This window comes from Loxodonta africana, chromosome 8 (assembly GCF_030014295.1).
Source record: "Loxodonta africana isolate mLoxAfr1 chromosome 8, mLoxAfr1.hap2, whole genome shotgun sequence".
Classification (NCBI taxonomy): Eukaryota; Metazoa; Chordata; class Mammalia; order Proboscidea; family Elephantidae; genus Loxodonta; species Loxodonta africana.
In genome coordinates, this window is record NC_087349.1 from 71303160 (window position 1) to 71580249 (window position 277090).

At 36.4% G+C, this 277090-nt stretch overlaps 2 protein-coding genes across 8 annotated transcripts; one reads left to right on the forward strand and one right to left on the reverse strand.

Moving 5' to 3' along the window:
- Positions 1 to 11216: 11216 nt before the first annotated feature.
- On the reverse strand, positions 11217 to 19905 carry NDUFA4 (NDUFA4 mitochondrial complex associated). Its single transcript, XM_003407112.4, has 4 exons — positions 19742 to 19905; positions 18555 to 18643; positions 17579 to 17639; positions 11217 to 11439 (listed from the first exon to the last, which is right to left on the reverse strand). The coding sequence occupies exons 1-4, from the start codon at positions 19781 to 19783 to the stop codon at positions 11383 to 11385; spliced, it is 249 nt and encodes an 82-aa protein (XP_003407160.1). The 5' UTR covers positions 19784 to 19905; the 3' UTR covers positions 11217 to 11382.
- Positions 19906 to 34946: 15041 nt separating this feature from the next.
- On the forward strand, positions 34947 to 241057 carry PHF14 (PHD finger protein 14). 7 transcript variants are annotated; one of them, XM_064290016.1, is made up of 19 exons: positions 34947 to 35485; positions 36215 to 36325; positions 50907 to 51706; positions 58690 to 58834; positions 84885 to 85044; positions 89303 to 89414; positions 94506 to 94643; positions 99800 to 99946; positions 100579 to 100849; positions 101161 to 101267; positions 102350 to 102445; positions 104276 to 104379; positions 106328 to 106459; positions 110125 to 110293; positions 130408 to 130458; positions 130594 to 130715; positions 168997 to 169026; positions 169841 to 169958; positions 240837 to 241057. In XM_064290016.1, coding segments are annotated over exons 1-19 (2889 nt in total). In that variant the 5' UTR covers positions 34947 to 35484; the 3' UTR covers positions 240912 to 241057. The 7 variants fall into 7 exon arrangements, with proteins under 7 accessions (XP_064146086.1, XP_064146087.1, XP_064146088.1 ...); XM_064290017.1 differs by having other exon boundaries at positions 169000 to 169026; XM_064290018.1 differs by lacking the exon at positions 168997 to 169026 and having other exon boundaries at positions 34950 to 35485; positions 240837 to 241056.
- Positions 241058 to 277090: the final 36033 nt, after the last annotated feature.

A 277090-nucleotide genomic window follows, 5' to 3' on the forward strand; every position in this document is an offset into this window, starting at 1 on the left:
CAGTATTAGTGGAGCCATTGGATATAAGCCATGTGGGTTGAACAGTAAATGTATAGTGAAAAAGTAGAAAACATAGACAATTCCTTCATGTTTTGCACTTGTTAATTCACTCACTACTGCCAGCACAGACCTGTGAGACTGATATATATCATCTAAGTGCTACAGAAATATAAAATGAGTCTAAACCTAAGTAAAATGCCCATATCAGACTCTTCTAGTGTGCCACTTGAAATTCTCCCAGCCTCATCTCATTTTAGCTGCTGCTGCAACAACCAATTCTGTGCAGACCTTGCCCGGCTTCATACAAGTACAACCTAACAGCACCTTACACATCTAACCAAGGTTTCTAAGGACATTAGCAAGTGCTAAGTACTTCTCACTTCCTCTAGTGAAAGTATCTCTCACTAACCTGTGAGTTACTTGCAGGAGTCCACTTAGCACTCACATAAGCAGAACTCAGAAGTGCAGGGTAATGAATGCCAGTCAGGCCACCCTTGACCAATGAGGGGCAGGAGTCAATAAATAAATGTTTCCTTTCCTTTATTCTCTAGGTGGGAAGCTCTGTGATGCATTCCGTAAGGCTCCTCTGAAGTGCTATAGTCTCAAGCAATAGCCACCCATAGTAACAGACAACACAACAACCCATCTGTCGTAGGCTGGGTTTTCTAGAGAAGAAGAACCAGTAAAGCATATAAATATATACAGAGAGAGATTCTTATCAAGGAAATAGTTCACATGGCTGTAGAGGCTGGAAAGTCCGGAGTCCCTGCATCAGGCTGGAGGCTTCTCCTGACTCACTTAGCAAAAGGGGCTGGCGAACCCAAGATTGGCAGGTCACCCAAGCCTCTGGCCTATAGACTTATGAATCCCGGGATCAGCAGGCAAGATGGCAAGTAAGATGCTAGTCCAGAGGTCAGACAAACAGGAGCCAACTGCAGGACCCAGAGCAAGCGAAAGCCCACGTGCCTTGCCAGAGTACCTCTATGTTGGGTACAGGGCACATCCTCAAGGAAACTCCCTTTCACTTGATTGGCTACTCACAGCAGGTCTCAGCAAGGAGGTGATTGCATTATGTCAGATCTCATCATGGAGGTGATTACAACATTATACGACTGCCAAACTACATTAGAACTGCCAAACCACTAAGAATCATGGCCCGGCCAAGTTGACACACAACTTTAATGATCACACCATCTTTGTATTAGTTTGTCTTCCCTGTTTCACTCTTTGTCACCATAAACCAAAAAAAAAAAAAAAAAAATCCATTGCCATGGAGTCTGAGTAGAGTGGTCCCACAGGGTTTCAAAGGAGTGGCTGGTGAATTTGAACTGCTGACTTTTAGATTAGCACCCAAAATCTTAACCACTGTACCACCAGGGCTAATTTGTACCATAGTCTATCTAAATGAACCCTCTCAGGAAGCCTTTCTCCCTCGGAGCCGCTGTGTGGGTTTGAACTGCCAACCTTTTGGTTAGCAGCCAAGTGCTTAACTATTGCATTACCAGGGGTCCTTATAGCTAAGCTTATTGTTGTGTGCTCACAAGCCCATTCCAATGCATAGCAATTGTACCAAACCAACCAAACCTGTCGGCGTTGAATTGATTCTGACTCATAGTGACCCCATAGGACAGAGTAGAAGTGCCCCACAGGATCTCCTAGCCTGCAATCTTTACTGGAGCAGATTGTCAGGTCTTTTCTCCCATGGAGTTGATGGTTAGGTTCAAACCACCAACCTTTCAGTTAGCGGTGAGCACTTAGTCATTGTGTTAAAAAAAAAAAAAAAAAGAAGGTAAATACTAGGAAATAGTTTAAATGATAGTATAGGGTTTTCAGTCACTTTTTTATTTAGCTTATTATTCTACTAAGAAATATAAGGAGAAAATGAACAAAAGTTTTCTTATTTGAGTCTACCCAGTGGTATACTGGAGCTAGTTCACACAAGCTTCTGAGAGCTGATAGTTCTCATCTCTTGCCAACCGCTGGTCAATAATGCCAAGATAAAATCTTGAACCCATGTTGGGCATACTAGTTTTCTAGTACTGCTGCAACAAATTACCACAAATTTAGTATCTTTAAACAACACAAATTTATCACCGTACAGTTCTGTATTTTAGAGGTCTTTCACAGCTCTCATGGGGTTGCATTTCTTTCTGGAGGTTGGAGAATATGTTCATGTAGATTTTCCAGTGTATTTTTTTTTTAGAGGCCACCCACATTCCTTGGCTTGTGGCTCCATCCCTCAGTCTTCAAAATCAACAATGTCGCATTTCTTTGACCATTCTTCCGTTGTCACATCTCCCTCTGACTCTCTTCTTCAACCTCCCTCTTCCACTGTTAAGGAGTGGTTAAGAGGTTGGCTGCTAACCAAAAGATAGGCAGTTTGAATCCACCAGCTGCACCTTGGAAACCCTGTGGGGCAGTTCTGCTCTGTCCTATAAGGTCACTATGAGTTGGAATCCACTCAAAGGCAAAGGATTTTGGAGGGGTATTTTTTCTGATCACAACATCCCAGGATAATTGCCCTATTTTCAGGTCATCTGAATAAAAACCTTAATGTTATCTGCAACCTTAATTTCCCTTTGCCATGTAACCTAACATATTCACAGGTTTCAGGCATTAGGATGTGGATGTCTTTGGGGAAAAGGTATTATCATACCTACCACAATGGGAGTATTCAACATAACAAAAATCGGCAAGTGCTACAAATCGGGATCACCCCCAAGTCCCCAGAACTGGTTGCTAAACATTTACCAATACATCAGTGCCTACAGGAAATCAAGAGAAACATAAGACAAATCCCTTGAAAGAATTGTAGGATTAAGGCAATTTAACAAAATTTAAGATGCTTACATATAGTATATAACAAAACCAAAAAAAAAAAAAAACACCCAAACTTATTGCCATCGAGTGGATTCCAACTCATAGCAATCCTATAGGACAGAGTAGCACTGTCCACAGTTTCCAAGGCTATAATCTTTATAGAAGCAGACTGCCTACATCTTTCTCCTGAGAGCAGCTGGTGGGTTTGAACCACTGCCCTTTTGGTTAGCAGCTGAGCTCTTAACCATTGCACCACCAGGGCTCCTTAAAAAAAAAAACAAATCAAAAACCAAACCCATTGCCATAGAGTCTATTTCAACCGTCCCATAGGTTTCCAAGGAGCAGCTGGTGGATTCAAGCTGCTGACCTTTTGATTAGTAGCTGAACACTTAACTACTCTGGCACCAGGGCTCCAAGTATATAACAGGGTAGGATAAATGACTCTGGTGAGTTTAAAATATCTAAGTGTGCAAAGTATCTTTACTTAAAATGTATTAAGGTGAGGCCTGAAAATCTTATGTAGCATTTCTGGCTAGGAATAAATAATAAAAGCTTATTCTTTCTGGCTAGGGGAAAAGAGGAAAAAGATTATTACAGAGTATACAAACTGCTGCTTTTTAAGATTAAAAAAACAACAGTTGGGGAAGAGACCTGAGGTCAATTTTCCCAGATGCTATTTATCATTCATATAGCATTAAAGAATTCTTTCAATATCAGGCATGAGTTAACTCAGTGTCATTTTCAAGCTAGGAGAGATGACCTGCATATCAAGATTTTAATTCACTGAGTCACACTGCAAATCAGAGAGGGTAGACCATTATTATGGCATGCTATGTGGGCAAGCATTGCTTTAGCAAACCTAGGGAGAAACATAAATCACACCACTTCTTACTCTCACAGCTTGGTGTAAAAGGCAGTCACCTTGTCCACATGTTGAAATCAATGACATTTGCAATAAAAGACCATTTGATCAGATTGTTGATAGTTGGATAAGCTTTTACCAAATAGTCATGTTCTTTCCTTTAAGTTTTATATAATATGGGCTTTCAGAGTTTTGCATTAAAGTTTCTGAAGGAAGGAGGGGAAGCTAATGTTAAGTCATGCTTTTTCTGCCAGGAGATATTCTAAGCCCCTTACGTACATTGTTCATTTACATACATTGAATTCATAGGATTCATTTAATTCTAAAAGCCACCTTATGAGATAGATCTAGACTGTTCATGATATGGACTCTGAAGTCAAATTGGCTGGACTCAAATCCTGGTGCCACCATTGCCCAGTTATCATTGGCTGGGCATGTTTTTATGCCTCAGTGTTCTCACTCGTTAGGAGGGTGGGGAATGAATGTCTGCCTTACAAATTGATTAGCAGTAAATAAAGTAATATAAGAACTTAGTATGGCTCAACAGATGTTATCTGTTATTGTTATTAATTTTGTCCTAAGAGATGCCCTTTTATAACCTTTAGTCTTGTTTTTTGTTCTCTACAAAAATCCTCACAGCTGAAACTATAAGCAACATCATAATGAACAGAGAAAATATTTAAGTTGTCAAGGATGTCATTTTACTTGGATCCACAATTAACACCCATGGCAGCAGCAGTCAACAAATCAAATGACATATTGCATTGGGCAAATCTGCTGTAAAAGGCCTCTTTAAAGTGTTAAAAAGCAAAGATGTCACTTTTAGAACTAAGGCACACCTGATCCAAGCAGGACTTATGAACTGGTTCCTTCTTCGCATTTCTACCCCAGATATACTGAATCAGAATCTATATTTTAACAGGATCCCAGGTGATTCCTATGTATACATCTACAAATGTAACAAGATCCCCAGGTGATTTTCATGTATATATATAATGCAAATTCTCAGAAGGGAGTCAACCCGGAACTAACTGGTTAGAAGTCCTGGACCCAAGCCATGATATTTTCAATTGCCTCATGGCATACAAAAACTGCACAATGAATAAGGAAGACTGAAGAAGAATTGGTATCTTTGAATTACAGTGTTGGCAAAGAATATTGAATATGTCATGGACTGCCAGAAGAGCAAACAAATCTGTCTTGGAAGAAGTACAGTCAGAATGCTCCTTTGAAGCAAGAATGGCGAAACTTCATCTCACATACTTTGGACGTGTTATCGGGGGGACTAGTCCATGGAAGAGAACATCATGTTTGGGCAAGTAGAGGGTCAGTGAAAAAGGGGAAGACCCTCAACGAGATGGATTGACACAGTGGCTGCAACAATAGGCTTGACCATAGCAATGATTGCAAGGATTGCGCAGGACCGGGTAGTGTTTTGTTCTGCCGTACACAGGGTTGCTATGAGTCAGACCCAACTTGATCACGCCTAACAACACCTTTTATATGAACAATAAAGGTGATTTCCTCAGAAGATGAATTCTACCGCTGACCCTAGAGGAAAGGGACATGCTGCTGCTACAATGGGAAATTGTTAAATGTATATATATTGATTGTATTATTTGATTTGAATTTTGTATTTCAAATTAGCACATAGGGTCTGTTTTACTCAACAGCAACTGTTATCTGTTAAAATAACAAGGTCCCTGAATGTCAAAATTGAGCATTTTTTAGAAAAAGATTACAGAAGAGCATTCCAGCACATTCTCCACACCAAAAAAAGTGTTGTTTACGTAAATTTTTTTCTAAATAAATTGTTTTTAATTGTGTTGAGCATGCACTGCTTTTACAATTGGAAAGAAAAGAAAAAATGGGAACAAAAGAAAAAGGGCAGTTTTTTTTTTTCTAAATCTGTTTATTTTGTTGTCGTTGAGAACATACACAGAAAATATAAACACCAATTCAACAGTTTCTACATGTACAATTGAGTGACATTGATTACATTCTTTGAGTTGTGCAACCGATCTCACCCTCATTTTCTGAGTTGTTCCTCCCTCATTAACATAAACTCACTGTCCCTTAAAATTCCTGTCTAATCTTTTGAGTTGCTGTTGTCACTTTGATCCCATGTAAAAAAGCACAGTTACTAGTTAAGCTAAACTATTGTTTGGTTTTAAGATGATTTCAGGGGATATTTTTGGTTTAAATTTTAAAAATTATCTCAGGGCAATAGTTTCAGGGGTTCATCCACCCTCCATAGCTCCAGAAAGCCTAGAGTCTATGAAAATTTGAAATTCCATTCTGCATTTTTCCCCCCTTTGATCCAGTTCTTCTGGTCTCATGGCAAAGTAGACACTTGTTCCCACAGGCAGTTAGCCACACATTCCGTATCATCTTCCTACTTCTGACTCTCTTTCTTCTTTCTCCTGTTACTCCAGGTGAATACAGACCAATTGTTGGATGGCCAGCTGCAAGCTGAAAAATGGCAGTTTTGACAACAATGACTGTGGCCTAGAGGTCTTTTTAAATTTTTTTATTTTTCCTTCTTAATAAAAGGAGGACCTCTCTGGCTTTATTTGTGCCTCGATCTTTTTTTTTTTTTTTTTTAATTGAGATTCATCTTGACTGAACCGTTAAAACCAAACCCGTTGCCATCAAGTCAATTTTGACTCATAGTGACCCTATAGGACAGAGTAGAACTGCCCCATAGAGTTTCCAAGGAGCACTTGGTGGATTCAAACCAACGACCTTTTCGTTAACAGCTATAGCACTTAACCAGTACACCACCAGTGTTTCCATCTTGACTGCAGTGTTTTGAAATAAGAAAATAAACAACCTTCAAATTCCAGGATAAGAGACATTGTTTTAGTGTAAACCTATTGCTCAACTTGGAAATAAAAAAAAAGACCTATTTAAAAATTACCAACTCAGGTGGCGCAGTTGTTAAGAGCTTGGCAGCTAACCAAAGGGTCAGCAGTTCAAATCTACCAGCTGCTCCTTGGAAAACCTATGGGGCAATTCTACTCTGTCCTATAGGGTCGCTGTGAGTCGGAATTGACTCAACGGCAATGGGTTTGGTTTTTGATTTGGGGGATATTGGTGAGGGTATACAGCTCAGTCATTTTGCAAAAGGCCTTCCACTTCACCAATTCTGATGTTCCGTTCATGATAAGTCATTGTAGCCACTTGACACTAGATACTTTTAGACACTTGATGAACTAGCCCTTTATTTATTGAACAAATACTTATTGGACACTAACTATATTCTATATACTGTTCTAAGTATCAAGGATACCTCAGTGAACAAAACGGACAAAAACTTGTTCTCACGGAGCTTACATTTTAGTTGGGGGAGACAATCCAAACAAAATATATAAACTAATTATTTAACATTCTAGAGATAGGAAGTATTGAGGTGAAAAAAAAGCAGGGGTGGGTACAAAGTACTCACCAATAAGATAGCACTGGAGCAAAATCTAGAAAGCAGTGAGAGCGTGAGCCATACAAGTGTTTGTGGGGAGAGACCCAAAAAGCAGAGGGAACAGTAAATGCAAAGCCCTGAGGCAGGAACATGCTTCTGTTTGCTGAAGATCAAGTAAGTCGACTTTGCTGGAAACTTGTGCACAAGGAGACGGCAAAAGGTGGAGTCAGAAAGGTATTAGGACAGGCAGCAGTAAACCCTGGTGGCATAGTGGCTAAGAGCTACAGCTGCTAACCAGAAGGTCAGCAGGTCAAATCCACCAGGTACTCCTTGGAAACACTATGGGGCAGTTCTACTCTGTCCTGTAGGGTTGCTATGAGTGGGAATCAACTCAACGGGTTTGGTTTTGTGGGGTTTTTTTTTAAGTACTTAGCTTTAGTGAGTAAAATATTGGTGAGGTTTGAGGAGAGGAATGTCATAATCAATTTTATGCATTAAAACATCACTCTGGCTATTCTGTTGAGAATACATTGTAGACTGGGAGACTGGGCTGAGAAGTTGTTTTAATTTCCCAGGTGAAATGGTGGTGGTTTGGGAACAAGATGATAATGGAGGTATGTGTTGAGAAGTAGTGAGACTGGGTATACAGTAGTTAGGTAGAGCAAACAGGATTTATTGATATATTGGATGTGAGGTGTGAAAGAATAAATGAAGATTCTAAGGTCTTTGGCCTGAATCACTGAAGGATGGTGTTCCTACTAACTAATATGATTGAAGACCGTGGGTAAAACCTCAGCTAGGATGTGTAGATTAGGATGATCATAAATTCAGAACTGGACATGCTAAATTTCAGATGCCTATTAGACATTAAAATAAATAAATAATTTTTTTTTTTTATTAGACATTCACATGGAAAGGTCAAGTGGATAGAGATGAGATAGAAAAAGACTTGGTCTGAAATATTACTTTGAACACCCAAAGTGCAGTATCAGAAGACATGAGACTGCAGAGATTGCAGATAGTGAAAGGTCAAAAGAGCAAGTTTTGGGGAGCTCCAACATTAGATCAAGGAAACAAAGGTGCATGAGCAAAAAGGACTAAGTAGAAAAGACAGTGACGTAGAAGGAAAACAAAGACAGTATGCTGTCCTAGAGACCAAAGGACAAAAATGTTTCAAGGGTCAAATGTTACTAAAGGTCAAGGTGAGTACTGATAATTGGGTTTTGGATTTAGCAATGTGGCGGTCACTGATAATCGTAAGAAGCATTTTTTGTGGAGTTGTAGGGGGAAACCCCAATCACAATGGGTTAACAAACTTGAAAGGGAATTTAGTATAATTTTTACTTTTTTTTTTTTTTAAACGCCTATTGGGAAGCATTTGTAAACACTGAGAACTGCAACTTTCCAAACATCAATAAATGGTAACCCAAGACAACACTTGTATTTTATCACAATTTGCCTGGTCCTTATTAACACAAGGAATTGACACATCAGTCTGTTTCCTGACTACATTAAAAAGCACAGTAAAAGCACAATTCTAAACAAATTCATTTAAGGGGGAAAAAGAAGTGTGTCATCTTTCTTGAGAGCACTGACATCTGAGACATCCTTTAGTGATACCTGGGTGCAACTGGCATGTAATGGTAGAGACCAGAGTCACTACTAAATGTTCTAAAATGCAAGAGACTGCCCCTACAACGAAGAACTACATGACTCAAAGAGGTCAACATTGAGAAAACCTGCTCTAGACATTGCAGTTATGCAAGAGACACAGGACCTTGTGCATGGAATAATTAAAATGCACTCTACACACTCTAGATTCAAGACCTGTTGTTAGGCACCTTTGAGTCTATTTTCAGCTCATAGAGACCTCATATACAAAGAACTGACCCATATGGTTTCCTAGGCTGTAATCTTTATGGGAGATCACCACGTCTGTCTCCTGCGGAACTGCTGGGTGGGTTCAAGCTGCCAACCTTTCAGGTAGCAGCAGAGCACTTAACTACTGTGATACCCTGTCATTTGACTAGCGGGATGAACTTGGGTAATTAGACTAATTCAAGTCTTAATTTTTTCAACTGTTTAAAAAGAACTGAATCCAAAAAATCATTTACATCTCTAAAGGACTTTGAGATAACTTACGTAGTTCAAATGCTTAGTCTAGTTCCTAACATGGTCCTCTTGTAACAGAAAAAAACTATATATTAAAATCCAAAATTGTCTAAATTCCTCAAACGTTTGTCTATTGGATGACAAAAACACACACATGTGAAAACTTGAAATATAATGTACAGCTAATTTTTTATTAGCCACCATTGAAATAGCTTATTGGCTCGGCTGAAAGGTCTGTGCCATGAAACGCGTAACATCATTCGACATTTTCTCCAACCTAATTCCAATTCCCTAGCCCGTTTTAAAAAAGATAGACCTCCCACATTTTTCCCACCTTAAAATTGCTGTTGTACTTCCTGACCTTCGAAAACCTGCCAAAACTCAGCAGCAGTTCTCAAGATTTCTGGGCCACTAGCTCCATGGTAGCAGTGGCGGACTCAATCCAACCACAGGTAGTCCCTGACTTATGACGTATTCAGTTACAGCGAACAGTACTCAACTTTTTTTTTTTTGTATATTTTACCATTAGTAATATGTACTATATGCAATGTTGCAGTGCATAATTTGCTGATGTTATCATTCTCAGATGTTCGCTTGCACATGTTCAATGTTACAATTTACTGTTCAAAACACCGACACACAATTGGCTATGGCCTGGTCTACGCCGAAGGTGTTCGTAATTATTAACAGAAAAAAGTTGGATAGTGTTCAACTCTGAAGATGTTTAAAATTGAACTGAGCATGCTCCTGACTGTCGTTATAACTTCAACTTCATTGTTGACGCTAAACGCTGACTTCACTGTAGACCAGGCCTGTAGTGTGGTCTTAACTCAGTAGTGTGGTCTTAACTCAGTTTCATACCATCAAAAGCATCAGTTAATTTGAAGCCAAACTGTTCATTTCTCACACTTTTAACACCGGTACTGCTTATATTCCAAATAATACATCTAGCAAAGTAAGCCATGCCACTATAAATTCTAAACCAAAAAGAAAGTGAAGAAAGCTCTAGACATGGATATAAAGATCACTAAAGCCTAAGATAATGGAAAGAAATCTGGTGAAATGGCACGTGAGAAAAGACAGTCTCATTCAACCATTTCGACAATCATTATGGATAAGAATAGGATTTTCAAGGCAGTTAAAGGAGCGATTGGCATAAAATCGACAATTTTAACAAAGAAGCAACGAGGGCCAATCCATGAGATGAAGCTGTTGATTTGGATAAAAGACCAAATCCAGAAGAAGATTCCTATGAGTTTACTTACGATTCAAACAAAAGCACGCAGCCTTTTTGAAAAGCTGAAGCAAGAGCAAGGAGAAGACCCCTGCAAATGCTTAAATGCCACAAGGGCTGGTTTCATGGATTCAAACACAGATTTGACTTATATGTGTGTACAACTGGAGAAGCAGGAAGCGCCAATGTTGAAGCTGCTGAAAAATTCACGGACAGACTGGACAATACAAGAATACCTACCAGAGCAGATTATATAATGTTTTCCAACCTCCAAAGACAAAGATCAGATTTATAAAGATACCGATAATAAAAGGCAATAATGAAAACTAAAAAGAAAAAAACCCAAGGTATTCAACTTACATCAGTACCAACTTACATCAGAACCGACTCATCAGAAAAGAAACCTGTCCTAAATCAGGGACTACCTACAGTACTGCGATTACAAAGATCAATAACCTAAAAACTCTTCCCCAAAGAGAACAACAATGCAAAAGCACTGTTACGATTGGACACACTTAAACATCAGCCAGTAACAGAAGTCCAGAGGTTTCCATTTTGCCAGTGTCAAAGATGCTTGATTATTCTTCCCAATCTACTTTCATATGATTTCCAGTTCCACTGCTATGAAGTTACCAATGGCCTATGCACAAAATAAAGTGTTTTATTAAAGCAGATTAAAGTCTTATTTTCAAATTATACTAATAGAAACTCAAGAAATTCTTTAAATCCTAATAGTTCTCAACAGATTTCAGCATTAATAAAGACACAAGTCAAGTTTCAGATATTTATTTATTTATTATTCAGTGTAAACCCCAACATGATACCAACATGATTTCATGTCTTTAGGAAAGAAATATATTCTGGTTAAGTGGAAAATTGTGCGGATGGCTTCTGGAAGACCTTCATTCTAAGCAGCTTTATAGGAAAACATTTTATTTAGAAGTCAGGGCCTTCTTTCTTCAGTTTGCTGTAATCCACATTCACTGAGTAGAACTTGGAACAGAAAAAAAAGATAATTTAGATAAACCATCAAATACAGAAATGATATTATAAGTTTTAGAATTCTTTTCATTTATTTTTCTAGTAACAATTACAGACATGATTTTTTTATTAACAATATTTAACACTATAAAAGTCATTTAAAAAAAGACACTATGCCAAAAACTCCAGTGCTTTAATGGTGGTTTTGGTATGGTAAAAATACAATCTTCATCAGAACAGCTGTGTTCAAATAGTCTAGTTAGTCAGAATCTATAAATAATTCTTGCGTTTCAAAGTTAATAATTCTTTCTGATATATATATCCAGTTCTTATGAGTCTTCACTTCCATCTCCTCTAAGTATGCAAGTCAATTTCCATCAGGAAGAATACCCAGAATTACTATCCCTACTTGGTTAGTTAACTGCTATAGTTTAATTGGGAAAGATCTTTCAACCAAGCGGTTGATTACATAAGCTAATACTTTGTTGTGTGGTTTATTTAACTTGTCAGACACAAACTGGCTTGCCTCAATGGCTTTTCTATTCTCCCCTCTCTTTCACTTAGAAAAAAAAAAAAATTTCATGGTAGGCCTAACCAGATTAAATCAGAATCAAACTGAAATCTGGCCACCTCTGGTACAATGGCTTTTAAGTAATACTGTATTTTTACACATTTCAAATTTCCTTATATTCAACTAAATGAATTTTTAAAATAAATCTTACTATAATTACTTTTAAAAACAATCTGCCTCTAATGCCCAGTAACTTTTTTTTTTTTTAATGATTTATATTTGAAACTGTTCCAGAATTTCTGCTGGGAAATTTTAGGATTTTTATGTAAGTCTAAATAAAGATATAATCTTAGGTTTACTCATTCTTGTGCCAAAGAGCACCAAAGAAGTTGTGCTATAGTTACTTGAAGACTATATTATTTACTCCCCCTCCCCCCAAAATTATAGATTCATCAACATTTTCTTTAGGGTTTTTAAGCATGAAGCCCACAAATCTGTATTCATTATTTTTTCAAACATCTTTATTTCTCAAAATATACCTCAACTTCTTATCTAATTGATTTACTTCATTTTAAAAGGAAAATTATCAGGTTCTAAAATGTATTTGCAAGTTATCTCAAATATATACATATACACACAGGCTTTTGAAGACACAAAATTATAATTAAACCATAAAGCAATATTCTTTTTTGACAGTATTAAGATGTGACTGAACCTAGACAATGAGCTTTTAAAGAAACTGTCATGGGTTGAATTGTGTCCCCCCAAAATATCTGTCAAATTGCCTAGGCCATGATTCCCAGTATTGTGCGACTGTCCATCATCTTGTCATCTAATGTGATTTTCCTGTGTGTTGTAAACCCTATCTCTATGCGGTTAACGAGATGCAATTAGTGGCAGTTATGTCAATGAGATAGGATTCAATCTATAAGATTAGATTGTGTCTTAAACCGATCTCTTTTGAGATATAAAAGAGAGAACCAGGTAGAGAGGACTGGGAACCACACACCACCAAGAAAGTACTGCCAGGAGAGAAGCATGTCCTTTAGACTCAGTGTCCCTACTCTGAGAAGCTCCTAGTCCAGGGGAAGATTGATAATAAGGACCTTCCTCCACAGCTGACAGAAAAAACCTTCCCCTGGAGCTAATGCCCTGAATTTGGACTTCCAGCCTACGAGACTGTGAGAGAATAAACTTGTTTGTTGAAGCCATCTGCTTATGGTATTTCTGTTATAGCAGCACTAGATAACTAAGGCAGAAACCAACTGTGCTATCCTCTGACATGCTAACAAAATATCAGAAAGAACATTTACAGAAAAGTTCAGCAGATTATCTATTAAGAACAAAATAAACAGTTGTGGGGCTCTTCTCATAGATGCCAGACATTGTGCTAGATGCTTTAAGTATACCTTAATTATTACAACTCTATTCTTTAACTTTAAAAGAAACAACTAAAGATCAAGTTACATGACTTGCCAAACACTACACTAGTTAAGAAGAGGCAGGATCAAGCCTCCAAAATCATGTACTTTCCACTACAAGTTCCATCATCAAAAGAAAGAAAATGGCAATTTGCATTCTCTAGATGAAGTACCAGGACCAAACTGTATGAGTGTTCAGAGTCCCTTAGCAGATACACCTGCATGATGGAGATGGATGCTATCATTGCTGACGACAGCAACTTTTAAGGTGATTATCACCCTCTGCTAATTTCAAACTTCTCATTCTGATTATACTTGGCTTCCAAATCCCTGAACATCTGCCTGCAAGAATCAAATAAAAATGCAATGGCCAAGCTGAAACAAGCCCTTTGATCTGCATGTTACATTTGTCCTCAAAAAATGATAAACGGGCATTCTGATTACTGTTTCTTTCTTATATATTTGTTTAAATCTATTCCAGAGAAAATGATTTCATACCCAAGAAACTTTACAAAAGAAAACAAAAACAGGCCTTGGTCCTTCTACTAAAGGGTGTATTGAAGCCTCTGGATATGTGTACTTTAAAAAGCTCTCCAGATGATTCTGACAATTAAGTCAGTTACCCTGGAACATGACGGCACAAAAGAAGTGATGCCAGTGTGAGGCCATGCGAATCAGAAATGGAATGTTACTGCAACAAAAACCTAACGTGTGTGGCACAGATTGATTGAGCTGTGAGTAGCTATGAAACAGGAATTGGCAGCTGGAAAGATGAAGAATCATATTACATAATGGCAAAATATTGAACAAATTGTCATCTGCTATATTTTTATAACTTAGAAGACAGATTATGTCCCTAAACACCCTGTAGTTTCAAGAAAAGACTTTGGAAAACAGATGTTAGTGGTGTGCATGTGGTTATGGTTGGCTGTGTTTGCCAAGTTATTAAAGGGAGAACTGGGCAACTTGCAAGCAGAAATAGAAGGGAACCAAGACCAGAATAACCAAGACCAACATGTTCCAGTCCATTGTTGCAGCTGCTGTGCCAACCTATATCACCAACTATCTCATATTTTATCAAACATGATGCCTTCCTTCCACAATTTATCCCTCCTGATGATGTGCCCCAAGTTAATTGAGTCGATCAATGTTCTGTGGTGATCCATTAGGTTTCCACTGATTAACCTTTGGAGGTAGATCACCAGGCCTTTCTTCCTAGTCTGTTCCAGTCTAGAAGCTCTGCTGAAACCTGTCTACTATGGATGACTCCTGTTGGTATTTAAAATACCAATGGCATAGCAACACACAAGTCACCACAGTATGACAAACTGCCCGACAAGTAGTAGACTTTCAAGGTAGCCACTATTAATCAAAAAAAAAAAAAAAAAACCATGGGACATGGAAGCCAAAAAAATTATTTCTATAGAAATCTTTGGGTATGATTACCGGCACATGGAAAAACAAATTCATCCAAAGCCTGCTTAATTTTGAGGTAACAGCCAAAGATACCATGAGCCTGGAATTAAAGAAGTCTCTGACTACTGGAGTTAAAACCATGCTTGAGCTGCCATGCTTCTGGAAAAGAGACAAGCTTGAAGGCTCTACTTGCTCCAACAATGGACAAGGAACTTCTTAAAAGAACAGAATCCAGGCCCACTCAAGAAACCTCACATACCTGCAGGGCAGTGAGCTTTCACAATGTCTGCCTAGCAGCATCTGCTGTCTCCTTCCCCTTTTTGAAAGATAGTGTTTATTGCCAATAGCTAGACTCTATCCCTTCTCCCTGCACTGTATATATGGATGTGGAAAACTTACTTGTCCTTTTAATTCATAGGTTCCCACATTTAAAGGTACTACACCCCAACATAAGTCAACTGCACAATACCTGAGGCTTCTACACTTGAAACTGGATGGAACTTCAGGTTGTTTCCTTTGACAAAGCAGGGCGTTCCCTTCATGTATTTAAAGAATGAAATTGTATACTGGCTAGAAGGGCAAACTGTGACAAAGTAATGTTATTGTTCACCACTGTTTCCTTCTTCTAGGCCACAGGGGAAAATTACATTTCCCGGCCTCCTGTGCAGTTACGTGGAGAGACCTGTGACTAAGTTCTGACCAATGGCCTATGGACAGAAGTAAAAAAAGTCACTTTCAATCTTGGTCCTTAAAAATATCCTGCATAATCCTCCAGACCTCTCCACCTTGTTGTGTCAATCTTATTCCAGAGGCCACATGTCCCAGATAGCAGAACTAAAAGATGGAAGAGGACCTGATCCATACTGGACCCTGAATAAGATTGCGTTTAAGACTAATCTATCTTGATTTAACATCAGCCTGAGTATTATTTTCCTAATGAATGCCAATTATACCTCAAACAAAAAAAAATAAATCTCCATAAAATTATGGTCAAAATGATCTACTGTACTTTAAAGGACACCAAGAAAGTGAAAAGATAACTTATAAAATGGGAGACCAGTACCTAGACTGTATAAAAAATGATTATAGCTCAATAAAAAAAGACAAATAACCCAATTAAAAAAGAGGCAAATGATCTAAATAGATATTTCTCCAAAGAAGATAACTAACCAATAAGCACAGGAAAAGATTCTCAACATTATCAGCCATAAAAAAGTGCATATCAAACATATCAAAACGACAATGAGGCTATCACTTCAAACTACTAGGATGGTTATAGTCAAAAAGACAAACAATAAAAATTATTGGAAGGATATTGGGAAATCTAACCTTCATACACTGTTGGTGGAAACAGAAAATGGCACAACCACTTTGGAAAACAGTTTGGCAGTTTCTCAAACAGTTAAACATAGAATTACTATATAATCCAGCAATTCTTGAGCCAATAATTCTACTCTTAGGTATCTATCCAAGTGAAATGAAAATATGTGTCCACACAAAAACTAGTACATTAATATTCATAGCAGCGTTATTCATAACAGCAAAAAAATGAAAAAAAACTCAAATGTCCATCAACTGATAAGTGGGCAATCTACACAATGGAATATTATAAAGCAATAAAAAGAAACGAAGTGTTGACATGCTACAACATAAATGAACCTTGGAAACATTACGCTAAGTGCAATTAATCAGTCACAAAGGACCATATACTACATGATTCTGTTTATATGAAATGCCCAAAATAGGCAAATCTATAGACAGAACATAAACTGGTGGTTACCTAGTTCTGGAAGGTTATGGGTAAGGGGTGTAGTTTCTTTTGGGGTAATGTAAATGTTCTAAAATTGACTGTGGTACTGGATATTCAACTCTGTAAATACACTCAGTTACTGAATTATACACTGTAAACAGATAAACTGTATGGTGAATTATGTCTCAATAAAGCTTTTTTTTAAAAAATAACATTACCAAGCACTCCTATTACAAATATTACTTCCATTCCTTAGTGGAAATTACCACCAGAACCAATGCCTTTTTTTCAACATTTCAAGGGCTACATCTTTGTATGCAAAGAGTTTTATACATAAGGAAGGTTGTTTGGGGATCAATGAATGGTCCCAATCCATGAAATCATTCCTTGGAGGGTGGTTCCACAGACCACTCTTTAGGGAAGATGTTAAAAGGTTTATCTAAAAGGATCATGGCAAAATTTAAGTTTCAACTGACTTTCATTTCTTCCCACAAATCTTCACCTGAAATATTTCAACCAAACCAACAAGAAAAAATAGACAACTAGATTAAAAACCCAAAAATAGACAACTAGGTTAGTGTGACTTAAAAGTGGGCCAGTAGCATTAGCATCATCTGAAACCTTGTCAAAAATGCAAATTCTCAGGCCCCACAGCAGACCATTTAAATCAGAATCTTCAGGTGTGGAGCCGAAGAACCTGTTTTAACAAGCTCTGTAAGTGATGTTTATGTATGCTGAAATTTGAAAACCACTGCACTAGACTATTTAAGAACTAAGGAAATGGGAAATGATAGTTACACCATCGCCCTTTTTCTTTTTTCTCTTAGCCTCCTAAGTAGAATTGAGACATTATCTTGATCAGGGTCCAAAGACTGGGAATAACATCCCTAGGAAAAAAATACTTATTACAATATGCCATTTTAATTTCACAGGACAATCTAGCAGCACCTCAAAGTTCATTATAGTGGAATTTTACTTGTATATTTGATTTCATGGAAAACTACCCCATGACAAAATTCATTAAAATACACTCTCTAGCATTTTGAAGCTTACCTTGTATTGTTCATTGGGGGCCACTCTGTTCCATGGTTCTGGGTTATTCTTTTTGTCCCAACTAAACAGAACAAAACATTATCTTGTTACAGAAATAACACACTATTTAAACGTGTTTTATACTTGCTAAAAAGCTAATGGTTTGAACAGATCAATCTCATTTTCTATTAGGTAGAGCCTGGAATTATTTTCATTACGGAAATTAAACAGAGATAGTAGCTATGATAAGCAATCCCATGTAATCAATTAGAAAAAAGATAGACCACAGAGCCTATCTAGGGGCAGTTGTCCTCGTGTCTATCTCTGTCACAGGATATTTTATACTTGGCCTTTACTAAAACTTTTTATTTCATCAACGGGGAGATATAGCAAAATTTGCATAATAATGAGGAATCAATAATCTTTTTGCTTCTTCTTTTCCAACTGGAAAAGACACATTTCCTATTGTGGAAAAGGAGGCAAAGAAAAAAAACATTAGCTGCATTATTGTTCTAACAGTAGGAAGAAAAGGAAAGGGAACTAACATTTGTTAAAACATTTACATGTGCCAGGAACCATGATTAAGTATTGCATAAAAACAGCTGTTATTATTTTAATCCTCACAACATTACAGAAACCCTGGTAGCTTAGTGGTTAAGAGCTATGGCTGCTAACCAAAAGGTCAGCAGTTCAAATCCACCAGGAGCTCCTTGGAAACGACATGGGACAGTTCTACTCTGTCCTATAGGGTCGCTATGAGTCGGAATCGACTTGAAGGCAACAGGTTTGGTTGGTTGGTTCACAGTAGGTATTAGCAGTTCTACTTTACCAGTGAGAAACAAGAAAAGTAAATAACAGCAAAACTGGGATCTGAACTTATTGTATGACTATTAAACTCAGGTTCTTTCTACTACTTGATGTTATCTCCCTAGAAAGACTGTGCCTCCTACACCAGCTTGATAAACTATCAACATTCTACACATTTTTAAGTATTTACCTGACGTCTGGATTAAACAATGCAAGCCGCAAGCCATACAGTGCTGCTCCAGTACCTCCAGTCCCCATAAATATGAACAGCGGTATCAACTAAAACCAAACATAAAATAAATAGGTAAGAATTAATAGCCACTTTCAAATACTGACATAACTGGCAAAAGAGAGGTTACATAGTTTCTACATATTGATTTCCTAGCCTCAAACTGCTGTTTTGTGATCTTGTCTTAAAATTTTACACTGAAGTAAGAATTCTTATAACTGTGTTCAAAAGACACGGAGTTCCCAAAACACGTGAAGATGATTCTGGTTTAAGTGTCTGACCTTTAATGTGGAGCAAATTATATTCAAATTTTAAAATTAAAAAAAAAAGCATCAAATCTTATTCACCTCTCTGTTTATACATCATTTTCTCTAGACTTGAAAACCAAGTTGTTTGCAAATTACTTAGGCTTGCCTCCACGGGCATGCATGAAAAACAAAATCTCTGTGACATACGGAGTCCAAAAAGTAAACAGAAACACACCTTTTACAAATACCGGCTTAAGGCATCAACTCTAAAAATGTATCGCTACCAATGTCTGCTACTATTTACGGAACTGAGTTTTTAAGATAGAGATAAAAGACTGCCTAATTGAGTTTTAAAACCACATGTTCTTCTGTTGGGGGAAAAAATCAGACACACAAAAGAACTTGATTGCAATTAAATTCAGTGCTACCAAACGCCCCAAAATGTCAGGACAAGACAAAATGAGCATTCCAAAATCATAGACCCCTCCCTCACATTTGCCACAAGGCCTGGTGGTGCAATACGGTGAGTACAAGATCCTAAGTGGCAGAACAACAAATAGGGAACCTGATCTTTGCTGGTCTCTAACACCCAGGGCACACCGATCACTCTTGGCCCGACCAACCTGCAAGACGGCAAGGCTACCTGATCGTTCCCATACGCCCTAGTTTATTTTTCTCCATTACCTTCCGCCTTCCAGCCAAAATGCCCCAATGCATGGCGTGGAAGAGCGGAGCTCAAGGGCCTGGACTCAACGCGGAGGGCAGCACAAGGCAACACAGGGCACAGCCCCGAGGAACGGTATGTGGCTGTGAAGGGCGACGCTCCCAAGGGGAAGGAGGCAGCCGCACCCGACACAATGTTGAGAAGTGAGGACATTAGGGATGTGGTCGCAAACTTACGCTGGGGTGCTTCTTGGCCAGACCGATGGCATGGCGGATCATGTTTGCGGCAGAGGCTTCAGATCCGGAAGGAGAGAACAAAGTTGGCCGACACCGAACCTAACACGGCCTGCACCCGGTATCTGCGGGCACCCAAAGTCACCCAGGACCTCCTACCTGAAGGACCCCTGGCTCGGAGGGCAGCCTGCGGCAGGAGGGCCCGGATGCGACTGTCCTTAAAAGTGCCTGCTTTAATCCAGGGCTTCATGCACCCGCTGTAACCTGGATCGACTTCACTATTCCACTTCAAAGCGAAACACTGTTCATTCCTGTGCTATGTATATTTATGACGGCTAATTTGTTGCGTGGATACTAGGACATTTTGATTGACAAGACAGGCATTTTTCCGGGAGGCTGCGCATTGAGGGCTAGGATGGGCGGGCTGGCGGGTTGCGCGCTCCGCAAACTGGGGCCTCACGCGCGGCGCCTGCAAACCGGGTCTGCGCGCCGAGGCTCTGGGGGCGCGCGTGCCGGGCGCGCGCCGGCCGGCCCTGACCGCCGCTGAGGGAGCTGCGCCGCGCCTCTGGCGGCAGAGCGCCAGGCGCCTGGACGGGGAGGTCGGGTGTCCTGCTGCTAAGGTCAGCGGCTGCGGTTTAAAAAGACTGCAGCTGCTTCCTGTCTTAGGCTGTCCCTGAAAACTAGTAAATGACTGAAAGATGGCAATGGCTCTGTCAATGCTCTCTAATCCCTCCGTTCCTGGCCCTCGGTTAAATGTTCATCGCCATAAAGAGTTGTGCGACGTGCCATCATCCCCTGCCCTTAGTCCCGAAACTGCAGCATTAAAATGTGTTCTCACGCCCTCTTTCACTACCCCAATCCGTTTTTTACTCCTCTTGTACTCGAAAGTCTTACCTGGGACAAGGCCTATATAAAGCGCTGGAGATAACAACTGTAAACCTGACAATCTGAAACCCTGTCCAATTAATCAAATGATCACGAAAGTAATTGGGAGTAGGGAGAGTTTAAAAAAAAAAAAATGAAAGAAGGAAAGTAACATTTACAGTAGATAGACCTGGAAGCGGGGTAGACATTAACCAGGTGAAAACGGAGAATGCGGGTGTACAGGGCATTTTGTACATGTGAAGGTCTGAAGGGGCCCTGGTGGCTCAGTGGTTAAGAGATCAGCTGCTAACCGAAGGCCGGCAATTTGAATCCACCAACCACTTCTTAGAAACCTTATGGGGCAATTCTACTCCGTCCTATAGGGTCGCTGTGAGCCAGAATTCTCTCCACACAATGAGTTTTATGGCGGAAGGTCTGAAGTTAGAGAGACTTTTTGAGAAGCTGAGAGAGAGCTGGTCCTATAGGTCGCTGTGAGCCAGAATTCTCTCCACACAATGAGTTTTATGGTGGAAGGTCTGAGGTTAGGGAGACTTTTTGAGAAGCTGAGAGAGATCTGGTATAGCTGGAGCTGGAAGAGAGAAAACAAGCCAGAGATCAGATCTGCTGGGCCAGTGACCACTTACAAATCATAAGTTTTATGCAGAGAGCGTTAGGAAGTTAAGCTAACACAAGATGTCTAGTTTTGAATGATTGTTTTATCTAAAAAGAATAGATTCCAGAGGATAGCATGAAATGTGGGACCCTTTTAACGGTCCATTGCAATAGTCCATGTGACAGATAATGGTAGCTTGCACCAGTGTAGAAATTGTGATGATTAAGAGAAGATTCCAAAGATAGGACTTAGGGATTGTTGGAAGTGGGGAAGTGATGTGAGGGAGCAGTCAAGGATGATTTCCAACGTACAGTTTAGACCAGTTGTGGGGATGTTGATGCCGTTTATTTAGACAAGAAGCACTAGAAATGGTAGATAAGTACCTATGTAAAATGCAAGTGGATTTCTGTGGGTTAGAAGAGAGGTCTAGACTAAACCAAAAAAAAAAAAAAACTATTGCTGTCAAGTCGAATTCTGACTCATAGCAACCCTCTAGCACACAGTAGAATTGCCTATAGGGTTTCCTAGCCTGTAATCTTTGCCAAAACCAACTGCAGCATCTTTCTACCTCAGAGTAGTTTGTGGGTTCAAACCACCAACCTTTGGTTAGTAGCCGAGCATTTGACCACTGTGTCACCTGGGCTCCTTAGATCTAGACTACCCATTGCTGTTGAGTTGTTTCTGACTCTCAGACCAGAGGAATAAATTTAGGACTGTTTATTGATGGAAGTTGCAGCAATCATTGAACAAGATTTCTTAGGGAAAGTATAGAGCGAGAGACAGAGAGGACAGAGCTGAAGGATTCCAACTGGCAATGCTGGGGAGAAGAGATAGGTCCAGGAAGGTAAGAAAAAAAGATGACTATCAAGATGACATGTTATGAAGTTTATGAAGACTGGTGTCTTTTCATTCATTTTGTGAATATTTATTAAGTACCTACTCTGCACCAGCCACTGCTCTAGTCACTGGGAGATATGGCTGTGTACAAGAAGATTGTTCTGCCCTAATGGAAGAGATGCAGAGGGAACATAGCACATGTCGGCTCTTAAAGCTTCTGCTGGTACATAGCACATGTTACTTCTCACATCTCACTTGCTAATAAAGCAAGTCGTTTCATCTCACAAGATGCTGGTTGGAGAAGACAAACGAGATAATTTTAGGTAATGATAAGCAAATAAAACAGAATAATGAGATAGAAAATGACATGAGAAGGGTGAAGGACAAGCATTTTCATTAGTCAGAGTGGACAGGAAAGGTCCCTCTCAGAAGGCAATATTTGAGCTAAAACCTAAGTGTAAAGAAAGGCAAACTAGTGAAGAATCTGGGGGAAGAATATTCCAATTGGCAAGAAAAATGGTTTTGAGATTTAAAAAAGTGCTCAAGGGAGACCAGTGTTGCTAACTCAAAATGAATGAGATGGGTGTTATTGTTGTTGTTAGGTGCCATGGAGTCAATTCTGACTCATAGTGACCCTGTGTACAACAGAATGAAATATTAATGGGAGCTGCAGCCTCACAATCATTGTTATACTTGAGCCCATTGTTGCAGCCACTGTATCAACCCATCTTGTTGAAGGTCTTCCTCTTTTCCACTGACCGTCTGCTTTACCAAGCATGATGTCCTTCTCCAGGGACTGGTCCCTCCTGATAATATGTCCAAAGTATGCAAGACATAGTCTCACCATCCTTGCTTCTAAGGATCATTTGGGTTGTACTTCTTCCAAGACAGATTTGTTCGTTCTTTTGGCAGTGCATGGTATATTCAATATTCTTTGCCAACTCCACAATTCAAAGGCATCAGTTCTTCTTCAGTCTTCCTTATTCATCGTCCAGCTTTCACATGCATAGAAGGCAGTTGAAAACGCCATGGCTTGGATCAGATGCCTCTTAGTCTTCTAGGTTACATCTTTGCTTTTTAACACTTTAAAGAGGTCTTTTGCAGCAGACTTGCCCAATACAATGTATCTTTTGATTTCTTGACTGCTGCTTCCATGGGTGTTGATTGTCAATCCAAGTAAAACAAAATCCTTGACAACTTCAATCTTTTCTCCGTTTATCATAATGTGGCTTATTGGTCCAGTTGTAAGGATTTTTTTTAAATAATTTTTATTGTGCTTTAAGTGAAAGTTTACAAATCAAGTCAGTCTCTCACACAAACCCATATACACCTTGCTACACACTCCCGATTACTCTCCCCGTAATGAGACAGCCCACTCTCTCCCTCCACTCTCTCTTTGTGTCCATTTTGCCAGCTTCTAACCCTCTCCACCCTCTCATCTCCCCTCCAGGCAGGAGATGCCAACATAGTCTCAAGTGTCCACCTGATCCAAGAAGCTCACTCCTCACCAGCATCCCTCTCCAACCCATTGTCCAGTCCAATCCATGTCTGAAGAGTTGGCTTCAGGAATGGTTCCTGTCCTGGGCTAACAGAAGGTCTGGGGGCCTTGACCACTGGGGTCCCTCCAGCCTCAGTCAGACCATTAAGTCTGGTCTTATAAGAATTTGGGGTCTGCATTTTTTTTTTTTTTTTTTTTTATCCCACTGCTCTCCTGCTCCCTCAGGGGTTCTCTGTTGTGTTCCCTGTCAGGGCAGTCATCTGTAGTAGCCGGGCACCATCTAGTTCTTCTGGTCTCAGGAGATGTAGTCGCTGGTTCATGTGGCCCTTTCTGTCTCTTGGGCTCGTAATCGCCTTGTGTCCTTGGTGTTCTTCATTCTCCTTTGATCCACGTGGGTTGAGGCCAATTGATGCATCTTAGATGGCTGCTTGCTAGCGTTTAAGACCCCAGATGCCACTCTTCAAAGTGGGATGCAGAATGTTTTGTTAATGCATTTTATTACCCCAATTGACTTAGATGTCCCCTGAAACCATGGTCCCCAGACCCCTGCCCCTGCTAACTGGCCTTCGAAGCATTCAGTTTATTCAGAAAACTTCTTTACTTTTGGTTTAGTCCAATTGTGCTGACCTCCCCTGTATTGTGTACTGTCTTTCCCTTCACCTAAGGTAGTTCTTATCTACTATCCAAATAGTGAGTGCCCCTCTTCCACCCTCCCTCCCTCCCCCTTCTCGTAACCACAAAAGAATGTTTTCTTCTCAGTTTAAACTATTTCTCAAGTTCTCAGAATAGAGGTCTTATACAATATTTGTCCTTTTGCAACTGATTAATTTCACTCAGCATAATGCCTTCCAGGTCAGTTGTGAGGATTTTTATTTTCTTTATGTTGAGGTGTAACCCACAGGGAAGGCTGTGGACTTTGATATTCATCGGTAAGTGCTTCCAGTACTCTTTGCTTTCAGCAACCAAAGTTGTGTCGTCTGCATGTCACAGGTTGTTGATGAGTCTTCCTCCAATCCTGATGCTCCGTTCTTCTTCATATAGTCCAGCCTCTCGGATTATTTGCTCAGCATACGGATTGAATAAGTATGATGAAAGGATACAACCCTGATGCATATCCTTCCTGACTTTAAACCACGCAATAACCCCTTGTTCTGTTCCAACGGCCACCTCTTGATCTGTGTACAGTTTTCTCATGAGCACAATTAAGTGTTCTGGAATTCCCATTTTTCACAATGTTATCCATAATTTGTTATGATCCACACAGTAAAATGCCTTTGCATAGTCAAAACACGGGTAAACATCTTTCTGTTATTCTGTGCTTTCATCCAAGATCCATCTGACATCAGCAATGATATCCCTGGTTTCACATCCTCTTCTGAATCTGGCTTGAGTTTCTAGCAGTTCTGTGTCAGTGTACTCCTGCAGCAGCTTTTGAATGATCCTCAACAAAATTTTGTTTGCATGTGATATTAATGATACTGCGTGATAATTTCCACATTTGGTTGGATCACCTTTCTTGGGACTAGGCATAAATATGGATCTCTTCTGGTCAGTTGGCCAGGTAGTTGTCTTCCAAATTTCTTGGCATAGATGAGTGAGCACTTCCAGAGCTGCATCCATTTGTTGAAACATCTCAGTTGGTATTCAGTCAATTCCTGGACCCTTGTTTTTCACCAATGCCTTCAGTGCAGCTTGGACCTCTTCCTTTGGTGCCATCGGTTCCTGATCGTATGCTACCTCCTTCAATGGCTGAAAGTCAACCAGTTCTTTTTGGTATAGTGGCTCTGTGTATTCATTCTATCTTAATGCTTCCTGCGTCGTTTAATATTTTCTCCGTAGAATCCTTCCTGTTCAACTCAAGGCTTGAATTTTTTCTTCAGTTCTTTCAGTTTGAGAAATGACGAGTGTGTGCTTCCCTTTTGGTTTTCTATCTCCAGGTCTTTGCACGTGTCATTATAATACTTTACTTTGAGATGATGTGATGAATAAAAAAAAAAAAAAAATTTTTTTTTTTTTGATGAATAGCAGAGCAAAATGAGATCATAAACTACGGTAAATGTAAAATAGCAGGCAAAGACCATGTTACCAGCTTGTGTCAGTCACTGTTGACTATAGCTAACAAGGTAGTACAATGAAGAGATGGACTCAGAAAATAATTGGCCAGTTCACAAGCTGTAATGACAGGGAATTGCGCATCTAGAAATTTGGAGACTGGTAGAGTTGAAAGATGCAATCGATTCTCATCTTCAGCCTGTATAAGATAAAAGTGAGGAGGCATTTGGCTACAAGGTCAATTAAACCAGTGAAACATATATGTAAATATATATAGAAAGATTTATTTTGAGGAAATGGCTTATGAAATTGTGGGGACTAAACCAAAAAACCGAACCAGTTGCCATCAATCATTTCTGACTCATAACGACCCTCTAGGGCAGAAAAGAACTGCCCCATAGGGTTTCCATGGCTGTGATCTTTATGCGAGCAGACTGCTGTGGAGTAGCTGGTGGGTTCAAACCGCTGACCTGATTAGCAGCTGAGTGCTTAACCACTGGCAAGTCTCAAGTCTATGGGCCACGTGGAAGGCTGGAGATATTCCCTGACTCACATGGTTGCAGGGGCTGATGAACCCAAAATCTGCAGGTCAGGCAGCAGGCTGCTGGTTCACGGGGTTGCAGGAGCTGGCGAATCCAAAACCTTCAGGTCAGGCAGCAGTCTCACGGCTTCTTACATCCCAAGAACCAGAGGTGAGAGGATGACAAGACAACTGCTGGATCGGAAAGAAAAAGCAAGCTTTGCCAGAATTGGATTCAGGCCACACCCCCAAGGAAACTCTCCTTCCAAATGATTGGCTGCTCACATCAAATCACAAAGTGAATAATGATTACATAATGTCTACCAAACCACGGAGAATCATGGCCTAGCCAAGTTGACACATAACATTAACCGTCACAGACTCTGAGCTGAAAATGATGACATGATAAGACTTTTAGGTTGTCTTCCTTAGGGAAAAGGGGGATGTATTTTAAGAAAGTAAAGGGAGAGATCTGAATGATTATGATCAGACTGTGGCAAGATCCAGTGGAAGCCTCTGTATAGGATAAGAGGCCCCAATATGATTTGCCTGCTGAGAACACCCTGGCCTGTTGGCTCAAGGACCTGTCCTTGGGCAGGTTTTAGCCTTGTCCAGGGTCTCCTAGGCAGGTCAGTTTTCTATGCTGCCCAGCATTTTCTGATGACATTGGCAGTCCATGTGCGTAGGGCCAGTCTAGGATGGTGTGTGAATCTCCGTGAGCCACCCTCTCAGCTAAACCCAGGAGGTTGTCGGTCGTTCATATCTTTGCTCTGGAGCAGACGCTGCTTCAGCCTCTGCAATCAGTTGGTAAAAGTGGTCTGCTCTTTGGCTGATGTCCCCTCTCAACACAGGAGCCTTTCTGGTGACCATCCATACAAGTAACAAAAGTTTATGAGGAGTAGAACTGAATTTTTGTTTTTTTCTTCGGATGTCTCATCCCCGTAGGAGCTTGCTTTATATGTCAGTCCAAGGGTTGTCAGTGGCCAGGTCGAATGGTCAAGCTGTTAGCTATAGTCCACTTCACAGTTTCTGTCTGCACCACTAAAAGTAGTCCTAACTGCAGCAGTTCCCCACAAGGTTTGGAGTCAAAAGTTTACAAATGTGTACATTAATGCATAAACATCATCAATACATGTAATAGGGCTTTGTAGGGTCCCCGAAGGGAATTATCCGTGGTTAGGTTTGGGCAAGGGTCTCAATGATGGTGATCTGAGACCCAGAAGTTTTCTTCATTTTGGTGCCAAGTGTTATAGAGATCACAGCCACATGTGCAATGGTATATAAAAATCCAAGGTATATAATTCTTCTCATTGAACTTTGATTGTAACATAAGGTCTTTGGTCCTCCCTGGTGACAAAGGGATCTCAGTCTTAATTATTTCTGAAAGTCAGAAGACCTGGACAAAGTTGGCATAGCCCTCAGTCATTTGTGGAGCCATGCCTCCACCATACCAAGCATGGGTTCAGCCCAGTTGCCTGGTAACATGGAAGCGGGCCCTCCTATTTTAGTTTTTCCCTCACTATTGCAGCTGCAACTATGTTGCTGCTCAGTTACCTTGGTGGGGGCAGTTAACAGAGGATTCCGGAGAGAGTCTCTAAGGTTCTTCAAGTTTGCTCAAAACAAAACCATCTGTAAGGGCTTTTTACTCTCTTATTGATTTATTTTTTTTCCCTGCTGCTTTAACTCTTGCTTTGTACCGGATGTTACAGGGTATTTTCTGTGCCAGTGACCTGCTTAGACCTTTCAGCTATCTCCGGTCTCATTGTTACAGGTCTTTGAGCAATGGCCAGGGAATTATTCCCCTAGTCCTTAAATCCCCAACTTTGCAAACCTGCAGGTAGCATTTCTAGTTGCTCATCCTGTTCATGAATGTGGCTGTTCAGTATGCCAGTCATGGCCACATGAAACTGCCACATATTCCTTTCCAGGTGTAACTCTTCCTGCAAAGCTCTTACGCATGCTTCAGCAGGTAGCTGAGCTTCGGTGGACAGTGGAAAACCCCAGAACAGTAGCTATTCCACGGCCACTACTGCTCTCCTATCTTCTTTTCCACACTTATGAAGGCCCATAACTAGGCTATGCTGCTTGGCATTTTGGGGGTGTCTCCACACTCACACGGCAGTCCACAAGCTTCAAAAATACAGGCCAGACCTCCACACGTGGAAGTCGCTGATCAACCTGGGATTTCCCCCACAGAGGCCTCACTCCCACTTGCCTTTTCCTCAGTCTCCTGGCTAGCTTGCCAATTGTCCAGGCGTGGACCAGTAACGTAAAATTTGCCTCCCAAAATGGTTAGTGCCAAGAGACTGAAGAAAGAGGTGGGCAATTCCAAGGTGTCAGCAAGAGAGTTTATAAGGAAGATTTACAGACAAAGTGAGTCCTGGGCAGCCGCAGGACCAAAGCAGATCTCCTTGCCCCACAGTGGGAGGGCAGAGGTTTTATAGTGGCAGTGGACAATAATGGCTACATGCCAGGGACTTACATAAGGATGATTTAGCAAACTGTTTTGTTTAGTGAGCTAGGGAATCACATGAAGGCGCTCATGTTCAGCCTCACAAGACCTGTTTCCCCTTCAGTCCATACCTTGAGGCCAGCTCCTACAATCTAGCACATTTCCCCTCTTTTGCTGTAGCATGAGAGACCCTGTTCTCTCCCTGCCAGGGACAGAAATAGAAGTGGGGTTGGTCAGGCGTCTTATGGTGTTCACACATGTGCAAGAGACAGAGAAAGTTACTGTGTGCCCAGAGCAGGGGGAAGGCTTTTCTGACAAGGAGAACGAACCATGAGAGAGAGGACAGCCCAATTCCCAGCCAGAGAATGATCTGGGCCCAAGGCCTTTACATAGTCAACCTGGATAGGAGGCTTAGAGGCAGACTATTCCCCTAACAATGTGTATGTACTATCTATGAAGATTTAATTAACTTAAAAATAAACCAATTTTCAATATTATTTATTATATACGTGAAAAGATTTTTCTCATGTCGTTCCAGAAGAAAGGTACTTAATACCTAAACCTGAAGAAAATCCTGTAGTCAGTATATTTACATAATTTGAAACAGTTAATTATCCTGAGCCCTTTATTAGAAAAAACTGAAATGATTTTAGATGTTCCCAGCTGTCCAGAGTTGCGTGCAGAATTCTGATTTTTACTTGATTCCTATTCTTTTAGATATCGTGTCTTTTCTCTCTGGAAGCATTTCGGATTTTCTTGAAGTTCAGAAATTTCTTTGCTTACTTCATTAGTACTGTTTTCTCTTGAATGTTTCTGAGAAAATTAACTCTGGCAAGGTGAAATGAGTCACAGAATCTCCACAAGGAGTATCATTAAGGAATCACAAATGACTGCTGGCTAGCTGTAATTTTGGATTGCCAAGTTGTCACTGCAAGGTGAGGGGAAGAAAGAAATTGCTCTAGACATCATACCCACTAAACCCATTGCCATCTAGTCGAATCATGGGGACCCTTTTTTATGAGGTTGTGTGTCAGTCAAAGGCACCCTGGTGTGCAGTAGTTACGTGCTTGGCTGCTAACCAAAGGTCAGTGGTTGGAATCCACCAGCCAATCTGCAGGAGAAAGATGTGGCAGTCTGCTTCCATAGAGATTTACAGCTTGGAAAGCCTATGGGGCAGTTCTACTCTGACCTACAGGGTCCCTATGAGTCGATGGCAATGGATTTTTTTTTTGTTTTGGTGTTATGCACTCTATATTTTCAAACCGAAAAGAGTTTAATAGTGAAAATTAGATAATTACAAAATCAGTGGGAGGCCTGGAGAAGGTTAGGGAGCTGTCTCTAGGCTTTTGGCTTCCAGGTTACACAATTGTATCTGCAATCTACTTTTCAGGAAGCTGGTACTGTTAATGTTTTTGCAGTTGATTTTGTTTTGGTTATGGTTATAGCCACCTGACATCCATGACACTTACCTCTCGATTCTAGAACAAGGAGCCTGGTCACTGCATTTTGGAGCTCATGCCTGTTGGAGTTTGCTGCCGCAACTGCAGGAAATTTGCTACTACCTTCTTTCTGCTTTCAAACTTTGAAAGGCTGTTTCATTGACACTATCTTTAAATCACATCTATAATTGCAGAGCTGAAGGAGTGAAAAATAAAGTTTTTATTCTAGTTCAGAGGAAGAGTGGATGGAAATTGATGCCCAGTGCCAATGGACAGTATCTAGCACAGTTTTCTCCTTTGTCTACTTAGCATTCATAACACCCTTCTGCATATCAAATTCTTCACAACAATAATAGCAAGAAAAACATGCTGCCAACACATGTAAGCCAGCTATTTCTCATATAAATGAAAATATTATCTCATTCACAACCATAATTTATACTTGTCCCCCTGGGGCATCTTAGATCTGACTCTAGTTACAGGTCGGGATGCAGTGAGGGGCTGTAATAGAGATGGGCTTGAGGAGAATCATATTATTCTTGTGATGTAATTGCGTCGGTTGAGGTCATTCATTACAGTGTCTACAAACAAGGCAGGTAGCCTCAACAGAGAGGGAAGAAGAGTCTAATTCTACTGACACATTCCACTGACAAAGGCTCGTGAGATTTCGAGACTTTCCAAATTTTCAAGGTACCATAAGAGCTACAGCTGCTAACCAAAAGGTTAGCAGTTCGAATTCACCAGGCGCTCTTTGGAAACGCTATGGGACAGTTCTACTCTGTCCTATAGGGCTGCTATGAGTCGGAATCGATTTGATGGCGATGGCTTTTTTTTTATTTATTCTGTCCTGATAGATATTCTAAATTCTTGAAAGCTTGCCTAAAATCCTAATTGTTGTCCTGCAACCTGTGGATTCAGACTCAGTGTCTGATTGTTGGCTACACCAGTCCTGTGACTACACAAGATGCGATTCTTTTAGAGCAGTGGTTCTCAATGGAGGTTTGGGGGGTAGAGAACGATTTTGCCCCCCAAGGGACATTTTGCAAAGTCTGGAGGCATTTCTGGCTGTCATAGCTTGGGGCAGAGGGTGCTACTGGCATCTAGTGGGTAGAGGCCAGGGATGCTACAATGCACCGTACCTCTGTCCCCACAACAAAGAGTTATCTGGTTCAAAATGTCAATGGTCTTTTGACTGAAGGAATAATGGATCTAAAAGCCAGTAGGTAGTATGAAGGATGGAATGCCACTTCTGGATCTTGAGAAAATATGGTATAGGAGAATGTGTGGCTTCCATTTGAGAGGAGTGCAGGGTAACTGTTTCTATTTTAGACAAGGAGGTGTAATATATTTATTTCCCAGTGCTGCTGTAAAGATTACCACAAATGGATTGTCTTAGAAGAACAGAAATTTATTCCTCACAGTTTTGGAGGCTAGAAGTCAGAAATTCCATCTGAGGGCTCAAGGAAGAATCTGTTCCATGCTTCTCTCCTGGCTTCTGATATAGAGTCTTTTTGTGGCTGTCTTCCGTCTGCGTCACCTCTGCCTCTGTGTCTCTTTTCCTCTTTTTATAAGGACAACAATCAGAATGGATTAAGGCTCCACCATAGTCCAGTTGGAGCCCTGGTAGCACAGTGGTTAAGAGCGTAGCTGCTAACCAAAAGGTGGCAGTTTGAATCCACCAGCAGCTCCTTAGAAACCCTATGGGGCAGTTCTACTCTGTCCTATATGGTCGCCGTGGGTAGGAATCGACTCGGCAGCAATGGGTTGGGTTTTGGTTTTGGTTTTGGATACCCAGTCTGGCCTCAAGTTAACTAATTACATCTGCAGAGATCTTATTTCCAATAGGGTCACATTTATAGGTACTGAGGGTTAGGACTTCAACATATCTTCTGAGGGGACACAAATCAACTCATAGCAATGGTCACTGAAAAGGAAGAAAGTTTACTTGGTAGGTTCATTAATTTTCAAATGGAAGTTTGGACAACACAATAAAAAGGCCTGGGTGAACACACAGCAGCACAGTTTGGGTTAGGGGACCAGAGCTTCAGAGAGATTGGTAGGGCTTTTCTTCTGAGGCACCTCTGGGAGGATTTGAGCCACCAACCTTTCTGTTAGTAGCCAGATGCTTAACCTTTTGTGCCACCGAGAGACTCCACATTTTTAGCAATAATGCAGAGAACAGAAATATGAAGATGCAATATAACTGGTACTACTAGTGTCATGGTGGAGTGGTGTTGGGCACTAGATGTAGGTCAGCGTTTAGGGAATCAGATTCTCAGCCTAGTCATGTTCTCTTACCCAGCTGGCCTCAAGTAGATTCCAACTCATGTTAGAGTCTAACTATGTGTGTCAGAGTAAAACTGTCCTCCATAGTTTTTCAAAGGCTGAATTTTTCAAGAATAAATATTTTGGCCTTCTTCTGAGGTGCTTCTGGGTGGACTTGAACCTCTAACCTTTCGGTTAGCATCTGAGAGGAGGTGGTCTCTACCCCAGGTCATTTGTGTATGTTATTTCCTTGGCCTGGAACACCTCTGTCTTCTTTTTCCTTTCCCTTGGCAAGCTCAGATACCTTGTGTCTAGATCTAAATATAGCTTTCTTTTGGAAGTCTTCCCTGAGTGTCTTCTCCTCCCTCGGCATGCATATTTTATCTCTGGTAGCTGTTCATAATATACAGTAATCATCTGTTTACTTGTTTGTATCAACCTCTGGCAGGAAAAAGACAATAACTGTCTTTACAAGGTGCAGCCTCTGGGTTGGCATCTTATTTCAAATCCAAATCAAACAAATTGCCATTGAGTTGATTCTGACTCGTGGTGATCCCATGTGTGTCGGTGTGGAATTGTACTCAGCAAGTGTTTTTTCTTTTTTTTGGTATTTTTAAAAATCTTTTATTGTGTTTTTGGTGAAAGTTTATACACCAAATTAGGTTCCTATTAACAATTCCCTGGAGAAGGACATCGTGCTTCGTAAAGTAGAGGGGTCATGGAAAAAGAAGACCCTCAACAAGATGGATTGACACAGTGGCTACAACAATGGGTTCAAGCGTAACAATGATTGTGAGGATGGTGCAGGACTGGCCAGTGTTTCGTTCTGTTGTACATAGGGTTGCTAGGAGTCGGAACCAACTTGATGGGACCTAACAACAACAACAACATATATATTGTTATAGAAGCCCTGGTGGTGCAGTGGTTAACATGCTACCTGTTAACCTAAAGACAAAAGTAAAATTTACATATGTTCATTAACTATGGTTATAATGATTGTAGAACCCTGGTACCTAAGGGTCCCTTGGAACCCAACAGCAACTCCTTAGGAGAAAGATGTGGCAGTCTGCTTCTACTAAGATTACAGCCTTGTAAACCCTATGGAACAGTTCTATGCTGTCTTTTAGGGTCCACTTGATGGAAACAGGTTTGGTTTTTTTTGGTTTTTATACATACTGTTCAGTGACATTGGTTACATTTTCTACATTGTGTCACGATTCTCATTATTTCTGTCTGGTTGTTCTGTTTTCATTAATCTAGCTCCCTTTCCCCCCCACTCCCACCCCCTCACATCTTCTCATTTTTGCTTTAGGGTTAATGTTGACTGTTCGGTCTCATACAGATGATTTTTTTTTTTATTTTTGAAGGTGCAGAGCACCCAAGGTGATATTTATTTTATGAGCCAATCTGTGATTTAGCTGAAAGGTGACCTCTGGGAGTGGTTTCAGTTCAAAGCTTGAAGGGTATATCAGGGTGATATCATCCGGGATTCCTCCTTGTTCTACTGCTCAGTAGGCTTCTAAATGGCTGCTTTTTCAGAAATAGAATCACCAGCCCTTTCTTTTGAGGTAACTTTGGATGAACCCAACCCTCCAACATTTTGGTTAGCCCAAAAGTGTTAACTGCTTGCAGCACTCAGGGCTTCCTAATATTTTATAGATTGCATTAAATAAATATTTATTTAAATTAAATGTTCTAAAATTTAATTCCAATCTATTTTTCCAGAAGAATTCAACCCATATTTCTTTAAATGGTAAGCTTCTCTACTTCAATATATGATTTGGTTCCTACAAATTTGATGTACACAGTCTTTTATAATGTTGTATTTCCCAGTGTTGCACAGATTGCCACTCAATGTGTACTTGTATAAATGAATTGAATCAGCTTCATCCAACCTTCCTTTCAGTATATAAACATTTTAAAAGCTATTAAATATTAACCTGTATGTGAATATACATGGCGATTGAAACTGTTTAAGGACTGCCATATCCAGTTGCACATATACTATCGTCATGTATCAATGGGCTTAACAATTCATCTTTAAAAAAATAAATTCCCCAAGTGGATGTAGTGCACTATGCCACATCATGTAGACACATCCTGAAATAATACACAGCATACTTGTGAGATGGAATATTTTCTCCTAGATGTATTCCTTTTTATCTTAGCAACACTATGTGCTTTATTTATGCAGAAATATCGGTCTGCAATACAATCATTCTAAACCAAAAAACCACACCGGTTACCGTCGCATCAAACCCGAGTTATAGCGACCCCATAGGACGGAGGAGAACCGCCCCATAGAGTTTCCAAGGAGCTGTTGGTGGATTTGAACTGGCCACCTTTTGGTTAGCAGCCGAGCTCTTAACCACAGCACCACCAGGGCTCCGGAATTATTATAACCACAGTTTGGTTATAGTAAAACAGGACTTTTGTCTCTGTTTTTTGGTAGTGACTTAAAGCAGTAATCGTCCCTTTGTGGAAAGTTTATTCTGAGTAAATTTTTTAAAACAAAAACTAGAAACCAAGATCTGCCTCCCCTGGCTTTGGTCTGAGGGCAGGGCGCAGTGATTTGTGGGTGGAGCCTCACAGAGTCTGGGAGGGCAGTTTGCTCCTGCTCGGCACTACTCGGCTTCCCTTGGTTCCGCTCGGCTCCGTTCGGCTCCGTTCGGCTCAGACTCCGGCAGGGAGCATTCGATCTGGCGCACGCGCTCTCGACTCCTACGGCTCTCCGGGCCGTGCTGTGTCTCCTGTTTTTACTTCCTTCTCCTTAGAGCTGTATCCGGGTCGTTGCCTCACCTATTGTCTCAGGCAACCGGCCTCAGACTGTGCAAATTCCGGGTCTTTTGTTTCTAATGCAGGCTAATAAAGTTTTTCTTTCTTTTATTTTTTTCTTCTAGTTTTAACGGGGAAATTAACACCCCAGGGCCGCCGGGTTAGTCGCGCTGGCTGGGCCAGAGGGCGCCTCTGGCCGGGGTACGCCGTGGGAAGGGACGCGAGCGGCCGGGGCTGGTTCTGCGAGAGCTCGGGGCGGGAGGGGAACCGTGGGCTGCTTTTGCTGCGCCCCGACCGGGTTGGCGGCGTCGCCGATTTTAAATAGCATCCTTCGGATTTGCCTCCGCTGCCCCACTCCCGATCTCGGCGCTGCCTGGGCTCCCGCATCCTCTCCCTAGGTCTCCTCCAAACGATCACCTCACGGATTCCTTAGTAAGTGTGTCCGAGGCCTCCGAGGGGAGAGAGGTCTATTTAAGCCCTTTTGAATAGCCGGAGGAACGGGGCGGGAGGGGGTGAGGCGGGAACCCTTCGTGGGCGGTACCCCTCCAGGGTATGCGGGCATGAATACGGCTTCTTTTATTCCCTGGGCTGTGCGTTACGTTGTCTAAATGAGGGATTGCGTGCAAGTCGCAGAAGCATTTCCACAAGACGTGGAAATAGAGTCAGCTTCGATTTTGGCCCATCTGGGTTTGCGTTAAGGAGCCCTGATGGTGCAGTGGTTAAAGCGCTGGCTGCTGACAGGCTAAAGGAAGGTCAGTAGTTGGAACCCAGTCGTCGCACCAGCCGCTCTGCGGGAGAAAGATGTGGCAGTCGGTTTAGTAAAGATTAGTCTTGGAGACCCTGTGGGAGCAGTTCTACTCTGTTCTATAGGGTCACTACGAGTTGAACGGACTGGATTGCAAGGTTTTTTGTGTGTGTGTGTGTGGTGAGGGTGGTGTTTGTGTTGGCTGTACCCCGGGGCTGGAGCTGCCCATGAAGCCTCCCAGCCCTTCCCAGCCTTGTCCTCACCCCAAACACTCCTCCACCCCCAGACAGCTTTTGCTGAAAACTGGATAAGACAAAGATTTCCTGTGCAACGGCTTCTTATCTTCCCACAGAACCATGGTTCCCACTGTGCTTGGTGTGATTGTGAATGACAATGTAATGTTTTTCTCTTAACAGTGGATCGCAGCTCCAAGAGGAGGCAGGTGAAGCCTTTGGCAGCTTCTCTGCTAGAAGCTCTCGATTATGATAGTTCAGATGACAGTGATTTTAAAGTTGGAGATGCTTCAGGTAAATGTTTCCTTCTCTCTTCCCTTTTTCCAGCTTTCTGGAGTTGGGCCTATTTTCAGACTTCCTTCTTTTTTTAAGAATCAGTTTTGGTTAAATGCCAATTTAAAGTTAAAGCATACAAACTTCATTTTTTTTGTCCATTTGATTTCCTGTATTTCCCAAGATCCTGTCACTATCTGCTCTCATTGCTTATTTTTGTTGCTGCTTATTCAGAGGTAGTTAGCAAGCAGGGAAAGACTTATTCCAAAGATGCAAAAGTGTTTTCCCTATTTTACACGATAAAATATACTTATGCATATTTCATGGGTAGAAAAAAAAAAATCAAGGGATATCCAGAAGTAGAATAATATCCTGAGAGTAATGTAGGCCATAAACAACCCATGAGCAGGATTCTTCTTACATTCTTCTTCTTCATTTGGCACCCCCATCCCTGGGAGTTTTGTTTATTGGCTTTAGCTAGAATAAAAACTGTAACTTTAAGTTGTAGTAGATGCTACAACTTGTGCTTTGGGCCTTTCAGAAATCTCTGAGGCATAAAACATGCATGCTTGCTCATCATATTTTATGATTTTAACAGTAATTAAATTTTTAAAAGGTAATTCGTATGTAAATTGGAAAATATACAAAAGTATGGCTCTCTTTTGTAGCTTCTTTTCAGTACACAACTTTTAATTGAAAGAATCTGAAAAACAAAATTATGTGAAAAATACTAATAAACACACATGAGAAATGAAAATTACTTATTCTGTCCCTTTTATGGAAGCTTAAATAAAGTAAGAAGTTAAAGTCCTTCCAATTTCATCCTTTTACTGGTTTTTAAGTATCCTTTCAGAGAGTTTACTAGACTTAACTTCCCTTCCTTCTGGTTTTTCCATGTGAGGAATGGTAGGAAGACATGAAATTAGATTATGCTGTGTTACTTTTATTACTTTTAGTAACATCGACAAACAATATTTGCATTGTGCTTTACTGAGAATTTTTCTATTTAAAGTGAAGGAGATACTATTTTACAGATTAACGAACAGGCTACTGAGCTTAAAGAACTTGCATGAGGTCACTCAGGTGGTAATAGATCTAATTCATGTCTTTTGACTCCAAAATACTTTCACTGTTTAATCCCAAGAAGAGATAGATGTTGTCATGGATTGAATTGTATCCCCCCAAAATCTGTGTTAATTGGCTAGACTGTAATTCCCAGTATTAAGTGGTTGTCCATCATTTTGTGATCCATGTGATTTTCCTGTGTGATGTAAATCCTAATCTCTGCCCGTGGTTAATGAAGCAAGATTAAGTTATGTTAAAGAGAATTAGGGTGGAATGTAACACCCTTACTTAGGTCACAACCCTGATCAGATGTAAGGGTAGTTTCCCTGGAGTGTGGCCTGCATCACATTTTATCTTAGAAGAGATAAAAGGAGAGAAGCAAGCAGAGAGATGGGGACCTCCTACCACCAAGAAGGCAGAGCTGGGAGCAGAGTGTCCCTGTACTGAGAAACTTTTAGACCAGGGGAAGATTGAAGGCAAGGACCTTCTCCCTGAGCTGATAGAGAAAGCTTTCCCCTGGAGCTGGCACACTGAATTCAGACTTCTGTCTTCCTAGACTGTGAGAGAATAAATTTCCTTTGTTAAAGGCATCTTCTTGTGGTATTTCTGTTATAAAAGCACTGGATAACTAAGAATTTGGTACCGGGAGTGGGATGCTGCACTAACAGATACCTAAAATGTGAAAGTGGTTTTGAACTTGTGAGTGGTAGAGGCTGGAAGAATTTTAAAGTGCCTAATAGTAAAATCCTAGATTGCCTTGAAGAGAATGTTGGTGGAATTATGGATTTCAGACAATCCTGGTGAGGGCTCAGAAGGAAGTGAGGAGAACTGTAACACCAGAGATGGCACAGATGGCAAGAAGCAGCAGCAGCAGAGAGATGGCAGCAGCAGAACTAGGAGACCAGTGCAAGACGGTATGAGAGCCGACCCATGGAGCAAGCGAGCTGAGTGCCTTTGCTCAGGAGGCTTCCTGGTGGAGTGGGGTGCCTCCAGGCACTTATCAGTAGAACCAAAGAGCTTTGGAACACTTACCCAAGCAGGGCAGATGCCAGGCCAGTCCAAAGGCCTGAGGGACCAGGAGGCCAAGTAACCAGGAAGCAGAAGCTAAGAGACAGGGAACACAGAAAGCAGAGCTGCCTCAGTCTCAAAGGGTAAGGCCATGACCTCTGGAGTTTCAAAGGGTGGAGCCATGGCCTCTGGGGTTTCAAAGGGTGGGGCCACAGCCTTCTGGTTTTCGAAGAGTCAGATCTTCACCAACTCGGTTTTGGGAGTGTGGGGCAGCCTTTCACAAGTGCCAGTGGGATGGGGCCAGATCTACTGCCCAAAAATGAGGGGACGGGGCTGCCATGTCCAAGGAGCAGAAGAATGGGACCTGTTGGAGCTGAGGGTGTGGGGTCATCACTCAGACTAGGACAGAGTAGAACTGCCCCATAGAGTTTCCACGGAGCGGCTTGTGGATTTGAACTGCCACTCTTTTGGTTAGCAGCCGAACTCTTAACCACAGTACCACCAGGGCTCCAACTAGGAGAATGGGGCCACCCAAATGTGAGGGAGCAGAGTTACTGTTCCAGTGGGCCTGGAAGGTGGAGCTGAATGAAACCCAGGACTGAAGACCTCCATCCACAATCTGGAGAGGGTAGCCAATATCCAGAGTCTGGAGGGCAGGGCCACTGCCTAGATAGTCTCAGAGAACAGAGGATTATTTTCAAGCCCTGAAAGCTAATGTAAATTATTCTGCTGGATTTCTGACTTGCTTGGTCCTGTTGTCCCCTTTTTCTTCCAGTTTCTCACATTTGTAACGAAAATGTCTAGCTTATGCCTATTCCACCATTGTGCTTTGGAAGCAGATAACTTGAAGTTTGTCCCAGGATGGATTTGAACTTGCAGTTGATTTAAGACTTTTGCTGTGATATGATGGGGTGAATGTGTTTTACATGTGGAAAGGACATGAATTTTGGGGGTAAAGAGTGAAATGTCATAGATCGAATTGGCTTCCCCCCAAATTTATGTCAACTTGTCTAGATCATGATCCCCAGTATTATGTGGTTGTCCACCATTTTGTGATCCCTGTGATTTTCCTATGTGTTGTAAATCCTAATCTCTGCCTGTGGTTAATGAAGCAAGATTAGGTTATGTTAAAGAGTATTAGAGTGGGATACAACACCCTTACTTGGGTCACAGCTCTGATTATCTTTAAGGGGAGTTCCCCTGGGGTGTAGACTACATTACTGTTTATTTTACAAGAGATAAAAGGAGAGAAGCAAGCGGAGAGATGGGGACCTCCTACCAGCAAGAAAGCAGAACTGGGAGCAGAGTGTGTCCTTTGGACACAGGGTCCCTGCACTGAGAAGCTCCTAGACCAAGAAGATTGATGACAAGGATCTTTCTCCAGAGCTGACAGGAAGCCTTCCCCTGGAGCTGGTGCCCTGAATTCAGACTTTTAGCCTCCTAGACTGTGAGAGAATAAATTTTTGTTTGTTATAAAGCCATCCTCTTGTGGTATTTCTCTTACAGCAGCACTAGATAACTCAGACAGTTCTCTTAAACTACATGGATATTGTGGTTACCTTATTTAGTTCCTCTTAGCAATCAGAAGTTGATAAGTTTAAGTGCTTTTTGGCTCTTAAATTCTTATATTTAGTCCATTTACTGATGTTTGGTAGTTTACAAAAAAGAAAAAAGACAAGGATGGGAAATGTATACCTAGTTCTCTTGATGAAACTTTGATAGATAAGTATATTCTCTTTGGTTAGAATGTAGTTTTTCGTTTATCGTAGATGTTATGGTAAAAGTTGCAAGCTGAGACAATAATAGTTAAGTCTCAGAGTATGAATTCTTTAAATACCCTTATGGGAAAAATACCAAAGCTTATTTTCTTTAAGTATTCTGTGTAATTATTTTTGTCACAATAAATCTTGAGTTTGTAGATAATGTTTTTCTTTTTTAGTGAGATGGAGTCATTCACAGGTATCACTTTCCTTTACAAGGAATAAGACAATCTAGAGATTCAAAGATAAACTGCATTCTCGTAACAATTTATGGTGTCATGTTAAGTAGAGATTTTGACTTTGATAAATCATAATCAGAATTGATGGGAACTGTTTGTTAAAGCTGGTCGGTTGAGTTTTGTTAGGCTGATTTTTTTTTTTTTTTTTTTTAATTAGAATTTGAGTGCTTTTAGGGATGATATATACACTTTTTGTCTCCCCTTGTCATATTTGGTCTGTTCCACTAGGCCTTTGCCTCTTTGCCCCATAAAAAAAATTTTATAGGGGGCTTAAATTTGTGACTTAAGGTCATTGTTGCACATTATTTATTTCTTTTAATTATCTATTACCTTATTTTTCTTGGAGCCCTAGTGGTGCAGTGGTTAAATGTTCACTGCTAAGCAAGAGGTTGGCAATTCAAATCCACCAGCCGCTCCCTGAAAACCCTATGGGGCAGTTCTACTCAGTCCTATAGGGTCGCTATGAGTTGGCATCGACTTGATAGCAGTAGATTTGGTTTCGGGTTTGGTTATTTATTTTAATTATCTGTGTAGTTCTTGGTACACTAATGCAAATGAGAGTTTAGTAGAAAATATCTCATTTAAAATAATTAACAGTTAACAGAAACTGAATCACATCTTCTACTATTGTTTCACTGTGTATTGGTGCCCTCCTGTAGCTAAGATGTTGGCTTAGTCTAGATTACTGATGGTTTCTGTTTGAATCTTTTCTCTTCTTCCTGAGATAGTGTGTTTAGTTGGACTTTACAGAAAATAAGACATTAGACATATTACTGGTTTTCAAACATGTGGAGGTCGTGCAAGCCTAAGCTTTCTTATGGAGAGATTAAACTGGCGATGAAGAAATAGTAGCTAAACACCTGTCATGACCATAGCTTCTTGCAAAACATGCTGTAGAAGTGATTTGTTGACTTTATTGTACTTATGGCCCAAATGGTTAGATTGATTGGCTTCAGATTTTGTTAACTGGATTCTGTACAACAATTTCTTCTGATCTTCATCTCGAAATTTAAAATTCTGGCTATAATACTTTTATATTTCTGTTTCGCTTTAATAGTAAATATAGAAAACACTGAAAGGTTATTATATTCAGCAACCTTGCAGATAAATAATTTTATTCACATACTTTTTAGATGATAAAATAGGAAAAAATCAACATTGTTGAAAAATGACCTGCCAATAAGATTGGCAAGTGGTCGTTAATAAAGGTAGTAATTGTAAGACTCTACCTTTAGAAAATTAAGGAACTGAAAATAGCTTATTTTTAATCCCTAAAGTGAAAGCAGAGCTAAATTTCCCATTTTTGAATGAAAACGGTCAAATATGTTTTAAAGTTAAGTCCAGAATAGGGTATTAGTATATCAGAATTATGGTGATAACCACCAGAAGAACCACATATAGAAATATTAGGTGGAACCATGTAAGGTACCAGTTTTGTAGGTCTAAGGCAATACTGGTAATTTCATTTTACATCCTACTTAAAGTGATTGTATTTGAGATTTGGTCCTAGGGTTGGGGATAGTATAGGAGACTTATTTATGTTTAATAATCTGCTGTATAAATGAAATACTTTTAAATATGCATTCATGTATTACTTTTATTAAACAGGACAAACTAGCAATGCCATGTGCCCCCCTCCCCCACACTCCCCCACCAAAGGAAAAGTTTGGCTTTAGACCTTGAACAATGGTTCGTTTAGTTAGGTTACATTACCAGAAAATAGTTTAACTGGAAGAACAGTCAGAGACTTCATCTTTTGTGCTCATCTGATTTTGGATAAGTGGATCAAGATATGTTCATTGACCATCTGTAATTTTCCATAGCACTTTGCTAGGTGTTTTAGTGAATTCACAAGGCAATAATAATGACAATAGAATAGTTAAATAAATAAAATGTGGAATAGATCATACAAGAAATGATTGGTTGTTGTATCACTTACTTAGTTCAAGCCTTCGGAAGAGATCGGACTGCTTTAGACTGGATTGATCTAGAAAAAAATTCATTGAGGAAATAAAAGTTGAACTATGAAAGAGATAAAACATTTAGATAAACAACAATTTAGGTGGGGAGAATATTAAGTGTACAAGTGTGGAGACAGGGAAATGTCATGTGTATTTGGGGATCAGAATTGGGTAAAAGAATAGTAGAAGAGATAAACTTGGGAAAATAGAATGAGATCAAATTGAAGCCTTATATATCACGCCAGGGTTTCTTAACCTTGGCACTGTTAACATTTTGTGTTGCGTAATTCTTTGTCGTTGGGGGCTGCCCTGTGGATTCTGGGATGTTGAGCGGCATCCCTAGCCTCTACCTACTAGATACCGATAGCAGTCCTTCCCCCCACCCTGCCACGTTTTTGAGGCAACCATTGTTCCCTGGGGGTTGTCTCTACTTGAGAACCACTTGTCTACATTTACCCAGAAAACCCAAGCTGACACAGCTGGAACTAGAGTCAGAAGTACAGGATTAGTTGACAAGACTTGTTGACTGGTTAGTTACTTTTAAGAGATGTATAGGATGAGTCAAAGATGACCCTAAGGGAATAACCTTGAATAACCAGTAGACTGGTGATCTGTCTGTTATTTATTATGTACATTTATAGTACTAATCACTGTTGCACTAGAACAATGAACCAAATGTTTAAAGTTGAAATTGTTGAAAAGATGATTATATTGTACAGTTAACGTGAAACTCTGAATTAAATCTTACTGATTTTATTATTGTTTAATATTTATTATGGGGAAAACTTAAGCATTGATTATTATAGTATTGATGGTTGATATTGATTAAATTATTTTGATTTTATTAATTTTATGAAGAGATTCTCGAAGGTTGTTTTTTTAATTCTATATAAACAATTCTCATATTATGTGTTAGTTGAAATAGCTATTGTTAGAGAGATTTTCATATATTGTACCTTTTGAGAAAGTTTTTTGCCTTTCATTTAATTCATTGGGAAGTAGGGATTTCAATTAAAAAATGTTTTTAATGTCAACAAGTTTATTGTAGAGTTGAAATTTACTCTGTTGTTATGCCTAAGATAGCCGTATTTGAAGTAGCTGGCCCACTAGCCTGGTCTTTTTTTTTGAAGGTGTAAGAATGATGAATTTGGACCATGGCGTAGAATCATCCTTTGAGTTTGTAGTAATTGGAATTTTTTTCTTTGCAGCCTATAAAATTATAATTATGGACAGCCAAGGACCCTGATTTTTCTTATTATCGTTATTACCAAACTGTGTTTCTAACTAGATACTGTTTACCTTTATCCTTGAAGGGCACATGTACCAAAAGAAGTGCTGACTAATCAGATCAAGTATTTTTCAGAGATCAAAGAAAGATAAGATTTGATAGATTCTTTATCCTTGCAGTTGGATTATGGCTAGTATGGTATATTTGGAGAATGAAGGGTTGGGTAAACTCCTAGGGTTTGAATTTGTGGGAAAATTTCACATTCTTCTATTGATAAGTAATTATTTTAAAGCATTTAGTTTTTTTTTTTAATTGATTTTTATTCAGGCATGATTACAAAACAAAAACAAGGAGTACCAATTTCTCTCTACTTTAAAAGAGTAATAATTTAATATTAAGGCATTGACAATGAAAACCAAAACAAAACCACAAAAATCCTTGACATTCTATAAAATTTATCAAATTATAGCAAAGTTGAATTGACCTCAATTCTAATCAGGTACCCACATTTCCGCCCAGTTTACTTTTTTATCTATCATTATGTTTTCATTGTGAAAAAAGGCCTATTCAGAAGGACCTTTTCTTTTTATCCTCGATTCCCAATTAACTATGGCATTCCTTATAAGATATTTTAACATTTTTCATCAGTGTCTGTAAGAGTCCCTTTGCCTTAGAAGTGCTTAGTCAACTCTGCTTATTATTTATTAGGTCCTTATATAGAAATGGAGCCCATTGATGGGGCCAACAGTTGATATGCTTGGCTGCTGACCAAAAGATTGTAGGTTTGAGCCCACCCATAGGAAGAAGAAAGTCCTAATGATCTACTCCCCAAAAGTCAGCAATGGAAAACCTTTTGGAGAACAGTTGTACTCTGGCACACATGGGGTTGCCGTGAGTCGAGCTGACACGATGGCAACTGGTTTATATTAAAACTATTTTCATATATAAGATTTTTATGTATTATACTGTATATAATATGCTGTTGCTGTTACTAGGTACCCTCAAGTCAGTTCTGACTCATAGTGACCCTGTCTACAACAGAATGAAACACTGCCGGTTCTTGGCCATCCTCACAGTTGTTGCTGTGTTTGAGCCCATTGTTGCAATTACTGTGCCAATCCATCTCATTGACGGTCTTCCTCTTTGTCATTGACCCTCTACTTTACTGAGCATTATGTTCTTCTACAGGGACTGGTACCTCCTGATAACATGTCCTCCAAAGTACGTGAGATGAAGTCTTACCATCCTCGCTTCTAAGGGGCATTATGGCTGTACTTCTTCCAAGACAGATTTGTTTGTCCTTTTGGCAGTCCACAGTATATTCAATATTCTTCACCAACACCATAATTCGAAGGCATCAGTTCTTCAGTCTTCCTTATTCATTGCCTAGCTTTCACATGCATATGAGGCTATTGAAAATACTATGGCTTGATTCAGGCACACATCAGTCCTTAAAGTGACGTCTTTGCTTTTTAACAGTATAAAGAGGTCTTTTTCAGCAGATTTGCCCAGTGCAATATGTTGTTTGATTTCTTGACTGCTGCTTCCATGGGCATTGATTGTGGATGCAAGTAAAATGAAATCCTTGAACAAATTCAATCATTTCTCCGTTTATCATGATGTTGCTTATTGCTTCAGATGTGAGCATTTTTGTTTTCTTTATATTGGGATGCAGTCCATACTGAAGACTGTAGTCTGCTCTTCGTCAGTAAGTGCTTCAAGTTATCTGTGCTTTAAACAAGCAGGGTTGTGTCATCTGCATGACACACGTTGTTAATGAATCTTCCTCCAATCCTGATGCCCATTCTTCTTCACATAATCCAGTTTCTTGAATTATTTGCTCAGCATACAGTTTTATGGTGAAAGGTTACAACTCTGAAGTACATCTTTCCCGATTTTAAACCACACAATATCCCCTTGTTCTGTTTGTAGGACTGCCTCTTTGTCTATGTACAGGTTCTGCATGAAAACAAGTGTTTTGGAATTCCCAGTCTTTGCTATGTCATCCATAATCTGTTACAGTCCACACAGTCGAATGTCCTTGCATAGTCAACAAAACACGGGTAAACATCTTTCTGGTATTCTCTGCTTTCATCCGAGATCCATCTGATGTCAACAATGATATCCCTCATTCCACGTGCTCTTCTGAATTCAGCTTGAATTTCTAGCAGTTCCCTGTCAATATACTGCTGTAACCGTTTTTGAATTACTTTCAGCAAAATTTTACTTGTGTGTGATATTAAGGATATTGTTTGATAATTTCCACATTTGTTGAATTGCCTGTCTTTGGGATGGGCACAAATATGGATCTCTTCCATTATGTTGGCTGAGTAGTTGTCTTCCAGATTTCTTGATACAGGCTAGTGAGCATCTCTAGTGTTGCATCTGGTTGTTGAAACATCTCAATTAGTGTTCTGTCAATTCCTGGAGGCTTGTTTTTTGCCAGTGCCTTCAGTGCAGCTTGGTCGTCTTCCTTCAGTGTGATTAGTTATTGATCATATATTGCCCCACGAAATGGATGAATGTCGACCAGTTCTCTTTGGTACAGTGATTCTGTATTCCTTCCATTTTCTTTTGACATTTCCTGCAAGTCGTTAAATATTTTGCCCATCTTGTTGTTATATGCCCTTGAGTCGGTTCGGATACATAGTGAACCTATAGGACAGAGTAGAACTGCTCCATAGGGTTTCTGAGGAGCAGCTGGTATGACCTTTTGGTTAGCTGCCAAGCTCTTAACCACTGTGCCACCAGAATTCTGTTTTTGCCCATAGAACCTTTCAATATTGCAACTCTAGGACTGAATTTTTTCTTCAGTTCTTTCAGCTTGAGAAATGCTGAGTGTGTTCTTCCCTTTTGTTTTTTTAACTCCAGGTCTTTATACATTTCATTATAATTCTTCACTTTGTCTTCTCGAGCCACCCTTTGAAGTGTTCTGTTTAGCTCTTTTCCTTAATCATTTCTTCCATTCACTTTAGCTACTCTCTGTTCTAGGACAAGTTTCAGAGTTTCTTCTGACACCCATTTTAGTCTTTTCTTTCTTTCCTGTCTTTTTATGACCTTTTCCTTTCTTCATGTATGGTGTCCGTGATGTCATTCCACAACTTGTCTGGTCTTCAGTCATTAGCGTTCAGTACATCAAATCTACTCCCGAGACGGTCTCTCAATTCAGGTCTGATATGCCCAAGAGTGTACTTTGGCTCTCGTGGACTTGTTTTAATTTTCTTCAGCTTCAACTTGAACTTGCATATGAACAATTGATGATCTGTTCCAAAGTTGGCCCCTGACCTTGTTCTGACTGCTGATATTGAGCATTTCCATCGTATTTTTCCACAGATGTAGTCGATTTGATTCTTGTGTATTCCATCTGGTGAGGTCTTTGTTTGTACTTGCAGTTTATGTGTTGAAAAAAGTATTTGCAATGAAAAAGTTGTTGGTCTTGCAAAATTCTATCGTGCTATGTCCAGTGTTGTTTCTATCACTAAGGCCATGTTTTTCAACCTCCAGTTCTTGTTTCCAACTTTTGTATTCCAATCGCCGGTAATTATCAATGTATCTCAGTTGCACATTTGATCAAATTCAGACTACAGAAGTTGGTAAAAATCTTCAATTTCTTTATCTTTGGCAATAGTGGTTGGTCCGTAAATTTGAATAATAGTCATATTAACTGGTCTTAGCATGTAGATATTATCCTATCACTGACAGTGTTGTATTTCAGGATAGATCTTGAAATATTCTTTGTGACGATGAACGTGACACCATTCCTTTTCAATTTGTCATTCCCAGCATAGTAGACCATATGATTGTCTGATTCACAATGGCCAATACCAGTTCATTTCAGCTTACTAATGCCTAGGGTATTGAGGTTTACACATTCTATTTCATTTTTGATGACTTCCAGTTTTCCTAGATTCATACTTTGTACATTCCACATTCTAATCATTAATGGATGAGTGCAGCTGTTTCTTATTTTGAATCGTTCCAGCTCAGCAAATGAAGATCCTGAAAGCTTTACTCCATCCACATCATTAAGGTTAACTCTACTTTGAGGAGGCAGCTCTCACCCAGTTGTATTTTGATTGCCTTCCATCTCGAGGGGCTCATCTTCTGTCACCATATCCAACAATTCCGCTGATACTCATAAGTTTTCCACTGGCCAATTTTTAAGAAACAGATTGCCAAGTCTTTCTTCCTAGTCTGTCTTAGTCTAGAATCTCCACTGAAACCTCTGCACCCTGGGTGACCCTGTGATACTTTCAGCATCACAGTAACGTGCGAGCCACCACAGTTTCACAAACTGACAGACGAGTGGTGTATATGAAGTATACTATATAAAGTGAAACCAAACTAAACCTGTTGCTGTCGAGTTGATTCTGATTCACAGTGACCCTATAGGACAGAATAGAACTGCCCCATAGGGTTCCAAGGAGCAGCTGGTGGATTTGAACTGCTGACTTTTTGCGTAGCAGCCGAACACTTAACCACTGCTCCACCAGGGCTCTGTATATTTCATAACATATGTAATGTATATACTTGTTATATATGCATATCATAAATATGTTATATCTAAAAATTATTATTTTTTTTTTTTACAGGAAATGGTTTTTCTGGCAGGTTCAGTTTAATTGTGAATAGTTTAAAAAACAAAACATTTTTTAATAATTTGTAGAGCTGTTGGACCAAAAAGAACAGAAGTTCATCTGTTTGTCAGTGATATGGGTCTGCAGTCTCTTTTTGAAATTCAAGGAGCTCCCAAATCCCTAATGTTTTTCTTAATTTTGGCACAAACTTACTATTTTTAATAAATTTTTTATTTTGATGAAAATATAGCCAGCCAAGGATACACCATAGCAATTCTTTCTACATGTATAATTCAGTAACGTTGGTTATGTTCTTCAAGTCGTGCTACTATTCTTCACATTGTGCTACCTTTTGCAAGTTATTTCACTACCATTATTTTAAACTCACTAAACTTCCCATCCAACCTTTTGAGTTGGCTCAAACTTATTTGATGGCAAAAATGACTGAAAATAATAGGCATTTATTTTTTAATATTATTTATTTTGTTGTTGAGAATATACATAGCAAAATTACTATTTGTAATTCAACAGTTTCCACATGTACAGTTCAGTGACATTTATTACATTCTTTGAGTTGTGCAACCACTCTCACCTTCCTTTTCGGAGTTGTTCCTCCCCTGTTAACATAAACTCACTGCCCCTTGAGCTTCCTATCCAGTTTTTCAAGTTGCTGTTGTCAGTTTGATCCCATATAGGTAGTTCTCAAAAGAGTATAATGCTCAAGGCAGACATTTTTTACTAGTTAAGCTAAATTATTGTTTGGTTTTAAGAAGACATCAAGGAATATTTTTGGTTAAAGGATTAAAGATCATCTCAGGATAATTGGGGGTTTATTCAGCCTCCATAGCTCCAGAAATTCTGGATTCCATGAGAATTTGAAATTCTATTCTGAGTTTTCTCCCTTTTGATCAGGATTCTTCTATAGAATCTTTGACCAAAATGTTCAATAGTGGTAGCTGGGCACCACCCAGTTCTTCTGGTCTCATGGCAAAGGAGGCAGTTGTTCATGGAGGCAGTTAGCCCCATGCCCTGGTTGTGCAGTGGTTATGTGTTTAGCTGCTAACCTAAAGATCGGCAGTTCGAACCCACCAGCCACTCTGTGGGAAAAAGTTTTGGCAGCCTGCTTCCGTAAAGGTTAAAGCCTTGGAAACCCTCTGGGGCAGTTCTTTTCTGGCCTATAGGGTAGCTATAAGGTGGAATTGACTCAATGGCAATGCTTTTTTTGTTGTTATAAATAAATGTGTTTGATTATTAGGGTAGTGCCATAGACATCACTAGGGGTGTTAGGGTAATATATGGTATATACACCATGCTACCCTTCTTAAATCTGAAAAATTCCAAATTCTGAAATACATCTGCTGCAAAAATTTTAGATAAGGGAGTATGGACATGCCTGATACTTCTCTTGTGTCCCGTGCCAGATTGTTTAGGATGAGAGTGTTCTTTTTAGAATAGTCTTGGGTAAGCTATGGATGCCTGCATGGTAATCAGGAGATTCAGAATTATGATTTTATTGGTCCAGGACAGTAATTACAGGCTATTTTTTCTGCATTTAAAGGCCAATAAACTGTTTTCCTCTTATAGTTAATTAAAGGCTAGTTTGAGTTAACAGAAACTAAACGATGTGGAAATGTTCTTTTTACCTTTTTATTACTAGCTTTTCTTAGTTGTAGGTGCAAAAATTTTTTTGTCCTACAGATTTTACTATTGGTGTTTGGCTTGACTATGACTGTTTTCTCCTTCTGCTCTTCCTCTTCTTTCACTCCCGGCTCTCCAGATCCGCCCCCCCCCCACACCTTGATATTTTAGATTTTTTATTTATTTGATTGGTAGTAAAGAAGATTAGAAATGTTGGCTTAGAGGAACTGGGCTGCCCTAGGCAGGAATAGAAGAAATTTGATAGAAAGCTCTTAGTCTTGCATGAGCTATTCATGTTCTTAGCCCAATTTTTAGAAATTTCTGTGGCTGCTCATTTCCAAGGTGGATTTGTTTTTGCAATTCATCAATTCATTCCATTCCTGGGTCTACAGATATAACTGCCTAGAATTTTTGGAAGTTTAGGTAACTTCATTTGGTGATATGGACAGTATCCTAATAATCTGGAAAATTAATAACTTCACTTGAAATTTCCATTTTCTGTGCCATTGCTGTTGTCTTATTTCACCTGTATACTTGGTGCTCCTAAAATTCATGTGGTATATTAGGGATGTGGTAAAAGTTGACTGCCATAAATATCTACATTCATTTTTGCTTGGTAAAGAGCGGAATAAATGAAACCAAGTTTTTTGGGTCAGATTTTTCTTGTTCTGGATGTGACTCTTTTCCATATTTGGAAGTCCAGATAGTTTATAAAAGGATGATGTAATGGAAGGAGAATTTAGTCTCTACTATATTATCATTGAGTTAAAAATAAGTGCCCAATTTAAAAAAAGAAGCATATTTACTTTTAGGAAAAAATTGCCTCTATGGTACCAAATATAATATGAACAATATACAAAATGCTGCTCTTCTTTTTTAAAGCATATTTTAATTTAGAGTTATATTCACCTTCATTACTGCTATATTAAATTAAAACCATTACACCAACTTCATTGATTTATTATTTAATCTGGTTGGGCATGTCTACCATTATTTGACCTAAATTTGTTTATATTATTTTGCAAGTTATTCACAAATTTTGGTGGTTTCATTTGTGTCAGTGTGTTGTGTGTGTGTGTGTATGTATATACATATGTGTGGTTTTTTTTTCTCATATTTTCAACAGATTCTGAAGGGAGTGGTAATGGAAGTGAAGATCCATCAAAGGACAGTGGAGAAGGCTCCTGTAGTGATTCTGAAGAAAATATTTTAGAGGAAGAACTGAATGAAAATATTAAAGTAAAAGAAGAACAAATTAAAAATTCTGCAGAGGAAGAAACACTGTCATCAGAAAAACAGTTAATTAAAATGGAAAAGAAGGAGGAAGAAGAGAATGGAGAAAGACCTAGAAAGAAAAAGGAGAAGGAGAAGGAGAAAGAAAAGGAAAAAGAGAAGGAGAAAGAAAAAGAGAAAGAGAGAGAAAAGGAAAAAGAAAAGGCAACAGTATCTGATAATGTGACAGCTTCTGCTGCTGCCACCACACCTGCCATGAGTCCTCATGCTGTTAATGCATCCCCTTCTGTCCCCAGTACCACAAACACTACAGAGGAGCAAGTTAGTGAGCCAAAAAAATGGAACCTTCGCCGAAACCGACCACTGTTGGATTTTGTATCCATGGAAGAGCTGAATGACATGGATGACTATGACAGTGAGGATGACAATGATTGGCGACCTACTGTAGTAAAGAGAAAGGGAAGATCTGCCTCACAGAAAGAGGGAAGTGATGGAGACAATGAGGATGATGAAGATGAGGGAAGTGGGAGTGATGAGGATGAGAATGATGAAGGCAATGACGAGGATCATAGCAGCCCTGCCAGTGAAGGGGTTTGTAAGAAGAAGAAAAGTAAAGTTGTTAGCAGAAACAGTGCTGATGATGAAGAACTGACCAATGATAGCCTGACACTATCTCAAAGCAAGAGTAATGAGGTAGATCAACCCAATTTTTATGATATCTGTCTGTCTGGGGAAAAGGGAATTCTTCTCTAAATCACTCTAATAGTTATATTATGTAGCTTCCTTAAAATCCTATTTTTAGGCAGCTGTGGGAATGAATGAGAGCCCTAACTGTAACATTTATTCATTTGGCCAGCAAGCCTTTATTGAGCATCTACTTACTATTTGTCACCGTTCTCAAGGAGCTCACAGTCATCGTCCTCAAGGAGCTCACAGCCTGTATATTTAGGGAAATTAGAGAAATGCTTTTATGTCTATAGACTTGGAAAATGTTAGAATTTTCCATTCTCCTTTTCATTCTCTCATCCCATTGTTCATAGGACTGCTGAATGATGCTGAGTGAATTATGAAAATAAAAGCCACCTTTCTTTCAACTTAATTATGTCCAATCCACATAAAAATTCAGAGTTTGAATATAATATAGAGTAGCAATTTGGTTAATGCTTGTCTCAAACTTTTAGAAACTTAATTTAAGTTTGCTTCCCAGTTGTGACACCCATCATCTGAATAGTCACGAAATCTTTGCTTTATATATATAGAAATAAATATGAACTATTTATTTACATGTATTTAATAAATAAGTTTCTACAAAGAAATAAAAAAAACAAACATTGCTATTGATTATCATAAAACTACAGTAATGGCTCAGTTCTTCCACTTGAAATACTACTACTGAAAGTTAGGTTTATCCATTGGGCCCAGAGATGCAACATTCAAGACTCTTCAGTCAAACACATTTGTGTCTCTTTGTCTGTGTGTTTGTGTATATGTTTTTCTTCAAACAAAAGACTGAGTTGTCATTTTACATGTAGTTGTACCTGTTACATCACATGTAGAGCTATAATAAAGTCTGACATTTCTGTTAATGTGTTTATAGTCACCAAACACTTGTTCTTTGTTTTTTTCATTTCATTGAAGTAGATTAAACTGGTAGAAAGATCTTATTTTTTCTGCTTTATTTGTTCCTTTACATTTCTGCTGCTTAAAAGTTTTACATAGGAGTAATTATCCAGTGTAATTAAGTTTCCTTAAAAAAAAGATTTTCCTACCAGCAGGCTATGAGGGGTTAAATATCAGTAGAGATGAAACAGCAGTATATAGTTTAGATTATAAAATTATCAGCTAAGTTCTGGGTTTCCCACTTTCATATGAAAATGTTGCTTACCTTCAGTGCAATATTAATTCTTATTCCAAATGTTCATTTGGAATGTAATATTTATAATGATGTAACACAGGCAGGTCTATATTATTGATGTCAATTTAGGGAAACCAAGGTATGGAAAATCCAATTGTTCATACTTGATTTAAGAATTTATCAAATTAATTGTATAGCTTTTGGCACTCATTCTGTATCTACCGGAGAAAATTACCTTTGGCAGCATCACTTCCTTGCTTCATTTTTATTAGGCTGATATTTACAAAAATAGGCTGGCTAACTATAGAAAAGGCAGCATGAATTAGACTTATGCTAAGTTGTAGGGAATACCTACAAATTCTTAGAAATTTGCCATATAAAATATGTAAATTATCCACTTGGTAATAATCTGTAATTTATAACATATTGCTTAAGAGGTTGTAGACTACCTTTATGATGCATTTAAAGACCACATGGGCTGTTTAGTTTTTTTTTTTTTTTTACTGCTAGGAGAGACTTTATTAAATAATGGTACATTATATATTTAGGTAAATAGTCCCAAATATGTTCCAGGATTCCAAAGCATTTCTTAGAAAAGTACCCTGATAAAGTTGTCAAGAAGTTTCTCTTTATATTAGCTAAATTAAGTTCTTCTTGTGCTAGTTTATGTTCATTTTCCTTTTGCTCTGTCCTGTACAGAAAAGTAGAAGAGCTTATAGGAAATCAGTTTGCCTCAGAATATTATTATAGCTAAAAGCTTGGTAACTTTTTCCCTAAGACTATTATTTAACCTCTGATAATTTTTTTGATGATTTTAGTTCTACTTAAATTATGCCACTTAAACCTAGATATTAAACTATAATAAAGTAATACATTGAAATTATTACTTCATCTTATATCTCTAAACTTTCTGTTTATGAGATCAGGATGTAAAAAGATGACTAAACTTAATTCTTGTTACTTTGTGGCCAATGATTGGATCTTAATCTTCTAGGTTATTTTAGGTACTGATACCTTGCTAAGTATCTATTAGATAGCTCATAAGTATATATTTAATTATATTTGAAGTTTTACTTTTCTTTGCTTTTACACTAAGTTTTCAAATACCACTTTGTAGTATAGATAGCTGAAAATGTGGTTCTAGCAATACGTAATAGAATTATAGTTTATTTAGTTTCTAATGAGGAAAACTTTTTTCATGGCAACTGTGTGAAATGTATTTGCAGGGACATAATTTTGGGCATCATTTGTAGTTTAATGATGCCCAGAAACTTGCATAATTATGTAGTTTCTTAGGGGAATTTGCTTTTTTTTTTAAAAGAGGGGCAACTTTTGTAACTATTGCTGTTAATGGCCGTACCATGTCCAGAAATACTCTAGAGCAGTGGTTCTCAAATTTTTTGATCTCAGAACTTAAAAAATATTGAGGACCCCAATTATTGCTTTGTGTGGGTTATATCTATTGATACTTATCATTTCAGAAGTCAAAACTCAGAAATTTCTGAAACAAGATTATAGAAGCATGCTAGCTGTCAGATCAATGATGCCATCATACTTCATGTAGCTTCTGGAAAGCTCCACTGTACACCCATGAGAAGGAGAGTGAAAAAAGCAAATAACATCTTATTATGGCAGTTTTATTATGAAAATAGCTTTGATCTTGTGTGGATTTCCCTGCCTATACCTTCAGAATTGCTGCTCTAGAAGTGGGTATTTGATAACCTCTGTTTTCTGCCGATGGACACCTGCCTTTCTTAATGGCTTTCTGCCATTTAAAAATTTCAGTTCAGTGTGATAATCCCATTGGCATATGGATATATGTCATTTTCAGTCTTTTATCTTGAAGCTTTTGCTAAAGTTATCTTGCCTTTTAGTCTTCTTAGATGAATTTTTGGGGGATGATTTTGTAGCTTTTTCAGAGAATGGTTCCCATTTTCAAGACTTTGAAACTGTAGCTTTCGGTGAGAATTAATATATGACAGAAAATCAACTGTATAGGAATTGTCAGATGGCAATTTTTTGTTTTTGTCTTTCTGTAAAAGGAAGAAAATCTGCCGTTTTCTCACAGAGACAGTTTGGAATCTTCTGGATTACTGTTTTATGCATGTGTCCTTATATTCTTTGCTTAGTAGAATTTTTTTTTTAAGTAAAAAATTCTTATATTAAATGGATTAAGTGTCTTGCCACGTTAAGAAATGGCCATTGCCACTCAATTTTTGCTGATTAAAATATAACAATTTTGCCAAAGTTTATAAACAGCCACCTCCGGAGCCTCTGGCTAGTTAATCAGTTGCTTTTTATACACTTGTAAATAAAACAAATTGCTCTACATCCTAAAAAATGTCAGTTTTGTAACATTGTACAAAAATTACTTGAGATTCTTGAGAATTTAATCTTCTTTAAAAACTTAGAGAAGAAAATTATTGATTGAACTTCTTGTACTGATTTTTTTCTCATTTTCAGGGTAATAAGGTTCTTTTAATTTTGATTTTGCATGGCATGTTCTAGGATTTCCTCCTGTTAGACACACACTTAGAATTTAGCCAGTTTTATATATCATTTATAATCCTTTATATAGACTATATAAATGAATACTAAATAAACTATAGGGCCATGAAGAATATTGGACAATGTTATTATTCTGCTGTGTTGGGGGTAAATTTGAAATCCCAAGGGAAAAATAATTTAGTCTAAGTAGTCACTGATTTATGACTATAGTGCCACATCTACTCTTCTTATGATTACATTAGATTCTGTACAATTATTCCATAATGAATAGGTACTGTTTTGCCATCCAGAACCCACTTTCCTGATTTCTATTTTTTATGTTAAAACTGTATTTTTAAAAGTTTAGCTTATTTTCTTATGAGTCGGAATCGACTCGACGACAGTGGGTAGGTGGGTATTTTCTCCAGAAACTTGAAAGATGATGTAAGTCTTCAGAAATAGGCTAGCAAAATATTATCATAAATTGGCTTTTATTTTCTGATCACAGGTGTGCTTGAACTCATGTTTGATCTATTCAAGAGAATTTACATTATAATTTTTAAAGAAGATATGTTATTTAGATAGCCCACTGAAACATTGTCTGGAAATGTTCTCTGTCTGACATTGATTTCCCCACTGCCATGGAGTCGATACCCAGCTCATAGTGACCCCATAGGGTTTTCCAAGGCTGTAAATCTCTATGGAAGTAGACTGCCACATCTCTCTCCTGTGGAGCCACTGGTGGTTTCGAACTGCTGACCTGTTGGTTAGCAGTCTGTTGCTTTAAGCATTGTGCCGCCAAGGCTCCTTTGACATTGACTAGGGTAATGTTTTTAGGGCTTTAGTTTACTCATTTTTTTCTGTTTGCTTTACATTTCTGGTAAAATTTCTCAAATGATGAGATCATAGGACCAGACGTATCAGTTAGTTTTGTTTTTTTCTGCCTCTAAATAGTAATATTATAAGAGAGAAAATAGTATAGAGGTATGATTTAGAGATTAACTCTTTCTGAGAAAACAATATTGGAAAAATAGGAAAATAGAGGAATTAGAGATATCCATTGATTCTTAATTTTTGCAACTTGTAGAAATTTACCGGTTTCCCATGTGGATACACCTTTTTCAAGAGCTAATTAGATGTAATTTCACCAGAGAAATTTTGGCAGTGCCTTTTTTTTAAAATCCTGAGCAGTCCCTCAATCATGAAGCTCTGGTTCTTTGCTAGGCCTTTTTCTATACTTTTTTTTTTTTTTTAAATCTACATATGGTTTCTAAGAAAAAAACTAAAGTAGCAGTGCTCTTTGAGTTTAGTAACTTTCCTTTTGGGATTCTAAGATTCCCCACTGTAATATTATGGCCTGCGCATGTTTCTCTTCTTGAGCCACCTGCAAGAAGTACAGAGGAAGTAGAAAAGGAACAAACATTTATTATCTAGTATGTGCTAGGAACATTCTTTCCATATATTATCCTTTGAAATCTCACAATAACTTCATGAGGTAGGTATTCTTTTTATCATCCCCATTTTACAGATGAGAATGCTGCAGCTTCAGGTTCAATAGCAGTTAAGTGAGAGTTGGGACTGAAACCCAGGAATGCTTGCCTTTAAGTCAAATGCTGTTACATTTGAAGGATAGCTAATGGTATGAGAATATGTTCATAATTTTGTCTGGCTTACTGTACTAAGGAAATCCTGGTGGCATTGTGGTTATGAGCTACGGCTGCTAACCAAAAGGTCGGCAGTTGGAATCCACCAGGCGCTCCTTGGAAACTATGGGGCAGTTCCACTCTGTCCTATAGGGTTGGTGGTATGAGCTGGAATCAACTTGACGGCAACAGGTGTATTGTACTAAAAAAGTTATATAAAACAAGTAAGTTTTCCTTTTAGGAAGTTCTCTCCTTTATTTGCTAGAGTTTCCAAGGAGTGCCTGTTGGATTTGAACTGCTGACCCTTCGGTTAGCATCTGTAGCACTTAACCACTACGCCACCAGGAACCACCAGGGTTTCCAGCTTTATTTGCTAGAGTTGTCCAAAGCCCCTATTTTTTTTTTTTCTTTCGGTTTTAAAACAAAGAGCAAAATATAAACATTAAAAGTGCTAGAATTCTCAAGAGGAATGACATTGTCTCCTTGTTGGCTTTGCATTCTTTTCTGATTTGTCTTACAAATGAACTGCAATTTTAATTGTATTTTGCAGGAAATGTATTGAAAGAAATTAATTCTGGCATTCAAGCATCATTTATAAATTGCTGTCAAATGATAACTCAAAATGTTACCTTTGGATATTGGTTGGGTTTTAAAAATATAAAAAATAACTTGAAACAAAATATTTACTGAATGTGTGGTATGGAATTAATTTTTTAACTTTGTTTCTGAATACGGTTAGATTCTTAAAATATGTGCACTCAAGTGCCATCTCTTATTATATGTAGTGTTAAGCCCTATTTATTAAATATAGCAAGAATCATTATCTTTTGATTTGTCATTTAATGTTTAAATCTATAATGCAGAAAGTTCAAAAGCAAAGACTTTTCTTTCTTGAAACTTTATTTTTTTTTATTTGCCTGTTAATCTTTCTTTTATCTTATAATTAACTAGATGTTTTTATTACCATTTATAATAGACATTTCTTGACATTAATCTAGCAATTTTGTCAAATAAAGTTCTCTATTCTAGAAACCAGTCAACTTGGATCATTTTTTTTTTTTTTTAGATGGTTTTCTCTACCACAGATATTCTTATGTAGGCTTTCATGAATCTATCATTCGGTAATTTGATGACCATGGAATTTCTGAATTCTAAAGCACTTAAGTAATATAGAGTATAATACTATGCTGTCACGTACACACTGGCTTATGTGTTATCTTGGAATTGATTTCTTCCTGTTTTATATGTGTGTGTCTTGTCTCTTCTAGGCAGGATTATAAGCTCCCAAAGGATAGGGACCATGTCTTCTACTTCTTAAACACATGTGTAGGCTTAATAATTACTTGTTGGGTTAATTTTTCCCTTCTCCCAGTTAAGGAGTCAGACCATGATCCAAAATGGCAAAGCAGGTGAAGAGTTGTTGGTTGCATGCCTGCTTTTTCATTTACTAGAAGAGACAGAGGATGGGCCTTGTAGAGAAGTAATAAATTTTGGAGAGGTTGCTTTGAGGGTCCTTGGAAAGAGATATATTTCTTAAATGTAGTACATTTTCAAGTTATTGAAAAAATAGAGAATGTGGTATAATTTTAGAAATTATTCAAATAATGTTTTAAATGAAGTAAGAATTTATTAAAATTACTTCTTAATTTAAACGTGTGGTTTTCTAATATACTTTAATGTTTTAATATTAGGACTCGCTGATTCTTGAGAAGAGTCAAAACTGGAGTTCTCAAAAAATGGACCATATTCTGATTTGCTGTGTTTGTCTTGGAGATAATAGTGAGGATGCTGATGAAATAATTCAGTGTGACAATTGTGGCATTACAGTCCATGAAGGTAATTTTACTTTGTTTTGTCTCCTTTTAGAAATGATTAACAATACTTTTAAATAAATAAAATACACTCTTTTACATTTGTACTCTTCTGACATTTTTCAACAGTATTTCAGTGTTTGAATTGAAATAGTACATACAGAACCCTCAAAGTATGATGAATGTTATTTTTCAGATGATCTTAATTTAAATATTTTAAAACATAATTAAAATGTGAATATTATGTGGAAATCACAATATTTCTTTATAGGCCAGTGTTATGATAATTTCCTTCATGGTATTCTAGTTTCTAAATGAAATTCAGAAGTAGGAAAAAGTCTGATGTGTTAGTATAAAACTTATATTCTAAGTCTATTGTTAGGGTTTCTTCTTTCATTGTTACAATTTTTAATTTAGATTTTGCAAGGAGAATATGTAGAGCTCATATTTTAAAATCTGAAATAGGGGCCATTGTGATGTATTAAAATTATTTTTACTGATTATCACTTTTGAACCTTTTTTATATATATATATTTTTTTGCTTTTTTACTTAAATTTATTTTGACATAATTTCCAGCTTACACTATGACCAATGGAATTTATTGCAGAAATTCAAGGATGAGTCAAGATTTGGACACCTGTTAGTCAAATTTATTGTTTCAGCAATTATCGGATAATATTTAAGCAACTCAAACAAAACAGGTGTAGAAGGAAACTACTTAAACATGATAAAGACTGTTTATATAAAATTAGTCAAAGATCTTAATAATGAAATGCTAGAAACTTTTTCACTAAAATGAGGACCAAGGCAAGGATGATGGTTATTTCCTTTACTGAGCATGATTTTAGGGAATCTAGCAAATAAGAGGAGCCCTGGTGGCAGACTAGATGAAAACTCAGCTGCTAACCAAAAGGTGGCAGTTCACATTTACCAGCTGCTCCTTGGAAACCCTATGGAGCACTTCTTCTCTGTTCTGGAGGGCCACTATGAGTCGGAATCGACTCGATGGCAACAGGTTTTTTTTTTTGTTGTTGTTGTTAGCAAATAAAAAAGATAAAAATATGGAATAAGTGTTAGAAAGAACGAGAAAGTCATCTCTTCTCTTACTATATGATTTTAAAACTAAAAACACCCAAGTATGAAGTAAGAAACTAAGGAATTTGGTAACATGGATACATCAGTGGTCAATATATAAAAATGACATTGGAAAAGGTATTCTAAATGTATTATTGACAAAAACTCTAAAACAATTCTAAATATAATAAATGTTCAAGACCTGTTTGAGTCAAACTCTGTAATTTTATTGAAGGATATGTAACAAGATCTGGACAAATGAGAGATATAACATGTTTTTATATTAAAAAACAGTATCATGAAATACGTTTGTAAATGTAAAAATATGAGTTATGCTGATATTTTCAAAAAAACTTGAGGAATATGAGGTTTAAGTCAGTTTCTTTGATTTTGTATTGATGTTTCTTTTATGCTGAAAATCTTAGCATAACTACTTTTTTTACTTTATCCATGTATTTTTTATGTATATTTTATACGGCTATATGAATAATATATAACTGTATAATATGTGATACGGTTCAGAATTATAATACCAGTATTATTAACAAGATGGTTACTGACAAGGTTTACCAAAAAAAAAAGTTTTTTTTTTAGCTCTTTTTTCCATTAAGGTATATCTCACTTGGAGTGGAAGGTCAAATTAATTGTGTTTTCTGTTTTACACCAGGACATTTTTTTTTTTTCTGGTAGGAGAAAACTGCATGCATGTATAAACTGGGTGGTGTATAGTAATTTTTTTTTTTAATCATGGAGTAACCAATGTCAAGAGTATGGAGACCTGTGGGGTCAGAAGATGTTTTGTAAAGGAACATTTAAGTAAATTTGAGTGCCCAGAGTTCAAAGTAATTTCTGCTTGTACTTCCTTTTAGAATAAACCCAGAAAGAACAAGAGTAAGCCTAAAAAGAGACTGCTGGTTAAGTACATTCATTTAACAGCTGAGTTATGTGTATATTACAGTATTAATCTTTTGTTTTTAAGGCTTCCGATGTTGATTACTACCAGATATTTCATTTAAACAATATTTATTATACAATTTGGGTACTTTAAAGGAGGCCTAAAAACTGTGAATTAGGATAACCGAGCGTTTGAAATGTTTTTTTAGTTTTTAAAGACATACAGGAGTTAGTTTGTTCAGAAATCAAATTTTGGTGTCTTATTGGCCTGGTGGTAAAAACAGGGCCATGATGACCTCAGAACAGTATTTCTACGGCCTTACACTTACTTGACTTTCTGGTATTATAACTTTCTTCCCAAATTGTTTTGTGAGTCTGCTGGACTTGTAGGGGCCTGTGGGACCTGCGCTTCAACCAATCTTCTTCTTTCATGTAGGCTCACTGTAGGAATGTCTCCTATTACTGCTATTCATTCATTTATTCATTCGTGTTTATTGGGTACGTTCCGTGTGGCAGATGTTTATTATGGATTGAATTGTGTCCCCACGAAATGTTTGTCAACTTGGCTAGGCCACAATTCCCAGTATTGTGTGATTGTCTACCATTTTGTTATCTGATGTGATTTTCCTATGCGTTATAAATCCTACCTCTATGATGTTAATGAGGCAGAATTAGAGGCAGTTATATTAATGAGGCATGACTCAATCTACAAGATTAGATTGTATCTTGAGTCCATCTCTTTTGAGATATAAAAGAGATAAGTGAGCAGAGAGACAGAGGGACCTCATACCACCAAGAAAGAAGAGCCAGGAGTGAGCACGTCCTTTGAACCTGGGTCCCTGTGCTGAAAAGCTCCTAGACCAGGGGAAGATTGATGACAAGGATCTTTCTCTGGAGCCGACGGAGAGAGGAAGCCTTTCCCTGGAGCTGGCGTACTGAATTAAGGCTTCTAGCCACCTAAACTGTGAGGGGAAAAAACTTCTCTCTGTTAAAGCCATCCACTTGTGGTATTTCTGTTAGAGCAGCACTGGATAATTAAGACAGCATCCCATAGGTTCTGGGCACATAAAAGTAAAAAAAAATAAATAAATAAAATAGAATATACAAATTGGTGACTTGATGGAGCTTAAGATCTAGTAAGAGAGTTAGACAATAAATAAAAAAACTGATAAATATATGTCAGATGGTGTTCTGGACTATGGAGAAAAAGCAGGATAAGAAGTATAGGGAGTGTTGTGGGTGGGGGCAGGTGGGTGGGAAGGCAGAGATTTGTATTTATGAAAGGTAGAAGGAATGTCCTCTCTGATAAGATGATATTTGAGTAGTGACATGAGAAAAGCTAGAGAACAAGCCGTTTGAATATTTGGGGAAAACACTCCAGGCAGAGGCAGTATACAAGTAAAGACATTGAGGTAGGAATATGCTTGGAGTGTTTGTATAATGGCAGAGAGATTACTATGGCTAGAGCTGAGTGAACGAGCTGCTGAGTGGTGGTGGTAGGGTTTGGGGCAGACTATGGGGCCTTATAGGCCATGGTACTGATTTTGGATTTTCCCGTGATAGGTATGAGAATACATAATGAGTTTTGAGCAGAGGATTAATACGATTTATATTTTGAAAGAATTACTTGGATTGCTGAGTGGAGAGTAAGTAGACTGATGTGGTTCTAAAGTGAGAATCAGATCAGTTTGGAGAGACCATTGCAATAATCCGAGAGAGGAACAGGTTTTGAGGTAGATACTAGAAGTTTGATTTTAAACTGTCTGGAGTTGGAGTTTAGGTAAGATGTTGGGAGATGTAAATTTGGGACTCATCAGCCCGTAGGTGGTATTTAAATGTCTAAGACTGGGTATGATATCTAGGGAGTGAGTGTAGATAGAAAAGGGATCCCAGCACTCCAGAGGAAATGAAGAACACCTGGCCAGTGAGATAGGATGGGAATTTATGAGTGGTGATCCACAGGCTAAGTGAAGAAATGTTTCAAAAGGAGAAATGGGAGTCAGCAGCCTCTCAAAGTAAAGTGTCAACCCTTCACTTGTTCTAATAGGAGCTTTTATGACTATTTAATTATTTGAATTTCTGAAGTCCTTCTTGCTGTATAACTGAAGTATTGCTGTATATGGAGCCCTGGTGGCATAGTGGTTGAAGAGCTCAGCTGCTAACCAAAAGGTTAACATTTCAATTCTACCAGCTGCTCCTTCAAAACCCTATAGGGCAGTTCTGCTGTGTCCTGTAGGGCCACTATGAGGTGGAACCGACTCTGTGGCACCTAACAACAACAGCAACATTGCTGTATCTACAGTAAACAGGTTTAAAACATGTCCAGTAACTTTATTTAACACAAATAAAAATGTCACTCTTATTTCAGCAGTTTTCTAAAGCTTTGCTACTCAAAGTATGGTCCGTGGATCAACATCATTAAGTATTAGCACCTGTATCACCTGGGCGCTTATTAGAAATGCAGAGTCTTAGGCTAAGTTCTAGACCTTCTGAATCAAAATCAGCATTTTAAGATCTTCATGTGTTCCATGTGTACCTTAAACTGCTAGCTCCATTAACAATGTAAGGAACTGGCACTGCAGTGCTTACCAGGACATCTGAACTTTCAGATTCTCAAGACTACCGTAGGCCACATTTAGCACCAGTTTATTTAGAAGGATAGAGAAGAAACATAGCTTGCTAGCAAAGCAACATCATGTATTCCTCTTACGTGTGTGTCTTTGTAGCAGTCCATGCAGCAGCTGACCAAGTCGCCTGGGAGCTATCTTTTTGGGCATTCCTCTGCCTCCCCCCAGCCCCTACAGGTTACAGCTCAGGTGCAAGGAAATGAGATGCACCTAAGATGGCTATGGGAGTTACCCTGACTTGGCAGCTTTAATCTGCGCAGGAGTCAACATATCTTGTAATAGCGCCATTGACAATAGGTTCCAAGGACATGCCCACGTTATTAGTCTCACTGGTCTCAAGAGAAGCCGAAATAAGGCGAGCATCAGGCATTTATAGTTTCCGTTCAGATGCAGTTTGCCAATGAAAAACCAAACCCATTGCTGTTGAGCGGATTCCAACTCACAGCGACCCTATAGGACAGAGTAGAACTGCCCCATAGGGTTTTCAAGGAGCGGCTGGTGGATTCTAACTGCCAACCTTTTGGTTATTAACCATAGTTCTGTCACCAGAACTCCATCCAGTTTGCCAATAAGGGGGTCTTTTTTTTTTATAAGCAATATTTTCAAGCAATGTAGTTGATAATTCTGTCCTTAATTAGGTTTCCAGGGTAACAGACCTGGAAAGTTAACCAGAGGTCACTTTCTAATGCAGCAGGGCAAGTGTTAATGGAACCACAGGAGCTCATACCAGCTCTCTACCTACCCCAGGATTAAGAGAAGCACACGGCTCTAAATGCATGAGTCTGTCCTGTACCTCCCTTCTAATGAGCATAGCTATTGCCCTATTATCCACAAACTCCACTGAAAGAACTATTTTTTTTTCCCCCAATAGTGGAGTTCTCTAAATATATCTTTGAACCTTAGGGCCAATCAGAATTTCTGATTCTTCAGTATTGCTCCTCTTAGCTTGTTACTTCCCAGGGAGGATTGAAGAGGGAGATTTGGGGAACACAGCTTTCTCTATGTGTTTGATATAAATATTAACTACTATTTAAACAGCATATTGTTTATTACCTTGATATTGATTCATCCTATAAATACTTAACTGTGAGACATTGTGCTAGGAAACTCTGGGGGTACAGAGATACAGTTTCTGTTTTCTCACTGTTTATATTTAAGTAGGGGAGTTGATTCATACTCATGGCAACCTCATGTGTTTCAGTGTGCTCCAAAAGGTTTTTAGGGCCCTGACCTTTTGGAAGCAGATTGCCAGACCTTTCTTCTGAGATACCTCTGGGTAGGTTCCAGCTGCCAATCTTTCAGTCAGTAGCCCAGTGCTTAACCATTTGCACCTCCCAGGGAACCTAGTAGGGGAGATAAGACATGTAGGTAAATAAGAGCAAGGAATAAAGTAGTAGTGGTATATTATAAATTCTGTGCTATTGGAGTATCTTTCTAGAGAATGGATAGGTAGAATGAAGCTCTGCCCACAGATAGATAGAAGAAAGCAGGAAGATTATCTAGGAAGACTAATTCAGTGGCAGAAATTGAGTGTTACAGTAGCTATTTGTTTATATATGAGTGGGAATTGACTCAAAGGCAACTAACAACAATAACTATATGTATATGCATGTTTATATATGTATGTATGTACATATATATATTTTTAATAGAAGATAGATAAGAGGTATATACTTTATTGGTGCTTTATTGGTAGGAAGAGGTGATTTGTGAGTCAAATTGCATGCTCTATTGATATGAAAACAATAGGCTGCTAATCCTTCCTCTAAAATGTATATTTCTGAATACATTATATATAGTTTATAGCTTTTTAGTTCTGTAAAACTTTAAGGTATTTATAGTTTTGACTGTCTTTTGTATTATTCAGTTCATTTACAGGCTGTTAATGTACATTTTTCTTCTTTGCATTTAGGAATCATTCTTTTGAAGGCTACCTTTTATGTTCTTCCCTTTAGGATTCTGTTACTGTTCATAAAAATGAACTGGCCTAAGCAGAGATTACTCTGTATTTGTGTAGATAAACTATGTTTTTCGTGAAAAATCCTCTCAGCACGGAATCATTAATCTTGTTTATTTTTAGAAATAGATGCAAGACATTTTAGAGCTGTTTTATGTATGTATAAAATGGATATAATCTGATTTCTTTTTTAAAGAGGTAAAGTAAAATCTTAATAAATTTGAGAATAGTTCTTCTATAAGACTTCCTCAAAGTTGTCAAACAAAATAAGAAATGGTATCTTGTGGAATTTTAATATTTTAAATGACTTTATAATGTCTCCTTTGTCAGTTATTCTTGCTCATGCTGATGTCTACAGCCAGCTGATGAACTTTGCTGTACCCTCATATATACTTTTTCTCATGTTTCTTTTCGATTTGATAGCTTCCTAATTTGCTTCAGAAGTGATGAGATTAACTTTGTCTCAACCATAAACAATTCCTGGACTCTTCTAAGGTTTGCTGTAGGCTTACTAAAAGCATGTAATCCTAAAATACAATTACATATTTGAGGACAAAGAATTTTGACTGGGATTGTTAGTTTAGTTGACCATATGCATATCTTACCTTCTTGGTGTTATATAAGGTAACTTTTTTGTGTGGTGTCTGGTGGTAACCAGATGATAAAATGGGATTAGTATCGTGTTAATCCGAATCTTGGGTGGGTGGAGTCTAGTAATATGAATTTAAAAAATTCATGTGGTAAATCTGATGCTGCCTTTACTTTAGCATTTGAGAATTGTCAAAGAGGGCATATACTTATGGCTTAGACTTAGGCTTTTATCACTTCCTGAGACTCTGGGGTAGTTATATTTAACCTCTCTGAACCTAAATTATCTCATCTGTAAAACAGGGATCTGTAAAATCCTACTTTGCAGAGTTGGGAGAGTAGTAATTATAAAATGTGTAGCATAGTGCCTGGCAAAAATACTTCATCAGCGTTCAGAATGTCTCCAGTCATGGAAATAATGGTATTTTTGATAAAGGAGAACCTTGATTCAGACAGTTTCTTCTGACCATTTTTTTCTTGTTTACATAGGGTAGAGAAGGGAAATAACATTTTTAGAGTACCTGTTATTAACCATTACATATATTTTTTAAGTTCTGGAAAATTTTCTTTAATTAAACCTTTGATTGTCCTTTTTATTCCATTTTTTTCTTTTCTTTTAAGAACTTCTACTTGCCAGTTGGTAATTTAATTTGTGTCATAATTCCTTGCATTCTCTTGGTCTTTTAATTTCTTCTTCAGTATTCCGAATTGCACTGCTCCGATTTTCTTCAGCGTGAGCCAGTGATTTATCTTGTCTAAGAATTTATCTCTATTTATTCTTTTTTTTTTTTTGTAACATGCCATTTTGTTCCACTGAACATGAGTTGAAGCTGTTTTTAAAAACTTTTTATTTTTCAAACAGAACATCTCATTTAGGGATTAATATCACCACCAGCTGTTTTTGGCGTTTCCCTCCCCCTTCTTCTTGGTACCAAATAATTACTTTTGTTTGCTTATTATTCCTCATAATATTTTTGCTTATCCTGAAGCATAGGCTCTGAGGGAAGGTGCTTTAAAAGCTGCTTTCTAAAAATTAGAGTTACTTCTTTTTTTATTTTGGTTATCATATGGAACACAACCTTAAAAGTATAAAGCTTCTTGGTACCATTGTTTATAGTTCTTCCTGGACTAGAGATACAATGAAATGTCATTGAAGGGAGATTATTCTTCTTATGATATAGAGCATTTAGAGTAATTCTTACATAAATCCCCCCAAAATGGAGTTTAGAATATATAGTTAGAAAATAGTACATAATATTATATGTTTCATGATTTCATGTTATTAAAATGCTCCATTTATTTTCCTATATTAAGTTTATGTTTTTAAAGGAGTTTGTCTTTGGACAATAAATGTAATTATTTTGCCCTTTCTACTTTTAATGATACACCATTAGGAATAAAGATTTTAAAATTTTTGATGTTTTTTATATACTGACATTTTGCATATTGCTGTGACAAAGAGGAACTAGATAGTAGAGCATAGATTTGAATTTATTTATCCTGTGTAACAGTATCAAGGCAAGTACTTCTTGTCCTCTTTGCAGCCAGTTTCATGGATATGAGATAATGGGCTATTTAGAGACAGAGTCATGAATGAGTGAAGCCACTTTTCATGTACAAGATTGAGATTCGTGAATTTAAGTTCCCATATTTTATATGTAGTCAGAATCTAAGCAATCTCCTTCATGCTTTCTGTTTCTGCCATGGTTCTGGCTGATAATATAAGTGGTGTATAAAATAAATATTAATGCTTTTTAGTAATAGAGATAATCTCTAAGAGTCTGATTTTATAATTATGATGACTTATAATTAAGTAGGGAAACCCTGGTGACATAGTGATTAAGAACTATGTCTGCTAACCAGAAAAAGATCAGCAGTTTGAATCCACCAGATGCTCCTTGGAATCTCTATGGGGCAGCTCTGCTCTGTCCTGTAGGGTCATTATGAGTCAGAATTGACTCACCGGCGATGGGTTTTGATAATTAGGAAGAAATATTTTAAATGGAATAAAAAAGATTTTTCACGTCTCCAAATAACAGGAAGTCAATGGTCAACTCCAGTTTTACATTAACTTTAAAGGTCTCCAAAAAAACCAAACCAAACCCGTTGCCGTCGAGTCGATTCCAACTCATAGCGACCCAAAAGAACAGAGTAGAACTGCTCCATAGGTTTTCCAAGGAGCACCTAGTGGATTCGAACTGCTGACCTTTTGGTTAGCAGCCAGAGGTCTTAGCCACTATGACAGCAGGGTTTCCTTAAACCTAGTCCTAGTGCTCTCAGATTTTATTGCGGAAAAGGATCACTTGAGGTGCTTGTTTAACACATAGATTCCTGGGTTTCACCCTTAATGATTCTGATGAAGTAGATTTGGTTGGATTTCCAGTATCTGCAGTTTTAGAAGGTACTGTGAGATTCTCATGTAGGAGATGGGAAGGATCATGTTTGAGGGACATTGCTTTAGAAAAATGATGGGAGAAAAGGAATTCTGCATTGCAGGTGGAGCTTAGGTCATGGTGAGGAGCCAGAGCAATGAAGAATAAAGTGTGCTTTCTGGTACAGGGCAAGTATCAAGCTTTCAAGGAGGTTTTTAAAAAATTAAAGTCTTTTTTCTTACTTTCTATAATTGTTGGAGCAAGCACAAGTAAGAAAAGATATAAATGAAACCTTGAGGACAAAAAGTAATAGTGCCAGAGCCAATAGATGGTTGAGAGTCCAGGCAGATGGGAGTTGGGTTGGTTAGCTTCTAAACAAATGTGCCTCTTATTGCTCCAGCTTCCCTACGGTCTTTAGGGATGATTTTTCTGAAATGCAGATCTGTTGGTATTATTCCCTGCTGAAAATTACTCCGTCTATTTAGAATAAAGTCCGCACATCATAGCAGGACTATTAAATTCCATACCCTACTAATTTAAATGACTTGCCTTTGTCTCCAACGTTTGGATATTTTCACATATGCTGCTTCCACCACTCAGATTCCTTATGCTGTATGAATATAACCTAAATGTAGATGTTTTACCCATGTTTTCCATTGTCTTCCTGTTATTTGGAGATTTGAAAAATATTTTTTAGTCCATTGAAATATCTCTTCTTAGTTATAAGTAACATACAAATAGATACTTACAGAAAACATAAAGAAGTATATAAAATAAAACAGTGAAAGACCTTGTTACTGTCACCCTGTCTTTCCTCTCAGTTGTATTCCTCTTTGCACAGGTAAATCACTATTAACAATTTGGTATTTACCCACCCGCATCTCTTCCAAGTATACCCCTCCTCCCATATATACAGGTTTTTTTTTTTTCCAACTTTATTGTATAAATACAATTCCATTGTAGAAAATGTCAATATAAATAAGCTAAAGGAGATATCTCCAATAACCATACCACTTAGAGATAAACAGGGGAATCCCTGGGTAGTACACATGGCTTACCTGCTTGGCTGTTAGCCTAAAGGTTGGAAACTCGAGCCACTCAGAGATGCCTCAGAAGAAAGCCATGGTATTCTACCTTCAAAAAAAAAAAAAAAAAAATACCAGCCATTGAAAACCCTATGGAGTACAGATCTACTCTGACACACTTTTCGGCTATGAGTCGGAATGGACTTCTTGGCAACTGGTTAGATTTTTTTTAGGTTAGAGATAAACACGCTTAAAACTTTGGTGTGTATTCTTTCAGACTTTTCTTGCTTGCGCACGTACATACACACGCACACACACACAAACACCCCCATACATTTCCATTTTTTACTTTAATAGGCAATGATGTGCAAATACAAACTCTTCCGTGATCTCTGTTCTCACTGTGTCCCCTGTCCAGCCCAACCCACAGGCCAAGATCCATACCCGTATCATATGTTGCATTTTGGTGCCATGTATCTTCTAATCTCCTTTAATCTAGAACAAACTGCCTACCTTTTGAGTCCTTCATGACATTGACATGTTAAAGAGTCTAAGCATGTTTGTAGAGTGTTTTGCAGAATAACTCTGAATCTACATTCAGTTTAAATATTTTTGGTAAGACTACTTACTGTATTTGTGGTGATGTTTACTGCTCATTGCATCACATTAAAAGACATAAAAAACTCATTGCTTTTGAGCCAATTCCAACTCACAGTGACCCTATAAGATAGAGTAGAACTGCCCCATAGGGTTTCCAAGGCTGTAAATCTTTACGGACGCAGACTGCCACATCTTTCTCCCATGGTGTGGCTGGGGGGTTTGAACCATTGACATTTTGGTTAGCAGCAGAGCACATAACCACTGTGCCATAGGGGCTCCTAAAAGACATATAATGCCAGTTTATTGTATTATTGGTGATAGTTAAGGTTGTGGCAACCAAAGGTCTCCATTTTAAAGCTATTTTTTTTTCTCCTTGTAATTATTGAGTAATCCGTGGTGTGATTCTTTTAGGCTGTATTATTCCTTTCCTTAACAACCTTTTACGTAGCGGTTTTAGCATCTTTGCCAGGGTCAGTTATTACATATGTGGGTGCAGGATGGGAATTTAGTAATTCTGTCATTCCTTCTGCATTAATTAGGCAGCATTTGTTTTCTAAAGAACTCCCCTTTGCTTTTTTTCCTTTTGAGTATTATTGTGCGTGAGATACTATCATTCAGTATTTAATTTTTTTCTGATGCTTAAATTGTGTACATTTGATCAGTAAGAGCCCCTTTGAGCAGGCTTCATGTGTTCTCTCTTCTTTTCTTCTAAGTAAATGGGATAAATACCATGGGATATTTTTCTGCAGTTTGCATTATTTCTTCACTCATCTGTTAATCTCAAGATTCTTTTTATGTCAGTATATATGTTGTAGTTGTTAGGTGCTGTTGAGCCAATTCTGACTCATAGTGACCCTATAGGGCAGAGTAAAACTGCCATTTAGGGTTTTCTAGGCTGTAATCTTTTTGGAAGATCACCAGGTCTTTTCTCCTGCAGAACCCCTGGGTAGGTTTGAACTTCCAACCTTTTGGTTAGGAGCCAAGTGCTTAACTGTTGTGCCACCAGGGCTCTGTGCCACCAGGGCTCCTTTAGTACATATGGGAAATATGCTGTTCTTTTTAATGGCACGTAGTTACCCATAGAATGGCTCAACCATAATGTATTCACTTGTCTATTTGTTTCTCGTCTTTTACTTAAATGTATGCTAACAAATGTTTTATGTATATATTCACGCATATGTGGGTACATATATATGAAAAAGACTTGAAAGCAGAGACTTGAAAAGAGACTTGTACACCAATGTTCACTGCAGCACTATTCACAGTAGCCAAAAGGTAGAAACAACTAAATGCTCACCAAGAGATGAATTGGTAAACAAAACACGGTACATACATACAATGGAATACTACTCAGCTAGGAGGAGAAATAAAGTCTTGATATATGCTACAGTATGGATGGAGCTTGAAGACATTATGCTGAGCAAATTAAGCCAATCACAAAAGGACAAATATTGTATGGCCTCACTTATATAAAAAGACAAGAAAAGGCAAATGTATAGAGACCAAAGTTTATTAGTGATTATCAGGGGGAGGAGTGAGGGGAAAAAGGGGGAAAGGGGATTAACTGTGATGGAAAAATCTCATTGATTAAGGGTAGAGTTGCACAGCTGATTATTGTAATTGCTGTCAATAAATTGTACACCTGTAAAAAGTTGAATTATCAAAAGCCATGTGATATATTTACAACAATGACCAAAAAAAAAAAAAAAGAAGAGCTGCTCAGGCTGCTTATGTATAAACAAACACCTCATGGGATTTGGTTCCTTGGTTTGGAGGTTTAGGGTCATGGTTTCATGGGACATCCCAGTTAATTGGCCTAATAATGTGTTTAGTGCTTTTGCTCTACCTCCTAGTTCACTGCACAGTGCCTTGGGTCTTAAAAGCTTGTAAGTGGCCATCCAAGGCACAACAATTGGTCTCTATTCACCTGAAGCAACAGAGGAAGAAGGGGAGTCAGGAGTAGGAAGACGATATGGAATGTGTGGCTCATTGTCTCCATGAACAACTGGCTCCCTTGCCATGAGACCAAAAGAGCTGGCCACCATTACTGAACAAAGATTCCAATGGCTGTATCATTTTGCATTCCCACCAGCAGTGGATAAGCATTCCAGTTTTCCCACATCCTCTCCAACATTTGCTATTTTCTGCTTTTCTTTTTCTTTTATCTTAGCCATTGTAGTGAGAGTGAAAGCTAACTCATTGTGGTTTTGATTTGCATCTTTCTGGTAGCTAATGACACATATTTTCATGTGTTTGGTGGGCATTTGAATGTCCTCCTTGGTGAAATGTCTATTCAAGTCCTTTGCCCATTTTATGATTGGGTTGTTTGTCTTTTTGTTGTTAAGTTGTTGAAGCTTAATATATTTTCGGTCATTAGATTCTTGTTGGATATATGGTTTCCAAAGACACTCTCCCAGTTGGCAGCTTGTCTTCACTTTTTTTGTATTTTAAAGAACAAAAGTTTTTTGATTTTTGTGATGTCACATTTATTTTTTTCTTTTTTTGTTTGTGCTTTTGTTATAATATTAGATAATCTATCGTTGAAAGCTTAGGCCTGACAGTGTTACCCCTGTTTGTTCTTCTAAGAATTTCATGGTTTTAGTTGGCACATGATTTTAAAATGACCTTCAGTGTATCCCATCTGAATTTAGAGACCATATCAAGAATGGACTTGACGCATTGAACACTGATGACCAAAGACCAGATGAGTTGTGGAATGACGTCAGGACATCATACAAGAAGAAAGCAAAAGGTCATCAAAAAGACAGGAAAGAAAGAAAAGACCAAAATCGATGTCAGAAGAGACTCTGAAACTTGGCTGTTGAACATAGAATAGCTAATGCAAAAGAAAAGTGATGAAGGAGCTGAACAGAAGATTTCAAAGGGTGACTTGAGAAGACAAAGTAAAGTATTATAATGCCATATGCAAAGACTTGGAGTTAGAAAACCAAAAGGGAAGAACATACTTGGTATTTCTCAAGCTGAAAGAACTGTAGAAAAAATTCAAGCCTCGAATTGCAATATTGAAGGATTCTATGGGCAAAAAATTGAATGACACAGGCAGATAGCATATGATCAAGACCTGATGGTACTAAAGGAAGAAGTCCAAGCTTCTCTGAAAAAAAAAAAAGGTATTGGTGAAAAACAAGGCTCCACTAAGTGACAGAATACCAGTTGAGGTGTTTCAACAAATGGATGCAGCACTGGAAGTGTTCACTTGCCTATGCCAAGAAATTTGGAAGCCAGTGAAAACAAAAAATAAAAAAGAAATTTGGAAGACAGCTGCCTGGCCAGTCAACTGGAAGAGATCCATATTCGTGCCCATTCAGAAGAAAGGTGGTCCAGGAAAATGTGGAAGTTACCTAATGATATCATTAATATCACATGCACATAAAATTCAGAAACGATTGCAGCAGTACATCAACAGTGAACTGCTGGAAATTCAAACTGGATTGAGAAGGTGACATGGAATGAGGGATGTCATAACTGATACCAGATGAATCTTGATAGAAAGCAGAGAATGCCAAAAAGTTGTTTACCTGTGTTTTATTGACTATGCAAAAGCATTCGACTGTGTGGGTTGTAGCAAACTGTGCATGACATTGCAAAGAATGGAAATTTAGAACACTTAATTGTGCTCGTGAGGAATCTGTACATAGACCAAGAGGCAGTCATTTGAACAGAACAAGGGAATACTATGTGGTTTAAAATTAGGAAAGGTGTGCATCAGGGCTGTATCCTTTCACCATACTTATTCTATTTGTATGCTGGGCAAATAACCCTAGAAGCTGGACTATATGAAGGAGAACGTGGCATTAGGATTGGAGGAAAACTCATTACCAGTCTTTGATAATTGGGTGACACAACCTTTCTTGCTGAAAGTGTAGAGGACTGAAAGCACTTAATGTTGAAGATCAAAGACTGTACTCTTTGTTATCAGTTACACTTCAACATAAAGAAAACAAAAATTCTCACAACTGGTCCGATAAGCAATATCATGATAAATGGAGTAGCAACTGAAGTTGTCAAGGATTTTGTTTTACTTGGATCCACAATCAACACCCAGGGAAGCAGCAGTCAGGAAATCTAACAATGTATTCCATTAGGTAAATCTGCTGTAACAGACCTCTTTAAAGTGTTAAAAAACAAAGATGTCAACTTGATGACTAGGGTGCACCTGACCCAAGCCATGGTCTTTTCAGTCACCTCATATACATGTGAAAGCTGGACAATGAATAAGGAAGACTGAAGAAGAATTGATACATTTGAATTATAGTGTTGGTGAAGAATATTGAATATACCATGGACTGCCAGAGGAACGAGCAAGTCTGTCTCGGAAGAATCACAGCCAGAATGCTCTTTAGAAGCGAGGGTAGTGAGCTTTCGTCTGGCTTAATTTGGACATGTTATCAGGAGGGACCGTTGCCTGGAGTAGGATATCTTGCCTGGTAAAGTCGAGGGTCAGCGAAAAGAGAAGACCTTCAATGAGATGGATTGACACAGTGGCTGCAACAATGGGCTGAAACATAGCAACGATTGTAAGGATGGCGGAGGACCGGGCAGTGTTTCGTTGTGAGTGAGTTCTCTATGAGTTGGAGCTTACTAGACACCACCTAACAATTCTATGTCAACAGGTTGAGCACTTTGGTCCTCTGTTTGTTTTGAATTTGTTTTTGGGTATAGTGTGAGGCATGAATCCTGTTTAATTCTTCTGCATTTGAAATCCCGTTTTCCCAGCACCGTTTATTAAAGAGTCTCTTCTTCATTGAATGGACTTAGCACTCTTGTCAAAAATCAGTTGACAGTAAATTTGCGTGCTTAATTCTGGTTTCTCAATTCTGTTGCATTGGTCTATGTGTCTAACGTTATACCAGTACCAAGCTGATTTGATTAGCTGTATAAAAAACTAAAACCACACCCATTGCTGTCAAGTATGTTTTTGAATGTTTTGTATGGTATGTTTTAAAATCAGGAAGTGTGAGCACTCCTACGTTGTTCTTGTCTTTGAGCATTGTTTTGGCTGTCTAGGGCCTCTTGCCATCCTTTATAAAGTTGAGGATTGGTTTTGCTGTTTCGCTAAAGAAGGATGTTGGAATTTTGACCATGATTGCATTGGATGTGTAGATTGCTTTGGGTAGTATTGAAATCTTAACAATATTAAGTCTTCCAATCCATGAACATGGAACATCTTTCCATTTGTTTCAGTCTTCTTTAATTTCTTTTACAGTGTTTTATGGTTTTCATTGTGTAAGTCCTTCACTTTCCTGGTTAGTTATATTCCTAGGTGTTTTATTCTCTAAGATGCTGTTGTAAATGGAATTGTTGCCCTAATTTACCTTTCAGATTTTTCATTGCTGGCGTACAGAAACCCAACTGATTTTTGTGTGTTGACCTTATACCCTGCAACTTTGCTAAATTCCTGTACTAACTCTGGAAGTTTTCTTGTGGACTCTTTGGGATTTTCTATATATAGGATCATATCATCCATGAATAGAGTAACTTTACTTTTTCTTTTTTGCAATCTGGATTCCTTTTATCCCTTTTTCTTGTCTTACTGCCTTGGCTAGGACTTCTAAGACAATTTTGATTAGAAATGGTGAGAGTGGGCACCCTTGTCTTGTTCCTAATTTCAAGGGGGAACTCTGTCTTTCTCTATTAAGTATAATGTTGGCTGTTGGCTTTTCACATATGCCCTAAATATTGAGGAACTTCCCTTCTATTCCATTCTTCTTTAGGGTTTTTATCAAGAAAGGGTTTGGATTTTATCAAATGCTCTTTCCACATCCATAGAGATGATCATATGTTTCTTTTTCTTTGTTCTGTTAATGTGGTATATTATGTTGATTGATTTTCTAGTGTTGAACCATCCTGCATTCCTGGAATAAATCCTTCTTGGTCATGCTGTGTGACTCTTTTAATATGCTGTTGTATTCTTTTCACTAGTATTTTGTTGAGGATTTTTGCATCTATATTCATAAGAGATATTGGCCTGTAGTTTTTTTTTTGTAGTGTCTATCTTGTTTGGGTATCAGGGTTATGTCTTCTTCATAGAATGCATTTCTCCACTACAATTTAAGTTCTAAAATTAATTTTTATTAAAATTAGTTAACCTAGGGAAAGGACAGTGTCTTAACATGTAGGAGGAAACTATTGTTGCTAGGTTTTTTGTTGTTGGTAAATTTAGATGCTTTTGTGACAGAACTCCATATTGTAATTCATCCATGCAACTTTTCCCTAAAAATCTAATGTTTAAAAATTAACTTCTTAAATGGTTTATTTTAGAGAAAACTATTTGCCCATCGTAATATAATACATGAATATTAAATAAGATGTTAGAAATACAGAAGAGAAAAAAACATTTCTAATTGTCCTAATATCCAGACATAGTTAGTGTTTTGATATATTTTCTTTATCTTTTCTTTCTTTAAAAAAATAGTTTTCCTAAAGTAATCATAATTTTAGAAAAGATTTTTAAGTGGATATATTTGCTAAAAGATACTCAAGCACTGCTTATTAAATGTATAAGCATATAATTACTTTTCAGAGTAGAGGAATCTCTTTTCTTTCTGAAGTCTCCTAAGGGCTGCAATCTGTCACTTATTATAAATACCAGTGTGCCAAGATCTTGTAACTGACTTATAATAGTAGGGGACCCCTGACTGTGATGTCACTTACCGTGATACACTGATTGCAGCGTGTCCGAAGAAAAGTGTCAGGTATGTTTCAGAGTACATGACAGGGCATCAGGTAGTGCACTTACCAGCAATTGCCCATAGGCTTAGTTCTTGTGCATTAACTGTGATAAGGTCTACTTTTGCTAATTTTTCAGACTTCTGGTAGCCTAATCTAAACCATTTTTATTTCTTAGTATATGTATAAGGAGCCCTGGTGGTGCAGTGGTTAAAGCACTTGGTTGCTAATCAAAAGTTTGGCAGTTTGAACCCATTAGATACTCCATGGGAGAAAGATGTGGCAGTCTGCTTCTGTAAAGATTTACAGCTTTGAAAACCCTATGGGGCAGTTCTACTCTGTCCTGTAGAGCTGCTCTGAGCCGGAATCAGCTCAACAGCAGTTCAAGTTGTATCTATTTGGACTTCATAAGTTAGTGTGCACTTTGGTTCTTTTGTGCTTTTGGACATATTTGCTACAGGTGTTATGCATGTTATAAGTACTTCTTTTCTAATAAACAAGATCCTTACTCATTTAAAAAAAGTTTTTTTTCAAGTGGGTATTATAAATTAAAGGTCCAGCAATATCAAGTTAAAGAAATAGTGTTACTTTAAGTTTTTAAATGTCAACTTTTGTATACCTATTTTTTTTAATACACTGAGATAATTTGGATAGATACTATTGTAATTTTTTTAGATAATACTTTATTGTGTTTTTAGCAAAGGTTTACACACCAGTTCAGGATCCGATTAAACAATTTATATACAAGCTCTTCAGTGACATTGGTTACATTCTTCACAGTGGTGAACATTCTGGTTACTTCTGTTCTGATTGTTCTGTCCTTTAGTTTCTCTGCCCTCTTACATTCATGTTTATTTTAAAGAAACTACTGACCATTTGGTTTCAATATGGGTGGTTTTTAAAAGTAGCACAGTACTTACTGGTGATACTCATTAATTTTTGAGCCAATTTGTTATTTAACTACAAGGTGACCTCAGGAGATCGTTTTGGTTCAAGGTTTGAAGTGTATCTGAGGGCAATAGTGTCAGGGAGTCCTCTAGTCTTGTTTGTTTAAGGAATTTGAGGTTCTGTTCCACATATTTCTCCCATCCTGCCCATCTGTTGTGGCCCTGAGTAGAATGGTTGGTAATGGTGACCAGGCACTATCTAGTTCTTCTGCCCTCAGGATAGATGAGACTGTGGTTCATGTACACTATTTGTTCTGTAGTGCAGTGCAGTGAATTACTTAATATGGCCCTTCTAGTCATAGTCTTTGTAACTCCTGCCAAATGACTGGGTGGGACTATGCAAATGAGGTGCTTGTGGTCTACCAATAGGATTGGATAGCTTGCTAATAATATAAATAATGTATATAGCACCCCTTTGGGGGTGGGGCCATGCAAATAAGACATATGGAATCCTAATGAGGGAATTGGTCAGTTTTGCCATCCTGCTAGGCTTAAAGGGAGATGTGGAGAGAATAAGGAGCTGTAACACTGAAGGCAGTGAGAGATGGCAGCGCAGCAATAGCAAGAGTGACAGCTGTGCAAGATGGCAGGAACCAGGAGACCAGCGCTAGATAGCCACTGTGGGGCTTGTTGACCCATAGAGCTAAGAGTTGTAATAATTGCTGAGAAGGTCCCCAGTAGGGCTCAGTGGCAGAAGGCCTGTAGCAGTAGCAAGGCCCCAGCAGGGCCCAGCGGCAGAGAGTGAGAAGAAACTGTGCTGATCAAGGAACTGCGTCCTGAGTTGTTACTGTTACTTCTGAGTTGATCCCGAGCCCGAGTTGTACCCTGTTACTTCCCTAATAAACCACTTAACTGTAAGTATAGTTCAAGAGTTCTGTTAGACATTGTGGCATATTACCGAACCCAAAGACGAGAGGGGGAGTAGCTGATATTAGAGATGATAGAGTGGTACAGCAGTTGGAAAGTTGGACATTTGGAACATCTTTAATTTCCACCTCATAGGAACCATCTTTGTAGCTGATCCTTATAAAAGAGATTGTTCATTTATGTAGACTAGTTTCTTCTTTGAGTGTTTGGTTTCTTTCTCTTTTGCAAGCTTTTAAGACCCCAGACACTACTCACCAAACTAGAACGTAGAACAGAGCTTTATGAACTATGTTACGCCAGTTGGCTGAGATATCCCATGAGACTATTGTCCTAATCCTTCAAACCCAGAAATTCAGTCCTGTGAGGTGTTTGTATCTAAGATGTATCATAAATGTACCCCCTGTGTGCTTGATTATGTATATGAATATATGTGCATACAGTCACATAGAAGATAGATATTATTTAATCCATATTGCAAATGAGGCAGCTAAGCCTCAAAGATGTGGTTTGTCCAAAGTTATGTAGCTAGAAGTAGAACATTGCAGGTCTTCTGGTGTCCCATGATGAGTTGAATGGGGAAAGATTACACTGATTTGGATTGTGCATACTCTTTGTACAATCCTAAACAATTGTAAATGTATTTCATATTATTTTTTCCTTGCATGTGTGTAATGATGTTAATCAAATCAATCTGAAATTAATCTGCTGAATTCTGACACCAGCCAAATGAATCAGTACTTCTTTTTCTAACCCTCATTACTGGAGCTAGGTCAGTCCTCACAAGTTGAAGGGCACAGTCCTCCAGAGTGCTAAATCTGCTTAAGACTGAAGACACCAGCCGCAAGCTTGAGAGTCCTGATGACACTCTCACTTCTGACATGTTGGCTACAAATTTGGCGATTTCCCACTGGCCTCTTAGGACTCTAGGCATAAGCTTGGGGATCTCCAAGGCCCCTCGTCACTTCTTACCTGCCGGCTTCCAGTATTCCCTGGGGTTCAGTGATTTCAGTTTTATTACAGCAAAAAGGATACAATGAAGAGATGAATAGGGTAAAGTCTGGGAGGGTTCTCAATTGGGAGCTTCCATGTCCCAAAAGGGAATGTGCCACCCTCCCATGTGTATCAACAGCCTATTATCAACCAGGAAGCCCATGGAGCTTCCATCTCCAGAGCTTTTATTAGGACTTCATTATGTAGTCATGATTGACTTATGTCCCCTTCCTTGAGATTAGGTGATACTATATAGGGTGGGTCTTTTATGGCATGGGCAGCCTTCACCTGAATTACCTCTTTAGCATAAGCCCTTAGGTGTGGTTTGGAGGCCTCATCAACCAAAGGCCAAATTTTTTGGGTGAACTTAATTCTAAACACCACAATGTGTTCTAGAGTTTGATCCTAATTAGATGGCCTTATAAAATACTATTTTAACATGTTTATCCATATGAAAAAAATTTTTTCCGTATTCATATTGAAGATGCAATTTTTGCATATCATACCCAGAATTAGAGAAGAGAGAAAGCATTGTTTTATGGTAGTTTAACTGTTTTATTTGGAAAAAAAAGAGAGATTTTAAAATGTATTCAATCATGGATTACAGTGAATTAGAGCTGATATAAAGGGCTAGAGCTTTGGTTTAGAATTTAGTAAACTCAGTATATATGGCACAGAAATATGGGAAAAGTGGCAGATGAAAGTGGTAAGTAAAGACCTCTCTAAAGGTAATGAGACAGTGTGGGTCATTTTTCAGTTGCAGTGAAGCTGAAGAAGAAATGCCCACTTGCTGGTTGTTTTTTTGAGCTTATGTGATGTGATACTAATCTTCTGGTTTACAAAAAGGGAGTTTCCTATGAGAGGTACCAGAAATCATTCCTGAGGTTGCTTATAGGTTTAATCTTTGTGCTTCCAAATGACAGGGGGAAAGACACTGCATATGTTTGCCATGTATGTGTGGCTTATTCTTTAAAAATAGAATTGAAAATTTTGCTCTATTCTAAGAAAGAGAGTTTCTGTGATTTACCTTGATTTTTCCAAATAAAGTGAATAGAATGAGTAGCTTCCTTGGAATTTTATTATTTGGTAATTGCCTGTTTTGTATGAATACAGATTCTATGTATTTTAGAAGAATTACATTTCAAAGGAACATTATTTTGTAAAGAAAATAGATTTTTTCCATGTAGTATCATGTAGCCCTTTGAGAAAATATAACTACTTAAAAACATTGACTATTTTTTATTGTTTTGTTTTATGAATCTTTTTGAATATGACATTTTGCTTACTTCTGCTTTTATAGAAAAACTTTCTTTTATTGATAACAATAATAACTGCTCTCAAGAAGAAAATTATATTTCCTTTTAATTTTATAATTCAGCATTTAAAAAGTATATATCCAGACAGAAGTGGTGAAGATGGTAATTGCCATCCACGATTTAATAACCCTGGTGGCATAGTGGTTAAGTGCTACGGCTGCTAACCAAGAGGTTGACAGTTCGAATCCGCCAGGTGCTCCTTGGAAACTCTATCGGGGGAAACCCCATTGGCGTAGTGGTTAAGTACTATGGCTGCTAACCAAAAGTTCGGCAGTTCAAATCTGCCAGGTGCTCCTTGGAAATTATGGGGCGGTTCTACTCTGTCCTATAGGGTCGCTATGAATCGACTAGGGGGAACGGGTTTTGGTATTATTGTCTTAATTTCCTAGCACTGTCATAACAAAAATAGCATAAACGGGTGGCTTTAAAAAACAGGAATTTATTGTCTTAACAGTTTGGAGACTAGGAGTCTGAATTCAGGGCCTTGGCAAGGTTATATTCTGTTAATCTAGGAGAAGATCATTCCGTAGTCTCTTTCAGTATCCCACTTACCACATGTTTCTTGTCATTGCTTGGTTCGTAGAGGAATCCTCACATGGTATCCTCCTCTTGTCTGATCCTCTTCCTATCTGTTTTCCCTTTTTGTAAGACACTACTCAGACTGGATTAGGTTTAGGACTTACCCTGCTCTGCTATGACCTCATTAACATAAAAGAAAAGCCCTTTTTCCAAACAGGGTCGCATTCACAGGTACAGGGGTTAGGATTTCCACATTACCTTTTTGGGGGTGCAGTCCAATCTGTAAGAAGTATAAAGCTTTTGAATAGCATAAGGATAACAATAATTATGGAATATGGTTAAGGCCATTTGTCGAGCAAGTGACATCTGTTACTACCTTCAGGTTAGGAGTCCTATCACATGGAGGATAGTAACCCGTTCCATAGTTTGCAGGTGTTGGGATCTCAAGAATGATGCCATTCACACACAGGTATTGGATGGAACAAGTCTTTACTCATATAGAGAAGAGACAGAGCAAGGTCAGCTCAGTAGTGAGTGTTGGTCCCCTTTGGTCAATGGGTTTCACTCCACAGCTGATGCAGGGAGATGGTCTGCATGCACCTCTCTTAGGCTGCAGGAGAAGGACCTTGTTTGCTCCCCACCAGGAACAGATACAGAAGTGGGGTTGGTTAGGTGCTGAATCGTGCACATGTTTAGCTAAGCAGTTTCTGGAAATGTTGACGTGTGCTCAGGACAAGAGACGAGGGATGTGCTGTCAGACCATCAGCTGCTTTGGGGTGTGTTTTGGGTTAAGAAGCCTTAGGAAAGGGAATCAGCCCACATTTTCATCTCATCCAAGAACCAGGCAGATACATCTGGTTCTGTTTACAAGACTTGTTCGTGGGCCCCAGAGAAAGGTGGTAGGTTGTACTAGAACTGCCTCCTTCCACGTAGTAAGCCATAGATGCAGACCAACTTTTTAGCTTTCTGCCTGTTATTTAAAAAGGGTTACTTTAATTCAATCAATATTGAGTACTAGTGTTGAGTGAATAAAATACACGTGACTGTTGATATGACTACCTACCTACTGATGACATGTACTAAATTAATGTTGGTAATTTAAAATTATTTACTAGTTTATATATATATATATATTTTTTTTTCCTTCTGGGTGATTTGCTGGCTGACTCAGTATTTACATGTTTATTCATTTATTTATTTTAATTGGATATCTTTGGTGGTAGTGGGAAGGTACTCTCTAATCGTTTCCTATTATCTGTTTAGTGTAAAACACATTCAGATAATCACATCCTCTTACATTAACATTGGATACATATAAATTTATGTATATAGTGAAGCCTTCTGAGAGATGGTAGTCACTGATACCTGTTTCTCATGGTGGTTTTCCTAATATCATCAGTTTTTTGGAGATGACTTTGGGTACCTTTAGAATTTGACATTAAGGCAACCCTCTTAGAATTAACCCGGTCAAAAGTGTGCTGGGATGGTCAATATTTGGCTTTCCTTAGAAGTGATCCATCTTGAAAGATAGTAAGTGTGGCTGAAGCGGTCAGAGAAATACCTAAACCTAAAGGGTGTACATCGGGACTGGAATTAAGTTATAACCTATATCATTACTATATACTCTCTGAAGGAGATTTTAACATAGGAGCAGTGCCTTCCTTTTTAAAAGAATGGCAATTGGGTAATATGAAGTTGATGTGTACCATTTTGCCCACACCATTCAGGTGAATGAGAGAAACTATTTAGGAGTCATGGCCTTTTTAGTCACTAGAGATGTGCTCTTTGTTCTGAGGTATCAGTAGTTCAGCATGGTTTTTTATAGCGTGGGTGAAATTATCTCTCAGGACTTTTTAATTCCTCTTTCTCAGATTCCATGTTTATCAATAATTTTGTTGGTATTAATACATTCTTCTAGGTATTTGACACTGAGAAGGAATTACTCATCCTAATGGATGTAACATCACTTTCCAGCTGGTTGTTTTGTCAGGCATTGAGGGCCTCATCAGCTCTGAGTTCATAGACAAAATTGAGTCTGTCGTTATAAAGAGAAACCTGATCTTAACAAGATGTTGACAGTGAAGTTTTGCCTGAATTTCCTGTTGCCTTATTTATATCTTTGACATTTAGTCTATTCTTTTTAGCTCAAAATTAAGGAATATCTTTTGCATCTTATAAAATATTTAGGCAAATCTAGAAGCTCAAGTAATTAAGTATAATTTAGAATTCCAAATATGTATATTTGAGTTGGAGCCCTGGTGGCCTAGTAGTTAAGAGCTCACCTGCTAACCAAAAGGATGGCAGTTCTAATCCACCAGCCACTCTTTGGAAAACCTGTGGGGTGGTTCTACTCTGAGTCAAAATTGATAGCAGTGGTTTTGGTTTGGTTTTATATTTGAGTTAATAAGGACATTTTTTGCTTTTCATTATTGAAAGGTAGTTGAAGCATAGCAAGGAGCCCTGGGCGGCTGCTAAATTAAAGATTGGCAGTTTGAACACATCCAGTGGCTCCATGGAATAAAGGCCTGGCAAACTGCTTCTGTAAAGATTATAGCCATTAAACCCAATCATTGAAGCAGCTCTGCTCTGTAACACATGGTATCTCCATGAGTTGGAAATGGCTTGATGACAGTGTTTTTTTTTTTAAGTATAACTTATCCTATTCTAAAATGTAAAGAACTGTGCTGAATTATTTTGTTTGTAGGATATATTCATGAGTATCTTTTACAGTTTTTATCATATTATCTACCTCAGGAATTCAACTTAGAATATTGAGTTATTAGTGAATAAGAAAAGGAAAAAGAGAATGATCTCTTTGTTTTCATCCATCTCAGCTGTGAATAAATTTTCACAAAAGATAGAATTATAAAGCTCTCAAGAGATTTAAATACCTCATATAGGTAGAGGTTGACTGAGTTGTGATTGGAACCCAGGTTTTCTAACTCTAGTCTGCATTATTCAGGTTGTTCAATACCCTTAATTTATGTGTGTGTGTTTCTTTACTGGTTTTTCATTTAATACTTACTTGGCACTTCCTGTTGTGAGTTTGTGTTTTAATCTGCTACCTCCAGAATTTTTTGTTTGTTTGTTTGCGTGAATTTAATCTTTTATGTATAAAACAAATGTACCAGTGCCTGGTACAAAGGGAGCTCAGTAAATATTTACTGATCAGTGGATACTAAAATCATTAATCTGATTTCTTTTTAGTAAAAACTCATATTTTTGTGCTTTTCCTTTAGTATTTGGCATAGTGGTTAAAAGCTTGACTGCTGACCAAAAGGTCGGCAGTTCAAATCCTCTTACTGATCCTTGGAAATCTTATAGGTCACTGTGAGTCAGAATGACTCTACAGCAGCGGGTTTGGGTGTTTTTGGGTTTTAGTACTTTTCCAATAGGATTAAAATGCATCACCTGTTTCCTTGTGTATACCATGTTAGGTGAAAAAGTATGTTAATAAAATGATTTAACTTCTGTGTTTTGACTTTATTATGATTCTTACAAAACTGTTGGTTTTCCAGAATTTCTCTCTACTTCAATTCCTTTTTCTTTTGTGACTTTATATATGTGAATTAAAGAAATATTGATCATACTTTTTTTTTCTATTTTAGGTTGCTATGGAGTTGATGGTGAGAGTGACTCAATTATGAGTTCAGCTTCTGAAAACTCCACTGAACCTTGGTTTTGTGATGCCTGTAAATGTGGTGTTTCCCCTAGCTGTGAACTATGTCCCAATCAGGATGGAATTTTCAAGGAGACAGATGCTGGAAGGTTGATGTCATAATTTTATTTTGTAATGTTTTTCATTTATATGCCTGATTTATAATGTGTCTGCCTCTGACTACACTATCCTAATTATGTATTTCTTAGTTACATACTTTCTTTTGATTGCTTCTTTGTATCTTCTTGGCATAAGCAGATATTGATAGGGGATGGAAAGGAAAGACTGTTTATTGAATACCTACTTTTGCCTTTACAACCCTAATTCCATTTAATCCTAATAGTAACGCTGTGCTGAGAGAGGTGGTGAAGATCCCCATTTTGTAAATGTAGTACCTGAAGCTCTGAGATCACTTAATGTAATTTGTTCAAGACTACCAGCCGGTGAATAGTTAGATTTGAATGCAGATCTGCCTGACTTTGAGAACGTATCAGGTCTTATCAGGGGACAAAAAACCATAAATGATTTAGAAAGGCGAAGTTTAATATAAAGAATTATTCAGCTATGACAAAAAAGCTGTATATAAAAGGACCCCGTAGGATATCCTAGGGCTGAGGGAGAGTGTCCAAGGAAGGACAAACTTGGAAGGATGACCCCCTTTCCAGGGCTGGGGTTTGGAGATGGTGTAATTACAACCCACTTGACGGCAGAGAAGTTCGCTGGTTTGCCTGGGCCAGAACTGGTCTGCAGTCTTGGCAAGTTGGTGGCTGGCTGTAGACATGCAGAAAGAGTTGAGGTGCTTGTGTGAAGTTTTACTGCAGTAAACAGCATTTTTCTTAATTTTGCCAAACTAATGGACACGCCATTGAGAGATGTTGCTATACAAGATTGATGGGATAACATAGAATCTTCCTTAGAATCTTGGAGTGTGCTGATGTCCAGGAAAAACAGCTAAAAATCTTACCCCTCCTTTCTCATTGTCCATCCAAAAAGTAAAGTAAAATAAATACATAAACAAATGACTTCCTGTATTGACAGGAATCTGTGGTGTGCATTATATACTTGGGCATTATTTCATGTTTTGTCTGACTTTGGCCTAGAATGAGGGAGTTGAGTAGAGAGTTAAAAGTATGAGCTTTCATGTTGTACTGCCTATACTTGAATTCTGATCTTCTCTTACTGATTTTGGGCAAGTTATTTAAACTTCTTGGGCTTCAGTTTCTTAAGCATTGTTGAGAGGTTTAAATGAGACGATTCGTTTGAAACAATGAACACCAATTCTGGAATAGAAAAAGTGCTTAATAAATGCCTTCCTGCTTCTACTACTATTCCTCCTGGTGCGGCTACTAGTACTTTCAATAATAATATTCTAGTAATTTAACCAGGTAATCATGGAGTACAAGCTGCATAAATTCTTCTGGTCACTCTTTAGTTCTGAGAGTTGAAATTTTAATGATAAATTAGGGTGAATAAGTAAAGCTGCTTCTGAAAACAGTGCTTCCTTTTAGGGAAGAGATTTTGTTTTACTTTTTGCTTATTTATTTTTGTTTACTTATTTAAAATGTCCATTGAAAAACTATGAAGTAGCTGTCTCTTCCTGCTGTCATATCCAGTTGTAAAGTTGTTCCTGAAGGAAGAAAATTGCATTTAGATAATCGGTGAGAGATGTTTGTATTGGCTGCTGTGGATTTTACGTTTATAGACAGTTCCTTGGTGATGCGGCCTGGCAGAAATTCTCTTATACTGTTTGAACATTTTATTTGTGTTATGTCTACACTTCTGTAAACGATTGCAGAAATTATAGGTCCTGGTATATTTCGAAGGATGTAATACTAGCTTGATTCAAGGCATAAAAAGCCAAGATTTGATAAGCCGTTTAGTATTCTAGCTTCAAATGGAAAATAGGGGAAAAAAAGAGGTAATGTATGTAGAGAATGAAGAAGGTTTTCAAATTGACTTCAGTCATATGGGCTAATTCATTAGACTTTTTTTCCATGTGGGTGCTGATGGGAGCTACAAGTTCTACATAGAAAATTATGTGATTTAATGTGAGAAAACCATCAGTACATTTTTGTTATTGAATTTTTATTTCATTTCTTAGGGAGAACATTTTATCTTGTCTAAAGTGGTCTCATAAACGTGGCATGGGGGAAGTATTAGACACACTTCCCTTCCTTACGTTCTTTGTTGGTTGTCCTCAGGTCTACTGTGAAATGGAATATGGCTGAGAGCTAAATTCCTTAATTTTTAAATAAAGATTATTGTGCAGTAGAAGAGACCATTGAATTCTTTAAGTCCCAGTTCTGTCACTTGCTAACCTTGTTGTCTTTGGAAATCATTTATTCCTTCTGAGCCCATTTCTTTTTATACAAAATGGGAATAACAATCTCACACTCACAGGAAGCTTTTAGAGTTTTTTTTCCTTGTAGCTAAAATGTGTTGAATGGAGACAGAGTGCCAGACAGTATGCTACAAGCACTTTATGATTTCCAAACTGTCTACACGGTATTTTATGCATAATAAAAATAGACACTTAGAAATTGATTCTGGAGTGAATAGAATGACACTTATGTACTGGAAGAGCGTTTGTTTTGTATGCTGTAAAAGGCACTACAAATACAAGACATTTCACAATCAAGTTTGATTGATTAATAATTTCCATTCTGAAGTTAGAGTCTTTTGAGAAGTATCCTTCTACTTTGCTTTACTAAAATACATACATTTAAAAAATCTATTAATAGTTTCTATGCTAGAATGACAATTCTGACTCTTTGTTTTTTGGTGGTTTTATGTGGTATTTGCTTTCTACTCCTTTCCCAAATCAACATCTGTCATAGTTGCAAGCAAAATGGATGGTAAAGTAACAAGGATGATTATTCTTTTTTCATTACCTAATTTGTCTTAATTACAAACTTCTGAAATATGTGCAGCTAAACAAATGAACAGAAAACTATTTGGAGCAGGTATTAAAAAGGACCAAAATTGCCTCTACTGTGAATTTCACTGACTTTGATGTGTATTTTAATAAAGACTTAGTTGGCATCCTCATGTAGATAGTTGGGGGAAATGATACATTTATGTGCCAGTCACTGAAATGACAGTTTAAATTTATAGTACTTGTGTGACATGTACTAAAACATTTTGAGAAGGTCAGTATGAAGCAAACAGCCAGCTGTTGGGCTTATCAAAGATAAACTCCTGCAGAGTATAACGACATTTAATACACCAGTGGAGCATGAAAAAACTCTGCAAATTAAATTGAGAAAGCAGCTGCTTGTTGAAGATGTGTATCTTTATATTGAACTTCATGGGATGCATTTGGGAGGTTGGATTAAAACATCCTATCAAGAAAATCTCAAAAGAAAACCTTGGGGTTTTTTTTCCCCCCAATAAAGAGATAATTTTTAAAGATATGTAACTGTTTTCCCCAGCACCGCTATAAAATGATTATTACTCCTTTAAAACTCAGTGCATCACAGAACAGAACCATACAGCATTCACAGTCTATTTAGCTGTTATAAAGCAGATTTTTTTTTTTTTAGTATATTTAAGTTTAGAGATATTTGCCATCCCATTTTTACCCCCTTTTGTATAGAAGTCATGTAGATCTACTGTTTAAATTTCAAAGTCAGTGATCTCATGTTTTGCTTGATTGTAAGCCAACAGAAAGTGCACTGAATATAGTAAAAAGGTTCAGAGCAGTTTAAAAAAATGAAATTAGGACCAACATCCTTTTTTTGTTTAGTGCTCTGCAACTCTGAGTATTCTTTCTTTATCGTTAAAGCGTCATTCAGACTTATACGTGTGGCATATAAATTGCAGGTTGTGTGATGAACGGGTGAGATGAATGAAAATTTCCTTAGATTATTATAACTTTGTTCTGCACAGTTTTGTAGCAGTCATTTTTACCTGGGAAGAAAGAAAGTCAAATTGCACACCAAAATTTTGCTTTAAAAATATGTCCTTGAGAATTGCCCAACAGGATCCTTAATTCTCAAAGTGCTTAAAATAATGAATTGTGAATACCTTTCCATGGATATGAAAATTATGTTTTGTTGCATTTGAATTGTAGTTTTATGCATATATTTAAGTACAGAGTGCAGTAAAGTCTTCAGTGAAAGGCAATTATTGTTAACTCAGTTTTGGCTAAGCTGTTGGAAAGGTCTCGTGTATTGCAGTCCCTTTTTCTCCAGCTAAATTGTATCTATTGGTGTTCCATATTCTTTGGTCCTGTGTCTGTAAAATTTTTAAGATCTGACCATAGAATTCTTTCAGTGGTATTTTGATATGGCACGTATTCTGTATGTTTATTTTCCATGTGGGATTTTGTAAAAGGGTTTGATAGCAAAATCAAATCTCTCTTTATAGATGGGTTCACATCGTTTGTGCCCTGTATGTACCTGGAGTAGCTTTTGGAGATATTGACAAGTTACGTCCAGTAACATTGACAGAAATGAACTATTCCAAATACGGTGCCAAGGTGAGAAAAAAATTTTTTTGATTATCTAAATGAAACCATTTTTACTTAGTAGTTTATATGGCCTTTATTAATATCATTGTTGACTCCAGAAATGCTTACTAGTAATCATGTTATTTGTAGAATCATTTATCCTTGATACCAGTTTTCCCATAAAGCCAATAATATATGAATTCTTCCATGTGTCCTAAGGAAACACTGGTAGTGGAGTGGTTAAAGCTATGGCTGCTAACCAAAAGATTGGTGGTTGAAATCCACCAGGAGTCCTTGGAAACTCTGTGGGCCTGTTCTCCTCTGTCCTGTAGGGTTGCTCTGATTCAGAATTGATTCGACAGCAATGGGTTATGTATCCTAAATTTAGAATAACCTGTGGGGAGAAATTATTTCACTGGCACCTAGCGTGTTCCATGGCACATGGTGATCTCTCTGACCAAAGTCTTATTTGTAATCACCTGGACTAGATACAGACATAATTTTCTGGCTTTCTTTTTTTGATGCAGAATTTATCAAGATTATGAAAACAAGTACAAGAAACACCCTTTATTTTACTCAGGTTTCAAGAACTGGTTTTATCTTTATGACTGTAACTTTCAGTGTAGCAAATGATTCTCAGACTTGAGAGTCATAAATTGGTTTTTAGTGATTGAGCTTTAGGATTGTAAGCTATAAAAAACACCCACTTATCAATTTAGTCTTACGCATATAATTAGTACAAACATCCCTGGAATACTAGCACTAATTAAACACTGATAAATTCTCTGTCCCTTTACTGTAGCTGGGAAATTGGGAAGGGAGACCCTTGAAGAGCATCAGTAATCTAGTAAAATTGGGGTAGGGAATTTGCAGAGTGTTACATTTTGGAAAATTCTAATAGTGACAGTTCATAAATTTGACAGTTTTTGATATTGTATTCAGAATATCCTCTTTGGTCCCTAACTCTCCCCCTACCTCTCCCGTACTTATTTATTTTTTCTAAATGATCAAGAGATTTTTAATAACATATACCTTAATAAAAAGTATACATTATTCTTTTAATGTTTTCATTATTGAAATTTTTACAAAATTGTTTTCAATTAATAGAGAATCTCCCTTCTCTACTGTATTCTTGGAATTTTGCAAAGTTAATCCAGATTGTAAATAAAGCTAACAATAATCAATACAAACAGGCTTTCTTAGATAAATAAAAACCTCATATAGGTATTCCCTATTGTGTAATAATTGTGTAACAAAAAAATGTAGACTTAAATTTTTTTCCTTTTAAAAAAAGCAAAAGAAGACATGTAGTAAATTATTTTGTAAAGCAAATCATCAAACATTCAGTTATTTTTTTTCTAGTCAGTCCAGATTTTCATATAAAACAATGCCACTATTAACAAGTAGGAGCTGTGCTTCATGAATAGACTTTTACTGAGAACTTTTGTCAGAATAGAAATAATATAAGAAGCACAGATTCATAGCATATTTTCTCTGCTTGATGTGAACATAGGCATTATGCTTTTAAAATTATGTTCAATTATCATTTCCATTCTGTTTGTTCTGTTTCCATTGATCTAGCTTCTCTGCCCTTCCTTGCCTTCTCATCTTTGCTTTTGAGCAAACGTTGACCATTTGGTCTCATAGTTGATTGTTTAAGGGACACATTACTCACAGGTCATATTGTTTATTTTATAAGCCAATCAATTATTTGGCTGAAAGGTGACCTCCAGGAGTGGCTTCAGTGCCAAGTTCAAAGGGTATCTTAGGGCAATAGTTTTGGGGACTCCCCTAGTCTCTATTGGTCCAATAGGTCTGGGCTTTTTTAGGAATTTGAGTTTTGTTCTACATTTTTCTCCCATTCTATCTGGGATCATCTATCGTGTCCCCAGTCAGAATGGTTGGTAGTGGTAGCCAGGAACCATCTAGTTCTTCTGGTCTCAGGTTGGAAGAGGCCATCGTTTGTGTGGGCTACTAGTCTTGTGGACTATTTTCTTCTTTGAGTCTTTGTTTTCCTGTGTTCTCTTTTGCTCCAGATGAGTAGAGACCAGTAGTCGTATCTCAGATGGCTGCTTGCAGGCTTTTAAGGCTTCAGACACTACTTACCAAACTAGAGTGTAAAACATTAATTTTATGAACTCTATTATGCCAGTTGGTTAAGTTATCCCATGAGACTATGGTCCTAAGCCTTTTAAGTCAGTTTGGGTATGTCTGGAAAGTTTCTGTAACTGTGCCTTCTATGTGCTTTATTATATATGTGGATATATATTGCAGTACACACAAACATATACATATACATATACATATATATATATATATATATCAAAAAAGAAAAAAAACCCGTTGGCTGTCAAGTCGATTCTGATTCATAGCAACTCTATAGGGCAGAGTAGAACTGCCCCATAGGGTTTCCAGGGAGAGCCTGGTGGATTCCAACTGCTGACTTTTTGGTTAGCGGCTGTAGCACTCAACTACTACTAAACATGCGTGTACGTGCACTCACATATGCCTTCCTATTCACCTATATGGATCCCTGGTGGCGCTAGTGGTTAAGCGTTTGGCTGCTAACCAAGAGGTTAGCAGTTCAAATCCACCATCTGCTACTTGGAAATCCTATGGGGCAGTTCTACTCTGTTGTGTAGGGTTGCTATGATATATAAATACATTTCTATCTATAGATATTATTACCATAAATATAAATCAAGAAAAATTTAAAAAACAGTGATCAGATGTTACTGCATATAAATGAAGCCAGCAGTGACCTAGGAAATCATTGAATGTGCAATTGTCAGCTGATTTTTTCATTATTACCTGCTTTTGTTTTGAAGTGTTATTGGAAATGGAGTTGAAAATTATATAGTCTCTAGTTCATCTGCAAAACCAAACACAGCGTGGTGAATTGTAACTGGGGTGGCTCTTCTAGATCATATTTCCTACACATTTTCCAATCCTGCTTGTTTTCTCCCGTGTTCTCAGTTGCTTAGTTCACTAGCATTTTAAATGATCCGGGCAATTGAGGAAGATTCTATTTTCTTTGCTAGATTATTCTATAATCTAATATACTTTATTGTCAGGAAGTTTTTCCTTATATTCACTTTGCAATTCCTTGCTCAGTTTCATCAGATTAACGCTGAATTGCCTACTCACAGAACTATCCTAAACAATTTGTCTCTTTCATAGTGTTGACATCCTCTAAATTATTTTGTCTCCCTTTTTCTCTCTTCCTCCCTCTTTCATTTTCTCTGTTTTATTTTCTTTCTCAGTCTCTTTTTTAATCTTGTTTATCTTGCCATTTGTTGTTTTTTTTATACTATACACGCTCTACTGTTATTGGAAAAAGACCCTTGCTAGAGCATGGGGTGTCAGGATTTGGGAGTTGTTCCACATCTATACCCAGAGTCCTGTTCTTGCCGTTAGCATTTACTGTTGATGTCTAGTCTGGTGGTGCCTACGCGGCGAGCAGTCACTAAGTTGTTGTAATATGAAAACTGTATTTTTAATGTCTATTGAAACTTTTTTTACTTTCCTCCTTACATGCATCCCTCCCATTTTATTTTACAAGTTCTTCCTTTATTATCCACTGGCAGTCTTCACAGTTTAACAAGTTTTTCTTTTATGAAGATTCCTATTAGCAGAGCAGTTTATATTTTGAGACTAGGTTTTTTTTTTTTTTCTCTTCTATTGTCAACATAATTAAAACGATTTTAAAAATCAATTTGGTTGAAGGATTTTAATATCAGCGATTTATAGTTTTGATTTTACATTTTTTTCCCTTTTTATACAGAAAGAATGTAAATAATTGTATACCACTACCGATTTTACCGAGTTGTTTGCTTAAGATTGTTTTTAATTCTCTTAAAGATATTTAAAAAATGAAAAATGATTTATTTAGTTGCAAATGCCTAGATATTTTTGGTGAGTTTTCTCTAGCTTCTTTTTTATTTTCTTTCATTTTCTAAACAGTATTATATTATTCAAGAGCCAGTATAGCTTAATGGGTTTTGAAGTAAGATTTTTCTGGATTGAATCCTGACTCCCAGTTACTTTCTATATTATTTTGAGTGAGCTATTTAACCTGTCTTTACCTCAATTTTCTTACCTGTAAAATGAGGATACTTATACAACCTTCCACATAGTGGTTGTGAGTATTAAATTACTACATAGATTAATATATGTAAAGTACTTGGAATAGTGGCTGGCACATTGTAAGTCCTCATTAATACTTACTATCTTATTAGTGGCATTTAGCTTAGTAGAACAGCATAGAAAAGAATTACCTTCTTTTTCATATAAACTCTTGACTTGCCTACCATTACTGTTTGCATTGGTATACTATTGGTTCATTATTAGTATTTCTTTAGCACTTTATTTGTTTTTTAAATTTATTTTGTTGTCATTGAGAATATACCCAGCAAAACATACACCAATTCAACCATTTCTACATGTAAAATTCATCGACACTGATTACATTCTTCGAGTTGTGTAACCATTCCCGCCGTCCTTTTCTGAGTTGTTCCTCTGCCATTAACATAAACTCACTGCCTCCTAAATTTCCTATCTAATCTTTCAAGTTGCTGTTGTCAACTTTGAAACCATATAGATAGTTCTATAAAAACCATAATGCTCAATGCAGACCCTTTTTTACTAGTTTAGCTTAACAATTGTTTGGTTTTGCGAAGAATTCAGGGAATATTTTTGGTTTAAGGTTTAAAGGTTAACTCAGAGCTACAGTTTCAGGGGTTCATCCAGCTCCCAAGACTCCAGAAAGTCTGGAGTCCTTGATAATTTGAGATTTTGTTCTGCATTCTCCCCATTTTGATCAGGATTCTTCCATATAATCTTTGATCAGTATGTTCAGCATTGGTATCTGGGTGCCATCCAGTTCTTCTGGTCTCATGGCAAAGGAGACAGTTGTTCATGGTAGCAATTAGCCACACATTCCATGTCCTCCTTCTATTCCTGGCTTCCCTTCCTCTGTTGCTCCAGGCGAATTTCTTTAGCACTTTAAATATAAAGAATTACTACTAAATGTTCGCCCCATCATGATACTTTCTGGATGGTTTGTATGAGAGAAGTGGGTGTATTTTTGCTCTGATGAGTTTTCTTGTTCTCCTGTTGTAGGAGTGTAGCTTCTGTGAAGACCCTCGTTTTGCTAGAACTGGAGTTTGCATTAGCTGTGATGCAGGGATGTGCAGAGCCTATTTTCATGTAACCTGTGCCCAAAAGGAAGGTCTGCTTTCAGAGGCAGCAGCGGAAGAGGTAGGTTTATTTAAACTCAGAGGTGGTGAACATGTTCAGAACATTTCTTATGCCTCTCTTATGTTCTGTAACAGGTATGTATCATAAACGCAATCAAAGTTTATTTTAAAGTCTGTAGGTAGATCATTGGTCTAAAACTTCATAGGTCTAAAGAGCATTTATGAATGAGTTTTATTAGTATAAAACTAGTCAGACATTAGGACAACATGTTAACATTTTTATAGTGAGATCTGATACATAAAACAAAGCATAGTCCAAGGTGTTTTAAAGCTTTAAAGTATCAACATATTTTCTATGGGATTCTGAAATTGTATTTGGGTAACTGTCATGGGTTGAATTTTGTCCCCCCAGAATATATGTCAACTTTGTTAGGCCATGATTACCAGTATTATGTGGTTAGGCCATGATTCCCAGTATTATGTGGTGTTCTTCATTTTGTGATTGATGTAATTTTCATATGTGTTGTAAATTCTAAATCTCTGCCGGTGGTTAATGAGGCCAGATTGGATTATGTTAAAGAGGATTAGGGTGGGATGTAACACCCTTACTCAGGTTACTTCCCTGATCCAATGTAAAGGGAGTTTCTCTGGGGTGTGGCCTGCATCACCTTTTATCTTACAAGAGATAAAAGGAAAGGGAAGCCAGCAGAGAGTTGGGGACGTTATACTACCACGAAAGCAGCACCACGAGCAGAGCACATCCTTTGGACCTGAGATTCCTGTGCAAAGAAGCTCCTAGTCCCGGGGAAGATTGATGACAAGGACCTTCCTCTAGAGCCGACAGACAGAAAGCCTTCTCTTGGAGCCGATGCCCTGAATTTGGATGACTAGCCTCCTAGACTATGAGAGAATAGATTTCTCTTTGTTAAAGCCATTCACTTTGGATGTTGCTGTTATAGCAGCATTAGATGACTAAGACAGTAACCTTGCTCTGTTTCTCCCTAAATAAAATCATTATTCTCCCTTTAATATCTACATCACTATCTCATCGTTTGCCATTATTTTTAATTCTGTAATCTTCCCTCCAGGTTTATTGGTTTTAGATTAAGCGATCAGTGGATTTCAAAGTATGTTCTGATGACCCTTGAAAACTTTTTCAAGGGGCCTGCGAGGTTGAAATTAATTTCATAATGTTTTTGCTCTTAGGTGCTGTCAAGTCAGTTTTGACTAATAGCCACCCTATGTGGCAGAGTAGAACTACCACCTAAGGTTTTTTTTTTTTTTTTACCTTTATGGGGCAGATCACCATGCCGTTCTTCTGCGGAGCCACTGGGTGGGTTAGAACTGCCAGTCTTTTGGTTAGCTTCTGAGTGCTTGATCGTTGCACTACTAGGGCTCCTTATTTTCTTTTTTATTGTACTTTAGATGAAGGTTTACAGAATAAACTAGCTTCTCATTAAACAGTTAGTACACACATTGTTTTATGACATCGGTTAACAACTTCGTGACTTGTCAACATTTCTTTCTCAGCCTTGGTTCCCTATTACCACTTTGCTATTCGCTCCTGCTTTCTAGTCCTTGCCCCTGGGCTGTTGTGCCTCTTTAGTCTAGTTTTGTTTTATGGGCCTGGGTAACCTTTGCCTGAAAGGTGAACCTTGGGAGTGACTTCATTAGTGAGTGAAAAGGATGTCTGGGGGCCATACTCTCAGAGTTTCTCCAGTCTCTGTCAGGCCAGTAAGTCTGGACTTTTTTTTTTGTGTGTGTGTGTGTGTGTGTGTTAGAGTTTTGTTCTATATTTTTCTCCAGCAGTCCAGGACCCTCAATTGTGATCCCCGTCAGAACAGTAAGTAGTGGTAGCTGGGCATCGTCTTGTTACACTGGACTCAGTCTGGTGGATGCTGTGGTAGTTGTGGTCCATTAGCCCTTTGGACTAATCTTTGTCTTGTGTCTTCAGTTTTCTTCATTCTCCTTTGCTCCCGAATGGGTGAGACCAGTGGAGTATCTTAGGTGGCTGCACAAAGGCTTTTAAGACCCCAGACACTACTCACCAGGTGGAATGTAGGACATTTTCTTTATGAACTATGTTATGCCAATTGAGCTAGACGTTCCCCTAGACCACGGTCCCCATAGCCCTCACCCTGGCAGCTCGGTCCCTCAGGGAGTTTGAATGTGTCTATGGAGCTTGCATGGCCTTGCCTTGTGCAGGTTGTGCTGGCTTCCCCAGAACTGTGTACTGCCTTATCTTCACCAAAGTTGCACTTATGTATTGTCTGTTTAGTGTTTTTCCATCCCCACACCTCCCCTCCTTTGTAACCATCAAAGATTGTTTCTTTTTGTGTGGAAACCTTTTCATGAGTTTTTACAGTAATGGTCTCATACAATATTTGCCCTTTTGTGATTGACTTATTTCACTCAGTGTAATGCCCTCCAGATTCATCCATGTTATGAGATGCTTCACTGATTTATCATTGTTCTTCATCATGGTGTAATACTCCATTGTGTGTATGTACCATAGTTCGTTTATCCATTCATCTGTCGATGGGCATATAGGTTGTTTCCATCTTTTTGCTATTGTGAACAATGCAGCAGTGAGCATGGGTGTGCATATGTCTATTCGTGTGAAAACTGTTATTTCTTTAGGATATGTTCCTAGAAGTGGGGTTGCTGGATCATATGGTATTTCTATTTCTAGTTTTTTAAGGAAGTGCCACATCATTTTCCAAAATGGTTGTATTATTTTGCATTCCCATCAGCAGTGCATAAGGCTTCCAGTCTCCCCGTAGCCTCTCCAACATTTGTTATTTTCTGTTTTTTTGATTCGTGCCAGTAATGTCAGGGTGAGATGGTATCTCATTGTGGCTTTGATTTGCATTTCTGTAATTGCTAGTGATCCACGAGTGTTTCCTCGTGTCTATTAGCCACTTAATGTCTTCTTTGGGGAAGCATCTGTTCATTTCTTTTGCCAATTTTTTAAATGGATTATTTGTCTTTTTGTTGTGGAGATGCTGGATTTTGCTATAGATTTACTCTTTTGGTGGATTCTTTTGATGAGCATAAGTGTTTAAGTTTTAGAAGATTGCAGTTATCTAGTTTATGTTCTAGAGTTTGTGCGTTGTTTGTTATGGTTTGTATCCTGTTAATGCTGTATTTTAGGGTGTCTAGTGTTGATCCTATTTTTCCTTCTATGAACTTTATAGTTTTGGGCTTTATATTTAGGTCTTTAATCCATTTTGAATTAGTTTTTGTTATGGTGTGAGGTATGGGTCCTGTTTCATTTTTTTGCAGATGGACATCCAGCTTTGCCAGTGCCATTTATTAAAAAGACTATCTTTTCCCCATTTAATGAACTTTGGAAGGCTTCTTATTTTCATAATATAAAAACATTGTTTATTTTTTTTTCACTCTTTTCTCCTAATAACATTGGAGTTTTCCAGAGATTACAGTATAGCATATGAATGTGGAAACAATTTTGAGAGTCCAGATATCTTCTTTTATGTCAGTTATAATCCAGCTGTCAAGTTAATTCCGACTCATAGCAACACTTGGGCAGAATAGAACTGCCCCATAGGGCTTCCAGGGAGTGGCTGGTGGGTTTGAACTGCCGATCTTTTGGTTAATAGCCAAGCTCTTAACCACTGTGCAACCAGGCCACTGTGTCAGCTGTACCAGAAAACCAAACCCATTGCCTTTGAGTCGATTCCAACTCATAGCGACTCTATAGCTATAAAAAAAGAGACATTAAAAAATTTGCAAAAATGTAAAATGGTACCACTCTTCTCATTAATTTTTTTTTTTGGAGGGTGTGGAAATTATAGTTATTTTCAAAAATGTTATCTATGTTAGCATGTAATGGGTTTATTATTGTTATTTTAAAATAATGAGTATTTAAAAATTTTTTGTTTTAATTTCTTGTATGGTAACTATAAACATAACCCACAGAAACATAAGCCCTTTGGAGTTGTTTTAGTTACCTAGTGCTGCTATAAGAAAAATATCACAAGTAGGTGGCTTTAAAGAACAAAAATTGTTTTTCTCACAGTTCAGGAAACTAGAAGTCTGAAATCAGGTCATGTCTCTAGGTGCATGTCTCTTTTAGCTTCTAGTAGCTGCCAGCAATCCTTGGCGTTCCTGGGCTAAGGCTTGTAGATGTATCTGACTCCATTGTCGTCTTCTTTCTCCTGTGTGTGTCTCTGTGTCCTTTCTTCTCTTTTTTTTAATTCAGAAGTGATTAGATTTATGATCCACCCTGGTATGACTTTAGTAACGTAACAAAAGAAAAAGCGTATTTCCAAACAGGGCCATGTTTACCAGCTCCATGGGTGAGGATTTCAACATATTTTTATGGGGGACAGAATTCAACCCCTAACTTGAGTTCTCATTTTAAAAGTGTTAAGGAGTCCTGAGGCCAAAAAATTGAGAACCACTGCTGATTCAGTTCATTCTTAAGGCTCTTTACATAAGCAGGTAAGTGAGTGTTTCCAAACCAAAACCAAACCCAGTGTCGTCAAGTCGATTCCAACTCATAGCGACCCTATAGTACAGTGTAGAACTTCCCCATAGAGTTTCCAAGGAGTGCCTGGTGTATTCAAACTGCTGACCCTTTGGTGAGTAGCTGTAGCACTTAACCATTATGGCACCAGGGTTTCCAGTGAGTGTTTTTTCAGTAATTTTTACTGTATTTTTATGATGGTTTTATGATGGTATCTAAGCCTCTCTTTATTCTTTTCTGTCGTTTATTGGGTAAATTTTCAATGCCATATGAAAAAAAGTCTATTAATTGGCCTTTTATCTTTTCATACAAGTGGGACTACAATATTTGTCCTTTTGTGTCTGACTTACCTAATTCACAGCATGTTTTCAAGGTTCATCCATGTCGTAGCATGTATCAGAACCTGTAAACCAAACCCACTGCAAGTATACCTAAATAATGCATAGGACTTGAGATTTTAACATCTTTAAATCCAGAAGGCCTTTTGAAAAAAAAAAAAACTATTGTTAATTTGAAGTTGGTAATTTGAGGTTGATATAGAGAGTTAAGTTTCTAAGGCAGCAATCTTTATCATTATGCATAAAAGTTATTTTTTTCAACTTACTATGGAAATAACCAACAGTGTAGGAATTTCTTCAAAAGGAAATATTATTCTTTTATGTTAGGTTTATTGCGACCCTTTGGAGTAAAAATTTTCACTTTCTCCCCCCCTTTTTTTTTTTATATAGGATATAGCAGATCCATTTTTTGCTTATTGTAAGCAACATGCAGATAGGTTAGACAGAAAATGGAAGAGAAAGAATTACTTGGCTCTACAATCCTATTGTAAAATGTCTTTGCAAGAGAGAGAGAAACAACTGTCACCTGAAGCACAGGTATGGGATTCAGATCCAAACTGTTGTGTTTTCTCTTTCAGGGTTGTGCATCTCAGAGCTCATCCAGGTGTGTTTGTCAATGACATGTGGAGTACAGTTGTGCAATTCAGTTCATTACCCAGAAAATAAACTGTAATGAGGGTAGACGGTAGGATAGTTTGTGGCTGAATATAATGCTCTTCCTCTAGCCAACAGAGCAGACATTTATAAAGCATGTTTCCAAATCCGTTAAAAAATATAACTACTTCGAGAAATTACTCTATCAGTGCCATATGTTGACCACATTTTTTTCAGTCTGTTCTAATGTTCATTTATGCAAAGGGCTTGATTGGTTTGCCTATTACTTAAAATGTCTTATGTAAATTTATGGAGACTCACACAGTTACTCAGAAACTTGAGTTTAATCAAATTAGTTTCTCAAAATTCTGATCATAGATTAGGATAATTGTTACTTAGTTTATTGTAACCTAGAAATTATACAGTATACCTAAGGATTGTGGGAAGATATAATTTGCCTTAATTATGGAAAATTTTGGTTATCTTTAATGCCTCTCAGTTTGGAAGTAAAAATCATAAGAAGCTGTGTGTTCCTTTTTAATGTCTTTTAAAATTTGTTTACATTTCTTTTGTAGGCGAGGATCAATGCCCGGCTTCAACAATACCGTGCAAAAGCAGAGCTGGCTCGATCTACTAGGCCCCAGGCCTGGGTCCCAAGGGAGAAACTGCCCAGACCACTCACTAGTAGTGCTTCAGCCATTCGTAAACTGATGCGGAAAGCAGAACTCATGGGTATCAGCACAGATATCTTCCCAGTGGACAATTCAGATACTAGTTCTAGTGTGGATGGAAGGAGAAAGCATAAACAGCCAGCTCTCACTGCTGATTTTGTGAATTATTATTTTGGTCAGTATAGACACTCATACATATACATTTTCAATTAGAACACTTTTCTAATGAAAATATTTGATATACTGCTAACTTTTAGAAATTTATTAGCCATGCCACATTTATCAAGTAAAAGCATATTCATTTTCCTCAAAAGTTGAGGGTTGTTGTAAATGCTGAGTTCACGTATTTGTGAGTAGACTTGTAAGTGTTTGAAACAATGTAGGTTTATTAATGTGGTTATTGCTAAGGCTAGCTTTTCCTTTGTGTGTTTTGTGTATTAGCTTTTACTTTCTACTAAAGTAAAATTGGATATTTAATTTAAATAGAGAGAAATATGCGCATGATTCAAATTCAGGAAAATATGGCTGAACAAAAGAACATAAAGGATAAATTAGAGAATGAACAAGAGAAGCTTCATGTGGAATACAATAAGGTGAGTTGGCTACAAAACAAACAACGTGATGTAATAGATCCTATTGGTGATTTCTATTTATATTTCATTTTGAAATTCTTCTAGAGCTTTTAGAACCTTCCCTACAACCCTGCCCCCCTTATCTTCATTATTATCACTTACACTGAGCATTTTCTATGTGCCAGGTACAATGTGAGCATTTAACATATACTAACTTGGTTAATTCTCACCTCATCTTTATGATGTAACTCATGAGTATTAATCTCATTTTTAGAGAAGGAACCTGAGTCCTAAAGAGGGTAAGGATTTGCCCAGGCTCACACAGGTAGTCAAGTCATAGAACTTGGATTTTAAGCCAGGCAGTCTGATGCTATTCTTTATTTCTAACCAATACACAGCACTATAGAGCTTCTCTTTCTAAGTTTGCAGAAAACTTAGAAATTTATTTTTAAACTATTGTTTTAATCTTGAATTGTAGTATTACTTTTGATAAAAAAGAAAAAACTTCTCAATTTAAATTTGCATTGTACTGCTTCATTCTAATAATGAGGTTTGAGATAAGAAAGTAATATATAAAAGCAAGATGTGGCTAAAATGTCAGATAACAAATAACGTGAGCATATAACACCGATGTTGACTTATTGTTGGAAAACATTTTAAGTGATAAAAAAAATTAGTAGGAAATAAGCTTCTATAGTCAGCCACAGTGTAGTGAAAAGAATACTTCCTAGTTCTGTGATCTTGACCAATTCACAAAAAACTCCACCCTTAATTTTCTCATTGGAAAAATTATGGAAATGCGTCTTCATAGAGCCAAAAGGATTAATTAGCAGAATGTATATAAATTATGCAGCAAACGATAAAGGAATATGTAAATGTATCACTATAATTAGTAAAAATACTAACGTAAATTAGGCAGCAGCTTATATTTTTTTAGTGCTTGTAAATCTTATTCTCAGTGCTGTTGTGAATTGAATATGTTAAAGATAGAGAGCATATAATTGTGGATATTTTTGATCATGTATTGATAAATTATTTAAATTTTTACATAGTTTACTACACGTTTTAATGACGTTTGCTGGTATGACTTATTTAATTTGTAGCTATGTGAATCTTTAGAAGAACTACAGAATCTGAATGGAAAACTTCGAAGTGAAGGGCAAGGAATATGGGCCTTGCTAGGCAGAATCACAGGGCAGGTTAGTGTCTTTCCAATAGCTATCTCCTTCTTTTCTTGCTCTTTATACAATTTTCAAATTCCTAATACAACTGTCTCTTTGCTAACTAAAGAATTCCATTTGATCAGGGCTAACTAATCCTCTGAGAATAATGATTTCTGCCTGAAATACATCTAAGGGCATTGTAAGCTGCCTGCTGAGAACCTGTAGCTTAATTTGGTTATTTTAACAGCTATCTTGTTTGCAGAATTTTTTCATATGCTCAAACTGATTGACCTGTCATTTGTGATGAAGCTAACATGAGACGCATGAGTTACTCCTACTGCCTGCTTTAATTTAGCAGTTTTAGATTCCCTGCCACGTTTGTTTTCTGTCCCATTCTCGTGCTATACTTAGTTCCTTTTTATTTGGATATAAAATTTCAAATTTCAAAAGGCAAACTGGAGAGATTCGTTCTCATGTTTTTTTTTTTTTTTTTTTTTGAGTTGCGTAAGAGAAAGTTTTCACAACCTTAATGTTAAAGTGTAGTTTTTCCCTTTTGTCAGTAACTATTTTTTTTATTATAGTCATGAAAAAAATTGTCTTTGAACATTGTTAACATGTTAAAGTTCTTGGTCTTAAAAACAAGGATCATTTCCAAATGGATTTTTTTGAATGCTCTTTTCAGTGTACTGTGTATATAACTGGTAAATTTGGGAATTTACTCAAATAATTTTAGTTACCTGTTTTAAAGATGATAGAGACCCATTGTTGGTGGTCCTTTCACTACAAACTAATTTGTAAGGGAGGGTTTTCTCAGTACAGATATTTTTCATTGCACTTGTTTCAGAGGTTTACAGAGTCAAATTCATCATATAATTTGTGTGTATATATTATTTTAGGAATTAATACTGTTTTGTATTGTCATGCTAGCTTCAAAGGTAACTTCTTTTGTGAACAAGGGTATATGTGGCATAAATTATAATGAATTTTCAAAGGTAAGAATGAGTAGTCACCTATGGAAGAATTGACCTTTGCTCCTATGGGCAGATTGTTGATGGGATTTTTGGGAGAATATATTGTTTTATATTTAAAATAGTTAATGTTGAGTTCAAGCCTATTATTAGTTTATTTGCCAAACTAGCATTATTTTTTGGCTCGTTGTGCCAAGTATGTCTCGTAATAATCTCCTGTTTAGTATAAAACATTATCTAATACCATAAAAGAGCATTTTCATTTATTAAATGACTTTTAACAGAAGTCCACAGATTTTCTTGTGCAAATGTAAAATATACAGCAGAAGTAGGATTCATTTGTACTGCTGGCATGACACTTTTTTCCAGTTGGTTGAACAGATGCTGGCCCACAGAGCCACTGAGAAATGACTTTGATAGATGGTTGCTGTCTGAAAAGCTAGCATACTACAGATTAGGAGAAACCCAAAGAGAATCGGTGTGCTTTGTGGAGAGTTTGGTCCAATAAGATAATTTTTCTAATTAACCTATGGAGCACCAACATAGCTGGGATGTTGAGGAGAATAAACGACCTCAATATTCTTTTTGTCACGTGTGCTGGGCTGTTTTTTTCCTTATCTTCTTCTTCTTCTTTTTACCTCCTAAATGCTTGTCTGTTTCACTTTTTAAAGCTAAAGTAGAAGTTTAATTTTTATGGTGTTTTAGCATTCCACTGAAAATGGATGGAATTCTGGAATTACAGATTTCTAATGGGAGTAACTGTGAGATAAGAACTCACTGTAATCATTTTTTGCTAGTGTAATAGCTATTTAGTTGGCTCGAGTGGCAAATAGAGGAAAATGTTGCTTTACATTTTTTTCCTTAAAACAATACAAACTACATTTGTTCAAATCAATAGAAGTTGAACATACCAGCAATTTTGCGGGCACCGAAGGAGAGAAAACCAAGTAAAAAAGAAGGAGGCACACAAAAGACATGTACTCTTCCAGCTGTACTTTATAGGCAAGTAATGAATAATGGTATAATGAATAATGATAGAATAATGCTATGTTTTTTGAGCTAATACTTATTAGTAATAAGATCCTTTAAGTATTTGAGAGTAAATTATATCTGTATCAGAATTTAAGTGAAATGCATTTGAAGGTATTGTGTTAATATCTTTATTAAAAGCATTTTCCAGGTTGAATGATAGAAGACCTTTTTGTCGCCCTTTTAATGATAAGATAAATGACTTTTTGTGTTCTTTGAAGTAACAGACTATATCTGCATAAGCTCTTTGAAAATGAATAGTCCTTTTAGGGAATTGGAAGTCACTTTAAATAATGTAGATGATTATTCTCTTAAATAATTAAAACAATATAATAGGCAAGTAGACATTTGTATTTTATTTTACTTGACTCAGTTAAGAGTTTTGTCTGTGCTTTTATTTTATTTTTAGGTAGTGATGGATATTGTATGTACAGTCTGAATCTATTGCCTTTGTACAGTAGTGTGCAGTGAAGATAAGGTTTAAATTTGATTCTGTCGTAACATTTTTTTCTCTCTCTACTCAGTTGTACTAATTCTGTTTCCAGAAGTACTTTCGTTCTTTATTTTTGGCTCAGTATTCTTACAGCATTCACCATTATAATCATTCTACATAGTCAAGACTTCTTTCCATATCCAAATAGCTTAGAATCTCTTTTTTTTTTCATGTAACATTACATTGATTAAATGAGAGAAGTTTAGAAGTCACTGGTGTGTGTGTCTGTGTATGAACATGCGTCTGTAGGAACATACACACAGGTGTGTATATATACATACATATACATATACACACAGATATTTATACCTGTATAAATACATTAATATTCTCCCCACAGCTTCTTCCTTTCTCAAGAACAGCAGCAGTAGCACAGTATCCATCTCTGTAGTTACCATCCATCTTTGTTGAAGGCACCCTCCATAGGTAACAGCGAGTAACTCCCTTGAAATGTGGGAAAGGCCTACTGTTGTCTTAATGTACAGTGTGAAAACTGGCACGTCCTCATTCTGGCCTTTGCAACCATCAGACATATCACTATGCTGCTAACTTCTGTGACTACAGTACATTCTTGTTTCAGAATATATTTTAAGTGGTTTTTCTTTTTAATTCTGAGCAACTTTAAGACCAGGTTGTTGTTTTCTTGTGGTGCTCATCTTTACTGGAAGTTAAAACAAAACAAACCAAACATCATTGCTGTTTCTGTTCTTAGATCGCCCTTTTAGGATCTTGCCAACTTTTCCCTAAATCTGTGCATTTCTAGTAAAATACACTGTAGGTTTTCAGGTCATGGTGCTTGTGTTCTCAGGAGTAGTTAAGTTGCATTTTTACACAAGAACAGTTAGATTTCTTAAAAACAAACGAATTTTAAAAAATTCAAAATAGCCATAACAGCAGTAATAAAACTCTGTGATTTTTGCAATAGTCATCAATTGGCGTTGCAAGTCTGATTTTAAAAAGAGATTTTACATATGTAGTTTATTTCCATGTTGAAGGATCTTCAAAATGTTTATAACTAAAAGTTTGTAAAGTAACTCGTAGTTTTAGAAAATTGGCAAATTCTTTTGCTTAATAATTTGTATTTTTGGAAAAAAATTGAGGTAACGTTAAATGGCCTTTAAGTGATCATTTGAATTAAAACATAAGAGGCTGTTGGGAATAAATATCTTACGTAGACCTTCTTTGAAAGGTTTGACTCTTTTAATATTCAAGTTTGTAGTAGAAATTCTCAAAAGTATTTGGAACTAACAATCAGTTACTAACATTATAAAAAGATATGTGTTATGAAAAAAGTTTTGTTTCAACAGAATAAATGTTAAGTTTTTGAATGGAAAAGTCAATGATTGATGAAATTTTGGAAGTTAGATAATATGCTGTTTTCATTGATAATAATTATTCTAATCTTTTATTTGCCACCTTCATTCAAAGTTGTGGAATTTGTAAGAAGAACCATGATCAACATCTTCTTTTGTTATGTGATACCTGCAAACTCCATTACCATCTTGGATGTCTGGATCCTCCTCTAACACGGATGCCAAGAAAGACCAAAAACAGTTATTGGTAAGTAAAATGAAATGACTTGGACATTAAAAGTGGCTTGCTTTCAGTTTCAGAAGTATAAGATGAAATGGTGTATCCTATAGATTCACAATAAAGATTTAACACATTTTTAAAATAGTTATTCCCATAAATATTTATTACTATATAATATGAATAAAACTAAAAATATTCTTAAGAAATGAGTTTTCATTGAGTCTATTTTGGTATCTTAACAATGGATTCTTACTTTAGGCATGAATTCTATCCAATATGTTTATAATTCTCTTTTGCTTTATTGTAAGAACTTCCTAAGTGCTTTATTTTTATTTTGAAATTAAATAAATTCATCAAAAATTTGCCTCCTATTCATGCTTTTACTTATAATTTAATATTTTTTTTCTAAATTAGTGTCTCCTGAAGGTTTACTTCTGAAATTTATTGTTTGTGCTACTTTATTTAAGTTCAGCCATTCTTTGAAAACCTAGGAACATTTGACATATGTTTCTGAATTATTTTTTTCATTAACTTAGGCAGATTGAACCACTAGGAATGTTTGATAAATGCTTATGATATGTATAATGAATTTTATCCTTTCCTTAATTTTAGTCCAAGGGAGAGATAGATAATCAAATTTTAATGTAGACTCATTCCTGATAGGAAGGAGGATATAGAAAGTGAAAAGCTTTGGAAATGAACATGAGTGTTCTTTTCAGATAAATTACCTTTCTAAGTTTTAGAAAAGAGTAAACCCCAAATTCTTAAATGGTAGCTGTACAAAAGGTCATGTGTGTTCCTCAGTCATATTAAGCACATTGTTTCATCTGATAGGGCTGCCTCTGTTCATTTTATTATAAAGCTTAAATCCTTTCACTGTATTCACAGGATAGCTTTTTAGTAGTGTTCTTATGTCAGTTAGTTTTGATATATTCAAACTGGTCTGCTCTTTTCAAATATGATAGGGAATATTTCTTTTGATCTCTATGTGTATTTGAAACTTCCAGATTTCAAGAAGTAACTGCTGTAGCATATTAGAATACCAGCAATATTAATAAGCAATAAGAAGGATGTTTACCTATGTTTTATTGACTATGCAAAGGCATTCAACTGTGTGGATCATATCAAATTATGGATAACATTGTGAAGAATGGGAATTCCGGAACACTTAGTTGTGCTCATGAAGAACCTTTACATAGATCAAGAGGCAGTTGTTCAGGCAGAACAAGGGGATACTGATTGGTTTAAAGTCAGGAAAGGTGTGTGTCAGGGCTGTATTCTTTCACCATACCTATTCAATCTGTATGCTGAGTAAATAATCCGAGAAGCTGGACTATATGAGGAAGAACAGGGCATCAGGATTGGAGGAAGACCCATTAACAACCTGCATTATGCAGATGACACAACCTTGCTGGCTGAAAGTGAAGAGCACTTGAAGCACTTACTAATGAAGATCAGAGACCACAGCCTTCAGTATAGATTGCACCTCAACATAAAGAAAACAAAAATCCTCACAACTGGACCAAGGAGCAGCATCCTGATAAATGGAGAAAAGATTGAAGTTGTCAAGGATTTCATTTTACTTGGATCCACAATCAATAGCCATGGAAGCAGCAGTCAAGAAATCAAAAGACACATCGCATTGGGTAAATCTGCTGCAGAGGACCTCTTTAAAGTGTTGAGAAGCAAAGATGTCACCTTGAAGACTAAGGTGCGCCTGACCCAAGCCATGGTATTTTCAATCACATCATACGCATGTGGAAGCTGGACAATGAATAAGGAAGACCAAAGAAGAATTGATGCCTTTGAATTGTGGTGTTGGCGAAGAATATTGAATATACCATGGACTGCCAAAAGAACGAACGAATCTGTCTTAGAAGAAGTACAACCAGAAAGCTCCTTAGAAGGAAGGACAGCAAGACTGCATCTTACATACTCTGGACATGTTGTCAGGAGGGATGAGTCCCTGGAGGAGGATATCATGCTTGGCAGAGTACAGGGTCAGCGGAAAAGAGGAAGATCCTAAACGATGTGGATTGACACAACGGCTTCAACAGTGGGCTCAAGCATAACAAGATTGTAAGGATGGCTCAGGACCGGGCAGTGTTTTGTTCTATTGTGCTTAAGGTTGCTATGAGTCAGAACCGACTTGATGGCACCTAACAACAACAACAACAGATGGGTTTCTGAACCAAAAGCTAATTTGGTAGTCTTCAGGGCCAGGCTATTTTGTCATGATCCTGGGCATAAAGATGTGCAGTTTTCTCATTAAATGAGGTTATGGATCTTCCTAACATTTTCGCTTGCAGAGATCTGGTTTCTAGTTGTGTGTGGAAGTTTTTGGAAGAACTTCGATGAAGGTGCTTAGTCTTTGGGGGTGAAAGCCCTTCCGAAATGATCTACTTAGGTCCTGTGCATTGGTTACATTTTAACTGAAGGTAGAAGCTACTATTGAAGAGTAGTCAAGCCTTTAATTTCTTGTAGTTTCTAATAAGATTTCTGTTGGCTTCTAATATCAAATTAGTGTTGGTTGGCTATTGGGTGTATTAATTTTGGAGTGAATAAGTTATAGAAAATTATTTTTTTCTTTAGTTTACCTTGAGTATGGAAAGCAGTTTTTCCTTTTTAACAGCTTTATTTAGTTTTGAAGTCATTAAAAAATAAAGGCAATAAGTAGTTAAAATGTATCACTTCCTAAATATTTTACTTCATTTTACTGTTACATATTCTCTTGAGGTTAAGTCTGTTCTGTCTGTATGGTAGAAAAACAATGTATGTTTATGTTACTACGTTATTTCTTCCCAACTCCACATTCATTGATGCCATGTTGGTAGGTTGAAATTTCCATGGCATGGAAATTAGCACATGCTACAAATCAAAGCTTTTTTCTCCCTGAGAGCCAGGTTTTAAACATTTACTAGCATACAGCTGTGTGACTTCTGTTTTAGTCCCTGGGTAGTACAAGTGGTTAGTGCTTGCCTACTAACCAAAATGTTGGCAGTTCGAGTCCACCAGAGGCGCCCATAGAAAAAAGTACTGGCAGTTTACTTCCGAAGGGTCACAGCCATTGAAAACCCCATGGAGTGCAATTCTACTCTGATTCATATGGGATCACCATGAGTTGGAATCAGCTCGATGGCCCAACAACAATGGACCACCAACTAAACCGACCCATTTATTTATTTATTTATTTATTTATTCAGTCCCTCTTAGAGTCTGTTTTACAGATTTCTTTAGGTGGGCTTTTCAGCACAGTCTGTTATCAGCTAAGATTAAAAGAATAGCTGTAACAAGGAGTAGAGTCAGTGTCAATGAATGATTGTGATTTTCAGGTGTTGTAGTATATGTCATTTAAAGAAAAGTCATGATTTCCAAAGGGAAATTCCCCTTTTAATCAGTGTTTAATCTCTTATGCCTGTTCACTTAAACATGCAGCATATTGTGTGTATTCTTATACTTATAGGGATAAATTAAATTGCTTTACATATTGTATTCATGGTCATCATTCTTAGAAAAGTATGTGTGCATTTCTGTATGTTAAGTCACTGTACATCCTGCGATCACATCTACCCATGTATATTTTTATATATTCTTCACATATACCTGAATTTTATGTTAATAGAAACTATGGCTAAAGCTAGGAGGTAAAAATAAATGTCTGGATTTAATGGTCTTTTTTTTCCCCCGTGTAGGCAGTGCTCAGAATGTGACCAGGCAGGGAGCAGTGACATGGAAGCAGATATGGCCATGGAAACCTTACCAGATGGGACCAAACGATCAAGGAGACAGATTAAGGAACCAGTGAAATTTGTTCCACAAGATGTACCACCAGAACCCAAGAAGATTCCAATAAGAAACACGGTAATGTATTCCTTATTTATCATTAAAAAAAAAAAAAACAAACCCACCGCCATTGAGTCGATTCCAACTCATAGTGACCCTGTAGCACAGAATAGAACTGCCACACAGAGCTTTCAAGGAGCACCTGGTGGATTCAAACTGATGGCCTTTTGGTTAGCAGCCATAGCTATTAACCACTATGCCACCAGGGTTTCCATTATTTATCATAATCATCATAAAATCCTGAGGCCAAAATTTAAGCTGGTAAGAAAGACAGAGGGACAATATATGCTCAGGAGTCAAAGAAAGAAATTACTATTGACTATTCTAAAAAAATTTATTATTTTACACTATGAAATATACCATAAATACCTGAGACTTTAGAGTTTTTATGTTTGATTTAAAGAATAGTAATAATGAACACCCAGTGTATCCACCACAACTTAAAAAAGAGAACATCACCTGTTAAGTCTGGTTAAGTCCTCTGAGAATCCCTCGACAATCACATCCCCCGCTGTCTTGCCCAGAGGTCAAGTCAACCTTTCCTCAGCTTTGTATTTCTCATTCTTGTTTCTTGCTTTATAATGCACTCCAAATGCATGTATTCATAAATGATGTATTGTTTAATTTTGCAGGTTTTGAATTTAGTGTGAATTGATTAAAACTTTTTTCTTCTGTAACTTACTGTTTTGACCAACATAGTGATGAAGAAATTCATACATGCCGATCACTGTAGCTGTAGCTCATTCATTTTCACCAATGTATAGTGTTCCATTGAAAGAATATATCATTACTTAGTTTACCTTTTGTTTTATTGATGGACAGTTGGGTTGTGTCCATGTTTTTTTTTTTAATTGTAAATGATTCTGTGTCGAAGATTCTTGTGACTGTCTCTTGGAGCATGGTAACAAGGAGTTGGCGAATACACCAAGGCATGGATTTACTGACCTATGGGTATCTCATCTTCAATTTTTGCTGATAATACCAGTTGTTTTCCAAACCAGTTTATACTCACAGCAGCAATGGATAATGATTAACAGTTTCTATTGCTTCATAAACTTGTTTTCTCCCATGTTTTAATATTTTCCAATATAATGTGTATAAAATAGTGTGTTGCTGTTTTATTTTGCGTTTTTCTGCACAACTGGTAACTTTGGACGTCTATTTATATTTTTGGCTAGGTGTATTTCTTTTTTTGAGAAATGTGTATGTGAGTCTTTTCCAGTTTTTTTTGTCAGGTTGTTAGTCTTTACCTCATTGAAAATTCCTTAAGATCAGGGCTTAAAGAATTTCTTCCAGAAAGCATTTTTGTTTGCTATTACCAGGTGCCTGGGGACTGCCACCTGAGAACATTTTAAATAAAACTTTGGGTTATGTGTTTTCCATTAAATGAGTAGTGTGAATTTTTGCTCCAAACGCATAAGAGTTGGCTTGCAGTTATGAATTCTCAGGGGAGATGTCTTTTGCTTTCTACCTTGAGCCAAGGAAGGCACTTTTCAAAAATCTGTCTACACACCGAAGGAGATGTAAAGATGTTTATCAGGTTAGTTGTCATAATTTGTTTTGTTATCGGTTTTATTTTAGAGAAGCTTTATTTTTTTCCTTAAAGTAACAGTTTTCTCAAAAATTTTTTTTTTAATCCATAAAAAAAAAAAAACCAGTACCGGATAGTAACCCCCATATTGTAATCATTTAAAGGATTGTTTTTGAGAGCAATCACCTAGATTATTCCATTTGGTTTTTTGTTATGTCACCATCGACCAGGCAAATCTGGGAATTGTTAACTCTTAGGACCAAAGGTTATTGGTGGCAGCCAAGGGTGGGAAGGAGGAGGAAAGGAGGAGTCATTGTTGAGGGGCCACTGAATTTCTTTTATGGTGGTAGAATAATTGGAAAAGGATCGTGGTGATGGTTGTACAACGTGATGAATGTAATCAGTGTCACTGAATTGTGCATGTAAAAATGGTTGAATTGGCAAATATTTTTCCCACAATAAAAATTTAATATGTAAATAGTTTTTTGTTGTGAGAAATTCAGCAATATAAGTAAAGACAATGTCTCCTTTGACTTTTCTACCAGCATTCCCCTTTCTCAACCCATCTCAGATGCCTCGAACCTACCTTTATTAGAAGGGTACATATAGGTAGACCTTGAATTATGACAGGTTTCCTTTCTGATGACTACTCTCTCATAAGTCAGTTTTGTCTTTTTTTTTTTTTTTATTGCATTTTATTATCAGTATCTTTATAAATCTGATCTTTATTTGTCTTTGGGGGTGGAAACATTACATGTGAGAATGATAACATCAGCAAATTATACTCTGCAACATTGTATATAGCACATATTACTAATGATAACATGTACAAAAACAAACAAACAAAAAAACAGGCGTTGTAAGTGTGGTTCATTGTAATACAAATACATAGCAAGTCAAGGACTACCTGTATTTTGAACTTTGGATATCTTACGTTTCTTTTGGTATATCTGTCCAAAATAAGAAAAAAAGAATCATCAATGAGACATATGGAAAAGTAGTTTAGGAATAGTCAGGAAAAATAGAAATATTCAGTTATAAATAAGTAAAAGGAATAATCTGGTTTTAGACATTTCTCTTTTATATTATTTCTGGCTATCCAGAGATTTGACTTTGTAACATTTTCTTATATTGGCTCTTCAAATGCCCCATATTGCAATATATCAATGACTTAATCACAGTTATTCGCTCTTTTATTACTGGGTACAGATAGAACTAAGTCTAAAGAAGAGAAAGAACTGAGAAGTGTATTTTTAATTTAACTTTTACCTGTTAGATGCTGTGCTTTGTATTAATTCATCATCATAAATACCATATGAAATAGTTATTAGTATCATTGCCATTTTACAGATGAGAAACTGAGATAAAGAGTTCAAGTAACATGCCCAAGGACATACAGCTTATAAGCGGTAGAGCCAAGATTCAAACTTAGATTGCCTCAGAGCCCATACTTTCAGCTAGTTCATAGTGCAGCTGCCTAGACAAGATTACTGTTTTTCCAGGAACTTCTCCATGGACCAGAATTACAGACTTTGTATAATTGCAGCAGCTTAGTGACTATATCACTAAGAGTTTAGTTAGGAAAATAGAAACCACTTTTTGGGAATTAGTGATTTATACCACCGTTGGCATAACTGGGGCATGGATGTCAAGAAAGCTGTCATCATAGGTCTGAGAAGCTCCAGGAGACATTAGAGAAATTGATAGTGAATATCTTAGTCTGAAAAAGTTGGCCAGTGAAAACCTGATGAATAGCAGCAGAACATTGTCTGGCATAGTGCTGGAAGATGAGTCCCGCAAGTTGGAAGGCACTCAAATTGCAACTGGGAAAGAGCTGCTTCTTGGTTATGTGTTGCTGCTAACAGAAATAACACAAGTGGATGGCTTTAACAAAAAGAAGCTTATTCTCTCACAGTCCCGTAGGCTAGAAGTCTGAATTTGGGGCGCCGGCTCCACGGGAAGGCTTTCTTTCTCTGTTGGCTCTGGAGGAAGGTCCTTGTCGTCAGTCTTCCCTTGGTCTGGGAACACCTCAGCGTAGGAACCTCAGGTCCAAAGGAAGCGCTCTGCTCTCAGTACTGCTTTCTTGGCGGTATGAGGTCTTCATGTCTCTCTGCTTGCTTTTCATTTTTATATCTCAAAAGAGATTGGCTTAAGACACTATCTAATCTTGTCGATCTCACCAGTATAACTGCCACCAATCCATCTCATTACGTTATAGTGATAGGATTTACAACACATAGGGAAATCACATCAGATAACAAAATGGTAGACAATCATACAATACTGGGAATCATGACCTAACCAAGTTGACAGACATTTTGGGGGGACACAATTCAATCCATAACAAGCTGCCTCTTCAAAGTAGAGTTGACCTTAATGATGTGGATGGCGTAAAGCTTTCAGGACCTTCTTTTGCTGAGGTGGCATGACTCAAAATGAGAAGAAACAGCTGCAAACATCCATTAATAATCAGAACATGGAGTGTATGAAGTATGAGTCTAGGAAAATTAGAGGTCATCAAAAATGAAATGGACTGCATAAAGATTGACATCCTAGGCATTAGCTGACATGGACTGTATTAGCCATTTTGAATCAGACAGTCATATGGCCCACTGTGCTGAGAATGACAAACTGAAGAGAAATGACATCACATTCATTGTCAAAAAGAACATTTCAAGATCCATCCTGAAGTACAATGCTGTCAGTGATAGAATGATATCCATAAGACTATGAGGAAGACCAGTTAATATGAGTGTTATTCAAATTCACGCATCAACCACTAATGCTAAAGGTGAGGAAATTGAAGATTTTTACCAGCTTCTGCAGCCTGAAATTGATCAAAGATGCAGTCAAGATGCATTGATAATTGTTGGTGATTGGGATGCAAAAGTCGGAAACAGAAAGGGTTTGAGAGTTGGAAAATATGACGTTGGTGATAGAAATGATGCCAGAGGTCACATGGTACAATTTTGCAAGACCAATGACTTTTTCATTGCAAATATCTTTTTCAGCAGCATAAACAGCAACTATACACATGGATCTCATTGGGTGGAAAACATAGGAATCAAATCAACTGCATCTGTGGAAAGAGACGATGGAGAAGCTCAATATCACCAGTTAGGACAAGGCCAGCAACTGACTGCTGAACAGACCATCAATTGCTCATATGCAAATTCAGGTTGAAGCTGAAGAAAATGAAAAGAAGTCCACAAAAGCTAAAATACAACCTTGAATATATCTCACTTGAATTTAGAACCATCTCAAGAATAGATTTGATGCATTGAACTCAAGAATAGATTTGACATAAAGACCAGAGGTGTAGTGGGATGACATCAAGAGCGTCATACATGAAGAAAGCAAAAGGTCATTAAAAAGACGAGAGAAAGAAAAGACCAAAATGGATGTCAGAAGAGACTCTGAAACCTGCTTTTGAACACAGAGTAGCTAAATGGAAAGGAAGAAATAATGAAGTGAAAGAACTGAAGATTTAAAAGGGTCATTTGAGAAGACAAAGTAAAATATTATAATGAGATGTGCAAAGACCTGGAGTTAGAAAACCGAAAGGGAAGAAAACACTTGGCATGCATTTCTCAAACTGAAAGAATTGAATAAAAAAATTGAATATTGAAAGATTCTATAGGGAAAGTATTGAACGATGAAAAAAAAAAAAAACCCAAACCCATTGCTGCCGAGTCAATTCTGACTCATGGTAACTCTATAGGACAGAGTAGAACTGCCCCCATAGAGTTTCCAAGGAGGGCCTGGTGGATTCGAACTGACGTCTTTTTTGGTTAGCACCGTAGCTCTTAACCCCTACGCCACCAGGAAGCATCACAAGAAAATGGAAGAAATACACAGAGTCACTGTACCAAAAAGAATTGGTTGACATTGAACTATTTCAGGAGGTAGCACATGATCAAGAACGGATGATAGTGAAGGAAGACATCCAAGGTACAGTGAAGAAAATGGTGAAAAACAAGGCTCCAGGAATTGACAGAGTACCAATTGAGATGTTTCAACAAAGAGAAGCAGTGCTGAAGGTGCTTACTTTTCTGTATCAAGAAATTTGAAAGACAGCTTCCTGACCAACCGGCTGGAAGAGATCCATATTTGTACACATTCCAAAGAAAGGTGATCCAACAGAATGTGGAAATTATTGAACAATATCATTTTAATATCACACACAAGTTAAATTTTGCGAAAGATCATTCACAAGTGATTTGCAGCAGTACCTTGATAGGGAACTGCCAGAAGTTTAATAAAGTAGGGAGTCAACAAAAAAGAGGAAGACCCTCAAGGAAATGGATTGATACAGTGGCTGTAACAATGGGCTGAAAAATAGCAATGATTGTGAGGATGGCGCAGGACTGGTCAGTGTTTCATTCTGTTGTACATTGGGTCGCTATGAGTGGGAACCGACTTGACGGCACCTTTCAAATAGAAGTTTACTGATACGGAACTATACAGAGATGTGCTGTGGGAGATGTTTTCAGCCTGAAGATAACGAGAAGTGGAGGGAAGAGTGCCAAGTTCATCACCAACAATCTAGCATAGTAACCAACTCTACTTCTAAATGTCCGTAGTATAGTGTTTACTTGGTACATGATTAAAAATAACCCAAAAAAACCAAACCCATTGCCATCGAGTCAATTCTGACTCCTAGCGACCTTACAGGACAGAGTACAACTGCCCCACAGTGTTTCCAAGGAACGCCTGGTGGACTTGAACTGCTGACCTTTTGGTTAGCAGCCATAGCATTTAACCACTATGCCACTATGGTTTCCGTGGTACATGATAGGTGCCCTATAAAGTAATATTTTCTTACCCCTCCTCCCCTTTCTTTTCTCTTTGAGCACAGGTATGTTTTCTTTTTATCCTTAATCTCACACTCCCAGCTTTGTGCAAGGCACACAATAGGTTCTTGACTGGTTAAATGATTGGCTGGAAGCATAAATACAGAGACAGTGACTTGAAAAAAAGTGTAAAATACCGCAGTCAGTGTAGGCCAAAGAAAGTGAGCCTGGGCTTTTTATGGGCTCAGCAGTACTGTATTTTTATACAAATAACGGTCTACATTTTTTTGCCAATGACTACAACATCACCCTGCAAGGTATTTTTATAAGTGCGCTATGCTAATTTTTTAACAGCAACATGTTATTAGTATTTAAAATAGAGAGTTAACACCTGCTGTTGGTATCTGGCTAGCGCTTGCAATGTTTGCCATGTAATTATGAGTAACAGTTTTTTTTTTCCTCTTTATTCTTTTTCTTTTTTAGTTCTTTAAAAGAGAGTAACATAAGGGAAGTAGAGAATCAACTTTTGACTTCTTTTTTAGTTGTTGAGCCCGTGACTGGATTTTTATATTCAGTTTATATGGTAATATCACATTATAGGCAGCCCCTGACTGCTTTGTATTCGATGTCGACAAAGTGCACTTATGACCATGTTTTTTTGTACATCTTACTGTTAGTAATATGTACTACATACAACATACAACGTAGCAGCACGTAATTTGCTGATGTTATCATTCTCATACCAATCCCCGAAGACAAAGATCAGATTTATAAAGATACTGATAGTAAAAGGCAATAATAATGAAAACTAAAAAAAAAAAAAAAAACGAGATATGTGACTTACATCGGAACCAATTTACAGCAGAGTCATTGGAATGGAACCCTGCTGTAAGTCAGGGACTACCTGTATAATTTTATGTTCTGGTAAGGACTTCCTAATAGTTTTAATTTCTTTATTGATAGTAATGATCGTTGCGCATAGTTTTTTTCATGCATTTTTTAATTGATTATAGGGATGAAAATGTTTAGTCTTTGGGATTGAAATCTCATTTATTGTAACATAATATAGCTTTTTTTTTTGTCCTGGGAGAATTGCTTTTATTTTCCTGCACAAAATCTGCACATAGGACAGTCAATTAATTTGTATAACTTGCCCACTTTTGGAAATCCTTGTGGCTTAGTGGTTAGAAGCTACAGTTGCTAACCAGAAGGTGAGCAGTTCAAATCTACCAGGTGTTCCTTGGAAACTCTATGGGGCAGTTCTACTCTGTCCTATAGGATTGCTGTGAGTCGGAATCGACATGACAGCAACGAGTTTTTTTGCCCACTTTTGAACGACCATATTGCATATACAGTGTTTCCCTCTGATTTCGCATTAACATAGGTTAAAAAAAAATCTTTTCTTGAAATTCTAAAAATGTTACATGGTTGTAATCTTTCAACCATGAATTTTTATTCTTTTTTTACATTTCTGAGGTTATTTCTTTACAATTGAGCCAGAGTAACTATAATACTATTGACCTTGTAGATTGCTGTTTTACTGCTCATTTTACATTTTATAATGTCTTAGTTTTAAGATTTAATTGTTTTGTTTTTCACATCTTTAGAGATGCCAATTAATTCTGTAGTTATCCCATCTGCTTTGATTTTGCTAATCTTGAGCTTTATCCCTCAGTTCTTAAAGGTAAGATCGTGAGATTGTGACTTCTGATGCATGCCACTAAATTCTGAACCTCAGTGATTTGATCTTTAACTTCTTCTGTCCTTTGGGTCAACACTCAGAGTGTGGTAAAGAGAAAATTGTACTGAAAGACAAGCTTTTATTTATAATGTTTAAACCCTTGTGGGTTTAAACATTCATTAGTGGTTAAGTACTATGGCTGCTAACCAAAGGGCCAGCAGTTCGAATCCGCCAGGCACTCCTTGGAAACTCTATGGGGCAGTTCTACTCTGTCCTATAGGGTCGCTATTAGTTGAAATTGACTCAACTGCACTGGGTTTGGTATGGAAACACAAACCTGTTATATATTATTTGTACTTTTTTAAGTTGTAGGGTAAATATCTATAACATGAGTGTTATTGGACACATTTATTGCTGAACTAAATGGTTCTGTCTGTTAAAAGTAAAAACTGGTTGTGTGGGAATTCAGATCTTTAAATATACTTTAGTCTTTGCTTATGACTCCCTGCCCTGCACTTGAACCATCATCAGGTTTATTTTTTGAATATGTGTCTATTGAGCAACCAATAATGTGGGCACTGGGCTAGATGCTGAATGGAATACCAAAATGAAGACATGACTGCCAACAAGGAAATAGTGAGTGCTAGAAAGTTTATCCTAAAAAAAGTGTAGTATAAAATTGAAAGTGTGCATCCCTTTGAGAGGTAGGATTACTATGTGGGGCAGGTAACATGATGGTTGTGAAGTAGAATACAAAAGTTTGAGGTGAGCCACTATGACTACAGCTTAACTGTTTCTAGTAGGCAAGTATTGTACCAGCCGAGAAAGTCTTCATTATCCATTTCCCAAAACTTTAGTATCGATCAGTTGAAATAATAATAATAAAAAAAAAAGAATAGCAAGCTGGCCACTTGTGATAGCATTTAGCATATACGGTTTTATCCTTTAGTGTAAAATTTAGTGCAAAAAATTTGAACTACATTTAGGTGTCATAATACTTATAGCTGTCTTACCTAGAACATGCTTTTATGATAGACATCTTGATGACAACAAATCACCTCTGGCATTACTAACAACAAAATTTTTAAATAAGTTAATTGGGTCAAATCTTAATTACCTTGTCTTTCTTAATTACCTAGCCTTAATACAGATTCATTTAGTAACTAAAGTATTTGAGTTTTAGCATGCCTTCAACAACAAAAAAATTACTTTGTATTTCAACCACTTGATTTTTACAGATAAATAGGTATGAATATTTTTTAGAGCAACTCATTTCTCTTTAAATTTTTTCTGTGCTAAGGAAATTCTGATCATTTCTGTATTGGCTTTTGCATACAGACTGATTTAAGGGATCTCAGAGTTTAGAAAGCAGAATTGGATTTTAGCTCTCCAGCTGTAGTTGTCACTTTATTGCTACTTTCTCTATGCCTGGTTATTTTCCTCCAGAGAATATGCCTATTGTGTCCTATGTCCTATAGGAGAGGGATATTCCACTGACAGCAAATGGAAGGAGTGAAATCCCTTATACTGTTACGTTACTGAATTTTAGCCTAAGATCATGTTAATTGTAATAGCTGTAGAAGTTTTTACCTACATTATTTTGCGTGATTGTTTTATACTTAACTATTTTTCAAATGTTACTTATTTAATTTCAAGTAATTAAAGTTAAATGCCCCATCCATCTATCGGATGATATCTTTACTAAATTCATTTATACATTTGATGTCTACAGTGTGGTAGGTATAATAATGGCCCCTCAAAGATGTCCATGTCCTAATCCCTGAAACCTGTGAATATGTTACCTAGCATGGCAGAAACGGTTTTGCAAACATCATTAAGGTTATGGACTTGAGATAAAGAGATTATTCTGGATTATCTATGTGAACGCAATCTAGTCATGAGTCCCTAAAAACAAGAGGACCTACTGGCTTTAGTCAGAGACAAGAGAGAGAAATATGACTACACACAGTGGATCTGAGAGAGACAATGTTCCTGGCTTTGAAGCTGGAGGAAAGGGGCCATGAGCCAAGAAAAGGCAAGGAAACTGATTGTCCCCTTAGAGCCTCCAGAAAGGAATGCAGCCTGCCAACACCTTAATTTTAGCCCAGTGTCTTGGTTATCTAGTGCTGCTATAACAGAAATACCACAAGTGAATGGGTTTAACAAAGAGAAAATTATTTTCTCACTGTCTAGTAGGCTACAAGTCCAAATTTAGGCATTAGCTCTAGGGGAAGGCCTTTCTGTCGGGTCTGGAGGAAGGTCCCTGTCATCGGTCTTCCCTTGGTCTGGGAGCTCTCTGCACAGGAACCTTGGGTCCAAAGAATGGGCTCTGCTCCCTGCACTGCTTTCTTGGTGGTATGAGGTCCCCACTCTCTGCTCACTTCTCTTTCCTTTTATGTCTTGTAAGATAATAGGTGGTGCAGGCCACACCCCACATTAGATCAGGGATGTGACCTGAGCAAGGGTGTTACATCCCACCCTAATCCTCTTCAACATAATCTAATCTTCGCCTCATTAACTATAGGTAGAGTTTAGGATTTACAACATATGGGAAAATTATACTAATCACAAAATGGAGATAACCACACAATACTGGAAATCATGGCCTAACCAAGTTGACACATATTTTGGGGGAACACAGTTCAATCCATGACACCAGTGTGAACTGTGTAAAACTTCTGACCCATGGAACCGTGAGATAATAAATTTGGCTTAAGATAGCAAATTTGTCATAATTTGTTATGGCAGTGATAGAAACTAATACATAGAATGACTTCTGCATTTCTTTTAACATTTAAAGCTGAAATGGGAAAATGATTTATAACATTATGTAATTATTTTAGGAGCTCTGGTGGCACTTGGCTGCTAACTGAAAGGTCAGCAGTGGTTCAAACCCACCAGTTGCTCCGTGGGAGAATGATGTGATAGTCTGCGCCCTTAAAGATGATAGCTTTGGAAACCCTACGGGGAAGTTCTACTCTGTCCTATAGGTTGCCATGCATTGAAATCGATTTGACAGTAATAGGTGTGGGTATAATTATTTTTACTGGAAGCCAGAGATACTAGAAATGCATGACATTCATACTTCCGGAAAGTTCCAGTAGTGCAGTAGTTTTTTCATTCTCATTTAAATCCTTTGTGTCATTAAAAGATGTGGGGTCAATAGGTGGATTTTATAATGTTTAATTAGTTTATCTCATTGTTGATGGAACTTTAATTTTGTAAGGGGACTTTAGTTTTACTATATTTAGTTAAATATAGTTAAGTATAAAATTTAACTACTTAATAATGAAAAATTGGTTCATTAACTTTTAGAGTTTGCTGCAATTAATATTACTGCTCTAGATCCTTTAATGATGCTTTTTTATATTAGGTATATTGAAATATAATTCACATACCAGACAATTCACCCAATTGAAGTGTACAATTCTATGTTTTTAGCTTATTTGCAGAGTTGCGCAGTCATCATTACGACCAATTTTAGAACATTTCTATCACCCCCAAAAGAAACTCCATACCCATTACCAGTGATTCATCATCCTCTTCCACAAACTCTCTAGCTCTGTTGTAGTTGTTAGGTGCCATCAAGTTGATTCCAACTCATAGTGACCCCATGCACCAAAGAATGAAACACTGCCCAATCCTGTACCATTCTCACAGTTGCTGCTATGTTTGAACCCATTGTGGCAGCCACTGCATCAGTCTATCTCATTGAGAGTCTTCGTCTTTTTTGCTGACTCTTTACTTTACCAAGCTTGATGATGTTCTCCAAGGCCTGGTCCCTCCTGGTAACATGTCCAAATTATGTGAGACGAAGTCTCACCATCCTCGCTTCAAAGGAGCATCCTGACTGTACTTCTTCCAAGACAGATTCTGAACATTTCTTAGAAATGGAGTCATACTTTATGTGGTTTTTTTGTGACTGGCTTCATTCACTTAGCATAATATTCTCAAGGTTCATCCATCAGTACTTCATGCCATTTTTAATAATCCATTTTGTGGATATGCCACATTTTATTTATCCATTTGTCAAATTTTTTCCCACTTTTTTATGATTACAAATCATGCTGTCGTGAACAAGTTTTTTGTGTGAACGTATGTTTTCAGTTCTCCTGCGTATATACCTAGGGATGGATTTGTTGGGTCATATATTTAACCTTTTGTGAAATTGATAGACTTTTTTCTAAAGTAGTTGTACCATTTTCTGTTTCCACGAGCAGCGTATGAGAATGCCAACACTTATGTATTCTTTTTATTATAGCCATCCTAGTGGATGTAATGTGGTATCTCATTGTGGTTTTGATTTGGGCTTCTGTGATGGTTAATTACACTGATGATATTATTTAAAAAAAAAAAAAAACTGTAGCTCATTTTCCCTCTTTGTTCTTTGTGCTGAAGTATTTTAATTACACTCTTCAACAAATGAAAAGTGACTATGAGATTCTATATCTGTTGTAAAGCGTTAATAATCCTCTATTAGTGCCCTCATTCCTGTTTTTGTTTCATAAGAGCTATGAGAACAAAACCTAATATGATTATTACATGGAAGAAAAAGTGGCCTGAGTGGTGAAATTCTAAAAGGATACTTGAGGAATAATTGAAAGCTTATTCCCATAGCACTGTTTTCCTTTGCTGCCCTTAATCACCTTTGTAATCAAGTTGATTGTCTGTTCATTAGTTTAATAAATGAATGAACAGATTCTTTACACAATAAAGATTCGGTCATTTATTGTTAAATATTCGAAGTTCCGTCATGTGAAAGCTAGACCTAATTTAGTCTTTGTGTGTTCAGTCAGTAAAACTGAGACCATCGATTATAACTCTTTTGTAATGGAACATGCTGGCTTATTCTCTGGAACTGTAATAGCAGAGGTTATGTGGCTGTCAGAGATACTTTTAGAAGGGTTTTCTGCATTGAGTAGAGAGAGAGGATTATATGAAATAACTTTAAGGCTATGAAATCTGGCTTTATTTTTAAGATGTCTGTGAAATAACTGAATAAATCCAAATTCCTTTGACCTCAGTATGTTGTGAGCCCTTCTTTACACTTCCAATAGCCATTTTTATTCTCACAGTTTCCCAGCCTAGTTACCCAGATACCTCCTGCCTTCAATGCAGGGTCTAGTACCTTGTTTGGATCCTATGTTTAGCCATTGTACCAAAACCAAAAAACCAAACCTGCTGCCATCAAGTCGATTCTGACTCATAACGACCCTATAGGACAGAGTAGAACTGCCCCATAGAGTTTCCAAGGAGCGCCTGGTAGATTTAAACTGCTGACCTTTTGGTTAGCAGCCGTAGCTATTAACTACTACGCTGCCAGAGTTTCCTTATCCTCTTGTCCTACCTTACCAATCTTGGATTCTTTTTTATCCTCATTCCTATTTGAGGTTTGCCAGTGTCACACTTAAATCTGTTTGAGAGTTTATTTTTTTAATTTGTTATTTTCCCTAAACCCATCTTTGAGGTAAATTTAGAGTTTTAAATTTAGGTATTAAAAAAATATGACCCACTGTTCACGGATACATTTAAGCACAATTTTGATAAATGTATTGTTGAGATTTTTAAAGATCTGAGCAGCATATGACTTTACCATAAACCAAAAAAAAAAAAAAAAAAAAAAAAAAAACCCAAACCTATGGCCATTGAGTTGATTCCAGCTCATTGTACAAAGTAGAACTGCCCCATAGTTTCCACGGCTGTAATCCTTACAGAAGCAGACTGCCACATCTTTCTTCTGTGGAGCAGCTGGTGGGTTCAAACCACCAACCTTTGGGTTAGCAGCCAAGTGCTTAACCACTAAGCCACCAGGGCTCCTATGATGTTTATGGTTAATTATTTATGTAATTATTTGTCTGGTATCTGTAGACTAATGTCCCAAGCTCCAGGTAAATCAGAACTGTCCTATTTACCATTTTCTGCTCACTATCTACTACAGGATTTGATTCACAATGGGTGCTCAGTGAGGGTTTATCAATAAGTTCTCTTTCATTTTCCGCCATGTGTCTGAAATCAGTGTGCTTTGGAAGAGTCTTTCTACCCCTTCTTTGTTAGTGAGGGAATTGTCTCATTCTGCTAGTGTATTTATCATTTCATCAGCGAAGCTATAGAATTACTATAAAAGCAGCGTGGGCTACTTTTATTTAAGTAGCTTGTTACTTAGACATTTTTCTATTTTTTTCTTTTTTAAAAGTGGAAAATTTTCACTTACTTTTAAGCAAGGAAATTACTTTTGAAGAAAATGTAAATTAGCTTACCCATGTCCCTTTTGAAGTTACTTTAAAATTGATGTTTGTGCTTTCTGCAGTATTTTCTAATAACTTTAATGTAACTTGAAAGCTTTCAAATTTTCTTTTCATTTTCTATGTATTCTATGTTATCTAGTGACTTTTCATCTTTTAAACAAGTGCCAAAAGGACTTGCTGGGACCTATCTTTCCATAGTTTTTACACACATGCATCATCTACTCTTTGAAGTTCTCAGATTTTTCTTCCTGACTCGTAAGTTTTTGTTGTGTTTTATATATCTCCTTTTTTAGAAACTAAAAGCAGTAAAAAGTCAAAGTGCTTTTTAACAACTTTGACTGAAAACTGTATTGTTTTCCTGGATGCACTATTTCTTATAGATCATTAGTTGTAGAAAGGGACTTAAACACTTAATCTACTGTCTCATTTTCAAAACTGTGAGCCACTAGTCGATTACAAATGGCAGTCTTTATATGTGAGATAATCAGATATTGTAGTATTTACTTTTATTACATTTATATTTTAACTAGTTTTACGTATATGCCAAGTAGTGTCCTATTTAACAGAGTTAGGACTTAAGCCATGGAGAGTCTGAAAATCTGAAATATAATTTTTTTGTTTTCTTTTTTTATTGATTCTAATTTATGAAAAATGTTAAAACATTTGCATCCAGCTCTATGCATGTGTCTATGTCTTAATTTGCTCTTTGGCTTTATAATACTATTTGAATTAAGTTACCATAGTTCTACTGTGGTTCTGGGAAAGACTGTTTTGGGGGCTTTAAATACCTCTGAGGTACTAAACAGATTATAAAACCCGTGTCTGTCGTAGGCCTTTAGAAAACCCCCTGGCATAAAATGTCTGTGGTGAATTGGACCATACTTAACTCATTTTGGCTGCTTGGAGAGATTCATGGTTAGGTCCTTAGTGCAAGTAATCTCATGTAGAACCTAAAGGTTCCTCTTGTGCATTTTGCCTCTTGGAAATCCATCGTTTTTGTTTATTTCCAGGAGTATGAAATCAAGAGAATGAGGGACAACTAGAGCTTCTGCATTTTACTTATTTGGTAAATAAGAAAGGTTTTATAGGGGAACTTATTATATAAAATGTATATTTTATATCTTTAGACCTGTGGATATTTTAATTTATTAAGGCAAATTGATTATTTTTTTCCTATTCAGACATTTTTCTTAATTCTGTTAATATAAATTAAATTAGATAAAAATAAACTTTACAGCCAATTGACGAGAAGGGAAAATACTTTTGGCAATCACAATTCCATCTGTTGTATGCTGATAGCCAGTAGAAACAGATGGTACTTTGTTCACACCTTTTTTACATATATATGTGTGTATTTATGTATGTATATATATGATTTTTCTTTTGAATATTTTATGAGCTTTAGTCTGTGATTTGTTTTTAATATATTGTTTCATATTCGAAAAACAGTTTTTTTTAGGAATTATGTATATATTGGAGTAAACTTTATTTGGAAGCATTTTGAACAGCTGCCAGAGAGCTACTGGCATTTATTTGCCAGCATAAATATAAAGCTATTTAGCTTGACAGAGGTTTTCAAGGTTTGACTTTAATTGTCCTAATTAACATTAAATTTGAAATTGTGCTCATAAAATAAGCATTTTCTCTTTTTATATATAAATCACACAGGGAGGCAGTCTTTGTGTTTTATCTAACTATATATAGCTTATTTATCAAATGTCATTCGTATAAATGCTGATTTATCACAAAAAAGATAACTTAAATTTAGAAAAAAACAGTACGCAAATGAATATGTGAATTCCAGTTTAGTGATATCAAAGATGCTGAGGCACATTCAGTTTTAAATTTAGTTCATTTGCCAAATGAGTCATCTAATCTTTGGAAGATCATCATGCACTTGACTTCATTGTAAATTAAAATAACCCCAACTCTAAAAAATAAAAATTTATTACATGTCTAGTCCAAATGTGAGAGAAGTTTTTAAAACATTTAATTATTTTTCAGATGGATATACTGTTGGGTTGATGCTTTGTAGCTCAAATAATTTTATTCTTTTCATCTTAGATACATTTTCTGTAATATGTGCTACTCTCTTCTGTGGATATTTTTGCATCTCCTCTCTTCAAGTAAATGTACCATAGACATAAAGAGCTGGATGGTCTAAGTACCCAGATTATCATTATTCCCTAGGCAAATATAGTTCTTAAAAAGTAACAAGAGAAAACAGAAAAAATAGGAATGTGTTAACATTTGGAGTTCCAAACCTTCGTTTACTTTCAATAGCTTAATAATTATTTTCAAAATGAAGCACAGTTTGGAACTGAACCCTCAAGTGGTCAATTATTAATCATTTAGGACTTTAGATATGCACCCGTATTCAGTTCTAAAACATATACTTGTTAAATAAAATTCTTCCTTCTTCCCTGTGTTAGTTTCACCCTTTTGTTTTATTTATTTTGTTTCTAAAATAATTTGTGTCAGCATCTACCTATATCATAAAATGACCACCTAGCTCTGAATACTTCTGTGCGTCTGAAATGGGGTGAATTGGGTGAGTCAAACATGGTTTTGCGTTTCTTTTTTTTTTTTTGGTGGTGGTTTTCCCCTCTTTTACATTCTCCTTACTTTTTCTGATTCATTCAGGAACATCCATGTTTAAGTATCTTTCTGTCATGATCTTAGTTATGAATTGTTTTTACCAGTTGCTGCCACTTCACTAGAACTCAAAACAAAGCCACAACTTTAAACATTTTCTTGGTTGGAGGTCTTGGAATTGTGAATAGTTGTGCTTGGACTGAATCTTGTATTTTTTTTTATTTCTGGAAGTATTAGTAATGTAATAAGTGTTAAACAAGCTCGCTATAAAGTACTTTGGTAATAGCTCATATTAGTCAATATACTATACAGGACAGCCAGACAGGTAGGATATAGTGGCAATTTGAATCTCTTCTCTGTAGGGTATAATTCTCTAATTTATTTGTTTTGAAATGTAAGAAACCTTTTGGACATCGAGATGTTCCAGTTTAAGTATTCAAATGAAAATAAGATATTTGTTTTCTCTTGATAATTTTTGTTCATCACTATTTAGGATTAAATTGTTAAACTTGGACTTGGCTTGCAAGTAAAATCACTGAATTGAAAGTTGAGGTACCTTTTCTTGGGGGGACATATGATTATACTAGTTGCAGCATGGAGGTAAAAATTATTCCAATTAATGAACTCATAGCAGATACTTTAGGGCTTTGAGGCATTATGAAAAATATAAAATTATTGCATATCTTCAAAAGAATGGAATACCTGAACTTGGAGCATTAATATACACTTGAAAAATTAATTCAAGGCTAGATGATACATTTGCTACTCCATAAACTAAGAGATGAGTTGAGTGAAGAGAATAATCTTTCCAGTTGCTGTTTGTCAACTTGATTCCATAAAGATAGTTCTTGAAAGAGTGTATTATTCAAGGCAGATATTTTTCACTAGTTAAGCTAAACTATTGCTTGGTTTTAAGAAGATCTTAGGGAATGTTGTTGGTACAGTATTTAAAGATTATCTTAGGGTAGTATTTTCAGGGGTTTATCCACCCTCCATAATTCCAGAAAGCCTGGAGTTTTTGAGAATTTGAGGTTTTAGTCTACATTTTCCCTCTTTTGATCAGGATTCTTCTATAGAATCCTTGATCAAAATGTTCAGTAATGGTAGCTGGGTACCATCCAGTTCTTCTGGTTTCGTGGCAGAGTTGGCATTTGTTCATGGAAACAATTATCCACACATTCCATATCCTTCCTTCTCTTATTCCTGTCTTCTTCATCTTGTTCCTGTTGAATAGAGACCAATTGTTGTGCCTTGGATGGCTGCTTGCAAGCTTTTAAGACCCCAGGCACTACGCAGTGAATTAGGAGGTAGAACAGAAGCATTAAACACATTATTAGGCCAAGTAACTGGGATGTCCATGAAACCATGACCCTAAACCTCCAAACCAAGGAACCAAATCCCATGCGGGTTTTGGTTGTACATAAGCAGCCCCAGCAGCTACTCTTCTTTTTTTGTCATTGTTGTAAATACACCTGTCACACAACTTCTGCCAATACTTATTCTTTATTTTATTAAATGAATGTTGAGCCTTTATGTAATAAGCATCGTGTTAAGTTTAATTGGGGCTAGAAAGATGACTTTGGTGTCCTTATCAATTTGGGGAGGAATTGTCAGGGGGCTGAAATTAAAGTGGGAAAGGGCAAGAGTGTTACAAAAGGGAAAGAAATGAATAAAAAAAGCTAGATAGAAGACTTCAGTTAGAACTTTGAAAAGTGTTGTCGATATTAAGAACTCTTCTGTACTGGTTTTCTCAAACTTTAATGTGTGTCTGACTTACTTGGGGATCTTTTAAAAGGTAGATTCTAATTCAGTATGTCAGAGTTGGCCTGATATTTTAGTTTTCTAACAATCTCCCAGAAGATGCCACTGCTTCTGGTCCATGATCTCTATTTTGAAAATTTTGAAGAACGAGGCTAAATACTGTCTTTTTGGAAGCAGGAATAGTAGATACAGGGACTCAATTTAAAGCTTTTCCTGAATAGCCTTACTTTTCCTTCCTAATTCCTCCATAATATAAATAAAACATATTGATTGATGATAAAAATATAAACAGCTACATAATCTTTAAATTTGCTTTTGTGAATTTCTAATTTAGTCAATTCTTGATTATCTAGGGCGTATAAACAGTATATAATTAACCATGGTATTAAATAACAATGGATTCCAATATTGTGAAGAATTGAAATTATAGTAACTTAGTTTAGGATAATACTATCTATATCAGAAAGTAATTCTATTTGGAATTAATTTGGTGCCTACTCTAAGTTGAGAATGCTTCTTGGTCTCAACAAAGTCATCTGTGGGAATGATGCCTTCTTTTCCAGCAGTCTCTCTAAAAAGCAGTGTTCTGCACATGGGGATTATAATTATATAGAGGCTGGGCTATGAGGGTGGGGATTTTTTAACATATTAACTTCAAATACTATTATACTTATGTTATTTTGAAACCTTTGGATGTGGTCTGTGAAGAGGTAAATGTGTTCTCAGATACAGGATGTTAATTTGAACTAAATAAGTTTAAACTAAGCCATTTTGTACCATGCTACAATTGGTTTTCTTTAAGCTAGGATTTGGTGACATCTGAGACTTTTTCCTCCCACTTTGTTATGGTTGTTAATCAACTGACTGTTTCTTTACCTTAAATGGAAACCCTGGTGGAATAGTGGTTAAGTGCTATGGCTGCTAACCAAAAGGTTGGCAGCTTGAGTCCACCAGGTGCTCCTTGGGTACTCTGTGGGGCAGTTCTTCTCTGTCCTATAGGGTCGCTATGAGTTGGAATCGACTTGATGACAATGGGTTTGGTGTTTTTTTTTTGTTGTTGTTGTTACCTTAGACATACATGTATGCACACATACTCACATGAGCACACAATAGACAGTAGACATGGTATGACTCCAGGTTTAATGTTTTAGGCATATAAATCAAGTGTGATAAATTAAGAAAATTTAAATGCTCTGAGTAAATTACAACATATGAAGAGTTAAAAAAGCATAACATATGAAGTGTTAAAAAAAAATCCTTCATATAATTTTGGGAGAATTTACTTCTCTTATCAGATACTTGTTTATTTCAAAAGTAAAGCCCTGTAAAAATATATTTTATTTGTCATGTTCTTATTTCTTGTGGCATAAATTATAACAAAATGAAATAGAGCAATACAGCATTAATTGGAAATACTGATTTCCCAAGCATGTTAACTTAAGCAGTAATATTTAACATAGGAAATTTATTTTTCCTCTGAGGTAAACATTAGATATTTTTATGTGTGTGTGTTTTTTTTTTTTCAGAGAACCAGAGGACGAAAACGAAGCTTCGTTCCTGAGGAAGAAAAACATGAGGTTGGAATAAGTTAAGCATTTTTTACACAGTCTAAACTTTGGCTGAGAAACTTTCTTTCTTAAGATTATTTATATTTTCCTTATATCTTGATTTTGTTTCTGTTTTGTTTTATTTTGTTCTCCTTTGTATGACAGGAAAGAGTTCCTAGAGAAAGAAGACAAAGGCAGTCTGTATTACAAAAGAAGCCCAAGGCTGAGGATTTAAGAACTGAATGTGCAACTTGCAAGGGAACTGGAGACAATGAAAATCTTGTCAGGTAAATTGGATGCTGAGACCTTGAATTTAGGGATTAAAGTTCCATTTGCATCATTTTCTCATCGCAGATATGTAATGGAAAAAAAATCACAGTATAGGACCTTTCTTAAAATCTTATTTAGAGAAAACTGTACTTCAGAAACAGATTTTGTTCACTTATTAGCCTGCCACACATGGCTATACTGTGGATTCAGATGTAATTAAGAGCAGTAATCTGGATTTTGAACAGAAGAGAAGTAATTTTCTCTTGACTAGAGAAGCTGATAATGCTCTGTATTTAGAGAAGCTGATAATGCTCTGTATCTAGAGGCCACAAAAATAATTTGCTTCAAATACCTTGTGCTGCTAAGATTATTATATTTTATCTCATAAAACAATGAAATTGTTAAACTCTTGTTATAAAAGTTGAAGTGTATTGGCAATGGTGATAAAAGATACTTTTTAATGACACGAGCTTCATTAATACTTCTTTATTGCTTATCAAAATGAATGTGTTAAATGCTTCTTTCTTATGAAATAAAGAAAGGTGAAAAGATGGCCTAGATAGATTCTGTTTTGTTTTGTTTTATTCTGTTTTTTTTTTTTGTTGTTGTTGTTGTTTTGGTACTTTTTTCCTTAATCAGATGTAATGCTAATCAGGAATCTCAGCTGAAGCTTCGCAGTGGCTCTTCTGAGGGTCATAAGATTGCCAATTTTGCCCACTTGCCTCTTTTGCTTAAATAAAGAAATGGCTCAAAAGCCTTGGGTGAGATGGGGAAGTAGGTTGGAAAGCAGTCAAAGAGAGCTCATTTAAAAGAGATATTACTCTTTCAAAGGACAGTGACACATGTTAAGGGAAATATTTTTATTTCTTTCAAAAATTATCTTTTGGTAAAACCCTGTTAAGTTAGCTGAGGGCACATAAACATTTCAAAAAGAACAAATTTATGCTGATGAAAGCAATGTATTAGTTCTGGGATTGTAAATATTTGCTTCCAAAATGTTGTCATTTAAATCATTAAAAATATAATTTTTATTTTTCCTAAATCCTCAAAAATGCAGTTTTGGATTTTATGAGTTTCTTGTACTATCATTGAAGAAGATGAGGAAAAAATAAAATCCCAGTGAAGAAATACATGGTATTTCAACAATGATAAGAAGGTCTATAGTATTTGAGAAGTGTTTTTTTTAAATAGTTTATGTAGAATGACCTGTTAATTCTCATGGAGGTTAAGCTCATTTAAATTTAGAGTAAAGTAGTTATAAGATTTATACACACATAAATAATACTGACTGCCATACAATTTGTTCGAGTAAAGTTAAAGAATTTGTAGCATAAGCGTAACATGAGTGCAAAATAACAAAAACAATACAAACAAAAGAAACAAAAATTTTATGTAATGAACAAACAAAAATTCAGTCCAGGGGAAATTCAGTTGATGTTATGGAGGTTGATTAATTTGAAATAAGAGTTTAAGAGTTAAATTAGAATGTTTTTAATTATTTGATTTATTTAATTACTTGAACCTATACGCATATCTACCCTCTTACTTATTTTTTCAATGTACTAGATTGTTTCAGGCCTTTTGTAGTTGGACCCACACGTTTTTACCAATTTTTGAGGTCATGTATTTGAAAGAAGGAACCTAGGAAATGAATAAATTTGCATTTCAGAAATCACATTATATTATAAACAGGGTATTTTAAACCCATCATATTTTAGTTGTTTTAAAAAATAGCAAACATAGGTACCATTTTCTTCTAATCTTGATAAGATTTTTGAGTAATATTAGCTTTTGTTATCATTAGTTTCCTTAGTTTCTTTTACAAAATTTATATTCCTAATTGCATAATTACAACTTGTCAGTGTCTGGAATTTTGTGAAGGTCTTCTGGATGGTAAAAATATTTGTGTTACTTTAGCAATGATGGCTATACAAGATCCCCTTCTTTGATTTTCCCTTGTTAAGAAGATAACATCATAAATTTTCTGCAAAGGTTTTAAAGAGGTAATGAAGAGGGAATTAAATGTTTTATAAATATTGTAATATTTTCAAGTACAAGATAAACTGGGTATAAAATAATGCCGTAAAAATATTTTATAGTTATAATGTGATCTTTTGTAAAATATATATGTATACACACACACTCATTCAGTTTAAGCACTTAGTGCCCTTCAGTAGAAGAATTTTATGTAGAATTTAATGTGTTTGATAAAAGTAATCTTATAAGCTAATATCTACCATTTTCCCTAGCATCTCTTTTATGTTGAAATTGACATCACTACTTTTTGCAAATTTGCCTAAAAAGTCCACACTTTTTATGATTTCATTACATCTTAAATATTATATATACATGCTATTTTTTAACTTTAATTAAAGACTTTTTAAATAAAGCTTTACTTTTACTTAGGATATATTTCAGTGCTTGACCAGAGATACATTATGTTGATTGTACTTGTATATTATATTCTCTTATAAAATTAAACTTAATGAGTAATAACTAATAATTTTTCTTACATATGCTGAATTTATTTTCTCAAGTTGCTTTGAACTAATATACGTAACTCACTAGAACCTGCTGTTTAGCAGCTTTGATTTTGAAACCACACTTCTCTATGTAATTCAGGCTGTGTAGAAAATTCCTTCTCAATTTTCTTTGCTTTTTCAATTATTTGTGTTTATATATATTTTATAACATTGGAAACTTGCATTTAATTTATCAGTAGAGTATAATTAGTGAGTTCCAACTGTTCTCTACTCTGCCTCTAAGTTTTTCTCCAGTCTTTGGCCAGTAATTTAGCATCCATGCACCTCAGTTTTTTCCTCTACTGTACATGATCAAAATCATACTGTGCTCCATTAGAGACTTCACGAACAATTGTTGCATGATAGTAAAAAGCCCCTCTATATAAAAATATTAGGGCAATAGTTTTATTTAGTAGCACAGAAGATATACGACACTGTTTTTTTTTTTTTAATGCTAAAATAAAGGTCCCAATTGATATTTTCCAGTAACAATAAATACTTGTTTCATACTTTAAGAAAATGTACATGCTCCATTTTTGTATATAATTTTGTCTAGAAGGTAGGGGTGTAAATAAATTTGAGGTTTTTGTTACATGTTCTTTAATTAGACTGAACTAGTTCCACTAAAAAAAAAAAATTTTTTTTTTTTTATTTCCACTAGACATAGTAAATTTAAAATTCTCGAGGTCTTAAAGATGCTTTGTAATATCTTGTGGAATTAAAAAAAAATAATGCTTTTTGCTATCTACTTTTTACATTTGCTTAAAAATTACCTATGGGATTTCCAATTAAAAACACATTTCTTTATGTTATCTAAACCAAAAACCAAATCTGTTGACGTTGAGTCTATTCTGACTCAGTGACCGTATAGGACAGGGTAGAACTGCCTCATAGGGTTTCCAAGGCTGTAATCTTTACAGAATCAGACTGCCACATCTTTTTTCCCATGGAGAGGCTGGTGGGTTCAAACCGCAGACCTTTCGATTAGCACCCAAGCACTTTAATCGCTGTGCCACCAGGGCCCCTTTTAATGTTATCTAGTGCAATTTAATGGTAACAGCCAAATTGAAATTCTGTTTTGCAATCATGAAGCCTTTTTAGGTATTTGTCTCTTTGCGATGGGTATTTTTTATTGGGGGATTTATGGGCCCACTTAGTGTTGTGTCCCTGCTTTCTTAATAGTTAGCACCATATCTATTTATTTTTGTTTCCACAGTTCCTGGCACATTTAATACTCAGTAAAGGTTTGATGAATGAATGACTGCTCTACATAAGTAAGGACTGATTATTCTTTGCCGAATTAATAAAAACTTTTACTATAGAGCAAATTGAGTCACTAAATATAAGCATTTAATGAAGATGTGTAAAAGACTTCTTAAAGGATAGGTGCTTTTATGTCACTGAAGCATTGTGCATGATTTTTTCTTTGTGTTAGGTGAGAAAATAGGAACCACAGATACGAGATTAGTTAGATTAGTTAGTTAATACATCTATACAATTTAATACATCTAAGTAATTTCCTGGCTTGAACATATTTGATTTTCAAAAGGTAGATTTTAGAGGTAGGTGGGCCTTCTTTCTAAGTCTCTATCAAATTAGGGATTAAGACCAAACTTTCGGGTCCCAAATTTTATCTTTCTTATAAAAAAAAAAATTATGTAAACTAAATATGACACATCCTATTACTTAATGGAAGATAGGAAGGGAAAAAAAAAGTTTTTTTAAACTAAGAAGCCTAGAATCCCTAAAAAAGAATCCCTGGGTCCTCCTGAATAACATCTTTAATTTAGTATCATGGCCTTTATTCAGAAGCATTGAGGATAAAATGATCTAGGAAGCTATTTCACTTTTATAGCTACTTCTACACTATTAAGTGGTTGCAGTTCCTTTTTTTTAAAAAAGTAACAACTAGATTCTCCTTATTTAAACATAAGGCAAATTGTATAGCTAGTGAGCCATTTTGCTTACAAGATTAGGATGTAATTTGGTCTCCAGACAATGTTGCTAGCACCTTTATTTATTTCAGAGTTTAAACATTTGGCTTCTGAGTGCTTCTCCCAAAACTAAATTTGATTGTTTTCATAAGTTATTAGGAACACCAGCAAGATTTCATATTTATCAGATTTTGTTTCAAATATTAAAGTCTCTTTGATTACTCTGATTTTTAATTGTATTTTCTGTTCCAGGTAGTATAGGCTTGTAGACTGTCTGGGTTTATAGCTGGAGGGGTGTCTTCTCCCTGAAATTTGTTTAGAACAACAGAATAAAGCTAACTAAGATTGGTGGTAACTTAAGTTACCATTTTAGTAGAACTTCAGATCACCGAAAATGGATTTAATTACTTTAAAAAAAAAAATGAAACTTAATTCTGTCTCTTAAAAACAGTTAGGATTGTATTTGACAGATGTAAAAAAAAGTAAAATGAGGTTTTTTATTTTTTGGTTATGCACTTGCTGGTTTACTCTTTCTTGTGCAGGTAGTTTATCATATAATAATTCGCTCTTAAGGTTGATAAAATTTACATATTCATGTAGGAATATCATGATTGTAAAGTGATAATGTAAATGTATGTTATTTAGATCCTTTGAATTTTAGAAACAAATACAGGTTTTAAATGATTTGTGTTTTCTAATTTCAAACATAGTAAAAACAGACATTTCCTAAAAAAGACATTTCTGAGTAAGCTTCTATTTCTGTTCTTTTCTCTTACCAGCAATTTCAGGGATAAGTTTGTTTTGTTTCATCTTACATTCATTAGTATAGTGCAGTTACAATTTTCAAAAGTATTGTTTCTAAAGCTTGTATTTCTAATATTTCTCTCAGTTATATGTAGTAAAATTTTATCCTCCCATGGCACCCTGACAACTTGTATAATAGACTTTTTTCCTTCAGATTTGGCTACTGTTATCTCTAGATTAGGTTTAACTTGGCTTTTTTTTTCCCCCAGGAGAGTATAACTATCTTGAAGTCATAGTCCCTGTCTTACTCATCTTTGTATAGGTTTATATCCAAGTCACCAAAGGCTCCTCCTCCCTGCCAGTCACAATGGTTAGTGGCTTGCACACTTCATATGAAGTTACATTAAGAATTTTTGGTAAGGTATTAACCCTTCCTGATTCTGTTGGTACGTTTAATATAAAAGGCAAAGATAAAGTAGTAAATCAAGATGTCTCTGGAGGCATAAGAACTTATTGTAACTCATGACCTAAAGAAATTTTCCACCTAACTGTTTTAACACGGTTCACATCAAAAGGTAAAAAAAATCTAGTATTCAGTATTCAAATTGATGAAGCATTAGGAATTATTTGAATATTTAAACAAAGGAATATAATTAAGACGACTTTGAAACTTTATTTTCTTAGATTTTGTTACTACTGCTTTACATTTACTTCACTTTTTAAATAACAGTTATAGAGGCAGTTGCTTTTCAAGGAAATTCTGATACAATTATTAAAAAATAGCATCATTTAATACTTCAGTAAAATTAAAATTCAGAAAAATTTCTGTCATATTCTGGAGTGTTTAACATAATTATGTTCCTGCTTTGAGAAAATATACACAAATACCTTTTTAGTTAGCAGATAGTTATTTTATAAGTTTTTTTGATATTTTTTAAAAGAAATTATAGTTTCTTTTAGTTTTGAAAGCTGTTTTTATTACTGTTTCTGAAACCTAGCCGTTTAATTGTATTAACTCTTTAAAAACATGGTTTTCCTGTATATGGCAGGATATTGAATCAATTTAATATCAGAAATAAAACTCTAGAAGAATGCGAGTGTTTAGTGTATAGCAAATGCTAGAATGTATAATAAAAATCAGCCTGTGCAGTGATTAGCAGATATGTTCTTTTTTATCAAAGATGAGTAGGAAAAAGAGGAAATGTGATAGCTATTGAACTTTTGCAGTTTCCCATCCTTGCTGATACATATTTTTAAATAGGTATTTTGAAGAATTGCAGTTTTAGTAATTTTTATCTGGAAAATAAAAAATTAAAAGATTAAAAAAAATGCTGCACCTAGATAGAAACGTCATCATATGTGCTTGTCTTAGAATTTTTAAACCAAGACTATGTTTTTTTTTTTTATGTAAACTAAGTAGAGAAATACCTTTGTTAACTCTGTTTATTCAGGTATTTTTTTATTTTCTCTCTTCGATGTTTTGTAGTTTCCAGTATAGAATTCTTGCATGTCTATTTTTACATTTATTTCTCAGTCCTTAACATTTTTTGATGCTATCATACAGGAATTTTTTCAAATGTTATTTTCTATAGTGTTGAGAGCTGCCAGGTGTCTAGGTTGTCATTTAGGACAACTAACTGAAAGTAATAATAACAAGACTTTATTCACTTACTATAATAATGTAAGCAAGAAACCAAACAAGAAATGAAGCTGGCTCCCACAATGATCCATTTTTTTTTTTACCCGAAGGGCACCAGTGAGTGTCAGGTGGATCAGTGCAGATGCAGGCAAAGGAGGCTATCTCACTGCTGAGGGAGCCCAGAGGAGCAAAAGTCTCCTGCCATTTTGTGGACCTGGGAAGCCTAAGGGACGGAGAGCAAAAGGACTCGGAGTGTAAAAGTAGAGTCAGAGTGGAAAAAAGTGTCTTTGAACCCCCTTGCCCCATAAGGAGGTCCTGGCAGTGGCTCTGAACAGTGTCACAGCTAAACTCCCCCCCACCCCCGCCACGCCTTCAAGGAGGCCTCTGAATGGAGTTGCTTAGGGTCTAAGAATGCTGATATACTTTTGAGCACTACCAGTAGGGGAGGAACAAAAAGAGGGGGTAGTGAGTCCTTGACTGCAGCTTCCTTCAGAGACTTCAGTGCACTGGCTTTGTATCCTGTCTGGTATTGGGAGAGCAGCTTTTGCCTGTGACCCCTGCCAGGCAAAGAGTTTGTACTTGCCTTTGATTAGGCCAGAAACACATTGGACCTTGGCCTGCATCTGGGTTCCTCAGCTAGTACCTGTCAACATTGCAGAATTCACTAAATGTATTATTTTGTAGATTCCTTAGGATTTTCTATATAAACAGTCATATCATCTGCCAATAGAAGCAGTTTTACTTCGTTACCAATCTTTACAGCTCATTATTCTGATAAAACTTCAGTATCATTGACTAGAACTGATGAAAGTAGACACCTTTGCCTGACTTGGGGGCAAAGCATTCTCTCTTTGACTATGAAGTATTGTGTTTTTTTCAGTTTTTCACAAATACTCTTCATCAGCTTGGCGAAGTTTCCTTCTGGCCCTGATTTGCAGAGCACTTTTACTATTTGTTGATTTTTCAAAATGCTGTTTCTCCCCTTATGGAGGTAATCATATGTTTTTTCTCCTTTATTCTATAAGAATTTTCACTTCTGTATTCATAGAAGGTATTGTTCTGTTATTTTCTTTTTTTGTAAAGTCTTTGTCAAGTTTTGCTATCAAGTTATGCTGGCCTTCTAAAAGGAGTTGGAAAGTATTCCTCTTCTCTATTTAAAAAAAAAAAAAGAGTTTAATACTGATATTTCTTCATTAAATTTTGGTAGAATTCCTCAATGAAACCACTTGGACCTGGATTTTTCTTTGTGGGAAGCTTTTTCATGATGAATTTAATTTTTAAGATAGAGTTTTTTTTTGTTTTTTTTCAAAATAGGTACCAAGCTATTGAATTTTTTTTTCTTTTCATCTTATGTCAGATTGGTAAATTGTGTTTTTCAAGGAATTTATTCACTTTATTTTAGTTTTCTGTGGCATCTTCCTTTGTGTGTTAGCATCATGGTCTTTTCTGTAGCCTCGCTTGCCTCTTGAGTGTGCAATACAACTATTCACTTGAGACTTTTCTGTTGCCTGTAATGTTTTGAATTATATTCTGTTTTTCCTCCTGTGACTAGGTCGTTATTTACTTTTTTCATGGACCTTTCCTGACTCACGTGACCCCATATTGATCTTGTTCTTGCTTTGATTACCCTGAGAACATAAAATCCCACATCATGTTATCATCTGCTTGGTTGTGAGTTGTCTTGTTATTGTCTATCTGTTATTTGTATAGCTCTGTTTTACTTTTCTTGCTAGATGAGGACAGGGTCTGGGTTTTCCATTTATTTTTAATGGTTCTCAGAGTCTAATACAATCTAGCACAGGTAGTTTAATTCAGAATACATGCTTGTTAAAATTAATTTGCTGATGCAGAGCTAGATCTGTACACATTTGCTGCTCCATATGATTGAAATAGCTTATAATCTTTTGAGGACAGGGGCATTTCTTTAAATAGTTCCTAATTGGTTTGTTTTCTTTCTTAAAAATTAAAATATTTTTCATCATTAAAAACAAACCTGAAAGAAGTATCTACTTATTATGAAAAAAAACAAAATGGTTGTTGATTTTTTTTTTTTTTTTTTTGAGAGGAGATCTCAGCTAGTCCAAGCTTTTTCCCTTACCAGTTCTGTAATTTTGGGCAAGTCACTTAATCTCTATGGATCTTGATTTTCTTATTTGAGAAGAGGTCCTTAGGCTGTATCACGTCTGAAGTTGTCTAACACACAAACTCTGACATTCAGAGATTTTGTCATATTCTAAGTTCCCCAGTCATGTTGTCCTGTTTGTTTAGATTTGGTCAAAAACTCTTAAATAAAAAAGCATACTCTCAGCAGAATCTCTTTCCAAGCCATTCTGTAACTATGTAGAATGTGATTATTTTTCTTAATTGTTTTAGTGTAGAAGTCAGTTTCCTCATTGTCCTGTCTCTTGTTTAGCTAAAGAAGAGTGGAACATATGTTTATTTAAAGTGTCCCCTTCTTCTGATAAATAGCAAGTATTTCTCTGTTTTAAAAAATAGCTCTATTAAGGTCTAATTTTCATACCTTAAAATCTCACCCATTTGCTGAACATTTTGATCAAAGGTTCTCTAGAAGAATCCTGATCAAAAGGGGGAAAATGCATAACAAAACTCTTAAGTTCTCAGGGACTCTAGACTTCTGGAGCCATGAAGGTTGGATGAACCCTTGAATCAATTGCCCTGAGATAATTTTTAAACCTTAAACCAAAAATATCCCCTGAATTCTTCTTAAAAGCAAACAGTAGTTTAGCTTAACTAGTAAAAAGTATCTTTCTTGAACATTATGCTTTTTTAAGAACTATCTACATGGAATCAAATTGGCAAGAGCAACTTGAAAGACTAGATAGGAACCTTAGAGGGCAGTGAATTTATGTTAATGGAGGAGGAACAATTCAGAAAAGGAGGGTGAAAATGGTTGCACAACTCAAAGAATTTAGTCATTGTCATTAAACGGTAAATGTAGAAACTGCTGAATTGGTATATGTTTTGTTGTGTATATTCTCAACAACAACAATAAAACAAATAAAATTAAAAAAAATACTAAATAATAAAACAGCTTGAGTTTAAGTCTCACGGCTGCCTCTCTTTGCCATGTGTCCTTGGACCAAACCAAAAAAACCCACTGCCATAGAGTCAATTCCGACTCATAGTGACCCTATAGGACAGAGTAGAACTGCCCCATGAATTTCCAAGGAGCGCCTGGTAGATTTGAACTGCCAGCCTCTTGGTTAACAGCTATAGCACTTAACCACTACGCCACCAGGGTTCCTTGGATAGATACTGTAAAGGGTGATACAGAAAAGATTAAAGAAAATCCACACTTTCAAGGAGCTTGCATTTCAGCAGAAGAAAAGACATCTACCTAACTGGGCTGGTATGATTTGTTTTCAGTCAGTTCCATGTGCTACAACGAAGTTTCTTTCCTAGACCTGGACCCTACATCTGTTTTATTTATTTGCTTATTAGTTTTCATACTTCTTTAACTCTGTCTTTCAGTTTAAGGGCAGCCGCCTTGATGCCATCTGAAAACAGTCTTCTGTGGGAAATTAATAATTTGATCTGGTCTTTGTCTAAATTCTTTTTATTTAGGGAAAGATATTAATGGCCTTTTTATCCAAACATTCTCAGTCATATCTTCTGTTGCATAGAACAGATCCTCTTCCACTCACCTCTGGACTGTTATAATAAAAATAAACTTCTTTATTGTTGGGGAAAAAAATCTCACCCATTATTAAGTATGTACAGTTCAATGATTTTAAGTAAATTTAGAGTTGTTCAGTCATCTCTGTAATATAGTTTCAGAATATTTCCATCCTCAAAAAATTCCCTTATACTGTAGTCAGTCTTGGCTTCCATCCACAGGACCGGGCAACCACTGCAAATATTCTGTAGTCACTGGTTCCCCACAGCATTTTCCTTTCCTGACCCACTTTTTCCTCTTAAGTTAGTACTGTAGTCATTGCCTTCTATTTTCACTGTAGACATGTCTCTCACTTCTGATTGTGTATAAATCAGATTTTAAAAAATTAATGCGTGAAGGGAAATTTCTAATTAAATATTTTAGTCATTCCATTTCTTCTTCAAGTTGATATTTTTAATATTGGGTATTTTAAAAGGAAGCCTGTTAAATTTATGTGATGAGCCTAGATTTATTAAGTTTTAAAATGTTTTTCTACATTTTGAGAGGCAGTATTGTATAATAAATGGTTAAGTGCAAAGATTCATAGTTACTCTGCAAGGTTTGAAACCTAGTTCTGTTATTTATAAACTCAGTCCTTATCTTCCCTGTGCCTTGGTTTCCTTATCTGTAAAATACCAAGAATCAATAGTATCTACTCCGTGGAGTTGTTTGGAGCATTAAATGAGATAATACAAGTAAAAGGTTTGCATAGTAGTTTGGAAATGTGAAATGCTCTCTATATGGCAAAATAACAACCATTTAAAAAAACAAAACAAAACACTTATATAATGCCTACTATATACTAAAACCAAAATCCAAACCCAGTGCCGTTGAGTCTATTCCGACTCATAGTGACCCTACAGGACAGAATAGGACTGCCCTATGGAGTTTTCAAGGAGCGCGTGGCGAATTTGAACTGCCGACCCTTTGGTTAGCAGCAGTAGCACTTAACCACTGTGCCACCAGGGTTTCCTACTATGTACTATGTACTAGCCACCTTATATATATGTACATATTAAATCCTGACACCCACCCTATGGTGGCCTATGAAGTAAGTAGTGTTATTACTTCCATTGTATTGATGAGGAAATAAGGCATAGAGAGCTCAAGTAACTTCCCTAAGTCTGAAAAGCTAGAAGGTGGTGGAACTGGAATTCACATTCAGGCAGTCCATCTCCAGAATCTATGCTCTTTACCCCTACAATCTCAGCCAATTTACATTTCAGCTCCCTGGTTGGATAGATGTATTTGTTGCAGGATAAATGATGACATCCTTTTCAAGACAGTATTTCATGTTTTATTTACTTTATTTTATGATTTTCAAGCCTATTTCTGATGTTCTTTGACCCCGCAGTGATATAATTTTTATTCTCATATCCATGCCATTTGATTTTCTTTGATATTAAAAGGTTGTATTAAAATGTATGACTTTTCCTTTGTAAGTTTAGATGTCAGTGAAGTATTCTTTATGTTTTGTATTGAATGAGAATCATTGCACTAACAGTGGAACTGGACCTTCCTTGTAGACATTTATCTTTGGGAAAATTATTTTTAAGTAAATATACTATGTACTTTGTTTTTGGCAAGATTACAACTTTTTCTGATAATTTTAAGATGTTAACATATAAGTGGCATATTAATATTATATATTTAAATTGTATTTGTATTGTATATATGCACGTATTAAAATAGTATATGTGCATGTGTTTAATTCACACACACACTTACATACATTTAGTACCATATATTTATATATATTTATTGGTGTTGCTGTTTGGAAAAAATGTGTGATGCCATCTATACTTAAATTAGTAATCTTAATTGTGATCATCCCTGGCAGTGTAGTGGTTAAGAGCTTGGCTGCTAACCAAAAGGTCAGCAGTTCAAATCCACTAGCTGCTCCTTGGAAACCCTGTGGGGCAGTTCTGCTTTGTCCTACAGGGTCACTATGAGTTAGAAGCAACTTAATGGCACCTAAAAGCAACAACATTTACTAAATGGAGCCCTGATAGTGCAGTGGTTTAGAGGTCGACTGCTAACCAAAAGACCGGCAGTTCAATCCACCAGCCGCTCCTTGGAAATCGTGTGGGGTAGTTCTACTTTGTCCTGTATGGTCACTATGAGTTGGAATCGAATCATCTGTAATGGATTTTATTTGCCAAATACTTTTGTAGTTCCTTTATCTTGTCTTGAAAAACAACACACATCGATATTGTAATTTTAGATTGGAGACATTTCTAAATATACAGGCATAATGATATGAAATATTAAAAAAGGTGAGTATTTGAATTAACCACAAATTATGCAGAAAAAAAGGCAGGATCACAAGCACAGTGTATTTGCATTTTGTGAATCAAATCTGGAGAACAAATATGCTTAGAATATAGCCAGCCTCCTTATTATTATGTGATCTAAGAGACTATTTTTTTTTCTTTATGGAGGAGAGGAATCATTTAAATGAGTTTAACAATACAAGATATAGACAAAGAATTGTAGTCCTTTGAAATTTAGTAAGCTTAGCAAATAAAAACATCATCTATTTCAGAATCTTCATAAACGAAATGTCAGCTTGTTCCTCAGTTGAGAACTTTTGCACCATTAGGTTGATTCTTTCTTCGGCATACATGAAACTGCGACTTCATCTGAGAAATAACCCAGAATTACAAACCTCAGGGTGATCTTGTTCAGGTATTCAAATGCCTTGGAACATGTGTCTTAGTTAAAACTATAATTTTAAACAGAAATGCCTTTCACATTTCTATTTTCTGATTAAGGATTATAGAAGCTGTCAAACCTCATTTGTTTCCGTATCATTTCACCGTAATTTTTTTGACTCACAGACAGATGATAATTAGAAAAACCAGGGTGATCATTTTCTTACTTATTACAGGAAAATCTCCCCTTTTTGGAGGAATATTTAGGAGATTTAATGAGCTTTATATTAATGAGCTTTATATTAATTGAAAACTAAATAAAGGAACGTACTAAGAAATACTAAGAAAAAAGATGAGGAAGGGCATAGGGATAAAATTGAGAAGTTGGAATTTAGGTAAGGCTTCACCAGCAAGAGGCTGTGTAACCTTTAAGAAAGCAAATAACCTTTCTGGAAACCAGCTATTTCATTCATAAAATGAGTAACATGTAATGTTGATTTGAAAATCTTTTTTAGCCCTCTCATTCAATAATTCTGTAATGCTATAGGAATGAAGAAGAAGAGAAAGCAATTTGGAAATGCAAAATATTATCCAGGAGTAAGAATTCTGGTTAATTTATAGCATAAACCTACCACCACCAATGCTATTCCTAATTGCATTATTAGCCCATAATATTTTTCTAATTTTTATTTTAGTTATAGTTTATAGATCATAGCTTACCAAAACTATGCGAATTAATTTAAGGTGACCATTTATGAGAAATGATTTATAGTAGGAAATGTTTTCTTTTAATCTGAAAACTGATTTGTTTTCTTCATAATTCTATAAAACAAAATAAAGATTGGTCTTTTAAATAGAATAGCATATATTTGTAGATAAGATGATTTCATGTTATCTGTGTGTTTATGCCATTTCTCATGTTCACTTCCTATATAAAGTGCCTGACTGATTTACATGTAGTATATTAAATTGTTTTTCATTTTAGTTCTTAAGTTTCTCAATACTTTTTGTGAAACAACTTCAAGGAGCAGTTATGTTTATCAGAAACTGGGAGGTATTAAGGTTATCTATTTCTGAATTAGCTCTTCCTGTTACAATGTACTTAATAGGTTTTAAACCTAAATAGAATATATCTATATGCAACAAACTCCTTTTAAAAAGGAGTTTCCTCTAATTCTGTCCTGTTTCCAGACTGACCACATCTATTATTAAGAAATATGCAGTCAAGAATTAGGTTGACATTGTGAGGTGGTTTGGCTGCTGACTTTTACCGTTGCACATAAACAGAGCAGTTATTCTAAATCATAATATCACTTTTGGCCAAATAACCACTAAAATCACTGCACTGTGATTTCCTGAAAATGCCATAATCCTTCAAATGCCACATTAAACCAAGAGAGAAAACTCTCAGTAGTGCCTGCACAATTATGTAGAAAGAAGAGCCATGAACCAAGTGAGAAGATGTTCTGGAAGAACGGTAACCTTTCCCTTGATGTGTGCATTTCCCATTACATTTTTGACACGAAATGTTGCAAAATGATTTAATGGTGGCATTTTGTTTTGCTGACTTTCCTTTTTTTTCATTAAAAAGAAACCAAAGTTAGGATAGGAATGTAGGGGAAGAGTGACCAACCACTAAATTCTATTATAGGAATCTCTGTTTTCAAAATATAAATGCAATAGTTTAGGAATGTGACTTTTCCCCTTTTATGCTGTATGTTAGCTGTGATATGCAAAATCACTGAGCTCTATTATGTCTTCAAAAATGATGTTCGTTCTTCAAAGTTAATTTTTCACCATTGTCTTCCTCCTCCTCTGTTTTTCTTACTATTAACCCATGATCATACATGAAAAGTCAATAAGTCAAGAAAGCATTTTTTTAGTAATTACATCAAACCAAAAAATGCAGCCCATCCCATTGCCATTGAGTCGATTCCAACTCATAGCAACCCCATAGGACAGAACAGAACTGCTCCATAGGGTTTCCAAGGCTATAATCTTTTGGGGAAGCAGACTGCCACATCTTTCTCCTGCAGAGTGGCTGGTGATTTTGAACCACCAACCTCTCAGCAGCCACCAGGGCTTCTCCAGTAATTACATGCCAAAACCAAACCAAATGTGTTGCTGTGGAATAGATTCTGACTTAAAATGACCCTAAAGGACAGAGTAGAACTGCCCCATAAGGTTTCTAAGGAGCGGCTGGTGGATTTGAACAGCTGACCTTTTGGTTAGCAGCCAATCTCTTAACCACTGAGTCACTAAGGCTCCAGTAATTACATTAAAAAAAAAAAAAAATTTTTTTTTTTTTTTTTTAATTACATAGACCTCACTTATTACATGTAACCCAGAGATTGCCCTACTTTTGATTGTCACTTTGGATGTATTTTACTAGAGCTGTTTATGCAAAGAAGCAAAGTATGAATAAGCTAAATTTCTATTGGGACTGAATTCATAAAGTTGTCTCACATAAAACTAGCGCAATGCTTATTTATACCTAGAGAAAACACAGCAAGTATATATAGTTGGACAGAGAAATTAATTTCTCAAAATATAGTTTGTAAGACTTATGCAGCATTAGATTTTTAGTTTTAGTGTTGATAAGGAATGCCTGAATTTGGGTGAGATCACAAAATTATTAAAAAGTAATAACTTGAGAATTTATTTTTCATATGCATATGTCTTATCTCAACTTTTTTGTTTTTTAAAATGCATTCAGATAGTGTTTGACTTAAACACTACTTTGTTTTTGCCACCCAGGTTTATAGAAATACTCATAAAAGTTATGTTAATTAAGGATATATAAATATAATCCGAAATTTCTCAGATACCATATCAATTAGTTACTTTGGAGTCGATTCCCACTCATGGCAACCCCATGGTGTGTAGACTGTAACTGCTCCGTAGGGTTTTCAAGGCTGTGACCTTTTGGAAGCAGATTGCGAGGCCTGTCTTCTGAGGTGTCTCTGGGTTAGTTTGAACCACCAACCTTTTGGCTAGTAGTGGAGCGCTTAACCATATGTGCCAATCAGAGGCTCTGTTCTTTTTTACCTGAGTAACTTTTCAGTAGGAGTCTTTATTGTTCTTGATGAAGTCTGTAAGTATAGGTTAGGTTTAGTTTCTTAGCAAACATTTACTCTGCTGCTTTTTATGCCAAGCATCTCAAAATAGAAAGGTTTACATCTACTTCAACAATTCTTTCTCTTCATTTTATCTTATATAATTCCTTACAGACAGCTGACATCTAAATCAAAAGAACTAATCAGGATGACATGTAGTTTCAGTATTCATCCTGATGCTTTCAACTGAAAAAGACTTAAAGGCTTTCTTAGTGATATGATTAAATGTGTCCTTTAATCAAGAGGCGTGTTAAAGTGCCATCAAATAGTCTGATGTTTTGTATACAGGAAGTTTCTAAAGAGTTGGGAATTTACTTTCATTTATCTCATTTATTAAATATATATTTATTGTTACCAATTCTATGTGCTTTTGGTGCTACAACAGCAATAAAGGTAATGTCTAAGAGTCTAGTATTGTCATCCCCAAAGAATTGATGGTAATTTGACCTAAGGTGATAGTAGTAAAGATGAAGGAAATACTCCTGAGAAATTTATTACTGCAGGGTGAAAAATAAGACAAGCACATGATAATTAATTGTACCATCATATCCTATAATGGAAAATTAAAATTCTGTAACGTTTCTAGAAGATAATTTGACAATATGAATCAAAGACCTAAACGTATGATACTGTTTGTAAAGTGATAATACTTATAGGAATCTTTCTGAAGGAAATATTCAGAAATTATCACAGTTTTTATATAAGAGTGCTCTTCATGGTGGCTATTATAATAGTGAAAAATATTAAGAACCAACATAAATGGCTAGCATTGGGGAATGGTTAAATGAATGAATTGTGGTATACCATAAAGTGGAGTCTTATTTGGCTACTTATTCAGCAATTTAAAAAGTTATTTAAATTGGAAGGGGGATGGAATCTTCATGTAAGTTTAAGTAAAACAAATCCCATTTTTGTTTAGAATATGTGATCTTAATATTTTAAAAATATCAAATATAAACTTATGTATATTTTTAAAGCTTTTTTTCTATTCTAGATTTTTGAGTGATTTTTTTTTAACTTTGGTAGAGAGAAGCTTTATTCATAAAGTAAAGGGGGAACAGAAAAGGGTATGTTACAATAGTGGGGAAGGGGGCTGCTATACTCCCACCATAAGATGTGCAACTGTCTCAAAGAGTTAGGGAAAAAGCATTTTCTTTTATAGCTATGGATAGAAAAAAAACAGGTGTGGTGAATTGGGATAAGCAGGTGACATCAATGAATAGCAATCAAAAATGTATTACCCTGAGGTCAGCATATTCTCAGGGAGGGGCCCTTAAAGAGGGGTAGCATGTTGGCTCAAGCTGAGGGTAGGCTGAAGTTTAGGGACTTGAGGAAAGGAGAGAAACTCAACCAAAGCCCGGCTGAAAAGCACTTTGTTTCGATTAATTTTGAGGACAAGCAATTCAGTTACTCCTTTAGTGGGCAAAGAATGGGAATTTGAAGCATCTGTGTCAGGGCTTGTCATAGGTGAACAAGGGGGCATCGGTGATTCTTATCTAAAGTCATATTAGAAGGGTGGTTATTTGCAGCAAGTGGTTTTCCTAAACACAAAGAGTAGGGGATTTCTTTAACCATCACTGTTTCCCAGGATCAGAGGACTCCTAACCAAAAGGGCAGCAGTTTCAGTCTATCATCCGCTCCTTGGAAACCCTATGGAGCGGTTCTGCTCTGTTCTTTAGGGTTGCTATGATTTGAAGTCAACTCAGTGGCAACGGGCTTGGTTTTTAGTTTATTATAGAGGTGCCTGTAATAGAAGAAAGGCCTGGCAATATACTTCCTTAAGATTACAGCCACTCAAAACCCTATGGAACACAGTTCAACATTGGCACACATGGGGTCACCATGAATCAGAATCAACCCAATGGCAACGGGTTTGGTTTATAGTGCACAGTTGTATCTTTGCATGCCCTGTAACAATTATGTTTTAAAATGAGATGTGTGTACTTTTTAATCTTTTTATTCTAGTATCTTGACAAGCCTTCATTTTAGTTGTTGTGTTGAAGCTTGTAGCTCTTCACATGAACAAGTCTCTTCATTGTTTGTCTACTTGGAATACTAAATCTTTCTGTATCATGTCACTGAATTTCCACATTTCCCTTCTGTTACAACAGCTGCCTTTAGTCTGTGACATCTTATTCATTTCATTGTAATTGGTGATCAATTCCTGGTGTATTTCTTGATCTTTAATCTTCATAGTTACATCTTTTTAAATTCTGTGTCAATAGAGTAGTAATATTAGATCCCATGTATGAAATTGTTCATTTCAGAAATTTATTAGACCTTCTCGTTTTGATGTTTTACTGTCTTTAGTCTCCAAAAACAATTTTTGGTAAAAGTTTGTGATTATTATTTCTTTTTAAAGGTCAGGCAGACACATTATCTGTGGGCAAGTTATTCAGTCTCTTTAAGCCTCTATTTCTGTACCAGTAAACAAAAATAAGAACTATCTCATAGGGTTCTTCTATTTTTAAGAATTGATACTAAATGCTTGGTAATACTTGGACTATTCGAGGTTTTTGGCAGATATTTTTCCACTTTTTACTTTTCTTTGCCTTTATTACGATTCTTGTAATTATTTGCATTAATACTTTATACACTAGTTGGTGGCTACTCATTTTATTTGCTTAATATGAAACTTCTCTTAAATGGTGGGACAGTTATCTCAACGCTTCATTAAAATATTATCTTAAAGTACCATCAATATCATCAACATCTTAACATTTACAGACAGTCCTGGACTTAGGATATATTCGAGTTACAATGAACCTCACTTACCACTGTCTTTTTTGTTTGTTTTGTATATCTTACTATTAGTAATATGTACTGCATGCAGTGTTGCAGCACATAATTGGCTGATGTCATCATTCTCTAGATGTTCAGTTCCGTGATTTACTGTTCAAAACACTGCCATACAGCAGGCTATAGCCTGGTCTACAGTGAAGTTGGTGTTGGTGTCGGGAATCATGACGGATAGAAAGTTGGGCTGTGTTCAAGTCTAATGACATATGACAGTTCAACTGCGCACATGCCTGATGGCCTTTATGACTCTGACTTCATTGTTAAGACACTGATGCCGACTTGCTCGTAGACCAGGCCTATAGCATGATCTTATTCCATGTTTCGTACCATTAGAAGCATCAGTTGTTAATTTGAAGCTGAGTTGTTCAAGTTTCCATAACTGTAATACCTGTACTGCTTATACCCCCAACAATATGTTTAGCAAACGAAGTCATGCCGCTGAAAGTTCTAATCCAAAAAAGAAGGTGAGGAAGGCCCTAGACATCGATATAAAGCTGAAGGTCATTAAGCCTTGTGATAAATGGAAAGAAAGTCAGCGAAATAGTACTGTGAGGAAGGACTGTCTCATTCGGCCATTTTGACAGTCATTAAGGATAAGAATAAGATTTTGGAGGCAGTTAAAGGAGCGATTTGCATAAAATTGACAATTTTAACAAAGAAGAGGCAAGGGCTAATCCAGGAGATGGAGAAGCCGTTGGTGATTTGGATGGAAGACCAAATCCAGAAGAGGATTCCTGTGAGTTTACTGATGATTCAAACAAATGCATGCAGTTTTTGAAAACCTGAAGGAACAGCAAGGAGAAGACTACCATATTTTAATGCCAGCAAGAACAGTTTTTATCACTTCAAATGCAGATTTGGCTTACCTAATGTGCATATAACTAAAGAGGAAGCTGTGATGTTGAAGCTGCTGATAGGCAGATTTGGGAAGGAATGAGATGTTACCATGAAATATATGAAGAAAAAAAGAAAAGACCATGCCGACAGTTCTCACTAATTTCCTGACTAAAAAGTCATCCCCATTCCCAGGGATAATCCAGATGATCCAGAACCTTCAAGTGGAGTTGTTACTGCAACTCACAAAATGCCAGTGTCGTCCAAATGTTCTTTATCATCGGAGTAAATTTTCATGATTTGTTTATTTTTTTAGTATGTATTCAAATATATCTAAGTTTATATGTACTGTTCCAGTCCCCAAAGATGAAGATCAGATTTATAAAGATACTGATAATGAAAGATAATAATAATGAAAACTTAAAAAAAAAAAAGCGGTATTCAACTATGTCAGAACCAAATTCCGATGGAGTCATTGGAATGGAACCCCGTTGTAAGTTAGAGACTGCCTGTGTATATGTATTTGCTCATTTTATACTTTATACTTCATTTCTTAATCTGTAGTGCTCTAAGATAAGGATTAGATTTGCAATTAGATTGTCTCTATCCATGTTTATTATTTTTATCAACTACAATTTTTTATTATACTGACACGGGAACACAAATAAGTGAAATGACTTACCAGAATTTTCAATAGGCATTTATTTACTGTCAAATCTGGGTTTTTCTTTAAAATCCCGTTTACGTTAAAAAAAAAAAAAATAGGGTGTTTTAGTCTTTTCCCTTCTATGTATTGTTATCTGAAATCAAACTATTCCAGGTTTTATCATCTCCCATAAAATAATACTTTTTTCACTTACTAAAATTGATTATTATCTCTGTTCTAGGCAAGGGTATGCTGTTTTTTTTAACCAGAGTTCATTTTATTATACCGTAATGTTAGTTCTTTCATGAAAGAATGTGAAAGATATTTAGACAAATATTAAAAATGAATTAACCCAGTTTTTTCAGCCTTTCTTTCCTGGACACTGTGTTAATGCTTTAACCCTTCATGGCTTTCTTTTAAACCTTATCTGAGCAGTCTATGGTTTTTTTGACCGGTGAAATTCAGAGCCCTGGAAATATTTTTTTATGAGGTACTTGATGTATGTCTGTATTTCTAAAACACTTAGGCAAATTTGAGAAAAATATTTTGGGTGAATAGGAAAGCAGCGTGTTAGAAAGGTTGATTATTACCTTGTGACTACAGTATTGAAGTGTGACTTTATGATGTGACCTTAAAATCGTTCATACATTCTGTGTGTGTGTGTGTGATTTTTTTAGTACTAATAAATGAAGCAAAGTATGATTTAGTTCATAAATAGCAACCAGCGGAGCACTGAGAGAATTGATAGATTAACTACATGAAAGTGACTCTTTAAGTGTGTTTTCAGCAAATAATAGCAAGTGAAGGAGGAGTTTTGCTTTGAATGAAAACGTTTAGGTACTACCTGTAATTACCCAGTGAATCAGATTGACATAGACAACTGCACAAGGAAGATAGGCCTAGGAAGGACTAAATCAATCTGATTCAGTCACATCCAAGTGAAATTACATCAGCCAGTAACTTTCCATTTAAATGACTGAAATCTTTCAGATCCAAATTCCTCTTATTAGGTTACTTGTTTGTATCGATTATTAAAAAATCTGAAAATTGCATGCTAATATCGAGGACCATGTTGTGACATGGTCTGTAAGTGTAGATCTTTTTTAAAAAGAAAGTTTAGTTTCATGTAGAGCATTAAACAACTGGTAAAATCTTTTCTTTCTTTTTTTTACTATTCTTCTAAAGCTCTTACTTGTAAAGAACTTGTGCAATGTATTTTTCTCTATTTTAAAACAAAATTTCTTTGTTTTCACAAAATTTACTTTCTAATCTATTTCATGTTTGTTAAATTCATCCATCAAATTGTATATAAGAGGCATAAGAATTCAGGGGCTGGTGGGATCATTCTTAAAAGGATGATGGACAAATCTTCCTATAAAGAAAGGTGACATTTGAGTTGGATCTTGAAGTATTTAAATAGCATAAATAGGTTTCAGGAGATTGAGATTTCAGAGTCCTAATGGGATTCAGGAAACACTGGTGGAGTATTGGTTAAGTGACCAAAAGGTCGGCAGTTTGAATCCACCAGGTGCTCCTTGGAAAATCTATGAGGCAGTTCTACTCTGTCCTATAGGGTGGCTATGAGCCAGAATCGACTCGATGGCAACGGGTTTTTTTTTTTTTTTTTTAATGGGAATTCATTAAAGCAAGGGGTGATATGAAGGATAGTACTTTGGGAAGATTAATATTTTGATAACCTGTGAGATGAATGAAAGGACAGCCTGGAGGTAGACTAGTTTGGGGACTAGGAACCTACAGTAATGGAAGTAGAAATGGAAAGGAATGGGGAGATCCAGGGGACATAATATTGTACTAGAAAAAAACACATACTAGAGGCTACAGCAATTTATTAACCAAAAATGGATAGACAAAGGAGGAAATGGGAATGTTAAACCAAACTGACTGACTTTAAGTTGAACAGCTGGAGAGAATGATGATACCAGGAACAGAAAGAGATGAATGGCTATATTTATTTTTTGGAGATAGATATAATAGGTGAATGGAGTCATAGGGTATTATGAGGTCGTTTTTAGGCATGTTGGGAAACCCTCGTGGCGTACTGGTTAAGTGCTACGGCTGCTAACCAAGAGGTGAGCAGTTCAAATCCGCCAGGCGCTCCTTAGAAACTCTATGGGGCAGTTCTGCTCTGTCCTATAGGGTCGCTGTGAGTCCTAATCGACTTGACGGCAGTGGGTTAGATAGGCATGTTGAGTCAGAAATTTCTAGTAGACATTTAAAATAGTGGGATTTTCATTATAGAGAGGAATAAAACTCTGGAAATAAACTTGGTAACTGTTAAAAATTTGTTGTGTAGTCCTCAAGCATCCAATCCTAGCTTTCCTACCTTTACTTTAAATAAATGACTATCTCTCTGAGTAGACACCACTGAAGGTCTGATAGGAAATCATGTAGAAGAAAGGAAAGAATTGGGTAGATGTACTCGGTTTAGTTGGGTCACAGACTGAGTCCAGAGAAATTTTATTATAGAGTAGGAGATTCCCAAGATAAGCTTGTTTTATACTCTGCTATTTTTTTTTAAAGCAGGTTTGTCTTGATGACCAAAGTATCTCTGTCTGTAGCTAATACTTCCCTGTATAAGTAATGTTTGCCTCTGTTTAGTTGATTGTCAACTAGTTAGCTTTAAGAGGATTCCTGTGTTTCTGCCTTTGTGGCTTACTTTCGTACCTACTGAATTTGCTGTACTTTAAGACCAAACCAAACCAAACCCATTGCTGTCAGGTTGATTCTGACTCATCGACCCTATACGACAGAGTAGAACTGCCCCACAGGGTTTCCAGGGAGTGGCTGGTAGATTCGAACTGCCAATTTTTTGGTTAGCAACCAAGCTGTTAATCACTGTGTCACCAGGGCTCCCTACTTTAAGACAGTGGCTCTTAAGCTTTAAAAAAGCTTTAGGGTGCATTAAAATCACCTGAGAGGCTTGTTAAAACCCAGAGCCTCTGCTACTTTAAGAAAGAGAACTCAAAGTACCGCTGCTCTGGTACTTTTCTGGTTAGTAGATTGACCTTTTTCATTATACTAAAGGCCATCTAATTTTAGAAAAGCATTCATTCATTTAGTTAATGATTATTATGTATCCATTTGCGCCAGGTGTTGGGGTTGTTGCTGGAGCGGCAAAGGTGAGCAACATAGGGATGGTATGTCAGAGTTTAACTATCACCTGCCTTTTTTCCTTTTGCCTGCATATTTACTCAGCTAAACCCAAATCATTTGGCGTTTTTGAAATTTTTACACTGGAGCTGACTTTATGTGGGGACTGCATAAGACCAGTACTCTCATTCTGTTCTAGTTGAATTTGATCATTGATTCTTGGAGCTTTGAGGAGAAGACACAGTTCTCTTATCCAAAATGGTATTATAAAATGTTGAATCAAGGGTGCTTATAAACTCTGAATCATTTAGAGCTCTTCATGCAAAATGACAACAGACCAGTTAAAAATGGGCTTTTCCCTCATGGTAACCCTTGAACCAAATTGGTAGTAGCAGTGGCTCTAAGCCCCGAAATAGCGCCGTGTCTGACTGTATCTCTCAGAGACCCTGGCCTAGTGCTGTTAAGCTTAACACTTCGGTTTTGCTATAGTTAGAAAGTACAGTACAGTCTTAGCCAGCAAAACGTCTAGCTTTCAGATTTTAGACTCTAAACCTCTGATTTCCCTTAAGACTTTCTCTTTAATCTATAGGTTAACTAGAAGTATATTGTTCAATTTCCAGGTATTTCGGAATTTTCCTTGTATCCTTCTGTTAATGATTTCAAGTTTAATTCTGTTGTGGTCAGAGAATATACTTTAAATGATTTCAATTATTTTAAATTTGTTTTATGGCCAGAGTATGGTCTATCTTGTTCAACATGCATTTGAAAAGAATGTGTATTTGTGTGTTATTGAGTAGAATTTTCTATAAATGTAGGTTGATAGTGCTGTTCAGGCGTTCTGTATACTTACTGATGTTCTGTCTACTTGTTTTATCAGTTACTTAGAAGATTGTTAAAGTCTCCAACTATAATTTTGGATTTATCTATTTCACTTTTCAGTTCTATTAGTTTTTTTTCTTTATGCATCTTTTTTATTTCTTCCTGCCTAATTGACTTCTTTATTATTATGTAAGTTTGCTTTTAATCCCTGACATCCTTATTATGAATGTTTGTCCGATATTACTATAGACACTTCTTTTTTCTTTTAAAATTTATTGTAAAATATATGTACCAAAAAGCTTGACATTTTAACCATTTTTTCAATGGAGAATTCAGTGACATTAATTATACACACCATGTTGTGCAACCATCACTACTGTCCATGTCCAAAGTTTTTTCATCACCTCAAAGAGAAATACAGTACTCCAATAATTCTCATTTCTTCCTCGCCACAGAGATACACAATGGCGGAGACAGAGTTAAAGCTAGTTCATTTCTCATCCAAAAGTCTCCCTTCCCTTCACATTCTCGAAGTACAATATTTATGCCTAATGAACTTAATAAATATCATTGTTTGCACTGAAAAAGAATCAATGACATTCATATACTTCGAAATTTTAGCGTGTTTGTCTCCTCCTCTATCTCTGTTTATCTGACATTCTTCTCCATCTTACCCTACTCCTAACTGTCAGAGGGTCTGTGATGTGAAAATGAAGACTTTAAAGTTGGAAGGGAGGTGTGTGTGTGTGCGTGTGCATGTGTGTGGTATATGAGAACGTCTTTCCTACCTGGTTATTTTTTGTTTATCTAAAGCTATTCTAAAGACTAAAGTCTGTCAATTAAAAAAAATTTAAAAGGATGTGAGTAGAAGTTTTTGTATTTTTCTTTTAAAAAATTTTGTTCATTATAAAGATTTTGGAAGTACAAAAAACATAAAAAGTTTAAACTACCTATGATTTTTATAACATCTTAGTATATTTACTTTTATTCACATATTTTTAGTGATTCTGTTCAAAACAATTTTCTAATTTAGCCATTGGATATTAATTGAAAGTTAAAAAAAAAAATCAGAATAATTTGGGAAGGATTTTCTGTCATAACACTTCCTGATATCTATTTCCTACCTTTTCCGTTCTTATGGCTTCCTTGAGACCTTTCTCAATGTCTGTTTCACTGTTCTCTACCAGATCAACCTTAGCTGCTTTAGTGTTTCCTCTTGCCTTCTTTCCCTGTTGTTTTTCACCTCTCATTCATATAGCCATGTTCTATAGTTCTAATATAGTCTCAGTTCCTTCGGTCTTCTGGATCTTTTTCTTACCTGAGAAAATGGACAGAACCTATATCCAGTCCTTGTGGAAAGTCTACTAGTGTCCTCCCTAATATCCGAATAGGGCCTAGGTTCTCCTGCTTCTTCATTGCTTTCTGACCCTGCTGTTCTTTACTTCATTCTCTTAATTGTCTTAGACATTTATTGAAGAATTTAGAGTAAGAGAGAGGCCTTTCAGCACAAAACTCTTTAAAATATAAAATTGAATGCTTTGTACTAAAAGTTCCTGAAGGTTCCTAGGGCATCCCTACCACCAAGAATGCAGCCTTTTCTGTCTTAGGCCTAACTTCATAAAAATTAATGATCAATGACTTAAGCTAGTTTTTAGATCTAAAATTATGCTGCTTTTTTACATTCCAAGGAGATTAGATTCTAAATAGGGAATTAGAAAATAAACTGGGTCTTGTTAGTGAAGCTTTACTTAAGAGTGATTTTTAAAGTATGCTTTTCTATTAGTAAAAACGGCAAGAGATGTTTAATTGCAAAATATATTTTTATAATGAAGGTAGTCTGGATACAACTGAATTTTTTTACGAAGGCAGTATTTTTACAAAATTTAGGGTAAAAAGAAAGTATTTACTTGGCATATTTTTCTTCTGTAATTAAGTTGATGATGATGATGATGTTAGACATATGGAATGGCTATCCTGCCTCACACATTTAGCGTATGACATCCTTTGACTTTAAAATCCGTATTAAAACACTGAATCTTTAAATACCTTTGTATAATTCATATGTATCTTTTATGTTATATGTTCTAAACATTTGAATTTTTTAATTTTCTTTTTGGAATTTGCAATAAAACAGAAGCCTGAACGTGGTATACATTTCATAGTGAAGTGTGGTATTTTGGGGTATGCGATTTTAGGGGAGTAAGTATCATATTTTCAAGCACATACAGCAATGAAGTATTTCTCATTGCACTCATTTTCATTTTTCAATAAGAATTTATTTTTGCAATTTTCTACTTGTTTTCCATTGCAAATGTAAATGTAATATTGTTAACTTATACAGAAGAGGGAATTATCTATTACATCCTTAATCATTTGGAAACACTGATTCTAGCCATAGTTCTGCTACTTGTTATCTGAATGATCTTGATTCAAAATGAGAGCCCAAAACCTTTTGCCATAGAGTTCGATTCTGACTCGTAGCAATTCTATAGGACAAAGTAGAACTGCCCCATAGGGTTTCCAAGGTGTGGTCGGCTGGTGGATTCTAACTGCCAATCTTTTGGATAGTAGCTGAGCTCTTAACCACTGAACCACCAGGGCTCCAAGACCATCAACCTCTTATTTTTCAAATTTTAAACTTATAACTCAAGAAGATTCCAAAACAAATACTATAGAGTTCTGAAAAGAATTCTGAAGTCGGTCCTCCCACCGTCCATCTGGTACTTGATTCCTCTCCCCAGTTCAATACTAAGTGACGGGGAACAAGCTTCTGCCAGGGATAGAGGTGTGCAACCCACTCCCTCTTGAGGTGGCTCTGGCTATTGGTAATTTTTCTCTCCAAGTGAGCTGACATGTCCTTCCTTTAAAATGTCAGTGCTTGATGCCATACAAAACGTGTGTAATCCATCTTCTGGCATTAAAAGCCAACGATACTGTTTTTCTTTCATTTAAAAATGAAACATCCTGTTTCATTTGTTTCTTGTATATCAAGGTTTGATTTGTATTGGTTTTGTAATTGTTCTGAACATATAAAAGGGACGTATTGTAATATTAATGAAATGAGAGATAAGATGAATTCGAAAATAAGATTATGTTTTAGTGATGATGCTAGATTTTGATATGTAAGAAATAATGTATAAGAATCTATTTTGAACATTTCTAATCGAACCCCAGAAAAACATTTAAAAAAAAGATCTTGATTATAATAATGCTAATGTTAGAATGCTTAGTGTGTCCCAGATTCTGTCCTCTGCTCTATAAATGTATTATCTCATTTAGTTCTTATAACAGTCCTATGAGGTATAAATATTCCATTTTAGAGATGAGGTAACTGAGATCTAGAGACACTAAACAACACGAAATAGAAATTGTTTAAATTCTGTAAGCCATATAAATTAAATTATATATTAAAATATCCCTTCTCTCAAAAAAAGTATTACTATCATATCAATAAATCTATTGTCCTTAATATTAATAGTTCCTGACATGTATAGAGCACTTACTGTGTACCAGTCTGTGTGCTAGTGCCCTCCATACTTCATTTAATTCTTACAGCCACCGTATAAGGTAGATATTAACTTTATCCCGATTTTGCAGTTGAGTAAACTGAGAATTGCTTACTCAAGATTGCACAACTAGAAAATGCTAGAATTAGAGTTTGAATCTAGGCAGTCTTGACTGTATAGCTCATACTTTAGGCATCACTCATACTGCCTGGCAACACTACACTGTTTTATTTTTTTGTTGGGGCAAAAGAAGTAGATACTTCTCTTGGTGGACAGTTCTAACTATACAAAAGTACATACTTGTATGTAACAGTTAATTCCTTTTTCTGCATTAATTTGTAAATAAGCTTACTAAGTGCCGTACAGTATAAATTACAAAGCCAATATGTGATCTCTCATTTAAAAGAACTCAGTCTCTTGTTCTAGGAAGATACGAACCAGAACAAGTAGTGCCTCTTCTTGCTTTAAGGGAGATTTTGAAATATTAAATGAAATTTAGGATGGAGGAATATTAGCAATAGCTCTTAAATTTTTTCAAAGGTAACTTTAACTTGATCTTAGTTGAGGTTTGAAGCAGATTTCCGTATCTAAGGTATCCTCATTCAAAAGTATATCAAAGTCAAATACAAATACATATTTTGAATTTTCTGCTAGTCATCATTTGTGCACATAGTTAAGAGTTAGTTGCACTTCTGTTGTAGATTATGTGGTTGCTTCCTCTTGCATTACGCTTTTCCTGTAGTGCTTAACCTCCAAAGCACTTCTCAGAATATCAGATTCAGAATGTGCTCAGAGTTTTCCACTTAGGGACTGAAGCCTTGTGAGGAGTTAGCGCATGTGACTCTACTATTCAAGGGAAGTCAGCTCTTTTTATTTATTTCTCATATATTGATAAATATAAAATTTCTCTGAAATCTTTTTCACACTATATTCTTCTTATTGTACAATTTTGTTTTGCTTTTTTTTTTTTTAATTTGAGATTATTCAGTTTGGCATGGTAGCTTTTCTCAGTAGTGCTTTATCTGTCTGTGTGCCACTTTTCACTTTCTTTTTCTCAATGGAACTTAGAAGCATTAAACACGACTCTAATAGTTAAATACAAAAACAAACTTTTTCTATGATGTGTGACAACTTGGCAATTTCACCTACATCTACACAGATCTAAATATCTGAAGGAAATGATAATTTGTATGTTTATCAAAGTAAAAAAGTATTATAATACCTAAGCATCTGAAATTTCTCCTCTGAAAATGAAGATATCACAAAGGTAGCAAATAAATACTTGTCAGTAGGGAAATAAATACAAGAAACGATGAAGAAAGTTTGAAGAAATAAGTGCAAGTGAGTGTGTTTTGAAAATTTGACCAAAATGCATATGCTTTTATAATCATTTATAATCAATGGTTAGGTCATTGCAGTGAGTGTATTTTCCTGTCCTGTTTGTAGCCCAATCCACTAAACTTTAGTGGATAAGCTTGGATATACTTTAAACAATTGTAACCAAACATTTTTGGTATAATCTTTTAAAAAGGAAGGCAGTATAGGTGCAGGGAATAAAAATCATATGAAAATTTCCTCCTTGAGACTCTGTGATAGAGTATAACCGGCCCTGTAATATGCTGATTAGATGTGCTTGTTTTCAGCTGAGTTGCATACGTTCTCAAGCATTGTTAAAGTGCCATATTTAATGAAAAAAAGAGCAAACTGGTATCTTTCAAAATATTTATTCATCAAAAACATGTTTGCTTGTATAAATACAAGACCCACATCGTTTTTATATTACTTTTTGTTTTAGTAAGACAGATTTAATACTACTGCTAATAAATAATACAAGAGAAGGCAACTCAGTGTTTCAAACGATAACATTGTAACTGACAAGAACCTACACAAGATCATAGCATTTGGTTTCGCATATCTATCTCTTTGGACCAGATCATATGTTATTTGAATCTACTTTAATGTTGTTAGTATGTTTCATAAGACAGTGCAGAGCTGCTATGATCTTTAAATGTTAATGTTCTTTTCTTATCACTTTACTGTGTAGATACCCTTCATGAGACCCAACTCTGCCACAGCTCATCCTCGGAGGCAATCCCGGAAACCTCTTTTATAAGTGTGATTTTAAAAATGTGGATAAAACTCTCAATAGAATCCATAAAGTAAAGGAGAACAGCTATCTTGTCCTTTCCATAAGCTTATCACTGCAAAAAGTTTCCTTTGCTTGTCAGGTTTGGATAGAATATAATTGATTGGTTTGTTACTTGGACTGAGAAGGCAGTTAATTTGCCTGTATGGACTTTTCTCTTTTTTGCACTAATCAGAAAGATTTGATATGTGCATTGTTGAAAAATACCGGATAAATGTCTCATCAGAATTGTCCTATTAAATAATGTCTTTTCCCCCTGCTTTTTTGGCATATGATGATATACAGTGTTTGGACTTTCTGAAGAGTTATGGAAGCCTGTGGGACTTAAATGCAATATGCTACTCCCTTTTGTTGTTGAACAGTACCAGTGACAACCAAGAAAAGAATGCTTCCCATTAGTCTGCTATTGTGTTTCATCCAACTTAATACATATGTTCATATATGAAATGCTGCATTGTGAAACAACTATAGACTCATATATTAAACGTATTTCCATTTATAATGTTCAGCAAAAGTGAACATAAAAGTGAAAGGCTTGTGAAGCTGTGACATTCTAGGTTTGACTCACTAGTCCTAGTGTGAAAGCACTAATATTTGTAGCGTGAGATTCTTTTTTAAATTTCAGATTTTAAGTCCATGAATAAGAGTATATCTGTGTTGATCTCTAGATAAATTTTAGTAATACTCAAATTTATTCATTTTTATTGTTTTAATATGAACTTGCTGTGTTCACTATAATTTCATTTTCTCAACCTTAAATACAAAATTATGAAATAAGGAGGGAGATACAGAGTTTATTGACTATACAGCCTACCAGCTGAAAGATCTTCATCAACATCTGTATATTTCCAGTGATTTACAGAATTAAAATTTTATCTTCAAGCTTTAATGATCCAGTTTTAACTCAACAAGAGAAATACGTTGAATATTCCATCATTCCATCTTGAACTGATTTAGAAGAGACTCTACTGAAATTCAAATGCACATATACATGTAAATTGTCAACATGTTTCTTGGAATTCCCCGATTTATAAATGTGGTTTTGGACATCTTTTCAGGTTTGTTGGCAGTTGAAGCTAGTTTAAACTTTAGGAACAGAGGAGGCAATGTTATAGATAATGAAAAACAAGTGTAAATATAAAGTTGCTGTATGCTAGTAATCTATAGTTATAGTAAGGAACCATACATTTGGATAATATAGTTAATAAAATAACATGATGTGTATAAAGTTATGTATAAACTGAGGTTATTAATTTATTGAAAGATCTCTTACAACTTTGGAGGGAAAATTAATAATCTATAGAAAAAACAGTAAACTTTTTTTTTCGAAGAATAAGAAAGGACTAATTATCACTGCATAAGCTTAAGAAAAAGTAGGTAATTACTTATCGCTACATAAGCTTAAGAAAAAGTAGGTAATTATTACTCTTGCTGAAATCAGGCTGATTTTAAGAAAAATGCCAGATAACCATTTTCTGTATAGTAATGATTTAGGACCTGACCCTCCTTTAGTACATGGTGAGAAGTCACTAGTGGTCATTTTATTTTAGGTGTTTTGAGAATCATTAAGCCTTCTGGTTTTGGCATCAGTTGTTAATCAAAAACATTTCCACCTTGGTTCCAATTAGAATATTAATTATCCTTCTCCATCTTGTAGTCTTCAGTGGTGATTATGCTATTCCCTATTTTGGTGCTAACCTAAGAATCTTTGTTACACATCACAAATATAAACCACATACCTTATAAGATGATAAGTCCTGAAAGCATGTGGTTGGAGTAGGAAAACTTTTGATGAGTGTAGAATAAAACTCTCTCTCCTAGTTAACCTCCTAAATGCTTTCCTATTTTCAGCAGCATAAATTAACCTTTGTCCATAATTGGTCCAATTGCTCTTCAAAGAAGATGTAATTTATACTTAAATATGCTCTAAATAGTTCATATTTCACAGACATATATAAGAAGAAAACAGCATGTCAGGTAAATGATAGTTATTTGTCACACAATAGGAAAAGGAACACAAAAATAAAATAGGAAGGAAATTAAATTACTTTGAAATGCAAGAAGGATGACATGGTATTATATAACAGTGCTTCTCAAACCAAGGTTGTTAAAACACAGACTTCTGCCCTATTCCCTTACTTTTGCCCATTCCCCCCGACACCCACCCCAGAGTTTCTGATTCAGTGGGTCTTAGATAAGGCCTGGAAATTTGCATTCTAAGCAGTTACCAGGTGATACTGATGCTGCTGGCTGGGGACTCCACTTTGAGAACCATAAAAAAAAAAAAACTCCATTGCCATTGAGCCAATTCCAACTCATGGCGACCCAGTATATAAAGTATTAAAAAAATACTTGTGTTTTCCAAGAATGTGTCTTAAATCTCCTTAGAAGGGCAGAGTTTCAGATATATTTGTTTCTAGATAAATGAATTTCCTCTACAACACATAAAATACAGTTTCTTTATATTTGTAAATTCAGTTAAATGTTTATACCTGTTATGGGGACAGCAGTGTTTTAGTTGAATGTTTAGTTGAGATGAATTAAGGAACTCTCAAAGAACATAGCCTTTGTCTGTAATTCAGTAATTCCTTTGTAAAAAACAGACTTGAAATCAGTGTTATGATTGAACATGAAAACAAAATTTAGCTTTAACCTTAATCCATCTTGTTTAGAAGTTATATTTATGCATTATCATTGTTAGTCATATGTTTCTTGAATATTTGTTTTTACACTTATGATGTTAAAAATTATTGCTGACCAATAAATGATAAGAATATTCACACTCATGATCCTATTTCCGTTTTTACCTCCTACTGATACTTAATGCATTCACTCTTACCTCTAAACATTATTAAGTCACTAATTTGACAGAGCTCACCAAATGTTTACTTGACTCACATATGGAATATTTTCTGAATATTTCACCAAAATAATTCATAGAGACTCTCAGCAAGAGAGTAGGCTACTTATGTTATTTTTTTTTTTTAATTATTTTCTGGAATTGTTTTTGACTATTAAAACTCAACTTAGAGTCACATAGCATCATATGAAGGCAGAATTTTTTTCCTACTAGCCTGTCAGCACTTCACAAATTTACATAATATTAGGATTGGGATTTATAATATTTCCGAGATAGGCATGCTTTGCAAATACTTCTCCTTTACCAAAATGTATGCCCCTTTTCTCCAGTGCTCACTCTAAGACTTCCTGCAGGCCTGCTGATAAGAGTCACTGCTTCTCAGGTACATAGGATATAATGAAATTGGATTCTCCTGCTGGGTTTTGTAAATAAACTGGGATTGACCCCCCTAGCTATTATCTCATTTATCTGATTTACATTGTACAATCAGGATCTACACTATTGATTAGAGTGTAATTAGTTAATTATGAACAGAGAAATACAAAGTTATGTGGGGCTTGAGCACAGCAGGTTGTACTGCTGAAAAATTTCCAAGGGCATGAGCAGATGGAGATGAATTTGTTAAAGGACAAAGCAGACGTGTTTCAGGTATGGAAATATCTAATCAATCTCTCATGCTGTGAAGAAGTACTTGACCTTATTCTGTATTTGCATATGAAATATTTTGTTTCTTGTTTTATATTTTCATTTCGTTTCACTTTTAATCTCGTAGCCTGGCTGCTGCAAATGTAACTGATCCTGTTTTTTAAGTGTCTATTAAATAAGGATTTGGATAATTATCCAAATATTTTTTCCAACTAATCCATTGGTAGAGCATATTTTTGTCTTTTTTTACTACCCATTCATTCACTATTGCCTGTGATAGAAGTCTGTAGTGGCATTAATGGAAACAGGTTCAAGTCCTCATGTAAAACATGATAAAAAAAAGTATATTCTAATAATTTGTATAGGAAATGCTCATGTAGTGGTTTGCACTAAAACTGTTGCAAAATATAAGGATCAAATTATTGTTTATTGATATTAAATATTATTCTAACGGTAAGATGGTGGAATTTTGTGAAAGCATATATTATTTTAAAAATGATTGAACTCATGGACTACTATCCCACATTTTCTCCATCTGTTAAGATGTATAATTGAAATAATTGGCCATGGTTCAGTGGAAGAATTCATCATTACTGGTTAATAGGTTTGTGTAGGTGTTTGAGTTGCTAGTTAGATTTTTATTTTAATCTCAAGACTTAATTCTTTCGATCTTTGTGGTATAGAATTTTTACATAAAAATGATGAAGAATATTCAACTTTTCAATTCTCTTGATATTTAGTTGTTTTTTCAAGTGTGAACAGATGTAATAGTATGTATTTTTAGAATCAGTTCTTAATTTTCCTCTGTGGACTTGTAAGGCATCAAAATACTGTTTCATCAACATTAAAAAGAAGAGTTATGATCGTTGATCAACTTGATCATAAAAAATGTACATCTCTTTTCAAGTTCCTGTTATGAATATTATGTTTCTCTTTTACCTGAGGTTTAGATTGTCATCTGGCTATAAATTATATGTATAGGAGGTGCACTTACGTCTTTTGGCAACTTTTTAAGAACAGCTACTTAGTGTACTCCTCTAGTGAAATTGTAAATTATAAACTGGAAGAGTAAAAGGAACCCTTTGGAACACTGACTTTTATCCTGTCTCTTAGTTACAGGAGGAAATAAATCAGTTGCTTCTTTTTACTTGTATACATGTTTTAGTAATCAGATAAACACATGACTGATTGCTTGTTGGATGGATCATAGTACTCATGTACATAAATCGTTTTCTTCCTCTTCTTTGTCTAGGGTGCTATACTTAATCATATGCTAAGTAAGTATTTTAAATACATATAGAGCTGTGTTTTAGTCATCACATTTTGTTAAATCAGTGTGTAAAAGGCCATATATAAAGCTACTTTGTTATTTACAATTGTATCCTTCATGAATCTGATATATAGGAAGTCGTACTTAGTAAGAATCTAATTAAACAGTTAGGTTTCCTTTTATCTTACAAATGGGATTCATTTTATCTCACTTGAAATTGCAATTTTAGAATCGTAATTTTAGTGTTAATGTGTACAGTATTTTTTAGTTGTTTAAAGGATAATTCTTAATCATCCAGTTTGTGTTTTATTAAAAAAAAAATCATAGCATTTCTTTAAAGGTTAGTTTTATATTCTCTTTAATATTTTAAGACATTGCATTTCTATTTAATAATGTATAGTAAAAAAGTCTGTTTTTATTACATAGACGTTTGTGTTATTTAATAAAGTATATTGTGTTATAGCACTATATACTTTTGTTGGTCAGTGACTGCTTTTGCAAAAGGCATTTTAAGCATTTTATTCAGTATTTTGATAAGTTTAATACGTACTATAGTATGTGCTGCAATGATGTGTTTCCAAATATATATAAGAAATAAAGGTAGAGAATAGGAACAGTAATTTGATCAATAACTACTTCAACTCACATTTCAGCTTTAGGTAGCAGAATGATTGCAGACATTTATACAAGTTTTTAATTTTTGAGCTTTTGAAATGCTCTAAATTTATGACATAGCCAGAATTTTTTGCTGACAAGAATTACTAAAGGATATGAACTGGTGTGTGTGTGCATGAAATAAGTTATCCACTATTTTGACCATCTACATTGTTACTTGATTTTTAAGATTGTTATTGGTATCTCTATGGTGTGTTGATTCTTGCAAATTCCACTAGAGTTCACTTGTATTATTAGGAGATATATATGAATGAAATTCATAGCTTATGTTCTGCTTATATATATATATATATATAAAATTAGGATATACATTTGAAATTCATAGTTTACGGGCTGCTTATATATATAACGTATACATATGTATAATATATATATGTTAGCAGCACATAAGCTATGATATTTTTCAACTCAGTATTCTAATGTGGAAACAACCAGATTTTTTCCACATGGAAATAATTTCAGACATCTGTAGAAAGAACTTATATTTATTGACATCAAGATTGGGTTATCTCTCTCTGCTTTTTCTTTTCTCTCCTGGATTTTGGCAGTTCCTATGAGTGTTACCTTTTTGCCATTTAGTCTAACAGTTGCAGATTTTATTTTCTCAGGAATGAGCTAGAACTTTGGAGAGCTTCCATATCACTCCTAATTCTGACAAACAAATTCTGCTTTTCCTCTAGAACCATCACAAATGCATTAGAGTTCCACATGTAGCGTAAGTCGTTCTGGAAGGTGTCACTAATGAAGGGATCGTTAGTTAAGAATTAGGTCATTTGAAAATGACATGTGTTTCAACATTACCTCTTCACAAAGCTTGCATATAAAACCTTTTCTTTCCTTTTACATTGGTTCTTGAGCTGAAAAAAATCTTGATTTTTATATTAATTAAAATTTGCAACAGATAGGAACTATGTCAGTGTAGCAAACTTGTTATTTATTAGCTGGAAACTCATATCTATATGACAAGAATCACCTAAGTACATGAAGGTAAAAAATAATGAATTATGATACACCTCTACATTCATGATGATGTTTGCATCGTTACACACTAGGAATCATAATTTATAAATGATTATGACACAGTTATAAAATACATATTCAGTAATTAGTTATAACTTGCTATTGAACTATGAAAATACTAATGCTGTAACTCCTCACTTATCAAGAACTCAGATTAATTGGCCCCAAAACTTGAAGTTTAGCAAAAAAGACTAGTTAACAGCCAAAATTGTATCTGTATACTTAGTAGAAGTTCTCATGATTTTTTACTGTCAGTTTGCATAGTATTAAGTTTAGTATGTTGGTTTCTAAATCCACAACAACTTACTGTTGGGGAAAAATGCTTAGAAAAACTGACAGTATCAGGAAGCAATGGCTGATAGTATCAAGCAAGTGAGGACCCTGAAAACCTGTAGAAGTTGAACAGATTCAAACAGATTAACCGACTGACAGTACTCACTATAGGTACAGCATATTGGCACGCTGTTGGACATGTTGTGGTATCTGTTATTTACTATAACTCTGAGGTGGCAAGGTGAAGTGAATTATATTTTATATATTTTCATGATGAAGCAGATGATGTGATTCCTTTTCAATTTCCTACCAAAGATGATTGATAGACTAGTTTTCATGTTTAAAGGAGTATGCCATAACTATCTAGAAATCGTAACCTTCTCAACTCAGAAACACTTACAGTCTGAGGGTTCCTATAACTATATATAAATGTAACTGAAATTTTAGCTATTGGAAGGTAAATAAATTGTATTGAGAAAGAAGTCATAAAATTGAGTAGGCTTATCATTAGTCTGTGTTACATTTCAGGTGAGGTGTATATTTCTCATCAGTTTTTCTTAATTCCAGAAAAACAGGTTTTTGAACATTTTAACTGTTTTTGAATATATACTTTGGATGATATATTTATAATATTGACATATTGAGTAAAGTATGTTGCTCCTGTTTAATTTTATCTGTTTCTATAACTAGAATTATCATAGTAAAAATTTTTGAAGCCCATATAAGGCTAATATTTGTGGAAATTTTGGTTATCTTGAGCCTAAAAGAAGATTTTTGAGGAAGAAAAGTACATAAGCTTATTTGGTTCATAAAGTAAAAAATTATAGAGAAAAAATGCATACGTTTGTGACATATAATTGTGTTTTAAATGTATTATACCTGAATAACTTAGCTAATTTGCTTAGCCTTTCTGAAACTCTTAATTTCCAAAATGGGTCTTTGGGAGATGAGTAATTGTAGGATGATATGAAGTGTTTACTGTAAATGTCGAGCATAGTCTTCTTTGTTGTGATGGGCATTTTAAAGTCAATTGTTTTTCTTTTCTGTTTTTGTAATAAGAGCTCCTTTCCCTTTTTTCTAACAAAGTGTATTTAATAGTAATTTTGCACTTTATTCAAATAATTTGTCTTCTATAAGTTTTTCCTTCTAGTTTCTTAGTTGTGGGTGTCTTGATTTGTGAAGTTTTAAATCAGTAAGAATAATGATAAATAAATCTGACAGTTGGTTTGGAGGAAGTTTTTTTTAATAAATAAAAAATTACAAAGATTACACAAACAAGTGAAGAAGATAACCACTTCTATAAGATGTATACATCTTATTTGTTGTTAAATTTTGGTCTTGCTTTTCCAACTGATGCAACATTCTGTTTACAAAACACTGTAATAATTCAGATCTTTCTTCATTGTCAGCAGGATGAGATTGTCTGAAACGAAGAATAGGTATGATAGTTTTTTTAGATTTTGTACATCATAGGTGGCCAAGACACTTTCAAAAGAAATGTTAATAAGCTTTAAAATGTAGTAGGAGATAACTTTGAAAAACCAAATGCATTGAAAGTGACAGGCAAATTTTGAAAGAGTAATATCAAATTCTTAAAGAGGTTTCTTACCTCTTTTGTATAATTAAGTGCTCTGTGATTTAATAAAAAAAATTGTTTTTATTTGCTATAGATTGTGTTAGCATGGTGTAAACATTATAAAGTTCATTTATGATCTCCTCTAACTTGGAGAAAGTGATGAGGTATAAATTATAAGTCACTAATTCCAGTTTAGTGTAGCCTAGTAGAATTTCTTAGAGTTCTAAAATTCAGAACACCTTCATAATGTATTGAATTGAATTCATAATCTTGAATTGTATGTATTTAGTATTGTAAAGTGTTATTAAATCTGTTTTTAAACTGTCTCATGGGTAAATGATTAATTCTTTAACTTCAGATTTGAAATTGTTGAGGTTGTGTTAGTCTTTTGTACATATGACTGTACAACATATATTCATTCATATGCTCTTGTAACATTTCTACTATCAAAGTGTTCTGAATATTTCTATTTTTGTCATTTTTATTGTTGTATTTCATTTTTCCTTAAATATTTATTCCAGGTTTAAGTTGCCTTTGTCAGAAACATTAATAATCTTGTGAGACAAGAATAGCATTTACAGTATTAAAATTGAAGTGTAGAGTAGTTTGCCTCTATATCTTCTAAAAATACAGTTTTTGCACTATTTAGATATTGTATAAATCTGTTTACTCTGCAGGTGTGATGAATGCAGACTCTGCTACCATTTTGGCTGTTTGGATCCTCCTTTGAAAAAGTCTCCTAAACAAACAGGCTATGGATGGATATGTCAGGAGTGTGATTCTTCGTCTTCCAAGGTAAGAAGAAAAAAGGCTGTAAGGAAAAGGGTTGTTTCCCTTAGTTTTGATCGTTTTTCCATACCACACCATCAGCTTCCTAAATTTAAAGAGAATTGAAATATGAGGGACCAACATTTTAATCTAGTGTACTTAAAAATTATATTGCTGTGGTGATTTTATTGCCTTTGTATTAAAAAAAAAATTTCCTCCTAAATTATATAAATTTCTTCTATGGAATGTTTGGTGGTTTTATGTATTCTCTATGTTACTGTAGCATATTAAATAGTGCCCTTGATAGCCAAAAAAAAAAAAGTCACCCTTTGCCATTTACGATACCTAGGCAATCGCAGGGAAATTCTGCCCTGATTCTTATGACTTATGTGTGTGTGTGTGTGTGTATCTCAACAGAATAACCAATAAAATCCAATTTTTATTTGTCGATAATCCATCTTAAAATATTATAAGTATATCTGAATGTTTTGTAAAGTCTGTTCTTTAATAAAGAGAGTCCCTGGGTGGTACAAATGGTTAATGCACTCGATTGCTAATCAAAAGGTTGAAGGTTTGAGTCTACCCGGGGTGCCTTGGAAGAAAGACCTGGCAATCTACTTCTGAAAATCAGCTATTGAAAACCTATAGAGCATAGCTCTATTCTGATACACATGGGATTGCTATGAGTTGGAGTCGACTCAGCAGCAACTGGTTTGGTTTTGGCTTGGTTTTTTAATAAAACTGGTTTTCATATCCTAAATCTTATTTCTGATACCTATTTTAGCCAAATAGAAAGGAAGAAATTTATAATGAAGTTGTTTTATCGTTTATTCTAAAAAATAAGCTGTTGAAATTACTTCTTTTGAATATCAACATTCTAATCTTAAACCGCGGTAATCTACAGTTTAACATGATTGTATGTTTGTGTGGAGCGTGTGAGTAAATAGCTGGATTCCTGAGGCTTTGACTCATTTGGTAGAAATAGTAAACATAGCTAAAAAATTCTGATGAGCTCTGGGTTCAGAAATTTTTTCTCCCTTAAAGAGACAATGGAAATTAACTATCTCTTGTAGTGTGAACATCAAGTCATCTTTCCTCAATGCCACTTAAATGCATTTGTTCATCCTAGAGTGAATTAAAATTGATACTGAATTCCTGTCATATTGTGAAATCTAAAGTGTTTTTCTTACCAATAATTAAAATGATTTGCTCCAGCTTACTAAAGAGGCTTTCTGCAAAAGTTTATTTATTGAGAAATTGATTTTAAATAAAGTATTTAAAATTTTTTTATATACCTAGGATTTATTTAAAATTTTAGTTGTGTATAATAATTTTTAAATAGATTATGCTATATGTATCATTTAATAATCAAACATTTTTGCCCAAACATATAAACTACACAATAGTAAGAACTATTTTTCAGTCATTTTATAAAGATCCAGATTTATGAGGGAGCATATTTAATATCAGAAAGTTTTATTGCATAATTAAAAATGTATTCAAGAAATTATATTTGATTGAAAAAAATAATTTAAAAAAATTATTGTATATTAAGTGAAAGTTTACAGAGCAAATTCGTTTCCCATCCAATAGTTTGTACACAAAGTGTTCCGTGAACATTGGTTCCGTTTCCCATAATGTGTCTGCCTTCCCTCCATTTCTGTTCTAGATTCCCTGTTTCCTTTCATCCTGAATTGTTACCCCTTTCTGCCGTCACATCTTTGCTTTTAGGCACATATTGCCCTTTTGATCTCATATAATAGATTGTTCCAAGGAACACGTGGTTCCTCTTGGGTGTTCTATATTTTATGGGCCTGCATATGGTTTGACTGAAGGATGGTCTCCAGTGTTGGCTTCAGTTCTAGTTTAGAAGGGTCTCTTAGGACCATAGTCCCTTGGGTTTCCCCAGTCTCTATCAGACCAGTTAGTCTCATCTTTTTTGTGGATTTGGTTTTCTGCTCTGCAATTTTTTTCCCACTTTGTTCAGGACCCTCTGTTGTGATCCCAGGCAAAGTGGTAGGTCATGGTAGCCAGGCACCATCTAGTTCTTCCGGTTTCAGGGTCATGTAGGCTGGGGTTCATGTGGTCAGCTAGGCTTTTCGTTTAATTGCTCCCTTGGGTCTTTGGTTTTCTTTTTTGCTCTGGACTGTAAGAGACCAATTGTTGTGTCTTAGATGGCCGCTTGTAAGCTTTTAACACCCCAGACGCTACTCACCAAAGTAGGATGCAGAACTTTGTCTTTATGAACTATGTTGTGCCGATTGACATAGATGACCCTTTGCCTTCCAGCATAGGAACTTCATCCTACAAGGTGTTTGGTTATATCTAAGAAGCTGCCCTGACTGTGGTTCTTGTGTGCTCTATTGTCTATGTTAATATATACACAGCACTTACAGTTATGTGTGTGGAAATATCCACCACCAAACCTATATCTGCAGATAAGTGTGTTCCCTTATACCCTCTACACCTCTTGGAGTATCTATCTAGCAGTGTATCCCATTGGTAAATTAGTGTTTGTTAATACTTGTTGCAGGATTGTCTATGCAATAGTAATTACCTTTGTTGCCCTTTGTTTTTGTGTTCCTCTCATGCCTTGGTCATGTTTTGCTGACTTCCCCTTTATTGTGTATTGCCTTTCCTTTCACCAAAATTGACATGTGTCTTCTACCTATTTGATAGTTTCCCTCCCTCCCCTCATCCCTGGTAACCATCAAAGAAAGTTTTTTCCCCCCATGTGTAAACCTTTACTTGCTTCTTTATCATAGTGGTCTCATACAATATTTGTCCTTTTATGATTGACTTATTTCACTCCGCATAATGTCCTTCAAATTCATCCATGTTGTGAGATGTTTTGCAGATTCATAATTTTTCTTTATCATTGGGTAGTATTCTTTTGTATGCATGGGCCACAGTTTGTTGATCTATTACTCTATTGATCTGTCTTTTTGCTATTGTGAGTAATGCTGCAGTGAACGTGGGTGTGCATATGTCTACTCATGTCACAGCTCTTACTTCTTTGGGGTATATACCTAGGAGTGGGATTGCAGGGTCATATGGTATTCCTATTTCTAGCTTTTTGAGGAAGCACCATACCATTTTTGAAACTGGTTGTACGATTTTACATTCTCACCAGCAGTGTAGAAGAGTTCCCGTCTTATACCTCTCCAACATTTTTTATTTTCTGGTTTTTTGATAAGCGCCAGCAATGTCGGAGTGAGATAGTATCTCATTGTAGTTTTGATTGGCATCTCTCTAGTGGCTAATGATTGCAGACATTTCTTCATGTGTTTGTTAGCCGTCTAAATGTCTTCTTTGGTATACTGTCTGTTCAAATCCTTTGTCCATTTTTTAATTGGATTGTCTCTTTGTTGTTGAGGTATTGAAGTTTTCTACAGATTTTAGAGATTAGACCCTTGTTGGATGTGTCCTAGTCAAAATTTTTTTCCCAGTCTGTAGTTCTCATTTAACTTTTTTGGAGAAGTTTTTTGATGAGCATAAGTATTTCATTTTTAGGAAGTCCCATTTATCTAGTTTATTTTCTGGTGTGTGCATTTTTTACTTATGTTTGGTATTCTGTATACGCCATATATTAGGGCCCCTAGAAGTTTTCTTACTTTTTCTTTCATTATCTTTATAGTTCTAGATTTTATAGTTAGGTTTTTTTTTTTTTTTTTAATCCATTTTGAGTTAATTTTTGTGTACGATGTGAGGTATGGGTACTGTTTCATTTTTTTACAAATGGACATCCAGTTTTGCTAGCACCATTTGTTAAATAGGCTGTCTTTTCACCGTTTAATGGACTTTGGCTCTTTGTCAAAGATCAGCTGACTGTTAGGTGGGTGGATTTACATCTGGGTTCTCCATTGTGTTTCATTGGTCTATGTGTCTGCTGTTGTACCAGCACCAGGTTGTTGTAATTACTGTGGTAGTATAGTAGGTTCTAGGATCTGGTAGTGTGAGGCCCCTTGTTTTGTTCTTCTTCAATAATGCTTACTTATCCAGGGCCTCTTTCCTTTCCATACAGGGTTAATGATTAATTTTTTCATCTTGTTAAAGCATGCTGTTGGAATTTGGATCAGGATTGCATTGTATCTGTAGATTGCTTTAGGTAGTATTGACATTTTCACAATGTTAAGCCTTCCTTTTCATGAATATAGTTTTTTTTTTTTTTTTCCATTCATGTAGGTCTGTTTTGGTTTCCTGCAGTAGTATTTTGCATTTTTCTTTATATAGGTCTTTTACATCCTTGGTTAGATTTATCCCTGACTGTTTTATCTTTTGGGGGCTATTGTAAATGGTATTGTTCCCTGATTTCTATGTTCTTTTTGTTGGTGTAGAGGAATCCAACTGATTTTTTTTATGTTGATCTTGTATCCTGCTACTTTGCTGAATGTTTCTATTAGTTCCAGTATCTTTTTTGAGGAATCTGGTATTTTCTAAGTATAAGATCATATCATCTGCGAATAGGGATAGTTTTACTCCTTCCTTACCAATTTCGATGCCCTTTATTTCTTTTTCTTGCCTTATTGGTCTAGCTAGGATTTCCAATATGATATTAAATAGGAGTGGTGATAAAGGACATCCCTGTCTGGTTTCCATTCTTAAGGGAATGCTTTCAGTCTCTCTCTGTTGAGAATAATGTTGGCTGTTGGTTTTGTGTAAGTGCCTTTTCTTATTCAGGAATGGGTATTGGACTTTATCAAATGCCCTTTCTACTTCGATTGAGATGATCATGTGATTCTTTTGTTTTATGTATGTAGTAGATTACATTGATTGATTTTCTAATATTGAACCATCCTTGCATACCTGGTATGAATCCACCTTGGTTGTGGTATATTATTGTTTTGATGTGCTGTTGAATTCTATTGACTAGAATTTTGTTGAGAATTTTTGCGTCTATATTTATGAGAGATATTGGTGTGTAATTTTCTTTCTTTTTTTTTTTTTTTTGGTATCTTTGCCTGGTTATGTTGGCCTCATCGAATGAAATAGGGAGTATTTCTTCCTTTGGTATGCTCTGAAATAGTTTGAATAGTACTGACACGAGCACTTCTCTGAATGTTTGGTAGAATTCTCCAGTGAAGCCATCTGGGCCATGGCTTTTTTTGGTTGGGTTTTTTTCTTTTTTAATTCCTCTTTGAGTTCTTCTTTTGTTATGGCTGTGTTTACTTTTTCTACCTCAGTTTGTGTTAGTTTTGGTAGGTACTATATTTCTAGAAATTTGTCAATTTCCTCTAGGTTTACAAATTTGTTGTGCAATTTTATAGTATTTTGTTATGATCCTTTTTATTTCAGATGGTTTTTTTGTGATGTTCCCCCATCTCATTTCTTACTTGGGTATTTGGTTCCTCTCCTGCTTTTCTTTTGTCAATTTGGCCAATGGTTTGTCAGTTTTTTAAAAATCTTTTCAAAAAACCAACTTCTGGTGTTGTTGGTTCTTTCTAATGTTTTTCTGTTTTATTAATTTTTGCTCTAACCTTTATTATTTCCTTTCTTCTGGTGATTGTCTGGTTCTTTTGCTGTTGTTTTTCTATTTGTTTGAGTTGTAGGGTTAATGTTTTGATTTTGGCCCTTTATTCTCTTTTGATGTGTGCTTTTATTGTTATAAATGGATCTCTAAGCATTGCTTTTGCTGTGTCCCAAAGGTTTTGGTAAGATGTGTTTTCATTCTCATTAGATTTTAGGAATTTTTTATTCTACCTTTGATTTCTTCTACTACCCCATGGTTTTTAAGTAAGGTGTTATTCAGTTTCCATGTATTTGATTTTTTTTTCCTTGCTATTCCTGTTATTGGTTTCTACTTTTAAGGTGTCATGGTCAGAGAAAATGCTTTATATTATTAGAAGTTTTAGATAGTTGTTTTATGTGACTCTTTGCAGTGTATGTAGGTTTTCTATGTCAGTATTTGTTTGGGGTTCCTACTTATCCCCAACAAGCTAATTAGAAAAGCAATTTTTCAAACAGGGTTTACTGTCTTTCATAAATATGCATTTTATCATATGTTCTTTTGAAATGTTTTATACTACTATACGTATACCCAACCCCAGTGCCATCGAGTCGATTTGGACTCATAGTGACCCTATAGAACAGAGTAGAACTGCCCCATAGAATTTCCAAGGAGCGCCTGGTGGATTTGAACTGCCAACCCATTGGTTAGCAGCTGTAGCACTTACCCACCACGCCGCCAGGGTTTAGGTATGTAGCGTTACATTAAATACAAAGAAAAGCTCTGTTAATTTATATTATAATTGAGTTAACAATTACTGAAGATGCAAGGGATCTTATTTCACATTTTTTGGGAGTATATCATACATTTTATACGTGCTTCAGGTGCTTCTAGCCATTGAAAGAGTGAGGTTTTTTGTTTTCCCTGTATAAGAGAATGGGTTTTTGGACTGTGAATAAAAATTCACTAGGAAGGCAGCATTGAATACCAGATATAAACAACCAATTTCATCCAAATATGGTGCCTAAATTTTGGAATGTTACAGCAATTTGTTTTAAGAATATATTGTAAGGATTTACAGCAGTGAACTGGGATTGTACTTTCATTTTACCGACACGACTATTATATATTTGTATTTTTTTCCAGTTAAAAATTAAATTTAATGTAATACTTAATCTGAAATTTAGAAGACCTAATTCATGCCCTTGAATATTTATGTTGCATCAATCTTCTTTTGCTTACTTTTGAAGACTTCCATTCGTGACTAGCAAATGGTAAATTTCTGTTCACATATTCTCCTGAAAGATGTTTGCTAGTAGAGAGGCCTAAGAAGAAAGCATTGATAGATAATGCCATGCTGTATGATTCATTGAATTGCTAAGAAGCTTTTAAATCCAGAAAGCAATATATTACTACCATCCAAGTTAAGAAAATTAGTGTGATCTTATAGCCTAAAAGAAACACAGAATTTGCTTATCCTTTATTTTCCTCCATTTACTTTGATGGAAAGTTATTTGTTAGATATTTGTCATGTTCATGTATCTTAATAATGTGAAAAGCTAAGACAGAAGTAGTTATTACCATGAGAAAGGAAGGATGTAAATAAATTGCCAATAAGTTTAAGTGAGGGGGACGTGAATGTAAAATTATTGTTATAGCCATAAAATATATATTTAACTCACTTTCTCTGTGGTAGTCAGAAATGGTAAGTTCAGCAATTCTTCATTTTTATTATAAAAAATTGACTCCTGTATAAGAAATTATTATTTCTTTGCTTAAAATTTTAGCTAGTAGGAGGTAAAATACATAGTTGAGCATTATCATGAAAATGCATTATACTTTGAACATTGTTTAGGTGTTAGCGTTTTGTCCAAATTCTGTGTACCAAGGGAACTCTAAAATATTGCCATATATATTCTTGGCTGCATAATTTATTTCCATGTTACCTTATCTTTCAAGTAACAGGGTCTCTGCTGTGGGCACCATGAAAACAAAAATCTTCTCAGTCAGTAATCTGCCTATTACTTTTATAGAAATTCCACAAAATTTCAACAAGATTGATTATATCCATTTCCATAATTTTTAGTTTTAGCACACTAACACTGAAGTACTCCTAAGTAGATAGTTTTAGTGATATTAATTTAATAATATTTTACCTAAAAGTAGAATAACTTTTTAATTCTACCCAAATCCATGAAGTGTGGCTTAAGACTGTTTCTCTGCTTCATCAGCCCTTCATAAACCTGATAGTCACTTTAGGTTTCATGAAAAATGGCCAACTACATGGACACAGATATATGCATATGTGTGTGTGTGTATATGTGTGTGTGTATGTGTATGCACACACAGAGACACACAAATATACACACATGGAAGCACTACATACACAGCATGTCTTTTTCCATAGGCTATGCTTCAAAGACATTTGACTAAGGTAGCTGCCATACAGATGGTACACTATGCTTATATTTGATCAAGTGAGTTCATTATTCCTTATCACCATGCATTAGGTTTTTTTTTTCTTTCTGCTTGTTACTGTGTTATGAAGATTCTATTGCTAATGAATGCTATATGCCTGGAAGAACATTGTGTTTTATGCTTCCTGCTTCACCTCCCCCATCTCTTATCTTTCCTTCATCTTTACTTCCATCCATTTACCCAAGTCAAATATCTGGAGTCATCCTCAAGCCTTTCCATCCTTGTCTCATATAGCAGGCAGTTCTTGAGTCCTGTAACTTTTCTTTCTTAAATATTTCTCTAGTCTGCTCTTTGTTCCTTTTCTTTACTGCTACTGGATTGATTAAAAAAACAAAAAAGCCCAAACCCGTTGCCCTTGAGTTGATTCTAACTCATAGTAACCCTATAGGACAGAATAGAACTGCCCCATAGGGTTTCCAAGGAGCAGCTGGTGGATTTGGACTGCCTACCTTTTTGTTAGCAGCTAAGGTTGAAGCCTCTGCTCCACCAGGGCTCCAAATCATTGCCATTGAGTCAGTTCTGACTCAAAGTGACTGTATAGAACAGAGTAGAACTGTCCCATAGGGCTTCTAAAGCTGTAATCTTTACAGCAGCAGACTGCCACATCTTTCTCCCACAGAGCCGCTGGTGAGTTTGAACCCCCAACCTTTTGATTAGCAGCCAAGTACTTATCCACTGTGCTACCAGGGCTTCTCTTAGTGCTGTACTTTTTCTCAACATACTTTTACAGCTCCTTCTATTATAGAAGTTGTCTAAGTAAGTCTGCCAGACTCATCTTCTCACTTCGCTAGAAGTCTCTAAAATGAGGTGTTTGCACCTCAAAGGATGCACACAAGATGATCTGCTAAATCAACTTAATTTTCTGTATTGTCCCATTTTAATTTTCATTTCTGGGTGTATTTATAACGTAAATAATTTATTAGCATTACAGAACTGGAATATAACTTCACACATGCATATTTATGTTGGGTTACATGCGTAAAATGTTTTTCACTCTTAGGGTATGTCATCAAAAATATTTGGAGATGACAGTTCTATACTGCTACCAACGTAATCTTTCTGAAAGAATAGGTATCACACCTTTGCTTTAAATCCATTTTTTATCTTCCTACATATCCAGAATATAACCAACAAATTCAGAAAATTAAGATTGGTGTGTTACTACCATCTAATCACCAGACCTCGTTCAAGCGTTGCTATTTGTCCCAATAATGTCTTTTGTAAGTATCCAGCATAGAGTCACACATTGCATTTAGTTTTCATGTTTCTTTAGTCTTTAATCTGGCCAGTTTCTCAGCCTTTCCTTGATTTTCATGACCTTGACCTTTTTGAAGATTAAAAAAAAACAGTGCCGTCGAGTCGATTCCAACTACAGGCCAGTTATCTTGTAGAATGTCCCTCATGTTGCATTGTTCTGATGTTTTCTCATGGTTAGATTTATTTGATGCATCTTCAAAAAGAATAAGACATGAGACTGTTCTTCTTAAGACACTCAATCAGGTGGCACATGATTTTTATTTAACCATGGATGGTGACGTTAACTTAAATCACTTGACTAAAGTGTTGTCTACTAGTCTTCTCCATTTTCTTCCCTCTCTAATTAATGAATAATTTGTAGGAAAGAGCCTTGAGACTATGTAAATACCCTATTTATCACCAAATTTTCATTTTGTGTTTTATTTAATGAATTATATGGTTATTACAGTATTTAGTCTTATGTTCATATTGTCCCAGATATGGCTAATGGGAGCCCTTCAAGCCTACTTCTGTGTGTTTTTGGCATGATTCCACCATTCTTTGAGTACTTCCTTACTGAAGATGTTCTAGGCTCAATTCGTACTTTCCTTTCCCACACTCCTGAAATTAGCCATTTCTTCAAGGAATTCTGGTTCCTTTTTTGTGGAGAATGGTATTTAGAAACCAACAGCTAAGTGCTAAGTGTGCTCATTTTTACTGAGATGTCATTGCTCCTAGGTTTTCTCGGTAGACAGAGCCAAGGATTAGATGTATGTATATTCATTCATACCTACTTACATTTGCATCTATATTTCTTTGTCTTTATATATATTTTAAAAAATTGTAGTTTTCTTGCTTTCCATATTTGTAACTCTCTTCTGTGACAGAAACCTGGCTGTCATTATCCTTAATATGTAGCTTTTTTGATTAATCCTCTCATATGTAACTATCCACCCCCATCTCACATAGACACCTACTTTGCTTACTACCTGATGATTTTTTGACTGAATTGTTCAGGAATGGGATGGGAAGGGGATGGGGTAGGCATCTGTATTTTTTACAAGCTACACAGGAGAGTCTAATGAGAAGTCAGAATTAAAACCACTGTTACAGCTATTTTACAAATCTTCAATTATGAACAAACTTTTGAAGCTAAAAAATTAACTTTTTAGAATTTTAAAACAAATGTACACGGTATACACTTGTCCCTTGGTATCTGTAGGGGCTTGGTTCCAGGAGCCCTATGGTTTCCAAAATCCACAGAAACTCAAGTCCCTTATATAAAATGGCATAGTATTTGCGTATAACCTGCACACATCCTCCTATGTACTTTAAGTTATCTTTAGATTACTTGTAATACCTAATACAGTGTAAATGCTACATAAATAGTTGTTTTATCACAACTAAAGACTTGCTCTGGAAGGTAGTCATTCTCTTCTGTGAGTTTCTTGAGCTCTTCTGGGAACACTGTTGCTGCCTCAGCATCAGCTGATGCCTATTCTCCTGTGGTCTTGAAGTTCTTGAGGCTGTAGCACTTCATATAGTTAGACAGCCATCCCTTACCAAAAAAACTAAACCCACTGCCGTCGAGTCGATTCCGACTCATAGCGACCCTGTAGGACAGAGTAGACCTGCCCCATAGAGTTTCCAAGGAACGCCTGGTGGATTTGAACTGCCGACCTTTTGGTTAGCGGCCATAGCTCTTAACCACTACGCCACCAGGGTTTCCAGCCATCCGTTACAAGCCTTAAATTCATTCCCCTTGCTTTCCTCAACACCCTCACACTTAGCCTTTGAGGGATTGCCTTGACCACTTAATTGCTTTTTAGGAGCCATTTTTTTCACAGAAACAAAGGGTCCACACAAGTAGCAAATGAACGAGACATGAGGTGGAACAATTTTCAAACAAGTGCTGGAGGGAGACTGAGGATCTGTGAAATGGCAGGAGGCTACGGCAGGGTACGCCTAAACATTGTTTCATTCATATGGATTCAACGTAGTGGTTGGCACACAGCAAATTCACATTTTGCTTTTTGGAACTTTCTTTTTTTTTTCCGAATATTTTCTATTCACACTTTGTGGAACCCGCAGATGTGGAACCTGTGGATATGGAGGGCCAACTTTACAATCCAAGTAAAATTTCAACAAAATGACATTTTAAGACTAGATTGTATACTTACATATAAGATATAAAGTAGACTTCATGTTGTTTATAGTTGTTTTTAAATAGTCTGTAGTTCATTACTCAGCCTTTTTAAGGGTATAGTTGATATAGAGCTCAACAATTTTTGTTGTTGAAACACCCAAAATGAGGATAATTTATCTTGACATGAACATATATAAATATTTCTATTAAAACTGCTTCCTACAATTCATATATTCACAGATACTACTGAGGCTTTAAATATACATTTTATATTTTACTCTGAATGTGTCAGTTACTAGTCTAGATTTTCATTCTTGTTAAAGCTCTGTTTTGTGAAAAGCCATAGAGTATACATGACAGGTCATTATCTGATTACTACAAGTTGAGTTATATTAGCTTGGAGACCTCCATTTGGTTCATTCTTATCTGATCTTTGTGGTATACAGTCAGCCCTCCTTATCCATGGGTTCTGTATCTGTGGATTCAACTGCCCGAAAATCAAACATATTTGGGAAAAAAAATAAAAAAGTTCCAAAAAGCAAAACTTGAATTTGGCATGTGCTGAATCCACATGAATGATGTGTCGGCATACCCTACTGTAGCGTCCTGCCATTTCACAGATCTTCAGCCTCTCTTCAGCGCTTGATGTTTGAGAATTGTTTGCCTTGTGTCTTCATTTGTTGCAGTACTGTATAACAACTATTTATATAACTTTTACACTGTGTTAGGTATTATAAGTAATCTAGAAATGATTTAAAGTATACAGGAGAATGTGTGTAGGTTTTTTACATAAGGACCTTGAGCATGTGAGGATTTTGGTATCCGAGGGGGGTCCTAGAACCAATGCACCTTGGATATCGAGGGGTGACTGTACCACCCTTTTGGGCAGTAATAAGTTGTGAATTCATATGTATAGGATTCTCATCCAAATCCCTTATAAAAGATTTTCTGGAACTACAAATGCATGGCAGAACAGCTGAGGCAAGTGGTATTTCTGCAGTGAGCTGTTCAAATGCTACAAATAGAATTCTCCTGATAAACTGGTGTCAGAACAACATATATAAATATTTATTTTCAAGTAAAACAGTCACTGAGAATTGTGCTTCTTTAAGAACTGAATAGAACAATCTCCCCAAGGAGTATCTTGCCACAATACATTAAACAAGCACGTTTAATTGAATCTGGTAATACTGGAAATTGAATGTCTGAATTTTATGTATTACGAAGATTTATGAAAATATAAATTTAAAATGAATTATCCTTTAAAGTTCTTTTAAATTTGAAGCATATAACTGACCCATAAAAAAAGGCTTTTAATATTTTAAATATTCATTTGACCTCTGGGATTTTATCTGACATTAGGTTGAATTTTAAGTTTGAGAATTTAGCATGGTTGACTGGTAAGTCATTTTCAGGTGAAACTTACACCACTTAACTGTCTTAATTCAGTACTCTTCTAGCATTTGTATGACGAGTATTCGATATTACAACATTGTGCTTTATAAGCTTTACTGTGTTTTGATTTGCCTTTTTACTGGCATTGGTATGTAAAAGTCTGGAGAAAAACTGTTAATAGTGTATCTTATCAGAATCCCATAGAACAAATCAGTGGTGGATTGTAGACCTACTAAAAGTCTAAGAATTAAAACTGTGATATGGTTAACCTTGATGATGGCTATAGTTTAAAATCTAAACTTTAGATTTCCTCTTTGCTAGTATAGGGGATACAGTCACAAATTTCCAGTTCATCTTCTACCTTGTCCTTCGTTAAATTCAGGCTGTTACCAGTTGCTGTAACATTTTTCCTGACAGATTGTTTGTATAAATATCTTTTACACCCTTAATTTCTAGTTGAATTCTGTGCTTTGAGACTAGTAACGATAATTTGTGGATTCAATGAAAATAGCCATTAACAATTCCACTAATTATAGTTGGTATTATACCTTTTTTTTTCTTTAAAGAAAATTACGTTTTTTAAACTGAACTTTTCTTTACTGAGCTTAATTTATTATTTGTCATTATTGCCTGCTCTAAGAGTTTATTTACTGATAGGTTTATGGTTTTATTTTTATCAAATTATTTTCAGCAAAACACTTATTGTTTACTATACTTTGAAATAGAATTGGCATCAGAATGTAATTCATTAATCTCTAATCTGTTTAATTCTATAACCTAAGGTGGTTTTTCTGGGACCAGTAAAAGACATTAAGCACATTGGTATACTTCAATAAGTTGTGGTCAGCTATTCCTTAAGAACCTATTTGAAAATATGGTTTCTTCCTTCCAGATAAAGTTTGTCGATGTTTATGAAACACATATATATATTCAGATACCATTCACAGAGAAAGAAAAATGGCCAGAACCTTTAAAAATAGTCACAAATGTTTTCTATATTAATAATTTGCAAAATTGAAACTTTAAGTCATTTTCTAAGTTATACTTACTATGCACTTAATAAACCAAGCCATTTTCTGAGTTAGGTGGCATGTGGGCCTGATGTGTTTACATGGCATGCTGTGGAATACCATATGTGATGAGAAACTAAATCATCGCTGAGGTAATTGATCAAAGTACAATAGAGAGCCATACATAGAAATGCCTTTCAAAAGTCGCTAACTTCTTATTGAGCTTTAGTTTTAAAATCATGGTGTTTTTATTTTTTTATTATTTTGAAGTAAAAAATTACTGTCCTACTAAAAGTCTAAAAGTTAAGCTGAAGGATATTTTAAAACATTATTAAGGATATTTTTACCTTGTTTACTCAGTATTTGAAATATTAAAATCAGGTTATGTATTATACCAACTGTCTTGGTTATCTAGTGCTGCTATAACAGCAATACCACAAGTGGGTGGCTTTAACGAACAGGAATTTATTTTCTCACATTTTAGGAGGCTAGAAGTCTGAATTCAGGGTGCTAAATTCAGGGGAAGGGTTAGGCTTTCTTTCTCAGTTGGGTCTGGAGGAAGGGCCTTGTCTTTTCTGAACTTCTGCTTCTGGGCAGTCTTCATGTGACTTGGCATCTCCCCCCATCTCTGCCTCTCTTGCTTGCTTGTTTAATCTTTTGTATATCTCAAAAGAGATTGACTCAATATATACCCTAATCCTGCCTTATTAACTTAATAAACATGACCTAATCCTCATTTTTTTTTTAATCCTCATTCTCACATACTCTAATCCTGCCTCATTAGCATAACAAACACAACCTATTTACAAATGGGATTATAATCACAGGCAGAGGTTAGAATTTACAACACATATTTTTGGGGGACACAATTCAATCCATAACACCAGTGTTTCATAGATCATAATGTTGTAAAAGTCAGAAAGAATGTGAAATACATTAATTATGTAAGGTCGTCGTCCCATTATTTATATACACTGTGTGTATGAGAGAGATGTTCATTGTAAAGAGATGGTCCTAGTTAAAATAAACTAGTCCATTCTCACAGCTGAGAAAGTAACACTTAAGTGATAGGAAAAGCTTAAATCCTAATTTCACAAAACAATAAGATTTCATATATTCTAGCTGTAATATTGTTAATCTGGTCCATCTAATTTATTAATCATTTAGTTTAATCATTTCATCATTTTGCAAAATTACTTATCTGCTAAAAATTTTTGTTTCTAACCTGCAAATTGTAGTTTAAAAATATCCTTTTTCTTACAACTGAGACAGACGTCAAGATAACTTTGAAATCTAAAGAAAATTGAAAGAATGAGCTCTAATAGTTAATGGGATTAATTGAGTTATGAAATCAAATATATTTGAGCATTCTCTTCTTGATTTTCTAACAGAATATTTACCAAGACCGATTAGAAATCATAGATTGTGTCTGAGAGTGTAGTAGAAGTGTGTCGTGCCGTATTACTTCCATCTTAATGTGTTCAGTTTTTGACACTTCTGAAACTAGATGACACTTCTGAAATTAGAGTGTTTATAAGCAGTTTGTGTTTTTAAGTGGTGTTTCTTTTTCTATAAAAGTTTTCCATTAAATTGAGGGGTTTCTTATAACCTGAGGCAATGTAGAATAAGAAAATACAGTAATTAAAATTATATAAAAAGTCAAAGTATGCAATATGATGCTTGAAAAGAGCTTTGAAAAGAAAGACACTGGGTTCACATCTTAAATGTTTACAGTGCTATGACCTTAGTGAGCTGTTTCACTTCAGCGAGTTTCAAGTTGCCCGTTTGTAAAAGGTTCATGGCAATACTTGGAATAGAGGTGCTCTATTTTTTTTTATTATTAATAAGACTAGATGACATCTCTTCTTATTTTTTAAAATAAGCATTTTTGCAACAGCAGAAAGTTCAAAATTAGTGATATTTTGATTTTCAAATGTAAGAAATATTTTTAAAAAGTAACCTAAGAGCAATTTTCTGTGTTTAGTTTTTTGCCTTCACACACGTCAAGAAAAAATCTTTCCTGCCTCTTTCAGTCTCATACTGAATAGAGGAAGGTCGTATATAACTTGTACATGCAGAAAAAAAGTCATTTTTATTTAATCTCTTGCTATAATTAAGAGATGAAATCTATCTTTATAGTTAATATATTTTTAAGGCACTTATGACTCTCTAAAATTTTTTAAATTATGTACTGTTCCATGAAGTATTTTTTATAAATTAATTGTATATCATTAGCAAAGAGCTGGTGTTTTTTATGTTTATGGCACTTTATATTTGACATTAAGTATGGAATTATGTGGAGGATCATGAACTAGTATATTTTTTTTGTATGTAGAAGTCATGCTATTTAGAAAATTAAGAATTTGCTTTCATATTTAAGCCACTGGCTCTACTAAGTGCTGACTAATAGAGAAGACTTTAACCAATATGGGCATAAAAGGGAAAACTGTTTTTAACTGAAGACATGTTTTGGTGACCTGTATTTGGTAATAAATTTACCACAGACTAGGGAGTAGTATTATTCCTTGCCAACTTAATGAAAACTGTAAACATGAAACTGGAACAAAAATAAGTAAATAAAATCTGTTGTGTGTGTGTATAGGGTTGCTATGAGTCGGAATCTACTTGATGGCAACAAGTTTGTTTATATATATATATATGTACATACCTATATATGTGTATATATATGTGTGTATATATATATATATAATAAAAGCAGTAGATTTCACTAGACCTGTAGTCCTATATTTTACCAGATGTGTGATCAAAAGAGATTACAAATTGTTAATCATTAAATGAAAAGATATTAAGCTTCCTTTTTAATGAAAACATGTGGATTATAATAATTTTAAGTACCTTAAATTATTACATACCTTTTGGCACATCAGTTCTATTTATAGAAATAGATAACCAATAATGATAACCAGAATAACTAAACCTATTGTTGTTGAGCACCATTCTCTCCTGGTTTTCCACCTTCTTATCAGACCATTTTTTTGGTCTTCTGACAGGCTTCTCTAGGTTGTTTTCCTTGTCTTCGTTTCACTTTGTGGAAGTGATAATCAATACCCAAAGCTCAGTACCAAAGCCGTGTTAAAACAGGAAAACTTGGGATTTAGGGCATAATGATCCATCTGCTTTCTCTCAATCAGAGGTTGGCCAAGAGAGCCTTTTTACCTTTTAAACTATTATTATCTATAATTAAGATATAATGTAGTGATAAATTTAGTTTTAGTTGTCCATTTCCACTATTAGTCTTCTTTTAGTACAATATTTAAATGATATTTACTTAATTAGCAGAATATGTATCAGCTTGAACTCCAAGTGATACGTTATTACAGATGTATGATTAAATATGCTATAATTAAGGTGTTGGAGCCAGAGAGTAATAAGTCAAAATAGGAAGAGTTTTTTTGTTGTTGTTTTAAGTTAGTAAAACTAATGTACTTTCTATAAATCTTGATTTAAAAAATATGTGCCTTTCAATGTTTTTCTCCTCACCTTTTTTTCTATTCTCTAACTCTACTTTTTTGGAGAAAGTTAGAGTCAGAAAAAGGAAATTTATATGAATAGTGTGTGTGTGGTTTTTTAAATTTGTGTATTTTGCCTTATCACAATGTAATACATGGTCATTGTAGAGTATTTGGATGATTAAAAATAAAAACACAAAGGAGAAAAATATTTTAAGTTACTGCAGTTGCAGCATTTAAGGCATTATATCCCAGCTCATGTTTTGTTAGTATATCCTGTTACAGCTTACTTTTAAAAACTTGCAATCATATTAGGCATTCTGTTATACAATGGCTTTTTTTTCTTTTTCATTTTATTTTATTATTGGAAAAATATATGTAACAGCCTTTGCTCACTCAACATTTTTCACATGTACAATTCAGTGACACCAGTTACATCAATCATGTTGTGCATTGTGTACATATATGATGACCAGTATTCCTTGCAAAATTTTCCATCACTGTTAACAGAAATTCAAGGCTTCCTAAACCATGCTTTTCTCTTTGCCCCACTTATTGCCCCTGGTACACCAAATATAAATTTTAGTCTCTGTATGTTTGCCTATTCTGGGTATTTCATAGAAGTGGGAATCGTACAATATTTGTCCTTTTGTGATTGACTTATTTCATCAGCATGATGTTTTCAGGGTTCATGTATGTTTAAACATGTATCAGGACTTCTTTTCTCTTTGTGTCTCAGTAATATTCCATTGTATGTATGTACCACATTTTCTTTGTCCATTCATTTGTTGATAGATATTTAGAGTTTTTTCCAGCTTTCATCTATGGTGAAAAGTGCTGCAGTGAAGATTGGTGAACATGCATCTGTTTGTATCTTTGCTTTCAAGTCCTTTGGGTATAGATCTAGAAGTAGGATTGCTAGGTCTATAGTGGTTCTAGGTTTAACTTTTTGAGTAACTGCCAAAATGTTTTCTACAGCATCTGCACTCTTTTACTATTCTACCAAAAAACCAGCAATGGACAAATGTTCGATTTTTCCACATCCTCATCAATGTTTGTTATTTACTTTTTTTTTTTTTAATCCTGGCCATCAAGGAGATCCAGTGGTATCTCATTGTGGTTTTGATTAAACCTCCCTAAGGGCTAATGAAAGGAAGTCTTGGTGGTGCAAAAGTTAAATGTTCAGCTGCTAACTGAGAAGTTGGCAGTTTGAGCTCACCAGTCCCACAAGAGAAAAGACCTGGTGATCTCCATAAAGATTGCAGCCTGGAAAACCCTATGGAGCTATTCTACTTTGTCATATAGGGTTGCTATGAGTCCAAATTGACTGGAAGGCATATAGCAACTACAGGGGCTAATGAAGTTGAGCATCTTTTTATGTGCTTTTGGCCATTTGTATATCCTCTGATGAAATGATAATGGCTTTTTTCATATAATTGTGTATGTGGCAGTTTTCCATGTTTTTAAATACTCTTCTAGCCTGATTTTTAAGTGCTATACATTTTTTTTTTATATACATTATTCCTTTGCATAGATACACTGTTAAAAGAAAATTCTGGCCATGAGTAAATTTACAGAGTTAATTTGGTTTTGGAAAAATTCATGAATCGAACAGCTTGGTCCCAGTGAAACTAGGAAGGGTTCCCCCAAACTAAGCAAGCTGAGAGATTATATAGAAAACAAAAGGCAGTGAGGAAAAAAAAAAAAAGAAAAAGCATATCTTTAATTTATTTTCATCATGCTATCAAGTCAGGTAGAGAGCAATATGTATAGGATGTGTAAAAATCTAAGTTTATCTAAAGTAAAACATCTGCGCCAGCAGACAAGTCGAAATGTGTGTGCAAACAGAAATGTTTGTGCTTATGAATGAGGCCAAAGGTGATAGGCATTTTAAACAGGGCCTTTCAGATGAAATCTTTCAGGATTTTCAGCTCTAGCAAGTCTGGAGGACAGGAGTATAGAATTAACAATTCTAAGTATAATTGCTGGGTCAAAGAATATGAATATTTTAAAAGTAAGTATCATGCTATTAATGCTACTAATAATTAAAGCAGTTAACATTTACTGAGTATCACTATATGCCTGGCACTATCTAAGCTTTTAAAATGGATAATCTCATTTAATCCTCGCTACAGCCTTTATGGTAGGTACAATTTTTATCTCCTTTGTGCAGTTGGGAAAAAAAATGAGGTTAAGAGAAGTTAAAGATTGCACAACTAGTAAGTGATATAATAAGGATTCAAACTCACATCTGACTCCACAGATGTTCTTAGAAGCTTGCTTTTTATGTTGTTGAAATAGGTATTTTCTATTCCTTATTGCAAGAAATTCTTAAATTAGGCTCTGACCTAATGCCACTGATTTTCATAATGTAGAAACTCTAATTTTTGTGTTATAAGTGGCATTAATAATAGAAAAAGAAAAGAGGAAACTTTAATAGTTATTTGGGATCTGTTTTGGTCTTTCTGATGAATAGCAAGTAAAACTTGGAAATAATACTTAAACAAATTGATTAAAGATGGTTCCACTGAAGGTGTGCAAGGAAGAAGGGCTGTAACGCCTCAAGGCCCTTTCTTCATAAAATTCATTTCAATAAGTAACTCTGTTAAAGGAACTGGTATGTGATAGTATGGATGATTTGTGTAGACAAGTAGAAGCTAATGTATTGAACTTGGAGGGAGGTGAAGGAAAGGGGATTAGAAAGTGATTTTTTTTTTTGATTAGGTACTTACAACTGTATTTTAGCAAATACTACTTTATGTGTGTCATGAATTGTGAAATTTGGAAACCTGTATTGTGTGAAGAAATTAAAACCAGCCACATTCAATCTCTATGCAAAGATAGTTTTAAAATATCTGATTTGTGTAGTGTCAACCACTTTGTGTACCAACTGGATGATTTTATATATATTTTTTTTCGATATCAGCATTCCCCTAAAATAAAAATTCCTCTTATTTGAAAGCAATATCTTGTTTGTAAGTGGAATAAATGCTAATTGTAGTGCAATTAAACTCATTTGGGTTAATTCTTTTGCTGAAAATTAATTTTATTGTTGATTTCTTTTGTCTCTTAGAGTATGAAAGCATTACATACCAAACCAAACCCATTGCTGTAGAGTTGATTCTGACTCTTTGTAGCCCTATTGGATAGAGTAGAACTGCCCCCATAAGATTTCCAAGGCTGTAAGCCTTTACAGCAGCAGACTGCCACATTTTTCTCCCACAGAGCGGGTCTGAACCACAGACCTTTTAGTTAACAGCCATATGCTTAACCTCTGCGTCACCAGGGCTCCATATGAAAGTACTACATCACCTATTAAAAGTAAAAAGTTTGTTTCCTTCTCATTCACAGGTAAAGGTCATTATGTAAGTGTTGTCAGTCTACCTTATTTTTACCAATAATTTAGCCTTCTAGGTTCTTTTGTGATTTCGAACTTCTACAAGTTATTGTAACTTCAATATATTGTTTTCTTTTTTTTTCATCTGGACTATATTCATATGCTAAGTGTACACCCTGGTCACCCAAGATGCAAGATATTTTAATGTTTTCTCTGAAGGTTTCTTAAAGGTTTATGTTGTAATGTTGTATCTTCAATGAAGTTAAGTTGGTTTTTTGTTCAATGTACCTTCAATAATGGCCGCAAATGATTATCTGCTTTGCTGGTTTGAAAACTTTTTAATGTACGCTTACAGAGGTTAAATTTTTTTAAAATCACTTTGAAAAGTTCAAGCTGCATCAAAGCATTTTTATTAAAATATGTTAACTTTTTTTTGTGTGTGTTCCTGAGGGGTTGAACTGTTCGCTCAACTCTTAAGGTCAAATAGTATTCTCTAAGTTCTGTTTCTAAAATCAAGTTCCTAAATTTAAATTATCAGATGTTTGTAAACCAGTTTCCAAAGCACAGATGTGTAGCTTAAAGCTAGTCATGGGTATAAGGTATTTCAGCATTATTTCCTTATTTTAATGGAGCAATTTCAAATATATACCAACAATGAGCACAAAATTCATTATTCAGTAACCCAGTTTAAAATGTAGCTCAGTATCAGATCATTAGCTAAATTATCATCAATTATTTTTTTCTGACTTCACGTTATTTTAGGAGTACTCGTGAAGTGGATTTTTTTATAAAACAATCTGGACCCTATAACGAAAAGGCCAAATGCTGTATAATTTAGATGTTTTCCTACCTTTTCCTGTGACATTCAGTGATGTTGAAGCCTTAACCTATTTACACTGTAATGACTATATTAAGTACTATCTTAATTCACCATGTCTTTTTTCTTAATTGTGGTAAACGTATATACAGGAAAACATTTGCCATTTCATATGTATAATTCAGTGATAGTAATTACTTTCATCATGCTGTGCAAGCATAACCGCTATCCATTTCCAGATTTTCCATCACCCTTAACAGAAACTCAGTACCCCCTAAGCAACATCTCTTTCTTTCCCACTCCCTCCTACCCATGATGACTACTAATAAACTTTGGTCTCTATACATTTACCGATTCTAGATATTCCATATTTTGAAATATATTTGTATGATAATGATATTTTATACATTATTTGTCCTTCTGTGTCTGACTTATTTCACATAGCATGTTTTCAAAGTTCAGCCATGTTGCATCATGTAACAGGACTTCATTTCTTTTATGGCTGAGTAATATTCTGTGGTATGTATATGCCACATTTTATTTATCCGTTCGTCTGTTGATGGATATTTAGGTTGTTTCCACCTTTTGACTATTGCAAATAGTGCTGCAATGAACATTGGTGTACAATTATCTGTTTGTGTTCCAGCTTTAATTTTTTAGGTATAGAGGTAAGAGTGGAATTGCTAGATCATGTTACAATTTTATGTTTAACTTTTTTTAGGAATTGCTGAGCCTTTTTCTGTAGTGGCTGTACCATTTTGCAGTCCCACCAGCAATGGATAATGGTTAAAATTTCTCCACATCTTTGCTGACATTTGTTTTCTCTTTTTTTGATCATAGCCATCTCATTGTAGTTTTGATTTGCATTTTCCTAAAGACTAATGGTGTTGAGCATCTTTTCATGTGCTTGTTGGCTATTTGTAAATACCTTGTTGGCTATTTGTAAAATGTTTTTTCAAGTCCTTTGCACATTTTTTGATTGGATTGTTTGTGTTTTTGTTAAGTTATAGGAATTCATTATGTATTCTGGATATTAAACCCTTACCTGATACATAAAAAAAAAAAAAATATGGCTCCCCACAATTTCTCTTCTGCTCTACCACTGCAGCTAGACAGACATGAATCACCACCAAGTCTGTATTATCTTCCAAACTCCTAGGGAACAAATTCACTGAGTAGTTTTTACAAAACCCCTCTCATGTGACAAGCTCCCTTTAAAGTACTTCTTCTGAAGAAATTCTTATTCTCTGGTCTCACCTTTCCTCATTCTTCAGGCTTCTCCTTTGATGGGTTAGCAGACCAATTTTTGTATGTGAGAGACTTTAAAGAGAATGTTTTCAAAAGTATTTTATTCATGCATATCTTCAGAGAATAAACATTTTAAGCCATTTATGAGAAACATAAGTTCACCCACCCATGGGTCCTTTAATGTGATATGTCAAGTACCCTATCCCCATGATCTCTTTTTTTCTAGCTGATTTTTCCCCCTAGTGATCACTTCTACTCCTTCAAATACTTTGTACCAATTCTTCAACTCCTCTTAAGACTTCGAGGCTACTAACCTCCTTCCAATTTTAATCTGAACCAGGCCTCATTGCTGTCTTTTGTGGGTTCTGTATCAGATTTTTCACAGCGATTATTTCTAATCTTTGCCACAACATATCTGAAGTCTTCAGTTTTATTCCTAGCACCATCACTTTTTCAAGATAACCTTGTCTCTTACCCACTGAGGAAGAAAGGGATGTATCCTTATTCCTCTCAACCGTAAAACAGTCTTTGTACTTTCCCCACCTCAGTCCCTTATTTCCTGCCTTAGAAAGGGGGAAAAAATGCCACTTACCTTGGTTTTTAATTCCAAAATCTCCTTTCTGTACAAAACCTGTTAACCTTCCCATTAAGCAGTTCTACAAACTTTGTCCAAATCATTATTTTTGAAAGATCATTTTTCATGTGTTTTTCTAGACCTGAAATTCAAGGAAGGAGCTTCCGTTGTCCATACTATAGGATAGATGCCAGGTTTTTTTTTTTTTTTTTAAATCCCTTGACTTTCAAGGCCATGCATAATCTGGCTTCATGCTAATATTATAGATAAAAGTCTATCTCTCCGTACTCTTACAAAAAGCCTCTTATTATCAGGGTGTTTTGTTTTTATTTTATATCCAACTTAAATCCCAGTTTTCCCCACAATCCTTAAGACTGCACTAAATTTCTTTTTCACTTTTTGCTAGTCAATTCATTTGGACATTCAGCTGATGTTTCTTTGTATTGATAGTCATCTTTTTACGTATGAGTTCTTTTTACCGGGTAGATTGCAAACTGTTTTATGGCAGAAAATACTTCTCTGATACTTACTTGAAGACAAGGAGCCTGGTATACTACACATCTTTTTTTCTAAGATAGATTTAAAATTGCTCCTTGTAGTTGTCTACTGCAAGCTTGTTTCCTTATTAGTTGTAAATGAAATTATTTTTTAAACTTCTGTTTTGCTGAATGCAGCAGAAGTGGTGCAAGTTCTAGTTTTTGCTTTAGAGCCCCAAGGCCATTTATTGAAACAACAAACAACATTTGAAACGTAAAATTTATGTCTACCGTGACCCAAATAATACAGAAAAGACCAAGAGTAAGAGACATAAAATACTTGTAGCAAGTTTAAAATCATATCCTTACTTAGAATGGCTTCTGGTCCTATATAGCTCACTTACCATTTCTGTTGTTAACATTTAAGAGTACATACTGATTATTTTGACTGAAAGCAGAGAATACCAGAGAGATGTTTACCTTTGTTTTGTTGACTATGCAAAGGCGTTGAAATGTGTGGATCATAACATGTTATGAATAACATCGTAAAGAATGGAAATTCCAGAACACTTAATTGTGCTCATGCGAAACTTGTACATAGATCAAAAGGCAATCATTCGAACAGAGCAAGGTGATATTGCATGGTTTAAAGACAAGAAAGGTGTGCGTCAGGGTTGCATCCTTTCACCATACTTATTCAATCTATATGCTGAGCACATAATCCCAGAAGCTGGACTGTATGAAGAAGAACACAGTGTCAGGATTGGAGGAAGACTCATTAACAACCTGCAATACGCAGATGACACAACCTTACTAGCTGAAAGTGAAGACGACTTGAGGCACTTATTGATGAAGATCAAGACTACAGCCTTCAGTATGGATTTCACCTTAACATAAAGCAAAAATCCTTACAACTGGACCAATAAGCAACATCATGATAAATGGAAAAAATATTGAAATTGTCAAGGATTTCATTTTACTTGGATCCACAATCAATGACCAATAGATGCAGCAGTCAAGAAATCAAATGACATATTGCAGTGGGCAAATCTGCTAAAGACCTCTTTAAAATGTTAAAAAGTAAAGGTGTCACTTTGAGGATAAGTTGTGCCTGACTCAAGCCATGATATTTTCAGTTGCCTCATATGCATGTGAAAGCTGGACAATGAATAAAGAAGACCAAAAAAAGAATTAATGCATTTGAATTATGGTGTTGATGAAGAATATTGAATATACCATGGACTGCCAAAAGAACGAACAAGTCTTGGAAGAAGTACAGCCAGAGTGCTCCTTGGAAGCAAGGATGATGAGACATCATCCTGGAGAAGAACAGCATGCTTGGTAAGGTAGAGGGTCATGAAAAAAGAGGAAGACCCTTGACGAAATGGATTGACACAGTGGCTACAACAACGGCCTCAAACATAGCAATCATTGTGAGAATAGTACAGGACCAGGCAGTGCTTCGTTCTGTTGTACATGGGGTCTTTATGAATCAGAACCTACTGGAGGGCACCTAAGAACAACAACATTGATTATGGCAAGGAGCCCTAGTTGCATAGTGGGTAAGTGCTCTGAAACGTCCGTGGTTTAAAACCACCAGCACCCCCTCGGAAGAAAGATATAGCAGGCAGTTTGCTTCAGTAAAAATTTATAGCCTTGGAAATCCTATGAGGCAGCTCTACTCTGTCCTACAGACTCACTAGGAGTCAGAATTGACTCCATGGCACGCAACAACAACTTTGATTATAGGAAATATCACTGGGTGGCTCAAGTGGTTTGCAGTAGGCTGTTAACCTAAAGGTTAGTGGTTCAAGCCCACCCAGGATGCCATGAATGATCTGCTTCTGTAAGGATTACAGCCAAGAAAACTCTGTGGAGCAATTCTGCCCTAACACAGGGTTGCCATGAGTCGGCATGTACTCGATGGCAATGTGTTTGGGTTTTTTTTTTTTTTAATTGATTGTAGTAGATTTCTTTGGAAGAGATATATTTTTAAATTAAAGAAAAAAAAAATGCTGTTTCCTCCAGAATGAAGAAAACTGAGGTTGTCAAAGAAGTGTAAAACTAATCTGAAAAGAAATGCCTGTTCCATATTTCTTACACAAAAGATTTGAGAAGAAACAGTAGCCTTTTTGTTTATACAGATATTTTCTTTCTCATGACGTACCCATCAGTGTGGCTGTGATAGGGGCTTTATTTTTGTCAAATAAAAATTTGTATAGTATTCAAAAGATATGCCCTGTACTCTAGTAACCTATTGCCGTTGAGTCAATTCCAACTCAGTACTCTAGTAGGTGCTTGAAATTTATTAGGAGAGTCAAACATGAATCTTGCCTTTAAAAAAATTGCATCCTAGTAGGATAGATAAGACAGTGTGCATATAGTTATAAGATTTTAAGTGTTAAATGCCATTAAAAGGGGTAGATAACATAGTATGAATATTGAAACACTGGGAAGATTGCTTTCAGTCTTCCTCCCCACCCCAAAACCTGAATAATATGTCATTTAAACAGAATTATGAAGCCTAGCTAGGAATTGATAGGTACATAAGTCAGGATAGGTTAGATTTGCAGCCACACAAACAATCCCAAAATTTTAGTGGTTTAACACAACACAAGTTGATTTTTCATCCACTCAGTAACATGTCTATTCTGGTTTAGAGAGCAGCTCAGTTCATAGTCATTTGGAGAATCAAGCTGATGGAAGCCTATGTCAACGTAAGTGGTCCAAAGTACTGTAGCAGGAAATAGTCAAATTCACCCTGACCTTTGAAAATCGTATCTGGAATTTGACACACATCACTCCAGCTCACATTCCGCGAAGTATACGGTCAAACCCATAAGAAGCCAGGGAATTATGTTACCATGTGCTACTGTACTTCAAAGGATTTTCTGATATTTAAGGTAATATAAGGAAATCCTAGGAGGAAGAGTGTGTACAATTTGTATGAAAGAAAGTTCGTAATAGTTTGAAAAGCAGTAATTGTAATGAAAATAGTTGCTAATATGTATTTAATACAGTTTGGTTGGGAAGGTAGTTTGAGAGCATATCATAAAAGGCTGTAAATATTGTGTCATGGGTTTGTAGCCACCGAAAGTCTATTTGAAACCCTTTAGAGAATGTCAGGGGTCAGAGGAAGAGAAGAAAGGCTAATCTCCAGAGCATCTTCCTAAGCAAGGCATATCTTTCCCAAAATAAGGCGTGCAATGTAGGGTTGAGGGCAGTTCTCTCATCTTTTCAGCTGCCTAAAGTTCTGCTAGTTATATATTTGGATTATCCTCTTAAAAAGGCAGATACCATCGTTATATTTTAGTGCATGCACTATATCACGAAACAATTCCTTCTGGTTGCTTCCCTTCTAACACAACAGTTACATTGATAGAAGAGGAAGTTTTAATTTGTACAGACAGTTGTGGGAAATAATTTTGGAGTTTGAAGTATTTTTAAGGCAAAAGCTGACCTGGATCAGGTACCAGGCTGAGGGATTTAAGGATATTAATGACTTAGTTATAAAGGCACCAAACCTCACCTCTTTAATCCTTTATCCAGGACTAGCCAATGCCTAGGAAATGGTGTACTGGTTTCTCTTCTCAGGAGTTAGAATTTGAAATAGGCTTTGTAGTTGGGCTGAAACGCCCTTAAAGGATTTCTGGGGGTGTTCTGAGTTCAAAATAATCACCATACCGCATGACTTACAGAATGTAACTTTTGGAAATTGAGTACTGCCTATATTGTTAAACCAGGAAAGATCTTTAAAAATTCTAAACCTTTTTAGGAAACATGTAAAGATTTTGCCTTTTTTTAAAAAGATATGACTTACGAGCTGCCAGAACTATATAATTTGTTTATTGTGGTAAAATATACATAACAAAACATTTGTCATTTCAACCATTTGTATGTTTAAAATTCAGTGATGTGAATTATATTCACCATGTGTGCAACCGTTACCACTATCTGCTCCTGTTTTTTTTTTGTTTGTTTGTTTGTTTTTTATCACTCTTAACAGAAACTCAGTGCCCTTTAAGCAATAACTCCCTTTTCCCTTCTCCCGTTTGCCCCTGGTAACCACTAATAAACTTTGACCTCTATGAATTTGCCTATTCTAGATGTTCCGTGTATGTGGGATCATACAATATTTGCCCTTCTGAGTCTGACTTATTTCACTCAGCATATTTTTAAGGTTCAGCCATGTCATAACATGTATCAGAATTTCATTTCTCTTGATGGGTGAATAATACAGAATTTTAGAATTTAATAGCCAAAGTAGACCTGAGATATTGCTAGGTGCCGTTATCGCTAGGTGCTGTCGAGTTGGTTCCGACTCATAACGACCCCATGTACAACAGAATGAAATACTGCCCAGTTCTGCACCATCCTCACAATGGTTGATATTTGAGCCCATTGTTGCAACCACTGTGTGAGTCCACTTCGTTGAGTGTCTTCCTCTTTTTCACTGACTGTCTACTTTACCAAGTATGATGTCCTTCTCCAGGGACTGGTCCTTCCTGATAGCATGTCCAAAGTACGCGAGATGAAGTGTTGCCATCCTAACTTTTAAGGAGCGTTTTGGCTGTACTTCTTCCAAGACAGATTTGTTCGTTTTTCTGGCAGTCCTTGGTATATTCGTTGTTCTTCACCAACACCATAATTCAAATGCATCAGTTCTTCTTTGGTTTTCCTTATTCGTTGTCCAGCTTTCACATGCATATGAAGTGATTGAAAATATCATGGCTTGGGTCAGGCACATCTTAGCCCTCAAGGTGACATCTTTGCTTTTTAACACTTTAAAAAGGTCCTTTACAGCAGATTTGCCCAGTGCAATATGTCAGTTGATTTCTTGACTGCTGCTTCCGTGGGCTTTGATTGTGGATCCAAATAATATGAAATCCTAGACTTCAATATTTTTTCAGCTTATCATGATGTTGCTTATTGGTCCAGTTGCAAGGATTTTTGTTTCCTTTGTGTTAAAATGTAATCCATACCGAAAACTGTAGTCTTTGATATTAATCAGAAAGTGCTTCAAGTCCTCTTCACTTTCAGCGAGCAAGGTTTTGTCATCTGAACATTGCAGGTTGTTCATGAGCCTTCCTCCAATCCCAATGCTGCATTCTACATTTGGTCCAGCTTCTCACATTATTTGCTCAGCACGTAGATTGAATAAGTATGGTGAAAGAATTCAACCCTGACATACACGTTTCCTGATTTGAAACCTCGCGGTATCCCCTTGTTCTGTTCCAGTGACTCCCTCTTGGTCTATGTATGTACATGTTCTGCATTAGCACAATTAAGTGTTCTGAAATTCCAGTTCTCTGCAATTTTATCCATAATTTGTTATGATCCACACAGTTGAATGCCTTTGCATAGTCAATAAAATGCAGGTAAACCTCCTTCTGGTATTCTCTGTTTTTAGTCAAGATCCATCTGATATCGGCAATGATATCCCTTGTTCTACGACTTCCTTTGAATCAGGCTTGAATTGCTGGTTGTTCTCTGTCAATGTGTTGCTGCAACCATTTTTGAATTATTGACATAATTTTACTTACATGTGATATTAATATTATTCAACAATTTCCGCATTCTTTTGGATCACCTTTTTTTTTGCAATAGGCATATACGTGGATCTCTTCCAGTCGGCTGGCCCGTTATCTATCTTCCAAATTTCTTGGCATAAATGAGTGAGTGCTTCCAGCTTTGCATCCATTTGTTGAAACATTTCAGTTGGTACTCCTTCAATTCTTGGAGCCTTGTTTTTCATGAATGCCTTCAGTGCTGGTTGAACTTCTTCCTTCAGTACCATCAGTTCTTGGTCATATGCAACCCCTGAAACAGTTGAATGTTGACCAGTTCTTTTTGGTTCCGTGTCTCTGTGTATTCATTCCATCTTCTTTTCATGTTTCCTGTGTTGTTCAATTTTTTTGAGCATAGAATCCTTTAACGTTGTGACTCGAGGATTGAATTCTTTCAGCTTGAGAAATGCTGAGCATGTTCTCCCCTTTTGCTTTTCTAACTCCCAGTCTTTGCATTTCATTATAATGCTTCACTTTGTCTTCTTGAGCTGCCCTTTGAAATCTTCTCTTCAGTTCTTTTTTATTTCGTCGTTTCTTCCTTTCGCTTTGGCTACTCTATGTTCAAGAGCAAGTTTCAGAGTCTCTTCTGATATCGATTTTGATCTTTTTTTACTTTTCTATCTTTTTAATGACCTTTTGCTTTCTTCATGTCTGATGTCCTTGATGTCATCCACAACTGTCTGGTCTTTGGTCATTAGTGTTCAGTGCATTCAGTCCTTTAAAATAGTGACTTGCAAAATTTTTCAGTGGGACTTTATTTCATGTTTATATATAAGCTAAAGATTTTATGCAATAAAATCTTTTCTTTTTAGATAAAAAAAAGTGCTGATCAGTGTCCACTAAATTGATTTCACTTCCCATTTATAGGCTTAAATAACCTGAAAAATGATGATTTAGTCCTAGTGCTTTATTATACAGATAAGGAAAGGGAGACCCTGAGAAGTAACCTCAGGTTAACTGCAAGGTTTTATAAAACCAAAGAAACCCAAACCCATTGCCTTCAAGTCGATTCTGGCTCATAGTGACCCTGTAAACCCAAGCCAAACCTCTTGATTCTGACTCATAGTGATCCTATAAACCCAAATCAAACCTGTTGCGGTTGAGTTGATTCTGACTCATAGCAACCCTATAGGACAGTAGAACTGTCCCATAGATTTCCAGGGAGCAGCGGGTGGATTCAAGCTGTCAACCTTTTGGTTAGCAGCTGAGCTCTTGACCACTACACTACCAAGGCTCAAGTGACCCAATAGTACAGAGTAAAACTGCCCAATAGGGTTTCTAAGGCTATAATCTTTATGGAAGAAGATTTTTACATATTTCTCCTACTGAGTGGCTGTTGGGTTCAAATTACCAACCTTCCGGTTAGCAGCCCAGCACTGAACCACAGTGCCAGGGCTCCTTCAGGGTTATATACCCAGTGCTACCCAGTGCTGTCGATACAGGGTTATATTATTGTGCATACGTTATATCATGAAATAATCCCTTCTAAATGCTTATCTTCTAACCGAACAGTTATATTGATAGAAAAGGAAGTTTTAATTTGTAGAAAAGTTTGCGGAAAATAAAGCTATGACCAAACCAGTAATGTATTAGTTCAACCTATCATTTATTCTGTTTAGTGATTAAAAACAAGTTTAGTGGTGAAATATAGAAGTCTGTAAAAAACATTTTGCAAGAACGTGAGCAAACTGAAACTACAGAAAGATACACAAGAGAGTGATCAAATAGAGAAACAAATAGTCTCCTAAGAAAGCTGTGTCAAAGGACTGAAAGCATTCTTGTGTTATATGAGTACTTACACGTAAACATACCAACTTCTTTGTCAACTGCCGCTGGGATCCCTGTCTCTTCACTTGACAAACCCTTATTCTAAAGCTTCCAAACTTGGTTTTATTTCCTCTTTTCCATCTCTCATTACTACTTTGGTACAATGTTTCTTGAGAAATCAGTCTCTTAGGTATACCTAATATCCCTGTACTCTTAGCCAAATGGTCAACTTCAAGGTTACAGACTGGAAATCAAATGATCTGTAGAACTAAAAACTTGGATAGTGCCTCAGTTTTCTCAATTCTTAAAATGGAGACAATAATAAATAATACTACTTAATAGGGCTTTTTTTGGTTATTTTATCTGTGTTTTAGAGTGGTGATGAGTCTGACCAACTTCTAGTTTACTTTTTTATATAGGTGCATATGTCCACAGGAAAAAGAAATGAGATTATTTTTAAAGATAAAAATGAGATATATGTTTAATTGTTTAATATTTCTGAAACACAGAAAACAGCACATCCATGTGTTTTCATTTTTGTCTTTTTTTGAAGGCCATTTAAAATTATTTTAATACACTGGCTTAACTACAATTTTTTTTAAATGCTTTATATTTTATATATAAGCTTAATCAAGTTAATTTTTCTTTTTTCTACATTAAAGAAATGTCTTCTTTTTGTATTTTTACTTGAAACTTCAGCTTTGCTAAGGAGCAACAATTTCCCACATTGCTAGTGCTAAACATAACTTTAGGTTTCAATTCATTGCTGAGGTTATGTTTCCAGAGCCTGCTATAAGAGATAAACCCATTGCAGATGAAGACAGTATTCATTTTCCTTTCACCTCAGGCTGCACAGAATTGATTGGGGTAATAAAATGACAGCACCTTGTAAATATACTGAAGGCTTTTTAATTCGAAAACCAGTTCTAACCTGATTCAGAGCTTGTTTAAAACTAATTTATAGCTTGCATAATTTTCAGCTGGCTGACCAAGGTAAAGGATGATGCATGAAAACTGATAAAGAATTAACTTATGATACGTTCAGACCTGTCTTGTTAAAGTCAACTGGTATTAAAAAAAGAGAGGAGAAAGAGTAAAAATGGCAGAAAAAGTAATTGGTTAAGCTTGTGCTTCACATAAATAACATTGTACACCATAGTTTAAATTTCCCATCATCTTCTTTCAAACCTTGCTTCATATCTTGTCTTTATGTAATCAGTTCTATTTGCATTTTCTAAATTTTGTTTTAAGGTCCCTTCATTTTCTTCATCACGTATTAAGTCAGTGTGAGGCTAGATACAGTTAGCAGCTGTTGTGACTCCCACAGTGCCAAATCTTTTGTATGTCATGGTGGCTGTGCTGCTGCTAAATAATTTTGTCTGTCAGCATTTTAATTACAAATAATCTCTTTCAAGATGCAAGCTGAAAGAAATTAGAGCTCTTCATTTTTCTTTGAGCTGAAAAAAATTAGTATTAAGCTTTTTGCCTTTGGGGCATATTTTTATCTCTTTATTCTAGCATATTTATTTGATTTTAAATTAGCCCACAAATAAAATAACTGCCATATCAAAGTATTCTGTACTATGAATGAAGTCAGATTTTCAGAAATTTCACAGCAGCATTCACAAGGAAAAAAAAGGATTATATTTTTCTTTGTTATAATTAAACCCTTTGTATAGTCATTATTTTTCCTTTAACAACAACAGCAAAAAAAGGCAATGTCAGGTGGGCACGGTTTCTGCCATATCTTATCATTATTGCATCCTAGGAAGTGTCAAAACTTCCGGTAGTGTGTCAACCAGAAATCTTACCTGTAAGTATTGCACTTAATACATTGCGAATGTCTTAGATATCTAAGCTAAAAAAAAAGTCAGTTAACAAATACGTGTAAACATAGTTAGATAATTTTATATGATCTGAGAAATTCTGTTGTTTCTTCAATGCAACTTGTCTAGATATTTGGTTAGGTATCAAGACCAAAAGATTTTGGCCTGATTATGATGTCTATAGTAAACATGACCATCATTATCTTAGTTTGTCTTTAAAAATTATAAAGGCAGTACATGCTTAGTATAGAAAACTTGAAGAATAAATAAGATATAAAGATGAAAATAAAAACGATTTGGGGGCTAACTACTGCTAACATTCTGTTATTTTTTTTTTCTGTGTTTTGTGTGTGTGTGTGTGTATGTGCTTTGGATGAAGGTTTACAGAGCAAATTAGTTTCTCATTAAACAATTAGCATACCTGTTGTTTTACGACATTGGTTACCAGCCCTAGGTTGTGTCAACACTCTCCCCTTCGCGACCCTGGGTTCTGCGTTAACAGCTTTCCTCTCCCTCCTGGCTTCTCATCCTTGCCCCTGGGCTTCAGTGCCCATATAGTCTTTAAGAGGTATATTTAAGACCACTCATCACTAATAAATTAATTTCTAACTATAATATTTTAGTGATTTATGTTACTATACTATTAACAGAAACTGTAATCATTAATACTATTCATAAGTTTGGTGTCTTTAACATCTAAATTTTCCTATTTTAGAAAGGCTTTACATTGCTCTTAGAAAATGCAAAATAAAATGAAAAAATATCTTTTATGTATAATACAGACATAAAAAACTGTCTACCACGCATAGAAGAAATTTGAACATACTTTTTGTTCAAATGGGTTCAAAAATGGGTGGAGTTTCTGAGTATGAATGTGTGTATAATCTGACTTTAACACAATTTCCAATTGTTTCAGATGCTAGAGGAGTTGCTCAGATATTGCTAAGATTGCTATTTTGTATAAGTCTATAGATCAACTGTTCTAAAATTATTTTCCACTGGCAAAGCCAATTTTCAAATAACCTGATACAACAGGTTACCTGATTTACATTAATGTGCACTTCCCATTTTATCTTAATGTGTTCCCTGGAAAGTAGCATTGCTCAAAGCTAGGCGTTCTATGGATTCTTTAATGAGATTTTATTTTAGCTGAGAATGTTTGGTACAATAGTCTTAAACTTTATTACTCTTGCAACTAATTTCAACATGTTAACCGAAATGAGACTGAAACCTTGGTCACCAGCTTAGGGCATTATCAATTAGGGCATACACTTTTCCTTCAGTGATTCACAGTTGCAGCCAAGTGCTTTATTTTGTGGATAAATATATGACTTATACTTAAATCACTTGCTATTAGACTTAAATAACCTTCAAAAAGTTGAAAAGTTTAGATGAATTGCTGTGTTAAATCATTAGAATAATTTATAATATTTGAAGAAAGAATATAATACAAATTACATAAAATATTTAAAATATTTTTATCACCTGCGTGTCAAACCACTCAGAATGCTTCTCAAGGGGATGTTTATCAATACAAGCCATTAGTTTAAAAAAGATTAAGCAAGAGTCTTTAAGCCTTATAACATTAGTCACTGCTATTATTTGTATATCTCTGCATTTACAAACACTAATTTAACCGCTTTATGTTGGCCACCATTGTGCTATGAAAATTCAAAAATGAGTAAGACGGGATCCTTCCTCTCAAGCAACTCTACCTCATTAAGGAGATAGGCATGTACATCAAATAATTAAGGAACTTATTAAAAAATGCAAGTTATATGGTATTGTAGAAATACATGAGTAAACCATTCTTTAATTGAGCCAAACAAGTAAATGTTTGGCTTATAGTCACAAATTCTATTTTATTACATAAATCTTATATATTATATCAAATATCTTAACAAATAATAATTTAATTTCTAAATTTATCTCACTTATGTATAATTGTTGCCAATTTCAGCACAGTATCTTAAGAGAAAATAAAAATGTGAGAGACAAGTACTGTGTCTCAAGGTGTATTCAGGGGAATAGTATATTTTTAATTGCATTTTCCTTCTTACTTTCATGCTTGAAAACTTCACTGCTATTTTTTACACTCAGCTTCTTTTTGATTGGTTCACTATAACTAAAATGTAAAGTCCTTGACTTGAACTATGTAAGTACTTTATTTTTTTAAATCCATACTCCTTTTTAAATGAATTTGGAACCCATGTGGCATAAGTGAATTTGAAACCCTAGTAACCTAACCAGGTATGAATATATGGTTGTTATATTTTATACTATTATTTTCTAGTTTGGGAAGGACATTATTTATAGAACAAAAACTTTATTTTTTTCCTTATATGGATTTTTTTTTAAACCAATAAATGCAAAAGCCCTGGAGATATTACAAAAAAAAAATCTTAGGTAGCAGAGAGAGCTACAAAAAGCATTATTGTTATTTTCTATATTCACAATATTTATATGAATAAGAAAGATTTTCTTTTTTGTTTTGCAGCAGGAAGTTTTTTTAGCTATGTTCTTTTGTTTCTCCTGAAATTGACAGTAGAAAGCAGTTAGGGGCAAAATTTGCCCCAAACAAAATGATTTTTAAAATGTATTAACTAGAAAGATATTGACGGAAATTGTTCAAATAAGTCATTGCTGTTATTAAAAATTAGGCATTGATCTATATTTAACCCTTCAGAATCACTGTATTCCTTTCAGTGTATACTTACTTGTTTCTTCTAGTATTGGGAAAAAAACAAAGGAGAGGGGTGTTTAATATAAGACTGAGTTTCATTTGCAGTATATAAGAAGATTAATTTTATAAGCTCTGTTCTTAATTTGAGTAGTTTTACATATTGACTTATTTACAAAGCCTCTGTGAAAGAGCATAATCAAGCTAGCCTAATTGAGTTAACTAATTGTCACACCTGATGGATTTTATATTGAGAAGAAATTAGACACATAGAAATCATCAGCCTTTGGTTCGAAATCATATTTTAAAAAATTTCAGAAAGTTGTATTATATTTAAATGAACGATATATTTTGTGGAGACTAGAATGTGCCTGCCGTTGTAGCATATCCTGACTAATACATAGGTCTATATATTTTTCTTAGTTGTTTAGTATATGTATACAGATATGCATGCAAATGTAGATATTCTAGGAAGAAGTAATATTTTGCTTACATTCCAAACGTTTTGTAGGGTGTTTTCAAGCTATGTGATGTGATCTTTCATTGCTCCGCAATGATAAGCTGTAGGTTTATAAATTTCTTTTTTGTTTTCTCACCACAGGGTAAATAAACAAACTGTAGGATTATCCTATGTAGAACTATTTAAGAGACTAGAAGTTCATGCAAAAAGTTTCAAATGATAAGAAAAGTGCAAAAATATGTGAAAACTATATTTGGGTATAAATATAAAATGAATGTTTTAAGATGGCGTGAGATTGACATCCATTATTTCTGCAGAATTATTGTGTATATATGTGTACAGAGGCCACAGAATAAAGAAGAGCAGAACTCCAAACTGTTCACTGTGATAAGTATCTTCGGAACTTTAAAATACGCTCGTAATCGAAACAAATAGAGATAGGTAATAATATGTAGAATCCTTCCTTATTATGCTCTTAATGCTTTAACTGGAAATGGCATGGCTTCTCAGCCTTCTGGCATTCTCCCTGAAACTGGAAAGGGTGCCAAGCAGAAGCAGTATACATAGCTATTTGCTATCTTCTGGAATACCATAGTATTTTTTATGTATAAGATTTTTTGGTGTTTGGATATAGCCTTGTGCTATAGCCTAAAAAAAAGAAAAAGTCGGAAGGATACAATAAAGTGAGCCTTGGTTCCATCCAGTTCTACCACTGTATCTGTTACTTAGGACATGTTGTCTACCCTTTTTCAAGAAGATGACTGTGTTTCAAGAGTATTAGTTTTATTGTATGTTGATTTATGAATAATATTTTATAATATTTAGGTGATGATTAGTAGAATAAAGTATATTAGATATACCAATATATTAAGGAAAGTATCTTTTGATAATTAAAAAGTAGTGAATAAATGTAGATTATGCTCTCTGTTAGCCTCATGTATCATACTATAATCTTCTTAAGGGAGATTGTACCTTACACATTTTATTTAAATTTCCAGTACCTATGACTGTGCTTTATACTGCAAATACTAAGCTTTCATTACAAGATTAAAGATGGTAATGGTCCCCTGGGTAGCTCCAGTCATTCACTGGGAATGACAGATGCTAGTGTCAGGTAAGTCGCTGAGTTGGTGCCAGAATTCCGATGTTTTTCAGGGTAAGTTTCACAGAAATATCTAAGAAACATGGAGATGCAGTGTTCAGGATTCCTTTAATACTGACTGCGCATCTGAAGTAGGTCATCACCCAAACCAAACCCACTGCCATTAAGTTGATTCCAACTCACAGCGGCCCTATAGGACGGAGTAGAACTACCCCATAGAGTTTCCAAGGTTATAAATCTTTATGGAAGCAGATTACCACATCTTTCTCCTGGTGAGTAGGTCAGACACCTTCAAAGCCATCTTAGAATACTGTTGAGCCCAGCGGCTTAAATCTACTGCTAACAAAAGGAATACTTTTTCTTAGTCCCCTGCTCCTTGCCCCTGCCTTATATCCTAGCAAAGCTGAAAATACAATGTCCTTTTGGCGTTTTAGACTCCTACAAAGAGATGGAGGACTTGGCATTACCACTAATATAAAAAAAACCTAATGAGTGAAATGTAGGGATGGTTTCAACGCCTGCAAGAGTATTTGATTTTCAAGGGGAAATTGGGAGATAGAATTGAACTTTATTGTTTATTGATAAAATGAAGGACTTCATACCAGGAGAATAATATAAGCCCGCAGTAGGTTGCAGGTGCTGGCATTATCTGAAATTGTTCCCAACTACTAACTGACACTGGAAAAAAAAATAAACCCATTGCCATCGAGTAGATTCTGATTCATAGCGACCTTAAAGGACAGGGTAGAACTGCCCCATAGGGTTTCCAAGGAGTGCATGGTGGATTCGAACTGCCAACCTTTTAGCAGCTGTAGCTCTTAACCACTACGCTACCAGGGTTTCCTGCTGGCACTGAGAAATGTTTAATTCCTGGGAAATGTGGGTGTCTTTGCTATATGGTCAGGCTTATCATGAATGCTGTTTTCGGTTATATTTGTTGTCTCTGAGTTATCTTTTTAAAAATATCTCTATTTCCATAAAATTGAAATTAAGTGAAATAAGCCTGAGGAGCGTGAGGTTTGAACCAGACAGACCTGAATCTAAATTTCTGCTCCTCAAGTTAGTAGTTGCACAACCCTGGGCAAATTCCTTAATTCTTCTGAATCACAGTTTCTTCATCAGTAGAGTAAAGATGATACTTTCTGGGAGTGCTCTGATGGTCAGAGAATAGGGTATATAGAGTACCTGGCACAACTCCCGGCCCAGCAAGTCCTCTGTAAACCATACTGCATGGCATTGTAATTGTCATCATGATTATTATTATAATTATTAATATTGTTTCTACTGTCATGTTTATCCTGATTTAAGAGCAAAACCAAGCTATTTTTTTTTTTGCATATATGTTCAAGGATAAGGATAATAAGTACCTAAAAACTTATAAAAAAAAAACTTATAGTAACTCTTAATTCATAAATCAAAGAAGATTGCTTGAGAAAAATAGTCTCATATAAATTTGTGAACTCTTTTTCAGGATGGTTGTTGTTACTAGCTGCCATTGAGTCAGCCCTTGACTCATGACAATTCCATACACAAAAGAACAACACTATCCACTCCTGCACCATCCCCATTATGGGTTGCAGATCGGACTGTTGTGATCCGTAGGGTTTTCATAGGCTGATTTTCGAAAGTAGATCTCCAGGCCTTTCCTCCTAGTCTGTGTTAGTCTGGAAGCTCCGCTGAAACCTGTTCAGCATTATAGCAAGATGCAAGCCTACACCAATGGCTGCACATGATCAGGAAGCAGTCGCACCAACAGGGCAGTGGTGGTAATCCAAGCCACCACCACCAGCATTTTCCCAGCACTCAAGACACCCACTACCCGTGGGCGCCTCTTCACATCCACCCCTGTGCCCAGACATGTGCAAAGTCCCAATCCGGCTGCCAACGCAGCCCCACACGGCCCAGCTGCACAGCAGACAAGTCCAGCCTCTTGTATCCAGTGGATACAGCTCTCTTGTCCTGCGAGCTCTCATCAGGTTTTAAGATAATAGGCTTTATGGAGATTTAATTATGCATTGCACAGGAACTACCAGTGTAGTAATATGCTGTTGGAACAATATCCAAATTGCATAATGTCCTATTTCACAGAATGTATTGTCAATGTTAAGTCACGAATGCCTGTACTAGCATATTTTCTTCCAATTATTGACCTTAGAGAATTATTTGCCTACAAAAAATTAAAATGGCCGTTTTTTAGATATCTGGATATCAGAAAGGGCAAAGGTAAAATGAATAATTAAACAAAAATGCTTCATCTAGATTAGGATTTCATAGATATGTTTTTGTTTTGCTGCTGCAAGCACTTAATTAAAGCAGATGGTTTTGTTGAGTTTCCCCTGAAGTGTGCTATAGACAGCAATGTTTAATTTATTATCAGTGAAAAATCATGAACCGCAAACATATTATTCCAAACACATAAAATTAAAGATTTTAATTTTTAAAAATTTTTCAGTAACGTTGTTGTTAGGTGCTGTCAAGTCAGTTCTGACTCATAGCAACCCTATGTACAATAGAACAAAACACTGCCCTGGTCCTGCACCATTCTCACAGTTGTTGTGCTTGAGCCCGTTGTTGTAGCCACTGTGTCAGTCCATCTTGTTGGGGGTCTTCCTCTTTTTCGCTGACTTTACCAAGCATAATGTCCTTCTCCAGGTTACTTCTTCAGTAACATTATATATCCTTAAACTAAAAGCTGATAGAAATACTTGATGCCCTTTGCTGTTCTTATGGTGGTATGCATAGCATTTATTCACTGCTTCATGGTGGATCATTTTTATCTGCATCGTGTGTCTGTTCTGTTAATATAGAATAAATATTTATGTTTTCTTATTTTTCTGAACTAGGGGATACAGATAGGTTTGAAGTATCAATTATAATTCATTGCTTGAAAAGAAAGGTCTAACACTGATATTGTGTGAAAAAGAAAGCTATCTAAATCATTTGGGCAGCAAGCTTATAACCAAGATAACATCAGCATTTTCCTTCTTGAAAATATATCTTCCATATATTAAAATAAGGAAACAGTTTTTAAAGTAAGGAAACAATATTTTATTAAAAATACCTGTGACAAGTGTAACCTATCATCACTTAACTTAAAGAAGATCCTATTATGTTTTTGGGGGGAAAAAGCAATAATAGTAAAATTTTGTTTTAGTCACATGTTTACAATACAGAATTTTCACAAAATTCTAAAATGTCTAAAAGTACAGTAAGTTCTTATGTGGTTAATATTCCATAGTTTGCTACTTTAAGTTCTCAAAAAACAAATTATTAACCTATCTAAGTATACAGTGATAAAACTACAAGTTATCAGTTTAAAAAGCTTAGAATTTTCTTTACCTCTCACACACAAAATATAGCCCTGTAATTCAGCAATGCTGGCTTTTTATAAAGTTAAGTCTTTGTATAAGGTAGGAATAAGCTATACATCAGTTGATCCACATAACTTAAAAATTAGAAACATAAACCGCATCAGCTACATGTCCCTGAAACCAGAACTGGACGGTGCCCAACTACCACTACCAACTGCTCTGAATGGAATCACAACAGAGGGTCCTGGACAGAGTGGAGAAAAATGTAGAACAAAAAATCAAATTCATAAAAATGAGCAGACTTACTGGTCTAACAGAGACGAAAGAATCCCCCGCCCCAAGACTAAGGCCCTAACACACCCTTCTGACCAGGAACTGAAACCATTCTGGCAGACCACCTTTCAACCAAACAATAGACATGCGCATAAAATAAACAATACGAAGACCATGTTCTTTAGAAAAATCAATTATATGAGATCAAAAGGACAACATTTGTCCAAAAGCAAAGATGAGAAAGAGGAAGGGGTAGAAAATTTGGAAGAAAAGAAAGGGTGGAAATGGGGAGAGTGCTGAGGGGAATGGAACCAATGTCATGGAACACATTATGGTTTTTTTATGGAACATGAAACTAATTTGCACTGTAAACATTCACCTAAAGCACAATAAAAAAATTTTTTTTTAATTAGAAACAAGAAAATTTTAGAAATATTTGACTTGCTTTGGGAATCTAGTTTCACATTTCTTGATTTTGGTTTGATAGTAGCTTTTTCCAACAATGAAAAACAATTTTGTATTAAACTGTGACCTATGTACAGAAACCACGCTTAAATAATGTTTTCAAAATGGTACTCTGCAATATTTTTTGAGTAAATAGATTTACTTCATTTAGCAGAGGTGTTTTCTATAAATAACCATTTAGCATTAATTCATTTAAATTATTACTTTGTTTTCACATTGTTTGTAAGTAGCCAGTTTATTTGATAACTTCCAGTGCTTTTATTTATATTGCTGTTTGTTTATCTATGGTATATTCAGTAAGGCATTATGTGGCACTTACTTTAACAGCTGCATTTATCTTTTTAAATGTATTAATTATTTTATTCTCCTTATGCAGTTGTTGTTTTTGTTGCTGTTGTTCGGTGCCCTCAAGTGGGTTCTGACTCGTAATGATCCTGTGTACAACAGAACAAAACTGCCTGGTCCTGTACCATCCTCACAATCTGTTATATTTGCTCCCATTGTTGCAACCGCTGTGTCAATACATCTCGCTGAGGGTCTTTCTCTTTTTCGATGACCCTCTACCTTATCGAGCGTGATTTCCCTCTCCGGGGACTTGTCCCTCCTGATAACATGTCCAAAGTACGTGAGATGAAGTCTCACCATCCTGGCTTCCAAGGAGCACTCTAGCTGTACTTCTTTGAAGACAGAATTATTTGTTCTTCTGGCAGTCCATGGTGTGTTCAATATTCTTAGTTAACACCGTAATACAAACATACCAATTCTTCTGTCTTCCTTATTCATAGTATAGCATTCGCATGTATATGAGGCAATTGAAAATATTACAGCGTGGATCAGGAGGACCTTGGTCCTCGAAGTGACACCTTTGCTTTTCAATGCTTTGAAGAGGTCTTTTGCAGCAGATGTGCCCAGTGCAATATGTCATTTGATTTCTTGACTGTTGCTTCTATGGGTGTTGATTGTGGATCCAAATAAAATGAATTCCTTGACAACTTCAGTAATTTCTCCATTTATCATGATGTTGCTTATTGGTCCAGTTGTGAGGATTTTTGTTTTCTTTATGTTGAGGGGCCATCCATGCTGGCGGCCGTAGTCTTTGATCAGTAAATGCCTCAAGTCTTGTTCACTTTTAGTAAGCAAGGTTGTATCGTCTACATATTGTTAATAAGTCTTCCTCTAATCCTGTTGCAGCATTCTTCTTCATATAGCCCATCTTCTCAGATTATTTGCTCATCATGCAGGTTGAATAAGTATGGTGAAAGGATACGACCCTGACACACACCTTTCCTGATTTTAAACCACACAATATCCCTTGAAAACCCTGGAGGAAGAGCGATTAACTGCTACGGCTGCTAACCAAAAGGTCAGCAGTTCACATCCACCAGGAGCTCCTTGGAAACTCGATGGGGCAGTTCTACTCTGTCCTGTAGGGTTGCTGTGAGTTGGAGGCGACCCGATGGCAGCGGGTTTGGTTTGGTTTTGGATTTAGTATCACTTTGTTCTGTTCAGAAGACTGCTTGCCTCTTGGTCTATGCACCGGTTCTTCTTGAGCATGAGTAAGGATTCTGAAAATGCCATTTTTTTCAATGTTATCTGTAATTCGTTATGCTCCACACAGTCATGTGCCTTTGTATCGTCAGTGAAACACAGGTAAACATCTTTCTGGTATTCCCTGCTTTCAGCCAAAATCCATCTCACATCAGCAGTGATATCTCTTGTTCCATGTCCTCTTCTGAATCCAGTTTGAGTTTCTGGCAGTTCCCTGGTGATGTACTGCTGCAGCCATTTCTGAATGATCTTCAGCAAAATTTTGCTTGCATGTAATATTGATGATATCATGTGATAATTTCTGCATTCTGTTGGATCACCTTTCTGGAATGGGCACAACTATGGATCACTTCCAGTCGGTTGGCCAAATTTCTTGGCATAGACGAGTGAGCACTTCCAGTGTTGCATCCATTTGTTAAAACATCTCAGTTGGTATTCTCTCCATTCCTGGAGCCTTGTTTTTTTTGTCATTACCTTCAATGAAGCTTGGACTTCTTCCTTCAGTACCATTCGTTCTTGATCATGTTACTTTCTGAAATGGTTGAATGTCAACCAATACTTTTTGGTACAGTGACTCTGTGTGTTCCTTCCATCTTCTTTTGATGCTCGCTGCCCATAGAATCCTTCTCTATAGCAACTCGGGGCTTGAATTTTTTTCTTCAGTTTTTTCAGCTTGAGAAATGCCGAGAGTATTCTTCCCTGTTGATTTTCTAACTCCAGATCTTTGCACATTTCATTATAACACTTTGTCTTCTTGAGCTGCCCTTTGAAATATGTTTGGCTCTTTTACTTCATCATTTATTCCTTTCATTTTAGCTACTCGACGTTGAAGAGTAAGTCTCAGTGTCTCTTCTGACATCGATTTTGGTCTTTTCTTTCTTTCCTGTCTTTTTAATGACCTTTTGCTTTCCTCATGCCTGATATCCTTGATGTCATTCCACAGTGCATCTGGTCTTCAGTCAGTAGTGTTCAGTACTTCTTTTCTGGAGTTGATCTCTAAATTTAGGTGGGATATACTCAGAGTTGTACTTTATCTGCCGTGGACTTGTTCTAATTTTCTTCAGCTTCAACGTGAATATGAGTGATTGATGATCTGTTCTGCAGTTGGTCCCTGGCCTTGTTGTGACTGATGATATTGAGCTTCTCCATTGTCTCTTTCTACAGGTTTAGTCAATTTGATTCTTGTGTGTTACATTCAGTGAGATCCACGTGTAAAGTTGCCATTTATGTTATTGAAAAAAGGTATTTGCAATGAATAAGTCATTGGTCTTGCAAAATTGACTGCAGAAGTTAGTAAAAATCTTCAATTTCTTCATCTTTGACCTAGTGGTTGGTGGGTAAATTTGAATAATAGGCATATTAACTGGTCTTCCTTGACGGTGCCTTATGGATGTTTTCCTATCACTGACAGCGTTGTACTTGAGGATCAATCTTGAAATGTTGTTTTTGACAATAAATGCAACGCCGTTCCTCTTCAATTTGTGATTCCCAGCATAGCAGACCATATGATTGTCCAACTCAAGATGGCCAGCACCAGCCCATTTCATCTCACTGTAATGCTTAGGATATCAATGTTTGTGCATTTGGTTTCATCTTTGACAATTTCCAGTTTTCCTGGATTCATACTTCATACATTTCACATTCTTATTATTAAAGATGTTTGCAGCTGTTTCTTCTCATTTCGAGTTGTGCTACCTCAGCAAATGAAGGCCTTGAAAACTTGACTCCATCTACATCATTGAGGTCGAGTCTACTTTAAAGAGGCAGGTCTTCCTCAGTCGTATTTTGAGTGCCTTCCAACCTGAGGGACTTATCTTCCAGCACTATATCAGACAGTGTTCCAGAGTTATTCATAAAGTTTTCAGTGGCTAATTTTTTTTTTCAGAAGTAGACCTCCAGGCCCTTCTTCCTAGTTTGTCTTAGTTTGGAAGCTCAGCTAAAACCCGTCCACCATGGTTGACCCTGCTGATATTTGAATACCAGTTTCATAGCTTCTAGCATCACAGCAACTGACAAGCCCCCATAGTACAACAAACTGACAGATGGGTGGGAAATAAGTAAGGTAGGAGGCATAAATTGAACACCCTTTTCCTTTTGAAGTGCATATTTTTCCTGAAAATCTAAGGTTGGCTCTGTTCACCTCTCAACCATGAAAGTCCAGCATATAGTAGGTATCCACTAAATAATTCTGAATAAATAAATAAAGGACACCAGAAAGGATAGAGGGGAGGTAAAAATGAAGAGTATTTTCACCAATTTTTTATTTTCCATCTTCTCATTGTTTCGTATACATCATTAATTTTTTAGCCCATTAAATGGGTTAAATGAGTTTATTTTGTATATTAAAAGCCCACGTTTTTCTAACAGAGTGTTTCCAAGTTTTCCAGAAATCAGCATGTTATTACATAAGGTTTATTATGCTGCTTGCTGTGTGTATAAAAACACATGATGCGAATTATGGGACATACCGTTTCTATGTTGAGTTCTAACAGTTATTCAGACCACCTGCATTTGGAAGGGGCAAAACGATATCATGGTCTCAAATGCCTGCTATTGCTCGGTTATATCTCTCCTTAAATCAGTCTTTTAAAATCCAGCTTGTCAATAGACATTTCAGGCAGCAGAGAAATACAGACGGTATAATTTATTTTCTGTTTTAAAAGAAAATTGGGATAAAGGAACTGCATTCCAGTTGTTTTCCATGTATGATAAAAAAATATACCAGTAATTTTAAAAATTAAAATAAAATCTTTCCTTTTTTTAATTCTCTTATAGTGCAGTGGGGAGTTTTAAATTTAAATTTGCTGGGTAATTGACTGTTAAACATCTGTAGTATGAAAATTAGTACTTTCTAAACATTTAATGCATTTTTGATTGAACAATGTGGTTGTCACATAAAGTAGCTATGAGATCATTAACTTTTGTATATTTTCTCATTTTATGTATTTAAATTTATAACTTCATTTTTTGTTAACTATTACATTGTATCAGAGCTTTATATTCAATTTTTTAAAATTGTAGTAAGTATATATACAACAAACTATTTGCCATTTTAGCATTTTAGTATAATAGAATTTTCTTTTAAGAACCTTGAAGGGAACTCTCAACATTCCCAAGAACCCCCAAGAGTCCTGTATGGAGCTAGTTCTCTAGAGGTTTATGATTTTTTCTCTTGTAAATAGAGGCTATTACTTCTTGCTTGGAAAGTAAGCTTTTGTATTAGTAGCTGTCAAAGAATTGAGAAAGCCATGGACCTTGATAATAAATCCTCTTTACATGAGTTTATTTGAGGACATAAAAGCAGTCATTCCAAGGTAATGGCAGAATTTTATGTTACTCAAAAGCTGATCCTTGCAACATTTTTTCAATACACCTTTTTGTCCTCTACTATTTCTGTAAATTTATTTCCTAAATTTAGGAAATATACCACAATAAATCCTAAATATTGTCAGAAAACTTGGAAAAATGGAAACAATTGGTATATTTATCAAAATTTTCATAAATAATCATCAGAGAGAAGAATTGTCAAACTGTTTTGGATTTAAATATTGCTTTTATATCAGTTTTGCAAAATAGACTGAATAATTAATATGGTTAATAACCCTTGGGCAAAAGTTGAATTATTTTGGAAAGATTTTTTTTAAGTTTATTGATCATGAACAATCCTGATTGTCCATATGTTGAAAAGCGAACACTCCAGAGTTAGAGCTAAATGTGAATCTCAGCTCTTCTAATATTTCTAGCTGTGTGACGAAGGACAAGTTCCTTAATGTCACCAGTCCTCAATTTCCTCAGTAGGAAATGGGGTTAATAGTATTTATCTTGCCTGGCATGGGTGAGGAGTATGGATAATGAATATAAATACATGGTGTTTAGTAAGCACTCAAAATGTCTTATATAGTAGGGAATTCATTCATATTTTTCATGAATATTCATCAGGAGAATATGATATGATAAGAATTACACTAGATCTTGAGTGAACTGTGGTAAACAAGACAGAAAAATCTGTCATGGAGCTTACATTCTAGCGAAGACAGATGATATGTAAATAACTGAGTAAATGATCATTTCATCATGATAAATGTTACGGAGAATGCTCCCTTTGAGTGGTGGGGCAAGGACTGGTTTCATACATGTAGTCAGAGAGCTCCTGTCTGATGGAGATCTGTATGGCAAGAAAAACTAGCCATACGAAGATCAAGAGTAGAGAAAATAGCTAGTACAATTTGTTCAGGAATTGGGAAGGCCAGAGTGTTTGGAGCCAGGTGAGCAAATTGGAGACTTGTACAGTATGAGGCTAGAAAGGCAGAAGGGCCCAGATGATGTAGGACATTATAGGCCATGGCAGGAGTTTGGAATTTATTCTAAATGCAATGGGGAGCTATGAGAGGGTGTTAGTCAGGGTTGGGATGTGATGTAATTTTTGTCATACAAATATCACTGCCTACTGTATCAAGAATGGGTTATTCAAGTGTAAGAATGAAAGTAAGAAGGCAGATTAGGAGGCATTGGGGTTTTCCAGGCAAGAAATAACAATAACTTGGATTAAGATAGTAACCAATGGAGATGAAAAGCACTAGATTGTAGATACCCTTTGGTGGTAGGGGGAGTCCCTGTGTGGTGCAAATGATTAGTGTACTTAGCTGCTAATTGAAAGGTTGGAGGTTCAGATCTACCCAGAGACACCTCAGAAGGAAAGCCTGGTGATATACTACTGAAAAATCAGCCACTGGTAGAATTGTGGAGCACGGTTCTACCCTGATATACATGGAGTCACTATAAGATGGAGTCAACTCAATGGCAACTGGTTGGTTGGTGTTAGAGAAAACAGGTGTTGGATATGAAGTATAAGAGAAAGAAAGGTGTTATGGAATGACCCCTAGAGTTTATGTTTGAGAAACTCGGTGAATTGTAGACCATAAGAGGTGTAACGGATGGGGAGAAGTTGATTGAGGGGAATCAAGAGAATCAAGAGTTTGTTTTTTTTACATACTGTACTTGAGGTGCCTATTGAAAATTCATTGAGACATCTAGTAGTAATTGAAGGCCAGAGAGGTTAAGATGTCAGGAATGAAGATAAAAATTGGAGTTAACAGAAAATGGATGGTATTTGATGCCCTTATAGAGCCTTCTCCAAATAAGGTTATGAAAGGACAGCAGAGTTTTAAGGGGAGCATTAAATAGAAGCCAGAAGATTTAACAAATGAGAAAATAAGAGAACTAAAAGAAGACATTAAAAAAAAAAAAAAGGCCAATGTTATATCAGTAAGGATGAATTAGCTGTAACAGAAACCCAACTACTTTTAACATTTCTTATCTTGTATATTCAGAACTGAGAAGATTAGGAAGTTAAAACCCGTTGCCATTGAATTGATTCCGACTCATAGTGACCTTATAGCACAGAATAGAACTGCCTCATAGGGTTTATGAGGAGCAGCTGGTATATTTGAACTGTGGACCTTTTGGTTAGTAGCCAAGCTCTTAACCACTGTGCTACCAGGAGGTTAGGGTTAATTAATTCAGCAATTTTAACATTTCCTTTGCCTTCTGACATTTTCAGTATGTTGAGTTTTGACCACATCCCCTCATTGGGGCTCCAAATGTTTTGTCCTCACATAGTAATACATAGGGACAAGCCAATGGTTGTGATCCCTATCTTGTTTTTGTTTGGTTTTGTTTTTAAGAGTGAGGAAAACTTTCTCAGAACTTCCCCAGTAGGCTTCCCTACATGTCTCATTATCCAGAACCATTTCATATCTCCAGTAGGGTCTGTCATGATAGTAAGACACATTTGAAAGAAACTAATAGGTTTGACTGAGTTATTTATATGGAATTTACCTTGCAATGAAGCTTCATTCCTATAATGAGGCATATTTATTCAAATAATTGCATTGTATTTATAATGAAGGAAAAATCATATTTCCTGTATTTTATACAGTCTTCCCCAATTTAAAATACTTTCCATTTGAGTATATGTGTATATATCTGTATATATCCATATGTAAAAGATAAACAAAATTTTTTTTTTTTTTTTTTTATAATAACTTTTATTAAGCTTCAAGTGAACGTTTACAAATCCAATCAGTCTGTCACATATAAGTTTACATACATCTCACTCCCTACTCCCACTTACTCTCCCCGTCTTGAGTCAGCCCTTTCAGTCTCTCCTTTCTTGACAATTTTGCCGGCTTCCCTCTCTCTCTATCCTTCCATCCCCCCTCCAGGCAAGAGTTGCCAACACAATCTCAAGTGTCCACCTGATATAATTAGCTCACTCTTCATCAGCATCTCTCTCCCACCCGCTGACCAGTCCCTTTCATGTCTGATGAGTTGTCTTCGGGGATGGTTCCTGTCCTGTGTCAACAGAAGGTCTGGGGAGCATGGCCGCCGGGATTCCTCCAGTCTCAGTCAGACCATTAAGTTTGGTCTTCTTATGAGAATTTGGGGTCTGCATCCCACTGATCTCCTGCTCCCTCAGGGGTCCTCTGCTGTGCTCCCTGTCAGGGCAGTCATCGATTGTGGCCGGGCACCAACTAGTTCTTCTGGTCTCAGGATGATGTAGGTCTCTGGTTCATGTGGCCCTTTCTGTCTCTTGGGCTCTTAGTTGTCATGTGGGCTTGGTGTTCTTCATTTTCCTTTGCTCCAGGTGGGTTGAGACCAATTGCTGCATCTTAGATGGCTGCTTGTTAGCATTTAAGACCCCAGACGCCACATTTCAAAGTGGGATGCAGAACGATTTCATAATAGAATTATTTTGCCAATTGACTTAGAAGTCCCCGCAAACCATGTTCCCCAGACCCCCGCGCTTGCTCCGCTGACTTTTGAAGCATTCATTTTATCCCGGAAACTTCTTTGCTTTTGGTCCAGTCCAATTGAGCTGACCTTCCATGTATTGAGTGTTGTCTTTCCCTTCACCTAAAGCAGTTCTTATCTACTGATTAATCAATAAAAAACCCTCTCCCACCCTCCCTCCCTCCCCCCCTCGTAACCGCAAAAGTATGTGTTCTTCTCAAGTTTACTATTTCTCAAGATCTTATAATAGTGGTCTTATACAATATTTGTCCTTTTGCCTCTGACTCATTTCGCTCAGCATAATGCCTTTCAGGTTCCTCCATGTTATGAAATGTTTCACAGATTCGTCACTGTTCTTTATCGATGCGTAGTATTCCATTGTGTGAATATACCACAATTTATTTACCCATTCATCCGTTGATGGACACCTTGGTTGCTTCCAACTTTTTGCTATTGTAAACAGAGCTGCAATAAACATGGGTGTGCATATATCTGTTTGTATGAAGGCTCTTGTATCTCTAGGGTATATTCCTAGGAGTGGGATTTCTGGGTTGTATGGTAGTTCTATTTCTAACTGTTTAAGATAACGCCAGATAGATTTCCAAAGTGGTTGTACCATTTTACATTCCCACCAGCAGTGTATGAGAGTTCCAATCTCTCCGCAGCCTCTCCAACATTTATTATTTTGTGTTTTTTGGATTAATGCAAGCCTTGCTGGTGTGAGATGGAATCTCATCGTAGTTTTAATTTGCATTTCTCTAATGGCTAATGATCGAGAGCATTTTCTCATGTATCTGTTGGCTGCCTGAATATCTTCTTTAGAGAAATGTGTGTTCATATCCTTTGCCCACTTCTTGATTGGGTTGTTTGTCTTTTTGTGGTTGAGTTTTGCCAGAATCATGTAGATTTTAGAGATCAGGCGCTGGTCGGAGATGTCATAGCTGAAAATTCTTTCCCAATCTGTAGGTGGTCTTTTTACTCTTTTGGTGAAGTCTTTAGATGAGCATAGGTGTTTGATTTTTAGGAGCTCCCAGTTATCGGGTTTCTCTTCATCATTTTTGGTAATGTTTTGTATTCTGTTTATACCTTGTATTAGGGCTCCTAGGGTTGTCCCAATTTTTTCTTCCATGATCTTTATCGTTTTAGTCTTTATGTTTAGGTCTTTGATCCACTTGGAGTTAGTTTTTGTGCATGGTGTGAGGTATGGGTCCTGTTTCATTTTTTTGCAAATGGATATCCAGTTACGCCAGCACCATTTGTTAAAAAGGCTATCTTTTCCCCAGTTAATTGACACTGGTCCTTTGTCAAATATCAGCTGCTCATACGTGGATGGATCTATGTCTGGGTTCTCAATTCTGTTCCATTGGTCTATGTGTCTGTTGTTGTACCAATACCAGGCTGTTTTGACTACTGTGGCTGTATAATAGGTTCTGAAGTCAGGTAAGGTGAGGCCTCCCACTTTCTTCTTCTTTTTCAGTAGTGCTTTGCTTATCCGGGGCTTCTTTCCGTTCCATATGAAATTGGTGATTTGTTTCTCTATCCCCTTAAAATATGACATTGGAATTTGGATCGGAAGTGCGTTAAATGTATAGATGGCTTTTGGTAGAATAGACATTTTTACTATGTTAAGTCTTCCTATCCATGAGCAAGGTATGTTTTTCCACTTAAGTATGTCCTTTTGAATTCCTTGTAGTAGAGCTTTGTAGTTTTCTTTGTATAGGTCTTTTACATCCTTGGTAAGATTTATTCCTAAGTATCTTATCTTCTTGGGGGCTATTGTGAATGGTATTGATTTGGTAATTTCCTCTTCGGTGTTCTTTTTGTTGATGTAGAGGAATCCAAGTGATTTTTGTATGTTTATTTTATAACCTGAGACTCTGCCAAACTCTTCTATTAGTTTCAGTAGTTTTCTGGAGGATTCCTTAGGGTTTTCTGTGTATATAATCATGTCATCTGCAAATAGTGATAACTTTACTTCTTCCTTGCCAATCCGGATACCTTTTATTTCTTTGTCTAGCCTGATTGCCCTGGCTAAGACTTCCAACACGATGTTGAATAAGAGCGGTGATAAAGGGCATCCTTGTCTGGTTCCCGTTCTCAAGGGAAATGCTTTCAGGTTCTCTCCATTTAGAGTGATATTGGCTGTTGGCTTTGCATAGATGCCCTTTATTATGTTGAGGAATTTTCTTTCAATTCCTATTTTGGTGAGAGTTTTTATCATGAATGGGTGTTGGACTTTGTCAAATGCCTTTTCTGCATCAATTGATAAGATCATGTGGTTTTTGTCTTTTGATTTATTTATGTGATGGATTACATTAATGGTTTTTCTGATATTAAACCAGCCTTGCATACCTGGTATAAATCCCACTTGATCAGGGTGAATTATTTTTTTGATGTGTCGTTGGATTCTATTGGCTAGAATTTTGTTGAGGATTTTTGCATCAATGTTCATGAGGGATATAGGTCTATAATTTTCTTTTTTTGTAATGTCTTTACCTGGTTTTGGTATCAGGGAGATGGTGGCTTCATAGAATGAGTTGGGTAGTATTCCGTCATTTTCTATGCTTTGGAATACCTTTAGTAGTAGTGGTGTTAACTCTTCTCTGAAAATTTGGTAGAACTCTGCAGTGAAGCCGTCCGGGCCAGGACTTTTTTTTGTTGGGAGTTTTTTGATTACCGTTTCAATCTCTTTTTTTGTTATGGGTCTATTTAGTTGTTCTACTTCTGAATGTGTTAGTTTAGGTAGGTAGTGTTTTTCCAGGAATTCATCCATTTCTTCTAGGTTTTCAAATTTGTTAGAGTACAATTTTTCATAATAATCTGAAATGATTCTTTTAATTTCATTTGGTTCTGTTGTGATGTGGTCCTTCTCATTTCTTATTCGGGTTATTTGTTTCCTTTCCTGTATTTCTTTAGTCAGTCTAGCCAATGGTTTATCAATTTCGTTAATTTTTTCAAAGAACCAGCTTTTGGCTTTGTTAATTCTTTCAATTGTTTTTCTGTTCTCTAATTCATTTAGTTCAGCTCTAATTTTTATTATTTGTTTTCTTCTGGAGCCTGATGGATTCTTTTGTTGCTCACTTTCTATTTGTTCAAGTTGTAGGGACAGTTCTCTGATTTTGGCTCTTTCTTCTTTTTGTATGTGTGCATTTATTGATATAAATTGGCCTCTGAGCACTGCTTTTGCTGTGTCCCAGAGGTTTTGATAGGAAGTATTTTCATTCTCGTTGCTTTCTATGAATTTCCTTATTCCCTCCTTGATGTCTTCTATAACCCAGTCTTTTTTCAGGAGGGTATTGTTCATTTTCCAAGTATTTGATTTCTTTTCCCTCGTTTTTCTGTTATTGATCTCTAGTTTTATTGCCTTGTGGTCTGAGAAGATGCTTTGTAATATTTCGATGTTTTGGACTCTGCAAAGGTTTGTTTTATGACCTAACATGTGGTCTATTCTAGAGAATGTTCCATGTGCACTGGAAAAAAAAGTATATTTTGCAGCAGTTGGGTGGAGAGTTCTGTATAAGTCAATGAGGTCAAGTTGGTTGATTGTTGTAATTAGATCTTCCGTGTCTCTGTTGAGCTTCTTACTGGATGTCCTGCCCTTCTCCGAAAGTGGTGTGTTGAAGTCTCCTACTATAATTGTGGAGGTATCTATCTCGCTTTTCAGTTCTGTTAAAATTTGATTTATGTATCTTGCAGCCCTGTCATTGGGTGCGTAAATATTTAATATGGTTATGTCTTCCTGATCAATTGTCCCTTTTATCATTATATAGTGTCCTTCTTTATCCTTTGTGGTGGCTTTAAGTCTAAAGTCTATTTTGTCAGAAATTAATATTGCTACTCCTCTTCTTTTTTGCTTATTGTTTGTTTGATATACTTTTCTCCATCCTTTGAGTTTTAGTTTGTTTGTGTCTCTAAGTCTAAAGTGTGTCTCTTGTAGGCAGCATATAGATGGATCGTGTTTCTTTATCCAGTCTGTGACTCTCTGTCTCTTTATTGGTGCATTTAGTCCATTTACATTCAGGGTAATTATAGATAAATAAGTTTTTAGTGCTGTCATTTTGATGCCTTTTTATGTGTGTTGTTGACAATTTCATTTTTCCACATACTTTTTTGTGCTGAGGCGTTTTTCTTAGTAAATTGTGAGATCCTCATTTTCATAGTGTTTGACTTTATGTTAGTTGAGTCGTTACGTTTTTCTTGGCTTTTATCTTGAGTTATAGAGTTGTTATACCTTTTTGTGGTTACCTCATTATATACCCCTATTTTACTAAGTAAAAACCTAACTTGTATTGTCCTATATCGCCTTGTATCACTCTCCATATGGCAGTTCAATGCCTCCCGTATTTAGTCCCTCTTTTTGATTATTGTGATCTTTTACCTATTGACTTCCATGATTCCCTGTTATGTGTATTTTTTTTTTTTTAATTAATCTTAATTTGTTTGTTTTTGTGATTTCCCTATTTGAGTTGATATCAGGACGTTCTGTTTTGTGACCTTGTGTTGTGCTGATATCTGATATTATTGGTTCTGTGACCAAACAATATCCTTTAGTATTTGTTGTAGCTTTGGTTTGGTTTTTGCAAATTCTCTAAACTTGTGTTTGTCTGTAAATATCTTAATTTCACCTTCATATTTCAGAGAGAGTTTTGCTGGATATATGATCCTTGGTTGGCAGTTTTTCTCCTTCAGTGTTCTGTATATGTCGTCCCATTCCCTTCTTGCCTGCATGGTTTCTGCTGAGTAGTCAGAACATATTCTTATTGATTCTCCCTTGAAGGAAACCTTTCTTTTCTCCCTGGCTGCTTTTAAAATTTTCTGTTTATCTTTGGTTTTGGTGAGTTTGATGATAATATGTCTTGGTGTTTTTCTTTTTGTATCAATCTTAAATGGGGTTCAATGAGCATCTTGGATAGATATCCTTTCGTCTTTCATGATGTCAGGGAAGTTTTCTGTCAGAAGTTCTTCAACTATTTTCTCTGTGTTTTCTGTCCCCCCTCCCTGTTCTGGGACTCCAATCACCCGCAGGTTATCCTTCTTGATAGAGTCCCACATAATTCTTAGGGTTTCTTCATTTTTTTTAATTCTTTTATCTGATTTTTTTTCAGCTATGTTGGTGTTGATTCCCTGGTCCTCCAGATGTCCCAGTCTGCATTCTAATTGCTCGAGTCTGCTCCTCTGACTTCCTAGTGTGTTGTCTAATTCTGTTATTTTATTGTTAATCTTTTGGATTTCTACATGTTGTCTCTCTATGGATTCTTGCAACTTATTAATTTTTCCAGTATGTTCTTGAATAATCTTTTTGAGTTCTTCAACAGTTTTATCAGTGTGTTCCTTGGCTTTTTCTGCAGATATCCTAATTTCATTTGTGATATCATTAAGCATTCTGTAAATTAGTTTTTTATATTCTGTATCTGATAATTCCAAAATTGTATCTTCATTTGGGAAAGATTTTGATTCTTTTGTTTGGGGGGTTGGAGAAGCTGTCACGGTCTGCTTCTTTAAGTGGTTTGATATGGATTGTTGTCTCCGAGCCATCACTGGGAAACTAGTTTTTCCAGAAAATCCGCTAAAAAAAAACTGCAGTCAGATCCCTATCAGAGTTCTCCCTCTGGCTCAGGCTATTCAGATGTTAATGAAGCCACCTGGGGAGGGTGGGGGAGGGAACAGAGAGATAGGAGAGTAGCACCTCAGAATATAGCCAGAGTTGCTTGTCTTGCTTGGAATGACTGTTATATCTGAGATTCCCGCGGGCGCGTCGTCTAAGTGTGCTGGCTGTGTGGAGATTGCCCCCAGGGGGTCTGGCCCGCTGGAGTCACGGTCAGATCCTCCGCTTCCAGCCCCACGCCCAGCGTCAAGGCTCCCCTACTGGGACGGTGCACTCTCAACTCCAAAATCAGTCGCTGCCTCCCGGGGACTTCTCGTCTCTCCAGCCGTGTGGCCGTGCCGCCCCCGTGAACCAGGTGGGCCCCCTCCCGGGGTTAGTTCAGATGGGTGGAGTAGCTCCCCGTGCTTGTGCCGCGACCGAGTGTCCCGGCTGGAACGCTGTTCTCCCCACTCCAATACCAGTCGCTGCCTCCCGGGGACTTCTCCTACCGGCTGCGTCCCACGCCGCCCGCGCGACCCGGCTGGTCCCCTTCCCGGGGTTAGTTCAGGGGGTGGAGCAACTCTCCGTGTTTATGGCGTACCTGCGTGCAGTCCAAATCCCTGCGGGACGGTTCTCCGCCTCGGATGCTGCTCTTTCTGCTCCAAGATCAGTCACTGCCTCCCGGGGACTTCTCCTACCGGCTGCGTCCCACGCCGCCCGTGGAACCGGCTGGTCCCCCTCCCGGGGTTAGTTCAGGGGGGTGGAGCAGGTCTCTGTGCTTGTGCCGTACCTGACTGGTACTCTGGCTCCAGGCTCTGGAAACTATCGCTGCTTCCCCGTATTAGTTCGTTCTCCGTCTCTAAATCTGTGTTTGTTGTTCAGGGTTCGTAGATTGTTATGTATGTGATCGATTCACTTGTTTTTCCGTGTCTTTGTTGTAAGAGGGATCCGAGGTAACGTCTGCCTAGTCCGCCATCTTGGCTCCCGGACCGATAAACAAAATTTACTTCATGAAGGTAAATTAAATGACTTAATTTTTCATTCACTTCCAAGAGCCAAATTTCTAAAAATCGTTCTAAAATTTTTCGTTTGTAAAATTATGGCCTGTTTTCTTTGAAGCAACTATATATTTAAGCCAACTCAATAAGAACCATATTTGTTTGGTTTTTACACCAAATCATTACTGTTGTTCATATATACTGTTCCTACCTAGAGCCCAATATTGTTTTCAGTTGGACCACCACACTGAAGATAGTGCTTTATTCAGGGAGAAAAAGTATTAATTTACATCCATCTACATCCCAATATCATGCAGACTATAGGGTAACTTTGGAGGAACTTAAGACAAAATTATCTAATAAAGGCTCATGGTATGTTTTAAAATTATTTAATTATTAGCCTTTCCCTCATTATTACCACATATTAATGAATTTCTTTGAGAGTAATCATTCACCCCATTACCATCTGTCATTTATTTACTGTTGTTGCCTTTGACTCTGGTAATAAAACAATTGAAATTGTAAGATCAAGAAATTAAGAAGACACAGATGGAATTGGCTTCTATTTAATATCATAATAATGGTTACTTAAAAAAGCACTTTTTTGAAGAGGATCCCCACTATCTACATACCAGCAGGCCATTGATAAAGCCTGTCAGAAGTAAAACCTGGGAGGAAGGAATAGAGTTTATTGAGTGCTTTCTATGGGCCAGGCTCCTTACATTTTATTTCATTTAATACTCTTAGCTGTCAGTAATAGTTATATTTATCATTTTATAGGTAAGAAGAATGAGAGACAGAGAGGTTAAATAATTTTCTCAAAAGTTGCGTAACACTGCACAGTGTGTATGTTAAAGGTAGGCTTTGGATCTAAGTTTGCCGGTCAATGACCGCAAAGCCCAGGTTCCCCTATATAACTGCATGGAAGAAACAGGACAAATGTACACTGAGTCTAAAGTAACTAACCAGGGGCATTGCATAATGCTGGAATCAGAAAACAGAATTGAGTATTGTTCCCTGCTATTTCCCACTATTTTTCTCTCACCGGGCTTCAGCTGCTTTAACCTCACTGTTCCCATATACTATTCTCTCTACCTGGAATGCTCATCCCTCCATTCTTTGCCTGGCCAACTCTGTCTTGTCCTTCAGGTCACAATGTATTTGTTGTTTTCTTGGGGTGGGGAAAGGCTTCCCTACAACTTTTAAAAAACAACTTTTAGGTTTTGTTATATGTAAGTCCTATTTTTTTGTTTTGGTGGTGGGTTATTTATAACAGTACTTTTCTTCGATTGTATTTATCATAGTTACAGTAATATAGTTACTCGATAATCAATTGTTTATTCAGATAGATTGTAAGCTGTATTAAGGCAGGGACCATGTCCACGTATCATGGTTTAACACCTAGCACAGTGCCTGACACATAGGTGGTTGATCTCAGTTTGGAAGGGATGGAGCGATGGCATTTATAGCGTTGCTTGGTATCTTTGTTCAAATAGGATACTTTAAAATGCCAATGTATGAAATAATTTTCTTATGCCCTATAGCCTAGAATATAAAATACTGGAAAATACCTTATAGAATAACTAATTAGTCTTGGAAACCATTGATCAAATGAACTGATTTTCAGACAAGCTTTGTAAGTGATTTGGTACTTGCCAAATGCTATTGTGTCATTTAAGTACATACCAATGGGTGGTTTTCAATATGGTGATAATTTAAAGCAAACAGTCTAAAACATTAAAAAAAAAATTTTCAAGTAAAGTAATGGCTAAGTGATAATCTATAAGTTAAGGATGTGGGACTGTGCATGTTAATTGTTAACACTGAGTAGAATTTTTTGTGTGAAATTTTCTAAAACAGTGTTTTTAATTTTTCTGGAGGCAAAACCAACTTTTTCTTAATTCATGAAAAATTAACATGCCATAGGAGATGTCTTACTTTGATGTCTAATGAGCTATTAATTTCCAGTAAGACTATGAAGATTAATGCGTTCACTCTGGGGAAAATAACATTCAAATTGAAATAGAGATATTTGAGGCAACTTCGTCTGATCACTTGGTGGTAAAGTTTTAAAAACTCACTTTCTAAACGAAGTTTATATCTGAAAGATGTCATTCTTAACGTTGCATTTTCTTAATAAGAAAGCAACATAAGTTACATTGAGAAATATTTGTTTTAAAAGATTCACAATATTAATCTTTGGGCAGGTACTGTTTTGATGCCGTATCTCAACTCTGTAGAGTAAGTCATTGAGAAAGAAAACTCCCCTTGTGCATTGTCATGGCTCAGTTTTCTTCTCACATTTACATACCTGATATACATTATTATAACAATCTTTCCATTATATTGTAATTATTTGCACTCCCGTCTACTATACTGGATTTTAAGCTCCTATAGTGAGCAACACATCTTATTCATCTTTGTTATCTCAAGTACTTTGCTCATGTCTGGCACACATTGTCCTGTAAATTTTTGTGGGAAAAAGAAAGGAAGGATTCTAGGAATAGAAGTTCCTTCAAGATACTAGGGATCCAAAGATGATCTTAAAAAGATAAAATATTTAATTATTACGGATGAAGGGACAAAATATATTCCAGATGCTTCTAAAATGAGATTATTTGATTGATCAATACAATGAAGTCTGTCACTGGATAACTTAGAAAAAATTCGAAATGGTTCTTTAGGTGTTGACTGCATAACATTGTTACTTTGTTTTGGCATTTTATGTACAATTAAGTAAGTCTTAGATTAATTGATGTTTCTGTGGAGAAATTTCTTTTGTTGAGCAAAAGTACCTCTTTTCCTTTAGACAATAGTCAGATGTCATTTTGAAATCTTTGATTAAGGTTACTGAAATAAAATGTTAATATTAATGTGAACATCTGCTACCAAAAAAACCTACAATATGAAAAAATAAAAACATGTTTTACTTTATTACAGTTGATTCTTGCTCTAATGGCTACAGATTATGACTTTTCTAATGGTAGTAATTCTTGGATAAGAATTAACCTTAGAGCCTGACTAAGCAAAAAAAAAAAAAAAGTCTCAATATATGTAGTGTCTTTTAATACTCATTGTACAGTGAAGGAAAAAGAAAATCCTATCGCATCCTATAAAAAGAAGGCACTGCTTCCACAATGGCCAATTTCAGCATCATAGTGATTGCTTGTATCAGTGAATAAATGAAATATGGTACCTTTAAGTATTTTCCAGTTTGTGTATGAACTCAGCTATTGCTGAGTAATTTCTGGTCATGGTAAACTGTGCACGTGTGTCTGAAAATTTTAATGGTCCAATCACTGATTTTCGTCCAAGCTTGAAATCTCTTGGCTGTTGAACAGTAATTTGACAGGTGATCTTACATGCCTCACTTTTTAGACATCATTTTTACTTCACTTTGATTTGGTAGAATATATTAGATCCCTGGGAATTTAAATCTGTATATGTATATTTAGGGCAAAAAATAAAATGACCTAAATTTAGAAATGTCTGTTCTCCTTAAGTACCTAGGAGTAAAGTAAAAATTTGTGTATTTTCTTTAAAATATAAGCACATTTAGAATTTTTTTTCATTTTTGTATTTATTGGCTATTTGTATATCTTTGGAGAAATGCCTGTTCAAGTCCTTTGCCCATTTAAAATATATGTATTTTTATTGTGGTTAATATGTAACAAAATATTTGACATTTTAGCTATCTTCACATGTACAGTTCAGTGACATTAATTATGTTATTATTTGAGAACAAATAAGAGTGATGATTGAACATTTGGAATATTTAAAATGTTATATTTAGTGACTATTGGATAATTTATTAAAAAATATTTTCTAAATATCATGTCTTGGTGTACCATAAACTTTTAATAAATATATGTTGGGCGTGATCTCTCCTTATTTGGAAATATACTTATGTGGACTCATTATGGAACTTGAGAGTTTTTGAGGGGCTTATGTTTTTATTTATTTCTTCTTTCCTATAACCAACTTAAATACTTAAAAATTAAGTACTAGATACTTAAAAAGCAAGTAATGTCTTTTAAACCAAAAATATTATGTTCTGTAATATAGATTTCTAGCATACACTTCCATGTTAATTTCCCAGGTACAGGTAATCCCCAACTTATAACTTACTTGAGTTACTACAACTGCACTTAAGACCAGCTGTTGTTGTTTCCACATCTTATCATTAGGAATATATACTACATATAGTGTCGCAGCATGTAATTTGCTGATGTTACATTTCAGATGTTCACTCACAGATGTTTATATGTAATGTTTCCAACCCCCAAATACAAATAAAGACCAGATTTATAAAGATATTGATAATAAAAGGCAGTAATAATGAAAACTTAAAAAGAGGTATTCAACTTAAAATGAACTTACGGCAGAATCATCAGAATGGAACCCCATCCTAAGTTGAGGGACTCCTGGTATTAGAAATCTATTAGAGAAGCAAGATTTTCTGTCTTCAAGACCATAAACATTTCAGAGTTTATCAAACATAGTCGTCATTCAAGAACTCACTTGTTAATAGAAGAAAATGGTACTATGGTATCATTAGCACCAGCAGGTTAACACTGTATCTTAAATGCCTAAATTTCTACATTATAAAAGTTGTGCTTTTTCATGTTTTTAGTAAATTTTAAGCTTACAGAATTGAGTTTATGCTCATTAAGAGTCCCCCCAACTCACACTTACTATCCATCATTCATCTGATGTCCTTTCTTTTGTCCAACCTGTTTTGCCAGCCTCTTACCTTCTACTTACTGATTTTCATTTTCTTTACTATAAATATACCTTTCTTAGATTACTGTGCTGATCCTTTAGGGCCTTTCTTCCCAGGTCAGGGAGATTCCCTTTTTATCTCAAATCATACATGAGAAATCTGAAGTCTTATTTTTAACTGCCCCATCCATGCTACCAAAATCTACCACAAAGAAGTAAAAAGCTACAGGAGAAGCTAAAGTAAGGCTAGATGTGTTCCAAAATCACGATTGGAAAGAGAAGCAGTTGCTGAACAAAAGGAAGAGAATTACTCATATAGTCTCGTATGTGAAATTAGAAATTCATTACTGCCCTTTTTTTATACCTTACTTTCTATTAAAATAAAGGATATAATTTTGTAATATTAAGAGGGATTCCTTTGATAATGTTTGAATAACTGAGTACAACAAAAAGGCAGAAATTTACAAAATATCTCCATTCTGTTTAATAACATATGTGTTTCAGCTGGATTTAAAATAGTCCCCGAAGTTAATTTTATAATATACCCTTAACTTTCTAATTAAGTATGCAGCTTCTGTTGTAAGGAAAAAAAACTTAAGAATTTTACAGTAAATTTAAGCATTTCTTGTAAGTTCATTTCAGTATCTATCATGGCCCACTAAAGTTGAAATTCTGTTGTAAAATGATAGATTAATTGTCTTTTGTATTAAATGAAATAAGAATCTCAAATATGCAAAGTCAGGAAATTTAATTGTGATTTCCAATTGCTTATTCAATGCATTGGAAAACCTAATGCAGAAGTAGAGAAAAAAGGGCCAAAGGTTGTTAAATGTAGCACATCACACACATTTTGTGCTTTACTTAATGATCCAAGTATTTATTACCATGAAGTAAATGCACCATTTAAAGAATTATGGTGGAATTGTAAAACGTTAAAAATGCTAATTAATTTTAGTCTGAAGCGTGCAGCATGCTCATTTTGCCTGAAACATTTTCATTATCGTAAGTATTTTTCCAGTTAGTAAGATAAATTTTTTCCTCATTGTGCAGCACTAGCATATTTTCTGGATTAAAAGCACAGTCTTAAATGGTGCTGAGAGTTATATTTGTTGTATGTTTTAAATGTGTAAGAGAAGGCAATTTTTGGCCACAGATTAGAACAATATATTATATATTGCTCTTCTGCATGTTTTCTGTAACTACCAACAGAACAAGTTGAGTGTGCCTGTATATTCTTTTCCTAACAACTATACATATGCTTAGATTTTTAAAAGGACCATTTTTAAAGTATGCAGATAAGTTCTACTGCTGATTTGAATACAATTACAGTAACTCTTGCTTCTCTTATTAGTGAAAGGACTATTTAAAATTTGAAGAAAGTATCATAAGCAAATGGAAACATTTTAAAATTAGTGCTTATTTGCACCTTCTCACTTCTATTTACTGTTATAAAAACATGTCTTTGCTGTGACTAGGAAATTTAGTAAAGTAAAAACAACTGACATTGTTTCCATGGAAACATAGAGTACCCGTTATTCTCACTTATTTTTGAAAATAGTTCAAGTGGCCAGATTACAAAAGGATTTATTAAAAGAAAGCTATGTTTTCTGATTATGAAAGTAATACATGCTCACAGTGGAAAAGTAGGAAAACACAGACAAAAAAATAAAAATCAATAACATCATCATTATGGGCATTTAAAGTACTTAGGAAAGAAATTGTAAGTAGAATTAAGGAAAACAAACTATTTTAGTTGTATATTTCAGTGTAATAATTAGAGGTGCCTTGAATTCTTTTTTCACTTAATCTTTGCTTGTACATCATTTAAATTTAGAAATTTTTCATTAAGTAGCCATTTTTATTTATCTTTTTACTTTGAAATAATTTTAGACTGACAGAGAATTCCCATTTACCCTTTATCCAGCTTCCTGAAGTGTTATTATATAACCATAGTACAATTATCAAAACCAGGAAATTGGCACTGAAACAATACTATTAACTACCGTATAGTCTGTATTCAAATTTTGCCAGTGTTTCCACTAATGTACTTTTTCTGGTCGGGATCCCACATTGCACTTAGTCATTATGTCTTCTTAGTCTCCTCCAGTCTGTGATAGTTCCAAGTCTTTTTCTGTCTTTCATGCCCTGGACACTTTTGAAGGTTACTGTTCAGTTATTTTGTAGAATGTCCTTCAATTTAGGTTTATCTGTTGTTTTCTCATGATTAGATTGTGGTTGTGCATTATTGAGAAGAACACTTCAGAGATGATACGCCCTTCTTAATGTGTCAAATCAAGAGCCTAATGTCGACATATATTGCTGGTGATGTTAACCTTGATCTTTAGGTTAAGATGACATTTGGTAGGCTGTCCAATGTAAAATTACATGTATAGCCATTTTCAAAGATAAAAAGGACCAATAGGGAACATTGTCCTTTTGTATAATACCGCCCTAAAGAAATCATTTAAAAACTTGGCAGCCTACAGGATAAATATACAGCCATCTTCACTTATAGACTGTAAATTGAGTCCAAATACAACCTGAGCAATAGAAATTCCAGGTGTAAAATAACTGGCTATTGTTTTGGAGTTAGTTACCTCCTAAGAGAAAAGAAAAGCAGGATGGATAAGTTTATTTAATTTTTTTTTAATTAGCATCAATTTTTTTAACTATTATGAGGACTCTACTTTGAGGAGGCAGCTCTCCCTGTCATATTTTGAGTGCCGTCTAACCTGAGGGGCTCATCTTCTGACACTGTATCATACAGTGTTCTGCTGCTATTCATAAGGTTTTCACTGGCTAATTCTTTTCAAACGTGTACTGCCAGGTCCTTCTTCCTAGCCTGTCTTAGTCTGGAAGTTCAGCTGAAACCAGTCCCCCATGGGAGACCCTGCTGGTATTTGATTACCAGTGGCATAGCTTCTAGCATCACAGCAACACACAAGCCCCACAGTACAACAAACTGACAGATGTTCATTTGCTGATACGGCACAACTCAAAATGAGAAGAAACAGCTGCAAATATCCATTAATAATCAGAACCTGGAACGTACAAAGTATGAATCTAGGAAAATTGGAAATCGTCAAAAATGAAATGGGACACAAAAATCGATATTGTAGTCATTAGTGAGCTGAAATGGACTGGTATTGGTCATTTTGAATCAGACAATCATATAGTCTACTATGCCGGGAATGACAACTTATAGAGGAATGGCATTGCATTCATCCTCAGAACATTTTAAGATCTGTCCTGAAGTAGAACACTGTAAGTGATAGGATAATATCCATATGTCTACAAGGAAGACCAGTTAATATGACTATTATTGAAATTTATGCACCAACCACTAAGGCCAAAGGCGAAGAAATTCAAGATTTTTACAAACTTCTGCAGTCTGAAATTGATCAAACGGGATGCACTGGTAATTACTGGTGATTGGAATGCAAAAGTTGGAAATGAAGAAGGATTGGTGTTTGGAAAATATGGCTTTGGTGATAGAAATGATGCCGGAGATCACATGATTGAATTTTGCAAGATCAACAACTTCTTCATTGCAAATACCTTTTTTCACTAACATAAAAGGTGACTATACATATGTACCTCACCAGATGGAATACACAGAAATCAAATCAACTACATCTGTGGAAAGAGATAATGGAAAAGCTCAATATCATCAGTCAGAACAAGGTCAAGGGCTGACTGTGGAACAGACCATCAATTGCTCATATGCAAGTTCAAGTTGAAACTGAAAAGAATTAGAACAGGTCTATGAGACCCAAAGTAACAACCTTGAGTATATCCCACCTGAATTTAGAGACCATCTCAAGAATAGATTTGATGCATTGAACACTAATGACTGAATATCAGACAAGTTGTGGAAGGACATCATACGTGAAGAAAGCAAGAGGTCATTAAAAAGACGAGAGAAAGAAAAGTCCTAAATGGATGTCAGAAGAGACTCTGAAACTTGCTTTTGAACATTAAGTAGCCAAAGCAAAAGGAAAAAATGATGAAGTTAAAGAGCTGAACAAAAGATTTCAAAGGGCGGCTCGAAACGACAAAGTAAAGTATTACGATGACATGTGCAAAGACCTGGAGATAGAAAACCAAAAGGGAAGAACACCTTTAACGTTTCTCAAGCTGAAAGAACTGAAGAAAAACTTCAAGCCTCGAGTTGCAATAATGAAGGGTTCTACAGGGAAAATATTAAACGATGCAGGAAGCATCAAAAGAAGATGGAAGGAATACACAGAGTCACTATACCATAAAGAATTGGTTGACGTTCAGCCGTTTCAGGAGGTAACATATGATCAGGAACCCATGGTATTGAAGGAAGAAGTCCAAGCTGCACTGAACACATTGGTGAAAAACCAGGCTTCAGAAATTGAGGGAATACCAATTGAGATGTTTCAACAAACAGATACAGCACTGGAAGTCCTCACTCGTCTGTGCCAACCAACTGGAAAAAATCCATATTTATGCCTGTTCCCAAGAAAGATGATCCAACCGGATGTGGAAATGATAGAACAATATCATTAATATCACATGCCAGCGAAATTTTGCTGCAGATCATTCAAAAGTGGCTGCAGCAGTATATCGACAGGGAACTGCCAGAAATTTAAGCTGGATTTAGAAGAGGACATGGAACCAGGGATATTATTGCTGATGTCAGATGGATCCTGGCTGAAAGCAGAGAATACCAGAAAGATGTTTTAACTGTGTTTAATTGAGTATGCTAAGGATTTCAACTGTGTAAATCATAACAAATTATGGATAACGTTGCAGAGAATGGGAATTCTGGAACACTTTATCATGCTCATGAGGAATCTGTACGTGGATCAAGAGGCTGTCATTTGAACAGAACAAGGGGATACTTCATTTTAAAGTCAGGAAAGGTGTACGTCAGGGTTGTATCCTTTCACCATACCTATTCAATCTGTATGCTAAGCAAAAAATCCAAGGAGCTGAACTATATGAAGAAGAACAGCACATCAGGATTGGAGGAAGACTCATTAACAACTTGCGTTATGCAGGTGACACAACCTTGCTTGGTGAAAGTGAAGAGAACTTGAAGCACTTATTGATGAAGATCAAAGACCACAGCCTTCAGTATGGATTACACCTCAACATAAAACAAAAATCCTCACAACTGGACCAGTAAGCAACATCATGATAAACGGAGAAAAGGTTGAGGTTGTCAAGGTTTTCATTTTACTTGGATCCACAATCAACACCCATGGAAGCAGCAGTCAGGAAATCAAAAGACGCATTGCATTGGGCAAATTGGCTGCAAAAGACCTCTTTGAAGTGTTGAAAAGCAAAGATGATATCATCTTGAGGACTAAGGTGCGCCTTACCCAAGCCATGGTGTTTTCAATGGCTTCATAAATGTGTGAAAGCTGGACAATGAATAAGGAAGACGGAAGAAGAATTGATGCCTTTGAATTGTGGTGTTGGCGAAGAATATTGAATATACCACGGACTGCCAAAAGAACAAACAAATCTGTCTTAGAAGAAGTACAACCAGAAATGCTCCTTAAAAGCAAGGATGGTGAGACTAGGTCTCACATACTTTGGACATGTTGTCAAGAGGAATCAGTCCCTGGAGAAGGACATCATGCTTGGTAAAGTAGAGGGTCATGGAAAAAGAGGAAGGCCCTCAGCAAGATGAGTCGACACAGCAGCTGCAACACAAGGCTCAAGCCTAGCAACAGCTGTGAGGGTGGCACAGGACCGGGCAGTGTTTCATTCTGTGGCGCATAGGGTTGCTGTGAGTCAGAACCGACTCGACGGCACCTAACAACAACATCATGAGGACTAAATCAAGTTTGTAAATAATAAAAAGTAGAGGAGCACCTCTACCCCAAATTGATGTTGTAAGGTAAATAGCATTTAAACAAAATCTTGTTAGTTTTATTTGTTGGTAAGAGAAATTTAGCTTAGATAAACGTAGCAAAGTTTTTACTTCTTTCCCTGTTAGAATAACTCTTTTAGTCTCATATTGCCACCTGGTGCCTTAGACCATTATGTGTGTCCTAGAAATTATCAGTCCTCACTATAGCATTTCTGTCACTCTACAAAGAGCAAGAACACTAAGAAACCGCATTTAGTTATTTCAAGTTAATGGATGTCTATTACATCAGTGTGCAGTCTTTAAATTTTCCATGTAACTAGCAGATCTGCAAGGTTGTTATAATCAACATTTTTTTTTTTTTTTTTAGTATGAATTAACAAGCTTAAACATTAAGAGACAAGCCTACTTTCCAGTGGCCCCAAAGGGTACATTTTCTTGCTGGCTGCTTCAGAAGTCTTCATAAAACAAATGTCAAACTTGTCAGGGCTGTCACTAAGAAAATGATCCATGTAGCAAGGGTCTTCTTTCACTGGGAAACAAACAGATGTCTTAGCTCAGCACAGAGCAACAAAAACCTGCCATCTATTACAAGAATTCTTCCCTGCCTTTAATATCCAGTAGGAAAGAGAAACACTTCAGTACAGTTTTGATCATTTTTAGAGTCATTTGTCAGTGGTATTTGCATTGGTGCCTGAGCTACTTTAATGATTTTATTAATCTTGAACTGAATATAAAGTTTTTATAAAAATTGACCTGCAATGTTAAAAACACAAACTACCCTCCCCTTTCACCCCCAATAAAAGCCAAAGCAATCCCTAAAATCCCTTCTGGAGCTTTACTGGGTAAATTCTAACGCTTTTACTTACAATATAGTCTACTACTATTACTTTGAAATCTTCAGCATAAAGAAAAATGTGGAAGAGTTGTGCACCTGTCTTAGGAGGCAGTGCTAGACGAGACGAGCATCTATAAATTATACCTAAGAAAATACAACAACGAAGCCATGAGAAACTACTGTTTTAAGAATGTTAATTTACTGGCATATTTCCCTATACTTACTTTATCTGTATATTATACCATATCCAAGTTAATAGAAATTGCACAAATAACTTTATTTGACTTAAAATGTGGTCCTCTGGTTTGTATTCATAATTAAATGTGAAAGCAAAATGTATAGATGCTTACTGGTGCTCGGGGTCATTATTAAGTCTTTTTTATTTTTAATAGTAATTCATTGTGTTTTCAGTGAAGTTCAGTTTAAGTTCCCATTCAACAATTTCTACACAAATTGTTCGGTACCATTGGTTACACTCTTCACAATGTGTGAGCATTCTCATTATTCCCATTCTGGTTATGTTTCCATTAATCTAGTTTCTCTACCCCCTTACCTTCTCATCTTTGTTTTAAAGTAATTGTTGACCATCTGGTCTCATATATTTTTTGAAGAAGCACAGTACTCACAGATGATATTCTTTATTTTGTGAGCCAGCCTGTTACTTAACTAGAAGATGACCTCAGGGGCTGTTTACAGTTCAAGGTTTCAAGAGTATCTCAGGGCAGTAGTCTCAGAGTCCTCCAGTCTCAACCAGTCCAGTAAGCCCAGATTTTTTAAAATTTGCCCTTCTGTTCCACATTTTTATCCCATTCTATCAGAATCCATCTTCTGTGGTCTTGGGCAGAACAGTTGACAGTAGTAATTGGTCACCATCTAGTTATTCTGGTCTCAGTAGATGAGGCCTTGGTTTGTGTAGACTTATCTGTCCTGTAGTCTAGTTTCTTCTTTGAGCCTTTGGTTTCCTTTTTTCTCTTTTGTTGTGGATGAGTAAAACCAATAGTTATATCTTAGATGGCCACTCGTAGGCTTCTAAGACACCGAATACTACACACTAAACTAGGACGTAGAACATAAACTTTATGAACTATATGTCAATTGACATTGTTAAGTCCTCATAGTTCTATTTTGACTTAGGGCAGCATTGCCGGTTGCTAGGAAAAAACTAATTAACCTTGTTAAACCAATAAATCATATTGTTATGGAAACTCAGTACACTGTCACATGATAAAGCTTCCATTTCTCTTCTACAAATTTGAGGATATAAGCTTGACACTGGCTATTTTGGTTAATGTTGCTCAAACAGTTTTGCTTTTTTCTGTTTACACTACTGTTTTAGTAAAACTGCTAGAAGTGTGACTGTTGGATAAGACACAGTAACATGCTTTTCTAAATTCCATTTTTATTCAGGCAAAACCAAAATCCAAACTCATTGTCATTGAGTGGCTTCTGAACCATGGCAATACCATGTGTATCAGAGTAGAATTGTGCTCCATAGGGTTTTCAATGACTGTAATCTTGTGGAAGTAGATTGCCAGGCCTTTCTTCCACAGTGCTGGGTAGACTCGAACCACCAACCTTTTGGTTACTAAAACCAAAACCCATTGCTGTTGAGTCAATTCTGATTCATAGCAACCCTGGAGAACAGAGTGGAACTGCCCTATAGGTTTCCCAAGGAGCTGCTGTTGGATTCAAACTGCTGACCTTTTGGTTAGCAGCCAAACACTTAAACCACCACACCATCAGAGTGCAAACCATTTGCACCACCCAGGGACCTTTGGTTCAGGCAGACCTCTCATTCATTTTTCAGTCAACTCTTTACATAGTACAGAAAACATTTATTGGGCTGTAATTATATATTAAATGTAATTAAATATGAAATGTATCTGTTAAATACCAGGAATATTGATATAAAGAATATAAGGCCCTGACTTGAAGATGCTACCTAACAAAATACAATTACCTAACAAAAATTCCTTGCCACCTTTACCTGCAGATTTAACAATTTCTGGCAGTGTCTGAACAGAAGAAGACAGTGAAATGTGTAGAGTCAGAATTACTCTGTATTAGGATATAATTAAAATGTATTCTCTAGAAACTTATGTCTAAAAGTGGGAACAGCTTATTCATTAATTTTCAAAAGTATTTCAAGTGTAATTGAGTATAGTGTACTTACTTCCTAGAGATAAACTGGAAAAAAATTAACATACAGTGGCCGTTATGTTTGGGAAAATGTATTAAAATTACATCACCAAAAAATGATACTCAAAATGCTATCCCTTGTATCCCACATCTCTGTATTGATTTGGATTGGTGATAATCTTGATAATTTCTCTACTCTCCAGGTGTTGTCAAAGTCTAAATTACAAATGTTGAGTTTATGGAGAGGCAAAGTATATAAAGGAAGCTTTCTCCACACTGATAATGATTATGGACAAGGATTATGGTTTTTCACAGAAAATAAACTTATATATCTTGATTTACATTTACTTAATAAAGTCAGTTCATTAAGCAGAGTTCAACAATTATGTAATTGAATTGAATTTGGTTTTATAAGATAAGGAGATGCAGGTTAGTGTGTTTGGTGATACCGATATTACTACTGTTATCTAGATATATTTAAGAAATTGTGACTCAGGCTTTAATTAACTCAATAAAGAGTTAGACAATGCCTTTTATTTCAGTTTATAAAAAATGGAGGGTCTCATGTGATAAATCATTAGGGAAGCAAGACTGTTTTGTACAGGGTATTGTTGAAGGACCATATATGATGAGGTGAGTTACAAATTGTGAGATGAAATATTTTTCCAGACTCTCATTATTCATACCTTGAAGGCTACCATTTAATACTGAACACAAGATGCACTTCATTACTATGGAAGCAGACATTATGATGTCACTTCATTTATTCACCATGTTCCACAGGAACCTGCTGTGAATTATGAGGCCACTACTTAGAATGGAATCTGTAGAAGACTGTAAGCATTCTATAGCCTGACATGCCCATGTTTCCTATTTTAGACCTGACGGAACTTCAGATAACATATGGTGGTACAAGTAATTGGAAAATTGGCAGACCTGTCAAGAAAGTATACTAGATGGGACAAAATTGCCATGTGGGAGCACATAAAGTGTCTGTGAAGTTAGATTTATTGTTTTTTATCAAACAGTGAAGTAAAAATATCTGGTTCATCCCCTAAAAAGAACACTTTTCAGGGGCAGTTTTCAAAAGTAATTTTTAGGGCATTGATGAAATTGGTTCCTTTTAAAAACATATCAGAAAATTTTTGTCAAAGTATCTTATAAGATCCACCCACTGCAGATACTTAAATATTACTTAATTTTACCATTTGTGTTTATTATCTTTTTCCTAGGGTTACTGAAATCATGGTAGTTAATAATTCTTGAGTTAAATACAATTAAAATATGTTAAGTATAGCTGATAAAATGCCCTAAAGTTCATATTTTAATATTTTTTAAAATTTATTTCACAGGAAGATGAAAATGAAGCTGAAAGAAAAAATATATCTCAGGAGCTCAGCATGGATCAGAAAAACCCCAAAAAATAAAGGATTTTGTGTAGTGTTTTGAAAAGTTTGCAACTCATGTAATAGTGGATAAAATTTCTAATAGTAAAATGTTAAATTGTAAAATCTAATTTGCAAAATGTTCTCAATAAAGTCATTGAAGATAAAAGAAGAGCCTCCATTTGCAACTTGTATGATTTTTTTAGAGCAATATAAACTTCTGTTTAAAAGCTGTATCTTTAAAATACTTTTTTAAAAGGGAAAACATTCATAACTGAAATTAGAGAATAGAGACAGAATATTCATTTATTTGTAACCTAAGTGATAATTCATCTGGATGACCTAAAAGTCTGAAAGTCTTTTCTCCCCTTTCTAGTTTCTGTTGTCTTCTTTAAGAGCCTTAACAGAATTCCAGTTACTAATACAAGGAAAAAACAACATGGTTCAAAATGAACACGGGATGCTTGCACATGAAAACACTTAAAACCAACCAATGTCACAAAACTAAAATATCGTTTTCTGATTTCATCAACTTACCTATCAAATAATTGTCTAATATTGCAGGGAAAGACTAGAAAGATATGACAATTTCACATTCTCTATGGCAGGAAGTAGTGCCACGACTTAATTCATAAAATATTTGGCAAATACCAATTATGTACAGGGCCCTAAACACTTTTTCTAGACATTTCAAGAACAGTTCCCGTATGTGTTTCTTTGGTTTAGGAATGTTTCCAAATTCCTCTGATCCCTGTCTTTTATCAGAGTTTTCAAAAACCAGCCATTTTATTTGCCGGATCGAATTCCTAAGCTATCATTTGGATTATTCGCCAACCCCAGAAGGAGCAAGAATTCACTTGCAATTTGCAGAGCCAAATATCTTTGGCAGATAGATGTCTTCGTTTCTTTAAGGCAGAGTTTCTTAAAATGAGTGGCAGAACTTTGGGAAGCTTATAACAGAATGCCAGCATACAATTTCCCTGTAAGAATGGAACCAGCGTTATTTGCCCTGGAGCCATATTTTTATCACATGCTTCCGAGAAGTTTAATAAAGGTTTGATAGTACGATGCACAGGCAGCTATGATACAGTGGACTGAAGGGAAAAACTCAAATGGATAAAATCGAAAAGACATTGAGGCATGAAAAGAAAAAAAAGATGCTGCCAAGTCAATTCCGACTCCCGGCAACCCCAAGTGTGTCAGAGTACAACTGTGCTCCATACGATTTCCAGTGGCTGATTTTTCGAAAGCAGATCTTCGGGCCATTCTTCCAAGGCCTCAAGTAATGTAACAAAACTATGGGTATTGGGAAAACAACTCTATCTCACCTAACGAGCTCCTTGAATGGATTTTGGAGCAAAGACTTTGAGCCAAAGATAACCAGGTCAGAGTCTGCATAAGGCCTTTGTAATAGCAAATATAAAAATTAATGGGACTTTTTTCCCACATTATTTCCAAATACCCACATTCCAAACCAAACCAAACCCAGTGCTGTCGAGTCAATTCCAATATCAGTAGTGTCACTTTTGAAAAGAACTAATATAGTAAAACCTGCAAAAGCCAGAACCTGTGCAAGGGGGAAACCCTGCCAGAGAAGGAAAACTCAAAATATTTTCTACTAAAGCGAGTAATAGAAAAGTGTTAAGACTGCACCCTGTAAAAGGTGGAAAACTTGTGAGACATGGAAAAACAAGGCAGTCATGTTGAATTCCAACTCTTAGAGGTTTCACTGCATGAGTCATATCATAAAAAAACAAAAAAAACCAAACCCAGTGCTGTCGAGTCGATTCATAGCTAGTATTTATTATGTTCCAGTTGCTGTGCTAAACATTTAGAATGCTTTAATTGTCCCTTTTAACATATTAGATAGGTCCTATTGCTTTTCCTAAGAAGAATTGATGCCTTTAAATTATGGTGTTGGGGAAGACTATTGAATATACGAGGGACTGCCAGAAGAATTAATACATCTGTTTTGGAAATAGTACAGCTAGAGTGTCTCATGTACTTTGGACATGTTATCAGGAAGGACCAGTGCCTGGAGAACGACATCATGCTTGGTAAACTAGAGCATCAGTGAAAAAGAGGAAGACGGTTGAAGAGATACACTGACACAGTGGCTACAACAATAGGCTCAAACATAGCCACAATTGTGAGGATGGCGCAGAACCACGCAGTTGGTCATTCTGTTGTACGTAGGGTCGCTGTGAGTCAGAACTGACTTGACATCACCTAACAACAGCATTGCTTTTCCCATTTTGCCAATGAGGAATGTGAGGCTTAGACGGGGAAAATAAATTACCCAACGGTATGTAGCTGATAACTACAGGTAGTCTCACCCCAGAATATCACATTTAAGCATTGTACAATGCTTATTAATTCCAGACCTCTTTCTGCCCACTATCTTCCATATAAATGTGCAGTCTTTCTCGTAGGGTCGCTATGAGTCGGAATCGACTCGACAGCACTGGGATTGGTTTTTTGATTTTCTTGTCAGCACTTCATCACTTGCTGTCCCTCTTCTAGTTGTTTCACTTTCCCAACTAACGACACCTTAATTCATTTTGAAGGCTTTTGCTTACATGAAACAAGCGAAACAATTATAACTATCATTCTAATGCTCCAAAACATAAAACTCCTGCTTTCTCTTTCTTTACACTGAGTTATAGCATGAAACAAGCATGAAAGCACCTTATTGCTTCTCGACTATTTTTCAATAAACCTTTGGCCATGTTTTCTGGGAGACTGATTATTCAGTTATTTTCATGTTGCCATCTCATCCCATAATACTTGCATTTCTAAAATAAGTTCAGTGTGAAAGGCAGAGTGACACTCTGTACCTCTACAAGCATTTTAAATATTTGTATTTAAGTGGCACCTCTCACCATTTAAAACCCCAGGTTTCCTTTTTAAAAAGTTTTCTCATACATACTTGTCCCTTGGTTTAGGACAGCGAGCAATAAAGTAGAATCACCTTGAATTTCCTTTAGGAACAGCTTGCCATATGAAGCAACAGGAACTCTTACACATTACTGGTGGGAATGTAAAATGGTTCACCACTTTGGGAAAGAGTTTGGCAATTTCTTATTAAACATATTCTCAATATATTGTTGTTGTCATTAGGTGCCGTTGAGTCGGTTCTGACTCATAGCGACCCTGTGTACCACAGAATGAAATGCTGCCCGGTGCTGTGCCAGGCTCACAATCATTGTTATACTTGAGCCCATTGTTGTGGCCACTGTGTCAATCCATCTCATTGAGGGTCTTCGTCTTTTTCACTGACCCTGTACTTTACCAAGCATGATGTCCTTCTCCAGAGACTTATCCTTCCTGACAACATGTCCAAAGTATGTAAGATGCAGTCTCGTCATCCGTGCATCTAAGAAGCATTCTGGTTGTACTTCTTCCAAGACAGATTTGTTCACCCTTTTTGCAGTCCATGGTATATTCAATATTCTTCACCAATACAGCAATTCAAAGGTGTCAATTCTTTGTATTCCTTATTCATTGCCCATCTTTTCCACACATATGATGTGATTGAAAATACCATGGCTTGGGTCAGGTGCACCTTAGTCTTCAAGGTGACATCCTCAATATAAAAAAAAAAAAATTTTTATATGACCCATAAATTCTACTACTAGATATTTAAGCAAGAAAAATGAAAACACAAGCTCACACAAAGACTGCTGCATGAGTATTTGTAAGATTTTATTCATAACAGCCAAAAACTGGAGACAATTTTTTTTCTTCTTGCATAAAAGTCACGCTTCATACTGGTTACTCTTTTCAGAAACCATTTGTCTCACTATACTCTGTTGTATGGTTCACAAAATTAGGGCTTAATCCATTGATTTTGTTCAGGGAAATTGGATGTATTGTGCAACAGTATTTATAACAACAGAGGTGCAAATGTCAGAAGTAATTATCTACAGAAGGTGCCAACAGAAATTTAAAAGAAATCTAAACAACATACAACAAAAAATATTCAGTGTGGTACCTTATTTGAAAACATGTAATGTTTTAAAACCTCATAATGATTCCATGTTGTTTTAAAGGTGGTCTTTCATTTTGAATGCTCTTCTACAGTAAAAATGTATTTAAACCCAATTAAGAAGTTTAAAAAACAGTTATATCTTCTGGACAAATTCTATTTGCCTTGGTATTAGAAAGTATGAGTGACAAGGAAGCAGAGGTATGTTCCCAAATTGCTACAAAAAAAATTAATTGCCTGTGAACTGCTTTATGTTTCATTCCCATGCACACAGAATAGGACATGTTCTTCCCAGGGTATAATGGTTTTACATTTGTAACTCTCATCATTCAGGTGAGATGAGGTGAGTCTAGGTAGTTTTACTTCCCTAACAGTTTTCGGAAAGGGATAATGATACTGTGTATGTATTTTTTTTTTTCTGTAAAACAATCATTAATGACTTTCCTCTAAGCTTAAACAGTTGGAGGCATTTGCTGTATCTTTACTCTCCTATATCCATTATAATTTGTCTTGTTTTTCCCAGGTGCAAAAAAAAAAAAAACTATTGCTCTTTAAATTGAACATATGGAAAACAAAAAGAGAATTTCCTGACAAATGCACCTTTCACATAACTACATAAGATTTATTCAGACCCCCATTGTTGTCAATTGAAGAAATAAGTTCAAGTAATGGCTTTGGTATTTCCCCAGTGCCTTGGGTCCCTTAGGCCTGCACACATCCATACTGATTGGATGCTAATACCGTATGGGACTGGAGCAGCTTACTCCTCCTGATATTAGGCTAAGATTCACTCTGAATAGTGAAGGCTGATTAGACACCTAATTCTAAGCCTCGATCTCACATTTCTTCAAGAAAACAACCTTTACATAGCCACGAATGAACAAGTCTTATCCCCATATCCCCGACTATCCCAAGGAATTGTACCAGGTAATAAATGTCTCCCCATGGTGAATTCAGTATGGGGCCTATGGCTTTGTTATCTAGCGAGGAAGTTAAGTGCTAACGGCAACAGCATGAAAATGCACGTAACTATGGCATAATTCTGATTTGTTTTAGAAGAACTATTAATTTCCTTGTTATAAAGCCAAGTAAGAATAACCCTTTAAAACTGTTGAACCATGAAAGCCATTTTTCTTAAGGGTTTTAAATTTGGGAACAGACTCATGAAATTTATAGCTTTGATGAGATATTCTTCGCCTGCAGTCAAGATGAGAGCCAGATCATTGCTTTCCCAGCATGGCACCTATGTGTTCTTGTGTGCATGAGATATCATTAGGCTCATAATAACACAGCCAACATCACAGTAACGTCTGTAAGTTCATTTTTGCCTCTTAGTTTAGGTCTTTTATTTAAACCTACAGCATACTAAATCCCTCACTCTAGAAAATAAGATATACTCATGTTGACACTGTCAATATAGTTTTTAAAAAATCAGTATTTTCATATCCTTGTCTCTTGAGCCACAGTCAATCAATACGGCTTCTAGAAAACAATAGCTAATTGAATCAGATGTTGTATAGGTAAGCCTTAATATAATAACCTTGCTTGTTATACGTTGGAGCAGAAAATGTAGATCTCCATTATGCATGCATTCAGTCACTATGATTTTTAACAATGAGTCTAATTCTAAAGGTGACACAAGTTATTGTTGCTTTTAATGATAGATGAACTCTTTCAAGTTATCCAGAAACCAGGACAATGAGAAAGGCAACTTAAGAAATAGTACCTAAAAAAAAATAGTAGCTGATGATCAGAAAGAGGTAATAACCACTCCAGGAATCTGTGATTTTATGTTCCATGATGAAATAACATGTGAAAGAGCTCTGAAGAAAAAATAGAACCTATTATTTGCAAAATATATGTATTTTTTTACATTAACAACAACAACAACAACAAAAACATTGCTGTCAAGTTGATTCCAACTCCTAGTAACCCTATAGGCCTGAGTAGAACTGCCCCATATGGTATCCAAGGAGCACCTAGTAGACTCAAACTGCCAACCTTTTAGGTTAGCAGCTGAACTTTAACCACTATGCCGCCAGGGTTTTGACATCAGGCAATGAAATTCTGTGACTAAGGAGCCTAGTTCTGTAGCTGTGTCCTTAAGTTTAGGCAAAATTTCTAAGGCAGTTTATCAATAAGTCTATGATCCCACTACCATTTTTTATTGTCAACAATTTCAAAACATACATAGGAGTAAAGAGTAGAGTACAACACCCACGTACTCTTCGCTCAAATTCAATAATTATCAAGATTTCACCACACCTACTTTATCTATTCCTTTCTTCTTCTCTCTTCTGCCAAATTATCTTAAAGCGGATCCCAGAATATGATGCTTTTTAACATATATGTTTTTCTTATCTCAACAATTTTGTGATTATTGGATAGATTTGATTTATGCATGTTTTTCTATGGCAGATGCACATTTTGTTTTGCTTTTTAATAAAGTGAGACAGTCCATATGTTAATACAGTAATGGAAGATTGGAATTAGTACACTCTGCCTTATGCATGTCCAATCACATTTTTGGTGAAGTACAAAAAAAGTATATATTTTAATGATGATGTAAGAAGCAGAAATTACACAGAATCTTGGTCCATATTTGCATTTTTTGCACCTTAGGTAGAAAAATAGAACTATATAATCAGAGCTGCAAATCATAAGAATACATTTCAACCTCCAGAGCATTGTTGAACCAAGATATCTTTCTGATTATATTAACAAGGGGCAAAACTGGTGCATTCAGCAATGCCTTCAAAAATGTATCTTGTTAGTAAAAATTAAGTCAACAAATGGAACTTCTATTCAATGTTATAATTCCTTCTCTTAGGGAATGCTTTTTTTTTTTGTTAATAAACTATATCTTTTTGGCAAGTATTGATTTGGATTTGAAATTTTATATTTGATTATGTCATATTCTGGAAGTCAGGCATAATCTTATAGAAAACATTTTAGTAGGCCTTTTGTCTTCAGTGTTTCTAAGAAAAACCAGTTGCCGTGGAGTCAATTCCAACCCATGGCGATCCATGTGTCCCTATATACGTCCAATTTGGGAGTTTCTTTCTCCTTCATCTCAGCCCAGGTCTGTCATCTGCTCAAAATTTTTACTTCACACCTGCATCTTACCTAGACTCCACTAGAATCAAGCTCACCTTTCCCTACCTTCTCAAAACCCAGACTCCTTTTCCCACAGAATTCCACGTTCTTTCATTATGTCAAAATAAAATTGCTAAGGAATATGATAAATGGATTCTTCATGCTGTGGAGACCAATAATCCCTGGAATCTCAGTGTCTTAAACCAATAGAATTTCACTTCTCACTGACATCGGTGGCTGATGTGGATCAGGTAGCATTTCTCGGCAGTTCTCCAAGCACTCTCCCTATGGATTCATGTGTGTATATTGCAGCTCCTTCTGCCATATAAGAGTTCTTTGTAAACATAGAGAGAGAATAGAAAAACAACTCATACTTCATTACTTCAGATCCTATGTTGTGCATCCCTTCCATTCACATTTCTAGTGGCAAGAACCAGAAAACAAGGGAGGCTGAGAAAGATAGTCTGTGTGCCTAGCAAGAGGCAATACTCTGATGAACACAGAGTATTGAATCTGCCACAATTAGTTTTCTTATTAGTTATTAGAAAACTATCTTAATGTATTCCTCCCTTTACCCAGAAGCACTGTAAAGTACAGCATCCCTCAAAAAAGATAAAATACTTAGGAATAAATCTAACCAGGGACATAAAAGACTTATACAAAGGACACTACAAAACACTACTGCAAGAAACCAAAAGAGATCTACATAAAAGGAAAAACATACCATGCTCTTGGATCGGAAGACTCAACTTCGTGAAAATGTCAATACTATACAAAGCAATATATTAAATATAATGCAATTCTGATCCAACTCCCTACAGCATTCTTTAACAAGTTGGAAAAACTAATCACCAGCTTTACATGGAAGGGAAAGAGGTCCTGAATAAGTAAACCATTATTAAGAAGAAGAACAAAGTAGGAGGCCTCACATTTTCTGATCAGCCACGGTAGTCAAAACAGCCTGGTACTGGTACAACGAAAGACACATAGACAAATGGAACACAATTGAGAACCAAGAATTAAATCATCCACCTATGAACAGCTGATCTTTGATAAAGCACCAAACCCATTAAATGAGGAAAAGACAGTCTCTTTAACAAATGGTGATGGCAAAACCGGGTATCTATCTCTAGAAAACTGAAACAAGACCCATACCTCACCCCATACACAAAAGCCAACTCAAAGATCTAAACATAAAACCTAAAACTATAAAGATCACAGAAGAAAAAATAGGGACAATGATAGCAGCCCTAGTACATGGCATAAATAGCATACCAAATATAATTAAAAATGCGAAAACAGTAGAAGATAAACCAGATAAATGAGATCTCATAAAAATTAAACACCTATGCTCAACAAAAGACTTCTCCAAAAGAGTAAAATGAACCTACAGACTGGGAAAAAAATTTCGGCTACAACATATTTAACAAGCATCTGTTCTCTACAGTTTATGGAAAACTTCAACACCTCTCAACAAAAAGGCAAACAATCCAATTAAAAAATGGGCAAAAGATATGAATAGGTATTTCAACAAAGAAGACATTCAGGTGGCAAACAAACACAAGAAGAAATGCTCGTGATCATTAGCCATCAGAGAGATGCAAATCAAAACTACAATGAGATACCATCTCACCCAGATAATGACACTAATCAAAAAACAGAAAACAGCAAATGCTGGTGAGATTGTGAGGAGACTGGAACTCTTATACACTGCTGGTGGGAGAGTAAAATGGTACAACCACTTTGGAAAACAGTGTGGTTCCTCCTTAAAAAGCTAGAAATAGAAATACCATATGATCCAGCAATCCCGCTCCTAGGTATATACCCCAGAGAAGTAAGAATTATGACACAAATAGACATATGCACTCCCATGTTCATTGCAGCACAATTTATAATAGCAAAAATATGGAAACAACCTAAGTGCCCATCAATGGATGAATGGATAAACAATCTGTGGTACATGTACACAATGGAATGGTATGCAGCAATAAAGAACAATGATGAATGTGAGAAACATCTCACAACATGGATGAACTTGGAGAACATTACGTTGAGTGAAATAAGTCAATCACGAAAAGACAAATATTGTATGAAACCACTACTATAAAAAATCATGAAAAGGGTTACACACACACACACACACAAATTATTTGATGGTTACCAGGGATGGGACGAGGAGGGAGGGAAAATCAACAACTAGAAAGAACACAACTAGAAAGTTAATATTGGTGAAGGGAGAGACATTACACAATAAGGAGGAAGTCAGCACAAGAGAATCAAGGCAAAGGAAGGCACTGAGAGAAAAGCAAGATAAAGGGCTATCACAGGAATGACCATAATGTAGATAGCCCTACAACAATAGTTTTAACAAGTAATAATCTGCTAATGGATATATAGGAAGAGAGGTATGATAAAGAGGAGTGGGAGAGTGCAAGGGAGCACACCCACCTGCAGGAATAGGTTGGGTTGCAGACATTACTACATACACATTTGTAGATGCTGCGTGTATGTTAATATAGACAATAGAACACACAAGAGGCATAGTCATGGAAACTTCACAGAAATAATCAAACACCTTGTGGGGTGAAGTTAATAGGCTTGAATACTGAGGACAATAGACCCTGGGGGCATCTATGTTATTTGGCATAACATAGTTCATAAAGACAGTGCTCTATATCCTACTTAAGTGAATAGCATCTGGAGTCTTAAAAGCTTGCAAGCAGCCATCTAAACCACAACTATTGGTCTCATCCTGGCCAGAGTAAAGGAGAGTGGAGAAAACTGAAGACTCAAGGGAGCAATTAGTCTAAAGGATTAGTGGGCAACCTGAACCACAGCTTGAGACCAGAAGAACTGGATGGTGCCCAGGTACCACTGCTGACCACTCTGACTGGGATCACAATAGAAGGTCTCAGTAAAAGCAGGAGAAAAATGTAGAACAAAAATCAAATCCATAAGAAAAGGACCAGTCTTACTGGCCTGATAGATACTGGAGGCACCCCCAAGACAATGACCCTAAGACATTCTTCTAACATGGAACTGAAGCCATTCCCGGAGACCACCTTTCAGTTAAACAATAGACAGTCCTACAGAATAAACAGTAATACTCCAGAGGAATGAAATCCTTGGAACAGTTAATTATATGAGACCCAAAGGGCAAAATCTTCCTAAAAGCAAAGACCAGAAGGCAAGAAGGGCTAGGAAAACAGGGCAAAAGGTAATGGGGAAACCAGGGGAGAAATGGGGAGGGTCCTGACACATAGAGGCAACTGCAATCAATGTCTTGGAACATTCTGTGTAAAAACTGTTGAACAGGAAACTCTTTCATTCTGAAAACCTTCACCTAAAGCATGATAAAATATATATTTTTAAAAGTATAGTGTAATTCTTAAGAGCATAGGTTTTGAATTAGACCAACCTGATTTCTAATCCAAACTCGAAGATTTATTGTGTTGTTACTCTGGGCAAGTGACTTAACATTTCTGAGTCTTAGTTTCTAGAGTGTAAAACGGAGATAATATCTATCTTTTAGGGAAGGTATATGAGATGCATGCTTTTCTTCCTCATCCCATGTTCCTGCCTTGGTCCATAAAATAGGAACTTTCTCAAAGACATCAAAACTCCCACCTTCTTAGGGAACAATTGTTTTTCTCTTTGCTTCTTTCTAACTGTATCCCATTGTAGGAATGATTTATTTGATTCCTGTTCATGTCTCATACCCTTGCTTCACTCCTCTGTCATACGTATCTGCATACACCTGCATCCACGAGTAAGTCTGCAACTCAGTGGCAAAGCAGCATAAAACCCATTTTCAAGGACAATCAAGCCTTACCAGCAATAGACTGATGTCATATTTTTTACTCCCACTTGGTTTCTCTAAATGCGGCTCAGACAGTTCAGAATCCAAACAGAATAAATGGTGAGTTAGTGACCAGGCTTGCTTAGAACCTCAAAGCAGGGTTTTTTGTTTGTTTGTTTAGCATTTTTTTAAACTATTATACTTTAAGTGAAAGTTTACAAGTCAGTCTCTCATACAAAAATTTATAAACACCTTAGGATGTACTCCTAGTTGCTCTCCGCTTAATGAGACAGCGCACTCCTTGTCTCCACCCTGTATTCCCCATGTCCATTCAGCCAGCTTCTGTCCCCCTTTGCCTTCTCATCTCCCCTCCAGACAGGAGCGTCCCACATAGTCTTGTGTGTCTACTTGAGCAAAGAAGCTCACTGCTCACCTGTATAATTTTCTGTCTTATAGTCCTGTCCAATCCCTGTCTGAGGAATTGGCTTTGGGAATGGTTCCGGTCTTGGGCTAACAGAAGGTCTGGGGACCATGACCTTTGGAGTCCTTCTAGTCTCATTCAGACCATTAAGTCTGGTCTTTTTATGAGAATTTGAGGTCTACATCCCACTGCTCTCCTGCTGGTTCAGGGATTCTCTGTTGTGTTCCCTGTCAGGGCAGTCATTGGTTGTAGCTGGGCACCATCTAGTGCTTCTGGTCTCAGGCTGATGTAGTCTCTGATTTCTGTGGCCCTTTCTGTCTCTTGGGCTCATAATTACCTTGTATCTTCGGTGTTCTTCATTCTCCTTTGTTCCAGGTGAGTTGAGACTAATTGATGCATCTTAGGTGGCTTCAAAGCAGGTTTTTAACAAAGATTAAAAGCACTTAGCACTGTGTCTGCCCCATAGTGCGTACTCAATACATTGGGTTGGCCAACTGCATTTCTTTAACACATTCTCCTGACCACTCCATGCTCTGTGCTGGATTGTTGCTCTTGTTTTATACCCGATCCCTCAATTATGACATCTATTATTACAATTCTGCTTGTATGTTGATGACTGTTTCTAAATTAATTCATCAAGCAGCCTACACTATGAGCCTCACACTATGCAGTGAACTGTCTCTGCCTTCACATATGACATAGATGAGACTATTCTAATAGAGGTCAATGATGGGTGTTGTAGAACACAGAGGGGAGCAGCTGCATAAGCCTGGGGATGGGAAAATGCTCCATTAAAATAATACTTGAGTGTTACCTTGGGATTCTATCAGAAATAGTACCGGAATTAGTGCTTCACAGAGATAAAATAGCATATGCAAAGGTAAAGAATTTTCAAAAGTTATAAGTGATTTAACATGTCTGTATTCAAGAAGGAGCTCTGGTGGTGCAGTGGTTAAGGGCTGAGCTGCTAATCAAAAGATCAGCAGTTCAAATCCACCAGCCACTCCTTGGAAAGCCTGTGGGACAATTCTGTTCTGTCCTATAGGGTCACTATGAGTTAGAATCGACTCGATGGCAACAGGTCTGGTTTTTGGTTTTATGAGTATTAAAGAAAACGAAGGGCAGGAAGTGATAGGAGATGAATCTGGGAAGATAAGGTGAAGCTTTCTTGTGAAGGGGCTCGGGGTTTGCTAAGGCACTTGGACTTAGTTCCACAGACTTGCATCCACATTAAAATCACATGGGAAGTTTAAAAAAAAAAAATTCTGACTTTTGAGCCCCATCCTCAAATCAATTAAATCAGAATTTCTGGGTTTGGGACCTAAGCATCAGGCATGTTTGAAAAGTGTTCCAGGTGATTCTAATGTGCAGTCATGGTGGAGAATCACTGCTGTGGGCAATAAGGAACCTGTGAAGAATTCTAAGCAGGGAATAACACGATCAGATTTGCATGTTAGGAGATCTGCTCTGTCACTTGTGTGGAACATAGCTCCCTGATCTCTCGGTAGCCACGTGAGTGTTTACAGAAACTGTGCCCATAATCACCGAAACCTGGAAACTACTCAAATGTCCCTCACCTGGCAAAAAGATAAACTAATGGTGGTAGTATTCATACCATGGAATACTACTCAGGCCTCACCTACGTGGACCATATCAACACTACGTATTTCTGCTGCCTCAAATTCTTTTTGCCAAGGCAGAACCTGCCTTTGTTTTCTCCTGAGCTTGTCTGTATCCCAAGAGAAATGATAGTTGATTTAAGACATTCTCACAGTATTTGAAACCAATTCATTTTTAAAAAGGATAAAATCTAAAATTTGAGAAAACTTAGACACAGTTATTCTTCAAACATTCCAAGCACATGCAGGAAAATTTATTTCCCTGGCTTGTAAAGGTTTGCATTTTTCTGCACTTCACTGAACAGACAAAATGTCAAAGGGAAATCTAAACTCTTGGTGCTCATAGTTTCTACTATAAAACATAAAAAGAAGCTGTGAGCTTCCCTTACGAAGCAAAGCAATAAAAAAAAATCATCATCAACAAAATCCACTTGTTCTGTACTTGTTCAACACCTATTCTTATATTTTTCCTTCCTGTTTAGAGTCTGAAACTTGCCCTGTGGGGTCAGAAGAAAGAAATCTGCTAGACCTGCTCCTCCCAAGAAACCATAGGAAGCAGACCTGTGCTCTATGGTTGACTGGGGACTGGGTGGAGGAGGACAGAGGGACAAGTGTCCTGTCACCATCGCTGGTTCCAACATCACATCAGAGAAGTTCTTTTACTGAAGGGCTGAAATAAATATCCCAACACTGTGTGTGCCTTTGTTTAGCAAATATACCTCCTACAGAGCCCCAATTCCAGCCCTCCTTGTATTTTATCGATTTTTTCTACCCCAGGCTTCAGCTGGGGAAGGGGAGTATTTCCTCTTCTTGGCATTCTCTTGGCTCCTTAAGAGGAAAGAGTAAACTCAGGCCCCACTAAGAAGCTGGAGTGAGGGGTAATGGTGACTTACTCAACTCTAGCTCAGTTTCTCTCTTTCACCAATGCTGAGACTTTTTTCTCCTAAAGTACCTGAAAGTAATCTCACCTTCCACCAAGAGAAATTATTTCTATCCGGTAACCATCCAGTCTAGTCTACATGATAGAGCCAGACCTACAAACAGGCATCCTGAAGCCCCAGTCCACTTCTCTGTCTGTGATTTGAAAGGAACCACAGGGTTTCTGAAAAGAAAACAAGTCAAAGTCCCCTAGTTTTTGACTATTTTAAAACATATTCCACTCTTCAGGGACACATCTATTATGTGAGAGGAAAAACACCTAAGTCACCTTACAAACACATATTCCACAAATGCTCTTACAACCGCTGCATAAGGATTCCAAGGAGGAGCTGGTAGATTAGAACTGCCGATCTTTGGATTAGCAGCTGAGCTCTTAACCACTGTGGAGCCAGGGCTCCTCTTTGAAGCTCAGTTATGCTAAATTAGATGTGTAAGAACATGAAGTAAAATTATATTAAAATGTTCAGGTAATCAGTTCCTGTCACTTCCTGGGGAAGGAACTGATTGAATGGACACAAGAAACCTAGGATGGAAAGTGGGAGTGTGCTGTCACATTATAGGGATTGCAACTAATGTCACATAACAATATGTGTATAAATTTTTGTATCAGAAATTAACTTGAGCTGTAAACTTTCACCTAAAGCACAGTGAAAAAAAAAAAATCAGCTAAGCGTAGAGACAAACGCTTGAGGTGGCTCCCATAATTCCCACCTCTTGATATTCATCCTTTTGGATAATTCCCTTCCTTCGAGTATGACTTGCTTCTAATCAATTGTTTATAGCAAACATGACAGAAGGTACATGATCATATGTATGTAATTATATTCCATAACATGGTTACATAATTACGTTACATAAGGAAAGACTGCTAACCGATGACTTTGTTGAAAGAAGAGCCAGGTGGAGAGGAACTGAGGTGGCTTCTAGGAACAGGTGGCCTCCAGCCAAAAGCCAGCAAGAAAACGAGGGCCTCACTAATATAACCACAAGGAAACAACTTCTGCCAACAACCTGAGTGAGCTTGGAAGTGACTCCTTCCCCAGTAGAGTATTCAGGTGAGACGCAGCCCAGCCAACACCTTGATTGCAATCTTGCAGAAGACCCGGTTAAGCTGTTCTCAGATTCCTGACCCACACAAACTGTAGATAATAAATATCTATTATTTTTAAGTTAAGTTTGTGGTAATTTGTTACTCAGTAATAGGTAACCAATACAGTAGGTGTTTCAAAAACACGCTTAAGCTGATCACTATTCTCATATAATATTCCATTAAAAAAATGTTTCCATATCCAAATTGCTTTGGGAAAGAGATTCCCATTCCTTGCTTTCACATTGCAGAAGAACATGTGGGATGGGAGAAACTGATGCAGCCATCTTTGGAAAACACAGTCTGACACATTTTGGGAAAATATAATTAAAAATAAAATCTGCTGAGGGGCGGAGCCAAGATGGCGGACTAGGCAGATGCTACCTCGGATCCCTCTTACAACAAAGACACGGAAAAACAAGTGAATCGGTCACATACATAACAATCTACGAACCCTGAACAACAAACACAGATTTAGAGACGGAGAACGAACTAATACGGGGAAGCAGCGATTGTTTCCAGAGCCTGGAGCCAGCGTACCAGTCAGGTACGGCACAAGCACAGAGACCTGCTCCACCCTCCTGAACTAACCCCGGGAGGGGGACCAGCTGGTTCCACGGGCGGCGTGCGACGCAGCCGGTAGGAGAAGCCCCTGGGAGGCAGCGACTGGTATTGGAGTGGGGAGAACAGCGTTCCAGCCGGGACACTCGGTCACGGCACAAGCACGGGGACCTACTCCACCCATCTGAACTAACCCCGGGAGGAGGCTCAACGGGTTCTCCGGGCGGCACGGCCACGCGGCTGGAGGGACGAGAAGTCCCCAGGAGGCAGCGACTGATTTTGGAGTCGAGAGTGCACCGTCCCAGTAGGGGAGCCTTGACGCTGGGCGTGGGGCTGGAAGCGGAGGATCTGACCGTGACTCCAGCGGGACAGGTCCCCGGGGGCAATCTCCACACAGCCAGCACACATAGGCAACGCGCCCGCGGGAATCTCAGATATAATAGTCATTCCAAGCAAGACAAGCAACTCTGGCCATATTCTGAGGTGCTACTCTCCTATCTCTCTGTTCCCTCCCCCACCCTCCCCAGGTGGCTTCATTAACATCTGAATAGCCTAAGCCAGAGGGAGAACTCTGATAGGGATCTGACTGCATTTTTTTTTAGCGGATTTTCTGGAAAAACTAGTTTCCCAGTGATGGCTCGGAGACAACAATCCATATCAAACCACTTAAAGAAGCAGACCATGACAGCTTCTCCAACCCCCCAAACAAAAGAATCAAAACCTTTCCCAAATGAAGATACAATCTTGGAATTATCAGATACAGAATATAAAAAACTAATTTACAGAATGCTTAATGATATCACAAATGAAAGTAGGATAACTGCAGAAAAAGCCAAGGAACACACTGATAAAACTGTTGAAGAACTCAAAAAGATTATTCAAGAACATACTGGAAAGATTAATAAGTTGCAAGAATCCATAGAGAGACAACATGTAGAAATCCAAAAGATTAACAATAAAATAACAGAATTAGACAATGCACTAGGAAGTCAGAGGAGCAGACTCGAGCAATTAGAATGCAGACTGGGACATCTGGAGGACCAGGGAATCAACTCCAACATAGCTGAAAAAAAATCGGATAAAAGAATTTAAAAAAATGAAGAAACCCTAAGAATTATGTGGGACTCTATCAAGAAGGATAACCTGCGGGTGATTGGAGTCCCAGAACAGGGAGGAGGGACAGAAAACACAGAGAAAATAGTTGAAGAACTCCTGACAGAAAACTTCCCTGACATCATGAAAGACGAAAGGATAGCTATCCAAGATGCTCATCGAACCCCATTTAAGATTGATACAAAAAGAAAAACACCAAGACATATTATCATCAAACTCACCAAAACCAAAGATAAACAGAAAATTTTAAAAGCAGCCAGGGAGAAAAGAAAGGTTTCCTTCAAGGGAGAATCAATAAGAATATGTTCTGACTACTCAGCAGAAACCATGCAGGCAAGAAGGGAATGGGACGACATATACAGAACACTGAAGGAGAAAAACTGCCAGCCAAGGATCATATATCCAGCAAAACTCTCTCTGAAATATGAAGGTGAAATTAAGATATTTACAGATAAACACAAGTTTAGAGAATTTGCAAAAACCAAACCAAAGCTACAAGAAATACTAAAGGATATTGTTTGGTCAGAGAACCAATAATATCAGATATCAGCACAACACAAGGTCACAAAACAGAACGTCCTGATATCAACTCAAATAGGGAAATCACAAAAACAAACAAATTAAGATTAATTAAAAAAAATGAATAAAAATACACATAACAGGGAATCATGGAAGTCAATAGGTAAAAGATCACAATAATCAAAAAGAGGGACTAAATACAGGAGACATTGAACTGCCATATGGAGAGTAATACAAGGCGATATAGAACAATACAAGTTAGGTTTTTACTTAGAAAAATAGGGGTAAATAATAAGGTAACCACAAAAAGGTGTAACAACTCTATAACTCAAGATAAAAACCAAGAAAAACGTAACGACTCAACTAACATAAAGTCAAGCACTATGAAAATGAGGATCTCACAATTTACTAAGAAAAACGCCTCAGCACAAAAAAGTATGTGGAAAAATGAAATTGTCAACAACACACATAAAAAGGCATCAAAATGACAGCACTAAAAACTTATTTATCTATAATTACCCTGAATGTAAATGGACTAAATGCACCAATAAAGAGACAGAGAGTCACGGACTGGATAAAGAAACACGATCCATCTATATGCTGCCTACAAGAGACACACCTTAGACTTAGAGACACAAACAAACTAAAACTCAAAGGATGGAAAAAAGTATATCAAGCAAACAATAAGCAAAAAAGAAGAGGAGTAGCAATATTAATTTCTGACAAAATAGACTTTAGACTTAAATCCACCACAAAGGATAAAGAAGGACACTACATAATGATAAAAGGGACAATTGATCAGGAAGACAAAACCATATTAAATATTTACGCACCCAATGACAGGGCTGCAAGATACATAAATCAAATTTTAACAGAATTGAAAAGCGAGATAGATACCTCCACAATTATAGTAGGAGACTTCAACACACCACTTTCGGAGAAGGACAGGACATCCAGTAAGAAGCTCAACAGAGACACGGAAGATCTAATTACAACAATCAACCAACTTGACCTCATTGACTTATACAGAACTCTCCACCCAACTGCTGCAAAATATACTTTTTTTTCTAGCGCACATGGAACATTCTCTAGAATAGACCACATATTAGGTCATAAAACAAACCTTTGCAGAGTCCAAAACATCGAAATATTACAAAGCATCTTCTCAGACCACAAGGCAATAAAACTAGAGATCAATAACAGAAAAACTAGGGAAAAGAAATCAAATACTTGGAAAATGAACAATACCCTCCTGAAAACAGACTGGGTTATAGAAGACATCAAGGAGGGAATAAGGAAATTCATAGAAAGCAACGAGAATGAAAATACTTCCTATCAAAACCTCTGGGACACAGCAAAAGCAGTGCTCAGAGGCCAATTTATATCAATAAATGCACACATACAAAAAGAAGAAAGAGCCAAAATCAGAGAACTGTCCCTACAACTTGAACAAATAGAAACTGAGCAACAAAAGAATCCATCAGGCACCAGAAGAAAACAAATAATAAAAATTAGAGCTGAACTAAATGAATTAGAGAACAGAAAAACAATTGAAAGAATTAACAAAGCCAAAAGCTGGTTCTTTGAAAAAATTAACAAAATTGACAAACCATTGGCCAGACTGACTACAGAAATACAGGAAAGGAAACAAATAACACGAATAAGAAATGAGAAGGACCACATCACAACAGAACCAAATGAAGTTAAAAGAATCATTCCAGATTATTATGAAAAATTGTACTCTAACAAATTTGAAAACCTAGAAGAAATGGATGAATTCCTGGAAAAACACTACCTACCTAAACTAACACATTCAGAAGTAGAACAACTAAATAGACCCATAACAAAAAAAGAGATTGAAACGGTAATCAAAAAACTCCCAACGAAAAAAAGCCCTGGCCCGGACGGCTTCACTGCAGAGTTCTACCAAACTTTCAGAGAAGAGTTAATACCACTACTACTAAAGGTATTCCAAAGCATAGAAAATGACGGAATACTACCCAACTCATTCTATGAAGCCACCATCTCCCTGATACCAAAACCAGGTAAAGACACTACAAAAAAAGAAAATTATAGACCTATATCCCTCATGAACATTGATGCAAAAATCCTCAACAAAATTCTAGCCAATAGAATCCAACGACACATCAAAAAAATAATTCACCCTGATCAAGTGGGATTTATACCAGGTATGCAAGGTTGGTTTAATATCAGAAAAACCATTAATGTAATCCATCACATAAATAAAACAAAAGACAAAAACCACATGATCTTATCAATAGATGCAGAAAAGGCATTTGACAAAGTCCAACACCCATTCATGATAAAAACTCTTACCAAAATAGGAATTGAAGGAAAATTCCTCAACATAATAAAGGGCATCTATGCAAAGCCAACAGCCAATATCACTCTAAATGGAGAGAACCTGAAAGCATTTCCCTTAAGAACGGGAACCAGACAAGGATGCCCTTTATCACCGCTCTTATTCAACATCGTGTTGGAAGTCTTAGCCAGGGCAATTAGGCTACACAAAGAAATAAAAGGCATCCGGATTGGCAAGGAAGAAGTAAAGTTATCACTATTTGCAGATGACATGATTATATACACAGAAAACCCTAAGGAATCCTCCAGAAAACTACTGAAACTAATAGAAGAGTTTGGCAGAGTCTCAGGTTATAAAATAAACATACAAAACTCACTTGGATTCCTCTACATCAACAAAAAGAACACCGAAGAGGAAATAACCAAATCAATACCATTCACAGTAGCCCCCAAGAAGATAAGATACTTAGGAATAAATCTTACCAAAGATGTAAAAGACCTATACAAAGAAAACTACAAAGCTCTACTACAAGAAATTCAAAAGGACATACTTAAGTGGAAAAACATACCTTGCTCATGGATAGGAAGACTTAACATAGTAAAAATGTCTATTCTACCAAAAGCCATCTATACATTTAACGCACTTCCGATCCAAATTCCAACGTCATATTTTAAGGGGATAGAGAAACAAATCATCAATTTCATATGGAAGGGAAAGAAGCCCCGGATAAGCAAAGCACTACTGAAAAAGAAGAAAGTGGGAGGCCTCACCTTACCTGACTTCAGAACCTATTATACAGCCACAGTAGTCAAAACAGCCTGGTATTGGTACAACAACAGACACATAGACCAATGGAACAGAATTGAGAACCCAGACATAGATCCATCCACGTATGAGCAGCTGATATTTGACAAAGGACCAGTGTCAATTAACTGGGGAAAAGATAGCCTTTTTAACAAATGGTGCTGGCATAACTGGATATCCATTTGCAAAAAAATGAAACAGGACCCATACCTCACACCATGCACAAAAACTAACTCCAAGTGGATCAAAGACCTAAACATAAAGACTAAAACGATAAAGATCATGGAAGAGAAAATTGGGACAACCCTAGGAGCCCTAATACAAGGTATAAACAGAATACAAAACATTACCAAAAATGATGAAGAGAAACCCGATAACTGGGAGCTCCTAAAAATCAAACACCTATGCTCATCTAAAGACTTCACCAAAAGAGTAAAAAGACCACCTACAGATTGGGAAAGAATTTTCAGCTATGACATCTCCGACCAGCGCCTGATCTCTAAAATCTACATGATTCTGGCAAAACTCAACCACAAAAAGACAAACAACCCAATCAAGAAGTGGGCAAAGGATATGAACACACATTTCACTAAAGATGATATTCAGGTAGCCAACAGATACATGAGAAAATGCTCTCGATCATTAGCCATTAGAGAAATGCAAATTAAAACTACGATGAGATTCCATCTCACACCAACTAGACTGGCATTAATTCAAAAAACACAAAATAATAAATGTTGGAGAGGCTGCGGAGAGATTGGAACTCTCATACACTGCTGGTGGGAATGTAAAATGGTACAACCACTTTGGAAATCTATCTGGCGTTATCTTAAACAGTTAGAAATAGAACTACCATACAACCCAGAAATCCCACTCCTTGGAATATACCCTAGAGATACAAGAGCCTTCATACAAACAGATATATGCACACCCATGTTTATTGCAGCTCTGTTTACAACAGCAAAAAGTTGGAAGCAACCAAGGTGTCCATCAATGGATGAATGGGTAAATAAATTGTGGTATATTCACACAATGGAATACTACGCATCGATAAAGAACAGTGAGGAATCTCTGAAACATTTCATAACATGGAGGAACCTGGAAGGCATTATGCTGAGCGAAATGAGTCAGAGGCAAAAGGACAAATATTGTATAAGACCACTATTATAAGATCTTGAGAAATAGTAAACCTGAGAAGAACACATACTTTTGTGGTTACGAGGAGGGGAGGGAGGGAGGGTGGGAGAGGGTTTTTTATTGATTAATCAGTAGATAAGAACTGCTTTAGGTGAAGGGAAAGACAACACTCAATACATGGAAGGTCAGCTCAATTGGACTGGACCAAAAGCAAAGAAGTTTCCGGGATAAAATGAATGCTTCAAAGGTCAGCGGAGCAAGCGAGGGGGTCTGGGGAACATGGTTTGCGGGGACTTCTAGGTCAATTGGCAAAATAATTCTATTATGAAATCACTCTGCATCCCACTTTGAAATGTGGTGTCTGGGGTCTTAAACGCTAACAAGCAGCCATCTAAGATGCAGCAATTGGTCTCAACCCACCTGGAGCAAAGGAAAATGAAGAACACCAAGGCCACATGACAACTAAGAGCCCAAGAGACAGAAAGGGCCACATGAACCAGAGACCTACATCATCCTGAGACCAGAAGAACTAGGTGGTGCCTGGCCACAATCGATGACTGCCCTGACAGGGAGCACAGCAGAGGACCCCTGAGGGAGCAGGAGATCAGTGGGATGCAGACCCCAAATTCTCATAAAAAGACCAAACTTAATGGTCTGACTGAGACTAGAGGAATCCCAGCGGCCATGCTCCCCAGACCTTCAGTTGACACAGGACAGGAACCATCCCCGAAGACAACTCATCAGACATGAAAGGGACTGGTCAGCGGGGAGGAGAGAGATGCTGATGAAGAGTGAGCTAATTATATCAGGTGGACACTTGAGATTGTGTTGGCAACTCTTGTCTGGAGGAGGGATGGGAGGATAGAGAGAGAGGGAAGCAGGCAAAATTGTCAAGAAAGGAGAGACTGAAAGGGCTGACACAAGAGGGGGAGAGTAAGTGGGAGTAGGGAGTGAGATGTATGTAAACTTATATGTGACAGACTGATTGGATTTGTAAACGTTCACTTGAAGTTTAATAAAAGAAAAAAAAATAAATAAAAAATAAATAAAATCTGCTTCCAACCTAGAACACTTCCCCATGAAGGTAGAAGAGAATGAAAACAATTTTATTATTGACTAAATATTAAATCAGAATGTGCTGTTTCACAGGTAATCTGCTAAAAAGATAAAGACAGAAAGAAATATGACCCTTTATGTATAGCCATATAGATGCAACTCATTTCATGCATGTTCTTAAGATAAATGATAATTAGTCCTCAAGTAAGAGGACTTAACATCACCCATTTGTCACACATAGTTCATCCTAAATTTGTCTAGTTATTGGGGTAGCTGCTTGTGTTTGCTAATTGTCTTCATCCAAAGGAAAAATAAGCTTCTCCTGTCTTTATGACAGAAATAGTTTTGCAGCTTGTAGCAATTGCAGGCTGAAGTTAAGCCCCTACCCTCCCACAGAAAGACCTCTACCCGCCCTGGGAGGCAGGTGTGCTATCTTCCTTGATGATTGTATTTCAGAGAGATGGCTCCAGGTCCTTAAGAAAAGATTCCTGGGTTTTAAACGGGCAAGAATCTTATTTAGTCTTCTAAAAGAGTTTATATATACATATTTCAGTGGAGGCAGTGAAAGAATTTACAAGTTTTCTAAGGTAAATGCTCAAAGAAAGAGCAGGAGCCCCTTTCCCTTTTTGTACCAGGAAAGATATATTCATTTTGTAGTCACTGTTACCCACAAACAGGCAAATAAATTTATAAATGAAAGTCTCATCATAGCTAATGAAGGCAAAATGAAGTATGTCCAAGGATAGGGCTGAGGACATCCCCAGAGGGAGTAAAATCAAAAGCTCTGAGGTGCTGTTGCTAAAGCTTGAATAAGCATGGCAACCAGTTGTGAGAAAATAAAAAAGTCTAAAAAAGCCCTAAGTGGCGCAAAGGGTTAAGGATGCTCAGCTAGAAAGGTTAGTGGTTTGAAACCCAACCAGAGGTGCCTCAGAAGACAGGACTGGTGATCTGCTTCCGAAAGGTCACAGGGCTGAAAACCCTTTGGAAGAGTTTTACTCTGCACACATGGGGTTGTCATGTGTTAGAATTCACTTGATGGCAACTACCACCACCACCGATACCAAACATGCTTGGGGCCAAACATATTCACACTGAATCCTCACAGCTACTCCAGAGGTAAGCGGAATTATTACCCACATTTTACAAGCGTAGGAAATTGTACTTTAGTGAGTAGCAAAACCAGGACTTGAACCCAGATTTGGAGGTCCAAGTCCAGTGTGCTTTTAATACCACACTGTCAAGTGGGCCTTCCCCTCTGCAGAGGGAGGCAGTTAACCAGCCCATTCCCCCCCACACACACACTTTAAGGCACATCTTTGGAGCCCTGGTGGTGCAATGGTTAAGTGCTCCACTGCTAACCAAAAGATTGGTGATTGAACCCATCCAGAGGCTCCGTGAGAGAAAGGTCTGGTGGTCTGCTCTTGTAAAGATTGTTGCTGTGTGGCGTTGAGTCAATTCTGATTCATAGAGACCCTATAGGACAAAGCAGAACTGCCCCATAGGGTTTCCTGCCACCACCACCAGCACTCCTTCCCATAAAAATTACAGCCCAGAAAACCCTGTGTGGTAGTTCCACTTTGTCACATGGGGGTTGCTGTGAGTTGAAATACAAATTGAGAGAGAACTTTAAGTTCTTTTTATGGAAATTCCACCTGTGTGAAAGGGATCTGAAGAGTTTTGGACCTCTAGGGGGATTTAGCTGCAACTCAAACCCCCAAGGTAGCCTGTCCAGTTGCATTCTTAACTTCTAAGCATTAAGGCAATCTGTTTTTTTAACCTCCTGAGAGATGTATAGAAAGTCTGATGGAATTCTGGTAATTAGAAAGTACTTTTTTTAATAAATGATGATATGGCTGGGAAATACGTACAAACTGAAAATACAGTATCATTTAAATGATTTAAATCATTGTAGGAACTGGGACCCACCAAGTGATCTATGACTTCATTTATGCATTTCTAACATGTATTTAATAGTTACATAACATATAAACAGGTTAAATATTACACCCAAGTGCATCATTGTTTTGAATAAAATATACAAGGAAAAAACAATGACAAGGGAAATTCTAGTTTTTCTAGCAGTTTCCCTTCTAAGATGAAATATGGAGGTACACATATTCTATCTTTATGAATTTCTTTATACCTGGCCTCTTTCCCTAAAGAAGTAGAGATAGCTTATAAAATACATACAATAAAATAGAAGAAATAAATATGAATAAGTAAAAATTAGAAAAAGGGAAAATATAAATTAGGATCCAAGGTGAAGACTGGAGAGAAGTAGAAAGCAGACACGTGGATCCTACTGAGTTATTACAGTCAAGTCACAAATTTGGCTCTGAGCTTCCTGGAGGCTAAGCAGCTAGAAATTAATGAATAGACTAACAGATTTTGATATGTTATCAGTAGGAAAAATGTATTTTCCCATTAGCCATCTAATTCTTCAAGATTTCACGCTAAATACTCTTTGCAGATAAAGTGTAAATACGGAAAGTTTTGTGCCAAATAAAGGTTTTGCTAATTAGAAGGAAACGAATAAAGATGTGTGTTTACAAAAGTGTTTCTCACTATGAAAACCGATGGCTTCATAAAACATATTATGATAAGGAAGAGAGTTTCAAAGTGTTCCTAGGTTAATCGGGAAAAGTAACCAAAGGCCTGCTGCTTTGAAAGTTTAATCCAAGATGCTTATCCAACCTCTTTGTTGAACAAATCTTGCAAATAAGGCCTTCTCAGAACATTCACGGCATATTCTGTGGGAGCTTGGAATGTCAGCAGAACAGGCTTTCTGATGACATTAAGCTGTCATAACGCCCTGACATTTGGGTTGGGGTAGAAGTGGAAGATAATAAAATCATTTAGTTGCCTGATTTTTATGCTACACTACGTAACAGCTTTTCTGGCAATGAGGATAGGCAAATTGCAATAACATGAAGAGAAAACAAAACAAATATACAAAAGGAAGACAATAAGAGAACTTGGCAAGAGCTGATGGGACAAATCCTCACTTCTCAACAAATACAGGAGTTAGAAGATAAATTTCAAAAGAGGATGAAGTCATGACTCTCATACAGATAAAAAAGCAAACAAATGCTAAAGATTTTATTTAACTCACTGTTAATGAAGGAACCCGGTAGATGTTGTGACTCAAAAGAGAATCCCAAGAACAGATACATTTATAGATCAGGAATATTGAAATGAATTTTCAAATGAACACATAAGTGACTTTTCCAGGGAGGAGGAGGGCTGTCCCTCCACTAGATAACATTCATTTGCATGTTTACAAACATTATTTATTTACCTTGCCATCAATTGTAAAATAGTTCAAAAGCAATAAAAGGGTAGAATCAGGTTACCTTCCAAAGGTATCTCTAAACAATGCAATGGAAATACCTAGTAATCTTATTTGCTTATTCTGAATTTCTTTGTACTGGTAAGGAAGTGTAAGGATCTCCATCCTGGACACTTGACTGGTACTACCAATGCCCAGCTTTGGGGCATTTTGAAGCATGTGATGTTCCTTATCTTACTTCCTAAGATTCATAAATGGGACACTGGCCTTCAGTCTTACTTGAAGCAAACAAAATAGAGGGTCCTGAACAGAGTCCTACTGTTCTGTGGAACCTTGAGATTTATCCTAACTAAAGATCTCTCAATGGCTGGCTTTATCTAAGACTAAATCATTTGATGGATGTATGAGATTAGTGAAAGTGCAGGTGTCATTAACATCAACAGGTCTGTCTTGTTTTAAGCCCTGTCGTATACGTGCCAGTTCTCACAACAAAAACAGTTAATGCTACAATTTCAAAACAATGTTCCAGTATTTAATTATAAATACTCAACGAATACATAAAATTCATCAAAAGTTTTCTTTTGCTAGGTCTTTGCACTTGTGGTAGACACTGGCTACTTGTTCACCAAACTTGTCTACTCTGCCCCCTGGGCACACAGTTGGACTGCACTTTCCAGCTTTCTGTGCAGTTCTGGGTGGCCATAGGACTGAATTTCTGACTTGCCACTGACAGCATGATCCTAGGTTGGCCCAGTAATTATCTTTCGTCCCTTTGGCCGCATGGAGAGTCCACAAGTGAGTATGTAATCCAAGTCTGAACAATAGGAGAAATCTTGTTTAGAATTTTCTCTGCTGCAACTAGCAGAAAAATTTCTTTCTTCCTTCCTACATGTGGAAAAGTCCAAAAACAATGAGAAAAAGCAGAGCATAGAGTTCCAGGCCCCACGTCCTGAAAGCCCTGAGACTGACCTGGTACCTAAGTTGCTCCTTTGTGAGCCAAACTGGTAACTTCTCAGGAATCCCCTTTTGTTTAGCTTGTATTGGGTTTCTATAAAATAGAGTCTTGACTATACAACGGAGTCCCAAGAGTTTGTTTTATAAACCAGGTTGTAGATTTTAAAACATATGATAAGAAATGTAACTGCCATGTGGATTGGTATACTACTGTAAGCTGGTTAGCTCATTCTCTTTCCAAGAGGACAGCCTATGTGGGAAACCAAATTAAGATGAAAAGGTGGCTTTGCCTGTGCAATGTCAGGATAAAAGGAGGACAATCTCAAGGGGAACTTTAGGAAGATAACCCCCGCTAAGTACAATTCTGCTAGCAAACAGGCCCATTCCTTTGCATGATTCTTAGAGACATGTCGATAAATTCTTTTTTCCAGCTTTTCACTTTAATATGTCTTATCTACCATCAAATAAGCCTGTCCCCTCATCAGACTTCACGTAGTTTTATATCTCTTTGACTTTGTTCATTGTTCTCTGTACCTTCCTTCCTTCCTTTCCTTCCTCCCTCCAAAGCCCTTCACTGCCACCTACCCTTTTTCTCGTCTCTGATTTTACTGGTATACCAGTTGCCATCAAGTCAATTCCAACTCATGGTGACTCCCCGTGTGTCAGAGTGGAACTGTGCTGAACAGGGTTTTTAGTGGCTGATTCTTTTAGAAGTAGACTGACAGGCCTTTCTTCTGAGGTGCCTCTAGGTGGACTCGACCCTCCAACCTTTTGGTTAGTAGCCGAGTACATTAATCATTTGCACCACCCAGGGACTCCTCTCTGATTGTAGAATACTCGTTATTTTCTAGGACTTGACACCACACATTACCTCCTCTGTGAGGCCCTCCTTATCTGCTCAAATCAGAATTTTATCCAACCTTCCCCTTCTCCCCTTTAGAAATCCACTCTGCTCATCTGCAGTGTTGTCAGCGGTGTGTGTGTTGTGTCTCCTTCTAGATTATGCATTCTTTGAGGACAGGTGTTCAGTGTTATCCATTTTTTTGATCCCCAGTTCCTAACATAATCCCTTACAAATAGTAAATGCTTAAATATTTGTTGAATGCTGGATATTGTAGTATAAATAGCTGTAGTTTATTTTTTATTAATTACAGGGTGGTCCCTGGTTGGTGCAAATGGTTAACGCCTTAGGTTGCTAACAGAATAAGTTTGGCTATTTGAGACCACCCAGAGTTGCCTCAGAAGAAAGACTCGGTGATCTATTTCTGAAAAAAAAAAAAAAAAATTAGCCATTGAAAACACTGTGGAGCATAGTTCTATTTGGACACAAACAGGGTCACCTTGAGTGGGAATCAACTCTACAGCAACCAAGTTTTTTTATGCTTGTCTGGACTGTTTGGGTAACATGTGACAAAAAAAACAACCAAAGTTCGTTTAGAAAAACAGAGAGTTGGGTGAGGATCTCACAAGCAGACTTGAACAACCAAACCATGGGAAAGGCAGGAACTCAGCTGAGGCTTGAGAACAACTGGACCCAGGGTTGTGAAGATCCCGAGACTTTCTCTCTGCCTTTTGTCTCTGTGTGTCTCTTCACATCCCACTGCAGACCAGCTTTATCCTCACACTGGGGAAAGTAGATGCTGACAATCTTGAGCTTCACATCTCACAGTGTTAAGTTACCAACAAGGAACTGAAAAAGTTCCCAGCTGGAAAAGGGAAATCCCTAAAGGAGTATATGGGACATGTAGCAGATTGTGTCATGGGCCCCAATTCTTCACTTCTCCCTGGACCTTTAAGCTTTGCCGTTTGACTGTGAAATTCACCTCACTAAAGATACACTTCCCACCTTTTAGCTTTATGTTTGCACGAGATGGAGACAGCAGTATGCAGTTCGGAGCGCAGGCCTCAAAAGGACTCTCCCGTTTCTGCCTGTGCTCTTGCACTTGCCTATTTTCATGAATGAGGCACGCCCAGACCAGCCCTCAGGGCCCAGCAAAGGGTGAGAGAAACTTTGAGCACAGCCACCCAGCCTGCTCAGGCCTGCATTGCTGACTCCTAGCTGGTCCCCTGCTGACCTGGCTACAGGAAGAGGCTCAACCGAGATCATCAGAGACACCCTGCTGAGCCCAGGTTCAGTCAGCTGATTTCCAGATTCAGAAGAATAAATGACTCTTGTTTTAAGCCACTGAGTTGTTAACCCAGAATTCTGTGGCGGTAGCTAATTGATATAAACAAAGTCTCAGTTTCACTACTTCCTAGCTGTGAGACCTCGGGTAAGATGCCTCACTTTTCCACTCTGTAAAATGGAAATAATAACAGTCCCTACCCCATAGATTGTTGTGAGAATTAGATGAGATAAAATGTATGTCTGGCACATAAAAAGCACTAATACATTTTACTTATTATTATTATTGTTACTGTTTCACGCGTCCACCCACAAACAACTGAACCCAGGGGGGTGGGAGGGTTCCTAGACTTGGCCTCACTTGGCCCATCCTGAGCCCATCAATGAACAGAGGGGTTGAAGGCCTGTAGGAAGATAGCAGCTCCCATTTGATAACACGGTTGGATGTGGTAAAAGAATCATTCCCAGAAGACATGGTTACTGATCCCACATTAAAATGAGAGGAGAGGTGGGTAGACAAAACAAGATAAATATACTATATACTTTTTATTTACATCTCAAACCATAGGTTCATTGGTAAACTATATCACAACAAATGATTTCCAATACCTAGCATGGAACAAGAAACGTGGGTGAACCCTGTCTCTTCTATTTACTAGGTATTTGATCTTAGAAGGGTTTTGCTATGTTCTCTGAATATTGGAGAATGAAGATAATATTTCCCATCTCTGAGAGTGGTTGTAGGACTGCAATGAGGTTATGTATGTAAAACAATGATACTGAGCATGACAGAGGCACTCAGTAAGTGCCGTTTCTCATTAGCTTTCATTGAAGGAGGGGACCCTCCCTGACCCTGTCCTCCTCGTTTCTGGGGTTCTCTTCACTGACCTCAGCCTAAAGCACATCCTATTAAAACCATGTTTATGAAGTTTGAGCACGAGCAAGATGTATCAATTCGAGCACAGTTAGTACTGAACGTGTCCATGTCTTCAGTTTTTCGAAGTGACAGCTTCAGAAGGAACCCTGTGATATCTGATCTGGAAATCCTTTTTAGTGCAGAATCTGAATTGCAAAACTGTTATTAAAACCCGCAAATGATCAGCGATGGTAAATGTGTGACATCAGCTGCCTCTAACCCTCTTTGTCTCTCCTTGGCTGACACTGGGAAACCGCTGAGCAGCACTGTGCAGGGCTGTAATTACCGTGTGCCTGGAAACGCAGGTTTGCCACAAATAGACCTGCTCATTATTTCCATGATTTTAGGAAATAACGAGAGGATCCCCCCCCCAATTAATTTTCAACCCTAATAAAGAAAAAAGAATGGCAAGCAGTTTTCCTCTGGCAACAAGCGGAGAGAGAACCTGATCAGACCTAAGTTAAGCCCAGACAAGGTCACAATGTGATGGAGCTATCTTTTCCTTCTTTCTCATCCTCCAGGCCTGGCAGCGAGTAGGCACAACCTCCATCTTGTCCAGAGGAAGATGAAGACCTGCCTCAGTGGGCTGGCATTTCTGAGGACTAAAACCAATTGTCCTTTGTCAAGGCATGTGCAGGGTTCAGGAAATGTACTGGGGAGAAGTGGGGGATTTTGGAGTGCTTGAGCGAAAGGATTTACCCAAGGAGGAAATGAACAAAGAAACTATCAGGTTTCTAAATGGAGTTAAGTAAACTGCCAGGCATAACTGTAGATATCTTCTCTGGCTAAATTAAGAATATTCATCTTGGTTTCTATATGTCTGACCATATGGTATGTTGGAGTGGGGACAGGGAGGTTGTAAGTGGGGTGCAGTGGGCTAGAATGTTCTAATAGGCTGTCGAATGCCAAGAAAATGGAATCGTGTGTGTGAAAGGTTGTTCCGGTCCTTGGCCATTAGCCTATCAGAGGGAGATGCAGCAGGCTCTGGCATCTCAGCCCGTCTGTAAAATGTCACTGTGCTTAGTTAGCATCCTTAGGAAAAACCATAGCCAGTTTGCCATCAAGTCAGCTTTGATTCATGGCGACTCCATGTGTGTCAGAGTAAAACAGTGCTCCACAGGGTTTTCAATGGCTAATTTTTCAGAAGTAGATTGCCAGGCCTTTCTTCTGAGGCACCTCTGCATGAATTCAAACTTTCAACCTTTGTGTTAGTAGCCACGTGTGTTAACCGCTTGCACCACCTGGGGACTTCCTTCTTAGGAACACACTAATGTCCAGCCTGAGAAAGGGCTGCAAGAGCTATGGGGATGCAGCGATGAGACAGCAGCAGTGCTCTGGCCCACAGGAGCTTATTCCAGTGGCTTTACATGGAAGACATGATCGATGGCTGTTTTTGAAAGATCTTGATTTTAGGTAAATTTACTTTCCCATCATGAGTGCCATGCTATCAGAAAGACAAATTAATTTAACCTGAGTGACTTACTGCTCCCTTATGAATTACTTTCCAATTGTTTTTAATAGCATCTCTTTATCTCTAGGACAAGAAAACACAGTTGACCTTTAACAATCTCTTTTATAAATGAACCCAACTGCAGTTCAGCTTTTCCACTTTCAGATCTTTATCTCCTGGCACCTTGAATCCAAACTCATCTGAATGCAGGTCCGGCTGTCTCTCTAATGGTATCTGACCATTAATTAAACCCTCTGCGTTTAACAGCTTGCACACCAACAGCTGTACAGGATGAGAGGGCAATTCTCCTTTAATTTACTAATATTTATTTTCTTTTCGGGGGCTTGGTTGGGAAAAGATTAAGTGTCTAGGAGGATTACCAGCTTATGGAGACTGTGTGTGATGTGGTAGAAGTTTCATGTCAAGCCACAGAAAGAGCATTTAGCAAGCAGGAAGGCTGGTTCCTAATCCCTGCACTCATAAATTATGAAATGGTGGTGAAAATGAGCATCTTCCTACATTTAGGCTGAGGAATGAGTCCTCGTTCCTAAGTATTTTAGTGAGTGCATGTGAATGAGTTTATTGGGAGGAATGAATGTAACTCAGCTGAATTGGAATCTGATACTTAGAGAATCCTGTCTGCACAGGACCTGCATCATGGCTTGTGTGGCCGTACCCTACTCCAATGCATTATGGGACCGTCCTTAGTCTTCCTTATTTCTCAGGCTTATTCATCACTGAACTGTTTAGAAACTGCCCTGGAAGAACAAAATAACAGGTTGAAAGTTGGACACAGCATTAGCTTTTTAAAAATATATGTTTTAATACAGAAGTTCCATATATGTGCGGTAGAATATTAGAAAGTGCAGATAAGAAAAACTAAAGAATAAAAAGATTATATTGCAAATACCCAGAGACTGAACTGTTAATACCTTAGGGCATATCTTTTCAGATAATTTTTTGTGTCCTTTGGTATATGTGTATGTGTATATATGTGTACATACACAACCATATACCTAATTGTTTCAGAGTAAATTGCTTCTTTACTTAACAATGTCTACCTTTCAGTATATTTTCATCTCATCGAGTACCCAGACCATATTCACACTTTTAAAATTGTCTCAAAAATGTCTTTTATACCTGGCAAATCAATATCCAACTCAGGACCACCCATTGCCTTTGTTATGTCTCCCAGGGCTCTTTCAATCTAACTCACTACTTTTTTCATGAACTAATATGTTAAAGAGAGTGGGCCAGTTGTTCTGGACAATGTCCAATGGTTTAGTTTAGGTTCCTTCAGAAAGCAGAGCCCGAGATAAAAGAGAGAGCTTTTGGAAGGTGATTGCATGAAGTAGAAGTGAAGGAGCAAGAAGACAAACAGCAAGAAGGAAATTCTGATGGAGGGATGTGTTGTTGAAGTTGCCACTGTAAATAATGAGGTTCAGTTCTGCCAGAGCCTCTAAGAACCATTCAGAATGCCCCTGGAATTGTCCACCTGAGAGATAGGAGTCTGAAGCACTTAACCATCATCACTCATCTAGGGGTGGGGTTACCCCCCCTCCCCTACTTTGCTTCTAGCTGTGATTGCGCAGGCCTAAGGTTTGCACAGCATCAGAGAAGGTCCTGGGGAGGAATGCAGAAAGACTCTCCCAGGATCTGTCCACCCCAGCTGCGGCTGAAAGCAGAGGTGGGCCAAGGGGATATGATGTGGGCACCAGGGGTGTCTACTATATCCTATGTTCTGAATTTGTCTGTACATTTTTTTTTCTCATTTTTCCCCCTTGTAGTATCATTTGGTGTATTACTCTCTAGAGGCATTCCCTATAAACAAAAATTTATCTACAGCTCTATATAGTTAAACTAAGCATTTTGGAAAAAATAATGGTTTTGATTACTATTTTTTACATATGTGTCATGGATTGAATTATATGCCCCTTAAAATGTGTGTATCAACTTGGTTAGGCCATGATTTCTAGTATTCTGTGGTTTTCCTCCATTTTGTGATTGCAATTTTATATTAAAGAAGATTAGGGTGGGGTTGTAACACCATCCTTATTCAGGTCACCTCCCTGATCCAGCATAAAGGGAGTTTCCCTGGGGCGTGGCCTGCACCACCTTTTATCTCTCAAGAGATAAAAGGAAAGGGAAGCAAGCAGAGAGTTGGGAACCTCAGACCACCAAGAAAGCAGCACCAGGAGCAGAGCGCGTCCTTTGGACCTGAGGTTCCTGCACTGAGATGCTCCCAGACCAAGGGAAGACTGATGAAAATGACTTTGCTCCAGAGCTGACAGAGAGAAGAAGGTCTTCCCTTGGAGCTGAAGCCCTGAAATTTGACTTGTAGCCTACTGAACTGTGACAGAATAATCCTCTCTTTGTTAAAGCCATCCACGTGTGGTATTTCTGTTACAGCAGCACTAGATGACTAGGACAGGAATGATGCCTGAGTTGGAAAAGGAAGAAAGGGCAGATCATGGAGTGCCTTGTGCATTAGACCAAACATTGTCTTCACTACTGATTTTTTGTTTGTTTTTAATAATATTTTATTACTTTTTTTGGTGAAAGTTTACATAGAAAATTAGGTTCCCATTTGACAATTTATACTCAAATCGTTCAGTGACATTAGTTACATTTTTCACAATGTGTCAATATTCTCTTTAACTGCATTCTGGTTGTTCTGTTTCCAGTATTCTAGTTTCCCTGCCCCCTTATCTTTTCATCTTTGCTTTAGAATAATTGTCAATCTTTTGGTCTCATATAGACAAGCACCATACTCATGGGTAATATCCTTTATTTTGTGTGCCGATCTGTTATTTCACTAAAAGTTGACCTCAGGGGAAAGCTTTGGTTCAAGGATTAAAGAGTATCTCAGGGCAATAGTCTCAATGAATCCTCTAGTCCCAACTGGTCCAGTAAGTCTGGTTCACCACTAATGTTACATGTAACATTCCTGGAAGGAACACGGCATACTCAAGAGTGTTCAAAACTGTGAATTAAAAATCAATAAATAAATCAACAACTCTGTCTAAAGGGCAATTCAGGAAGATTATTATAATTTAGTTAGTAAAGATCTAATTACATAAGCCTACCTTTCATATGCAGTTCCTGGGTGTTGCAAACAGTTAACATGCTTGGCTGTTAACTGGAAGGTTAGAGATTCGGGTCAACTAAAAGGCAGCTCAGAAGAAAGGCCTGGCAATCTAATTCTGAAAAATCATCCATTGAAAAGCCTATGGAGCACAAGACTACTCTGACACGATGGGGTTGCCATGAGTCAGAATCAACTTGGTGGCAACTGGCGTGCCTCTCGTATGATTTATAAAATGCAGCTATGCCTGTAACTTCTTTTTGGGTCATGGGATTTCACCAGACATCAAATATGTGAATTAGAAGCAGCTTAAGAAGAGGAGGGATGAGCCAATAAGGTTGAGCTCCCCAGGCCTCTGTTTGCAAGGATTGACAGGCATGAGTGGAAGTAGATTTCGGGAGAATAGGAATTAGAAGTGAAGGGCCCAAGCCAAGTCTGTTGCTTCCTATATCCCAGTTCCAGAAACTTACGTTGGGTCCTGTAAGGAAGGAATAGAGGCTGAGACTGAAGGAGCTGTTTCCCTGAGGGAATTTGAGACAAGGGGCGTGAGCAATGCTGCTTTGGTACCCAAGTATTGGAGGGCAGTGCAGTGTTGTAGAGAAGAGTGTTCTTCCATTGCCTCAAGGAACATAACATCACACTAGCTCCTTGAAGCTTGGGATCAGGAGACTGACATCTTGACAGAGACAGTCATAGCAAATATGGCTACTGGAGTGGCATCTTCAAGTGCAGATAGCAGTTACAAAGGAGGCGGTCGGAGCAGGGCAGGGAGAACATAGCAGATGTGGCATTATCACTGTGGCTGGAACCAACAACTTGATATGTGAGCGCATTTGGGTGACCTCCTGGGGACTCCCCAAAATAATTGGGTCAGACTTTAAGCGTGAGTGCATAGGTAGATGGGGCCAATGTCATTGTAATTAGTGTTAACACAGGTATTGAGATTCCCATTTGCTTCCACATATGGGTAAGCCCTGGGAAGATTTGGATTATGAAGAGATAGTAACAGAGCCAGAGTATACCGGGTTGGTTCCTGTGGTCCAGGGTCCTTATCCTATACCTGAAAATCTCTCTTGGATTTATGGCATCATCAGGATGGTGCTCATCTCATGATCATGTCTTCTTAAAAATGTGTAGTATTATCATGGATTACACTGTGGAGGTTAGAAGACCCTCAAACATGATGTATAATCACGAAGAAAGGAAAGAGACCTGGTGCTCCATCCACCCTTTTTTGCCTGTTATCTCCGTGCATGTATTGATCACTGCTAGGAGAAGAGGCTGTATATTCAACCCCTTCTGCCAAAGTGAAAAGATTTATTTGAGTTTAAGTAATGGAAGACGGCAGAAAGAGGGGACATATGGCCAGGAATCAGCCACATTTGATGTGACAGTGATGTCTGGTGGAGTGCATGACAAAAAGGAGAAAAACCAGGGCAGTGTCATTCTCCAGAGTGCACCAGCTGCACCTGCAGGTGATGTACGATGACACAGGCCACCAAGTGTTACCTTCCTAACTTGGGCTACATTGGGGTCTTGTGAACAAGCAGATTTATTGTATTGTCATTGGTACATCACTGAGCAGAGAAGTTACAAAGAATTGTGGGTAGTAGCTTTTTTTTTCTAATTGAAGCCAAGAACGTGCCTTTTTTATCTCAGCTAGCAGGATTCTCACAAACAAAGCAAAGTGGAATTTATACCTATATTGATTATGTCCCTAACCTTCCATGTTTTGTTATAGTATACATTTGACTTTTATTGTTACCAAAATAACACAAATTACTCTCCTGTGTGATGTGTGAAGGGTAAGCCTCCTATATCCTGTCTTTCTTGCTCTTTCTATATTTTAATAAGCTAATATCAATATTTATAATTTTTTTTAGTAATTGCAGACTAATAATAAAATACATTGGGTTTTCTTTTTCTGAGGATAAAAAGAG

What these genes read in the sequence shown, in the direction of transcription:
- NDUFA4 (XM_003407112.4), bottom strand. Translation starts at nt 19,783, where the DNA reads ATGATCCGCCATGCCATCGGTCTGGCCAAGAAGCACCCCAGC. An exon ending in TGGCCAAGAAGCACCCCAGC is followed by an intron (nt 18,644 to 19,741) that starts GTAAGTTTGCGA and finishes GTTTGGTTTTAG; the next exon opens with TTGATACCGCTGTTCATATT. An exon ending in TTGTTTAATCCAGACGTCAG is followed by an intron (nt 17,640 to 18,554) that starts GTAAATACTTAA and finishes TGTTCTGTTTAG; the next exon opens with TTGGGACAAAAAGAATAACC.
- PHF14 (XM_064290016.1), top strand. An exon ending in AAGGAGACAGATGCTGGAAG is followed by an intron (nt 85,045 to 89,302) that starts GTTGATGTCATA and finishes CTCTCTTTATAG; the next exon opens with ATGGGTTCACATCGTTTGTG. An exon ending in AACTGTCACCTGAAGCACAG is followed by an intron (nt 99,947 to 100,578) that starts GTATGGGATTCA and finishes TTTCTTTTGTAG; the next exon opens with GCGAGGATCAATGCCCGGCT.